This window comes from Etheostoma spectabile, chromosome 12 (genome assembly GCF_008692095.1).
Source record: "Etheostoma spectabile isolate EspeVRDwgs_2016 chromosome 12, UIUC_Espe_1.0, whole genome shotgun sequence".
Taxonomy (NCBI): Eukaryota; Metazoa; Chordata; class Actinopteri; order Perciformes; family Percidae; genus Etheostoma; species Etheostoma spectabile.
In genome coordinates this window covers 33,397,461-33,685,818 of record NC_045744.1, presented here as the reverse complement: position 1 = coordinate 33,685,818, position 288,358 = coordinate 33,397,461, and the positions used below count along the sequence as shown (strand labels likewise).

General features: G+C 42.3%; 1 protein-coding gene, 2 long non-coding RNA genes and 7 other non-coding genes across 10 annotated transcripts; 1 reads left to right on the top strand and 9 right to left on the bottom strand.

Annotated features, from left to right (window-relative positions):
• Positions 1-71,669: 71,669 nt before the first annotated feature.
• LOC116699076 (contactin-associated protein-like 4) lies at positions 71,670-251,621 on the top strand. Its single transcript, XM_032531468.1, has 24 exons — positions 71,670-71,893; positions 116,982-117,092; positions 147,841-148,034; positions 157,030-157,177; positions 157,412-157,618; positions 167,144-167,319; positions 167,464-167,604; positions 170,526-170,793; positions 173,824-173,973; positions 174,316-174,487; positions 195,273-195,379; positions 198,554-198,673; positions 199,169-199,369; positions 213,795-213,957; positions 216,517-216,644; positions 217,922-218,092; positions 221,740-221,958; positions 229,253-229,492; positions 233,887-234,111; positions 237,717-237,850; positions 242,866-242,953; positions 246,694-246,912; positions 250,263-250,334; positions 251,103-251,621. Exons 1-24 carry the CDS (start codon positions 71,809-71,811, stop codon positions 251,297-251,299), a joined length of 3,936 nt encoding a protein of 1,311 aa, XP_032387359.1. The 5' UTR covers positions 71,670-71,808; the 3' UTR covers positions 251,300-251,621.
• On the bottom strand, positions 110,089-125,292 carry LOC116699078 (uncharacterized). The gene is made up of 3 exons (XR_004334359.1): positions 125,280-125,292; positions 119,741-119,745; positions 110,089-110,204 (listed from the first exon to the last, which is right to left on the bottom strand). It is a non-coding gene; the product is annotated as an uncharacterized LOC116699078 (long non-coding RNA).
• Positions 126,896-143,462, bottom strand: LOC116699077 (uncharacterized). Its single transcript, XR_004334358.1, has 3 exons — positions 143,444-143,462; positions 139,476-139,483; positions 126,896-126,990 (listed from the first exon to the last, which is right to left on the bottom strand). It is a non-coding gene; the product is annotated as an uncharacterized LOC116699077 (long non-coding RNA).
• trnal-uaa (transfer RNA leucine (anticodon UAA)) lies at positions 175,294-175,376 on the bottom strand. Its single transcript has one exon. It is a non-coding gene; the product is annotated as a tRNA-Leu (tRNA).
• trnal-uaa (transfer RNA leucine (anticodon UAA)) lies at positions 177,162-177,244 on the bottom strand. The gene has a single exon. It is a non-coding gene; the product is annotated as a tRNA-Leu (tRNA).
• Positions 180,377-180,459, bottom strand: trnal-uaa (transfer RNA leucine (anticodon UAA)). The gene has a single exon. It is a non-coding gene; the product is annotated as a tRNA-Leu (tRNA).
• Positions 184,952-185,034, bottom strand: trnal-uaa (transfer RNA leucine (anticodon UAA)). Its single transcript has one exon. It is a non-coding gene; the product is annotated as a tRNA-Leu (tRNA).
• trnal-caa (transfer RNA leucine (anticodon CAA)) lies at positions 186,865-186,947 on the bottom strand. Its single transcript has one exon. It is a non-coding gene; the product is annotated as a tRNA-Leu (tRNA).
• On the bottom strand, positions 188,308-188,390 carry trnal-caa (transfer RNA leucine (anticodon CAA)). Its single transcript has one exon. It is a non-coding gene; the product is annotated as a tRNA-Leu (tRNA).
• trnal-uaa (transfer RNA leucine (anticodon UAA)) lies at positions 189,313-189,395 on the bottom strand. The gene has a single exon. It is a non-coding gene; the product is annotated as a tRNA-Leu (tRNA).
• Positions 251,622-288,358: the final 36,737 nt, after the last annotated feature.

The following is a 288,358-nucleotide window of genomic DNA, read 5'->3' as shown; positions in this document are numbered from 1 at the left end:
GTGCTTATTCCTGTTATATATACACAGAGGAAAACTGTACCTCTTTCCTGAGTTCAACAGCTCAAAGTGTGAAAAACAAAACAAGAGAGTTATCAGACAGAATGGTCTTAGCCGGCCTGATTGTCGCCTGATCAAAAAGCTCCTGCGGGTTGAGAGGTGCAAGTGTTCCCATAATTTTACCTGCCGTCTTAACCAGATTGAAAATCTGAGTTTTAGATTTTACTGTCAAATTCCCAAACCATCTGGTAATACCATACCGAAGAATTGACTCTATTGTTGCTCTAGAGAAGAATAACATGATGTTTTTACAAACCCCAAAACACTGGAGACGCTGATGAGTTCTGGCACAGACATTTGTTACATATGTGCACCAACTCGTTGTCAATATCCATCCATCCATCTTCATCCGCTTCATCCGCTTGGTTATTCTGTTAGAGAGCGTGAGTTTGTTGGAATCCCCAAAAAAAATCAGGAAGGATTTAATAGTGCCGTCCACCAGATTGACTGGGATCAAATATTGTTGGGGAAAAATTGTGAAGTGGATTGTGAATCTTTTGTGGCAAAAATTGAGAGAACAATTAAGGATTTTAGCTGTAAAATTAAACACAAATACAATAAAAACATACTTCCCTGGATGAACTCGGATATTCTCGAACTAATGAAGGAGAGGGATCTTGCGTTAAAAAATGCAATTAAAACCAAGTCAGCTACTGCTAAATATCTGTTTACAACATTGAGGAATAAAACTGTTAAAGCGATACGCAAGGCCAAAGCAGATTTTTTCTTGACTATAATAGAAAATGCGAAAGGGGATTCTAAAAGAATTTGGAATCAACTGAAAAAACTTGCAGGACAGGATACAAAAAGTAAACGACTTTTAGAAATTAAGATAAATGGACAAATTACGAATAACTCAAACAAAGTTGCAGATGCCTTCAATACTTTCTTTATTGAATCTGTATCCTCTATTGCCCACAGCCTCCCATCTATTAATCTAAATAGTTGTCCAATAAATAATTCAGAGCCAATTTTTAATCTGGGCACAGTCACAGAATCCGAAGTTTTACAAACAATAAGAACACTAAAAGCTTCCAGAACTAGAGACATATTTGGCATAGATATGTGCATGCTCAAAGAACTCAGTTCCACATTGTTAACTCCAGTAACCAAAATTACCAATCTCTCCATTATTGAGGCAGTATTTCCAAGTGTGTGGAAATCAGCTGCTGTTATTCCAATTTTCAAAAATGGAGATCCATTTTCTGTGGACAATTACAGACCAATTAGCATCATACCTACTGTGTCAAAAGTCGCAGAGAAACTAATTTCCCAACAAATAATAACACATTTGAATACCACAAATTTTCCCTTCATTCAATGCAATTTGGTTTCAGAATTCAACACTCCACAGAAACTGCTAATTTTTTTTATAGAAAATATCAAACATTTATTGGATAAAGGTGGCGTGGTTGGAGCTGTGTTTCTCGATCTAAAAAAGCCTTTGACACTGTAAACCATAAAATATTGTTAAACAAACTAAGACAATTTAACTTTTCCTCAGATGCATTAAAATGGATAGAATCATATTTATCGAATCGTTCACAGTCCGTCAGGATTAGTGATTACCACTCGCCGCCCCTTGCCATATGCACAGGGGTACCTCAAGGTTCTATTTTAGGGCCTCTGCTGTTTTCACTTTATATAAACGACCTTCCTTCAGTTTGTCCTGACGTCTATATTCAGATGTATGCAGATGATACAGTTATTTATACCCATGGTAAAAACACAAAACAAGTGGCTGATAAACTTACACAGTCTATGGACCATGTCTCTGATTGGCTAAATCAATCCTGCTTAAAACTTAATGTAAATAAAACAGTGTCAATGTACTTTTCTAAATCAAACATTGAAAATAATCAGGCAGATATTTATGTGACTGGGGAAAAAATAAAAGCTGTGTCAGAATTCAAATACCTAGGCATTTTATTAGACTCTAAACTAACTTTTAAATCACAGATAAAAAAGGTGTGCAATCGGGTCAAATTTAATATTGCAAATTTCCGGTTCATAAGATCACACTTGTCACTTCAGGCAGCGAAAATGTTTATGTATAGTATGGTTCTGTCTCACATCACTTACTGTCTAACAACCTGGTCACAGGCAAACAAACAACACTAAAATCCTTAGAGTCACTTTACAAACAGACAATCAAAATTCTGGATAAAAAACCATTAAGATATCACCATTGTGCCATTTTACAAAAGCATAAACTTTTAAGTTGGGAAAATGTCATTAAGTATTCAAACCTCTGTCTGTTATACAAAATCATCCATGGTCTGTCATCTCCTCCACTCAGTCAGTTTGTGACCATTAGGAACACGACACAGAGAGTAACACGAGGGTCGGCCCGAGGAGACTGTGTTGTTCCTCTGCGGAGAAGTGCATTTAGTCAGAGTGCCTTTTCAGTCACAGCAGCACGGGAGTGGAACTCTGTCCCTCAGAATATCAGAGACCTCACCACTTACACTCTGTTCAAAAAACATCTAAAAAGCTGGTTCATAACACATCAGACATGTCGCCATTAATAAGAAAATGTATTTTCACTCTTCCCAACCGTGCTGCAACTTGTGTCTCTATTGTGTAGTATCTTTTTTATTTTTTTTATTTTCCCTAATGTCTGTATTACATTTGTAGACTGTATTTATCAACGTGTTGTAAAGAGTTTTATCTGTTTTACTACTTTTTTATTTGTATTGTTGACTGTAATTTTCTTATTGTTGTTGTTTTTTAGGGAGACAATTTTAAGATCTGTCCAGGGACAACGGATGAAAAATAGCCTTTTGGCTAATTCTGGTGCATTTACAGCAATGTTGATTAATGTACACTGTCCCTGTCAAATAAATTATTATTATTATTATTATTATCCGGTATCGGGTCGCGGGGGCAGCAGCTCCAGTAGGGGACCCCAAACTTCCCTTTCCCGAGCCACATCAACCAGCTCCGACTGGGGGATCCCGAGGCGTTCCCAGGCCAGGTTGGAGATATAATCTCTCCACCTAGTCCTGGGTCTTCCCCGAGGCCTCCTCCCAGCTGGACGTGCCTGGAACACCTCCCTAGGGAGGCGCCCAGGAGGCATCCTTACCAGATGCCCGAACCACCTCAACTGGCTCCTTTCGACGCGAAGGAGCAGCGGCTCTACTCCGAGCTCCTCTCGGATGACTGAGCTTCTCACCCTATCTCTAAGGGAGACGCCAGCCACCCTCCTGAGGAAACCCATTTCGGCCGCTTGTACCCTGGATCTCGTTCTTTCGGTCATGACCAAGCCTTCATGACCATAGGTGAGGGTAGGAACAAAAATTGCCCGGTAGATTGAGAGCTTTGCCTTCTGGCTCAGCTCTCTTTTCGTCACAATGGTGCGATAAACAGAATGTTATACCGCACCGGCTGCTCCGATTCTCCGACCAATCTCACGCTCCATGGTTCCCTCACTCGCGAACAAGACCCCAAGGTACTTAAACTCCTTCACTTGGGGTAAGGACTCACTCCCCACCCAAAGAAAGCACTCCATCGGTTTCCTGCTGAGAACCATGGCCTCAGATTTAGAGGTGCTGATCCTCATCCCAGCAGCTTCACACTCGGCTGCGAACCGATCCAGTAAGTGCTGAAGGTCACAGACCGATGATGCCATCAGGACCACATCATCCGCAAAAAGCAGCGATGAGATCCCGAGCCCACCGAACTGCAACCCCTCCCCGCCCCGACTACGCCTCGATATCCTGTCCATAAATATTACAAACAGGATTGGTGACAAAGCGCAGCCCTGGCGGAGGCCAACCCTCACCTGGAACGAGTCCGACTTACTGCCGAGAACCCGGACACAGCTCTCGCTTTGGTCATACAGAGATTGGATGGCCCTAAGAAGGGACCCCCTCACCCCATATTCCCGCAGCACCTCCCACAATTTCTCCCGGGGGACCCGGTCATACGCCTTCTCCAGATCCACAAAACACATGTAGACTGGTTGGGCATACTCCCAGGCCCCCTCCAAGATCCTTGCGAGAGTAAAGATCTGATCCGTTGTTCCACGACCAGGACGGAATCCGCATTGTTCCTCTTCAATCCGAGGTTCGACTATCAGCCGAACCCTACCTTTCCAGCACCTTGGAGTAGACTTTACCAGGGAGGCTGAGAAGTGTGATACCCCTGTAACTGGCACACACCCTCTGGTCCCCCTTTTTGAAGAGGGGAACCACCACCCCGGTCTGCCACTCCTTAGGCATTGTCCCAGACTTCCACGCAATGTTGAAGAGGCATGTCAACCAAGACAGCCCCTCCACACCCAGAGCCTTCAGCATTTCTGGACGGATCTCATCAATCCCTGGAGCTTTGCCGCTGTGGAGTTGTTTGACTACCTCAGCGACTTTCACCAGGGAAATTGACAACAATCCCCCATCATCCTCCAGCTCTGCCTCCACCAAAGAGGGCGTGTCAGCTGGATTTAGGAGTTCCTCAAAGTGCTCCTTCCACCGCCCTATTACCTCCTCAGTTGAGGTCAACAAGGTCCCACCCTTACTGTATACAGCTTGGATGATTCCTCGCTTCCCCCTCCTGAGGTGGCGAACGGTTTTCCAGAAGCATCTTGGTGCCGACCGAAAGTCCTTCTCCATATCTTCTCCGAACTTCTCCCACACCCGCTGCTTTGCCTCTGTCACAGCAGAGGCTGCAGCCCTTCGGGCCCATCGGTACCCTGCAACTGCCTCCGGAGTCCTCCGAGACAACATATCCCGCAAAGACTCCTTCTTCAGTCGGACGGCTTCCCTGACCACCGGTGTCCACCAGGGTATTCGTGGGTTACCGCCCCTTGAGGCACCTAAAACCCTAAGACCACAGCTCGCCGCCGCAGCTTTAGCAATGGAAGCTTTGAACATTGTCCACTCAGGTTCAATGCCCCCAGCCTCCACAGGGATGTCCGAAAAGCTCCGCCGGAGGTGTGAGTTGAAAGTCCGTCGGACAGGGGCCTCCTCCAGACGTTCCCAGTTTACCCGCACTACCCGTTTGGGCTTACCAGGTCTGTCCAGAGTCTTCCCCTACCCCCTGACCCAACTCACCACCAGATGGTGATCAGTTGACAGCTCTGCCCCTCTCTTCACCCGAGTGTCCAAAACATACGGCCTCAGATCAGATGAAACGATTATAAAATCGATCATTGACCTTTGGCCTAGGGTGCTCTGGTACCAAGTACACTTATGAGCATCCCTATGTTCGAACATGGTGTTTGTGATGGACAATCAATGACTAGCACAGAAGTCCAACAACAGACAACCACTCTGGTTTAGATCAGGGGGGCCGTTCCTCCCAATCACGCCTCTCCAAGTATCTCCATCATTGCCCACGTGCGCATTGAAGTCCCCCAGCAGAACTATGGAGTCCCCTACTGGAGCCCCATACAGGACTCCATTCAAGGTCTCCAAGAAGGCCAAATACGCCGAACTCTTGTTTGGTGCATATGCACAAACAACAATCAGAGTTTTCCCCCCCATCACCCGCAGGCGTAGGGAGGCGACTCTCTCGTCCACCGGGGTAAACTCCAACGCAGCGGCACTCAGCCGGGGGCTTGTGAGTATCCCCACATCCGCCCGGCGCCTCACACCATGGGCAACTCCGGAGTAGGACAGAGTCCAACCCCTATCCAGGAGAACGGTTTCAGAACCGAGACTGTGCGTGGAGGTAAGCCCCACCAGATCTAACCGGTAGCGCTCCACCTCCCGCACAAGTTCCGGCTCCTTCCCCCATAGAGAGGTGACATTCCACGTCCCCAGAGCCAGCCTCTGCCGCCCGGTTCTGGTCCGTCGAAGCCCCTGACCTTCGCTGCCACCAATATAGCAGCGCACCCGACCCCTTTGGATCCTCCCACAGGTGGTGGGCCAATGGGCTGGAGGGAGAGGTGCCACGTTGCTTGTTTGGGCTGTGCCCGACCGGGCTCCGTGGCAAACCCAGCCACCAGACGCTCGCTCACGAGCCCACCGTCTGGGCCTGGCTCCAGACGGGGGCCCCGGGCTTCCTCCGGGCGGGGTCTCTCTATCCCTTCCTTGCTCAACCATCGAAGTCTTTGAACCATTCTTTGTCTGGCCCCTTCCCTGAGACCACTTTGCCATGGGAGACCCTACCATAGAGCACAAAGCTCCAGACAACACAGCCCTCAGGTTCATAGGGACACACAAACCTCTCCACCACGATAAGGTGATGGTTCCCGGAGAGGTGTCAATATGCACTCCTAGATATTTAAGAGAGGACACTTGCTCGATGTCATGACCATGGATGGATACAGGGATCTGGTCTTCAACTGATCTGGGGTCTACCAGCATTTCCAAAGTTTTGCATGTGTTAATATAAAGTTGGTGTGAATCACACCACTTGTCCACAGCAACCTGGTGGACGCTTATATTGCGTTCTTAAGTAACCAAACTGAGAAGGACAGTGTCATTGGATGTTGGTTTATATGTTGGTTTGGCTCAGAGCTGATGCAGTCATTTGTGTACAATGTAAACAAAAGGGGGGAACTGACACATCCTTGGGGGGGTGCCAGTGCTGCACACTGTCAGGTCAGACAGGGCGGAGTTAAACTTCACCTGCTGTGGCAGGAAGAGATAACTATGATTAAAAAGGGATTTACATTTAACTGAACTAATCTCCTAAGCATAATATCTGGATCATATTATCTGGATTATCAACAGACGACTTTTTTTAACAGAAGCAATACAATCTATTTAAATCAATAAACTCCCATTTAATCATTTTGTGTCAAATTATTGATTTGTTTGGTAATTAGCCATGTAATAAGCGGGATAATGTAGAGCAAGGTGGTTGTTATAGATAGATAGCTGGACGGACAGACAGACAGACAGACAGACAGACAGACAGACAGACAGACAGACAGACAGATAGATAGATAGATAGATAGATAGATAGATAGATAGATAGATAGATAGATAGATAGATAGATAGATAGATAGATAGATAGATATAGATAGTCTTTATTCAACCCCTTCCACATTAGCCCTTACTTATGCTTCTTCTCAAGAATCCCTGGGTTTACAAGAAGGCATAGTTTATTAATCTTAATAGATTTCTAATTGCGGTAAACAGCATTCATTTAATCACAATTAAGATTCTGTACTGCTGAAAGTCAACATAACACCGTCAGTTTTCATTTCCATATTTATTCATTACATAAAGAAACTGATGATATGGTGTGAGATTTTTTTTCTTCTCTTTTGTCGGGTCAGGGCATTCATTAATTCCACCTCGACGAAAAGGGAATATTAAGCATGTAATTATTCTTGGCAGAACAAAATGACTGTAACTATGAATAACTGACCTGCTGAACGCTGCGGCTCGCTAACACCTTTGAGGAGAATTAAAATGTATAGGTAGGGACAACATGGAGGCAAAACATACAAGAAGAAGACCATTCTACACCTCCTCTCGCTCCTCTCCTCTCATCTCCTCTGATTACCTATTACCACATTATGTGCCTTCCTGGCCCTAAAGGAACAATAACCCATTAACCCTTTGAACTTGCAGCCACTGAAGCACAAACAGCTCCACTCTGATTCAGTAGAGTCATTAGTATCTCCATTAATTCTCCACACGCAGCAGTTTGGCTCCTGTAGATAACACTTCAAACAGCCAATGGACTAAACAACCTTCAGTTACTGAGAAGTGGCTCATTACAGCAGAGCGACTCATCCATCCATCCGTCCGTCCATCCATTTTTCTCTGCTTATCTGAGGCAGCATACTAAGCAACGTTTTCCAGCTCTTACTGGGGAACCTCGAGGCATTCCAAGGCCAGACGAGATATATAAGCTCTTCAGCATGTTCTGGGTTTACCCCGGGGCCTCTTACCATTTGGACGTGCCTGGAAAACGGGAGGCACCCAGGAGGCTTCCTGGTCAGATGTCTGAACCACCTCAAGTGGGCAGGGAATCAGTTCCTCCCAATATTCAGCATTGGAGAGAAAGTCACAGTTGAAATAAAGCTGTGCAGGTGAAACATTACGACACTGAATCAACAGATGATTGGTGACATTTCGATGACACAGTCCTGAGCTCTGAGAAACGTTTCAGCTCACTAAATTGTCGTGTGATTGCTTGACCTTTTCGCAGCAAAGTGCTGATGGGAGATAAGGTGCTTAACTTATTCTGTGTCAGTCGGAGAATTAGTGTCAGCGTAGATCAAGTCTGACCTTTGACGGGACTCTGACATGAGTTAAAAAAAAGTGTCTGACAGCATAACGCGCAGGTGTCGACGTTTCAAGAGCATCATGTTCTTCTTCAAGGAAACTGCTGTGCAAGGTTTCATCATCCAAGGCTTCATTCAATCTTAGTGAGTTTAATGTTACATCCATAATGATGGATGACATATACAGTAGGACGTAAAACGTGATGGCAACTATAAAGCGGAGCCTTGAATGTCAGCAAAAAAATAATGTATCTGTTGCTACAGAACATCAAAAAAAGGCAGGCTGTTCTCATGAACCATTTGTACATATAGCTACAAAAAATAAAGCACTGGAATTTGTATGTATTTATTGCTGAGAGCCGGGACGATTGAGACACGGGACTAATGAAACCTTCCAGTTTTCTCTGAGTGCAATGATAGACAGACTTCCTTAAGTCAAAACATAGAGCATGTTAACCTCCTTCTATCAGCCAAATATCCCCCTGTTTGTTCCATTTATAACGGAGTTACAGCTGATAAATGAATTTTGATGGCGGAAAGTAAACTTCATTAGCGGTTACATTTTTCTGATTATTAAAAAATGTTTTTCATTCAAAGGTTTGACTACGTGCTTATTCAGTAGACCAGTTAGTGTTCTCCACAATCCCAGGCTTTAACTCTATGGATTTGAATTAAATGCATAAATATCTGTGTTTCTACAATAAATTGTGGAGGTGCGACATGGAAAAGCAGTTTTAAAAAGATGAAAATATATTTGGGTCCACCAGGTACGGGGTAGAGTTTTCCCATGTTATCCTATGGAGACTGACTGGCTGTGGCACGTTATTTGGAAGTCCAATGGTCTAACCCATGTAAAAACCTAGTAAAACAGCATATTCCACATTAGAAACATGATATGAATAGGAACACCTACTGTTCTTGCTACAAAAATGGCAGAATCATCCACAGTGCATGATATTTCAATACCCGCTTCACACACGTCGATGACGGCAAACATTCACATTCATGAAGACGTGTAGCCCAGCAACAATCTAAAATGACACTTTTTGGGAGTACCATTCATGATATGTTGTACAATATGGAAGTTGTGGGAAGTTTATATGGCTTAAACTGAATGTTTCATTCATTCATTCATTCAATGAAACATCACGCACGTCCCAATTTTGCTGTAATAACTCCCGAACGGTTTTGTTCAAAACTGAAAATGCAACTGTATTAGACAGATGACAGGTAGAGGTTGCTATTGACAAAATATTAGTTTTCAGTGTGATATGATTGCTTCGTGAATTACTTTTAATTATAAAAGTGTTATACACGTGTTATTCAATAAAAAAACATGATGGACTCTTCAGAAGAGGTAATTATCTTCACTCAAGGTTCAATTCAATTCAATTCAATTTTATTTAAAGTATAAATTCATAACAAGAGTTATCTCGAGACACTTTACAGATAGAGGAGGTCTAGACCACATTCCAGAATTTACAAGGACCCAACAGTTCTAGTAGTTTCCTCCAGAGCAAGCAACAGTGCGACAGTGGCGAGGAAAAACTTCCTTTTAGGCAGAAACCTCGGACAGACCCAGGCTCTTGGTAGGCGGTGTCTGACGGGCCGGTTGGGGTTAGAATGAAGAGTGGCAATAATAAAAATAGAAAAAATAGTAGTTTGTAGTAGTTCATGGCATAGCAGGGCACTGTGGGCATTACAAGGCACAGCAGGACGTAGCTGGGCACCGCAGAGTGTAGCAGATGAACATGGCATTGCAGAACGTGTAGCGGGACCATGGCGACAGCTGCTACCATGAATTTGGAGCATCCCTGATCCGATGGAACATGCTGGGGAAAAAGAACAAAAGGACTCCGGGGACTGACTCCCCAGAGCTAGGTTAGTAACACACATTTCTGGGACATGGATGCACATTAATGAAAAGATAGAACCGTGGTAAAGTCCTGGGACAACACAATCTTCTGATTATAGCCCTACTGAAAAATACAGAGAGTTGTGTGGAGCTGATAGTCTTAATTAGGTCTGTAGCAACTCATTTGGCAATGGCTTGACCGTAACAGATGGTCATTAATATCAAAAAGTTATGCACTAAAACTTTAATCCAAAACCACAATCTTTTTCCCAAACTGAACAAACTGTTTTGGTGCCTGAACCTAACAGTCGTCGTCTCATAACACCCACTTTTAGGCGACTACACTTCAGCATACTGTCACCTCGAGGTGCCCTGTACCCGGCACACAGTCACCTTTTATCGGCTAAACTCAACTAGCAACGGTCGCTGACACCTCACAGAGCTCTGTAGCTTCTCATACAATCATACAATTGTTTTTTCATGCGTAGAAAAAGGAGTTGGTGGAGACCAAACCAGAGCTAGAAAGAGAATGAACACTGGACTCAAACACAACTCCAAATGAAACATTATGCATTGTGAATTTTCAGAAATCAGAAATACTTTATTGATCCCCGAAGGGAAATTCTGTGTTGCAGTTGCACAAATAGTATACATATCAGAGTAGAAATGTAAATAAAGACATTTAAGGAGTTTGGATATGTATGGTATTTACATAGTTCAAGGAATGTTATGATACAGTATTTACATAATTAACATAATTAAAGAGTTGCAATGGTGAGAATTATAATTATAATAATATTAATAATAATAGAAGTTGAGTATTGCACACATTTCAAGCCAGTGTTATTACACAAAACAGATAATATTGTCCAGTTTAAGTTATTTTGTATTTAAGGGATATAAGTTATTAGTTCAGCTGTGATTTTTACTGATCATATCAGCTTTTTCCTGTCGCCTCACTTGTTGCCACCCCATGCGTTGCAGCAGTTGATTTCTTCTCCTGCAGTGCGCTGCTGTTGGAAACAACCAGTGCTCAGAGTTCTTGTAATGGAAGCAGACCGCTGAAAGGAAATGTTCTCACCTGTTGTGGAATTGAGGTCAGAGCTTTTACAAGGTTTGTTTTGTTGGTGAATGTGACAGCTGCCAGTAGCATCTTACCTTTCTCACTTCCTCTCTTTCTCTCTCTCTCTGTCTCTCTCCGTCTCCGGCGGTCAGTAATCGATGTTTACATGGAGAAATAGTTTGCTCAGATCAGCCCTGTTGCTGTCAGCAGGAGACTGGTCGAGGGAAAATAAATGTCAGCTGTAGCAAGAAGAGGCCCTGCAGAGAAAAATGGTCGACGGCAAGAAAAACAGATGAGGAGTGAGATAAAGAAAAGAGGGAACTAGCAGATGAGAGACAGATGGAGAGAGACGGACAGGACGAGGACAGCATTGGCACAGTGAGAGAGAAAAAGAGGCAGAGGAAGAAAGGACATATGTGAAGGAGAAACTGGATCTAAATGGAGAGTGTAGCCTGAGGCAGCGCTAACTGCATTAAGAGTTAGTGAAGAGCAGGAAATGATGGTATTACCAAGTAGTGTGAAGCAGGTTATTAGAAATGAATAATTGTCCAAATTTGGCCAATTTCCTTTTTATAGGTTGGTGCCTGGAACCAGAACAGCAGTACTGCCTTATTTTATAAAATGGCTCCAACCAACCTGTGATACAAAACCCTCAGAGCAGCACTCTCTAACCCCATGTTTTATTTATCAGACATTTTTCTTTCAAGAAGAAATTAACTCACACAATGCGGGAAAAGGAAGTAGAGGGATTTGGGATAACATAAGCACTCTGCAATTTGAAAATACACATATGTTTAAGAGTAGTGGTCTAGCTCTTTAATACATGGGTATTCCACTTCAACCTTTAGTCTTCTACAAATGCATCTAGACCTTTTTACATTTTCAACAATCCATTTTATTTATTACCTGACTTCGAAACCTTGTCTTCTAATAAGTTCCCAGAGCTCCCAAGTATCCCATCCGAGTACCTTGACTTGAAGGAGTTTAATGAAGTACGGGCCACCTTGCTTCCCCCCCCACACCGCCTTTATGACTGTGACATTGACCTCCTCCCAGGATCATATCCCGCCTAGGGGGGGGGGGGGGGGCGGAATGTATTCATCCATGGCTCCTGAAACCAGGACCATGGATGAATACATTAACAACTCACTGGCAGCAGTGATCATCCGCTCGTTGTCCTCTCCTGCTGGAGCTGGATTTGTCTTTGTGGATAAGATTAATGTGGTTTAAATGATGTCACCATTAAGAGCAGGTACACCCTCTTCGCTTATTTCTTCTGCTTTTGAATTGTGCAAGGGGCTTCTGTGTTTAATATAGATGTGCCGATACTGCCTCAAATGCTGGTATCAGAATTGGGAAGTACTGGAGTTTATGCACCAAACCAATACCACATAATAAAGCCATAAAGAAAATCTACTTTAAAGTAGTTTACTTGTGTTGTTTTCCCTTTATAACTAACTGTCAAACTGGATGATAAAAGAAAGTTATGTGGCGTTCATTGTTTGTTCATGTTTCACAAAGACTTTAACCCGAATTCAGACCGACAACAAAAATAGAAATCATCACATCCATACAGGGATAGCAGTATACAGTTGTTAAAACATAATAAAATATATGTCACACTGGTATCGGATCAGTACTCGATATCAACCGATACGCAATTTCAGGTATCAGAATCGGTATCGGGAAGCAAAGAAAATGGTATTGGACCATCTCTAGTGTTTACCAAGCCGGAACTCAAGAATGCCAATCACCTTGTTCACATTTGGGGGGGGGATGAGTGGAAAACTGCCTTCAATACCCCCAGAGGCCACTACGAGTATCTGGTTGTGCCTATCGGACTCACTAATGCTCCTGGAGTGTTCAAAGCTTTAGTAAAGTATGTGCTCCAGGATGTTCTCATTGTCTTGGTATTTGTATATCTTCGTGATTTACTCATTTTCCTTAAGTCTGAACATGTCCACTATGTCCACTGTGTTCTTTAGAGACTCCTGGAGAATCAGCTGTTCGGGAAGGCGGAGAAATCTCAGTTCCATGCCACTGAGGCGTCATTCTTGGGATTCATCATTTCAGTCAGGCATATACAAATGGCCAGTTTCCACATCTCAAAAGGAGCTTCAACAGTTCCACTCCAGAGATGACAAGGCTTGCATAGCTGTCGGTGGCAATCGAAAAGTGGCTTCAGTAGGCAGGTCAAAAACAGCAGAACACAATAATTTCCTTCATAGCACCAAAGGAGATAACATTAAAGCAGGTTTCAACGTTAGGAGCCAAGGACTGCCTAGATGTTGCGTCACCTACGTGTTATGACTTAACAATCCGGCGCCGAACAGAGGGAAGCCAGAGCTTAAGAAGCTATGCTGATGAGCCACAGGAAACAGGTGAGTGATTCAGGAATTGCCTGCAGCTGTGTGTCATCCCAGAAGAGGCCAGCCCACACTCTGCACGGTGGAGGACGGGATAAAAAGGAGAGCAGAGGAGGGGGAGAGAGAAAGAAAGAGAAACATACAGAAACACACATTCACACACTCTCATTTCCCCGTTTGTAACTTCGTGACAGACAGGGTGTTTAGTGAGTTAAAATCCCTTCAAAGAGAGCCAGTTCCATTCAACTCGTTGACGGGGGCCTAGTTTATTCTTTTAATAGTCTGATCGAGTCGCGATGACGGGGAAGGGGTTTTCAGTACCTGATCGGGAGGATTACGGTCCTGAACAGCGCTCATGGGTTTGGGCTCACAACACCTTGGACTGTGACCTTGTCCCCGCCTTCCATAGGGACCATTCTAACCAGCCTGGTGGGATGTCGGGGGCTGTCCCCAGAAGGGGGGGTTCTTTCACAACTTCAGCCAGGCTTTGCTTTTTTATCATTCCTTTTTCATTACGTTTCTTATTTTTGCCTCACTAACTCTTGTGTCATTTCAGACTCTGCAAGACTGGACTTTGGATTCTACCTGCCCCTCGTCAGATTTGTTCGTCTGTGTTACTGATCTCCCGGTTTTGAGCTGGAATCTTGTCCCTGATGACCTCATAAAGTGTATTCTTTTTTGGAAATCAATATGTTCACCCAAACCAGACGGTAACTATAAATGTGACAGTGGCGCCCAGTGCTCGTACACACATAAATGCAAAAGTTTTAATCAAACACACTGGCAAGACATCAATTTGCAGTTCTATTAAAGATGAACTGAACTGGAATTTGAATAATGGTGATATAACAGATGTATTTTATTTCTTCTCATTGGTACAATTATTAAAATGGGTGAATTTGTTAAAAGGGATAAAATGGCAAGTTGAAAGTGTTGTTTTTGTAACATGGGCGCCGCCATGTTGGAATTCCACAATCTACTACGTCACTGGCATGGTAAGCTACTCCGCGGCTAACTAGCACTAGCAGCGCAGCCATAGGAACACCATACAAAGAGTCGGAGGCTAGCGGACACATGGCTGGGGACACACAAAGAAAGAAGTCTGGGGGGCTCATACTGTCTTGGCCCTGGCTGCAGTATGGACCTGTACAGGGCTAAGGCAGCTGGGGTTACCACACATTTCCACAGGCTACCTTTGACAAGGAAAAAACAGTCCTCAACTCATGGCTAGCAGCTAGCTGCCTTAAAACGGGCTAGCCCTCCGACAGCCCCTGGATTTTGAGTCTAGCATTTTTTAGCGACAGACAATATGGAAAGCTGTGCTTCTGATACAATAGCGTCACTGGTGAGGTTAAGTCCAAAAGACTGAAACCTAAGACCTGCAGGCTCCAGTGCAGGGCAGACCGATATACCACCGGCAAGGAACACCCCCGATGCTACCTGCCGCAGACCAGGCACTGAAACGGTCACGGCAGGCAGAGGACAGAGAGGGAGCTATGTTTACCGGTTATCAGCATACTATCAAGTCTACTAGGCAAAGGGCTGGGTGTAACGTTGTTGTCACATACACAAAACACAAACAGATTCACTTACAAAATAAAGCCCAACGTGTCGGCTTTATAGCGTTGCACAAAACAGAGACTGACACACTGGGCATTACTTGAAATTGAGACACAACACCAAGCTAGATCCCAACGATCCGACCGAGGGAAAGGGCTAGTAACTAAATACGATGGCAGCTCTTATGACAAACTCCACAAGCTAGCACTCCGACCACAGGCTGTAGAAATAAACCCAGACTCCGACGACATCACAGATCGATAATGCGTTTACTAGCCGCTAGCTAAACCACAGAATCCAACGTCCCTCTCTACTCCACCTGAAGCTAACGGATTTTAGCCGCTACTAAACCACAGAATCCAAATTCCCTCTCTACACTAGGGTGACCAGACGTCCCCGGTTTCCGGGGACAGTCCCCGGTTTTGGTGACCTGTCCCCGGCTGGATCTGTCCCCGGATTTCACTGTGACTGACAGACCCGAATTTGGAATGAAAGAAAGAAAATACTGACAAAACGTAGCCGATGGTCGCTCACCCTACACCCGCAGGCTCTAGACAGCCAGAGACAGCGGTGCTCAGAGATGTTTTAGAAAGCCGTGTTTTACGATGCTAAAATCACTGATTATTTACATGGAGTCTGGTGGGTTTAGCGAACACAATTTCGTGGACTTTTATGTTTTAAAAAAGGATCTTAATCTTTAACAGAAAGGTCGACCTCCTTAGAAATCCTTTCCATAATGTTGTCAGACACTTAGAATATTAATCTGAGTCTGTCAGCAGCTAAACGAGCACTTTTATGAACGTAAATACAAGCTGGACAATTATCCCATAAACTCACGCTGCGGGGGGGGGTGGGGGGGGACAGCTCTAGGTCTAATGTCCCCGTTTTAAGTTTTACAAAAATAAAAACATGACGTGTTTTGGAGGTAAATACGCCTCTGAGCTGAAAATGTCCCCGGATTTTGTCAGAGAAAAAAGCTAGCTGTTCGCCGTCTCAGCTAAACCACAGAACCCGTCCCTCTCTACTCCCCCCGAAGCTAGCTGATGTTTGCCGTCTCAGGGCACATTGTTGATGCAGAAACAGCTGCTAGTTCCATTGTAAATATCTGCCAACTCCGCAAAACTCGTGACTCCTCCGTGCATCTATGGTCAACCAGGGGTAACTCTCCTACGTGCAGCTAACAAGCGATCCCATTAGATTAATGCGTCCAATTAATTTTCCATTTATCTGCCTCTATTTTCCTAAACGAACAGGACTATAACCATGTTTTTCTATTTTCTCTAAATGGACACGATATATAAGCAGTCTATTTCCTAAAATGCATAATGTGCTTGGATACAATAGAGGAGAGTGCATGACAGTAAGCTGCACCCACACACACCGGTCACTGTCACCCCCCACCGAGGCGATCCTGTACTTCAGTGGAGCCTGAAACTGATTGTCCTCCATGTGGTGGTAGTCAGACACTACAGCCCTGTCCCTCACATGCTCAAATGTGTAACCCGAGCCATTAAAATTAATTTTTTTCGTGTGTATATTATGTGCTGCAGCCGATGCCTATATACCTTCACGGGTCCTACCATGCCAGTGACGTCATCAATATTGTCAGCGTTATATTACTAACAAACGCAATTTTTGTGTTGCTTAAAAAAAAGCTATATTGATTTTTAAAATATTTTTTTTTAGTGTAATTCATTTGTAATTACCATAACCAACAAGTTATCAAAAGTTAGTTTTTCAGTTCAGTTCATCTTTAAATGCAGCATCTCACATGGGAGTTATCTCATTCGCTGCCCATGTGGCTTAGCATAAACAACAAGAGCTACGGACTAGAATCAGTGAGCACAGAAGTACCATTAGACCAGGAGACGAGTGCAGTCCAGTCGCCGCTCCTTTTAAACTAGCCGGGCATAATGTCAGCGCCCTTAGACACATCGGGGTGCAGCGGGTCACTAAACCACCTAGAGGGGGAGATCATGATAAAAGGCTTCTCCAACGGGACACTTTAATGTGTCCCCATTGTCTTAATAAAGAATTTGATATCAAACCATTCTTGTATTTAAAAATTGTAAGAAGTGGTCTGTTTCTGCATTCACTATATTCTGCAGGTTTTATGAAGGTGTGGTGTAATGTTCTTTAATTGTTTGTGGTAGGCTTATATATGGAACTGTTCCTTCCACTGATTGTTTTTCTGTTTTATTTTCCTTTTATTTGTGGAATCTTATGTAGTCTTTTGGGGATATTGAATTTCAACAGCCCTTTTTTGACATGTATAAGTCTGTTAAATATCTGTATTAAAGAGTTCTCTTTATTGAGTGGGGCTACTTGGCTGTTTGGACCTAATCCAACTAACTGAAGTCACATGTTGGGTCAGCTGATTGTAATGTCTACATACAGTGGTGTGAAAAAGTGTTTGCCCCCTTCCTCATTTCCTGTTCCTTTGCATGTTTGTCACACTTAAGTGTTTCGGAACATCAAACCAATTTAAACAATAGTCAAGGACAACACAAGTAAACACAAAATGCAATTTGTAAATGAAGGTGTTTATTATTAAAGGTGAAAAAAATCCAAACCATCATGGCCCTGTGTGAAAAAGTGATTGCCCCCCTTGTTAAAACATACTATAACTGTGGTTGTCCACACCTGAGTTCAATTTCTCTACCGACACCCAGGCCTCATTATTGCCACACCTGTTCACAATCAAGGCATCACTTAAATAGGAGCTGCTTGACACAGTAAGGTCCACCAGAAGATCCTTAAAGGCTACACATCATGCCGAGACCCAAAGAAATTCAGGAACAATTGAGAAAGAAAGTAATTGAGATCTATCAGTCTGGAAAGGGTTATAAAGCCATTTCCAAAGCTTTGGGAATCCAGCGAACCACAGTGAGAGCCATTATCCACAAATGGCGAAGACATGGAACAGTGGTGAACCTTCCCAGGAGTGTCCGGCCGCCCAAAATAACCCCAAGAGCGCAGCGACGACTCATCCAAGAGGTCACAAAAGACCCCACAACAACGTCCAAAGAACTGCAGGCCTCACTTGCCTCAGTTAAGGTCAGCGTTCATGCCTCCACCATCAGGAAAAGACTGGGCAAAAATGGCCTGCATGGCAGAGTTCCAAGGAGAAAACCACTGCTGAGCAAAAAGAAGATCAAAGCTCATCTCAATTTCTCCACAACACATATCTTGATGATCCCCAAGACTTTTGGGACAACATTCTGTGGACCGATGAGACAAAAGTGGAACTCTTTGGAAGGTGTGTGTCCAAGTATATCTGGCGTAGAAGGAACACTGCATTTCATAAAAAGAACATTATACCAACAGTAAAATATGGTGGTGGTAGTGTGATGGTCTGGGGCTGTTTTGCTGCTTCAGGACCTGGAAGACTTGCCGTGATAAAAGGAACTATGAATTCTGCTGTCTACCAAGAGATCCTGAAGGAGAATGTCCGACCATCTGTTCGTGTACTCAAGCTGAAACGAACTTGGGTTCTGCAGCAGGACAATGATCCTAAACACACCAGCAAGTCCACCACCAAATGGCTGAAGAAAAACAAAATGAAGACTTTGGAGTGGCCTAGCCAAAGTCCTGACCTGAATCCTATTGAGATGTTGTGGTATGACCTTAAAAAGGCCGTTCATGCTCGAAAACCCTCTAATGTAACTGAATTAGGACAATTCTGCAAAGATGAGTGGGCCAAAATTCCTCCAGGACGCTGTAAAAGCCTCATTGCACGTTATCGCAAACGCTTGGTTGCAGTTGTTGCTGCTAAGGGTGGCCCAACCAGTTATTAGGTTTAGGGGGCAATCACTTTTTCACACAGGGCCATGATGGTTTAGATTTTTTTTCACCTTTAATAATAAACACCTTCATTTATAAATTGCATTTTGTGTTGTCCTTGACTATTGTTTAAATTGGTTTGATGTTCCGACACACTAAAGTGTGACAAACATGCAAAGGAACAGGAAATGAGGAAGGGGGCAAACACTTTTTCACACCACTGTATATCCCTTTGTAAAATAGGTCCACCATTTGCCTGAAGACCCAGTAGGGTTGAAACATTGCCTTTTGTATTAAATTATGGCAACACAAAGCCGCGTTGCGGACATCACATTTTTTCACTTTAGCTTTAACTAACAGTAGCCTTTTTTACTACACTGCAAAGCTTCCAACAACAGTTATTATGTGAGGCCAATGCTAATAAACGTCTTACTTTTTTGCCACTTTGGGGTGTGACTGTGCAGTCAACCTAAACTTTTAATAGTGTCATCATGTTGTCGCCTGACCTTTGGTCAGTTCTCGGTCCTATAAGCAGGTTGACGTCTTGGTCTGATCCGTCAATGTTCTCAGAGCGTCCAGTAATCTGCAGACAATCTCTCTGTCCTAATAGAAGGTTTAGTCCGCTGACCCTCTCCTCGGCATTTCCCGCTGTTGAGCCACTTTCTGTCTTTTAGTGAGTTTTGTTCCAGATGAGAGCAGCTGTCAGTCACAGCTGACGGGCTGGAGATGCTCACAGGTTGTTAAGGCTCTGAAGCCTCCTATTGTGAAGCTCAGGGTCTAATATCACGCTTCACAACACTCCCTCAGGGATGCCCAGCTGGGTATAGACCCTCCAAAATCAGTCAGTCGTTCATGCAGTCCGACGGCAAAGCTCTGGGCTGATGTCATGCTCTGTGACATGCTAAGTGCCCCACAGCTATGAGAATAGTGAATTCATCAGTCAGTAAAACAGTGATACAGTCTAGCCCAACAATAACTTAACCTCATATTTTTTTTATTTTATTATACTTTATTAATCCCACAAGGGGAAACTACACTTTTCACTCTGTTGTTATTACACACATTACACACAGGCCTGAATTACACACACATGCTCAGGACCTACACATGTACTAATGGAGAGATGTCAGAGTGAGGGGGCTGCCCATGGAAAGGCGCCCCGAGCGGTTGGGGGTTCGGTGCCTTGCTCAAGAGCACCTTGGCAGTGCCCAAGAGGTGAACTGGCACCTCTCCAGCTACCAGTCCACCACCATACTTTGGTCCGTACGGGGACTTGAACCAGTAATCCTCCGGTTCCCAACCCAACTCCCTATGGACTGAGCTACTACCACCAAATGTCATGAAAATTTGCAATTAACTTAAACATGCTCCATCCCATTAGATTGTCTACAACTGTGTGATATTAAAAGGTATGCATGTTCACAATGCAGTGCTGTTGAAAGTGTGGCATGCAAGCAGGAATCACACACATCCCCTTGCAGGCCTTTGTGACAATTCTAGCACTAATATAACTAATATAAACACAGCTTAATCCCGTCATTCAATAAGCTTCCTAAACGGCTCCACAGCAAACCATGGAGTATTACTTATGACTTCAAAATTGCCACATTAATCCAATAGTACATAAAACGCTAAATGTGGCCGCCCCTCAGTAGGTCCAGTGTGATGAGGTTTAACCTCACTTCAAATCCATAGCAGAGCAAACACACCCAAGACAAGTGCAAATAAATTTTGGCTGTCCTTGACATGCATTTTAATTGATGCAAACTGGCCTTCTTATGCAATTTGGGCCTCGTACTTTGTCACATCACTTCCTTGTTTGCTCTGGTAATAATCACTACATCCATGACAGGCCGCTGTATAACAAGACACCTAATTATCGGTCGTTATGAGCTGCTTACAAAATTGACCAATGTGGTCGTTTCCTGGGTAAGGACAGACACAAACTTCATAAGTAACTGCCCATAAAGCAGACATTCAGGTGTCAGGTGTAATTGAATACCGATTAGTCAGGTTTTCATTTAGTCTTAAAACTTTTGTTTTTGCCCCCATTTTTCATTTTGAGCTGAACTCAAAGATCTAAGACTTTTTCTATGAAAACAAAAGGCCTATTTCTCACATATTGTTCACAAATCTGTCTAAATCTGTTAGTAAGCACTTCTCTTTTGTTGAGATAATCCACCCACCTCACAGGTGTGGCATATCAAGATGCTGATAAGCATCATGCATGATTATGGCACAGGTGTGCCTTAGGCTGAAAACAATACAAGGGCACTCTAAAATGGGCAGTTTTACTGTATCCGGGAGTCTGAAAACCTGTCAGTATCTGGTGTTATGGTGAGGGTTAGGATTCAACCAGGACTTGAGTGGGCAATTTCTCACATTTGATGGCCTCTAGCACTTTAGAGAGGAATTCTCTACACGGATGAACCCTAACCCTTACCATAACACCTGATGATGTTTTCGGACCCCTCCTGAACCTCTCCAATACAGTAAAACTGCACATTTTAGAGTGGCCTTTTATTGTAGCCAGCCTAAGACACACCTGTGCAATAATCATGCTGTCTAATCAGCATCTTGACATGCCACACTTGTGAGGTGGATGGATTACCTCAGCAAAGGAGAAGTGCTAACTAGACAGTTTTGTGAACAATATTTGAGAGAAATAAGACTTTTGCATACGTAGAAAAAGTCTTAGATCTTTGAGGACAGCTCATGAAAAATGAGGGCAAAAACAAAAGTGTTGCGTTTATAATTTTGTTCAGTATAGATTCCTGTCTAATGAGCAGAGAAATGATTACATTCCTAGTGACTCTAGGCTACATCCCTCGGCATAAATCGGCATGTAAAAATGCCACCTCATCACAAACCGACACACTAACTACACATTAATGTTCTGCAATGTATTTCTGTTTACCATTCCTTGCTTCTGATGAAACCTGTCTCCTCTGTTTCATTTGCCAGCAGCTGGCCATCTATTCAACAGTCATTAAACACCTCTCTATCGACTCCAAATGCCCACATGTACAATTCGGTTATTAATTATTCAAACATCCTCTTTTTACCCTGTGAAGTGAGTAACTTCTGTAAATTTCGGAATGTCTTCCGATAAACAAGATGTTTGTTTGATCTTGTTGTCACTTTTAAAGAAAAAACTAATCAACGAAAACAACAACATTGATTTAAAGAGATTGGTAGCCTGACAAGCCAGACCCACATCAAGATGTTGGGTCTGGGAACTCACCATAGGCAGATCTCAATCGGAGGGGTGTGATAAACGGTTGTCTTTCAAATTCCCTCTGCATGCAATAGGGTGGTGCTAAAACCAACCAAAGCACCACTGGTTTATAGATCCAACTTTTGCTGGATCTGGTCGGCAGAACTCCAAACACATCTTCCTTTTTCAAGAATGACTTCAGTGCTTAACTCCAAGTCTTCCAAAGTTGCTGCCAATGCCGATTCCAACCAGCAGAAACAGCCATCTTCTGCATTTTCAAGTAGCAGGAAATTCACCCTTACCCTAACCCCTAACCCGCAACTCTGCAACTCTATACACAATGTGATTGCCCTGACCAGAATTTGGTTTTTCCAGCTCGCAAGCCAACGGAGAGTTGCTAGACTGACCCTAGCTGCAAATTTGCTGTTGCTAGGCTGTGTCTAGATTTCTAGGCTAACAGATTGGTCCATAAGACATATTCTGTAAGAAAATAAAAATGTTGTGGTACACCTAAATAAATGTCAGCGACAGAACGAGGATAATGCCGTGGGACTTTCTGTTTTGCTCCAGAGACACATTTTGAGCTTAAGTCCGTTAAAACTCCATTCAGGATGCTATTTCCTTTCATAGCAGGAGAAATGAAAGCAATAATATAGAGATAAGCTTCTGAATCAACATGACATTTCAACCAAAAGGTATTTATCAGACACTCTGTCACCACGTCTCTCTGCCTGATCTGAGATAGGAGCTTTAGGAGCTCTCTTATCTTAAAAAGAGACGTTTCCACTTCGGAGGTTGTTAGTGTGTCAGGTGAGATAAACCAAACACAGCTTGATCGGTTCAAGTAATTCACCCTGTTTTCATGTATATGTTTGCTACTGTTGGACATTGTGTGATTACATCTAATCGGAGTAAAGTGATTTGTGTAGAGAATTGAAGCACAACTTTTAGAAAGAAAGAATATCCATTTCTGAGGCTGCTTGATTTAAATCTTCTACAAGTGCAGACATGTCATGCTTTATTCAGACAATTTCCTTTCATGGACTGTCTGAATGAATTCAACAAATATAAATAGTCTTTAAAAAACAAAAAGGATAGACATTATGCCTGGTTGTAACATTATATTTTGCCCCAAAGTGCTCATCTGTGGAGGTTCTACCTGTTCTCTGTCCACTGCTAAACCAACAGACACCAAAGCGTTCATCTCATTGCAGCAAACTACTACTTTAATTCTTTAAATGATATTCCACTACAATGGATATTTTACGTCACTGAAACAAGCCCACGTACACATGGGCACAAGCTTTCCCATTCAAGTGAATGAGAAAATGTGTCCACATTTCTGACTGGTACTGTACACGTCCTACATACAGCTATCATGTTTGTCAGTGAGAGGTCACAGAGCTGTACCAGCCTCCAAGTGGACTTGTGACTCGACTTGGACTCGCCCACTTGGACTCGGAGTCATGGATTAATAAAATCGAACATTCATTAAGTACTTGGAAGTGGGAAGACATTTCTGACTATTTTTACGTGTAATGAGCAGTGATGGAGTTTTCTGCTATTCTCTCTTCTTTGGTGACTCGGGCTTGGACTCGGACTTAAACACTGGGGACTTGACTCAGACTTGATAGTTGGATGACTCAACTACAACCTTGCATAGCCCTAATGGCTACATCATTCAAAGTTAATAGTATGTAGTAGATGGGCTTTTTGTCTATTTGACTACCGCTTCAACTCCTTTATAACACAAAAACAAGATCTTTCTTTACCACTTTGGGACAACGGAAACAAGCTGTGAACACAACACTTATATCTATTCACCTTTTGAGTTGCAAACTTAATAGCAAACAGTTTTCCTATTAATACATCATTTAGACGTAGGTCACATTTTATGCTACCCGGTAATTGGTTAATTGGTCACTGTCCTTGTAGCCATGGTTTGCTATCCCCGTCAATTCTTCCACTTTTAACCCTCATATTGTCCTTGCGTCAAATTTGACCCTTTTTCAGTTATTTATTTATTTGTTTGGTACAGAAAATGGGCAGTCGAACTAAGCGCTGTAAATGTCAACAATAAAAATACCCCAAAACTTTGGCAAAAACATAAAAAATAGCACCCACAACATTGAAAAAGTGATGTAAAAAAAAAAAAGATAATGTTTAAAAAAAGTGACCAAAATGTTTTTTTTTCATGGTTGACGATAAGACAACACAAGGGTTAAAGTGCCCTGACAGATAAGAAGCTCCAAGGTTAACATGTTAAGACAATTAAAATGCAATCTCTTGGCAGATCTTTTTTTTTTCTTTTTGGCATTTCTAGCCTTTTATTGTTGACCAGACAGCTTAGACTTGAGAGGGGGAAAGACATGCAGCAAAGAGGATGAGGACTGAGCCTTTGCATATGGGCACACGCTCAGGTGAACAGGTGAGCTACCCGTGCGGACAGCTGATTGGTGTCATTGCTATTGCTTCAAATACAGTATATTCCGCATCTTTATAAGGCTGAAAAGCCTCTTTAAAAATAATACAGGCCATCATGGGACACAAAGCCTTCAATCGAAATCAGGCTTGATAGAATACTTTATTCTATTAAGTGGGTCTACACCAGATGCAGCACAGCTGTAATTTTTATCTGTCCATAAAATTGTCTGTTGCACATGTCAGTTACCTTTTTTTTTTTAAACTATCTTGCATAAATGTGCTGTAGTTGTTGAAAGGGGCAACCCTAGAACAAATTAGTGCCGTCAAATGTAAAAATGAATCTACAATAACACCGAATTAATGAATCCCCAGACCAATTCATGACCGGTTGATATCCAGCTGGTCACTACATGAGTTTTACTCTAACGGCCCTATTTTAACGATTTGAAACCAAATCAAAAGATATCAAAAGTGAAACACAAGTAGTTTTATTTGACGGATCTTGGAGTCCTTTCCGACGCAGAGGATTACTGCAGCCATGGAGCTTGGGCCTCCAAACGCACCACCTGCTCCTGTCGTGTCCCTTCCTTCTCCCCCCACTCCATCTCCGTCCACCCGTTCCACCAATCCCGCCGTAGTTCAAAATCACGTCTCCTAAAGTCCTCCAGTATTTCCTCATCTATGTCATCAACACATCAAGGATTCATGGAAATGTTGTGTAAAACACAACCAGCCACTAAGAATGCTGCAACTTTTGAAGACTGTACTCTAAAGTGTCCCATGATCTATCCAATCACCTGAAACGCATTTTCAGTAATACTTTCTGTTAGGGGACAGCATGAAGAAGGACCCAGACGCGGAGTAGCAGGCAAAGGGAACTAATGTTTAATAAGTGCCACAGTTCAACAAAACACAGGAGCAACGGAAGGAGTCCAAAAAACAATCCAAATGAGGGCTCATGGAACAGGCAAAATCCAAAGGGAAAAAACAGGTCAGCAGGGAAAACTCACAGGGGGTGGTTGGAGCTCCGACAGGTAGGCCAAGGACGACAGGGAAACAAGTAGGCTGGAAGACACACAGGGCGACAGCGGACAAGCAAACAAACAGGAATGCAAACAAGACTGGAATGATCCAACAAGAGACAAAGGAACACTGGGGTTAAATACAGGAGGTAATGAGGTAACGGGGAACAGGTGAGACATCAGGTGGATCACATTAGGGCGGGGCTGGACAATCAGACAAACAAAGTGAAGCTAGACAAGACAAGGCAAGACAAGACAGGAAGCTGACTACCAAACTAAAGCGGAAAGTAGAACAAACAGGCAACAGGGGAGCAAGACAGGGCCAGTAACACAGGACCACAGAGAAAACAGACAAAAAACACAAGGAGGCCAAAGGAAGGGAAACATACACCCAAACAAAAACCCCAAACCACAACAGTACCCCCCCCCCCCCCAAAGACAGATCCCAGATGTCAAAAACCCAAAAGAAAACAGAAAACAACCCAGAGAGGGCAGAAGACACCGGGAAAGAGGGGACCGAGGGACGGGGAAACCAGGGGGCTAAAGGCACTAGGGACAGAAGCAAACAGGGAGCACAGGGGACAAAGACAAAAGGGGAGCCAGATCAGGGAACAAAGGAGGGAACGAACGAGGGACCGAGAAGGAGGAAGCGAGAGAGGGACTGGGAAGGAGGGAGCGAGACAGAGACTGGAAGGAGAGAGGAACTGAGAAGGAGACCAAGGAGACAAAAGAGAGGGCAAAAGAAGGAGACAAAAGAGGGACAAAACGGAGACTAGAGGACTCAGGAGGAGAGGTAGCGAGGCGAGAAGAGAAAGAGGATGGGACAGGAGACCAGACAAGGAAAAAGCAATAACAGAGGGCACAAGGAAGTGGGCACGAGGAAGTCCAGAAAAAGGGCCGGAGACAGGTGGCAAGCGAGGGACCAGAGGAGAAAAGACCGAGGAGGGACAAAGGGTAGGGACACAGGGAGAGAGCGAGCGGGGCACAAAGAGAGGAAGATGCAGAGAGCAAGACAGACCGAAGGAGAGAAAAAGGCAGAACGAGGGAGATACAGAGACGCACTTGTAGAAAGAGAAAGTGACAGAGAGCAAACAGAACAAACCGAATGAGAGAAAGAGAGACAGGATGCTAGAGACACAGAGTCCCACACAGAAGGAGGGACACAGGGGACAAGACCGACTGACAGACACAGGGAACGACAAAGATAAAGAAACGACACCAAGACGGAGAGCAAAACCGATAGGAAAAAAGGCAGAGTCAGAGAGACAACAAACCGAAAGAGAGAGAAATAGAGACATAGGGACAACAAACAGAGCGAGAAGTGCACAGAGAAGACAGACCGAAAACCGAACGAGAGAGAGACACAGAGGACAATACAGACACGGGGACGAAAGGGACAGAAGGAACAGACAGAGAGCAGGACTAACAGGGAGAGAGAGGAACACAGAGAACAAAAGAAACAGAGCGATGGGGACAGGCAAGGACAGAAACCAGCAGGGGACCGGAGAAGCGGGATAGAGAAAGGGAGCAGAGACGCGACCAAGGGCAGGAACAGCGCGGCATGGAGAGAAGGGCGAAAACAGAGAGAGGCCGGGACGGACAGGACAGGGAGAGTCACCCATACAAACCAGCAGAAAAAGGGACAGAAACCCAGAGAGCAGGACAAACAGACGGAAAAAAGAGAAACATCCTCACGAACAGAAAAAACAAAGCAAAAGGGACAGAGTGAGAGGGATACACCAAGAGACTGGACGGACAGAGAGGGAGGCAAAGCGACCCAGACAGCGGGACAGAAAGAGAGCGAGACAGACGGAGGGCAGGAAGCAGAAAAGGGACCAGGAGTAGGGACAGAGAGAGCGACAAAGACACAGAGCAAGAGGCAATGGGGGAGACAAACGAGGAGACAACGCGACACAGAGTGGGTGAGAGGGACAAGGTGAGCTGGACAGACACATGGAGAGAGGAAAGCGCAGGGAGATAGGGTCAGGGAGCGAAGATAACAAGATAACAAGAAGGTAAAAAGATAACAAGAAGGGAGCGGGACCAAGCATGGGGGACACACAGAGACTGGACGAGTAGGGCGGAGAGACAAAAAAAAGTGAGAAGGCGAGACTCAAAAAGCCAGACAGACAAAAAGAGAGCGAGACGTGACTAGACCACAGAGAGGGAGACAGACAGGCATCGAAAGAAACCGAAGCAGGGAGAGAAAAAAAATAAACGAATAAAGAAACAAATGACAACTAACTAAAAAAAAACAATGGGACTAGGCAACCAGAAGGAGGATGGAACGAAAGAAGACCAGACCAAGGAGAGGGACCAGACTACGAGACCAAAACGAGGGAAACAATGACACAGGGGACGGAAGAGTGACATAAATAACAAAAACAGAGAAGGGGAGAGAGATACAGAGAATGTGGGTGACTCACCAACACCGGGATCAAAGAGGGACCGAGAGAAGAGATTTAGGAGGTTCGAGGGGATGCATCAGACTGCCCAACAGAGGGCGCACTAGGAACGCGAGAGCGGGCGTACAAAAACAAACCACGAGAGGGCGCACTAGAGACCCACGAATGGGTATACTACAAAACCCCACTAGGGGGCGCACTAGGGGCACGAGGAAGCCCACAGGGGGCGCACTAGGAGCACGGAGAAGCCCACAGGGGGCGCACTAGGGACACGAAGAAGCCCCCGGGAGGGGGGTCACGGAAGAGCTCGCGTAGGAGCTCACAGAAGAGCCTGCGGAGAGGCTCACGGAAGAGCCCGCGGAGGGGCTCACGGAAGACCCACAGGGAAACGGGACAGGCGTAGACCGGGCAGGATGGGACGTGGACGGAACGGACAGCACGGAGACAGAGGGGTCGGGTTCAGGGGCAGTTTTAGATGGGACGGACGGAGACGGCGAGACTACAGATGGATCAGGTGTGGGAACGAATTTGGATGGGGTGGACGCAGGGACAGGAAGAAAGACAAGAACAGGAATGGTGACGGGGACAGAGACGGTTACCGGGACAGGGACAAAGACTGGGACAGAGACAAACACAGGGACTGAAACAAGCACGGGGACAGACGTAGGCACAGGGACAAGCACTGGGACAGGGACCCGAACAGGCACAGAGACAGGGACCGGAACAGACACAGTGACTGGGACAAACACAGAGACAGGGACAGACACAAGACCAGGGAGGCTGGGAGAAGCAAAAACATGGGGGACAGGGGTTCCTGCGGGCCTGGGACCAAAGCCAGGACCGGAGGAAGCCAGGGGACTGGGTCCCGGGGGACCCCTGAAACCGGGACCGGGGGGACCCCGGGAGCCAATGCCCAGGGAGGGCGGAGGCCCAGACACCGGCTGGGGGTCGGGGGCGCCGACCGCCGTTCGAGCGCCAAAAATGTTGGCCGTCGGCCGGAGGGCAGGGCCACAGAGTGCCAGCCGGGGATCAGAAGTGCTGGGCCTCTGGTCAGGGTCGGGTGGTCTGGATCTAGGGGGCCAGTCAGCTGGTCTGGGTCAGGGGGGCCAGTCGGCTGGTCTGGGGGACTGGTCGGCTGGTCTGGATCTAGGGGGCAGGTTGGCTGGTCAGGGTCTAGGGGGCCGGTCGGCCGGTCTGGGGGGCCAGTAGGCCGGTCTGGGACTGTTCCCAGGGAGGACTGAGCAGTGGACACTCCCTGGGAGCTTGTCTTAGCGGGCGCCGGCTGGGGGTCCGAGGCGGATCCCAGGGAGGACTGTTCAGTGCACACTCCATGGGCGTCCGTCTCTACAGGCGCCGGCTGGGGATCCGCATCATTTGCGGGAGCCGGCGGCTGGGGGTCCACTTCGTCGGCGGGAGCCGGCGGCTGGGGGTCCACTTCGTCGGCGGGAGCCGGCGGCTGGGGGTCCGCTTCGTCGGCGGGAGCCGGCAGCTGGGGGTCCGCCTCGACGGCGGAAGCTGGCGGCTGGGGTTTCGCCGTGGCGGCAACAGTCGTCAGCTGGGGCGGCGGATGGAGGTCCGGAACAACAGGCACCGGCTCGCTGGTGGGGATCAGGGTGGCCTGCAGGCTGGCTTCCAGCTGGTAGAGTTCACGAAGCACAGCTTTCATGCCTGGGACCTGAAGCATCCCAGGTTTACCAGCGACGGCCTTCCTGGCCAGCGCGCAAATGGTGAGCCGGCGTCCCACATCCGTCGTTCTGAACAGTTCCCCGGTGAACCGGCTGAGGGCGTACTCGACCCGTTCCAGGTCCTCTGTGCAGAGGTTGAGCTCCGCTGGGTCCATTACTGGTTGGATCATTCTGTTATGGGACAGCATGAAGAAGGACCCAGACGCGGAGTAGCAGGCAAAGGGAACTAATGTTTAATAAGTGCCACAGTTCAACAAAACACAGGAGCAACGGAAGGAGTCCAAAAAACAATCCAAATGAGGGCTCATGGAACAGGCAAAATCCAAAGGGAAAAAACAGGTCAGCAGGGAAAACTCACAGGGGGTGGTTGGAGCTCCGACAGGTAGGCCAAGGACGACAGGGAAACAAGTAGGCTGGAAGACACACAGGGCGACAGCGGACAAGCAAACAAACTGGAATGCAAACAAGACTGGAATGATCCAACAAGAGACAAAGGAACACTGGGGTTAAATACAGGAGGTAATGAGGTAACGGGGAACAGGTGAGACATCAGGTGGATCACATTAGGGCGGGGCTGGACAATCAGACAAACAAAGTGAAGCTAGACAAGACAAGGCAAGACAAGACAGGAAGCTGACTACCAAACTAAAGCGGAAAGTAGAACAAACAGGCAACAGGGGAGCAAGACAGGGCCAGTAACACAGGACCACAGAGAAAACAGACAAAAAACACAAGGAGGCCAAAGGAAGGGAAACATACACCCAAACAAAAACCCCAAACCACAACAACTTTCCCTTGTAATTATGTAATGTTTGCAAAAATGGGAACTGCTGTGTCTGTGTAGATGAGAGAAGAAAAGTGTATCCGCATTGTGCCCACGCTACATTACGGCCAAGCATGCACCCCTAAAACCCAAACCTAACATCTGAATAACGCACCACTGACTTTAGATTAGCACCACTGACTTTAGACTAGGTTTTTCCTGGTCTGTGGCGGAATTGTTTTCTGAAACTGCAAAATAGCACCAAGGTACATTTGCGCTGGACCACGCCTCTTCTTTGAGGGGTGCAAGTTCATTCCCAAATTTACCACTGTGCAAGGGTCCGCTGTGCATCAAGTGCTAAATAGAAATGATACATGCGTCCAGAGGTGGGTAGAGTAGCCAAAAATTGTTCTCAAGTAAAAGTACTGTTACTTCAGAATAATATGACAAAAGTAAAAGTAGTTATCCAAATAATTACTTGAGTAAGAGTAAAAAGTGCTTGATGAAAAAACTACTCAAGTAGTGAGTAACTGTTGAGTAACGTCTGATTTATTTCTTAACACAAGCATCAATCAGACCGACAAAAATACAAAATAATCATATTTAGGCAAACTATTGTTCATCCAATCAATAAAATTAATTAAAATTAATTTATTAATTACAAAATGGCTTACTTGAGAGACTTGTCACATCAAATTAGGATGGATGCTGCATGTGTAAAACATCCTCCTGGTCTGCGTTGCCTTGGCGACGTATGATTCTGACGTCTTCGCTTTGCTACGACTGTAAAGCTAACCTGTTGCGCTGCTGAAACGAGTATGGTCACGTGACTGAACAACGATGTGTGATTGGTTAAGCACAGTCACGTGGTAGAGCCTTCAGCGGAAGACTCTCTCTCTCTCTCAAAATAAAACATTAAAATGAGACGTACGCTGGGGTAAAAACAATGACGCGTAGTAACAAGTAACAAGCTCATTATAACCTAATGTATCGGAGTATTTTTTTATTTAGTACAGTTTCTTCTTCACTAATCTACTCAAGTAAAAGTATAGTGAATTAAAACTACTCCTAGAAGTACACTTTTTTTCAAAAACTTACTCAAGTAAATGTAACGGAGTAAATGTAACTCGTTACTACCCACCTCTGCATGTGTCGGTGTACAAAGTCAATTGCGCTGGGTGCAAGATAGGGCCCTAAGTGAGTGTGTGTATGTCTGATTTTGTGTATGTGGCTGTCTCTCTGTTTGCCAGGCCATCTAACACAGTATTTTATATGCAATCCTCCACTGTATGTGTCAAACTAATGATAAGATCTTGCCAGGAAGTGAATTTCACCAGAATAATTTAATCTTCCTCAGACTCTGCTGGCTGACCATCCATCCATCCATCCATCCTTCCTGCCAGTCTGCACATTATCTTCAACTGCCAATATTTTGGATAAAGCCCTTCTTTTTCTCCAGGCTAACAGCATAGTTGCACTGATAGTGAGGAAGAACTGAACATTGGCAAGAAGTTAATGGAAGGAGCAAATCAATCTACATTCAATAACATGACATTACAACAGAAAATAAATCCAATTAAATCCATATCAAACTTGTACATCATTAAAAATAACCACTCGCTACGTTCTGTGTGTGGACCAGAGGTTGGAGTCACAGTGGTGATTATGATCTGCATGATTCATTTCCTCACCATTTGAGCTGCTGCTCTCCAATAACGGATGATTTTGGATCTGATAAATTTCCTTTCAACAACATTTTTAATCAAGCAGGTAAATTGAACTGCTATTTTCAGGTTTAATGAAAGCCTATTTCCCTCTTTTCCCCAAATTAGGTCATTAATGGCTAATCATAGGGAAGCTCTGCTGGAATCCATGTGCCAGTCCAGAGAACAAGTACATGTTTAAATTCTAAGGGATATTTTTGGATATTGATTGTTGGAGTATAACGTGTATCTAACAGCAGTTACGCATTACATTAATTAATTTGCACGCAAGTTTTATTTATTTTTATACCGTGTGTTCTCCGTGTATTTGCTCCACTCTTCAGAATCACATACAAAAATATTCTGTCATAACTGGAGGAGTACAACTTGAAATGGGGGAAATATCATTTGTACACTTTGGGCATGTAATGGCGTTCCGGTTCATAAACATAGCATGTAACTAGGAACCTAGTTATTAACATTAACTAACATTTTTTTTTTTTTAATAATTTTCTAAAATGTATTTATAGTTTATTTTTTTTCTATGGACGCGCTTTGTCTTCCTTTCATTCTATTTCGTTGTATTTGTACTGCTTCATTTTTCTGATGGAGTGTGTGTGTTTAAATCTTCTGTCAACTGTCAATCATAAAATCATATTGTCATAATAACACAGAGCCTCCTGAGCTTCCATATTTAAATTATTGAATGTGAGAATACAATATTATATGCAGTATTTTGTGTTCCAGTTGCTGCCCAATTCTGTTCAATGGATTAGCATGGAGGATATTGTTTTAGTGTAAAAAATGGCTATTATGTAGGTCACTGACAATAAATGCATGGCAATGTATACATCAGTCGAGGAGTTTTGGCCCTTCCACTTCTTCGTATAAAGTACTCTAATTTAAGGCTGATCTAAAACGCTCTCATTCTACACCAAAAATACAACTTACAGTGCTTCCTGTGTAGCAGAGGTGTCTACCGACATGTGTTTAAGTACTGTAAATATAACAATATACACTCAACGGCCACATTATCAGGTACAGCTTGCTAGAATCAGGTTGGACCCCCCTGTTGCCTTGGCATCGCTTCAACAAGGTGCTGCAAATATTTCTCAACAGTTGGTTCATGTTGAGGTGACAGCATCACGCAGTTGCTGCAGATTGGTTGGCTAAAGGTCCAAGATCTGAATCTCCCGTTCCACCACAACCCAAAGGGGCTGTAATAGTTTGAGATATGGTGACTGTGGAGGCCAATTGAGTACAGTTAACACATTGTCATTTTCAAGAAACCAGTATGAGAGAACATGGCTCATCATCGTGCTAAAAGATGGGTGCATTGAATTACTTTATATTACTTTTATCCAAAGTGACTTACAATTGCATGTGTCATATCCACTGCACCATCACCACCATTAATGGATGGACATGGTCAGCAACAATACTCAGCTAGGCTGTTCAACTGGTAGTAAGGGCCCCAAAGTGTGCCAGCCTGAACTGTGTGAAACAAGCCAGGATGGATCCATGCTTTCATGTTGCCCAAATTTCCGACCCTTCCAACAGCAGAAACTGAGGGTAATCAGACCATGCAACATTTTCCCAGTCTTATAATGTCAGATTATGGAGAGCCGACTGTAGTTAGTTTCCTGTTCTTAGCTGGGATGAGTGGCACCCTGTGTGGCATACTGTATGTACTAGACAGAGCCGTGGGCAGGGAAGATGATGAAAAAAATGTATTGGACGTTGCTTCAGTCAAACTTCAATAGCAGTGAAATTGACGTAGTATTTTTATGTAAATTTTGTGGATTAGTAATGTAATTACAAACGGTGTCATTGCAATAAAACTATATTTTTGTTGATATCTCATGCCCCTGAATGCTTTGATTAAATCATACTTTTTTGTTAATTTTCCACTCAGCTTGACTTTGGAACAACCCTGATACATTTGACACATCTGGCTATGTCAGATAAAAAGGGTATTTCACAGAAACAAAGTGATGTTTTGGTAGAAAAACTAAAAACGCAAAGCAGTAGAAAAGTACTTTCTTGTACTAATAATTGAATTCATATGGATTTGCAATATTGCCCTTTGTTATGTAGATGAAAACTTTCCCAAATGAATCTGTTAGTTTTTCTCAGTCGCTTTGGTGCATTTCTTAGATCAAATTCTTGATACTGCTTTCCAAAAATTCCAAATCATCAAGTCACTTGTGCACATAATTAAAGCAATTTCTTATTCCTTTGAACAAAGCCTTACAATGGCTGAGGCGTCCACCAATGTACAGTGCACTGTTACTATATAAGCAGTATACTGTATACTTCCTACAATGCTTCATATTACAATAGTCCACTTGTATTTCACAGCATACAGAAATATACTCTATACAAATACATACTGCACCTTACATACACCAACCTGTATGTTTTACAGTAAAATGTGTGTTTGTGTGTGTGCATAGTTTTTGTCTATGAGAAATTGTGGAGGGACATAGGACTGCAAGATTGCCTTAAAACAGTTGAAGAGGACGCCTTTTCCCACCTAGACAGAAGGAGGCCATTTGCACCATGGTCCGAGCAAACAATGCCATGAGACTCAGGGAAATACAAAGGACCATTAGAGAAGACAACGATGTCCTTGACAGTTGATACAGTCAGCATCTCAACCATGGGCAGGGTGCTACATTGAAACCAGACCAGCATGAAACAGCTGTACTGTGTACCATTCCAAAGGAATGAGGACAGAGTTAAGGAGCTCCGGTACCAGGATGTACAGGTAAAACATATATCTCTGTAACTATTTTACAACATTTTCTAGTGTTAAATAGTACAGTAAGCATAAACTGCACACAATTCTTTACCAAAACTAATTCAACTGTGTGTTCTGGGATATAGCGTATAATGGAGTTGGAATCAAGTGAACCTTTGTATACGTGGAAGTGGCTGGCTTTAACTTGACCAAATGCGGAAGGGGGGGTCGGAATATCATCGGTCATAAAGCTACTGTGGATTTGCCCGGCCAACAAGGAGGAAATATCACCATGTGTGCTGCTATTTTGGAGCATGGTGTCCTAACCTCTATCCCCCTTATAGAGCCATACAACACACATCTACTCAACTTATTAGAGACTCTCTACAGGGCTCTCATCCCCGATGATGAGAGGGGTCTGTTTGCAGAGGATTTGCCAAAGTATGTGGTCATTAGTGATAATGTGAGATGCCACTGATCAAACAACATAAGGCAATGATTTTTGACCCACCCAAGGATGATCATAGAATTCCTCCCACCTCATTCACCAGTCCTTAACCCAACTGAGGAGTTCTTTTCAGCATGGAGGTGGAAGGTGTACGATCGTCAGCCACACAGAGATGACCCTGCAATGGATGCAGCATGTGATGACATCACAGTAGACGCCTGCAGAGGATGGATAAGGCATTCCAAAAGACTCTTACGGAAAATGTCCGGTGTGATGTGGATGAGAATATGTGGGCCGACAGACAGGAATGTCTGGATGTGTAGAGACAGCATTAGAACAATGCTGCAGGCAAAGTTGTGCCTTAGGGGTGTTTCCTGTGTTTCTTTCTAATGTATTTTTTTCCTTTGTGCCACTTTTCGTTTTCTTTCATAAAGTAGCACTACTAAAAGCTGTTAAAATAAAATCCTGTCTAGTCTCTTTCAATCAATAACCCACATACAGTAATATGTAAATAACACTGCTGAAATCAATATATGCCATAGAAGTGCAGCCTTGTGCATTTTCAATACAATAACTGTCATCCAAACTGTAGCCTACGTTTATACCAGGTAATACTGTAAAAGTACACAGTTTCCTTGACAACATGCCTGAACATTTTGACGACCTTGTTTGTTAACAATGACTAATCATTCTTATGACACTGACATAATCATTGACATGAATATTTACTTTTGAGACTTGTACTAAGTTTTAGTGACTGATTAGCTTTAGAAACATGTTTATTGTGTATTGCAGTTTGTACAAATTTTTCTGAGAAATGCACTTATTATTTTGCACCAGGGCTGTAGTCAAGACCACCTTTGTTGGGTCCAAGACCAAGAATAGTCAAGTCCAAGTCAAGACTAAGTCCAAAGAGGTTTGAGTCCAAGACAAGACAGAGTCCAAAAAGGTTTGAGTCCGAGTCAAGACAGAGTCAAGGACAGAAAAAAAATGCAAATGAAAGCATCAAGACAATCATATTGGGTTTCACTTTCCCTTCAATATTATTATCAACATAATAAAGACACCTGGACTCGGTCCAGACCAAAAGCCATATTGGGCAAGACCAGTGGCTGAGACTGAGACAAGTCCGTGTCCAAATAATAACGGGTACGAGACAAGACTGAGACCACAGAAAAACAGTCTTGAGTCCGGACTCGAGTCAGTACTACAGCCTTGTTTTGCACATGAGGGATGATGTGAAAAACGCACCAAAAGCAACTGAGAGAAACTGTAAACTAATCACGATGATCAAATTGAATGATCTCTGTTCGGATTGTTCTTTCTGCTTTGATATTTTAATGTTTTAGGATGGCGGATTGTGTGAGGGTTGTGACATGTATGGTTTATGAAAAGTACGCTGAAAGGCTTTAATGCATGCTGTCACACACACTGTCGCGCGCCCGTTGTGTGTAAGCGTGTTCATTCCTGGCAGAGACGCCCAACAACTGGACCGTGTGAAGCGTCCAGGATGCTGCTGCCAGTCTGATCAGCTTTTTGTTCCAACACAACAAAAAGCTGAGTTCCCCTGACTGAGAAACAAATAGGATTAGTGAAGCTGCTGTCTGTAGTCATCCAAAACCCGTGTTTCAAGGATAAAACAAAGTGAAAGTTATACTGAGCTCACTTTTAATGCCATTTGGATCTTCTTTCTTGTCTGGCCTGGTTTCCTAAATCCCCCCCCCCCCCAAAAAAACACCTTCAGGATGTTGTTAACCATTATTGAACCAAGTGCGTTGTGTAAAAAACAAACTCATATTTCATATTTATAGAATTAGACAGGAGCCGTTGCAGCAAAATGATGGAAGGTCAGATAGGATAACTCAGTCACACAGAACTGTGACTTCTGATTTCTATTTTAGGAAGATGTTTAGCAGGTATAATGTTTACCATGTAGGTAAAGTTAAGGTATCATTAAACGTAATATAATTCATCCTGAGAGTGGACTGCAAAAGTGGAACTTTATGAATCAATATTATCAGTTTGAACATATGTCTCTGATGAAATCCTCAAAGTGAGACATGTTGGAAGAAAGTAGGACATAAACATTAAGGGGCGTTCTTATTTTTGCACAATGTGCACACGGTTTGAAAACCTTGGGGAGTAGAGCATGAAGTTTAAGTGATGCGCAACATGCGCCCATTCAATATTGTTTTGCATGCATGCTAACCTAAAAATAAGCCCTACTGGAGCTCATGAGAGACAGCATTTTAACTTTTTGAGTCCAAAAACAGGGAATGTCATTCATTAAACCATACTTACTAAACACCAACAATTTAAAAAGTTCACAACTGTAGGTATTGTGGCAAATAATGGGGTCCCCATTACACCAAATTGTGCAAACACATAACAAATGAATAGCATTGACACATGATGTTTTGTCTTTCATCTATAACACAAAAAACAGTCCATGTCTCAATAATTAGGGCTTTAGTATTTCTTTAAGGAGTTTTTGACACAATCTATTTTATATAAATTTCACCTACATTTGTAGTACAAATCTTGTTGTCTGGCCACTATATTTATGTATGGCAGTAGCTCAGTCTGTAGTGGGTTGGGAACAGGAGGGTTGCTGGTTCAAGTCCCCATATGGACCAATGTACGGAGTGTGAAATGGTACCTGGAGGGATGCCAGTTCACCTCACTGCCAGGTGCTCTTGAGCAAGGTCCCGTACACCCCCCCCCCACTCCCAGGGAGCAGGCCACTTACTCTGATACCTCCCTATTTGTGCATGAATAGGGTTTGAGCATGTGTGTGTATTTCAGGCCTGTGTGTAGTGATTTCTGACAGAAACAAAGTGTAAATTATAATTACCCCACAGGGGATCAATAAACAGTATACATTATTATTATTTATGTATTTCCTGTTGGGTGGATGCAGTGTTAAGAATCAATGGTCTGTCCTATGGACCAGGCTATAGAAATACATGAATTTCTAGTTGTGACTCTTTTATTAACAGGCTCATTTCGCACCCCAACCATGATTGCCTCTGCAAGTATCTCAAAAGCTCTGAAGCTGAGCAGCGCTGCAACACACAAGATTGTCCTGAAGCAGTTTGGAAATCTGGGTGTTAATCAGGCCGTGCTTGTGTCGCCAACCGGCTTCATTGAATCATGGTGACATTCCTACCATATGGGAAGCCCCAACTAATAAGTTCAATGTTTGGACCTGTGAACATGCTGAGAACTGATCAAGTTTAGGGCATAGCAGCAAGGGCCAATAGCGGCTTACCAGGCCCCCCATGGGAACCTGAACCTCCTCCTACAGTAGACACCATTGGGAGGGTTGAAGAAGATTATACTGAGATTAGCAAGAAGATAAATAAATGCCCTCTGGAAATACCATTCTGGAAAATACATCAGAAATGTTTCTTTGTATTATTTAAAAGAGAATGTGATTTTATCAGTGTGTTTGGCAGCCAACACCATGCCGCTGGGACACTGAAGCTCAGTCGGGAACTCTCTGTGTTGCTCTTCCCAAATCAAATCTGTTATATTAATACATCAATTATCTCTGAATAAAACAAGAGTGTTTGAACAGTCAGAAACACGGTTGTTCACAACAAGGGCAACAAAATGTTTTATGCATGAGCGTGATGTTGAAGTTGTATGCAGCTGCATGTTTTGTAAAAATAGCTGAGACAATGGAAATGTAAAAAAAAGTTAATTATTAAAACATTTTTATGAATACTTTATCATGTGATGTTTTTTTAATGTGGCGGCCTGGATCAACAGAAGGTCATAAAAAGCTTAGCACCGCCCAAGATGATTCTGATTGGTTTAAAGACATGCAAACAACCCAGAGCGTCCCAGTGTATGAGCCTAAATGCAGTTATTGATGTTTTGCTAATTGACAGACAATTTCAGGTCATACGTAGTATCACTACTAATTTATATGGTTGATTGATACACAATGTGGTATTGAAGGAGAATACCTTCACCTTTACTTGCTTTACATGCAAAAATAGTCGTTGGGGTTCTAACCTCCTGTTGATTTCTGAGGACTATGCACTACTAACTGGTCCTCAGATCTCTGCAGGGTAAATCCAGACAGCTAGCTAGACTATCTGTCCAATCAGAGTTTTCTGTTGCACATCTAAAACAACCTTTAAATGTACACATGTTCCACCAAAACAAGTTCCTTCCCAAGGTGATTTTGCAGAGGTGCTGTGGCTCCGTCCGGCGCTTAGCACCCCCCAAGATGATTATGATCGGTTTAAAGAAATGCCAATAAACCAAAGCACGTTTTTCTACCATCAAGGAATGCTGTGTGGACTACCCAGACCTTACTCCAAGGTGCTGTGGAGGAAGGTCTGGCAATGCAAGACTAAGTGCTTGTATATCTCCAATGAAGCAGGTGCAGTGGTTATTGCCACCTGCGCCACTCCACTGTCATGGCTGAGTATCCATTTAAGAGCCTGACAGACTCCACATGCATTGCCTCAAATAGTGAAATGTGTGTTATTATGCTGTCTGGCAGCCACTTACTGATTCTTACTGTACATTGTCTTCCTGGGAGCTGTAACACGTCGCTGCTTATATGTTTGGCCGCCTGTAGTTAGACTTACTTTGTACCTGCTGCATTTAAGGAGTTGTGTAATCTCTTTTGGCTTTCCAATGTATGTTTAGAGGTCTTTCCTTACTGCTAAAATGTCAGAAAGAACATAAACGTGGGTCTCGTTCAGAGCATTAGTTACCAGCTTACCAAGCGAACTTGCACACAAAGATTGAAAATTAAACTCATATGTAGACTCTATGATATTTGTTTCTTTCTGGCATTACAATTAGAGATTTGTGAATACATTTTTGTAGCTTTATCTATCTATCCATCCACCCATCCAACAGCTGTCTTTAACCTGTATTGGATTTGTGTTTAGCCTGCTGCATAGCTGTACACATACACACACAGTGACAGGCAGAACCAGTTAGGAGGCCAGCAAAACAGAGAGTAGTCCATATTTACAACGCTCCACTTCCAGGATTGTTCCGATGCTGCAGGAAATTCCACCGGATGCCCCTCATTTTTTGCCAGAAGTCTGTCACCTTCCACTTTCTTTGGGTTGAATTTTAAGGACTGAGGATTATGGTTCCCATAGACATTGTTCCCGCCAGAATGGTGAAGGAGTTTTTAATAGCACCACTGGGTAGAGTCTACTTACTTGTTTTAATTCTTGTCTTAGTTTAGGTTCTGTCCCAGCTCCCTTTCAACATGCTGAGGTCAGGCCCCTACTTAAGAAGTCTCATCTTGACCCCACAGTGATGTCCAGTTTTAGACCAGTCTCTCATCTGGCTGTTCTTTTAATGGTTTTGGAAAAAATGGATTTCATACAGTTACAAACCTTTTTGCAAAAAAAATCAGCGTTGTGGGATACAGTGGACCATGCAGTCCTCTCTCGTCTTGACTGTGTAAGCATCAGATGATCGGCACTTCAATGGTTTAGCTCCTATCTGGCAAATAGGACCTTCTCTTTCATGATTTGTGACTTCTCCTCGTCAGCTGCTCCTTTCTCTTGTGGGGTGCCCCAGGGTTCAATTCTTGGCCCCATCCTGTTTTCCTTATATATGTTGCCTTTATGGGCTATTATAGGAAAGCACAACCTGTCATTTCATTGTTGAACGGATGATTTGCAAATGTATTGGGCTATGAAACTGAATGACAGTGTTGCACTAGACTCCGTGCTTAGTTGTATTAATTATCTTAAGTGAATAATCTTCAGTACTTTAGGCACACCAAAAAGTCCAGCTGTTAGTTTTGGAACTCTGGTTTCATACCTTAAGCCAGCTGTCAAACATTTGGGGATTACTTTTGATTGAAACATGAAATTTGACAAGCAGATCAGCAATGTTGTTAAAATGAGCTTTTTCCAGCTTTCTCTCCTGGCTAAAGTTAAGCCCTTCCTTAACCGGCATGATCTAGATAAGGCGATTCATGCTTGTATTAGATCAAGGTTGGATTACTGTAATGCTCTTTATGTTGGTCTGAATCAAACCTCCATCTCACATATTCAACTTGTGCAAAATGCTGCTGCTCACTTTTTAACCAATACATCTAGACATGCACACATCACTCCCGTTCTCTACACCCTGCATTGGCTCCCCGTGCATTTTATCATAGATTTTAAGATGTTATTGTTTGTTTTCAAGGCTTTAAACGGCCTGGCCTTGGAGTATTTTTTTCTGAGATTTAGACCTACGTGAGCACAACCGGTCATTGCGTTCTTCAAACCAACTGGTTTTAGAAGTCCCAAGGTCCACGTATAAACGGTGGGGTGATCAGGCTTTTGCAGTTGCTGCCCAGAGACTCTGGAACCCCCTGAGTTACCCCCTGATATTACAGATGTAGCTCTTTTTAGGTCTAAACTCAAAACGTATTTGCCTAGAATGGCTTTTAATACTAAGTAGTGGTGTGACAATTTCCTCCTCCTCTTTCTATGTTAACTTTTCTGATTTTACTGTTTTCTACGTTTCATTCTTTTTGTTGTATAATATGTTGTTTTACTCTTGATTTCTGATGTGAAGCACTTTGGATACCTGCTGGTTGTTGTAAAGTGCTATATAAATACATGTTGATTGATTGATTGATTGATTCAATCGGGGAGACATGTTACAGAACCGGGCACTATCTAATCAGGTGAGGAAGGAACTCATACTTGCCAAGTGCGTACATAAAGACAAAGTGGAAAACTTGCTGCACACTGACAATTCACGTCCTGCATGGGAGGGCGTGAAAACCATGATGGATTTGCAAGTTGCGTTCTATTTCTCAGAATGGGAAAACGGACCTGGGCTTTTCTAATAAACTGAAAGTTTTTTATAATAATTTTAATGTCTATAATTTTAGTGAAGAGATGTTGAAAAATGTTGCTCGTAATTCTGTAAATACTATTGGGCCCATAGATAAATTCATGGTCTCGAAACTCTTCCGTGGTGTCAAAGAATGGAAAAGTCCAGGTCCCGATGGAATCGGGGGATATGGTTTTGAAGAACTGTGCTTTCCATTTGGCAGACATCTTCTGCTTCATCTTCCAGATGTCCTTAAAGCTACATAAGGTTCCTCGGAAGAACTCAATAATTATTCCTGTGCTTCAAGTTGAAACTGTTAAGACTCTCGATGACTTCAGACCAATGGCACTTACATCTCTCTCCAGTTTGCCTATAGGTCGGCAGAGACGTGGATGAGGCAACAGGGAAACTTTTAAACATGGCTTTTAAACATCTTGAGGGGGCCAAGTCCCTTGTTTGTCTACTATTAATTGACTTCTCCACTTTTAACTGCATTCAGCCTCATGTCTTGGCAGACAGATTGAAGAACACTCATAACATTGATACTGGACTGATCTGCTGCCTTATGGATTTTTTAAAAGTGAGGTCACAACGGGTGAGAGGGAACAGTTTTATTTATAGATGCCCTTTTATCTTCTACTGGGTCCCCCCAGGGCTGTGTCCTCTCCCCTCTTTCATTTGTTTTCTACACAAATGAATGCCAAAGCCATCCGGAATGACGCTATATTATTAAATTTGCAGATGATTCTGTCATTGCTTCCCTCCTCAGCAGTGGCGACTCAAAACAGAGTCCTATATTGAAGGATTTCATGGATTGGTGTAAATCCTCCTGGTTTGTAAACATTAGCGTGGCAAAAACAAAAGACATATGCATTGTCTTCAGAAGAAATCCCACTGGACAACCAACCAGTTGAACTAGTGCAGCAGTACTAATATCTGTGATCAACAGTAAACTGTGCGTGGAGCCCCAGGTAGACGCTGTGTGTAATAAAGCACATCAGCGCGTGCACTTTCTTTGTAAGCTTCGCAATATTGACACTGTTTATATGAAAATGTTTTACTCCTGTTTTATCAAATGAGTTTTTACATTCTCTTGTTGGCACGGGTCCCTTTCTATCACTTTTTCTGGGATTTGGGGTGTTATTTTTTTTCTCTGGTGCTTCCACACACATACAAACTTTGAAAAAAAACTATCCATGTTGTTTTGAGTGAGATACGGTTTCTGAATGTCCTCTGTCTTCAGTCTCCGGGTGAGCTGTTCAACATCTGCCCGGCTTTCTACGTCCCTAGCCGAGACGAGGTGGCTAACTAGCATGCTAGCTTGTTCTCAACAGCAAAACACTGCTACAACACACACTAATTCTCCACAATCTCCAAAAGAACTACTTCCTGTCCCTGTTCTGCAGGTCTTCCACAAGTGTCCCTCGTCTAGAAGAAGTCTCCCAGCTGATCCTCCCTTGGACCGACCAGAACTGGAGACAGAGTTATCTAGCTGATGGGATCTTACCTAGCTACTGAGCATGTGCGACTCCCAACAAAGACAGTATAGAAGTGGGATGTCTCACTCTGGAGCTAAAACCGTGTTCCTCCACTTATGGCTGCACGTCTGCCCAATTCAGCGGCGCTTGATAACTTGTCGACACAGTTAAAACATCTAACTGCAGCACAACAAGAGGATATGGAGAGTTTAGTTAGCCGATACCAGTGTTTGTTTAGTGATGTTCCGTCCTGCACCACAGTGCTTAAACATGACATAGAAGTGCAAGATGCGCATCCAATTAAGCAGCATGCATGTCGTGTTAACCCGTTCAGGCGAGAATTGATGAAACAGGAGGTAGAGTATCTCCTTAAAAACAGATTAGCCACTGTAAGTGCCAGCTCTTGGAGTTCCCGTTGTTTGGTGGAAGCTAAGCCCGATGGGACTCCAAGGTTCATTACAGATTTCCGTAAAGTAAACGCCGTTACTGTAAAAGATTTGTATCCCCTCCCGCGAATGGAGGACTGTATTGACAATCTTGGCACTGCCAAGTTCGTCAGTAAATTAGATTTATTAAAGGGTTACTGGCAGGTACCTTTAACGAACCGTGCCGCTGAAATTTCCGCCTTCGTTACCCCTGATAACTTTTGTCAATACAGGGTTATGGCATTTGGCATGTGCAATGCACCCGTCACATTTCAAAGGTTAGTTGACACTGTGTTAGTAGGCTTGCCCAACTGTAATGATGATAGATTGTCCCATCCCCAAAACACAGAAAGAGTTGCGACTATTTTTGGGAATGGCTGGGTATTACAGGAGTTACTGTTGTAACTTCTCCAGTGTTGTTCATCCTCTAACCAGTCTAACAAGTCCTAAAGTAGACTTCATGTGGACTCAGCAATGTCAGGTAGCATTCGATAATGTTAAAGCGTTGCTTAGTCATCCTCCTGTGCTCGCTGCGCCAAACTTTTCCAAACCATTTAAACTTGAGGTGGACGCCAGCGCGGTGGGTGCAGGGGCTGTTCTGTTACAGGAAGGGATGGATGGAGTTGATCATCCTGTAGCCTATTACTCGCGTAAATTCAACTGACACCAAGCCAACTATTCCACCATTGAAAAGGAAACTCTTGCTCTGTTGTTATCTCTTCAGCATTTTGAAGTCTATGTTGGTTCCACTACTCTGCTTGTCATTGTGTACACTGATCATAATCCCCTTGTCTTCCTGTCTCGCATGTTTAACCACAACCAGCGACTCATGCGCTGGGCTCTGCAGGATTACAACTTAAGGATACTTCATAAGAAAAGCTCTGACAATGTATTAGCTGATGCTTTATCTAGGTTGTGATGCTGATGTAGCTATTATTTGTATATAATATATATGTATATACATACAAGTCCTATGGCTTGCATTTTAAGGGGGAGGGTGTTACGGCCCCTGCCTTTTAGAATAGTTTAGGTTTTGTGTTTTAGTATGTAAATCGGTCTGCGTGGTTGCCCGGAGAGGATTGGCCGGCGTGATGGCTCCGCCCACTTCCCTGTTCCAGGCCTTGATGTGGATTGGCGCGGCTGTTGTGGATCCTGCCAATCAATGTCCTTCAATCAGCCCAGTGGGAGTTCAAAAAGCACTTGGATTCATCAGCCTGGGCGGCTGAATGTTCAGATGAGTCTGCCATGCGGTCCGGTTAGAAACGATTGTGTTAGAGATTGTGGTGTTAGAAAGCTGTTGAGCTAAAAGCTATTGTTAAACACTAGTAAGAGTGACTGGTTAGATTCTGGTTTGTTTAAAACATTTGTGTTTGGTTTATGTGTTATAAATGTTACAGACTGATACACCCACGGTGTAAGAAGGAGAGGTACCGCAGGTCCTTCATCTCGGCCGCGGTCAGACTCTACAATGCCTGCACTACCTGATAGTGTTGTAGTTTCTGTTCCTGTTTTTCTCCCATCTACATCACACACTTTCTGTTTATCTTTAATATTGGTATTTATATTATTTTATTACAAGTACTTACTTTTCAATATTTATGGTCTCAGGTTAATATAATTTAAATTATGCTACCGACTCTTGCTTCTTTGCTCTAATTACACATTCAACTTAATTTTTAACGTCACTTACACCGCAATATTGTTTCTCTTATCATGGCAACCGCACTTTAAAATTCCTTTTGTTTGACGGCATTTTACTTACTCAGTCTACCATATTTTCATTGTCTATTTCTTGCCTGTATTTCTTGCCTTGTATTTCTTTCGTGCTTACTTGTTTGTGTGTTATTGTTTTGTTTTTTTGTTTTTTGCTGTTGCTGCTATGCTGCTACTTGTAACGACAGAATTTCCCCGTCGTGGGATAAATAAAGTATAATCTAATCTAATAATTTGGTAAGTTAATGGGTGCTGTGCTCCTTTAGTTCTGTTTAGGATAATCTTTGTTTATTAGGCAACACCCATTAGCTCTCTTTGTGTTAAGTATTTAGCTATTGTATTAATTAAACATCCTTTATATTTTCCGGAACCTCGTAGCCCTTTTGTTTGGTTCCTCCACATTCATCCTTTTTATGTTACGCCCATCATAACAACGGGCCAGGGGCCTGTTGCACAAAAGTAGAATAAAGATATCCAGGATAAGTGAAAAAGCGCAGCTTGACTTAGTGTGATCCGCTCATCGCGGCTTAATCGGTTGCACGTTTGCCGAGCCAGGATGAACAGGTGAAGCTAAGTTGAGCCAGGTGGAGATAGCTGGGATAAGTGCATGTTCACGGCTTTCAGAAATAGACCACGGTATCAATCACAGATTTACTGATGCAGAGATGGAGAAGACGCATGCGTCATATGTTTCACCCAATGAGCAGCAGCTTCTGATGGAAAGTAACGAGGAGGGGAAGAATATGCAAAAAGGGAAATACGGCTCTTATTAAACGGAGAGAAAAAGCCCAACATAGCGGACCGACTGAATGTGTGGGGGTGTAAAAATATAGCCTTTGCCTCAAAAGAGAGCAGAGGGAACTAATGTTCCTCTGGAAATGGACCAAGGACTTTAGGCTTAATTTCAAACCCTTATTCACATCGTGAGAACATGTTTTACAACCACGCACAAATCTCTATAAGACATTCCTAATTCTTTGTACAATTAATGTTCATACAGAACAATCAGAAAGGGACAACTAGAAAAAGAAGTAATTGACTTCAATACACGCTGTGAGCATATGTAAAACAATATTCATGTTTTTTTATTCTTCTGACACGTGACCGCACCAAAATAAAAAGATTAAGAAGCATTGTGGTGTTCCCGGTGTGATGAATGATAATTACACTACATACGTACTGTATATAGGCACGTTATTGGTCCAGGGATGGGAGACTAATTGAGAAGGTTATGAAACCAATGTAAGCTATTATAAAAAACATTAGGCCTACTTATTAAGGAGTAACACAAACTACCCTTTATTAGAGAAGGACAAGCAACAAGAAAATGAAATCATGAATATATTGGTCTCTGACCAGTCTGCAATTAATATCATCTTGGAATATCGCTACATTAATATCGTCACACTTAATCTCCGGAGCGCGTCCTGTATAAACCTGAGGCTGAGACCACGGACGCTGCGTTGCTCATCTCTTCTTTTACAGAGAGAGTGGACACTGACGCGACGCACAGGTCTGCCGACGGGCAGCGGCCACTGGGCCGCAGCCACACGCCAGGCAGCCTCGACACAGTACCGTCCCACCGGGAAAAGTCCCACTCCGCATCAGGGTACTAGAGCACCCATTTCTAACCATCTAAACAGCTGTAGTAGGGTTTAAATCAAACTCGCGACAACAATAGTGACAAGTAGGCTAATGGATGTTAATAAAAATAAAGCAGAACACATGCAGAAGACAATGAATAACTGTTAAACACGTTTATTTCGGATCAGACGGCAGCTGATTAAACACATGAGACTCCAGGGGCCTGTTGCACGAAAGTAGAATAAAGACATCCAGGATAAGTGAAAAAGCGCAGCTTGACTTAGTGTGATCTGCTCATCGCGGCTTAATCGGTTGCACGTTTGCCGAGCCAGGATGAACAGGTGGAGCTATGTCAAGCCAGGGGTAGATAGCCAGGATAAGTGCACGTTCACGGCTTTCTCAGATAGACCACGTTATCGATCACAGATTTACTGATGCAGAGATGAGAAGACGCATGCGGCAAATGTTTCACCCAATGAGCAGCATCTTCTAATGGAAAGTAACGAGGAGGGGAAGAAAATGGAAAAAGGGAAATACGGCTCTTATCAAACGGAGAGAAAAAGCCCAACATAGCGGACCGACTGAATGTGTGGGGGTGTAAAAAGATCTACTTTGCCTCAAAAGTGAGCAGAGGGAACTAATGTTCCTCGGGAAATGGACCCTACGGACTTTAGGATTAATTTCAAACCCTTATTCACAACGTGAGAACATGTTTTACAACCACGCACAAATCTCTATAAGATATATCTAATTCTTTGTACAATTAATGTTCATACAGAACAATCAGAAAGGGACAACAACTAGAAAAAAAAGTAAATGACTTCAATACACGCTGTGAACATATGTAAAACAATATTCATGTTTTTTTATTCTTCTGACAAGTGACCGCACCAAAATAAAAAGATGAAGAAGCATTGTGGTGTTCCCATTGTGATGAATGATAACTCCACTACATACGTGCTGTATATAGACCACGTTATTATACCGGTGATGTGAGACTTATTATGAAACCAGTGTAAGGTAAATCAAAAAACATTAGGCCCACTTATTAAGGAGTAACACAAACTACCCTTTACTAGAGAAGGACAAGCAACAAGAAAATGAAATCATGAATGTATTGGTCTCTGACCAGTCTGCCATTATTATCATCTGGGAACATCGCTACATTAATATCATCTGGAATATCGCTACATTAATATTGTCACACTTAATCTCCGGAGCGCGTCCTGTAGAAACCTGAAGCTGAGACCGTCCCACCGGAAAAAGTCCCACTCCGCATCTGGGTGCCAGTGCAACCATTTCTAACCATCTAAACAGCTGTAGTAGGGTTTAAATCAAACTCGCGACAACAATAGAGACAAGTAGGCTAATGGATGTTAATAAAAATAAAGCAGAACACACCCAGAAGACAACGGAATAACTGTTAAACACGTTTATTTGGGATCAGAGCAGCAGCTGATTTGACACATGAGACTCCAGGATTAATCTTAGCCTGGCTGTTAGCCTGCTCTGGACCAGGCTAGCCGCAAAGAATAAATCTCCATGGTTACTTGGCTGGGCTTAATTCAATCTGGTTTCGTGCAACCGAGTCCAAGCTAAATTCATCCAGGATAACTTGAATATCCCGGCTTAATCCCTTATCCTAGTTTCGTGCAACAGGCCCCAGGATTAATCTTAGCCTGGCTGTTAGCCTGCTCTGGACCAGGCTAGCCGCAAAGAATAAATCTCCATGGTAACTTGGCTGGGCTTAATTCAATCTGGTTTCGTGCAACCGAGTCAAAGCTAAATTCATCCAGGATAACTTGAATATCCTGGCTTAATCCCTTATCCTAGTTGCGTGCAACAGGCCCCAGGTCGTAACAAGACCCAAACACACTAGGTGAAAAGAGGATCTTCAGAAATGTGCAGTACAAAAAAAATATGGTGTTTTTTGAAAATGAAACCTATTCTGGTACAACCTCAAAATACAATTGTGAACGCGAAAATGTGCAAAATATGAGCGATTTTAAACCGAAAGATTGCATGCAAGGTATCGTGAAAGTATGCAGCAAAATGGCGGGAACACACTTAGATGACCTAAATGATCAGTGTAAGGTCAGAGAGCCATCCTGTCCAGTCCGAGTCATCCCTTGTGGGGTGAATTTATGCTGATGCAGAACGAACAGATTTAAAAGGTCATTCATCCCGGCTGTTATCCCCATTGTTAAATAAGACTCTGTAAATTCAACTTTAAATTATGTTGTACTGCGGTTGTGTTTATTTGTTACTGCTGGCTGTAATCCAAGATACCCCTCAGGGATAATAAAGTTACCTTGTACCTTGTAGAGTGGAGAGAGGGGCAACCCCCACTTCTGAAATGCAATGCATCAGTGCACACAGAAGAGTTGACTTCTCTCTGAAACTCGTTGATTTCTCTGCTTCTTTTCTGGCTCCCAACAGCTTGATCTCTGCTCCGCTTTCAAAGAAACTATGAGTGTCTTTTCTGTTGGTGCCAACTGGGCGGCCGGCCGGGCAGCAGGCCTCAAACAGCCTCCAGCTGCTGCTGTGAATATAAAGCAGAGTCAGAGTGCATCCATCACCAGCCCGCTCCATCTGGTATTCAACAGAAATACGAGCGTGGGCAAGAAAATAGACACTTTATGCCTTTAATGCTTCAGTTTACTCTATTATCTGACTGTTTACTGAAAGCTCACTGTGGCTTTGACCCCTCCCCCCTACAATACACACGGATGGATGGTTTTAATGCTTCCATTCAAATGATTTAAACGTATTCTGCTTTTGAAATGAGTTTTAGCTCAATTGGGAAAATAAGAAACTGCACATGCAGAAAAGGACAATGACTTGCTGGGGAAAATAAGCCTGCTTTCCTCCTCCATGCTGGGCTTCCTGTAAAGAAAGCTCCTATGTTCACTGTCATACAAAGGCATGATGGGCAGAAACTGACTCAAACGAAAAGCTTCTGTTTCTTACCACCGAATCAAACAGAATGACTAACAGATCCTGTGTCAATGTTTTCTCTAATATTTACACTGTTCATGAAAATATCCAGCTGTTCAGTGTGTGAAAACTCAGTGAGCAGACTGAAAGCAGACACTCTAACTACCAGGATAAATTCATAGTTCTGCAATGTCCAGATGACACTCTCACTCAGAGTGGGAGTCATGCAAGGGGAGCGTGCCTATGTTCCCACAGCGCTATGTTTCCACAGCCCTATGTACCCACAGCCCTATGTCCCCACAGCGCTATGTCCCCACAGCGCTATGTTCCCACAGCCCTATGTCCCCACAGTGCGGTTTCCACAGCCTTATGTCCCCACAGCCCTATGATCCCACAGCCCTTCGTCCTCACAGCCCTATGTCCCCACAGCCCTATGTCCACACAGCCCATGCCCCTACAGCGCTATGTCCCCACAGCCCTATTGTCCCCACAGCGCTGTTACCCACAGCCCTATGTCCCCATAGCCCTATGCCCCACAGCGCTATGTTCCCACAGCCTTATGTCCCTGCATCGCTATGTTCCACAGCCCTATGTTCCCACAGCCCTACATCCCACAGCCCTATATCCCCAAAGCCCTACATCCACACAGCCCTATGTCCCTTCAGTCCCTGACAAAAGTCTTGTCGCTTATCTATTTTGTAGAAACACCTGCTATTAACCTGACTTTTAATTAATCAATTGGTGTAAGAAATAAGTCATACGAAAAGCTAAAACCCTCCCAAATGATGTTCAATGCACTGAACGAAATTAGTTTCACTAAAAAAAGATTTATTTTTAAACAAGACAGAAAGGTCAAATTTTGGCAAGACAAAAGTTTTGTCGCCTATACATAAATTGAACAAATTTACTACAAATACTAAAATATGTCAGCAAATTAAATAGTGGTGCTGTGAGATTCAAATTTAATATCTTGTATGACTTCCTTGAGCTTGAAGGACTGCATCCATGCGGTTTGGCAAGGATTCATACAATGTATTGATGAAGTCATCAGGAATAGCTAGGAAAGCAGTCTTGCATGCCTCCCAGAGTTCATCAATATTCTTTGGTTTGGTCTTCCATGCTTCCTCTTTCATCCTACCCCACATATGCTCAATGATGTTCATGTCTGGTGACTGGGCCGGCCAATCCTGGAGCATCTTGATCTTCTTCGCCTTGGGGAACTTTGAAGTGGAGATGGAAGTATGCGATGGAGCACCATCCTGCTGGAGAATTTGGCCTCTTTTATGGTTGGGAATATAAGAGGTAGCTAATATTTCTTGGTATCTGAGACTATTGATGTTGCCTTCCACCCTGCAGATCTCTCGCACACCCCCATACTGGATGTAACCCCAGACCATGATTTTTCCGCCACCAACTTCACTGTTCTCTGGGTGAATCTTGGATCCATGCGGGCTCCAGTAGGTCTCCTGCAATATTTACGGCAACTGTGGTGTAATTCAACAGAAGATTCATCTGAAAAATCCACTTTCTTCCACTTCTCCAGCGTCCATCCTTTTAGCAGACTGTGGGCCTTGGCAAATGCCACACGGTTTTTCAATTGTCTTTTGTTTAGTGCTGGCTTCTGGGCACTGATTCGACCATGGAGGCCATTTCGAGACAGAATCCGACAAACCGTTCTGGTTGACACAGGGACTTCAGGGGACCAGGTCTGGTGGAGCTCTGCTGCAGTAGAAAATGGTCTGGCCTTGGATTTTCAAGCCAACAAACGGTCCTCTCGAGCAGTTGTCTTGCGGGGTCTGCCTGACCTGGGCTTGTCAAAAACGTCTCCAGTGTCTTCAAATGTTTTTTTAATCCTCTGTACTTGACACTGAGACACATTGAAGGTGTCTGCCACATCAGCAGTGGATCTGGTCTTCAGCCTCTTGATAATCAAAACTTTAGTCTCAGGGTGAATCTTAGGCATGTTTGCAGATGTCTAGTTGCAGTTGATGTGAAGGTCTAGTGTACTGGGGTTGTTTTTATACACACCTGAGACCTAATTGATCCATTATTAGTCACAGGTGAAGCTTATATGACAAGGCGACAACACTTATGTCTTTGCAAAAATTGACTCAATGGGCTTTACCAAGCTGTGAATATTAGAATACTTTTTGACAGTTTCTTTTTGCAATGAAACATTATTACAAAAGCTGTTGGGATTAAAATGAGCCATTTCTTGTAAATAAATCTTGATTAGAAATATTTTTCAGCGGCACTTCAGGTCAATTTGTACACAAGCGACAACACTTTTGTCAGGGACTGTACAGTGCTATGTCCCCCATTTTCCAAGATTATTTTTCAAAATTATGTCATTTCCTTTTTCACAAATTTGTATCAGATTTTATCCCCCTTTCTCCCGATTTGTGTTTAAGGTAACCCTAATTTAATTTAAAAAAAAATCTTAGAAATGTGGGAACATAGGGCCAAGGGACCATTGGGCTGTGGGATCATATGATTGACCCCCATGGAAAAAAAACACCTCTCCAACCTGCACCCTGCTGCTGTCACTAATTCTTGTCATAAAGTCCATTCAACACGTTTATTTAGCCAGTAGGAGTCAAATTGGTGAATACATGCTCAGTCCTTTTCTCATTTAGTGTGGGTCATTTCACAAAGTGAGAGTGAAGTCGTTTAGACTCTGGGGGGACTAATTTACAGAAACCTGAAAAGTCAAATGAGTTTCCTCTTGTAGGAGAACTGCAGCGTGGTTTGTCAGGCGTGAGAAATAACTAGGTGAAGATATCAGAGGGCAAGTACACTTAAAAAATTGGACTATTCTCTTGAAAAAGATGATAGTTTTTGACGATATATTACATATTGTAAATGACAGTGGTGGAAGAAACATTCATATCCTTTACTTAAGTAAAAGTACTGATACCACACTATAGTAATCAGGAATATGTACTTAAAAATAAAAGTACTCAATGCAGACATATCCTCCCATTGTAGAAAATGTAAAGTGTAGTCGAAAGGATCCAATGGTTTTAATGGTCTCATCATATTAGCTGGACGTGTAGGCCGTTATATTGTTGACTAGTTTAATTCATAACAAAACATCAGATTTTATAAACTACATGTGTTTTGTGTGCAACATTTTTTATTAGTAACTAAAGCTGTCAGATGAATGTGGTGGTGTAAAAAGTTGAATATTTCTTTCTGAAATGTAGCGGAGTAGAAGTAGAAAGTGGCATGAAAAGAAAACACTCAAGTAAAGTGCAAAGGACCTCAGCATTTGGTACTTAAGTACAGTACTTCATCAGATGTACTTTCCACCACTGTTACTCAACACTTAGACAATGTATTGGCACAATGTGTGTACGGCAGTTCATATTTCCTAGACCGTGTATCCTGATTACCCTGACTTATCCTCCAGCCACCATGAGGTTGACATTTGTGTTTTTGAGTATCTCAACAACTATTGGATGGATTGCCCTGGCCTTAAGCTATTACAGTGGGACAGCAATCCAAAATGAAGAAAGAAGAATGGATGCAACTTAGGATAAGTCCAAATGGCCTCCGTATAAAAAGGTCTATAGAAGTCAATGCTAGTACCAGTTACATACTGTATCACTGTATCCTGTATCAGCCAAGACAATTTTATTTAAAGATATGTTTTGGGCATTTTCAGCCTTTGTTTTTGACAGGACAGCTGAAGACAGGAAAGGGGAGCGAGAGGTGGAATTACATGCCGCAAAGGGCCACAGGTTGGAGTCGAACCCTCCAGACCCGCTCTAGACCTCTATATATATATATATATATATATTATATATATATATATATATATATATATATATATAGATGGCTGCTCTAGCAACTGAGCTATCTGGCTGCCCGCCAATACAGATTTTCTAGTAGGTGCTGCATATATCAAGGCTGAACGATTGATCGTTTTCAAAACAAAATCCCGATTTAAAAGAATGTGAATAGCTAATTGTGAAAAACGTGATTAATCAAATGTGCAATATTTGGTCAATTTTTTGTGTAGCATTTGATTTGACATTATGTAGTCTTCTTGTTATTATATTAACTCTTTTTTTCAGAAAATACATGCTGGAATACTAGCCTCTTTACTACCAAGTAGTTACAGGAACATAGTTATAGGAACAGTGGTACGGGACAGAAGGGCAGACTCAATAGCTCAGCTCACAAAGAACAGGTTTATTGCGAAATCGGGGGAGAGAGGAAGAGAGAGGGAGAGAGAGAGAGAGAGAGGGTGAGCGAGGAGGCGGGCGTGGGACGCTGAAGCGGAGGACCAGAGGGCTGGAGAGGTAACTGGAACCAAGGAAGCGGCGGGGGGCCGAGGAGCCAAGGCTGGGAAGTCGGGAGGAGATGCAGGCACAAGGAGAAGCAGAGGAGAGGAGTGAAGGCTGGAGATGAGTGGCTGGCGGAGATGCTGGCACGAAGAGCCGGGATGATGAAGAGGGGGCGCCGAGGGAGAGGGTCCGGGGTCCGAAGCCAGCTGACCGGAGGGAGCGATAACTGGAAGGAAAACGCAGGAGAGGTAAGTACATAAACAGGCACAAGGAAAAACACTAGGAAAAGACAGGAGTTTTTCTGACGCAGTTTCACCAAGGTAGCGGAAGCAACGATCAGGTGAAGAGTGAGAGCAGGACCGGGGTTGAAATACTGTGGCTGATGAAGATTGCAGGCAGGTGTGCATGGCGGGAGCAGGTGATGACAGGCAGGTGTGGAGGAGATGATTGCTGCTGGCAGACTGGTGGCAGGTGTTGGCAATCAGCTGGCTTCGGACAGGCGAGGGGGAGGAAGAGGGAGAAACAAAACAGAAAACAGGACAGGAGAAAAATGCAGGGAAAAATAATACTCACGGCCAGCTGAACCCCAACCATGACAGTACCCCCCCCTCAACGGACGCCCCCAGGCGGACCACCAGGCTTGTCCGGGTGGGCCCTGTAGAAGTCCCGCAGCAGTGATTTATCCAGGATCTGGCTGGTTGGGACCCAGGACCGTTCCTCCGGGCCGTAGCCGGACCAGTCCACGAGGTAGCGGTAGCCCCGGCCCCTACGTCGCACATCCAGCAGTCGGCGTACCGTGTAGGCCGGGTGGCCGTCGATAAGCCGAGGAGGTGGAGTAGGGGCTGCCGCAGGGATGGAGAAGGAGCCGGTGGCCACCGGCTTGACACGGGACAAATGGAACACGGGGTGGATCTTCAGATGAGGAGGCAGCTTGAGTTTCACCGTTGTAGGGTTCAGGACGGTGTTCGCCTCGTAGGGCCCTACGAACCGGGGTGTGAGTTTCCTGGAAGAGGTCTGCAAAGGGAGGTCTTGGGAGGACAACCATACCTTTTGCCCGGGATGGTACGCAGGGGCAGGTCGTTGGTGGCGGTCGGCCAGGCGTTTTTTACGCAATGTCGTCCATTGTAGGGCAGCTCTGGCTTCTCTCCACACCCGTCGGCACCGGCGAAGATGGACCTGCACCAAAGGAACAGCTACCTCTTCCTCCAGGGCCGGGAAGAGCGGGGGTTGATACCCGAGGGCACACATAAAGGGGGACATCCCTGTGGCAGCGCTGGGCAATGAGTTGTGCACGTACTCAATTCAGGGAAGACGATGACTCACGGTCAAGATAACAGTGTTACCTTGTGAGGCAGGCAGTCCGGTGACAACGTCCAGGGCGATGTGGGACCGGGGCCGACCGGGGACGGGGAGTGGACGGGGCAGACCGGCGGGCGGACGATGGGACGGCTTGGCGCGAGCACACACCTCACAGGCAGCCACGAAGTCCCGGCAGTCCCTCTCCGCCGAATCCCACCAGAACCGCTGGCGGAGAAGAAACAGGGTCCTTGCGGCGCCGGGATGGCAGCTGAAGCGGGAGGCGTGTGCCCACTGCAGGACCTGGGAACGGGCACTAGGGGGGACGTAGAGGCGACCGGCAGGGCCGGTACCGGGGTCGGTGGACTGGGCTCGGCGAACGGCAGCTTCCACATCCCAGGCCAGGGAGGCTATCAAGCAGGAGCGAGGGAGGATGAAGTCCGGTGCCTCTTCCGGATCGTCGGGGGAGAGGCAGCGGGACAGGGCGTCGGGTTTGGTGTTGCGGGAGCCTGGACGGTAGGACAGAGTAAAGTTGAAACGGTTAAAAAACAGGGCCCACCTAGCCTGGCGGGGGTTAAGTCTCTGGCCGGTTTGTATATATGACGGGTTCCACCCCAGCGTCCGAGGCGTCCACCTCCACCACGAATTAAAGGAATGGGTCGGGATTGGTGAGGATAGGGGCAGAGGTAAATAGGGACTTGAGACGGGAAAAGTCTGCAGCGGCCTCTGGAGACCAGACGAAGGGAACAGAAGGTGAGGTAAGGCGGGTAAGCGGGGCAGCCACAGAACTGTAATTATGGATAAACCTTCTAGAGAAATTAGCAAACCCCAGGAAACATAGCTGTTTCATAGTTGTGGGAACGGGCCAGTCTACAACGGCTTTGATCTTGGCAGGATCAGCTCTCAACCTACCACCTTCTATAACAAAACCAAGGAATTGGACAGAAAGGACACTGAACTCATATTTCTCCGCCTTGACGAACAGTCTGTTCTCCAGAAGCCACTGCAGCACCAACCGGACGTGCTCGGTGTGTTGGACTGGGTCGCGAAAAAAAAACAAAAAAAAAACAGAATATCGTCAAGGTAGACAAAGACAAAGCGGTGCAGGAAATCGCGTAGCACATCATCAACAAGGGCTTGGAACACAGCGGGGGCATTAGTGAGCCCAAAAGGAATAACAAGGTATTCATAGTGACCCAAGGGGGTATTAAACGCGGTTTTCCATTCATCCCCCTCCCGGATCCGAACCAAATGGTAAGCATTCCTAAGGTCTAATTTAGTGAACATGGTGGACCGGGAGAGGGATTCGTGTACTGAATCCATCAGGGGCAACGGGTATTTATTACGTACAGTAATGGCGTTAAGCCCCCGGTAGTCTATGCAGGGACGGAGGGTGCCTTCTTTTTTGGCCACGAAAAAGAAGACGGGCGGATGATGCCCGCAGCGAGGGACTCCTTAATGTATTGCTCCATAGCCTCTCTCTCCGGACCAGATAGTTTAAACAAGCGGCCCGAAGGCAGGGGAGCGTCCGGGAGGAGGGTTATGGAGCAGTCATAGGGACAGTGGGGGGGCAAAGACATGGCCTGGTCCCTGCTGAACACCAAGGCCAAGTCGTGGTACTCAGCAGGAACCAAGGACAGGTCAGGAGGATCGGGGTGCTTGCTGGCAGCAGACGGACTACGGGGGGCGGGTGCCGACAACAAGCAGGAAGAATGACACGCTGTGCTCCAATTCCTGATTTTTCCCCGTGCCCAGTCCACATTAGGGTCATGCGCGGCGAGCCAGGGGAGACCGAGAACGACGGGAGTAGGAGGGGAGGAGATGAGGTGGAGGGACAGTGATTCGTGATGGTTACCCGAGGTGAGGAGTGAGAGAGTGCGGTGTGTGTGATGGTGGCGAGGTGTTGTCCGTTGAGACTAGTGGCGCGGAGGGGGGTGTCAAGAGGGATGGGAGGAATACCTAATTGCAGAGCGAGGTCGATGTCGAGGAAGCTCTCGTCGGCACCGGGGTCGAGGAGCGCCCCCAGAGGAACGGTGACGTCCCCCCAGGACAGGGAGACCTCAAGTAAGACGCGGTTTTTGGGAGAGGTTCGGCCCACCAGAGCTCCCACCGCTACTGGCGAGCCGGCTCTTTTGGCCGAATGTGACAGGCAGAGAGGAAGTGACCGGAAACGCCGCAATACAAGCAAAGGCCAGCTCGGCGGCGCCGCTCACGTTCCTCTGGGAACAGGCGGGCCTTACCTAGCTGCATAGGCTCGGCAGCAGGCGGGGCAACGGGCAAGGGCGGAGGAGCAACGGGACGGGGCTGGGAAGGCGAGGGAACAGAGACCCTGGACGGAGGCAGACCAGACCGGGCAGAGGTGGAGCTGCGCGTATTGCGCTCTCTCTCCCGGATGCGGTTGTCTAGGTCAATGGCTGCACTGACCAGACCGTCCAGGTCCCCCGGCTTGTCCCTGGTGGCCAACAGGTCCTTAAGCCGGTCCACTTCAAAAGAGTTCAACTAACTACTCTCCCTTAAAACCATTTTTTTTTTTGCATTTGCACTGGCCAAGTGGCCATAGGAACTGGTAGGAGGGGTAAAGGCAGTGACGCCAGCACGGCAACGGTCTTTATTGCATCGTCACTAGACTTTATTGCTACACACAACAACAAACCAGCATGGTCATGGCCATCAGACTGTTCCTGTTGTTGCCTTGCTGGGATCCTCATAATGGAGTTGGAACGGCGGCGTTTCAAGACCAAGCTGGAGTACTTAACAGAGAAACACATAAGACGAAGGCTCCTGCGTTATATGATCCTCCGCACCAGTCCACTTTTCAGAGCTCAGCATTTTGTCTATTCTCATAGTAATTCCTGTAGTCAAATAATAATTCAAGTCAATGTTTTGCTCAGACAGACAGAATGGCTTTTACAGATGGGTTGACTTATACATTATAAAATCAACGTAGACCCAATCAACATAGACCCAATCAACGTAGACCTACTGTAGGTCAAAAGGGAAAAGCCCCTTTCCCTGAAGTAAAAATTACAGGAAATGCGGTCAGAGGAACTTCTTAATCCCTAAATTGGTCCAGTTGGAACACAAGAAAAAAAGTGTTTCTGTGAACATTATGTTCTAAGAACTGTAAAAAAAATCCCTCCTGTCGGAAAGCGGCAACATACCGCTACGTTTACATATCACAGATTGTTTCATTACTTTATTTAACCCTCATGTTGTCCTTGGGTCAATTTTTTTGTCACAACAAATGGGCTGTCGAAATAAGCGCTGAAAATGTTAACATTAATAATGTCTAAAACTTTGGAAAAAACACCAAGAAAGCACCCACAACATTAAAAAAGTGATAAGTGACCAAAACGTTTTTTTTTCATGGTTGATGAGAAGACAACAAAAGGGTTAACAATCAAATTGTAATCACAATATCTGGCAGAAAAATCGCCATATTGTTCAGCCCTAACACATTATACATTGTATAGATATATGATAGACTATATAGACAGCTTATGACCACAATTCATAGAATACAGGATTGTAGGGAGACATGCTGATTAGGTGCTTGAACTACCTCGACAGCAACAACAACCTTTCACTCCTTCTGGAAATCCGAGCTCCTCTCCCGGTCCCTACGGATGAGCCAACACTCTGTGAACCAAATGTATTTCCACTGCTTGTATCTAAGATCTTATCTTTTCCGTCACCACTTGAAGCTCACGTCCTATACCCTTCTGAACCCAGTCTGATGTCTGGCGTCGCTAATCAACAGGCCAACTCATGCCTTGTGAATAGTCACAAGTCACTAATGCACCTTTTTCTTACAGAGAACTGTGGTCTAACTCTTGGATGAGCAAGGCAAAGTTGTCCCAAATATTGCAATGACAAATTAAAAAAATTGATTTAGGTAATAAAGTTATGGAGTTAGATTCCTGCCTAAAGGTTGTACACAAAAAACTGTTGCACACAAATAAAAGTTGTTTGTACATAAAAAAATGTGTTGCACACAAATAAAAGTTGTTTTGCAAACTGTCTTCAATTGTTACACACACATAAAACTTGTTTTACAAACTGTCCCCAAACGTTGCACTCAAAATATCATTTATAAATTGTCCCAGAGTACAAAACGGTCTCTACTCGCTCAAAACAGCCTCTCCTCGAGTACGAAACAATTCCACACCCCTCTGCGGCAAATTTCTGCCAAAAGTCACGTGATGCATTAAGAGTAGTTCTGACTTCGCGACAGCAGGGGGCGCACTCAAAACAACTGAAACGCCCGGTTTGGCTGAGGAAGACAGACGGCATTTCACAGCTAACACCATGAGCACCCCACATGTGAGTTTCCAAACTTTCACGGTGAAAAATGAATATCTGACTATGTCACAACTATGCAGATAGACAAGGTTATTTTTTGTTATTGTTTTGTTAAAAAACAACAACATAAAACCCGAATTATGAGCTGTTACCAATGCCTTTATCTGGGTACCCACTCTGGTTCTATCTATTTAAAATACCACAGTAAAGGGAGAAGCTAACCAGAGGGGCTAAAGCAAAAGTTGTTTTAACAGTGTTCAATTTCAGGCTAGCTTTCATGTTATTTGATTTGAAAAGTAACACGGTCCCTTTCCGTGACATAGCGGTGCCTTTAACTGAAATTGTAAATGCTCTATCTGCATAGTTATGACAAGGTCAGATATTCATTTTTCACCGTGAAAGTTTGGAAACTCCCCTGTGGGGTGCTCATGGTGTTAGCTGTGAAATGCCGTCTGTCTTCCTCAGCCAAACCGGGCGTTTCAGTTGTTTTGAGTGCGCCCCTTGCTGTCGCGAAGTCAGAACTACTCTTAATGTATCACGTGACTTTTGGCAGAAATTTGCCGCAGAGGGGTGTGGAATTGTTTCGTACTCGAGGAGAGGCTGTTTTGAGCGAGCAGAGACCGTTTTGTACTCGGGGACATTTATAAATGATATTTTGAGTGCAACGTGTGGGGACAGTTTGTAAAACAAGTTTTATGTGTGTGTAACGTTTGAAGACAGTTTGCAAAACAATTTTTATTTGTGTGCAACACATTTTTTTATGTACAAACAACTTTTATTTGTGTGCAAAACATTTTTTTTTGTACAACCTTTTGGCAGGAATCTAACTCCATATAAAGTCATCATAGTCCAGCCTAATGGTGACAAAACCCTTTCTGTTAACAACACACATATCTGCAAAAGCACAGTTCAGTCAGCTGCGAGGGGAACCACATTTCTCTTGGAATTGAAAGAAATTGCTTTCCCCACATTCCTATTGTGGCCCAGTTTTCGCTCACGCCAAGAGATTTGATAATACCGTTGAGACGCAGCAACTAGTAATCTTCCTGTAACAAAACCGAAATAGCATTCATTCTACTTTTTCCTAGGGGGGTAAAGCTGAAGATTGTGTGAAGACATTTCCAACAATGAAAGTGTTTACAAAAGCCACGTAACAAAAAGTCACTTTTGTTGCTTAACCATGAAGACTTTTACTTACTGGAGGGTATTTGGGAGAAACAAGGGAACACTTTGTAGCTACACACAACACAGCTGACAGAGAAATCTTCATGGAGATTGTTAAAAATGCCTGTTATGCATATCAGGTTCACATGGTTTCAAAGTCTCTCACCCGTCTGATTAGAACATTAAACAGCCAGCTGCTTTCTCAGTGTGAGAGGTGTGTGACGCTCATGTCGTGGGTGGGTGTGTGTGTGTGTGTGTTTCGGTACACGATGTGATCCCTGGTTTCTTGCAGACTCTGGCTCCAGTTTCTGTCTGATTCCCCCGCTGTGTTTGCTCTCAACAGGTGTTTTTATCATGTGATTCCCCTGCTGTCTATACCCTCAGTAGGTTGTCATTATCAGATTCCCCCGCTGACTCTCTCTGCACGCCTCCCCTTCTCCTCTCCATTTTCACGGCTTTTTCTTTTAATGAACAAACCCTGCAAAATGATACCAAGAGCTCCTTCCCAAAGTGGGTTCACAGTTACACCCCTTGTCCCTAGACAGGGGTGTGCATCTGAGGTGACAGAGAGCCGTTGTGTTCAGGCTTTCATGGCCCTGCTGTGTGAGCTGCATGATAAATGGGTTGCATGCCGTTAGTTTTCCTGCCACTGGTATTCCTGTTAATGCAGGCAACTCACCTCACATTTATTCTGACTTGCATAAAAAATCTATGAATTATGTCAGCAAAAATGTAATACATGGTGTCCCTGTGTAAGAAAATACCAGATTGGATGGAAATTGGATGGAAGCCTTGATGCAAGGCACAGTGTTTCTGTGTTTTGAGTGAACGCTGAGAGTGCATTTGCAGGAAGACCCACGCACAGGAATACACAACAGGAGACCAAACATGGATAAGGGGAACACAAAGACTAAATACAGAGGGTAACGAGGTAACAAGAGGCAGGTGACACAAGGGCTGGGAAACAGGTGAGAAACATCAGGCAATCACAAGAGGAAAACACAGGAAGTAAAACTAGACAAGACTACACAGAAAACCAGACTATCAAAGTAAAACAGGAAACAGAACATTAAACAAGACAAGACGGAAAAATTATACAAGGAGACAAGACATGACAGAAAACCAGGCTACCAAAATGAGACAGGAAAACACACTACCACAATATAAGACAAGATAAGATGAAAACACCAAAACCACAACAGTTTGTAGATAATTTAAGTAGGGGGTATGGGAATTGCCGCTATAGTTACCTGCAATTCAAAGTGCAAGATTACCCCAAATCCACATTTGAAGTATTAAACATCAACTCACCTCCTGCAGGCTGAAATGCTACTGTTCTTTTCTTTCAAGCTTAACATTTTGGTGAAAGTGGGACTGTTGATTGAGGGTGGTTTAAGAAGTTTCTTTGGACGTTTTTGATGTTTGATGATTGTAAGTCTTCTGGTAGCTGTGCCAAGAGAAATCTCAATCATTCCCAATCAGCAGAGACGGAGAGCGTAGGTATATGTTTGGAGATTACATACACACAGGTTAATGGTTCCATCCATCCATCTTCATCCGCTTATCCGGTATCGGGTCGCGGGGGCAGCAGCTCCAGTAGGGGACCCCAAACTTCCCTTTCCCAAGCCACATCAACCAGCTCCGACTGGGGGATCCCGAGGCGTTCCCAGGCCAGGTTGGAGATATAATCTCTCCACCTAGTCCTGGGTCTACCCCGGGGCCTCCTCCCAGCTGGACGTGCCTGGAACACCTCCCTAGGGAGGCGCCGAGGAGGCATCATTACCAGATGCCAGAACCACATCAACTGGCTCCTTTCGACGCAAAGGAGCAGCGGCTCTACTCCGAGCTCCTCTTGGATGACTGAGCTTCTCACCCTATCTCTAAGGAAGATGCCAGCCACCCTCCTGAGGAAACCCATTTCGGCCGCTTGTACCCTGGATCTCGTTCTTTCGGTCATGACCCAGCCGTCACGACCATAGGTGAGGGTAGGAACGAAAATTGCCCGGTAGATCGAGAGCTTTGCCTTCTGTCTCAGCTCCATTTTCGTCACAATAGTGCGATAAACAGAATGTAATACCGCACCGGCTGCTCCGATTCTCCGACCAATCTCACGCTCCATGGTCCCCTCACTTGCAAACAAGACCCCAAGGTACTTAAACTCCTTCACTTGGGGTAAGGACTCACTCCCTACCCGAAGAAAGCACTCCATCGGTTTCCTGCTGAGAACCATGGCCTCAGATTTAGAGCTGCTGATCCTCATCCCAGCCGCTTCACACTCGGCTGCGAACCAATCCAGTGAGTGCTGAAAGTCACAGGCCGATGACGCCATCAGGACCACATCATCTGCAAAAATCAGCAATGAGATCCCGAGTCCACCAAACTGAAACCCTTCCCCGCCCCAACTACGCCTCGATACCCTGTCCATAAATATTACAAACAGGATTGGTGACAAAGCGCAGCCCTGGCGGAGGCCAACCCTCACCTGGAACGAGTCAGACTTACTGCCGAGAACCCGGACACAGCTCTCGCTTTGGTCAAACAGAGATTGGATGGCCCTGAGAAGGGACCCCCTCACCCTATACTCCCACAGCACCTCCCACAATTTCTCCCGGGGGACCCGGTCATACGCCTTCTCCAGATCCACAAAACACATGTAGACTGGTTGGGCATACTCCCAGGCCCCCTCCAAGATCCTTGCGAGAGTGAAGGTCGGATCCGTTGTTCCACGGCCAGGACGGAATCCGCATTGTTCCTCTTCAATCCGAGGTTCGACTATTAGCTGAACCCTCCTTTCCAGCACCTTGGAGTAGACTTTGGCAGGGAGGCTGAGAAGTGTTAATTGTTGCTAACTAAAATGCTAGTTAACATTAGTAATTAAACCCAAACAGCTGATGTAAGTCCAAACTGTTTGCGAGCTTAACCTGTACTGTTCAGTGAAAAATAAAATTATGCGACAGTAAGTCGCGCAGTTATGACACAAACAGCCTATTTTTTACAAAAATGTCTGCTATGGAGCCCTAACGTGAGGTATAAGGCAACGGAGCCTTTTATACATTGACGTGTTTCTTTAGAAATAAACAACGGACAATTTAAGTCTTTAAATGCTTCAGATTTAAAGTTATTCGCTGTCAACGTGATTTAAAAATGAATGGGAGTCAATGGAATGCTTACGGCACATGACGGCTTGTTAGCATCAAAATGGCGCCATAGGAGCTACGTGTTGTGAAGAAAGGCTTACCCCTTGGTCCAGAGGGGCAGTGTCACTTACTTCCTGCAGCGTGTTTTTTAGCGCTATCCTGTGGTGTTCAGAAGACGAGTTGGAAATAACAAATCCACATTTCCTTTTTGTTTTAATGTAATTCATTTAGAACAGTAAACAGTCAGTTTCACTGAAACTCCTTTAGTGGGTGTCCTACATCACAGTTTTTTATGGACACCCTGCAGCCAATCAGAATTGAGTGTTCAAACAGACCATGGTATAAGGTATTTCAATCATCATGATTTCTGATTTATTGATGATGTTCATGTCTTCTTCATTGGTAAATACTAAACTGTAGTGTTGTCATCATTATGAACTAAACCTTACGTCTTTGCACCAGGCTTACGTACAGTAACTCAGATCAAACTGTCAAACTAGGGTGTTCTGATGTAGTGTTTTCAGAAATACATTTTAGTGTACTGTTTATTACTGTCATTAATTCATCATGTTTGTGGTCCATAAAATAAAATGATGATCTGGTCCATCTTTACATTGATACATGGGATAAGCTTACTGATTATTCATGTTCATGAAGTACTACATGAATGAATTCATGCTTTTTCAGTCATAAAGTCATGCATGAATTCATACTGATGATGTAACGTTATCATAAAGTGTTACAGATTGGTTTTGCTTCATTTTATCTTACAACTGAGCCTTGGGTCAGATGTCGGGCCCTGATTCAACTCATCTATCATCTTTCCTCAGTGAAGATGGACAGGCAATCCATCCTGCATGTTCTTAATCTGGAAAGAAACAGGTAGATTGGTATAGTCAACCAAGGAGACACGGAGGAAGAGAATAACATGTTGATAAAGATGACTTGACACCTCCTCCTCACTGCTAAATCTGAAGTGACTTGATGCTTGAATTCCCACAGTCCTCCACAATGGTTCACTCTCTATCCTCATGAATACAGTCTAACTGCAAAGATGGTTGCCAGTGAAAATTCATTCTTACCCATCTGGTCTACTTTATTTAGATTATCTTTCATTTTATTTCCCATCATACAATTAGACAGCCCGACTCTCCCATGACCTGGATAGGATCATGTCCGTCACCACGTGTCTATTCTGGGTTCTTTTTATTTACCGTAGAGTCTTTGCAGTTGGCCTCCTACTTTTTTCTATTTCTGTTTTTTGTCTTTCACTCTACTGTACCTGCCTTTGTCAGCCAGACAGTTATTTCTGCTCACAGCTAACTATCTCGACAGTGCTTGATTTTTGAAACCCCTAGGGCAGTATAGGCGTGTACTCCCTCTGCTATCTGATGTGAAACATAACGAGGACTACTTCATAACGATGTTGCTGTCACTCACATCAGCTCTGCCCTTCTATCTACCTTTTATCGCTCCTATTCTGAGGAAAAGTCTGTCCTGGATATGATTCCTTTTACATTTTACCTTTGCCAATCACAATTTTAGCACAACTCTTTATTAATACCACAATTGTTTTCGGCTATTTTGCCCGTATGAGGGTGGTATATGATTTGGATGGACTTGTATGGTCTGTTTATTACTCAAAATTAGAAAACTTTTGACTCAAAAGTCAACATTCTTGGGGCGCCCTGGTAGCACACCTGGTTGAGCCCCACCTTTTCCCAGATGTATACACTCACCTATAGGATTATTAGGAACACCTTTTCAATTTCTCATTAATGCAATTATCTAACCAACCAATCACATGGCAGTTGCTTCAATGCATTCAGGGGTGTGGTCCTGGTCAAGACAATCTCCTGAACTCCAAACTGAATGTCAGAATGGGAAAGAAAGGTGATTTAAGCAATTTGGAGCGTGGCATGGTTGTTGGTGCCAGACGGGCCGGTCTGAGTATTTCACAATCTGCTCAGTTACTGGGATTTCACGCACAACCATTTCTAGGGTTTACAAAGAATGGTGTGAAAAGGGACAAAACATTCAGTATGCAGCAGTCCTGTGGGCGAAAATGCCTTGTTGAAGGTAGAGGTCAGAGTAGAATGGGCCAACTCATTCAAGCTAATAGAAGAGCAACTTTGACTGAAATAACCACTCGTTAGAACTGAGGTATGCAGCAAAGCATTGTTAAAGCCACAACACGCACAACCTTGAGGTGGATGGGCTACGACAGTAGAAGACCCCACCGGGTACCACTCATCTCCACTAAAAATAGGAAAAAGAGGCTACAATTTGCAAGAGCTCACCAAAATTGGACAGTTGAAGACTGGAAAAATGTTGCCTGGTCTGATGAGTCTCAATTTCTGTTGAGACATTCAGATGGTAGAGTCAGAATTTGGCGTAAACAGAATGAGAACATGGATCCATCATGCCTTGTTACCACTGTGCAGGATGGTGGTGGTGGTGTAATGGTGTGGGGGATGTTTTCCTGGCACACTTTAGGCCCCTTAGTGCCAATTGGGCATCGTTTAAATGCCACGGCCTACCTGAGCATTGTTTCTGACCATGTCCATCCCTTTATGGCCACCATGTACCCATCCTCTGATGGCTACTTCCAGCAGGATAATGCACCATGTCACAAAGCTTGAAGCATTTCAGATTGGTTTCTTGAACATGACAATGAGTTCACTGTACTTAAATGGCCCCCACAGTCACCAGATCTCAACCCAATAGAGCATCTTTGGGATGTGGTGGAACGGGAGCTTCATTCCCTGGATGTGTATCCCACAAATCTCCATCAACTGCAAGATGCTATCCTATCAATTTGGGCCAACATTTCTAAAGAATGCTTTCAGCACCTTGTTGAATCAATGCCACGTAGAATTAAGGCAGTTCTGAAGGCGAAAGGTGGTCAAACACAGTATTAATATGGTGTTTCTAATAATCCTATAGGTGAGTGTACATTCCAAATGGACCCAAGTGGAGAGTTTGCTTCTGCGTTTGTGGACTCACGGTTTTATATAAAAAATGGTCTGGTATCTCCCTCTTCCCCAGATAACATTCTCTCTGTTCTATTCCACATGAACTGAAATCCTAGACTCTATTGCCCCTCATTGGATTAAAGCTATTAAACTTTAGGTGGACCCCTGGCTAAATGACACCACAAGGGCCCTTAGGCAACACTGCAGACAAGCTGAATGAAGATGGAAGAAAGACAGTTTACATGTATCAATGGGTGTATTAAGGGACAGTCTAGCCACATACCAGAATGCTGTGAAGGTGGCGAAGATGCACCCTCTCTCTTCTGTCATAGCTAGCAGTTGCCATGAACCTGTGTGTTATTAAATACTATAACTTCTGTCATAAATCCATGCACTCTCTGTTATTTTATTGACAAAGTAGCATCTATCAGGAAAATCACCAGTGGTAATTTTAAGGTGTTTTACATACTTCTCCTACACACTCAGCTGTGTTTGAGGAATTTAAGCCAATTTCTCAGACATTACTTAGTGAGGTTGTACAACTCATGAAACTTACCAACTGTCCCCTAGACACTGTTCCCGCGAGAATGGTGAAGTAGGATTTTAATAGCACCGTTGGGTCAAGTCTACTTAATTTAAAAAATAATTCTTGTCTTAGTTTAGGTTCTGTCCAAGCTGCCTTTAAACATACTGTGGTCAGGCCCTTACTTAAGAAGTTTCATCTTGACCCCACAGTGTTGTCCAGTTTAACACCAGTCTCTCATCTGCCTTTTCTTTCACAGGTTTTGGAAAAAGTGTTTTTTTATACAGTTACAAGCCTTTCTACAACAGAACTTTGTGTTTGAAAAATTCCAATCTGGTTTTAGAGCACGTCACAGTACTGAGTCTGTACTGTTGAGAGTACATAATGATATGTAGATGTAGTCTGTAGATGCCGGGAATCCTACTGTTTTTGGACCTCACAGCGGCAAAAAAAAACAGTGGAACATGCAGTCCTCCTCTCTCGCCTTGAGCATTGTGTAGGCATCAGGTGGCTTAAATGGTTTAAATCATTTTCTGTTGATTGGCGACCCCTCCTCCTTAGTTGCGCCTCTCTCTTGTGGGGTATCCCAGGGATCCGTTCTTGGCCCAACTCTATTTTCTTTATATATGTTGCCTTTAGGGGCTATTATAGGAAAGTACAACCTGTCATTTTACTGCTATACACAGATGATTTTCCAGTCTATTTGCCTATGAAAGAAAATGACAGTGTCACACTAAACTCCCTGCTTAGTTGTATCACTGATGTTAAGTTGTGGCTTTCACAGAACTTTCTCAATTTGAATGAAAATAAAACGGAGTGTATTATTTTTAGTACTTCAGGCATGCAAAATGGTCCAGCTTTGAGTTTGGGCGCTCTAGCATCTTATACCAGGTCAGCTATCAAAAAGTTGGGGGTTAATTTTGATTGCAGCATGAAATTTAACAAGCAGCTCAGTAATGTTGTTAAAATTAGCTTTTTCCAGCTTTGTCTGCTGGCTAAAGTTAAGCCTTTCCTTAACAGGCATGATCTCGAAAAGGCGATTCATGCTTTAATTAATTCAAGGTTGGATTACTGTAATGCTCTTTATGTTGGTCTGAATCAGATGTCCATTACACGTCTTCAACAAGTGCTATATAAATACATTTTGATTGATTGATTGAGTTGATTTCCTGTTGCGTGGTGTATGTGAATTACATTGAATGACAGGGAGATGACATGGGGCCAGGCTCTTGCCTAGCAATGGAATTTCACTGAAAAGGTCTATACAAAGGCTTAGTCCTTACCGCAGCAGCCCAAGTTCGAGTCCAGGGGCATGTCATCCCCCCTCGCTCTCTCTACCTCTGCCATGCCCGCGCCTGCTGTGACCTCCTCACGGTGACAGTCTGGTGTGTGTGTGTGTGTGTATGTGTGTGTGAATGGGTTTTTGATTGTATATGCCTCCCGAGTGTTTGGTGTTTTTTTTTTTTGGTCTGTGTTCCTGTTCCCTGCATGTCACAGGAGTTGGGCATGCCCCTCTGTTGATTCTCACCACACCTGGCACCAATTCCAATAAGTGCACCTGCTGTTCAGCACCCCTTTCTGCCAGCCCAGTCGGCTTTGGAACCAGCACCCCTCCTGCCAGCCCAGCCATCCCCGGACCCAGCACCGTTTCTGCCAGCTCATGGATAAAATAAGATTCTTTTCGACCACATCATTCTGCGCCTGAGTTCTGTCCCCAATCCCGACACCCTTCTTTCCTGTTTTCAGCTGTCCTATCTAATGAAGTCCAAAATGCCCAACAATCTTTCAAAAAAGAATTCTATATTTATCTGCAGCCTTGTACATAGCATAACGCTCCTTAGAACTATTAATAAAGACAAGTACAAAATGTAGTACCAAGTCGTTATTGAATGCATTGCTTCCTTATACTGTACAGTTATCTACTTGAGTGACACTCTCTTGCACCCCATCATTTGTATTTAATAATGTTATGCCACGCTGGCAGGTCTATAAAGATGGCAATGTCGGTCGGTGCATAACTTTGGTCCAGACTGAAATACCTCAACAACTAAAGGATGAATTCTTGACTTCATCATCTCTTCGTCAGTTTTCAGTTATCCAGAGAAATATCTCGACATTGGCCAGATGGACAGATGGCACATGTCGTGTGGCAAAATAGGAAGAACATCCAAAAGTTTGTTATGACTTTGTAGACAGGGTTACCCCACTGCAGCGACACTAAATTAGCTTATTTTGTTGTTCTACCTGTTTGGTTCTTTTTTAAAGATGATTTTTTGCGGATTTTTTCCCTTTATTATAGAGGACAGAGACTGAAAAGGGGGAGAGAGATGGGGGATGACATGCAGCAAAGAGCAGCAGGTCGGATTCAAACCCTGCGCTGCTGCATCCAACATGGGGCAAACGCTCTAACTGGGTGAGCTAGAGGCCGCCCCTACCTGTTTGGTTCTTTAACAGTTTGCTTAGTGAAATAAATTTTGCATTTTGCATTTTGAATTGCTTAATCAACTGCATAAGTGTTTATTTAGGATTTTAATTAGATGTAGGCCTATCTGCCAGCAATGGTGGCATTTCTGTAGTTTATTTAAGCGTATGGGAGATATCACAGCTGCCAGAAATTACCGATGCCTCCAACTTGGGCTGGGCAATATATCAATGTTGCATCGACATGAGACTAGATATTGTCTTAGATTTTGGATATCGTAATATTTTACGATTTTATTGTGTCTTTACCTGGTTTTACAGGCTGCATTACAGTAAAGTGACCTAATTTTCTGAACATACCAGCCTGTTCTATTATTTACCTTTACCCACTAAGCCAATAAATCATTTCTGGAGACTATTTATTCAAAAATGTCATTGTGTAAGTAACATTTTGTGACAGCACCAATAGTCAACCATACAATATAGTCGCAATATTGACATCAGGGTATATGGTCAAGAATATCATGATATTTGATTTTCTCCATATCACACAGCCCTACCACCAACTCAGAAATACAACTAGGCAGTGGTGAAAGCATTCCCATCCAGGGCAGCACACCAGGCTTACGTAACTCAGATCAAACTGTCAAACCAAGGTGTTGGCATCTTTCCTCAAGTGTTTTCAGAAATGCATTTTAGTGTACGGTTGGGCTGGAATCTGAGAACGTTTGTGACCAGGCGGACCACCTCCCCAACTTGCATGTGTCGCTCTGACCTACGCCGTATCGTTGCTCTGATTGGTTGTAGGTCCATTTGATACAGCCCCTTTAAGTAAAAATAAAGGCCTGAATTTAATTCAAAGTAAAAAAAAAAAGAAAAAAAAGTATAATATCAGTCAAAAATTTGGACACACGTTCCCATTCCCTTGAATGAGAAAGTATCCAAGGTACTCATCATTACACAGGGTGGCTCCTGTGTTATATTATTACACAATATTATACTATTCTGTTTTGTCACTATAAGGAATAAGCAGTGGATCCATTTGTAGTTGTCCTACTTTGTACTGCCCCATTGCAGAATTCCTACCATGTGGTGGAACTAGACAACTTCCACTTTTAGAGTAGATTTAATGACAACTTTTTTTTAACAACTGTGCGTGTGTGTGTGTGTGTGAGTGAGAGAGAGAGAAAGAGAGATTACGCGCATTCTGGTCTGGCCAGACAGACAGCAGACTTCACTGACCTCTCTCTCTGTCTCTCTCTCTCTCTCTCTGTCTCTCTCGCCCCCCCTCTCTCTCTCACCCTCTCTCTCCCCCTCTCTCGCCCCCTCTCTCTCTCCTCTCCTGTCTTCATTCCGTCGGGCTTGAGGAGATCTCTCTTGGAGCTGGAGAAGAGAGCTCGGTTGCCTCTCTCCTCCAGCAGCCGCCGGCTTCTCTGCGTCCTCTCGCCGCCTCCTCACCATGGATCCCGGGACTAACAGACTGGCTCGGATTATCGCTCAGGTCGCCCTGCTTCTCTCCAGCTCGTACGGGACAACCGGAGAAGGTGAGATGGCTGTGTTTTTTTATTTATTTTTTATTTTTTACTTTCCCCGGAGGAGACGGAGCGAGTCCGAGCAGCGCGGAGCCGGAGGGGCGCCTTTGAATGGGGCTTTATTCTTCTGTCATACTGCCTAAAAAAAAAGGCTTCTGATTTCTGGATGCGATGATGAGCTGTTTGTCTCGTGTAATTGTTATGTTAGTTTGGATAAAGTACGGGGATGTGTAGAAAGGCTGCGGGATTGCGTATCCGTTACACATCAGCGCTCGGTTGTAAAGGAGAAAGTTAGACGTGAGTGCTGATGATTTCATTTTCTTTGTTGCTGAGAAGTAAATCAGTTTTGACAGTGGACGGCATAATTATAGCTCACCGGGCTCCTCAAAGGATTTTGCTAACCAGATGGCCCCTTTTTTTCACTGTTAAATCAGCTGTTCATGCATTTCCAGGGTTAAATGAACACATTCCCTGGTGCGGAACTTTGCGTAATCGATGGATGCTGATGCTTTGGACACAAAGCTCAAAGACGCATTCTGTCTCTGATGCCTTATAGAAACGTTTAGGCTGATTGTCACCCAAACGTGTCAGAAGCCATGTTCATCCACCGCGTGCGTAAAAACAACACCATCGCTTTGTTTCCCAGTTCATTTGGCGCTCAGTGCAGCACGGTGAGCACGCTGGGACTGAGCCGCGGTTGGGCTCACACACTCCAGAGAGCGGCCAGAGTGCAATAGGCGTGTGTGTGTGACAGAGAGAGAGGCAGTAGCCTATGCGGGTTACTGTTAGAGAGGTTCATTTAATTTACTTAGAATTGATATTGTTTATTTTATTAAATTACAATTAGTTAGTGAGGGGTTGCTGGTGTGACTATCTGACCTCTGGGATGTCTTTTTGTTAAGCTATTCCATACCAGTGTACTACCTTGGAAATATGCAATATATGTGCGGACATGTCTATTCCCCTGCCATAGAGTCTGTATTTTTGTGGTATTTGTCTGAGTTTTGTCCCTTGTGAATTGAGTTTATTAATATCTGTACATTCACTGTGGGGCTGCGTGATAGGAGGAAAATATGCAATATGCCCAAACTTTGTTAAATAACACGATAACACTATTACTTGCTATACATATTAAAGTGTACGCAGTCTTGCTGCTTCAGTATTCTGCTCAAATTCAACAAATAAAATGAAATAATTTCTAACATTCCTTCATTGAACAAATTGAACACTGGTATGAGGCAGCACTAAAAAGAAAAGAATGACAGTTACATTCAGTGTAAATATCAGTTTTCTACTGATATTTTCTTTCAATTAACACAAAATCTCAGAGTGTCATTCGAGATGTGTCACAGCCTTTTGCAATGTGTACATTACACCATTTTATATCGCAATGACGGGGAAAAAAACAATATATTGTTCAGCCCTAGTTCTCTGTCGTATGTTTAAAGGTCCCATGGCATGAAAATCTCACTTTATGAGGTTCTTTAACATTAATGTGAGTTCCCCCAGCCTGCCTATAGTCCCCCAGTGGCTAGAAATGGTGATAGGTGTAAACTGAGCCCTGGGTATCCTGCTCTGCCTTTGAGAAAATGAAAGCTCAGATGGGCCAATCTGGAATCTTGTTCCTTATGAGGTCATGAGGGGCAAGGTTACCTCCCCTTTCTCTGCTTTGCCCGCCCAGAGAATTTGACCCACCCATGAGAGAGAGGCATCATGGCTTTCAAACGAGTAAAGTGCCCCCCCCCCCTCCCCCTTCTCTTCCTCAAAAGTTACAGACTCAGAAATGGCACATGCAGACATTGTGGGACTGGCTCTAGTGGCTGTAATTCTGCACCAAGGCTGAATTTTGGAAAAGACACTTCAGATTCAGTATTAGAGGACCACTAAGGTCTATATAAAAGAGACTTCAGGTACAGTATTAGGGGACCACTAAGGTATATAAAAGAGACTTCAGATACAGTATTAGGGGACCACTAAGGTCTATATAAAACAGACTTCATGTACAGTATTAGGGGACCACTAAGGTCTATATCATGGGTCCTTTAATGTTATCGGACCCACTCCGGGCCCACTAAAGATTTTAGTAGCTTATTTGGGGTTACCCATTTCCTGTGTCCTACATATGAACATTATACTTTCTGATGTTGTGTTTTGATGACATGACGTTGACGTGTGAATAAACTTAACTAAGACCAAGGCTAAGACAAACCAAGAGAGAGAGAGACAGAAGAAATCCAATCAAGAGATGGAGAGAATCTGGTTGAAGGGAGAATAGAGATGGAGATGACGCTCAGTGTGTAATGAGACAGGTTCGCATGCGATTGAAGCAGACGGCTGTACGAGTTCCCCATCCCTTCACACTTTTGTTCTCTTCTTTCACAAGTTATTGACGTGCCACCCAATTCTCCCTTTGATTTTTATTTTCTGTAGATAGTCTCTTTTGGGTTTGTATTTGCTGCCTTTTCTCAGCCAGAGACCCTCTGCCACGAGACCAACATCCACCAACCCTTTCTGGCTTCCTCCAAGTGTTAATCTGCTTAGCACCCATCCATCTAGACCTCTCTGTGACAGACTGCCTCTTACACTCACACATCATCATGAAAATGCCACGTGAAGCAGCGTGAGCAGCAATCGCTGAGGTCTGCTGCAGTTTAATGGGGAAGGCGGTCGGCTGTAAGACACAAGGCGGATTTGCGTCTTCCGCAGTTGGACAGATGAGATAAGACGTGATGTAAAGAGGAGTCGGCAGTTAAAACCGATCTGTAGTTTTCCGTCCTTCCTTTTCTCTGTTCTTCCTTCCCGAAAGAAGCAATCTACAGCTTCACGCCTCTTTTCCTCCTGCCGTTTCCCTCCTTTGGTTGCATCCCTTCTTTGCAGCTGTTTCTGACTCAGATAATGCTGCCGACTTTGTCCTCTCCTCCCTGACTTATCCTTTTGCTCGTTTCTCTTCTCTTTCTGCGTTCTCCTCCTGCATTTTCCTGTCAGCTTCTGTCCTCCTCCTTTTTTCCTGCCAACACATATCTCTCTCTCTCCTTGTTGCCTTTATCTTCTTCTCTTTCTAATCTGTCTCTCCTTGCTTGCTGTCTCTTTCAGTCTCACCTCCACCTGCCTTGCCGCCCTCCTGCTGGATCAGAGAGCTGCTGCTTTGTTGCTGGCTTTTTCCTCCCTAATTCATGTTCTTTACCTTCCCCCCTCCCTCCTGTTTCTTGGCTACACATCCTTATTCCTCCGTGTCCGTACACGTCCTCACTCCACCTGCTCTGTTTCTCTCTGCTTCAGGTGATTTGATGTTTCTGTCATCCCCTCCTTATGTGCAACTGCTACGAGTTCCCCCTTAGTTGCATTCCTGACAGAGTGTAACATCATCTGAAACAGTATTTAGACAACAATGGAACACTGAAACGCTCCCCTGATGCTCAGACCGATGACACGTATTCAGGGTTTTGCCGCTCTTTAAAGCAGGTTTAGCCACCATATCTATTCAGTGTTCTATCTGCGCGCTTGACAGTTCTGTCAGGTCTGCCAAATTGCTTTATTTGTTTATAGCTCTATAAAAAAAAAGTTATTTCCCCAGCACCTTTGTAATATTTTTACTTTTAATAATGAATTTCATCAGTATCCAACTCGTAGTAGTTGTCTTATTAGGCCTCCCTACTCTCGCACGACTCAAACCCAGTTTAGTGTATTGTATAGAGGGTCAAAGATATGGAACAGTCTTCCCACTTCACTCACTGAGCTTTCTAAAGAACAGTTTAAAGTGAGAGTCAAATTGTTGCTCCTAAGTTGTCTGAATTTTCCATTTGGGTTTATGCTCTAAATGTAATTTTAAGTTGTTTCATACATATTAAATGTGTTTTTGTTTTGTTTTGTTTTTTACATAATAACATAAATTGTTTTTAAATTGTTAAATGTTATTGTTTCTATAGAGTTTGCCACCTATTAAGCCCCTTGGAGGGTTTTTCGGCAATCATCCATCACATCTTTTTTTGTGCAATATATAATACTTTCTTAATGTTTTGGTAGTGAAAATAAAATAAATCAAATCAAATCAAATCAAAAGGTCCATTAAAGTCAAGAACAATGCCGACAATAAAAATGCTTTAAGTAACTTTATTGAATAAATTACATATTATATTATGGCTCTGTTCAGAGGAGTCCCCTGACCTTTCCTGGGCACCATGACAGAGCAGCAGCAGCAGCATTAGAAGATGCAGTTTAAGACTGGGAGAGCTAAACTATTCCCCCATATTAACAGAGCGGCAACAATGACATAGAAGCAAATGTCACACAGTATACCAGGGGAGGAGGTGGGTAGCACGGATGCAGAAGCAAGCAGTTAGGAGCCACTAAAGCAGCTTTAAGTAGCAGCAAGGGGATTTGACCAGCTGATGCGGACAAGCTGATGCGACCATGTTGTTGGCCAATAACAGTTAGCAGCATCTTGCCTGCCAGAACTGACGCTGACGCTCAATTTTGCTCTTATGGTGTTCATAGTAGTCATAGAGAAAATGCATTCATCTTATCTGAGGCGGAATACCACTGACCGATCAGTTTTGGATATTTAACTTTAAAAAAGGCTGATTAGCTCAGATTTCTGTCAGCCTAGCTTTTATTTTATTTTTTATTTTTTTAAAGATTGTTTTGGGGCATTTTTAGGCCTTTATTGACAGAACAACTGAAGAAATGAAAGGGGAGAGAGAGGGGGAATGACATGTAGCAAAGGGCCCCAGGTGGGAGTCAAACCCTGGCCCGCTGCGCCAAGGAGTTATGGGCACCCGCTCTACCAACTGAGCAATCCGGGCGCCCGGCCCGGCCTTTAGTTGCAACATTTTCTCTCATTTTTCTTCTCTGGTTTCTGGTTTCCATTGTACTCCCCCCACCCTCTTTGTCAATTCAATTACATTTGTCCAATTCATTAATTCATTCATTTATTATACAGGAAAGTTAAAAGTAACTCTACATTACAATTCAAAGGAGCTTCATTGGCATGGCAGTTTCAACAACAATGTTGCCAAAGCTTCAACATAGAATTTGACAAAACACAATCAACACTTATATATTGTCTCTGTCTATTTGTTTATGTCGCCCCGGCCTGACCCAGCAGCACACTCATCACAGACCATAAACCACAGCCGCATAATAAGACTGCAGAGTTAGAGGGATCCCAGCCGCAGGGTTCAGACCGAGCTCCACATCTCTTTCACTACCGCTACAGACAGCTCACTGTTCATTACGGAAGTGGTACTAAACGACAACAAAGTAGCAATACATATTTTAACAGCCACAGATGGTGCTCCGATGGCTTGTTAGCCGGAGGAGTGAAGCGCTGGGGTTTGTGTGTTGAGATTCAATGAAGTCAGTGTGTGAAACAAGCTGCCCCTGCAGGACATTAAACTCACTGGGCGTTTAATCGCCTTCTGATATTCACAGCATGATAGAGTGACTGTGTGTGTTTTGAAATAGCTTCTTCCATGGAGAAAGTGGAATGAAGCCCGGTCAGCCCAGTGTTTGCCCAGGCCATATGTAACTAAAAGGAGTGATCTGCATGACAGACAGGAGCCGTTGTCTCTCCCAACTCCCAGCTCGTCGAATACTTTTTTTTAAATTTGATTTATTTTGGATTTAACAGACTACATTAAAGTGCTCATATTATGAAAAAAAAAAAACTTTTTTCCGGGATTTGGGGTGTTGTTTTGTGTCTCTGGTGCTTCCACACGCATACAAACTATCCATGCTGTTTTGAGTGAGATACATTTCTGAATGTCCTCTGCCCTCAGTCTCCGCGTGAGCTGTTCATCATCTGCACGGCTTTCTACGTCACTAGCCGAGACGAGGTGGCTAACCGTAGCACATGCTAGCGCTAGCATGCTAGCTCGTTCTCAGTGGCGAAACACTGCTACAACCATTGATGGGAATAATGGCGTTATAAATAACGATGATACCGATGGCGGTACTTCTTTCAGTAACGAGTAATCTAATTGATCAGAACACACACTAGTTGACCATAATCTCCAAAAGAACTACTTCCTGTCCCTGTTGTGCAGGTATTCCTCAAGTGTTCCTCATCTAGAAGAAGTCTCCCAACTAATCCTGGCTTGGACTGACCATAGTTGGAGAAAGAGTTATCTAGCTGATGGGATCTTACCTAGCTACTTAGCATGTGCAGCTCCCAACAAAGATAGTATAGAAGTGAGATGTCTCACTCTGGAGAAAAAACAGAGACCTAAACACACAGGGTGAAAACAGGATCTGCAGCAACAAAAATATGGTGTTTTTTGAAGATGAAACCATGTAAACCCATTCTGGTACAACCTCAAAATACAATTATGAACCTGAAAATGAGCATGATATGGGCACTTTAAAAACATTTCACACGTAATAAAGTCACTCCCAAATTTGAGTCAAGTGCAGATTTGATTCGCGCATTTGTCACTTTGCAACAAGTAGCAAACAAGATGCTAACGAGAGACTTCTGTAATGTCAATAAAGTAGAAGCTCTCTTTACCCAGCATTTTCCTTGCCAATGTACGGTCGCTGATGAACAAAATGGAGGAGATCCGACTCAGCATTACACACAGTATGAGACTTTTGAACTGTAATGTCATAATCTTCACGGAAACATGGTTAAACAGCGCAATACCGGACAATGCTATCGAGCTAGCGGGACGCCACACATTCCGGGCGGATAGAACACTAGATGGCTCCGGCAAGACCAGAGGTGGTGGATTGTGCATTTATATTAACAAAGCTTGGTGCACAAACTCTGCTATTGTTGGGAGACATTGTTCAGCTAACCTTGAGTTTCTCATGGTTAAATGTAGACCGTTCTATCTACCACGGGAGTTCACTTGTACGATTATCACTGCAGCCTATATTCCCCCGGACGCTGACGCCAAGTTTGCGATGAAAGAACTTCACGCAGCCATCAGTAAACAACAGACCGTTCACCCGGAAGCTGCGTTTATTGTTGCTGGTGATTTTAATCATTCAAACTTGAAGTCCGTGCTACCAAAATTTCACCAGCATGTTTCTTGTCACACCAGAGGAAACAAAACTTTAGACCATGTTTACACAAACATGGCTGGAGCCTACGTCGCGACACCCCTCCCCCACCTGGGACAGTCAGATCCCCTTTCTTTGTTCCTCACCCCCAAATATGCACCTCTCATCAACCGCGTGAAGCCATCAGTGAAGACCATCAAGGTGTGGCCTGCAGGAGCAGATTCATCACTTCAGGAAAGGTTTCTACACACAGACTGGAGTATGTTTGCTACTCAAGCCACCAGTGGCTCTCACACGGACATTGACTGCTACACCTCCTCTGTACTGGATTATATTAACACCACCATAGACACTGTTACAACCCAGAAGCAGATCACCACATACCCAAATCAGAAGCCATGGATGAAGAGGAAAGTGCGACTCCTATTGAAGACACGCAATACTGCCTTCAGATTAGGAGACGCACAGGCCTATAGCACATCCAGGGCAAATCTGAAAAGGGGCATTAAAGAGGCCAAGCACTGCTACAAGCTGAAGATAGAGGGACACTTCTCCAACGCTGACCCTCGACGCATGTGGCAGGGCATTCAGGCCATCAGTGACTACAAACCCACTCACTCCACCCCCGCAGCCACTGATGTCAACTTCCTGAACGAGCTTAATGACTTTTATGCTCGCTTTGAAATAGACAACAGAGAAACTGCCACCAAGCTCAAACCCTCAGCTGACCACCCCCCCATCACACTCTCCTCCACAGATGTCTGCAAGGCACTGAACAGGATCACCACGCACAAGGCTGCTGGACCGGATAACATCCCTGGACGCGTACTCAGGGCATGTGCGGAGCAGCTCGCTGGAGTTTTTACAGACATCTTCAACCTGTCTCTTGCCCAAGCAGCTGTACCAACATGCTTTAAATGCACTTCCATTGTGCCAGTGCCAAAACACTCCAGCCGAAGTGCCTTAACGACTACCGCCCTGTAGCACTCACACCCATCGTAATGAAGTGCTTTGAGCGGCTGGTCCTGGCACACCTAAAAGACTCGCTACCATCAACATTGGACTCACACCAGTTTGCCTACCGTAGCAATAGGAGCACAGAGGATGCGGTTTCCATGGCACTGCACTCTGTGCTCACACATCTGGACAATAAGAACACTTATGCACGAATACTGTTTGTTGACTTCAGCTCAGCATTCAACACTGTCATCCCGGCCAAGTTAATAGCCAAACTTGGAGACCTGGGCATCACCTCCACGTGCAATTGGATTTTGGACTTTCTCACCAACAGACCCCAGAATGTTCGATCAGGCTCCAACTGCTCCACGTCCATCACACTCAACACTGGTGTTCCACAGGGCTGTGTGCTGAGCCCGTTTCTCTACTCCCTCTTCACCTCCGACTGCAAGCCTGTGTACGAATCTAATTCCATCATCAAGTTTGCGGACGACACTACGGTGATTGGTCTCATCAGCAACAACGATGAGACTGCCTATAGGGAAGAGATCCAGCACCTGGCCACATGGTGCACTGAAAATAACCAGCTCCTCAACACCACCAAAACCAAGGAGCTCATCGTGGACTTCAGAAAAGAGCCAAGAGGCACGCACGACACCATCCACATCGATGGAATGGCTGTTGAGCGTGTCTCCAGTTTCAAGTTTCTGGGGATCCACATCTCGGCGGACATGTCCTGGTCAACCAACACCTCCTGCCTGGTCAAGAAGGCTCACCAGCGCCTCTTCTTCCTGAGGACACTGAGGAAGAATCACCTTTCCTCGACTATCCTGGTGAACTTCTATTGCTGTGCAATAGAAAGCATCCTGACCAACTGTGCAACAGTGTGGTATGGGAGCTGTTCTGTGGCAGAGCGCAAGGCACTGCAGCGGGTGGTGAAAACCGCCCAGCGCATCACCGGGACTCCACTGCCCGCCATCGAGCACATCCAGAAGAAACGCTGTCTGCATCGAGCTCGCAGCATCCTGAAGGACTCCTCTAACCCAGCCCAAAGACTGTTTTCTCTCCTGCCCTCCGGCAAGCGTTTCAGGGTCCTCCGGACCAGGACCAGCAGACTAAAGAACAGTTTTTTCCCCAGAGCTGTCTCTTTATTGAACTCCGTTCCTCATTGATCCCACTCCCCTCATATACTGATAGACTCTCCTCTCCCTCCTCACACCTGCCTCCATTTTGTTATCTGCAATATTATAATGTTCACCTGCACTGACTGTTACTATAGTAACGACTGTTTACATCGGCATCTTTTTGCACTACTTACATTTCAATTTGCACTGCTGACTGTTTATTTACAGTACCAATTGTTTACATTTACATCTGCACTACCGTACTTTAACTGTAATATGCAATTACTTTCCACTGCACTTTAATTCGGATAGTTTCTGCCCAAACTTACTTTATTTGTACCACCTTTAAATCATTGTTATACTGCTCATTTTAGCCTAACTTATTATAGCTATCTGTAAAAATTCTGTCAATAATAATAATAGCCGCCTGTATATATATATTTATAGTACATACTCACCTGTAAAATCTGTAAACCATTAGTATATTATGCTATTTGCACATATCTGTAAAAATTTGGAATTATAGTAATATCCACCAAATTCCTAGCTGCAAATCTTGCTCACAATACTTGTTATCTATATTTTGTATTCATAGGACAAACCCATCTGTAAAACTCTGTTTATAATAGTATTCTTTCTATATTTATTCATTACATATCCATGTCTTGCACTTATGGAACCATTGTATATATCCTGCACTTACTGCTATTGCACTTCTGGTTAGACCCAAACTGCATTTCGTTGCCTTGTACCTGTACATGTGTAATGACAATAAAGTTGAATCTATCTATCTAATTTCAGTATGACAGTTATGTCGTGAACCGTTTAAATCTGAGCAGGCGCAACTAACATCTGCACTCGACTCACATTGGGGAGTGACAGACCTATTGCAAGACAAAGACAATAATTATAACATTTCAATCAGCAGACACTTCCGTGCAATTATGAAAGGATTTATTGTAAATAACCTAACCAAAAGTCTTTAGAGATTAGACTCCATTGTAACAATATGTTTTAAAGGGTAACGATCAGATAGCGAGACAAAAATCACCCTTTACTCTACAGTCACAGTAGCTACCAAAGGAAACAACATGCTCTCGCTCGATGGGCGTTCCTGAGCGAGCGTAGCCTACTCCTGGTTGCTTGGCAAAAGTAAACCGAAATTCTCTGGTGCTCATGTTAATGTCTCTGTCTGTCTGAATCTAAAGTTAGATTGTACAGGACCGGGAACATGGACAACCTTATGAGGTCATAAGGGGCAAGATTACCTCCCCTTTCTCTGCTTTGCCCACCCAGATAATTTGGCCCACCCATGAGAGAGAGACTTTATGGCTTTCAAATGAGCATAGGGGAAGTTGGTCACATTATTTACATTTGAACAAAGAGTGTTCAAAATTATTCATTCTTATTGAGACAGGTGTAAATAATTTTGGACATGCCACTTTTCGTTCAAATGTAAATAAAAGATAAGTAAAAATAAATTCCACGATGAGGCCTCTTGTACATCGTCTTATCTTCTGTCCAACTATTCATGCTCATGAACACCCGCCCAACTCTACTTCTGATTGGCTTACCATGATATTTTGACTTAACCTCAGCCAATCATCAGCATTTATGTGCTTGTCTCATGCACTGCCCACTAACCAAGGAAGAAAAAAAGTCTTTTCCTATTGGCTCAGAGATCAAGTTGGTCTGATGAAAAAAAAAAACAGCTTCAATTATAGTAACGCGCCACATTTTTCAGCAGTAACGATAACAGCTTTATTAAGACGGGAAGAGTGATCAATTAGATTACTCGTTACTGAAAGAAGTACCGCCATCGGTATCGTCGTTATTTATAACGCCATTATTCCCATCCATGGTTGTAGCAGTGTTTTGCCATTGGGAACGAGCTAGCATGCTAGCGCTAGCATGCTACGGTTAGCCACCTCGTCTCAGCTAGTGATGATGTAGCAGATGTTGAATAGCTCACCCAGATACTGAAGACAGAGGACATCCAGAAACCGGATCTCACTCAAAACAGCATGGATGTTTTTTTCCAAGTTTGTATGCGTGTTGAAACACCACAGACACAAAATAACACCCCAAATCCCAGAAAAAAAAGTGATTAAAAAAAACATAATAATATGGGCACTTTAAATGTTTTTGTGATTTTTTTCCCTTGGATTATTAATATGTTAAAACCCAGAACAGAATTTTCATTTGCTTTTGTAAATTAGTTGTTTTTTTTTACCCCTTTATCTCACAGACAAATTACTATATGCAGCTTGCTGTTGTTTCATGTTTGGCCTGAAAATATAGCCACACAGCACACAGCGGTGCAAACCAAAACCAAAGTATCGATCTCATTACACCGGTATTATTGCTATTATCGAAATTTGGATCAATCCGCCCACCACTAATCGACATCAATACAGCCAGCATGGCTAGAAAATGTGAGTGTGTGCCACTGGTGAAAACTTAAAGCTGTAAAACAGCACTTTTTTGTTGTTGTTGCTGACCTTCCAAGATTAACATTAACATCAATAGCAATAAAGCCTGCTGCATTATTGGAGATCGTGGTCTTTATTGGTATCCTGCTGTGTCTCCTAATTGTGCCCTCAGAAAGAAAAGAAAGGAAGTGATTTTGTTGTTCTTTATTTAGCTGTTTCTCCAAGCATAATCCTAACAGGTACAACTGTGCCTAGGATGCATTCCTTCTTTAATTAGTGGATCATTTAATTAGCTTCGCCGCATCGTTACGCTGTGATTCTCTCGCTGCCTTCAGAAATCCTCCTGGTTCCTATTCTCGTTCTGCTTTTAGTATGTGTAAGTATAAATTCAGTGCATTCAAGACTTCAATTAAAGTTGGTTATGTAATTCTACACTTGTGTTGTTAACTGTTAACTGTACCGTGTAACTATACATGAAGGCACGTATGTGCAAAGTTTAATATCAGCTGGAGGGCAAACTGATCAGCAAATTTAGAGTTCATTGTATAATTGATTGACAGGGCTTGGTTTTCCCATGGCTGTTGTGCACTTATAATAATAAACACAAAGGCCTGTATTATTCTGAGTTCTGAATATATCTGAGTACAAGCTGGCTCTAATTAGATAATATTTAAAGTTCCCATGACATGGTGCTCTTTGGATATGTAGACCTTAGTGGTCCCCTAAAACTGTTTCTGAAGTCTTGTTTATATAGACCTTAGTGGTCCCCTAATACTGTATCTGAAGTCTCTTTAATATAGGCCTTAGTGGTCCCCTAATACTGTATCTGAGTCTCTTTAATATAGGCCTTAGTGGTCCCCTAATACTGTATCTGAAGTCTCTTTCCCAAGATTCAGCCTTGGTGCAGAATTACAGCCACTAGAGCCAGTCCCACAATGAGCTTTCCTTAGTATGTGCCCTTTCTGAGTCTGTAGCTTTTGAGGAGGAGAGGGGGGGGGGGGGGGGCAAGGTGAAGGCTGGGGATGTGGTCTTGACCAACTGCCACTTTGCTTGATTGAAAGCCACGATGTCTCTTTCTTATGGGTGGGCAAAATTCTCTGGCCGGGCAAAGCCAAAAAAATGGGAGGTAACCTTGCCCCTTGTGACCTCATAAGGAGCAAGATTCTAGTTCGGCTCCTCTGAGCTTTAATTTTCTCAAAGGCAGAGCAGGATACCCAGAGCTCGGTTTACACCTATCACCGTTTCTAGCCCCTGGGGGACCAAAGGCAGGCTGGGGGAACGCATATTAATGTTAAAAACACCTCATAAAGTGAAATTGTCACACAATGGGACCTTTAATGTGTGACGCCCAATCCATTCCAGCAGTTATTCTGTAAAGAAGTTATTCAGCTACTTTCCTCAGTTATTTCCTAATGTTCAGGATGTTCCCTGGCAATCCCCAAAGAACAAATCTGACCTTGTTCCATATTATGTATTTGTTTGGGAGACTTCATATGTACTTCTTTTATAGCTATCTTGCAATATGTTTAAAAAAAGAAAGAAAATAAGCAATGTGTGTTGTAAATGTAGTTGTTAATGCAGTAACTACACTGGGCAATGTTTTCATAAACTATGAAACACCCCATTACCATTATAAAAGCATACTTTTGGCAAACAGGGACATACAGATCCTATTTTTCAGCAATAAAATTGAAGGGATATGAACAAACAGAAAAATGTATCTTTTTAGATAAAACAATCATTTGAAATTGGGAAAAATTATTAGTTGGAAAAAAAGGTTATAAATTGACAATATAATCACAGAAGATTGCAATATCAATGCACTTCAATAAACCTATAGGAGGCTTTTAAAAAAAAAAAATCAAAAATCAAAGCAGCAGAGGCAAAAATATCCTAACTTTTAGTCCCTGATATGTCTCTTGCTCCAAAGCCACTGGATCCTCCATTTCCCATAATGCCACTCAAACTGGGTTTAGTTTGGTCTTTCCTGCATTTCAATACCTTTCAAGCTTCATGCCTAAAGTTTTTGAGGTCCAAAACTAATTTTGAAGTCTTAAGCCAAAAACTGTAAGGGCCCTATCATGCATCCAGCGCAACATATTGTTATCTTAAGGCAGTGGGACGTAATTGCGCCATTAACCAACAAAAACCTGGTCTAAAGTTGGTAACGCAGCATTTCATTGTTATTTTAACAGCGCATTAGTAAAATGCTCCTACAGGCTAATTGACAGTATGTGCACACTATGCTTGTTACACACACACAGGAACGTACAGTAGCACACAAACATGCAAAAGATTACCTATAGAAATATGAAGGTGCAAATCCTCCATCATAATAGAGATGCGCCAAGGCACAAACGTGCCTGGCTTTTAAAGGGAATGGGAGAGGTCACGCTGATTGGTTGATAACATGTTATGCCCAAAACACACCTAGGAATTACTGAAGACACTAAGTGCAAATCGTTTGAACCATGCGCCCGGCGCACGGACCCTTTTTTTTAAAGCTTCACGCCATGTGCTTAGATCATTAAAATAGGGCTCTAAGTGTGTAAATATCAAGCAGCAGAAGGCAGTCATTTCCGCCGTGTTGAACCTGCTACAAGCCAAACTGGTCTCTGTGTGTGCTACTCTTCCCACTGTTGGTTTAATTAATGGCTTGGCCCTGGGTGGTTTAAGCCAACATGAGGGTAATGTTGATGTCAGCACATTAATAGGAAGATGTAGCTGCCTGGAATCTGACCTGCTGTTAGACTATAACGTTACTCTGCCGAGGAGATGACTCTTCCTCCACAGTACTTCCTAGGGCGGGAGCTGGATGTAAATCCAAGCACTCCCAGTCAAAAATGCTCGCTGAAGTGCAGTAGTGGTCAAAGAGCTGAAGATTTCATGCACATTACGGCTCCCCGGTGTTTATGTACTGCAAGATTAAAACAGCAAAGAAGCTGAGCCTGGCTTTTTGGAAATGGAAAAAAAATTAGGGGAATAAAATAAAGAAGAACTGAAAATTTACCAATGACAGATTCAGTGGATGAATATTACGATAAAAAAAAAAAATATGGATCAACAGAATTATGACAAAAGAAAATGATGCGCCATTTAAAGATGGCCGACACAAACACACGTGTCTATATGATTACTAAAGGAATTAAAGATGATGGATCAATAGAAAAAAAGGTGAGGGATGGATGACAGATACACAGAAATCATGACTGATACATGCTGTAATATTTCCAAAGCGCTGTTACGAGGACCCAAAAGCTGAGCCGGAGCAGGCAGGAGGGAGCTTTAAAAAAGGGCTTTATTTTAACAGTCCAACAAAACACAGGGAACAAAAGGCCAAATGCAAATATCCAAAATCAGGCACAGGGAAAACTACACAGGGGAAAACCTCACAGGGAATATCAGAAATAAAACAGGAATGTAAAACCAACTACGTGGACGACACATAAGGATCTGACAAGAGACAAGGAAAGCACGGACATTAAATACTTGAGGTAATGAGGTAACGAGAGGCAGGTGACAAGAGGGCAGGGAATTAGGTGGAAAACATCAGGCAATCACAAGAGCGGGAAGACACAGGAAGTAAACTAGAGGCAAGACAAGACAAAAAACAGACTTCAAAATAAAACGGAAAACAGAACACACAGGCACAAAGGTGAACACAAGACAAGACCAACAACACAAGACCGGGGAGAAACAAGACCCAAACACAAGACCAGGGAGGGAACACAGAGAAGGAAAAGAAAACTGGACAGAAAAACCAAAACCATAACAAGCACATTACTATTACTATAGAGATCCGAGCAAAAGAGAGGGATGGACAGATGGAGGGAATTAGTGATGGACAGAAAACATGACACAGTCCACCATGTTACGTTAGTAATGGGGCGGCTGTGGCTCAGTAGCAGAGCGCTCGCCTGCTAATCGGTAGGTTAGTAGTCGGTAGTTCGATCCCATGTCGAAGTGTCCTTGGGCAAGACACTTAGTGTAAATGTGTGTGTGTGTCTGATCAGCAGGTGGCACCTTGGACGCCTCGGCGAGAATGTTGTGAATTCGACACATTGGATGCTTTGTCATTGTTATTGAAATTCAAAGTCTCCTTTAGCGCGTCATATATCACGCTTTACCTTTGGGACAATTGGCGACATTTGGCGTCATTCTGGGTGAAACTCCTGTTTTTGACCCATCCACCCCCCCGACCGACCTCACCATGAAGAATTTCCCCCTTACATACTACTCGCTAAACCCCGTCTAGACACTGCTCTACCCGGTACGTTCTCCACACACGTCGAAGGGTGCTTTTTTCGCCACATCAGACGTGGACCACCACTGTCCAAACGTCCCTATTTTACGCTTTTGGAGTGAGAACAGGTTGGTGAATGGTTCCTGTACTATGTAAAAGCGCTTTGAGTAGTTGTTGAGACTAGAAAAGCACTATATAAATACAGTCCATTTATATATATCGACAGACAACAGCTAGATTAATGAAAGAGAGGCATTTGAAAGAGAAACAGAACCAACGGCTCTCTGAAACCAATGCGTTGTCCTTCAGCTGCTTATTCCTCAGGGAGCCCACCCACTGTTCATCATACCCTTAATAATTGTCCGTGACTTCTCTCCACATGTCGTTTGTTTCAGTGCTCTGCCAGTGCCTGGGGCAAGGTCTGACTCACGCTGTTTATCACAGTGAAACGAAGGAGCTGAAATACGTCCTGAGAGGTCCACTTCTTTGTGTTTGTGTTCTTTCACAATAATTCTGCAGCTGTACAAATGGGCAGTTTACATTCATTAGGGAGGCAATCAGACTGATATTATTCCGAAATCTTGGAGTTCAGTTTTGCAGTAGTGTTAATTTAAGATATGCATTTTTACAAGCCACAAAAGAAGGATCGTTCAGAAGGCATAACATTAAAACGCCCATATTATGCTCATTTTCAGAATCATAATTGTATTTTGAGGTTGTAGAAGAATAGGCTTACATGGTTTCATTTAAAAAAAAACACCATATTGTTGTTGTACCGCACATTGCTGCAGATCCTCTTTTCCCCCTGTGTGTTTAGGTCTCTGTTTTTGCTACAGAGTGAGACATCTCACTTCTATACTATCTTTGTTGGGAGTCGCACATGCTCAGTAGCTAGGTAAGATCACATCAGCTAGATAACTCTTTCTCCAACTTTGGTCAGTCCAAGGCAGGATTAGCTGGGAGACTTATTCTCATGGAGACATGGAAGTAGTTTTTTGGAGATTATGGTCAACTAGTGGGTGTTGTAGCCAAGCATGCTAGCACTAGCATGCTATGGTTAGCCACCTCGTCTCGGCTAGTGACGTAGAGAGCCGTGCAGAGGTTGAACATCTCACCCGGAGACTGAAGACAGAGGACAATCAGGATCAGAAACTGTATCTCACTCAAAACATAGATTTTTTTTCTCAGGTTTTATGTCCCTCATTCTACGCTGGATGTCCGTTCCCTTCCTCTTTCTTTGCGTTGCTAACCTCCGGTGGATTTATCAGTTCTATGGACTATGAGTTTTCTGTTGCACGACTAAAACAACTTTCAAACGTACACATGTTACACCAAAACAAGTTCCTCATAGGGCAGAGGCAATATGGTTCCGTCCGGCGCTTATCCCCGCCTAAGACTATTGTGATTGGTTTAAAGAAATGCCAATAAACCAGAGAACGTTTTTCTCCCATCTCGGAATGTAGTGTGGACTAGCCGGAAATTCTTCTGCAGCGCTGTGGAGGAAAAGCGAGACCACATTTCGATCATAGAATAGCGCTCAACATTTATTCCTATGATGCTATCTTCTCTAGCAGGCTCTGCAGCAGCAGAAACAGAATTGTTGTTTTTTTTGTCTAGAAAGTCATTAATCATGTTACTCATCGTCCCACATGAAAGATAGATATACTGTTGATGGCTGCACTCACTTTCCCGGCCGTCATCTTCAGGCATGCTCTCTGTCCTTCCTTCTCTTCCTTCTCTCATCAGTCAGCCTGGAGGTGGTAATCAGATCTATAACCACAGGAGTGTTTATGGCAGATTATATCAAGAACATTAATCACTTTTAATCCTGGCCTAGTGAAGCTCAGCTCAAATAAAATCTGGAAGACTATCCTTATGCTTTATTCATTCACAAGTCTCTCTCTCTCTCTCTCGCTCTCTTGTTCAATTCATTTGTCTTTATAGTATCAATTCATAATAAGAGTTATCTCAAGACACTTTACAGATAGAGCAGGTATAGACCATACACTATAATTTTACAAAAAGACCCAACAATTCCAGTTATTCTCATAATAGCAAGCATTTAAGTGGTCCTTCTTACTGTTATCAGATGATTATGGGCATTCACCAAACAGATAATGGCACAAGTTTCTTCCGTTTCGGTCAAACTTCCAATCTGTTCTCTTTGCTCCTGTCAGATGTCATTTGAGGGGGGAGGGGGGGCTTCATCATCCCTATAATATATGTAGTCTACCAAAAGCCACCAAAGCCTATCGACATTTCTCATTTTATGCACAGGTCAATGAAAATATTCCCAATTCAGAAGTCTCTCCTAAACAAAATGACACTACTATGTGTGTGCATGTGTGTGTCTGTTTGTGGGTGTATCGAACCTTTCAATGTTTGATGTTTTTTGCAAAATATGGCGTCAGTTTCTCAGCGACACCGTTAGACACACACAAAACATCCGGCGACTTTCGTACACATGGAGTGAAGATAATGACCTCTTCTGAAGAGTCCATCATGTTTTTTTTTTAAATCACATGATGAAGCTTCTTCAACACGGCTGCGTCTCGCCCTAATGAATCTTCTCTCTAATGCTAGTCGTCATGAGCTCATGATGCATGAACTGCACCATAGCACATGAATGCACCATGAACCTGCCGTGGCCCGTGCTGCTGTCCATCTTGAGCAATGGTGGGTTCAAACGGCTCAGACAAACCCAGTACATACCGGACACTAAAAATGTTTTTGTTTATTCTCTCATTAATTTAACCCTCAGTCCTGGCTGTCGAGATGATGGCAGCTAGTTCCTTTGAGTTTAAAATGTTTTTTAATCAGGGAGGGCCATTGAGAGCAAGCTCTTTCCTCCAATAACACCCTGATTACGACACAAATAATACTTATAAATGAATAAAAACCAACCCAGAAAAGTCCTGTTCAAATAAATGATATGATTATAAAAAGAATCTATTCAGTCAGGTTGTCCCTTGATCCCTCCACAACCAGACAGACATGACAGGCAGTTGATCATGAAAATTTACATTTTTTTTATGTTTTGGTGGTGGTTAGAGAGTCATCTGATGATTCTGATGAATGAATATTTAAAAACTAAATAAAATAAAAGCCGGTTAGCAATCTTATGAGTGTTGGCGTTGCATAGTCTGTCCAGCAGAGGGCGCTCTACAACGTCCCTGTTGGCTTAACTCTGATTATTAGGGGTCCAAGCCGAGGATGCGTGCACCGCAGTAATCGCAAGGCGATACGCGGTTCACAGCAGGGCTGTGGAACCTATTGTTTTCGTAAGGATTTTTCATGTTTTTCATTTTCATTTCATTTTCATTTTAGTTTTTCTTCTCCGCATAAAAGTGGTGCTGCAGCCTAAACCGTACATGGTGGCCACGCGCCACTTTCGGGAATGGTCCGAAAGTCCGCAAAGACCTCAGCCAAAAAAATTCATACACTTCTACCACTAGGTGGCGCTATACCAGGACAAAACGCGTTTGGCCCTATAACTCCAAAACCGTACATCGGATATTAAAACACCTTACATCCACGCGTTCCCTGGATCCTAATGAATCTTGTGATATAGGCCACGCCCATTTCCGCCTAGACTTTTATGCGTGAAAAATGGCGATTTATCAAAAACCTACTTTTTCTATCTCCTCCTAGACCGTGCAATGGATCTGCACGAAACTTGGCACATAGCATCTCCACACCCACCTGACAAAAGTTTGCATAAAGATTTTTTTAGGATAAAAATTGCGCGTGTTACGCGCAAACAAAGTTAGTTGGTAGCTATGAAAACATTGCCGTTGCCATATCTCGGCCAAAATAAATGCTATAAAATCAAAACTTTACGGTATTACTTGCTATGACCCCCTGAGGCTCTGTACCAAATTTCATGAACATTGGCCCTAGGGGGCGCTACAAATAAAAAAAGGTGTTTTTCACGAACGTACTTTGCCATATCTCGGCCAAAATACATGGTATCAACACCAAACTTGTGGTGATTGTTTGGCATGCCGCACGGAAGCTTCATACCAATTTTGGTAACGATGGGCCATTAGGGGGCTATAATCGACGTTTGTGGTTTTGTGGACAAAGTCAATGCATTTAAATGGGGAATTTGCAATTGCAATATCTCTGCCACAGTAAATGCTATAAAAACCACACCAGTATGATTGTTTCGCCCACCGCCCGGAGGCTCTTGCCATTTGGTAGACAGGCCCTTAGGGGGCGCTCTGATCAACATAGAACATTTCCCCGGGTCGCTGGGGACGACTGGCGCGGGGAGGCTTGGACCCGTTGAAACTGCGTGCAGTTCTAGTTTCTTTTTGTTATTATGTTTTTGTTCAAAGAAATGTAAGTTTTATATCTTTAGTTTGTATTTTTCTACATTTTTATTTATCAGAACTTTAATATATTTTTACATTCCTCTGCTCTGCTGTGACAATAAAACAAATTATTATATTATTTTAGTGAGAACTCATAAATAACTACAAATAACTAATGTTAGGGAAATCTGTTTAAGTTTTGTTACGCATTTCTGGATTTCTTTTTTAACATATATAGGCCGATATATCGGAATATCAGATTTTTTTATTGGTATCTGCCTTAAAGATCCTATGGATCGGGCTCTACTGTGAATGTAAACTGTGACCCCGGTAAGACTTTACCAGGCAGCATCATCCAGAGCCAGGGTGAGGAACAGGGAAAGTGGCTAAGGATAAATCCACTTTCCTATTTGTTCTTTAGTGCCATTTATGGAAATATGTGCAGGCAGTGGAGCCATGAATGGGATCTGGTGAAGTCAAGGTTACATAGCGGATGTGGAGACAATTTAATTTTTAATCTCTTTATTGATCCCCAATGGGGAAATTACAATTTACACTCTGTGTCCAAACTTTGTTAGTAATCACACACAGTCCTGAACTACACACATACACACATGCTCAGGATCTATACATGCACTAATGGAGAGATGTCAGAGTGAGTGGGCTGCCCGCTGAACCAGCGCCCTGAGCGGTCGGGGGGGGGTTACGGTGCCTTGCTCAACAGCACCTGGCAGTGCCCAGGAGGTGAAGTAGCATCTCTCCAGCCACCAATCCACACTCCCTACTTTTTGGTCCATACGGGGACTTGAACCAGTGACCCTCCGGTTCCCAACCCAACTCCCTATGGACTGAGCTACTGCCACCCCATTTATGCCATTTATGGACCCCGGCAACAGGTAGTTACGCGAGGAGCTGACCGAGGACTGCAGTCCATGCGTTTGGGAGCTGCTGGACTGTATTTGTTCAAGACCGTCCCCAGAAGGAGTCTGTCTCCCCCCAAAAAACCAAGCCATTCATCATGTGAATTAAAAAAAAGACATGGTGGACTCTTGAGAAGAGGTCATTATCTTCACTCTATGTGTGCGAAAGTTTCCGGATGAGACAATCTTCTAAAAATAGCCATACAGAGAAATACAGAAGGTTGTGTGGAGCTGAAAGTCTTAATTATAAGTCATAATTAGTTTTGTATCAACTCATTTGGCAATGTCTTGAATGTAATGGATAGTCATTAATATAAAAAAAGTTACGGAATAAAGCTTTAAATCTCACTTGAACCAACTGAAACCGATGAGCGACAGGCTCCAGAGAGAGACAGGTGGCGGCGCGGTGCTCTGGAGACACAGTGCTGTAGGAATTTTAATGTCACATTTTCATATGTCCTCCACACATTAGAATAATAAAGCTTCACCTTGGACGTCTGAGAAGTGGCACTGCAATGTTACTTCGGAACTCTGCATTATTCCAAAAATCTGTCTTCAGCAGCAGCGTTACACACAGAACTAGAAGCTGATCACTGCTGTGTCGTTTTTTTCAGCCCAGTCTCATGACTTATCGTGAAATGGTCACGTTATTTAATCTACTGATTTGTGTACAGGTCACGTTAATGTCATTATTTTTGTGTGTTGATTACATTTTGAAGTAATGTATTCCAATGGGAAGCCTATTTTGTGATAACAGCACAATTACAGTAGCAAATAGTATTGAACAGCCAAAAATCCATGTAGGGAAGGTTGGCCCTGGGGGTGGATGGATTCTTTTTTTCCTAACCACAGCCGTCCCGTTGTTGTCGTCGGCGTGTTTCATTTCCTTGTTGTTGGGTGCCACAGAGGCCGTTGATTGTGTCCCTGCGCCCGGGGATTGCGTCCCCCGCGTGGCGGTCCGTCCTCTTGTTGTCGCCGGTGTGTGGCGTTTCATTTCCCCATTGTTGCGTCCCCCAGAAACTGCGGATTGTGTCCCAGAGACTGTGGATTGTGTCCCATAACCGTCCTGCGTGTGGTGCTTCATTTCCCCGTTGTTGCGTCCCCCCAGATCAACCCAGTGTCATGGCAATTCGTGAAATGGTCACGTTTGAAAATCGTGATGTGTACACGAACAAATAAATCAAAATAACGTGACCTATTCTCGATCTGGCGTGAGACCGGGTTGAGTTTTTAATGAAGTCAGTATCGCGTGGCCACAGCTTTGCAGACTGCTGATGAGAAGAAACAGGGCCAGTCAGTTTGGATTAGACAGGAGGACAGAGCTGAGTCAGTAGCCATTAAAGAAGGAAAGCTAAGGCTGAGTTTCAACACAACAAGACAGAGTTAATTCAGAGCTAAGCACTTTGAGGCAAAACAGTTGGAAAGGGTGGGCTGCAGGAGAAAAATGAGGGTGAGAAGAATTGAAAGGGAAGAAATAAGAGGAGGAGGAAGAGCAAAATAAAGAAGGAAAGGATAAAGTTTAGGGGTCAGAGTCTCCAGGCTGTCTGGAAGTAGTATTCCCTCTGTGTTTCAAACAACTGCAGTGACATTTTATACTGCCTTTTCCATTTTATCCCTCAGTGACTTTGCTGTGTGTGTGTGTGTGCGTACAGGCCACCATCTGCTTTCTGGATGCACTGCCTCTCATCTTTGGGATGATTTGACCTCATAAGACGGAGCAGGAGGCAGAGGCGGATAGCAGGTATGGAGGAAAGGGAGGAAAGGGAGAGAAGGGAGAGAAGGAAAGAGGAAATAGGACAGTAAGAGGAGATAAACCTGAGTTTAGAGGGATGAGAAGGGGTGAAGGGATGAAAAAAGTCAGTGAAAAAAGACGGGGGATGAAGAGATAGTTTTGCTCAGAGAATTTAGCAGTTTTCTTCTGTCTGTTTCCCCGCAGTGACATTCTTAACTGCCTCAACAATTTCACCCTCTGCTGGCTTTTTGGTGTGTGTGTGAGTGTGTGTGTGTGTGTCTGTGTTTCATGTTCAGCTCTCAGTTTTGCAGAGCCCTGCAAGTTGTGGGTTTTTGCAAGATTGCACTGGTATTAATATTAATGTCCGGCGCATAAAAAAGTGATTCTACTGATATTTGAAATGTGAAGAAACAGCCTATTTCAAACTGGTATTTCCTCTGCGGTCCTCACACTCTGCTCTCAGTCAATAAAACGTCGAACCAGATTATTAAAGTAAAGGCTACAGAGGATTTATGAAGGATATGTGGCCCAATTTATGGTCGGTGTACCTCTCATGGTATGTAAGAAATGTTCTGTGCATGCCTCTATTTAACCCATTTATTAACTATATAAACATTTAATTCCTTAATTCAAATAAAATAAAAGATTCACTCTATGTCTCTATTTATTTACAGCTACATGCTTGTCAGCAGCTTTCATTTCTCATGTGTCACTCATACTTTAAGCCACTATGGGTTTTTTTATTCAATGAATACAAGTGTGCAGGAAACATCTCTGGTGAGAAATGTCAGACTTGTGAATGAAAATAGATATACAGATAGATAGATAGATAGATAGATAGATAGATAGATAGATAGATAGATAGATAGATACTGTAGATAGATATTTATTGATCCCCAAAATTGGGACAATATGGTGTTACAGCAGCAATATCAGTCACACAGCACAGAATATAAATATAAATGAAATACTAGGATACAATATACATACATGCAATATACATGAAATATGTACTAAGTAAAAAGGACCTATATTGATGACAAGTGTTAGGGTTGACAAGTTATTTATTTTTTGAACCTTCATTTCACCACAAAAAGACAAAAAAACTCATTGAGTGTCCTGTCAAAGACATGCAGCAGAATGGTCACATAGACACAAAAAGTCCACAAGACATTAAAAAAATAAAACAGCTAAAGCAGCAAATTGGTTCGCGAAGTCAACCGCAGTCCTTAACACATCAGGAAAATCATCTACAGCCAGATGTGTCGGCCTCCGAGTCATTTAGCATCGTCTTCAAATGGACCAATGAGAGCAGCTCGTTAAGTATCAAGAGTTCCTGTGACTTGGTCCAGGTAAAGGGAGTAGCAAACATAAACACCTTTTTTTCCCAATTCAGTTCTGACCTTTGGAAAGGACAGCAAGAAAAGACACTGAGACCGAAGACTGTCTGAAGAAGTCCCCGTACTAGTTAGTCTGATGTAGGTCAGAATGTCTGAGGGCAGTCAGTAGACCTAAAACTGCCTCGTAAATGGAGATATGCCAGTGTTTAACCTTGGGTTAATTTTTACCTACATTCAAAAATTATATCAGAAATGTGCGTTCCTTTCAACCAAATTGTCCCAAAAAAAACAAAACATGGATGGTTACATAAAACAAGTAAAATGAATGATCAGTTCACTACTTTCATTGAATTTGGGTGTTTTATTGAATATTATAGCATTTGAAAAAAGAAATTATGGAAGGATGTTGAAAAAAGCTTAAAAATGTCGGAAAAAGCTTAAAAATGTGGGGGAAATACAACAGAAAATATCAAAATAGTGCAGGAAAAACCAATAAAACATCATAAGACGTGACAAAAAACATTGAAAAAAGTGACAAAAACATTGGGAAAAGACGACCAAAACGTTTTTGATCCAGAAAAAAAAACTTGCTGGTGTAAAAAATTATAAAAGAAAGTTGAAAAAAAGTCACAAAAATGTGTGAAGAAGATTAAAAAATGTGGGACAATACAACAAAAAATGTCAAAAATAGTAGTAATAATAATAATAATATATATTTTATTTAAAGGCGCCTTTCTCGGCATTTAAGGACACTGTACAGGGTATTCATACATTAAAAACAGCCAAAAAAAAATACTATTCAACAAAAACAACAGAAAAGGCAGAGCAATAGATATTCAATTGGAACAGGCAGTTTTAAACAGATGTGTTTTGAGTTGAGACTTGAAATGGGGGAATGAATCAATGTTTCTGATTTGAGGGATAATGAGTTCCAGAGACGGGGAGCAGAGCGGCTGAATGCTCTGCCCCCCCATGGTGGTGAGACGGGTGGAGGGGACAGAGAGGTGTATGGAGGAAGAGGATCTGAGGGAGCGGGAGGGAGTGGGACGCTGGAGGAGATCAGTGCGGGAAAAATCAATAAAAACATGACAAAAAAACCTTAAAAAAGTGACAAAAACATTGGGAAAGATTGCCTCAGCCCACTTGGAACCTTGACGGACGCGATACTAAAAAAAAGTACCTGTTAGCTAGCACCAGGTACTTTATTCATAATGGAAAAAACAAAAAGGACGGGTAGAGTTGAGTCGAGGTACCATGTAATGGAAAAACGCCTTTAATATATAGAATTGAGTTGCATAATAAACTGGGCCTACAGTAACGTGTAGGGTGGACTGAAGCCTTAACACATGCCTTTTTGAAGGTGCCCAACATTACCAAGCTACTATTCACATAATCATATATCATCACGTTTTAAAGTCAAATATACACGTTGTGAGGGACCAAGCAGTTAAACATGAGGAGTCACAAGAGAAATTCAAAAGTAAGAGTTTTTATTTCCCAAAAATAGTTAGAACAAAACGAAGATAATGCTTTGGGCCCTTAAAAGAGGTCAAATAAACAGACAGTAACTAAGGCTCTGAACATAAGAGACTAAAAAAACAAAAATACAACTGACTACTAACAAAGACACAAAGGGTACTTATATATTGGCTGATCAGACCTATTTAAACACAGGGGGAGACAAACAATAACTGCAAACTAACTTCAGAAACAAATAATGCCAAACCTACCTAAAAATGTATTCCAAATAAAATACACGTTTACTTATCCTACCCAAACAGAACATTACTCTATATAAAATCTAAACCCCAGAATACCTACAGCGAGAATAAAGCCCCCGGATATATCAAGCAGTGGTAGTGTCCAATTAGGCCACCTCCCCTATAAAGCTGCTCCACCTCCAAGCGCCACCCCTTTTAAAGCCAGCAGACCTGGATCCCTCCCGGGTGTGGACTCCAACTGGTAAGCTCAAAAGTGCGTGCTTGCTAAAAGCTACTTCTGTATAAATCAAATAAAGTATGATGTATGTGAAATAAAACAAGTGTCCTGTAAGTGATTTGTAACTGAATAAATGGTTGCAACAAATTAAGGTGTATAAACAAAAGCATATAAACTAAACCTAAGGAAAAATATAAGTGCATGAGGTTACCACTCTTAAGATGGTTGTGTGGCCATGGCTGTGGCCATTACACACGTGGAAGGCACAGTGAATCCATTAGCTTAACTGTATCTGTGGATGGCTGCCATAGTGGCTTCCTTACCTATAGGCCAGTAAATGTTTTATCAATGTTGTTTTCAGATATGTTGGATTCATGTAAATGTATATTTATGAGACAGATTTTAAGGTTGGACGCCAGAGTGGCGGATTCCCCGTTGAAGATCCCAGAATAGAGTAATTGAAAACACCTCTGAACCTGACAATAGTGATTCCAAAAAACAATAACGGATGAGACAAGATATACTCGGGAATGACGCCTGCAGCTTAATGGAAAAAAAGAATCAGTATTCGACTCAAAAGTGAGTTCTATCATCTGTAACTGATGTTTATTAAAGATTCAACATTCACAATCCTTCAATAATGCCACAATGGGGAAATTCACACTGTTGCAGCAGCGAGGGGGGGGGGGGGGGGTAAATTGTATTTACAGTGTTGCACATTGTAATGTTTTTTATTGCATTGTTTATCACTCCTGGTGTGAGGGTGTTTTGTTCTATGTAGTCTTATTTGGAGTTTGGAGGACATTTGGTCCCATCCAGTACATCACATTATGACATAGGTCAATAGTAATGTCCATAATGATACTAGGGGCCATATTTTAACAATGTAAACACATGGTGTGAAGCGCATTGCTTTGATGGAGGATTTACACCATCATATTTTTATGTTATCTTTTAGATATTTATTGATCCCGAAAAATGGAAAATTACAGCGTTATACTATCACACATACATTAGTCACACAACACAGAATATAAATATAAATGAGATACTAGGAAAAAAATATACTTACATACAGTATACATTAAATAATAGGAATAAAATATAAGAATAAAATATAAGAACAATTATTTAAAAATATACAGGATGCGAAAACAAAATGTGCAACTGCTTAAATAATTTGCATGTGTGTGTGCGCTGGTGCACGACCCTTCGCTTTTACTAATACACTGTTAAAATAACAATGAAATGCTGCACTATTGCCTTTAGACCAGGTTTTTGTTGGTCAATGGTGCAATCACTTCCTGCTGCCTGAAGATAGCAGTAAGCCCAGAATGCACCTGAACACACCTCCCTGTAAAACCAACAAGCCCATGGGCACACAGACGGGCGCAGGTGCATTTGCTGTTTAAACGACGTGGGCGCAGGACGCTCTTAAACATCAAAGACACTTGGGTCGGGCTTTGCCATAAATCAGCACTTACTACATTCTGCAATTTAACCTTCAACCCTTCCACAGTAAAGGCAAGAAGAAAGATCATCAGGGATTTACACTGTATTAGTCATCAATCACATGTGAACATATGTGTGTACTGTAAATGGACTGACGCTGTCTGATGCTGCTCCTCGGGGAGCAGACGGAGCCCTCAGGGTACCAAGCAACAAAACAAATTGAATTTCTGTAAAGTGAGTTATCAACACATGGATAAGACGCTTAGAGCTCTTTCAAAAGATTACATTCACAACAAATGTGTGCCCTACTGGTCTGCTCTGGAGCTACAGCACCAGCATTGTTCTGACAGGAATTAGGAAGTCTCTTGGTTATAAAGTACATGGTTTCTCACTTTAATGTGTCATGTGGTATAAAGGTTGTGTTCTGAAGGGCCTCTTATGTCTTCAATCTGGGCGATTTAGGATTTTCAAATCGCAAGTTTTTTTATCCATGCGACTGGGATCTCTTTGTACTGAAGGTTTTATTTCCTTAGATGTTTAAGAACAATGCATTCAGAAGGACGCAACCAACAAGCTATGACAGGAGATGTCCACCATATCCCATTGTCTGCCCTAATTGGGGTCTGTCAGGACTTTTACCCCAGCTACCCTCCAATTACACTGCCCCATGAAGTGTAAAATTGCTGGGTCAACTTCTGGAAAGGACCAAAACTCTTCTCTTAGTCGGTAGCTTTTGTGTTTCCAGTCTCCCGAGGAGCTGAGCTCTGGCTGTTTGACAGGCAGGGGATGATGGAGAACGCCAATATTATCTGCAGAGACGTTTTTTTAAAGAGCACTCATCTTCTAATGTCTCCTGTGGGAGGACGGTTGTAAAGTAGCACTAAGTAGATGCTGCGACTGCGGCTCTTGTTGTGGTTTAGTGGAAGTGTAAAGAGGCTACACAGTGGCAAACCAGGGGACCACAGTGGAGCCAGGAGAGCAGAGCGGCTGGCTGCAGGTCAAAAGTTCAAGAGCCCACTGTTGCTTAGTTACCTGTGAGCATGCTCAATAGCTCTTGAACTCTTGTAGCTCTCCTGGCTCCACTGTGGTGCCAGGTTACAGCCTGTGTCTACATAGTCATTGCTAAGGACATAACGGCAAATCGTTTTTTGTGGAAAATCGACTAGTGTGGACTTCACCGTAAAACATGTATGCCTTTTTGTCACATCTACTGCAGTCAGATTCACTGTATTCCCTCAGAAGGAATCACTGCACATGAGTAGGCACGTGTAATGACATTTTGTTTAGAAGCTAAAAACACATTTAAAACATGCCCTGTTTAAGCCTGTTGGGTGCTAACTCTAGCAGGAGGATTACTCGGTGTAGACAGCACCGATTGGTTTGGTTTTTCTCTCTACTGACAGCACTCTAAATTTCCCCCCAAAAAAGCTACGTATTGGAATTGATCGGAATTCTCCTTTAATGTTGTGAAACAGTTGCTGTTTGGTTAAGCCTGGTAATCCAGAGTTCTCGCAAGAGCACAAGTTGAATTTGCACAGCAAGTTACTCTGGCGTCAAGTAATGCTGCTCATTAACTATACCCTTGTAGCTGAGCTGCACCAATCACATCTATGTATCTGATGTAGGCGGGGCCAGAGGCGAGCTGAACTGGATCTGGATACGTCACCCTGTGTTGTTGTGATTGGTCGTAGTGTTATCCAATTGCATGCAGTGAGATTTTTAAATGCACGCTTGGTGCCCCCCTCGAGATGGACGACTTTCATTACTCACTGCGAGACTCTTAACCTTTCAGATTTGGGTCTGGATGTTCAGGCAAGTTTATTTGTGAGCACAAAAACGAAGGTTAGGTTTAGGAAAGATGATGGTTTGAATTTGGATGCTTTTATATCAACCTAAGTGGTCCCCTAATACTGTCTACATAAGAATGACATGACCTTTTCTGGCGTTACAACTCTGAAGCCATGCTTGGTTTTTTCTTCTCCATTTCCTATCCCAAGTGTCCCATTTGATTAAATGTCTCACTCCTGAAATACATTGATTTTGCTAAGCTGCCTGCATGATGATATTTGTGGTCTTTTTGCCTGAATTTTTTAATTGAGAGGAAAATATATTCAAATCAAATTGCTTGCTGCAGCTGGTGGATTAGTAGATATTTTATGATACAAATCCTCCTCTGAAGCCATAAGTACGAGTAATGTAAAATCAATCTAAATCTGCACAATACTGCGTGATTGACAGTGAATGTTTTGGGCTTCAGCAGTGTTTGAGCTCCACCCCGGTGGAAGTTCTTTTGTCGTTCTTGCTGCAACTCTCCTGTCTGTGTTTATGCGAGTTGAACCTGGCAGTTTTGGAGATGAAGTAATTTTAAATGCTGTATTTGATAACTTCATTTGGTTGATGTCTGTCTCCCACACAGCCTCCTACATGGCTGCTCGGCTTGATGAGTCTCACTGAGGAGGAAGGATTGTTTCATTCTTTCAAGGGAAGCAGTAGATTGATGCAGAGTGGTGTATGCATTATGTGGCTGTGTGTGTGTGTGGGCTGCTCACTGTACAAATAATGTGCATTTAGTGAACCATCTGAAGCTGACAGATCTTTTGACACCGAGGAGAAGACCTCACAATTAGACTTTGTCTCTCTTTCTACTGCTGCAGGACATTGTTATTGTATGAAAGGTGGAGACGCGCATCACAATAGCTTAGCACGACTATTAGGGATGTACTTACCGTGACACTGCCTTCACTGCCAAAAGGGGTGTCTAAAACAAGATAAAACACTAAACTGAAAGAGAAGGTACTCAAAACAAGTAAAATGATCTGTCCATGCAGAAAGTCTAAGGCTAATTTCACTTGACAAGCTTGCTTGATTTAAGATTACATTGTAAAGTTGAACACTTTAAATAAGAAATTTAAGAAAATGTAATCTTAAAACAAGAAATTCAAGATGACAAGAATTATCTAACACTTCTAAATCTAAGTTTTTTTATCTTGGAAAGAAACAAATACTATTCAGTAGTGTGGTTTGGGAACATGGACCATGCACCAATGGTTTTTATTGTTTCGGCCTACAAGGTGGACTTACTTCAATTTCTCTGTATAAAAAAGCAAATAGCCACTGCTATACAGTACAGGCAAAAATAACACTAAAAAGCTTCAAGATAAAATTTACTTTTTCGTTCAGATTCACGAGAAGGCCTGTTTCCAGCCAGACTATGAACTGATTCATTAAATTCCTGTTATTACAATATAGCCAGTCCCATATGGTCTAGCGGTTAGGATTCCTGGTTTTTATCCAGGTGGCCCGGGTTCAACTCCCGGTATGGGAATCAGCATTTGGCTGCAGCAAGATCAGTAACATGCCTGTCAAATTATCGTCCTGTATTAAATCAATGTTATATGTAGGTTGTAGATACACACTCGCTGATATGCATCTCTCATATAATGCTAATAACTAGACATTATATACAGTACAGGCCAAAAGTTTGGAACCACCTTCTCATTCAATGCGTTTTGTTTATATTCATGACTATTTACATTGTAGATTACACTGATGTTACACTGAATGCATCAAAACTATGAATGAACACATGTGGAATTATGTACTTAATAAAAAAGTGTGAAATAACTGAAAACATGTCTTATATTCTAGTGTATTCAAAGTAGCACCCCTTTGCTCTGATTACTGCTTTGCACACTCTTGGCATTCTCTTGACGAGCTTCAAGAGTTGGTCACCTGAAATGGTTTCACAACAGCCTTGAAGGAGTTCCCAGAGATACTCAGCACTTGTTGGCCCTTTTGCCTTCACTCTGCGGTCCAGCTCAGCCCAAACCATCTAGATTGGGTTCTGTCCATCACTCTTCTTCTTGGTCAAATAGCCCTTACACAGCCTGGAGGTGTGTTTGGGGTCATTCTCCTGTTAAAAAATAAATGATGGTCCAACTAAACACAAACCAGATGGGATGGCATGCCGCTGCAGGATGCTGTGGTAGCCATGCTGGTTCAGTATGCCTTTTTGAATAAAACCAAAGATCTCAAACTTGGACTCATCAGACCAAAGCCCAGATTTGGTCTAATGTTCATTCCTTGTGTTTCTTGGCCCAAACAAATCTCTTCTGCTTGTTTCCTCTCCTTAGCAGTGGTTTCCTAGCTGCTATTTAACCATGAAGGCCTGATTTGCGCAGTGTCCTCTTAACAGTTGTTCTAGAGATGTGTCAGCTGCTAGAACTCTGTGTGGTATTCATCTGGTTTCTAATCTGAGCTGCTGTTAGCTTGCGATTTCTGGGGCTGGTGACTCAGATGAACTTATCCTCAGCAGCAGAGGTGACTCTTCCTTTCCTGGGGCGTCCTCACGTGAGCCAGTTTCGTTGTAGCGCTTGATGGTTTTTGCGACTGCACTTGGGGACACATTCAACGTTTTAGCAATTTTTCTGGACCGACTGACCTTCATTTCTTAAAGTAATGATGGCCACTCGTTTCTCTTTACTTACCTGATTGGTTCTTACCATAATATGAATTCTAACAGTTGTCCAATAGGGCAGTCGGCTGTGTATCAATCTGACTTCTGCACAACACAACTGATGGTCCCAACTCCGTTAATAAGGCAAGAAGTTCCACTACTTAACCCTGAAAAGGCCCACCTGTGAAGTGAAAACCATTTCAGGTGACTACCTAATGAAGCTCAGAGAGAACACCAAGGGTTTGCAGCGCTATCAAAAAAGCAAAGGGTGGCTGCTTTAAAGGAATCTAAAATATAGAACCTATTTAAGAGTTATTTCACACTTTTTTGTTAAGTACACAATTCCATATTTGTTCCTTCATAGTTTTGATGCTTTCCTGTAAGAATCTACAATACAAATAGTCATAAAAATAAAGGAAAACGCATTGAATGAGAAGGTGTGTCCAAACTTTTGGCCTGTTAATGGGAATAGTTTGAAATTTGTGCGCAAAACAAAATAAAACAGCTATAGCACGCCTCTGTCCACAGGTAACAATATCCACCTGCCAGCGTCCCTTAAACTCCAGCTTAAAGTTATTACAAGGAGTTGTTTTTACTGGTTATCACACCGACTCAATTTAATACCGCTGCCTCTTAATGACCTCCGTAAGCAATCAAGAGCATCAGTGAGAAGTTTGGCTATTTCTATTTTGGCTGTTCACCCAGTCTAAGCTGATCCACATGGGCCCGGCCAAAGACAAGGATGGTGATCGGAGGGATCTTCCATGGGTTTCAGGACGAGAAAGAGGCCCCGATCAAACTGGCAGCAAGAAACGAGTAAGCATATTTCCGATGTTGCCAGAGAGCAACATAAAGCTAAGTAGCTTGGCCAAAGTGTTGAAATATTCTTTTGAGATTTTGGATTGTTTGCCATCTTATTTATCAACTGGAATTGAGAGCACTGACATCATTGGAGGAATTAATATTTTTACCACCATGTTGTCCTTGTGTCAAATTTTACCTGTTTTTAATATTTCTATAAAAAATATGGGATTCTTTCAATCAAAAAAAGGTTCCATACACAAAACAGGCTGTGGTTATCCACTGAAAAATGTTTCTCTGATCTAACTATTAGTCAAAATAATTCATAATTTCTGGGGTTTTGGACTCAAATATTAGGTATGATTGAATATTAATTGGGTTTATTGACCCTTAAATCCCAAAAAAGGGTAAAACAAGTAGAAATACATTGGAATGAAGCTGACTTAGAAGATGTAACACAGGATTGGGTTATAGTTTACAGTGTTACTCATGAGTATAGGAACCCCTGCTTAAATTGACTAAAAAGAGGAATAAAAAAATTATCTTTTGGAAACTGATCTTAATGCCTTAATTAAAAAATGATTTAGTGACCAATTTTTTTGTGAATGAATAATGTATTGTGAATAAATAAATGTTCTTCCTTAAAATACAGGGGGCATGAGACGTATAGACACCCCTATGTTAAATTCCTATAGAAGCAGGCATATTTTTATCATTAAAGGCCAGTTATTTCATGGATCCAGGATACTTTGCATCCTGATAAAGTTCCCATGGCCTCTGGAATTAAAATACCCACATCACATACCCTTGACCATACCTAGAGATTAGCATGGTTTGATTTCAGTCAGCCTAATAGCTGGTTTGATTTGCATTTGAGAGATGATGTTATGGAAAGTACCCTACGTCTCTAGGTATGGTGAAGGGTATGTGATGATGGGGGGGGGGGGGGTATTTTTATTCCACTACTTTTACTTTGTGTTCATTTTTTTGTCTTTCTTAGTATACTCAAATTGATATATGTCGGTTTCTGGTGAGGCAAAATGCTTCCTCATGGGGTTGCAGCACAAATGCAAAAGATTACATATAAAAATATTACGGTGCAAATCCTCCATCATATTGGAGCTGGCTTTTAAAGGGAATGGGAGATGACGCTCTGATTGGATGATATACACCTATGATTAATGAAGACACTAAGTACAACCCTTTGGAACCATGTGCCCGGCGCACGGACCCTTTTTTCCGCCGTCAGACTAGAAAACGTGGATTTGGACACGCCCTAAACACACCTGCGCCGTGCGCTTAGATCGTAAAAATAGAGCCTTCTATTTGCTCAAGGGTATTCAGCATACATGCATAATCTAAAGAAACCCAGCATGAAACACTTTGGTCAGGTGTTTGCAGTTGCAGTGTGAATAGGTGGTAGGTGTGCCATATGTTGCTGTGAAGCTCGATCAGATTCTCTCATCCTGTGCTATTAATGACGTGTCAAAGCAACGCTAATTAAACCAGAAGAGGAGAGCTCCTGCCATGTCTTTACCTTCAGGGTATTAGTTAGCGCAGTACGCTGCTCTGCATTTCAATTAATCAATTAACAAGTCGGACCACAGGCAGCTTGAGAACACACACTGGCTCCCGTTGAATAATTCAGCAGTTTTAATCAGCTTGTTCTATCTATATCATGGCCAGAATATGAATCGAACATTGAATAAATAAAAACATTAGGGGTTATTTTTTGGCGTGCTGTACATCTCTACAGCCGACGCGTGTTGTCACAGCTTCTCTAATGAGGTAATTATTTTAGTTTTTCTCATTTCGTTTCAGTCTAGTAACCGCCGCGGTGAGGGCACAGGCTCTCATTAAGTTACTGTGGGTGTAGGTGCTGTGTGTCAATCACTGTTTTTTCAAATTTGCATATATTGAAAAAGTCGATGAACGCTCTTGGTTGATATGTTTGAAGTTGGATTGGGGACATTTGAACTTTGCGTTAGCAGCAAGTGGGAACCAAACAGAACCCTTTTTGTAGGGCTCGCAAGCAGTGAAATTTGCGGTGAAATCAATTTATTTCAAGGGATTGGCACTGGGCGAACAAAATCCCTGCAACACCTTTGACATGCCGCTTTGACAGTTCTAAACACACAGCACTATTATTTATATCTCTTCACCATTTCCCTGCCGGATCTCTACTTTTTAAAGTTCAGCTAAATGTAACGCCTCCAGCATGCAATAACATGCCCAACATTACAAGACTGGGAGCTGTTGGGTTTCTGTAACTACCATCAGAGTAAGGTCTGGACCTGCTCTTTATGGAAAGCGCAATGAGATCACTGTTGTTGTGATTTAGTACTATATAAATAAAATTGAATTGAATTAAAGACTGTGTGGCTGCAGCCTGGAGCGTCCCATGTCATGCCGTCTCGTCTCGTGCCGTCCCGCCTCGCGTCTGGAATAAAGTAAGCTTGCGTCTATCATGCTAATGAATAAAATACTTGAAATATTTAGTGTTTTTTTAACTAAACAGTGACGGCAATCATACAAATGGAAACGATACTTCAAAAAATATGTCTACAAGATAAATGTAGACTAGATGAATAGAATACTTAAAAACATATGTCCGTCTATAATATAAATGCAGATTATAGGCAAACTAAAAAATTCCTTCTGCCATCCGGCTTGGTGCTTCTATGTCCCCAAGCTTCTACTTTTCAAAATAAAAGCTCAAGCTTGGAAAAAAATCCTTCTATGGCTGCCACCTGGAGCCTCCCGTCTCACGCCCTCTTGCCATGCTGATAAGCAATTGTATTTGCAGCAATGTCCCAGTGAAGTGTGAAAAAAATATAGAGTATAAAATAAAAAGAGTCTTGGAAAGAGTGTGACATGTTTATTTTTGTAATCTGGTTCTCCTCAGGAAATCCTGCCGTTAGTTGGCAGAAATGGCTGCGTCGCTGATGCACGTTTCATCAAATGTACGTTCCCACAACATTAACATTCTGAAAACAGCTAACTTTATGTAAGGCTAAAATTGTTAGGCTAACAGTTTTTAACGTTTTTCAATTGATTGCAACATACGTGGTCACGAACTTATCCGTGACTCCATCTGCAAAAAAAAAAATTGCGAGTTCTTATTTTTGACCCAATGAAATTACCGTTGGACACATCTCGGCATGAGACGGGACGGCATGAGACGGGACGGCATAAGACGAGACGGCATGACATGGGACGCTCCAGGCCGCAGCCATTCCCGCCTCGAATATTAGGGCGTAATCATTACTATCAATGGCCATTAGCCTACATCTCATTTAATGGGGGGCGGTTAGGGACTTGGATAATGGATGGGGGGGTACTGGGCCAAAAAAGGTTGAGAACTAGTGGTTTAAATACAGGAACTTCAGAGAGTTGGGACGGCACGGCACGATAGCACATCATGGTCAAACTGTACTGCCTGCATAATTTCCTCCTTAATTTAGATTCCATTAACTGCTTATGGGTAATTAATCATAGTCTCCCGAACCTTTTTCATGTATGGAACGAGTTGTGCTGCTCCTAAGTTGTTCCTTAACAGACTGGGCTCACACTGAGAGCCCTGAACTCTGGGTGTGCGGGGCTTATAGAGCTAGAAGTGCAGCACCTTCTGTTCACTGCTGTTTGTCGAGCTGATGGATGGAGCTCATCGGTATTCAGGGTCTCCGGCTCCGTCCTGGACTCTGTGGGCAGGAGCTTTGTTATTCAGTAAAACAGTAAAGAAGGGGAGAACGCAGGTGAATGAGCCAAGTATCGGTCTGCCTATCATGTCAGTGGTGATTAATCGTGCTTGACAGTGCCAAGGCCTCGGCACTCCGGGAGGTTTTTAAAGACTTTTTACTGCCTTTTGATTCCACAGTTTATTCCCCCCCCCAGTGATAAAAGTGACACTGTAGATGGATCGACGCGACCCCCTCTAAATCCTCCTTAAGCAGCAAAAACCATTAACAATTCATTTGATGGGGTATTTAATTGAGATGAGAATACATTTCCCATCCCTCAAATGAAAATATAATGGTTTCAGTGGTGGGATGTAAATGAATACATTCACTCCAGTACTGTACTTAAGTTCAAATGTTGAGGTACTTGTACTTTACTTAAGTGTTTTCTTTTCATGCCACATTCTACTTCTGCTCTGCTACATTTCAGAGAGAAATGTTGTACTTTTTACTCCACTACATTACTCTGACGGCTTTAGTTACTTTACATGAACTGTGTTGTCCTCCCGCTGACCTGGAAATTTTTGTTTTTCTTAATCAAAATTTAAAATGAAAAACCTTTTATCAAGGTTATGGTTGTCTTTTTCAACCCTTTTGTGGCTTTTCCCCAATGACATTCTCACTTTTTCAAAATTTGTCAACTTTTTCTGGGCCTTTTGAAATTTTTGTGTTTTTTTCCCCCCCCCAATTTTAAAGATTCTTTTTACATTTGTCACTTTTTATTGACATTTTGTTACTTTTTTTTACATTTTGTTATTTATTTATTTTAAATTTAGTTACTTTTTGACATCAATTCACATTGTAGTCACTTTATTTGACACTTTTATTTTATTTACACTTTTTTAAATTTGTTTTACCAAATGTTTTTTTTCCAAATTCTAAAACATTGACAAAAAACACACAAATTCAATGAAAGTAGTGAACTGAGTATTTATTTACTTGTGAGGAGCGTTGTTGAGAACCATCCACGTTACTTTTTTGGACAATTTGTTTGAAAGAAACCCAAATTTCTGATATAGAAACCTTTTGGAAAGGTGTCAAATTTGACCTGAAGACAACAGGAGGGTTAAAGGGCCCTTGACATGGTGCTTTTTGGATGCTTTTATATAGACCTTATTGGGCCCCTAATACTGTATCTGAAGTCTCTTTTATACCTTATTGGGCCCCTAATACTGTATCTGAAGTCTCTTTTATATAGACCTTACTGGTCCCCTAATACTGTATCTGAAGTCTCTTTTATATAGACCTTAGTGGTCCCCTACAACTGTATCTGAAGAATACAGAATGCAGAATTACAGCAACTAGAGCCAGTCCCACAAGGAGCTTTCCTTAGGATGTTTCTTTGTGAGTCTGTAGCTTTTGAGGAGCTACAGTTTAGTTTTTTTTTTAAACGCACAGCAGGATATCCAAGGCTCGGTTCACACCTATCACCATTACTAGCCACTGGAGGACCATAGGCAGGCTGGGGAAACTCAAATCACTGTTAAAAAATGTGATGTTTTATTCTAAATTCAATCCAATTCAATTTTATTTAAAGTATCAATTCATAACAAGAGTTATCTCAAGACACTTTACAGATAGAGTAGGTCTAGACCACACTCCAGAATTTACAAGGACCCAACAGTTCTAGTAGTTTCCTCCAGAACAAGCAACAGTGCGACACTGGCAAGGAAAAACTTCCTTTTAGGCAGAAACCTCTGACAGACCCAGGCTCTTGGTAGGCGGCGTCTGACGGGCCGGTTGTTAAACTTAATTAGCCAACAATATAATGGCCTGCCAGTCCAGTTGACATGGTTGGACCATTAAACACACAACTGTTTGGATCCTTTACTCTTTCTAACATGGGAGGATTTTTCTAAATCAAGTAATTTTACTTGTAAAAGTTAATTTTCCTGATGATACTTACATACTTTTACTTAAGTAACTATTCTAATGCAGGACTTTTACTTGTCACAGTTTATTTTTTATAGTGTGGTATCTGTACTTTACTTAAGTCAAGGATCTGAATACTTCTGCCATTGCTGTAGGGTATCCTGCTCTTGTCTGTGATGTCTTTTATTTGTTCACAGCACAGCATTTCGGCTCAGTATTAGATCAACTAAAACTGTTGTTTTCTTCCTTAGCAGATTCAAGACAGCAGACTCAAGTCCTATTTTCTGGTATAAGCTGAGAAGTCATCTTATCAACAAAAACCTTGCTTTCCATCGTGTCCCCCATCACCTCTTTGCCTCCGTTTACCTCCTGTAATTGCGTCTGAAGTGATCTTAAAGCTAAACAGCTCTTGTTTTCCTAGCTTTATTCTCCATAATAGGCTTTCTCGTGGCTTTCTGCTGTAAGTGTATCATAGCTCTGACATCTTGAAGCCCGTACTGTTGGTCTCTGTTGACTTGTTTATAAATGTCAACCCTTTTTCTATTACCCTGGATGCCAAGAATGTAAATGCCAGGAGAAAACACCCTCAATTAGAAGTTGAGGCTGACAGAAAGAAAAGAAAACACCGTGAAGAAGGCTGTTTGAGCCAGTACATGTGGGTTGTAACCCAGCTTTTTAATGTACCAACCTTTTCAATATGAAATAGCCATCCAAATACAGGCTTTTCACCTTTTTCAAAGAAGAATGTCTTGGACCTGGGCACCCTGATAGCTCAGTTGGTAGACCCCGACCTGCGCTCCTTTGCTGCATGTCATTCTCCTTCTCTCTCCCCTTTCATTTCTTCAGCTGTCCTGTCAATAAAGGCCTAAAAATGCCCAAAGAATAATCTTTTAAGCCCGCGTTTTCGACTCACAGCTGCTGCTACCGGGTATCATCGCTTCCCAGCCCCGGCTAGTTTGAAGAAAACACGGCGGACCACCACATATTCAAAATCCAAATTTCTGTAACAGGCGTCTTCTTCTTTGCCCAGAAGATGAAAACAGATATTATGAGTGCGTAGGTATATATGTAGATATGCATGTGTATTCATGTGTATGGGGTTGTTGGTATTCCTTGCCATTGAACTCTGGTGAACCATAGAGTTAAGAGCTTCCCATAGTTAACTATGCCCTATTGATAAAAATCACTTTGGAAGGGCAACATTTGTATAATTGAAGAATGAAAAATCTCAAAATAGGTTGTGTGACTTTATCAGTAATGCAGCTGTAACTGTGTGAGACGATATGTAAAAATGTGTTGGCCAAAATAAAAACTAAAAAAACGGATATTGAAAAGAGCAAGAGACTGGCGTCATCAGAAAAAAGAGTGAACATTGGAGCTGCTTTGGACGCACACACCAAATCCCAACTAGTTAATTATCCTCCGGACCACTGCAGTCTCTTGTTCTTTCTCTCTCTTTTCCATGCACTCCAACACCACGGTGTGAAGCGTGATGGCTATTGTAGCTGCAATACGTACTTTGAACTGGCGAGAGAGAGTTGATTACGATATATGATCTAGACAGGAGAAATTCCCGCACAATGTAGTTTAAAAAAATAAAAGAGGATCTTGGACCTGTATTTGTGACCGTTTTCCTTTCAAGGAGCAGCTTTCATGATGCGTTTGAACATCTGAGCACTCCAGACCTTTTTCCTCTAAAAAAAACACATTGTTGGAGTTTGGTTTAACATGCAGGAAGCTCTCTGTCCAACCCTGCGGTTCAGCAGTTACAGAGGCCAGGAGGTATACAACATTTAGCTCCATTTTCCTCTGAGCCGCCTGTGTTTGCGCTCCACTGGTCCCTTGTGTTCAAGGAGGTGAAATGCCAAAGCTCAGCCGGGGAAAAAGCGGCGCGGCGTCTTTGAACGGCTCGGCACTCTCTACCTCAGCGAGGCTGTGCCCTCACCACGCATGATCTCCTCAGGGATTACAGCACTCTCCCTCTCATTTCACCTCTTCAGAATACCGTAATAGACCTGCTCCTCCCCCACACTTAAAAAAACCCTGAAATCGCTAAACTTTGGAACCCTGGGTGACGGGTACATTAACAAGTATGGCGGTGCTGTCGTGTTGCGTAAGTGAAAATATGCAGAACGAGTAATGCTGTTGCCGTGTGAAGTATCTTCAAGATTTTGTGCATATGCCCCAATTGAAAGGGATTTGATGCATCCATCCCGGAATAAAGAACTGGATTTCACTCAATGACCAAACACTTCTTTTCCTTTTTTGTTCTTCCTCCTTTCATTTTGCCATACTTCAGCAGTTGAATTTGACAGTTCCAGTTTGAATTATTGCTTCAGCCAAGGAAGGCATTTGGAGTTTTGTAGGTCTTTAAGATGCTTAGCAGTTTAGCCTTTTCTAGCAGTAGGAGTAGCAGGTGAACAACCGGAGTTGTAGGTACAGCTCATCAACTAATGTTTTTCTTGAATTCCAATGTTGTCTTCTTTTTTAAAGCCCGGGCGGAAACTCGGCAAGGCGCATTGGTTCTGCCCACTAAACAGTCTTTACTCCAGTTTGACTTGACAACAAAAGATTTGAATGATAGAGTGCTGTCCAGGACAACACCCAGACTCTTAACATGTGGGGAGGGAGAAACTTTCACTGTAAGTGAGAAGTTGTTGCATTTTTAATCAGGAGTCAGGATTCTGTTGTTGATAACTGCTGTAACAAATTGGTCTCTGTACACTTCCAACCAGGTCCCACTCCAAACTCATCAAATATGCACATTCAGGCAGTGGCTGTCAGCGTCAGAAACTACTAAAAAAATCACCCTTCAGTGTGTGAGGATGGCAGAGCTGCAGCTAAGCGGCGCTGTGAGATGACATTGCACTAAGAGAGACAAAAGTAGTGAGTAGTATGAAAGCCCGAAATGCAGCAGAGGAAGATTTCACCCAGGAGACCAGGCTAACCTGATAATTTGGGACAGAGCAGAAACATGTGCATGTAGTCGCCAGGCAATTGATTACACTTGTTGCACTTATCAGTTCTTTTGGGGTATATTCTTGATAATCTTGCGTTTGTAAGATGGGCTGTGTCTGTGTCTTGCACATTACAAAGGGGAGCGTCTAATATCTGGGTGTACAAAGCAGAGAAAGGGGAGAAATCAGCCCATCTGAGCTTTCATTTTCTCAAAGGCAGAGCAGGATACCCAGGGCTCGGTTTACACCTATTGCCATTTCTAGCCACTGGGGGACCATAGGCAAGCTGGGGGGGACGCATATTAATGTTAAAAAACTTCATAAAGAGACATTTTCATGCCATGGGACCTTTAAAACTCTCCATTTGCATGTATGAAACGTAAAAGAGCTCATTGACATCAATAAAGCATTACCATCAATGGTGCCCCTGGGCTGTCACATAGTGAATAGGGTTGGAAATTTCATTTAATGTGATTTATGGTTTAAATTATAGTTGTGTAATGACTACCAACTAGTCTTTAAAAAAACACAGACAAAGGGATTCAACCGACCAAGTCTTGGTACTGATGTCATTGTTAAAACGTCCCAGCATGTGTGTGTGTGTGTGTGTGTGTGTGTGTGTGTGTGTGTGTGTGTTTGTGAACGGTTTCAGGTGCGGTTGTGTTTGCTCTTCCAAAATGGAGGCAGATAATTTATGATTTGCTAACCAGGCTTGTTTGTATTATTTTTTCCTCAAATACAGCCTGTGAAACTTTCATCTTACTTTTATCTTGAGGATACTCAGGATGTATTATCCAGCATTGCTGCGACACTGCCTCTCTCCAACTGGAGTGTTGATGCTCTTTTAAAAAGTGATATCATCAGACCGTGGATATGGAGAGGCAGATGAAGAAGGTGTGCTGTTGAGATGAAGTACCCCAACGTTGACAGAGTAATCGAAGCTAAAGCCTTGTTGTCGGAGTTGTGTGAATCCGAATCAGGGTAATTGGCTCTTATCTCGGCGCTGGAGAACAACAGCCATTAACAGAGAGGCTTCAGATGGAGGCAGCGTTGGCGTTAGCTCACGGTTCGGAGCTCAAGAGGAGGAGAGCTGTGAAAATTTATTGAGATGATGATATTCATGAAAATGTGTGTCTGTGTGTGTGTGGACAATTCAACTGTATGATTGATTTTCTACTATGTCTATTTACTGTTTCTTCAAATGACATGATATAGTTGTGTACAGCTGCAGCGAATCATTTTAAAATACATTTATTTAAATGTATTTTTACGTTAAGAGAATAATAGACTGTGCTAACACTGTTGCCGTTGGGGAAGGGGGCTGAACATAGCTATTTAAAATTCCATCACCCCCCCCCCCCCCATAGAGTGGATCAATGGAAGTAAATTTCCTGGAGAATTGCCTGCAATTGGTACAATTTAGTACAATTACTTGTACACTATGTTTATGGGTTTGAATGCAAGAGAGAAGCCAATTAAAAGGATAATTATTGCATATTGGTTAAAATATGTGATGTTTTTAGTGCTGCTGATCATCCGTGAAACAATAAAGTGTGAAATGTGGAGGTTTCTACTGGCAACAGTGATTGCTCTCCATCGGGATCCAGCCTGTAACAAGCATTCATCTCCATAACCCCACGTGATTACATCATTCATTCATCCACTTTATTATATCAGCCTGTTCATTCATCTGATGTGGTGCTTTTACAGCTGACAGACCTGTTTCCACATGGGGAACATGGAACCTGCTTCTCAGTGGTTAGACTCCACTCTGACACTCACGGCCTCATATCCACAGACGCAACAGGAACGATGATGAAGCCGGGAACAGATCTTGATTTAAATGCATTTTTATCTTTGTGTATTACATTATCTTGTAAAAGGACAGTGAGTAAAAGCTGAAAAGCATGACGGTGGATTATTTTCACCTCTCAGCATCAGTGACGTCCCGTCCTGTTTTTAACAATTCTCTCAGTCTAAGAGATGGAGAGTAATAATCTACAGTCTGATGATGGGAAGTCCTCAGCCTGTTTCTATGGTTGATCTAAAGAAGAAGCTCTTTTCATCTACTTTTATGAATTCGACCCATACAAATATTCATCCTCATGCTAAGAGAGGAGACATTCCTGTACTATCCTGCTGATGTGATCTACTGAGAGACTGCAGCGTCTCTGTCCCTATTGAACCTGCAGCTCAATGCTAATCCTCCACTCCTCTTCAACTGGTAAATGGTCTTTGTAGAGGCACAATGTGATGCTTCACCCCCCCCCCCTCTCCCGTTACTTCTGCTTTTTTGCTTCTCTGAACCTGTAAGTGTTCTCAGTGGTTCTCAAGCTTTTTTCAGTTAGAAACCCATTTGAACAGTATTTTTAAGCCAAGTACCCCCTGACCAGCCTGCCTAGTCTCTCAGGCAAGAAAATGACAAAACCTTGGAAAAAGGCGATAAAAAGAAGGAAGTAAAGGTAAGAATGGGTTTGAAAACAGTAACAAAAACTTTGAAAAAAGAGACACATTGAAAGAAGGAAAGGGCAACACTAGGACGCCAAAAGTGACAAACTTCATAATCAGCAACAAAATGTTCGAAAAAAGCGACAAACTTGGAAAAAAAGACTGTAGAAGGAAGAAAGTAATACGTCCACAGAAGGCAACAAAAATCTCACATTTTTGGTAGAAAAAAAGCCTACATAAAGAGGTACAATGGTCCGGTACAAAAATTATCACATACCCCCTGCAGTCCTCCAGAGTACCCCTACGGGTACACGTACCCCCATTTGAGAAACACTGCTGTAACTGTAGTGTTTTGGTAATGAAATTAATTTACATTTTATTTACAAGTATCAATTCGTAAGACTTTTCTCAAGGCATTTAACAGATAGATTAGGTCTAAACAACATTCTATAAATTTCAAAGACCCAACAGTTCTAGTAATCACCCCAAGAGCAGGCATTTAGTGCAACATTGGCAAGGGAGAAACCTCGGACAGACCAAAGGTCTTGATAGGCGTGTCTGAAGGTCACAATAAAGATAATGGAACAGGGGACTAGAAATAGTGATTTGTAGAAGTTCATGGCATAGCAGGGCACTGCAGGGCGTTACAGGATGTAGCAGGCCGCCGTAGGACGTAGCAAGGTGTTAAAGGGCATAGCAGGGCATGTAGCAGGACCACGGCGACAGCTGTAACTATGATTTTGGTGCTTCCCTAATCCAAGGAAACATGCTAGATAAAAAAAACACTTAAGGACTCCGGGTAATAAGCTCCCCAGAGCCAGGTTAGTAAGAAGCATTTCACTTCTGTTCAACCATCTGCAATGTTCTGAGCATCTGGAAAACTGAATACATGATATTGAATAACTATGTTTTTGGCTCATATTTTTTGATCCCATCATGTGTATGCTGTTGATTTCTTTGGCAAAAACAGATCACCGGGCAATTTAATAATCATGTTATGGAAGTTTGTATTTGATTTAAATCCACATCCACATCCTCAACAACACAATATCCGATTCATTATGCAGCAACACTGTAAGGAACAGGGTATTCGTCAGAGCCAAAGTCTTGTTACAGTGCCATGTGACAAGGGATCCTTGGCCCCAAGACGAAGCATATAGTGAAGGAAATTAATCAATAATCACGAACAGCCAATCCAGGGATTCTTCATTTCTATCTTGTTTGCTTGGACAAAAACACTTTCTCCGTCAGTTCATTTTAATTTTGAGCCAAAGAGTTTCTAAAAGATTGGATTTTTCAAACAGTGTACGCATTAGATAAGTGTGAAGCGCTAACCGTGTCTGTTTTTTTTCTGCTTTGTGATTGGTTGACAGAGGTGTGTGACAGCGCGCTGGTGTCCAACCTGCCGCCATCGTCCTTCAGGAGCTCGTCCCAGCTGTCCAGCAGTCATGCGCCGGGCTTCGCCAAACTCAACAGGAGAGACGGTGAGGAAGAGTTTCTGCAGCTGAGAGTGACTGAATGACTAAGCTGGAGGGGGTTTGATGAGGGGAAACTAAACACTGGATGTGACTGAAATTTAATGTATTATATGGCTGAATATGAGACAGCTGATATTGTCTACCTTGCATGAAAAGACTGAATTTTGTTGAAAATATGGCTAAAGTAGCTGGTTTATGGTTCAACCAGTTACTAATATTGGCCAGTGTCATTTGCAATTTGCCTGTCAATATAAGATGACATATAGTTGTTATATCTGGTGATTAATTACTAAGTCAAAGGGGCCTGAAGTGTCCATGTCACCAAAAGTATTGTATTTGTTTTACCACATCTAATCCATTATTCAACGCATATTGCATTATTATAGCTGACAGTGAAGATACAGACAGGACGTTTGTGTGTGTGTGTGTGTGTGTGTGTGTGAGTGTGTGTAAGTGTAAAACAAACATTATACGAAAGCTAGGAGGGCGGGTACAGAGCACCGCGGCAGGCAAGAAAAAGTAAACGTAGTTTTGGAACCAAACTGACCAGTTAGGTTTAGTAAAACAATGTGGTTTGTAATTAAACACTACCAAGGAACACTCATTTCCTGCCAAGTGTCTAGAGTCTTTCCCGGCGCTCCATGGATGCATGTGTGGAAAGTTCCATATCCACTACATCCAAATAGGAAAGGGTCCATGTGTGGATAGATAGGTTGTGAGGTGGTTTCCAACGGGTTGCAATCATTCTCTTCACAGCTGTAAGTCCAGCAAATACAGCACATCTTTGAGTTCCAGAGAGCTGAAAGGCTGACAGGTCATTCAGAATCAAGACATTGACAGTAACAGGCACAGTAACATTAACCAAGGCAAACATTTTGGATGCAGTATTGTTCCAGAACTCACCAATGGGAGAGCACTTCCAAATCAGGTGAAGATTTTTGCCTTGTGCTTTTATCGGGCAGAAAGTGCACAAAGGGCTGTTAATTATTTTCATGTGGTGCATTTTCACGGGGGTAGATATGTCCTATGAATGAAATTATAGTGACTCTGCTGATGGTCTGGATTGTGTGATGCCTCTGGGATGTTACACCATACATCATGCTAGTTGAGATCGATGCTCTGACATCCTCTCAATAGGAAGGGCAGAGCGGCCTGATGTCACTAAGAACTGATAAAGCCTTGGACCACACCAGTTTTTAGGCTGCACAGTAAATAGGATGGCTAGGCAAAGGCCTCTGCCAGGGCCCCCTCGACTATTTTTGACTGGCTTGATAGACGGCGGCTGGAAGAACTGACAATGTGAGTTGCTCAAAACCTTTCCAATTCTATTTTGAGGCTAGCATAAGCACTCCGTCCTAACTATTTGACTTGGGTACATACACAAAAAGACATTAGGTTGCATTTTGGCAAGAGCTACGCTCAAAAGCAAACATTGTTTTGCTGCTAAATATGCTGCTTGTCTGCTGTTTTTATTTGCTGATCTAACTATGGGAATGTAGTGTCATCACTGCCTTTTGACTGCTTTGTGAATCCAGCGCTGATGGGGAAAAGTGCAATTTAGGTTTGTGGTTGGAGGTACATGGTGCACACAGGGTGGAATTGGGGGGGAATTCATTGTTAGCAAAAGTTGGTCAACCTTTTGGACTTCTGCCATCCTGCCAAAAGCATTGCTCTTCCTGTCATGACAAACTACTATGACTACCATTAGTAGTCCTTGTTCTATTATCTTTACTGTGACTATTATTGCCACTGTGCATTACACCCCCAACCGGCACCTTCAGCCACCACCTACCAAGAGCCTGGGTCTGTCCTAGGTTTCTTCCTAAAAAGGAGTTTTTCCTCGCCACTGTCGCCATAGTTGCTTGCTCTTGGGGGAATTACTAGAATTGTTGTGACTTTACAGATAGAGTTGGTCTAGACCACATTCTATAATTTGTAAAGTGTCTTGAGCTAACGTTTGTATAAATAAAATAGAATTGAATTGACTTGCTTACGTGAGTTCTACTAGAACTACTATAAAACAGCACAAATTTGCCGCTAAGTTTATTTACTTTACTGGTCATGTTGTGTTATGGTGCTTAAAGCTGCACTGATCTCTACTTTTATTATTTACATGTAATGTAAAAATTAACAACCAATTCTTTTTTAGTCATTTAATTTTTTATTGGCAAATATGACAAACCACAGCTCATTTGGTACAGCTGAAAGAAGACAAATAATACGAGTAGGTCAGTTGATGAAATAACTTTTTAGTCAAAGCGTGTGTTATCCTGGTCACAAGGAATGTGCAAAAGAAATGGAAGAATGTACAATGTACAGGCTGAGCAGACATAAATGAACATAATAAATAAAACAATCAAACAAAAATGTCAGTAAATTAAATAAATATGGCAAAAGAAATCTGCTTACAATCTAATAATCAGGTGGACTATGAAGTTATCCCAAATCCCCAGTGTCCCAGGCTCTCTGCCCCTTATCCTAGCCAACATAACCTCATATGATGCTGTCCCACTCCTGAGGAGTTTCCACTCCTGCATTGTTAGGTTTATAGATGATTTCTAGTGTCTCAATTTTATTCTGACAGCCGAGGCTATCCCAACCATTATAAGCTTTTTGTCAGGGGGTTGGCGTTTCTCTTTTATTTACCAAAAGACATAGTCTCAGAGATATTGGCATGGTCACTCCTGCCCTTGCCCCTAAGAATTCCAGTATGTCATGCCAAAATGGTTTGACCATAGAGCATTCCCAAATGAGATGCAAAAAGGTGCCCGTCTCTGTTTTAAAAGCTTATTTGGTGTCCTGGTGCAATATTTTACACTGAATAAATTTCCCCCTAGCTTCCTTGATATATTTGCCACTATTAGCCACAATCTGTTTCCATGTATCCATGACAATTGCACAATAAAGTTTTTCTGTCAAATGATTCCCAAAATGTCACATGCTACTCCACACAGCGAATCACCTCGCAAATTTTGACCAATGAAATTTTGCCTTGGGGGCGTGGTCACAAAAAAAACAGGCACGACCACAACAGAAGAACTGAATAATTTGGAGTGTTTTAACTAACATCTACAGTGATGCATTTGCCCTGTTAAAACATGTAATCAAAGAAATGCACAAGTAGCCAATGAAATCCAATGTCCAAACATGCTAGCAATTAGCCTGTCGGCTAGCTGAAAAGTTTGAGTGTTTAAACTAACATATACAGTGGTCTATTCAGTGGTGTATGTGCTAAGTTTTGTTTGTCATATAAATCACAATTTGTGTTGATAAAAGTACCAATGTTGGTGTAGAAACATTTTAATCACATTCAAAGTTTCACATCACAGCCCTGATAACCTCCGCCATCTTGGTCAGACTTTTTTTGTAACTCCCGCCTCCAAACACTAACACGCCGACCTGATTGGTTCTCCTGTGGTCCTCATTTGAATAAAGTTAAACTTCTGTCAATTTGTTTTGCTCCCCTTGGCGATTTGCTCTCATCTCACCCAATCAGGGTGAATTTCGTGTCCATTCAATCTCAATGAGAGCGAACCGACATTTTGTTGTGTGGAAATCTACCATTATGGTTGGAGGGGCAATTCTAAGATCAGACCTTTAGGGGGGCTCAGCCCCTAATCAGCCCTATTTCAACCACCCAGTTGTCGGACAAAGCATGGGGAATCATCATGATTATTTTTCCCATCCCCTAGCCCCCTAGCTCTAAAATTGATTTAAAAAAAAAGTTTTTATTATTGTAATTTTTGAAGGGGCTGGGGATGAAATATAGGGGGTCTTGAGCCCCCCTTAAAAGGGACTTATATCGCCCATGAGTTGTGGTATGGAACATTTTAGCATCTCTCAGCTCATTTTTCATTAATTTTGTCTCATTTCATGCCTTATGCTGCCAGTGCAAAGACCAGGTTTCCTCTCATTAATAATAATCATGTCAATATGAGAAAATGCAGGGATTAGAAGTGGGAGCGTAATGTCTGGCGAAGCTACTGCTGATTGCATCAAAACACATGTTCAGCCATCACTGCAGCTTTCACGTATTGTTGCTAGATTAGGAGATGTGTGTTTGGCCCATTTCCTCCCCAGCTGTATTAGCGGCGCAAAGCCCACACGGCTCCAGCTGTTTTGCATGAAGAGATCAAATGAATAAATGAACATCTCCGTCTCGTTTCCATCTCTCGCTGCTGCCGCTAACTCCCTGCCTCCCCCAGTCACTCTCAGAGGAGCAGCTTTGCTCTCAGTTCATTTACTCACTAAATGAACAATTTATCAGAGCCTTGCAATACCACCTACAAGACAAACAGGCATTTTATACAGAGGCTCATGTGGCATCATCGTAGATTTTCTTTCATAACAATGGACAATGGTGATTAACTTTTGTTCATTTACTTCACTATCGAGAGTTTGTCTACCAGGAAACGCATCTCTTTGTCTTTTAACAGTTTCATTTTTTTTCTCCACAGACAACCAAGACAGTGGATAATACGACATGCACTAAGACGTCGAGTTATGTTATTTGACTAAACTTTACCAAAGTATATTTCACAGGTGTGATACGAATCAGCAGGTCTCACTGATTGAAACATAATTATGGTGTTTTGTTGTCGTATCATCAGACACAAACGTAAATCTGCAAAAAAAATGATTATGCACATTGTGCATAATAGTTTTTTTGTGAGGAAGATGTGTTTTATGTAATTTGAGTTTAATTTAAAAAAAGAAATTATTCCTGGGAAAAATCGGCAAAATTCTGTGTCCACAGATTCTGTTTGGCCCGGCATAATGTATATTACATGTACAGTGGAGTAACATGTTGTGTGTTGATGGCTGTGGCGGCTGGCAGTGATGCATCAATCAAATGTGCACTGTCTGTGTAACGTGATGTTCACGTTGGGAACACCAACAGCAATGGAAGTGTGTACTGTGTACAGTAGTCAGTGACGTGCGGTGATGTCAGTAAGAGGCTAGGCACTGAGTTATGAAAGCCAGAGTACCTAATTTATTGTTTAGGCTAATACTCAATCAAAACAGTAGGCTAAACGTTATGCACAAGCGCGGCACACACGCACGGTCGATGGCAAGACATTTCCAATTAATCTATCAATCAAAATCAATCTAAATGTATTTATATAACACTTTACAGCAACCAGCAGGGTCCAAAGTGCTTAACAGAATGAGTAAAATCACATCATCAAACAGAAAGAGTGAACATAGAGAACAGTAAACTCAGAAAAGGTCAAAAAGAAAAAAAAGAATGAAAATGTCCCACCACTGCTCCGTATTAAAAGCCTCACTCAACAGATATGTTTTGAGTTTAGACCTAAAAAGAGCGATCTGTAACAGTGCAAATATCGGTGGGGGTAACTTTTTCCAGAGTCTTGGGGCAGCAACTCCAAAAGCCTGCCTGCCCCCTTATTTGAAGACCGCAATGACCGGTTGTGCTTCCGCAAAGTTAAAATTTCAGACAAATACTCTGGGTGACATATATTTTTTCTCTCTCTCCCTCTCTCTCACACTCCCTCTCTCTCCTTCCCACTCTCTCTCCCTCACACACACACACACAAGTTAATGTCCAGCCTCAGAATGCAAGTTATGAAACCATCTTTGTTCTAATTATTGCACAGCGGCCAATAATAGTTTGTCAGTCACAGTCAGCAACAATGAAAACACACACTGCTCAACTGAATATGAAGGCAAATGGCAGCAGCATTTGTTCAATCACACTAAACCCAAAATAGTTTCTGACTCACCAATCGGTAGATTATTTGTACATAAAATCCATCTGACGCTCTTTCCTCGTGAAGACGTTGATCACAGCATTGTAAAACTCGTCTTTACATGACTTCAATTCGCATCGTCTCTGACTCTCAATTGACAGAATGGCGAGGGCTGAAAGACGTGCTGGCCCGGTCCGGTTCCGACTGTATGTTTTGATCCGTTTCAGGGTGGAAAATGTGCGCTCCACCGAAGCTGTAGTTGCTGGTATTGTCAGGATTAGTTGCAGCAACTTTGTTGCTTCAGGAACTGTTGCTTCCAAGTCATGTTCTTTTAAAAAGTCAAGAAGATGTGTCGGTGATTTGCCCCTCAGTTCTTGTGAGCCATACAACCCCACAAGATCACAAAGTATGCAAGTACCTTGCATACTTTGACAGCTTCTCCAGTTTGCTGTCATCAAACTCGCGCAACATCTCTTCAAACTTTTTACAATCTACCAGTCCAATGAAATCAAGTTCGGAAAAGTTATCCACAAACCTGGTCTTCATTTGAACATTGACATTGTCCAGAATGCAGTAGTAGATGAGAGCTCGTTCTGTTTTGTTTGACAACCCATCTCATGTCTCATTGTGAACGAGTTCCATCTCAGGAAAAACGGTCAAAATCCTGTCGCTTGCTGTCCAACACTTTCATTGTGTCTTTGATGCGATTACAGCAGAATCCGATATCCATGGTTTTAGACTGAAGGATGCTAAAGAGAGCATCAGTGTCATTGAAGATCCCTTCAAAAGCCATCAGTAGGAAACAGGTTGACCGTTTTGAAAGCCACAACTCAAACCCAGCAGCCATTGCCAATGTTTCACCGTCCCAGTTGTCAGGATTGTCGCCGATAACTTTAAACATGGCAGGTAAATCTGAAAGGTGAAATGAAATTGTTTGGACCAGCCTTGAATTGGAGCTCCACCTAGTTGCTTCTGCTCTGGGGATGCGGCGTTTGACAGTCTCATCCAGGAGATGGGTTCGTTTGGATGATTTGCTAAAAAAAGCAGAAAGGCCCTCAGCTGTCTTGAAAAAGGTTCTGCACTCAGGGATGCATTTCGTGGACTGGGCTAGAACCAGATTCAACTTGTGTGCATAGCAATGCGTGAAAATAGCTTCGGGCACCTTTTCTTTAACCTAAGCCTGCACCCCATTTAGCTCTGAGGCCATGACAGAGGCTCCGTTGTATGTCTGCGCAACCAGTTTATCGCAGCAGTTGAATTTCTCGAATGTGCTCAGAACATACTTCGAAATAGCTGCTGCTCTCCGGTCGTTGCTGACATCATCAAAGCCTAGAAAGGCTTCTTTTACTTTACCTCCACATACATAACGTACAACAACAGATATTTGGGCTTTATTTGTCACATCAGTCGACTCGTCCACCTCCACAGCAACAAAGGGGGACGCATTTGTGTCACTTTTAATGTCAGCGAGGAGCACGTCTGCCACTGAGTCAATCAGATCATTTTGTATCCTGTTAGATGTTCCAGAAAATACAGTAGATGTACGTAGATGTCTGGCCAATCTCTTGTCTTTCTCAGCTAGCACATCCTGCAACTCGATGTGATTGCCCCTATTGCTAGAGCTAGCGCTTTTAACATTGCCACGAAAAGCAAGCTCTTGCTTTGCAAGGAAGCAGGTTGCATTTATCAGATCCTTTAATACCTCTCGGTTTTCCTTTACCTTTTCATTATGGTAGGTTATATTCAGCCTCTTTTGCCTGTCAAGTGCAAGGTTGATCCAAAATTTACCGAAGGTTTTCAGCGTAATTTGACTCTGGATGTGAGCTGATGATTTTTCATGCTTGCTTAAAGCTGCGGGAAGGTTGTTCAGATCACAGTACCCTGTTGTTGTCCAAACAGTCTGACTCGTTGAAAAAAGCAGGCAGGGATAACAGTACAGCCGCTAACTGTTAGCACAGCCACATAGCCAATCTTTTCTTCCATACCAGTCAGTTTGAAACGATCGGACAAGTTTTTGTCCCTTTTGCTGCAGTAGTCCATCTAAGGCTGGCGTAGACCTCCCTCTTGCTAATAGTTCTTTTTTTGAATTAAAATCTAGTTTTGAGAAATTCCTCAACACTGATATCGGCGGACACCGCTGCTGTCATTTTGACTTTGAATTTCGCGGGGATTGCGCTTACAACGTAGCTGGTGTAATGACGTCAGCTACGCAAAGGGCCAGAAATATCTCGATTTTAATTGGTCCGTGTTTGGTATGTAACGGAGATGATTACTGGAATCACACATTTACGTACAAAGGCACAGCAGAGTTGTGCCTTTTGCCGTACATGTTAAAGAATACAGGATCGAAGTGCACATGCGCAACATTGGTTAATCGCTTGAATGGGCAGTAAAGGCACTGCTTATTCTGCCATTTTTTTCTATTTGATTATGCGTAACTGCAACATTTGTCATCCTAGCGTCAAAATAATTGGAATAACACACATTTAAATCAAAAGAATAAACAGTAAAAATACAAATACAAGTTTATTAAATACATTTATTTAATAAACATTTGAATGCTTGAATTTTGGCAGGGTAGGCAGTGCCTATCTTGCCTACCCTGACTGCACGTCACTGACAGTAGTACTAAAGACAATACAAAACATTTTTTAAAATGCCACTGCACAACAGTTTAACTTCTTTAGTTTTAAAGTACCTATATTATGAAAAAAAAAACTTTTCTGGGACTATCCATGCTGTTTTGAATGAGATCCGGTTTCTGAATGTCCTCTGCCTTCAGTCTCTGGGTGAGCTGGTCAGCATCTGCACGGCTTTCTACGACACTAGCCAAGACGAGGTGGCTAAAGGTGGCTAAGTCTCCCAGCTAATCCTGCCTTGTACTGACCATAGTTGGAGAATTATCTAGCTGATGGGATCTGACGTTGTTACTGATTATGTGCAGCTCCCAACAAAGATAGTATAGAAGTGTGATGTCTCTCTCTGAAGCTAAAACAGAGACCTAAACACACAGGGTGAAAACAGGATCTGCAGCAATGTGCAGTACAACAAAAATATGGTGTTTTTTGAAAATGAAACCATGTAAACCTATTCTGGTACAACCTCAAAATACAATTATGAACCTTAAAATGAGCATAATATGGGCGTTTCAAGAGTTTCTTTTTTTTTTAAATAAGAGTCTGGATGGTGAAACAAGAACACAAGAAAGAGAAGTCAGAAAAGACTTGATTATAGAGAACAATTTATTTGCTTTGATAACAGGTTGAATTATTGTAACTGTACTAAGTTAGGAAGGCATCTGCTAAATCTTGATTAGTTGATCTAAAGAGCCTCCTGTGTTCTTTTGACTTTCAGACACATGCACAAAAAAAAGACTTAAAAAAAAGACAAAACTGATTGTTTGCGCTGGAAAAATCACTTTCTACTTATTGTCCTAATTGACCTTGAAACTTTAGGACAGGAGTGTCAAACTCAATTCCACTAAGGGCCACGCTGGAAAATAAGGGCAAGACATGTAAAGGTTATTCACATGCTATTATTTCATTGTAAAAGTCAAGCATCTTTTATTGTATTATTGCTGTATTATTATATCTCATATAATCTTCTCACTTAAAGTTTAGTTGACATAAAGACCCCAAAAAGTCATCAACAAAAGAAAGAACAACAAAAACATTGAAGAAAAAAACGTCATCAAACGGGCCAAAAAACATTGAAAAAAGCTACAAAAACTACACTGTAACAAATTTAATGTAAAATTTATAGTAACTTACTGGCAACGATGGGCCAGCAAGTTACTGTGAATTCTTTTTACAGGAAAGGTACCGTACTTCCAGTTACAGTATTTTATGTATTCATTGTGAAATACAAAACAATTAAACACAACATAAGATAAAAAAGTAAAAATACAGTAGTTTACTTTGCTATTTACAGTACTATAGTGGCTATATTGGGATTTTTCTTTACAGTAATGCTTTGACTACTGTGATTGCAACTGTAATACTTGGACTAGGTTGTTATGTAAACTTTACAGCATTCTACTGTAAAAATCAGATACAGTAGTGTTACTGTGAAATCTAAAGTAATTAACTGTAGATTTCACAGGCAAGTCTATTGTGAACCTAAACTGACATGCGGGCCGGATCAAAATCTGCGAGGGGCCGGATTTGGCCTGCGGGCCTTGAGTTTGTCACATGCTTTAGGACAAGGGTTGGACTGGGGGTGGAAAGGGGACTGAGTACCTAGGGACCTTATGTAAGGAGGGCCCACAAAGATGCTAAAAGGAATAGCTGTGGATGTGGGGAGGGGCCCATAGAATTTAGTGCTACACCCAAGAGGGTAAGCGGGCGTCCATGAAGCGTAGCCCCCATTGCGCCATTTTAATGCTACTAAGCATTCACTTGTCGTTAGCATCCCATTGACTCCCATTCATTTTGGCGCCACTTTGACAGCGAATAACTTTACATGTGAAGCGTTTAAAAACTTAAGTTGTCCATTCTTTATTTCTAAAGAAACACGAAAATGTAATAAGGCTCCATTACCTTGTATTCTCACGTTATGGCTCCGTAGAAGATGTTTTTGTAAAAATAGGCTAACGATTGTGTCATAACCACGCGACTTGTTGTCGCATAGTCGACAAATCACTGTATTGTCAGGAGAAGCTTGCAGACAGTTTGTACTTACATCAGCTGTTTAGGTTTAATTGCTAATGTTAACTAGCATTTTAGTTAGCATTAATTAGCCTGAGCCTATGTCATCTCCTAACATATACCTACGCTCCCCGTCTCTGCTGATTGGAAATGATTGAGATTTCTCTTGGCACAGCTACCAGAAGACTTACAACTTTCAGACACGTTGCTCACGTCACATCTACGTCATCAAGTTTGGTTGGAGGCTGCACAGTAACTCAGCCATCACCGGGAAATTGCTTCTAATTGACTTCACTGGTCGCTGTCCAGAGCAATGGGATCTGTTGGTCCATTTCTTTAACTGTCTATGGATACAGACACCAAAAATATACATATGGAGATCACCACCTCCTGCCTGCATTCATGCACATGAAGACTTGTTTTTCTCCTGATAGATGTTAACTCGCTCTTCCTCAATCTTGCTCGACATGATCAGCTTTGTTGTTTCCTTTGTGTGCCACCGGGCCTTTGTGTTAGTGCAGCCAGTGGATACAGTCTTTATTGAGACAGCATTGTGAGTTAAATAGATTATGACTTGCTGAAAAGACAAACGCTTCAGCTGAAAAATCCACCAATTCCCTCTTTGAGGTTATTTTTTGCAACATTGTTTTATCACACACAGCTCAGCAGTGATAAATGGGTTTGTGTCGGGCGGCTTAAAGCATGCGTGCAAATACACCCATAGCCTCATTTTATACTTTGTGGTTTCTCTGGGAAGGTGGCACCCTCCACATTTTGTACACGCACATCATTGTTGCATCTGGGCCCAGAATTGTGTGAAAAGCTCTGGCAGGCAGCTGATTGCAGATGAATGTCTCTTTCACCAAGAACCCGCGGAATTAATTTCTCCCTATTTTTCCCTATATAGTTTTAAATTACCATTTTGTTCAATTTGTATCTTTATTTTCTTCCTCCAGTACATATACATATACATTTTTTTTTAAATTATCTATTTTTTTAACTTTCCCTTGATCTTCTTCTTCTTTGCTTTAAATTATCATCTTTGAAATTGTCTTTTGTTCTTCTGTATAGACTGGGCTCTGTTCCTCCGCAGTCCCATTTTTGTCCGTAAGAACTAATTTAGTCGGCTTTTTCTTCCTGCCAAATGTTAATAGCAGTCGGGCAGCAATGCCAATTATGCTGGAATAGAATTTAAAAGCAATTATTTTGCCCCAGTAATCACTTTGTAACTGAATTAGATTTAAAAGTGGAATTAAACATTAATTGTAATTGTTGTGGTTGTGCATGGATTGCCAACTAATCAAGTATTGATTTACATGTGTGCGTTCAGTGTGCACTTAATTGCAAAGTTCCAATTGTTGCAGTTGAAACATGAGTGGGAATGTGTTGTACTTTGTCTTCCGGAGACATCGGATGTTTCCCAGCGTCCTGCTGCACCGGGGCCCTTCAATGCTCTCTGTCTGTCTGACACTGTGTGTTATCAGCCTGCTGAAATTACCATCCAGGCTTTGCATTCTCATGCAAATGATGATGTTAGCTACCTGTCTTCCTGTTCACTTTCCTCCCTGTCGCTCCCTGTAATGGCTCACCTCTTCCTCTGTCTTTTCCATTCTGCTTGACTCTTCATTTTAACTAGTGTCTTTCGCTTTGTGTGTTCCAGTGTGCCCTCTGTACCTGTCAGGTGGAATATCGGTGCATTATTAATGACTCCTTTCTTCACTCTATCCATCCATCTGTTCCTTATAGTGAAGCTGCCGTCCAGAGCGGACTCGTGTCAAGCTTGGTTTCCCTTCAACAGTGAAGCGGAGGGAGAGCTGTGCAGCCTTATCCTGCTGCTCCAATAACGAGGGGGAGACAAATTGAGATGGTTTCAGGTGTCAGAGCGCTTACATGTGAAGTGGATCAGGGAGAGAGGAGTAAATCCATTTCAAGTTAGGTTACACTTAGTATTTTGTTTGTTTCTGGAAACAGAATTGGCCCTTCCCCCCAGGGACCCGCACATATAGGACAATTTAACTTTGCGATTATTTTTGATGGATTTGTATTAGAGTCAATTTTCAGACATATTTAGATTTGTGAAAAATAAACTTCCTATTGGAAACCATACTATCAATGGTGTTTGTTGTAAGGCAAGGCAGCTTTATCTGTATCGCACATTTCAGCAACAGAAAATATTATTCAAATAATAAAAAAAACATTGCAGTATAAGAAATGAAACATTAAAGAGCAGTTGGAAAACAACAAAAAACATAAAAGCAAAAAAAATAGCAGATTTTAGACCGCTAGTATGGGACAGTGTATACGCCGCTGCTCCACACACGTTATCGGGGGGCAATAACCATTTTGTGGAAACCCAAACTTTGTTGACCAATAAATTTGCTCTATACAGGCACAACCATATGTCTTTACCATCTCATCCATCCACCGCGGACCCCGCAGGATCATGGGACTTTGTACTCTGGTTACCCATCACCGAGAGTGGAAGTTCTTCTCTTTACAATATATTCGTCACTATAAGGCTTAGTTTAATCACAGCAAATATATTAGGGGGAGTTTTGAGCAACTCATTTCCTGTATTCTGATACACTTTTATGCACCACATTTATGGTGGAAATACCTTTATTTAGCCTATGTGAAGAAGAAAAACACAGATTAGAATTCAAAATATGTCAAAGTTATAATGGAAAGTAAGTTGTTGCTTGTGTCATTGGGCAGTTTTAAGTTGGTATATGGAAAGCCTGGAGCTTTCTTAGTGGGTATACTGCATATATCTTTGTATCATGTAGACTACACCACTGCATGCTATATATTGCCATCCCAACATCGATGGTACTTTTAAGAGAAAGATACATTCATAAATAAACTTTATTTTTATTTATTTTCTCATTTTCTCAGTAGATGTGTGTGGGTCTTTTCAGCGTAGGAAGTGAGTTCTGGTTTCACCTCTGCAACACTAGCTGGATTAGTTGTACATTATCATGCAACACCATGCTTTAACTATACACCCCGAAAGTAATCATGTTTAAATTCTTTCATTCAGTAATAGAAAGGGAGTTTCCATTTGCTAGTTTAAGTAAATTCAATTCAATTTTATTCCTAGTATCAAATTATAACAATAGTAGGTCTAGACCACACTCTATAATTTACAAAGCCCCAACAGTTCTGGTAATTGCCCCAAGATCAGGCATTTAGTGTGACAGTAGCGAGAAAAAACTCCCTTTTAGGAAGAAACCTTGGACAGACCCAGGCTCTTGGTAGGCGGTGTCTGATGGGGCCAGTTGGGGGGTGTGATGAACAGTGGCAATAATAGTCACAATAAAGATAGTAGACAGTGACTACAAATGATAGTCATAGTAGTTCATGTTATAGCAGGGCACTGCAGGGTGTTACAGGGTGTAGCGTGGCATAGCAGAGCATGGGCGGACGTAGCACAATGCTACATGCTACTTTAGCAAAGTGTCATGGCATCAATTATACAGTAATTTATGGGCTGTATTTATATAGTTTTTCTAGTCCAAACCACTACTCGCAGCGTATTAACATAGCACAGGAACCATCACCATTCATACATATTCACACACTGGCCGAGGCTGCCGTATCCTGCCTAACCCTAACCCTAACCCCCTAACCCTAACCCCTAACCCCCTAACCCTAACCCCCTAACCCATCACCATTCACACACATTCACACACTGGCCGAGGCTGCCGTATCCAAGGTACATTTTGTGTTTTAAGAATGAACAATTCTTCAAAACAAATGTCCTTTTGTGGTGTCATCCCATATCCAACCCCCCCTTTGTAGCCAATTAGTATATGCCTACACATACAGTATAAATGAGTTTAGAGGACTGAGTGAACTGTTGAAAAAGCTTGGACACCCAGACCACTGCATCAGGTTGCTAGGATTCATGGACCATGAGAGCTATGGCTCAATTAAACCTATAATAAAGCTGATTGTGGGGCAGGCAGTCAGTGAGTTAGGAGGGGTTCAGTGCCTTGCCCAAAGACCCATCCACATTGGACTGCAAGGCCAGGGGATCAAACCACCAACCTTTCAATTGTTTGGCAACCACTCAACCACCTGAGCCAAAGCCATCTCTGTTACATATGACATTATATTTGGTAAGATCCAACACAACAGTAGCCTGTGTGACTAAGTTTACATTCCGTTTCACTTCATAGGCAAGAAATGGGAACTTTATGTTGCACCTGACAACTGTCTCACTGCTCCCCGATTAGGTAAAGCCAGTCACAAAGGAGAGTTTATTGTTCTTATTGGCTGGCAGAGCAGTGATGTCACGCTCCTGACCGTCATTAACTGTACCACCGTGTAGCTGGTGAGAGTCCTGGCAGACACACAAGTGGGGACACTTCTTTGATTTAAAGTGGCAGCCGTGACAGAAAAAGTTCAGACCATTAGCCATCACTTCACTTTCTCTTTCGCTTTTCTTCGCCAGTTTAATCTGCGTGAGTAAAGGTCAAAGTGTCTGCTCTTTTTTTCTGTTCTCCTGTCACTGGACACGTCTGTTAGTCAAGTGCTCATTAGCTTTGCCATTTAGCTCTTTAAAGATCAGGCTCCAACAGCCGACGGGCCAGCACCGATTCTTTTTTACTGCTAAGCTTCCCTCCTCTGCCTGCCAGCACACATTATTCCGAGCCAGGGAATACAGACACTGTTTATTTTACAATCCCGCTGGCCACACTCAAAGTGGGCAGAAACTAGTAGACCTTCAACACATAAACTACAATCTGAGATGGATTTAACCATTATTAACCCTCATGTTTTCCTCGGGTCAAATTGACCTGTTTTCATATATCAATGTTCTTTTTAATTACCCAAAATAACATGATTGATTCCACACAACGCTCCTTGGCAAGTACAAATCTCTACTTTCATTAATTCTGGGGTGTCTTATTCAATTTTATAGCATTTGGAGAAACAATTGAAGTGTTTTTGAAATAGTATTGAGTAAAAGTTGACATATTCCAGTCTGTGATAATCCATCAACCTCCATTCCTTAAATTTTAGTCTAAATAATTCCTAATTTCTGCTTTTCTAACTCAAACATTAGGTATAATTTCCTAAAAAATGAGGTTTATTGACCATAAATTCCAAAAATAACCGTAAAACTAAAGTTAATAGGTTAGCGTTGCATAGTGTTAAATCATGACAAGAGTTATCTCAAGACATTTTACAGATAAAGTAGGTCTAGACCACACTCTTTAATTTACAACGACCCAACAATTCTGGTAATTCCGAGAATTTGGTACCTCCCTAATCCATGGAAACATGCTGGGCCAAAAACAGAGCTGACCTTTTGCTACCACTACTGTAGATTCCAGTACATACAGTAAGATGTAGTGGACCAAATACCCCACCCTGAAATGTAAACCTGTCCCCCTGGATTTGTATCCATAGCACAGTATTTGCTTTTTTTTGTCACTTTGTCTTTCTTGGAGAAAAAACACAGGAGCAAATGTTGTAGACCTGAACCAGTGGTTTTGCGGTTTCATGTTCCAATTCAATTACATTTTTTAGTTATAGGATCAATTCATAAGAAGAGTTATCTCAAGACACTTTAAAGATAGAGTAGGTCTAGACCACACTGTAATTTTCAAAGCCCCAACAATTCTTGTAATTTCAATGGCGAGGAAAAAACCCCTCTTAGGAAGAAACTCATCCAGACCCCGGCTCTTGGTAGGCGGTGTCTGACGGTGCCGGTTGGGGGTGTGATGCACAGTGGCAATAACAGTCACAATAAAGATAATAGTTCCAAAAAAGGACAATTGCGTCTGTAACGGTCCCAGTTGTTGGAATGAAAGATATTTCATTGTCTGCCGACACATTCTCACTCCAAGCTTGTCAAAAAGGGACACTTGTTCAGGTGCCTTTTGGTGTTTGTTATTGACGCAATAAGTCTTCTTTATCATCTAGCCCATTGGGGTATTTTTTAGTGCTTGAGTTTTATTTGTTTATCAAGCACATTGAGTTCAGAGTCCAGTTTAATGACGTCAATATGCAGCAATTGGTTATTTTGTCCGGGGAAGACCCAGGACTAGGTGGAGAGATTATATCTCCAACCTGGCCTGGGAACGCCTTGGAATCCCCCAGTCAGAGCTGGTTGATGTGGCTCAGGAAAGGGAAGTCTGGGGTCCCCTGCTGGAGCTGCTGCCCCCGCAACCCGATACCGGATAAGCGGAGGAAGATGGATGGATGGATGGATGGATGGATGGATGGTTATTTTGTTGGCCTCTATCCGACTCAGGTTGTTCAGCTCTTTTGCTTCTGAACATGAATCAGTTGGGATAAGTATGGGCACCTCCAAGCCCAAGACCCTATTGTACTCGCTAAAAGATGGTAAGTTGCCCCTTTCAGGTTGCAAGTGATTGGCAACCCACACATAATTAAGAGTTAAATTGTCTTTGTGGACTAAAGTCTGATTTATGGTTCCGCCAAGGCTCCACGCCGAGCTTTCTCCATAGCCTATGTAAGTGGCCTTATGTTTACATGAGTGCGATGGTGTATGAGTCAACCTCTTTAAGATAATAGCAGGGCCCGCATGTGTGTGGTAGAGCGAGTGAGAGAGACAGTTAGGTAAGGGTACTTTATTGTCACATACACATGCATGTAGAGAAATTCATTCTCTGCATTTAACCCATCCCTCAAGGGAGGGGTGGGCAGCCAATCACAGAGGCCGGGGACCAACTCCAGATCTGAGCCTTGATCAAGGGCACTGACTGGAGAAACTAGTACATGTTTCTGATGGTGGGGGATAACCAGAGGTGGGTAGAGTAGCCAAAACTTTTACTCAAGTAAAAGTACTGTTACTTCAGAATAATATGACTCAAGTAAAAGTAAAAGTAGTCATCCAAATAATTACTTGAGTAAGAGTAAAAAAGTGCTTGATGAAAAAACTACTCAAGTAGTGAGTAACTGTTGAGTAACGTCTGATTTATTTCTTAACACAAGCATCAATCAGACAGACACAAATACAAAATAATCATATTTAGGCGAACTATTGTTCATCCAATCAATAAAATAAATTAAAATTAATTTATTAATTACAAAATAGCTTAAGTGAGAGACTTGTCACATTAAATTTGGATGGATACTGCATGTGCAAAACATACTGTATGTAACCTAAAAGACAAAGATCCACCTATCCACAGCAGAAACTAAAACTACTGCTACGTCTCCTCAGGTTAGATGTTGAGTTGTTGAATGCTCCTAGTCCGTTTGTTTTGGTCGACACAGAAGACGCCGTTTAAAGTAGCTGCTGTTTTGCACTATTCTTAAGGTAACCATGCTTTCACTATGAGGCCAGGGGGTTCCTCCACGTCTGTGTTGCCTTGGCGACATTCTTTGTTTTGCTACGACTGTAAGCTAACACGTCCCGCACATAGATATATACAGTCTATGGTTCCGCCGCTGAGAACGAGTATGGTCACGTGACTGCACGACGCCGTTTGATTGGTGGAACACAGTCACGTGGTAGAGCCTTAAGCGGAAGACTCTCTCTGTCAAAATAAAACATTAAAAGGAGACGTACGCTGGGGTAAAAACAATGACGCGTAGAATACCAAAGAGGTAAAAAGAAAAGTAACGAGCTCCTTGTAGCCTAATGTAGCGGAGTAAGAGTACAGTTTCTTCTTCACTAATCTACTCAAGTACAAGTAAAAGTATAGTGATTTAAAACTACTCCTAGAAGTACAATCTTTTCAAAAACTTACTCGTAAATGTAACTCGTTACTACCCACCTCTGGGGATAACCGGAATACCCAGGGGAAACCCACGCAAACATGGCGAGAACATAGAAACTCCACACAGAAAGGCCCGGAATCAGCTGGATTCTAACCCTGAACCTTCTTGCTGTGAGGCCACAGTGATAACCATTGGGTCACCATGCTACAAGCTATTTGCAGTTATTAGCTAGTGAGTGCCAACTCTAGAGTCATAGTGAGAAAAAGAAAGTGTCTCCCCTGTGCTTTCTGAACAAGGCGGGAAATCTGTAGCAGGAAAAGTTAAGTTCTCCTTAATTTCATGTTGTCTACGGAGAAGGAGAACCAGGAAATGAGTCGGGGGAAATGCAACGCTATGGCCAAAAGGCGTGCGTTGCTGCAATGTGTAGTTACATTTTTCGAGAGGTGACTGTAAGGCTACGCCATAGGGTGCATGCCTCCACGTACCTATGTACATACACACAGATTAACAGGCAGTTTTGTGCAGCATCAATACAGCCAGTCTGTAATGTTCCATCACAATGTAGAATAGCCAACCATCATGGTGGAGCCACCCAGAATAGGGGCAGTTATACTTGGTATATAAAACTACTTAGAACTTACAACAATAACTAGCCATTATTTAATCTAGGTTTATAACTACAATGGCCTGTAATCGCTGGTATATGACGTTATCTTAGTTGAAACTAATTTTCATAACATGAACATACACACTGACTGACAATCTTTTACTTGCACTACATTATTTGAAATGTATATACAAATGTGTGTGTTTTGGCATTTTTATGCTAGGATTGTTGTACGTGAACCCCAGGAAGAGTAGCTGCTGCATGTAATAAATGAATAAAGTAATAAAGCTTGAAAGTAATAACTAAAATGGGTTGTATACTCCAAAAACACCTCTTGGTGGTCCCTGTTGTTTGGTTGGTCCCACATGATGTGAGCTGTTTGGCCAGCTGCTGGACCACACACATGAAACAGAAATGTCTTACAGCCGGTTCCTTTGTGATGGATTTGGGGAGCAGAAAGGCTTTCTAGTCCTACGGGCATCACATTGCCCTCAGCCCCTTTACCAAAATGGAACAGCTCAGTACTGTCCCCTGGAGGCTTGGGATAAATGTTTGTGTCTTTGTTCCAAAACGGCTTCATGATGCTGCAACAAAAAGCCGACACCAGCATTGTGACATGAGGACAAGAGACATTTACACTGTCTGTTCCTTTAATGTGTGTAGTCTCTCCTCTCACTCTTTCCCCGTGTTATTGCTGTGTATGCAGTGCTGTGTGTGTGTGTGTGTGTGTGTGTGTGTGTGTGTGTGTGTGTGTGTGTGTGTGTGTGTGTGTGTGTGTCATCGCTCGGTGGGACGCTGGTCAGCAGCCTCCTTCAGAATTGTCCATCTGGCGTTTGAGCTCCGAGGCGTGACTCTGGCCTGACAAAGCACTTCTTCAATGCTCACACAAACACACACACACACACACTCACAAACATGCGCGCACACACACATTCTGTCTTCTTCCAAAACACAGACAAATTGCATGACAATGAGCTTGTATACAGCCACTCAAAACGATCACAGCCTTTATTGAAAGTGTATTGGGATAAGACACTTTGTTTCTAGCATGATGTGCAACTAGGCAGTACTTTACCTTATATGTGCTAAAAGCCTATTGAAAAAACAAAAAAAGATACGTACATCTGTCTTCTTTTTTTAAACCTGTTAACCTAGAATACAACCGATCAATACGTTGCAACACTGCTCTTTATTAGTGATACCCAATATGGGAAAGGAGGCAGACCTGCAGGGGTACTGTAAAACTAATCAATGCTTGGCACCACAATCTCCTATTGATGATATTCTATACAGCCAAGGATCCAGACTTGCAATCAAACCGTGCAACTAATCAATAGCTCACGCAGACGCCTCTTAGTTGTATGCTATATTTGGGAATGGACCCTAATGGTCTGGTATTTTGTGCTACAAATCAATGCATGGCAACGCAACCTCTTATTTGCGATGTGTTGTGGTTGGTCATGTAATACACAAAAATGTGTGGAGTGAACGTGTATGTCAGGAACTAAATCCGGTAAAACATCTCAGCAGTGAGGTCAAAGGAGATGTGTAAGCGTAAGATCTCATGTCAGGACATTTGAGAATGCAAAATAAAGTCTACTTTATTAATCCCACAAGGGGAAATTACAATTTACACTCTGTTGTTGTTACACACATTACATACAGGCCTGAATTACGCACACATGCTCAGTACCTATACATGCACTGATGGAGAGTTGTCAGAATGAATGATGAAAATTGATTCCTAACATCAAAAAACACTACATGCCTTCTTGGCCTAACTCTGTCCTCTCACCAACTAATAGATGGATTGCCATTCACGCAAATACGTTGGTGATCAGAGTCAGATTGTGGTTAATTTCTTGTGTGCTTACATGTAAGGAAAATGAAGAAAAAAAACTGTTCTTCAGGGATTTGCAAGGCAAGGCAAGGCAAGGCAGCTTTATTTGTATAGCACATTTCAGCAACAAGGCAATTCAAAGTGCTTTACACAAAATCAGTTGAACAGATAAAACACAAGTAAAAACAGTTAAAAATCACAAGCATTAAAAACCGGTAAAACACATGAATAGACAGTTAAAAACAAAGAGAAACATAAAACACAAGAATAAAATTTACAGTGCAGCATAAGAAATTTAAAGAAATGATTAGTCATTTAAAGAAAGGCAGCATCAAATAGAAAGGTCTTCAGCCTTGATTTAAAAGAACTGAGAGTAGCAGCGGATCTACAGGTTTCTGGGAGTTTATTCCAGATATGAGGAGCATAGAAACTGAAAGCTGCTTCACCCTGTTTAGTTCTGACTCTGGGGACAGAAAGCAGACCTGTCCCAGATGACCTGAGAGGTCTGGGTGGTTCATAGTGTAGTAGCAGATCAGCAATATATTTTGGACCTAAACCGTTAAGTGATTTATAAACTAGCAAGAGTACTTTGAAATCAATTCTTTGAGACACAGGAAGCCAGTGTAAAGACTTCAGAACTGGAGTGATGTGATCCAGTCTCTTGGTCTTAGTGAGGACTCGAGCAGCAGCGTTCTGAATCAGCTGCAGCTGTCTGATTGATTTTTTAGGGAGACCTGTAAAGACCCCGTTACAGTAGTCAAGTCTACTGAAGATAAAGGCATGGACAAGTTTTTCCAAATCCTGTTGACACATAAGTCCTTTAACCCTTGATATATTCTTAAGGTGATAGTAGGCTGACTTTGTAATTGTCTTAATGTGGCTGTTAAAGTTCAGGTCTGAGTCCATGACTACACCAAGATTTCTGGCTTTGTCTGTTGTTTTTAACATTGTTGTTTGAAGCTGAGCGCAGACTTTTAATCGTTCCTCTCTTGCTCCAAAAACAACCACCTCAGTTTTTCCTTCATTTAATTTCAGAAAGTTCTGGCACATCCAGCCGTTAATTTGTTCGATGCACTTAGTCAGTTTTTGTATTGGACTATAGTCCCCTGGCGATAAGGTTATGTAAATTTGTGTGTCGTCCGCATAACTATGGTAACTTATTTTGTTTTTCTCCATAATCTGAGCCAGTGGAAGCATGTAGATGTTAAACAGAAGAGGCCCCAGAATGGAGCCTTGCGGAACTCCGCACGTCATATTTGTACGCTCAGATGCATAATTACCTATAGACACAAAGTAATCCCTATTCTTTAGGTAGGATTCAAACCAGTTTAGTACTGAGCCAGAAAGGCCAACGCAGTTTTCCAATCGGTCTAGTAGTATATCGTGGTCGACCGTGTCAAATGCAGCACTGAGATCAAGTAATACTAAGATTGAAATTTTGCCATTATCTGTGTTAAGGTGGATGTCATTAAAGACTTTGACAAGAGCCGTTTCAGTGCTGTGGTGTGGTCGGAAACCCGACTGAAAGGTATCAAAACTGTTGCTTAGTGACAAGAAATGGTTGAGTTGTTGAAAGACTACTTTTTCAATGATTTTACTTAAAAACGGAAGGTTTGATATTGGCCTATAGTTGCTCATTAGTGACTTGTCTAGGTTGTTCTTTTTTAAGAGTGGCTTGATTACTGCAGTTTTCAGGGCCTGTGGAAAGATACCTGAAAGAAGAGATGTGTTCACAATCTGTAGAAGATCAGAAGTCAAACAATTGGAAACATTTTTGAAAAGTCCCGTTGGTAGAACATCAAGGCAACAGGTCGAGGTTTTCAGATGTGAATAATGTCCTCCAGTTTGTATGGTTGATCGTGTGAAATTCTGTCATATTGGAACTATTTTTGCTTGAACACTGTGACAGCACATATCCTGGACTTGATATGGAGGCACTGACTGTTTGTCTAATCTTTTGAATTTTGTCTTTGAAGAAGGAGGCAAAGTCATTGCAGGCCTTGGTAGATAAAAGTTCAGATGCTACTGGTACTGGAGGGTTTGTTAACCTATCAACAGTAGCAAACAAAGCACGGGAATTATTATTGTTTCTAGAGATAATATCAGAGAAAAAGGACCTTCTTGCATTCCTCAGTTCCAAATTATAAATGCGAAGTCTCTCTTTATAGGAGTTATAATGGACCAGGAGATTTGTTTTTCGCCACCTTCGTTCAGCTTTCCTACACTCTCTTTTTTCTGTTCTCACCAGTAGGACATTTCTCCATGGAGATCTTTTCTTACCAGATACAACTTTGACCTTAGTGGGAGCAATGGCATCAATAACATTTGTGATTTTACAGTTGAAATTATCTACAAGCTCACTGACTGATAGCCCAGAGAGGGCTGGTGTGGAGGAGAAAAGCTGTATAAATGTGTCACTGGTGTTTCAGTGATATACCGTTTTCTGATTATCTTTGTTTGGACACTTTGGGCACAGAGATAGTGCCGTTAAAGAAAACACAGGAATGATCTGAGAGAGCAACGTCAGTCACCACAACCTTGGAAATGTTCAGACCTTTGGAGACAATCAAGTCCAGAGTGTGCCCCTTATTGTGGGTGGGCTCCGTCACATGCTGAGTCAGTCCATAGTTCTCAAAAACACAACACAGCTCTTTTGTCCCCTGTCCTGGGGGCTGTCAACATGAATGTTAAAATCACCCGCAATGATTACACAATCAAAGTTAATGCAGATAATAGACAGCAGTTCAGTGAAGTCATCAATGAAGGTTGCACAATATTTAGGTGGCCTGTAGATATTTAGAAACATCGCTTGAGGGGAAGATCTTAATTGAAGAGCAACATATTCAAAAGAAACAAAATTTCCATAACATATTTGCGTACAGTGGAATGAGTCATTAAACAAAATGGCGACTCCACCTCCTTTCTTATTCACTCTATTCTCACTCATAAAACTGAAGTTAGGGGAGCTGACTCGATGAGAACAGCAGCGCTGTTATTATGGTCTAACCAGGTTTCAGTTAAAAACATAAAATCTAGATTGTGCTTAGTAATAAAATCATTGATTAAAATGATTTTCCTGCCAAAGACCTGACGTTTAGTAAGGCTAGTGTTAGTGTGTTTTCATTTTTGGGACAGGCTGTAGCTGACGAGGAATGGATGCCAAATTTGCTAAGTTTGCAGTTAAGTGCTTATTCACCATTCTTTCCTATTACCTATCACAACAGAAATTGAGGAAGAATTGAATCCACAGGGCCCGGGCTTGTCTTGAAAAGAGTCATTAGTATTACTAGTCCTGCAGCCAAGCCCGGCACATATCAGATAGTGCTTGCCAGATTTTGCACACAAGCGTCCTTATCAGTCTGGGGGAAGGAGTTTTCTGACATCCTGGTAGTGGTGCTTGGCGTTTACTTTTGCCCGGGGTTGAGCCATGGGGGTAGGAAGGGGTGCATAATTGATGGGGGAAATAAGGGAAAGGGTGTGTGGAGACATCAGTAGAGACAGCGATGAATCCTCAGAAGGTTCGGGGTTGGGAAGGTTTGAGGGGTGCTGGACGGGTGAAGAGGGGAGTGGAGGTTTCGTGTCTCTGCTCTCTGGTCTCCCATGGTCAAATCTTTGCACAGGCGGGGGCTGTGCTGGATCACTGCCGCACTTTGTTGTGTCTTCCTTTGTTTTGTGACCTTGGCAGAGGGAGCAGATGTGTAGCGCAGAAAGTAAAGCAGATTAGAGGTGAACAGCTTTACTCCTGGCTTGTTAAGGGAAAGTCTATCTGCTTTAAAAAGATGTCTGCGCTCCCAGAAAATGTTTAAATTGTCAATGAACTTCAGAGAGTGGACGGTACATTCAGTTGAAAGCCATTTGTTTAGTCCCAACAGTCGGCTGAATCTCTCATCTCCTCTTCTGACTGACGGTATAGGACCACTGATAAACACATTTGCGCTTAGGGGGGTGACTGTGTCAAGCAGTTCCCTAAAGTCCAGTTTCAGCAATTCAGACTGTTGCTTTACAACATCATTTGACCCTATATGCAGAAAAATGTTCTTCACAGTTGGGTGTGCTGCCACGATATCTGGGATTTTTTGGGTCAAGTCAGACACCATGTCTTTGGGAAAACATAGTATTTTGGTGTTTTTACTGTTTTTTAAATCTTTTACAGCAGAGTCACCCACAATCAGGGTTTGAGGCCCAGTTGTTAGCTTTTTACTTTTTGAATTGCTCTCAGTCCTTACCCTGCTGTGTGGTGATGAGACGCAGTCCCGGTCATCAGATGACTGTCCAGCGTCTTGCAGCAGAGGAGCAAATCTGTTATCCAGTTGCACACCAGGTTGTTGGGGGGGCATTTTGTTGCTTATTTTCCCTTTGCAGCTGTCCACGGCTGTGTCCTACTAGGTACAGGGGTTGAAGAGGCGCTCTGCCCAGATGATAATGCAGGCCAGCCGGTCATATCACAAACCTCAGGGCGCTGTGCCCGGCCCGTTAGTCGTCCTCCCATTTCCAGGAAAATGATTTACTCTTAGGCTTCGCACCAGACAAGTTCCAGGGAGGACCGCCACTTGTTGATTTATTACCAGTTCCACCCTCCTGTTTCTTTGTAGTCTTGTTGGTGCTAATTAGCCGTGTGTTAGCATACTTCTGTCCATTGTTATGGGTCCATGGTAAAGTGGTGTCATTTCCACAAGATCCGTTAACTTCCACGTTCACTTCTAGAAGGTGAACCTTGGTTTCCAGAAGTGCAATCTTCTGAAGGAGTTTGTAGTAGTCTTCTACGGAGAAAGGAGGCATCTTGCTGCTAATTAGCTTTAGCTACAATCACTGTAGGACAGGCTTGAGCTATTGGTAGGCCACGCTCACGCAGAAAAATTTTTAAATATGGCAATAGCCTACTATGTCTACAAAAAATGTATAGTCCAGTGTTTTTGAAGTGTCCAAGAGCCGCTGCTCATAGTTTCTCAGAGGAAAAGCACGATTATCAGCAAAAATATGCAAGCAGAAGCAGGAGCAAGCAGCAAAGCGTCTGCACTGTAAGAAGCAGGAAGCAGTGCAACATGAGACCCCAATCATATAAACAAATATGTAGACTAAAAATATATAAAAGCAGGGGAAAAACAATTACATCTCAAACAGCTATAACAGGCGATGGCACAGTGCTGTATGTTAAAACCGTTAGCACAGCATTCTTGGATGGTTCTGGTTTATTGGCAGTTCTTTAAACCAATCACAATTGTCTGGGGAGACGCTAAATCTTGGACACAATGACCGTGCCTCAGGTAACCATAATCCTCATTTCCTCAGTTTAGAATGGCAACACAAAGAAAGAGGAAGGGGACGGACATCTGGCCGAAAATACCAGTACCCGACACAAACTGTTGTTGATTTAGACTGGGAGACTAGGGATTTTAGACTAGGGGACTAGGGATTTTAGACTAGGAGACTAGGGATTGTAGACTAGGAGACTAGGGATTGTAGACTAGGAGACCTGTTACCCTGTTAACCTCAAACATTTTCTTTGTCCTGTACTTTGGTTAATGACCCTTTAGCTGTGAATCTAATGACTTTAGCCTCAGATGTACTTTGTGTTTAGTGCTAATTAGCTCACGTTAGCATGCTAACCACTCTAACATGAGACAGTGAACATGATAAACCTTATACCTACTTGGTTGCCTTGCAACCTTGATTCCTACTGCGATACATCAACCAAAGTGCCCCTAAGCAAGACACTGCTTCAGAGGCGTGCAACCTCTGACATATACAGCAATTGTAAGTCGCTTTGGATAAAAGTGTCATATAATGTAATGTAAGATGAGCATTGTCATGGATGTTAGCATGTGGCTTGAAGTATTGCTGCGTCTAAGGACAGCCTCACAGAGTCAGAGTTACTGTGTAGTCTTGTTCCTCTAAGCAATTTGTGTGCTTTATGAAGTCATCAAAATCAAAGTTAAAGTCAAAGTCTGCTTTATTGTCAATTTCTTCACATGTCAAAACATACAAAGAGATCAAAATTACGTTTCCCTCTATCCCATGGTGGAGACAAGACGTATTTAACCAATTAGGTCCACAGACAAACATAACATTCAAGTAAACAATATAAAAAGTAAAAATAAGAAGACATATACAATGAGGAAAATAAGAGCAGCAAAATTTGAGTTAAACATGTGCAATTATGCATATATAAATATATATGTCATATATACAAGCTTATTAAACTGCAAAAAGTAGGCCTTATTGTTCTTTTTATTTTCCTTATTTTAAACTGTTCTAAAACCATTATGATGTATCATTTTTGTCTTATTCATACAGATTTTCTGCTTTGGTAGCAACACATTTCCGTGTGAAATCCTTTATTATATAAAGTTAGATTGCAGGTTACAGGTAATGTGCAATATAATGGTGCACTTGTGTGCTGAGAAAGTGAGCGGAGTCTGTCATCCGGAAAGCCTGCTAAACAGCATCGCATTGTCTTATAAAAAGACAATTTCACAAATGTCTAACCAGCATGAAAAGCTGTGGAGGCTGCAGGTTTTTAAATTGGAAAAATGCTCCGAATTGGCAGGGGTCTTCATTTCAAATGATGACGTCTTCTTTAGATGTATTGTATGAAGACGTATGGAGAAATTGTTCTAGGTAAACATTCTGTGTAATACAGAGCAGCAATCTGAGTGCATTACATTGTTGAAATTCTATTTTCTACGTTAAAAAACTCCTGCAGTGTCTTGGAATGAAACCAGTCATCTTTGAAATACACAGCACTGTGTTCAACTACAGCACTGCAATGGGTTTTAAACTGTAATGTGTGTTTCACAAACAATGTGTTAGGTAAAACATAAACCATCCAGGTGTCCTCGGGTCTAATTTGACCCAATTTTAAAGTTTTTATATCAGAAGTTTGGGTTTCTTTCAGAGGTGGGTAGAGTAGCCAAAAATTGTACTCAAGTAAAAGTACTGTTACTTCAGAATAAAATGACTCAAGTAAAAGTAAAAGTAGTCATCCAAATAATTACTTGAGTAAGAGTAAAAAAGTGCTTGATGAAAAAACTACTCGAGTAGTGTGTAACTGTTGAGTAACGTCTGATTTATTTCTTAATACAAGCCATCAATCAGACAGACAAAAATACAAAATAATCATCTTTAGGCAAATTATAGCTCATCCAATCAATATAATAAATTAAAATGTATTTATTAATTACAAAATAGCTTACTTGAGAGACTTGTCACATCAAATTTGGATGGATACTGCATGTGTAAAACATACTGTCTGTAACCTAAAAGACAAACATCCACCGATCCACAGCAAAAACCAAAACTACCGCTACGTTTCCTCAAGTTAGATGTTGAGTTGTTGAACGCTCACATGTCCGTTTGTTTTGGTCGACACAGAAGGCATCGCATAATGTAGCTGCTGTTTCCACTTTTCCTAAAAGGTAACCATGCTTTCACTATGAGGCCGGGAGGGGGGGGGGGGGTCCTCCTGGTCTGCGTTGCGTTTGATTCTGACGTCTTTGCTTTGCTACGACTGTAAAGTTAACCTGTCCCGCTGCTGCATAGACATATAAAGAGATACCTCTTTATATGTCTATGCGCTGCTGAAGCGAGTATGATCACGTGACCGCACAACGACGTGTGATTGGTTAAGCACAGTCACGTGGTAGAGCCTTCAGCGGAAGACTCTCTCTCTCTGTCAAAATAAAACATTAAAATGAGACGTACGCTGGGGTAAAAACAATGAAGCGTAGTAACGAGTAACGAGCTCATTGTAGCCTGATGTAGCAAAGTAAGAGTACAGTTTATTCTTCACTAATCTACTCAAGTAAAAGTAAAAGTATAGTGATTTAAAACTACTCCTAGAAGTACAATTTTTTCAAAAACTTACTCAAGTAAATGTAACGGAGAAAATGTAACTTGTTACTACCCACCTCTGGTTTCTATCAACCAAATTGACAAAAAAAATAACATGGATGGTTCCATACAATGCTCTTCACAAGTAAAGTAAATCAATTCACTACTTTCAAAGAATTTGGATGTTTACTCATAGACAGTGAAAGAAATGGACGGAAACCAGTGAAGGATATTTGAAGCACTTTCCCGGTTATGGCTGAGCATTACTGTGCAGCCTCCAACTGAGCTTGACGACGTAGATGTGACGTGAGCAACCTGTCTGAAAGTTGTAAGTCTTCTGGTAGCTGTGCAAGAGAAATCTCAATCATTCCCAATCAGCAGAGACGGGGAGCGTAGGTATATGTTAGGAGATAACATAGGCACAGGCTAATTATTGCTAACTAAAATGCTAGTTAACATTAGTAAATAAATCTAAACAGCTGTTGTAAGTCCTAACTGTCATCAAGCTTCTACTGACAATACAGTAGACAATGATTTGTTGACTATGTGACAGCAAGTCGCTTGGTTATGACACAATCGTTAGCCTATTTTTACAATAACACCTTCTACAAAGCTATAACATGATCTATAAGGTAATGGAGCCTTTTACACAACGTAGGGTTTCTTTAGTAATGAACAATGGACAACAAAAGTTTTTAACCCCTGTGTTGTCCTCGGGTCAAACTGACCCGTTTCAAAGTGGTTTATATCAGAAATATTGATTTCATTCAACTATATTGCACAAACATAACATGGATGATTCCATACTTTCTTCAGGTGACATTAATGATTACTGTCTTACTGATTACTTTTTGGATGTTTTATTTAATCTTACAGCATTTGAATTCTTTTTTTAATGGTTTCAAAACAGTATCCAAACTAAACTTTGAAATATACCCACCTGAGATCCACTCAACATCCTCTGATCTTAACTATTATTTAAAATAATTCATAATTTCTGCCTTTTTAACTAAAAACGTATGTATAATACATATACATATAAATGAGGTTTGTTGGTCATGAACAAAAACAAAAACTTTGGAAAAGCAAACATTTTTTTTAATTTTGACCTGGATGGACAAATTCATGGTTAACAGGAAGACAACACAAGTGTTAAACGCTTCGATGTAAAGAAATGAAATGAATGGCAGTCAATGGAATGCTAACGGCCATTGAGTGCTTGGTAGCATTAAAATGGCGCCATAGATTTTGTCTTATCCCCTTGGTTCTACTAAATTTGATTAGCCTGGTTGCCAGCCGACCTTAGCCCCGCCCACAACATTTGAGGTTGGAAAGCTCGGTCTGGACTTGATCCGTTGTGGTGCAACTATGCTCAAACCAGAGGTGTTCGAACCCATCAAATTGTGAGGGTGGGCTTTGATGATGGCTTTGATCAGGGTGGGATTTACGATGATGGACAGATGATCAACAGTAACGTAATCAACCATGTCACCAAAGAGCCCTTGAATTTGTTTACAACAAAGACGGCTGGCGCTGGAGAACTGAAATGTGTAGATTCCTCCATTACGTCTGTCATAGAAAATAAATGTAAATGTGCTGTATTTAAATAGCGCTTTTCTAGTCTTAACGACTACTCAAAGCGCTTTTACATCATACATATTTTACATCAACATTCATACACTGTGGCCGAGGCTGCCATACAAGATGCCACCTGCTCATCAGATACACATTCACACTCCGACGCGCAGCACCAGGGCAACTCGGGGTTCAGTGTCTTGCCCAAGGACACTTCGACGTGCGACTGCAGGGCCAGGGATCGGACCACCAACCTGCCGATTGGCAGGCAACCGCTCTACCACTGAACCACAGCCGATATCGACAGCACATTCATTTTGAAAGAGGAACAGAGAACCGTGATTAAGGCATTTGTCGATCGGAAAGATGTTTTTGCCGTCCTTCCATAAGTCACATACTCCGCTGCTTTGATTGGTTGAAGGTCTAGCCAATTGAGTGCAGAGGCATTTCCTGGTTGGGTTGAAACACGCCTCATAATCACAACCCAATGGAGCAGAATCAGACTCTTATTCTGACTAAAATCTCAGTATGACGACATCAAGCTAAAATTGTATAGCCTTTGAAAGGAATTGGGGAAAGAAAGTTGAAAAAATGTCTTAAAAAAAGCTTTAAAACTGTTGGAAAGAACAACAACAAAGATGTCAAAAAAAAACTAAAGCGTCGAAAAAAAGCGGGAAAAGCAACCCAAACAATGAAAAGAAAAACATTTTAAATTTTGACCCAGAAAGAAAAATTAGTTGCATGGTCGACGGGAAGACGACACTAGGGTTAAAGGTCATGCACATACTGTATACTTAAAGCTCGCAGACTGAAATATAACTTGTGAATGTCTTTGGCCCTGCAGGCGCCGGTGGCTGGTCTCCACACACCTCAGACAGGTACCAGTGGCTGGAGGTGGACCTGGGCCAACGGACCACCATCACCGCTGTCGCCACGCAGGGCCGCTACGGCAGCTCTGATTGGCTGTCGTTGTACCTGCTGATGTTCAGCGACACAGGACACAACTGGAAGCAGTACAGACAGGAGGACAGCATAGGGGTGATTCATTTTCCTCACGCTCACAATGTATGTAACGAGCACGTGAACATTTAAAGATAACTTTCTCTGGAGAATACACGGGTGTGCCATGTCAAGTGACAGTAATTTACAGTATTTTCCTATCCTTTCTTAACCGTTTCTGGCAAGCAGCAAGACTAGCTCTGGCTGGGTAGAACTCTCTCGTGTAACAAAACAGACAGATTTCCCCAACGTTAGTTATTTGTAGTTATTTATGAGTTCTCACTAAAATAATATGATAATAATAATAAATTTAAAAAACAGAGAAACATCAAACAGAGGAACATCAAAATTTATAAAGGCTCTGCTAAATGAAATTTATAAAAAATACAAACTTAAGATGAAAATGAAACTTAGTCCTACAATAACAAAAAATAATAATTAGTGTTGCCAACAGGGACGACTGTCCGTTTTTATTTTATTTTTTCAATATTCATGTTTCAGAATAATTTATTAGTCATTATAAATAATAATAATAATAATAATAAAGAATAATAATAATAATAATACAAAATTATTCTGAAATTATTCTAAAAATAAGTATTTCTATATCAATAATATTTTTAAAATAATATGGTATTTAAAAATAATTAATTTTTTAAAAGTAATATTTTTAAAATAATATTGTATTTAACAATAATTAAATTAATTAAAATAATATTTGTAAAATAATATTTTATTTAAAAAACAAAAAATGTATCCGCCATTATTAATGCTGATACCAATAGATCTGGAAATGCCTATTATCGGTCGGGCTCTACTAAGTATTATGTAATAGATAACAATAAATGTTCACTTGAGCTTATTGTTCTGCACTACTACAGTCATGCTATGTGTGGGTGTGTTTAGCAGTGATGGTCTGCAGGGATCAGCCCATCCTGAGGAGATGATCACAGACATCAGGGGCCTGTGACTCCTCATGAATAACGGATGAACCAAATGAAAGAGCTCTGCTGACTGTGCCGACCTTTTGCCAAAACACTTACACTGCTGTTGATGGACTTAGAGTGGGACAGAGAGAGACCGAGGCCGAGCGGTGCAGCCTGGAGCCCGGCAACGTACTGAAATCAATGAGGAAAAAAAATCCACTTTATCCATGCACGTGGTCAAACTCACCTGTTTTCTTCTCCTCAAACACTTTTAATGAGTTGTCCTTTTACAAGGTATTGAGTGCAGGGTGACAATAAAGGCAGGAGAACAGATGAAATCAAAGCAGTGTTAAGGGAAGAGAATATATGCCAACAGGATGTTAAGCCTCATGCGTTTAGTACGTTATCAGACATTAAAGGAATAGTTTGACATTTGGGTATGTGCTAAAATATTTCTCGGGTTTCCTGCAGACTAAATAATCGCGATATGAGATGTTAACTTGGGAGCTTCAGAGGTGCTGGCAGGCTGACTTTTTTACCTTTAGATAAAAGTCGGATTAGCTGTTTGCCCGTTTCCGGTCTTTATGCTAAGCTAAGTTAGCCAGCTGCTGTCTGTATGTATCACAGCGTACAGACATGGGAGCGGTGCCAACCCACATAACGCTAATTTTCAGGATCATAATTGTATTTTGAGGTTGTACCAGAATAGGTTTCCACCATAGCAGGGATAGTTATTTTTTCCAAGTTTATATGCGTGTAGAAGCACCAGAGACACAAAATATGGGATTTTTTTCATAGGCGCTTTAACCCTCTATTGCAGGAATCATTTTTTTAAACATGGTAAAAATGTCTTGATGTGTTTTCATGACTTCAAGTTGCTTAAATAATGCAATAAAAAAAAAAAAAAATTAAAAATAATTAAGGGGGTTAGTTTGTAATTTGTTGCCATATGGCGACAACATGCATTTGTTGAAAGTGCCAAGAAATCCATTATTCTTTTTAAAACATGCTTTTATTGAAAAAATACCAAAAATTTTCACTTATATGCCATATGGCAACAAATTAATTTATTAATAATAATTAAATATTAATTTAAAATATAGCATTTTTACTGGTTTAAGTGATGACAATTGAAAGTTTACTTACCCCAGATAACAGTTGAATTTTTTTTTTCAAATAAATGCTTCTAAAATTAAGAAAAAAAACTACATTTTGGCTGATACTGAAACGTGATCTTCAGTGTGGTACATGAAAAAAACCGGATTTCCTGGTTATGTGAAGTCATCAAATTAATAACACTTCAGAATTTCACTTCAACACTTTCATTTCAAAAGACCTATTTACACAATTAAACAGAAAACAATGCATTTTATATGGTTTATTGTATAAAAAAAAAAATAAGAAAAGGAATTTGTTGCCATATGGCAACACCATGCAATAGAGGGTTAAGCCTGACACAGTTATTTATGATAGCTTCCTGGTTGCCAAATTCCAATGTTTTTTTTTCAAATCAGAGGTAATGCACATAACATGATGGAAATGTAAGTTACTCTGAATTTGTTGTGTCGTTTTGTGCTAATTTAGTGTCAAACCCAAGTCAGGGAGCCAATAACAATGTGATCTGCTGCAGTCTTTGGGTTAAAGGAAATACAGCAGTGTGACAATTACCTGAACCACATGTCATGAATGAAATATTGTTCAGAGTTGCAGGCGTACATTGTGTTAAAAGGATGTGCTGCAACTTTAAACTGTAATGTCAGCTTTTGTGTGTAGAGCTGATTCATGAAGGAATTAGCGAGACGGACAGCAGAGGCAGCGAGGCATCACCTCCCCCCCTCCTGGTACACAGCACGCTTCTTAGGTGTTCTCCTGTCGCACAGGTGTTGCGTTGGACTTGTGTTTGTGCATGTAGCATCTGTGGTGATGCTACATGGTTCAGTATGCAGACACAGGAATACTAACTAGTGTTTGTGTAGAAAGCAAACCCAGTGATAAATCCTATCAGCACAGAGAGCCAGTCCGCCTGCAGTATACGGTACGCCCCCCTTTCTGGTCTACCTAGACCTGCCTGTGCTACATTATTAGGGGTCCAAGCCCAAGGGGGCTTCCAACAGCTGTGGAAACCTGTTGTTTTTCTAAGGATTGTTATCATTTCCATTATCATCATTATTCTGCCTCACCTAAAACTCCCACCACAGCCTAAACCGTAGCTGGTGGGGGGGGGAGAGACAAATGTGTGACCTTATAATTCCCACACCATACATCAGACATTTAAAAACCATACGTCCAACTGAATCTCATGATATAGGCCACGCCCCTTTACATCTAGAGTTTGCATTGAACATTTTGATTTATCGAAAATCTACTTTTTCAAACTCCTCCTAGAGCATGCGATTGATCTGCACAAAACTTGGCACATAGCCTCTCCAGACCAACTTGACAAAAAGTTAAAGATGAAAATTGCACACACAAGTACACACAAACAAATTTGTGTAGCTAACTACGAAAACACCAACTTTGCCATATTTGGACAAACAAAGGCTATCAATGCAAAACTTTAGATTCTTGTTTGCCATGCAACATACATTTTATATCAAATGGGCCTCTAGGGGGTGCTAAAAGTACAAAGTGTTCATATCTCATAAATGGCTGATCCAATTTTGACAAACTGTGGAGGGTACCATGTAGGGCCACTCCAGAGGCCACCCCTACAGTGGGGTACTGATTGGTCTGATCAAAGAATTTTGTCTAAGTTGCCTACTCCTCACTTATTTCCCTAGCTAGCTATTAAACACATAATGTATCAAATCATATCTCAGCCAAATTAAATGCTATCAGCTAAACACTTGTGATTATCGTTTATGGTCCCACTCCAATGCAACAGGCAAATTTACATTTAGATGGAAAATTTGCAATTACAATATCCCTTCCACAGTAAATGCTATTGACACGGAACTTGTGATGCTTGTTTGGCATGCCGCTCTGAGGCTCTGTAGCAATTCTGGCAAAGATCGGCCGTTAGAGGGCACTGTAGTCAACGTAGACCCTTATCGGCCCTTCTGATCAATCAATGTTGTTGGGATGTTTACAAAAGCAATGTACCGCAGACTTTGCGGCTCACACCTCTTGATATTTCCTGATATTTGCCTCCCCACGTTACGGTTTGGGTCCCGCCTTCCCACGCTCCCCGGGTTGTCTGGGGCGACTGTAGTATTTTAAACTTAGTAAAGAGCTGTAACGTGAACAATCTATGGTGCCATAGAAAATCTGGGCAGCAGTTGCTGGATGTATTTACAGAGCTCCAGGGCACCGGCCACCAGCGGCAGTTGGTTGGGTTGGGTCCATTTAGCCGCTAGTTTGTTGGATCCTTGTAAATTCTGGAGTGTGGTCTATCTGTATAGTGTCTTGAGATAACTCTTGTTATGAATTGATACTATAAATAAAATTGAATTGAATTGAATTGAACAGGTGACTGTGAGCCGGATACAGGCACCGCCAGATGACGGTCCTTTTGGAGAGAGTGGAGTTTAGCCAGATTAAGTTAGCATCATGCAGCGAAAACAGTTTAGGAACCAAAACAACTCAATAAGATAGAAAAAAGCTTGTGGTTTGGATTATGACATTCCCAAAGAACGGACAAGTGTTTCCTGGGTGACATATTTTGTTTTAGCAGGAGAGTGAGCTCTGCTCTCCGGCTTGAAAGCACTGTATTTTCCATTGAATAATATATTGCATGTAAATGTTTTGGCATGCCTGGTCAGGAGGCACTATATCCATCATATTGCCAGGGGGATTTTATTCTTGCATGTTTAGTTGTGCATTATCAACAAACATCCCCCCCTGCTTTTTTTCACAAATTGCACCCTGGGCATTACACACTGTGAGCACGGACATTTATCCAGCGTAAAGCCACATTTGTTCCAGCGGTGCAGCGAGAAGCTTTTGATTAGAAGTCGCGCCGAGGCAATTTCCTCACATGGAGGGAATCCAGCTAATCTGAACACCCAGGATCGTCTCCGAGAGAGAGAGAGAGAGAAAGAGTGAGAGAGAAGGACTTACAAACAGCTTAAAAACAGGTTGATCTGACACTCTACATTAAACCGAGCACGATCCCAGTCACATTTCAAAGTGTTTCCCAACTTCTGTGCATTTGTCCGCCAAGCTTACCGAGTCTGTCAGAGGAGAAAGTTGAAGGCAGAGCTGCTGCATCAACCACATTTTCTACTCTTCTTCTGCTTTCAGCTTAGAGGCTTGAAGACCAGAGGCGGGGAACCTTTTCCCCCCACCAAGCTATTGCATTGTTCAATATCTTATTTGTGCAATAAGTAGGCTATTAGGGTTGTGCAATATCTCATTGTGCAAGGGCTGTGCAGCCGACACGGTTGTTCAATTAAAGACAGACTGCCATTGGAAAACAGTGGATGTGCTTATTTTATAGGGGCCTGTCTAATGTATCTGAGAGCATGTGTTGTGTTGCATGAGTGTATGTGTTTATTTTCTGTATTTTGTGTTGTCTTTGTAAAGCTGCAGAACGGACAGAGTCCAAAACAAATGTCCCTTCGGGGACAATAAAGTATATCGTACCTTATCTACTTCTCCCTTCTTTTCTTTACTTTAAGGGGAAGATACATGTGACTTTTACATGTTTATTTGTATGAAATAATGCTTGTAAATTAGACAAACTTTAAATAAAGGAGCCATTGGAAACCTAGAGTGAAGGATGAGATGCCCATTAACACCAACAGTACAAAAATAAGAACTTCTCACCTGACACAACACACTGTTATAAGACTATTATAAGTGACACAACACAACATCTCTCTTCATCATATAAACGTGCCCCTCTCTTATGATTACCGAGGAGTTAATTACTTCATTTCGTGTCTAAGCTTTTGTTGAGCAGCGGGAGAGCCAGTTAACCTGCATGTCAACTTCAAGGGAGGACTGTAATTAGGATTGATTGCCAGATGGGAGCGATTGAAAGAGCGATTCATCAGGCATTAAAGTGCCCATATTATGAAAATAATCACTTTTTCTGGGATTTGGGGTGTTATTTTGTGTCTCTGGTGCTTCCACACGCATACAAGCACTGTATGTATGAGAGTTGTTAATGCTTCCTTTTGTTGTGAAGCACTTTGTGATCTTTATCTGAGAAAAGTGCTATACAAATACATTTTACTTACTTACTTACTTACCTACAAACTAGCCATGTTGTTTTGAGTGAGATCCGGTTTCCAATTGTCCTCTGTCTTCAGTCTCCAGGTGAGCTGTTAAACATCTGCACAGGTTTCTGCGTCACTAGCCAAGACGTGCCTAACCGTAGCACATGCTAGCGCTAGCATGCTAGCTCGTTCTCGATGGCAAAACACTGCTACAACACACAGTAGTTCACCATAATCCAAAAGAACTACTTCTGTCCCTGTTCTGCAGGTATTCCACAAGTGACCCTTGTCTAGAAGAAGTCTCCCAGCTAATCCTGCCTTGGACTGACCAAAGTTGGAGAAAGAGTTATCTAGCTGATGTGATCTTACCTAGCTACTGAGCATGTGCGACTTCCAACAAAGATATATAGAAGTGAGATGTCTCACTCTGGAGCTAAAACAGAGACCTAAACTAGGGTGACCAGACGTCCCCGATTTCCGGGGACAGTCCCCGATTTTGGCGACCTGTCCCCGGCTGGACGTGTCCCCGGAAATGTCCCCGGTTTTCACTGTGACTGACAGACCCGAAATTGGAATGAAAGAAAGAAAATACTGACAAAACGGAGCCGATGGTTGCACACCCTACACACGCAGGCTCAAGGCAGCCAGAGCCAGCGCTGCTCAGAGATGTTTTAGAAACCGTATTTTACGACGCTAAAATCACTGATTATTTACATGGAGTCTGGTGGGTTTAGCCAACGCAATTTTGCAGACTTTTATGTTTTAAAAAGGATCTTAATCTTTAACAGAAAGGTCAACCTCCTTAGAAATCCTTTCCATAATGTTGTCAGACACTTAGAATATTAATCTGAGTCTGTTAGCAGCAAAACAAGCACTTTTATGAACGTAAATACAAGTTGTACAATTATCCTATTAACTTACATTGTAGCTTGTTTCTGCCGACTGGAGCGATCTCGTTTAATACTGCATTAATGTCAAAGGAAAATATGTCCTCAATAGTTTTTATTGTATCTGATTCTCAATGAACTGTTGCAGAAATAAGCCTTGAGCAATAAAGCAAAAGCTGTCAGATAAATGTAGTTCAGTAATTACAACATTATGAAATATTGAGACTTTCTATCATGAAATATTAAGACTTTCTATTTTGAAATATTAGGACTTTCTATCTTGAAATATTAGGACTTTTTATCTTGAAGTATTAGGACTTTTTATCTTGAAATATTAGGACTTTTTATCTTGAAACATTCTCCTCTGAGGTGTAGTGGAGTAGAGTTTGAAGTAGCAGCAGGGGTGGGTCTAGGATCAGACCTTGGGGGGGGGGGGGGGGGGGGGGCTCAGCCCCTAATGAGAACAGCTCTAGGTCTAGTGTCCCTGTTTTAAGTTTTACAAAAGTAAAAACATTACTTGTTTTTGAGGTAAATACGCTTCTGAGCTGAAAATGTCCCCGGATTTTGTCTGAGAAATCTGGTCACCTTAACCTAAACACACAGGGTGAAAACAAGATCTGCAGAAATGTGCAGTACAACAAAAATATGTTTTTTCTTGAAAATAAAACCATGTAAACCTATTCTGGTACAACCTCAAAATACAATTATGAACTTGAAAATGAGCATAATATGGACCCTTTAATCCACTATGGTCTTAGCGGGGCTAAGTACGAGACGTAGCCACAGTGTTGCTGCAAAATAGTCTCAGGAAGGAACTTGTTTTGGTGGAACATGTGTACTTTCATAGGTCTAGCTAGCTGTCTGGATTTACCCTACAGAGATCTAAAGATCAGTTAATCATTGTCCTCAGGGTGAGGGAAATCCGGCCGAAAAGGTCATTGTCGTACAAGAAACAAACTTAAATGTCATATTTCCATAAAGTTTTCCACATTATTTCTCCACCATTTGAGGTTTAAATGGAGCTCTTTTAACAACGTCACCTCTCCATGTGATAGCACCTGCTCCTAATCTTCACATTACAGTAATAGATGGAAAAAATGATAAGATAAGAAAAACCTTTATGTGTCCCACAGTGTGGAAATTGCGGTTTACAACAGGAAAGATAAGATCAAGATAGGTAAGGGTAAGAGATAGATAAATGTACAAAATATAGCAGTATTATACAGTAAATTAAACATGAATTATTAAATTATTATATTGCACTTTGAAAATTGCCCAAATGAAAAATTATGCACAGACGTAATGATAATACTGGCACATGGGATGCAGGATATATTGCACAGAATCAACAGTGTTCATTGTACAGTCTGCGGTATCTGCCCTTCACACAGCGGGGGTGGAACTGAAGCTGCTCTCCAGGGCTGACAGGGTGTAGTGCAGGGGGTGTGACTCATAGACCAGCATAGCTGTCAGTTTAGCCAGGACCCTTCTGTCTTCCACCTCCCTCACTGAGTCCAGAGGACAGCCCAGGACAGAGCTGAATCACCTTGTCCAACTTGTTTCTGTCCCTCACAGTGATGCTGCTGCTCCAGCAGACCACAGCATAGAGGATGGCTGACGCCACCACAGAGTCATATAAGTCTTTAGGTGGGGCCCTGTCATTCCAAGGACCTCAGTCTCCTCAGGAAGTACAGCCTGATCTGACCCCTCTTGTACAGAGAAGCTGTGTTTTGAGTCCAGTCCAGTTTGTTGTTCAGATGAACACCTAGGTACTCAATGTCCATTTCCTGGATGTTTACCGGAGGGGAGATTGATCAGGAGGTGATTTCGCTGACTGCAGCCCACAAAGTTCTGGGTCAGTCCTCTGTACTCTGTGTCATGGCCATCAGTGATGAGGCCAACAATGGCAGAGTTGTCAGAGAACTTCTGCACAACACAGCTGTCCGTGATGGAAACTCATTTCATATTTGCGTTATGTTTGGATCCATACTTGATCTCAACGTGCTCATTGTGAATTTACAAATCACAAATAGGCAAACTGTTTTTTTCGTGTTTTCAGTCTTTTCCAGGGAACAGTAATGCAGACAGCGTGGTTCAGTACAAACTGCAGCAGCAGGCGATCGCCCGCTTCCTCCGCCTCATTCCTCTGGAGTGGAACCCCAGCGGGAGGATCGGACTCCGGCTGGAGACCTACGGATGTCCTTATAGTAAGCCTTTTCATTTCCACCTGCATTATGAGACTTTTGACATGACAAGAACGTGCATGTTCTACAGTACATGCATGTGACAACTCTCTCAGCCACACCTTTGCATCAGCTGTGTCTTTATTTTTGTTTAAGGACCCATAATTAGTATTGGTTTAAAGGCTTCACTACTTTTTTTACAGCACAATGTCAAATACAGATATGACCATAAAGTACTGACTCCCAGTTGTTCTCCAGCCTCTGACGTTTTGAGTCTGGACGGCGGCAGCAGTGGTCTGGTGTACAGGTTGAGTCCCGGGCCGAGGCGGGCATCCAGAGAGGCCGTGTCTCTGAAGTTTAAAACCCTGAGGAATTCTGGGACACTGCTACAAGCAGAGGGAGAGGGAGCACTCGGTCTAAGTCTGGAGTTAGAGAGAGGAAAGCTACTGCTCCAGCTCAGACAAGGTACAACACATGATACACTGATTTCTACTGACAGAATCTAAGATCTATTCTATCTACCACATTAGAGTATAACACAACAGTCTGTGTGACCTGTTGACTCTAGGTGTATCTGCAAAAGGATAGCACAAACAATAAGGTTATATTGTTCACACCCCCTGTAGAAATATTAATATTTCTGAAACAATTTGATCAGCAAGATCACATTTTGTCTCTCGTGAGTCACTTTGTGGACGTATTGGCACAGACCATCTGCGTAAGGTGCAGGGCAACATAAACCCCTCTGAGCTAACTTGAGCTTGGTTGTGGTTGGGTGAAATGGCATCACGCACGCTGCCGCCTGATTGGTTTAAATCCTGGCTCACCCACCCTCTGCTGCTGCATCTCTGTCTGGTTGCAGCCATGATGGATGGTCTCCATTCGCTGTAGCATGTGTTGGGTCGGACTCTGCCACACTTGATGCACGACTTACAGTCGGTGTTTGTGTGTGTGTGTGTGTGATTGGGGTTACACCAGACGTTTCTCTCCAACTTCCTGCAACCTCTCTTTCTCTTTGCCTCACATTTAAAACACTCCTTCCACCACCCCCTCGTCTTTCTCTTCATCTTTCCTGATGTCTACCTTATCTTTTTAAGTCTCTCATCCCTACATCCTTATCTTCCTTCCATCCATCTTTCATACATCCCTTTGTCACCAAGTTCTCTTTAACTCACATAAAAAGACTGAGTCTCAAAGACAGAGGGCAAAACACATTAAAGAGAAATGTCTCACAAAGAAACACTGCTGCATTGGAAAGAAAATTACATTTTTTAGTCCTTGTGCATAGTTATCTCTGGTTATGTGCCATGTAAAAATGTTTGCCAAAATGGGATTTGCAGTAGATGGCAAGAGCAGCCTCTTGGTTCAGAGGTGTAACAGCCAGAAGTAGAGAGTAACGAAATACATTTACTCACATTACTCTATTGAGTAGTTTGGTTGTGTATTTTGTGTTTTTCAAGGAGTTTTTAAAATCGGTAATTTGAAATGTACTTAATTACATTTTGAGTGGTTAGTATAGGGGCCGGCTCAGTATCATATGTAGACCACAAATTATAAGTTTCATGTAAATCAGATGCTGTTTGTCTTATAAGGCTGACTTCCTGTTGCCAGTTGGTGGCGCTATCTCCAAAAGTCCGTTAACATCTTAAGAGGACACAGACCAAGTTTGAAGTTGATCGGATGAAATCTCTAAGAGGAATTCGCTAAAGTAAGACATGTGGAAATGGCCAAAATCGCCCCCAAAAAACTTATTTCAAACATTCAATTCAAAATGGCGGACTTCCTGTTGAGTTTGGGGTGGGGCTACAATGGAGTTTTATGTCCGACCTGCCATAACCAAGTTTCGTGAGTCTTTGTTAAACGCAAGGGCTCAATTTTCTTAATTTTGTAGGGGGCGTTAGCAAGCCATTTTTGTGCGCCTATTCCCGAAACCCTTAAAATACGTAAATTTTCACCTGAATTGATGCGACAATGCCAAATTTGATGAGTTTTTGAATATGTTAAGCCCCTTAAAAAGGAAATTAATTTGCCGGAATAATAATAATTCTTTCCGAATTATTACTTCCTTCAGGGCCGTCACACCAACAAACTGGACATCATTTTTAGAGCTAGTGTTTGTGTATGCAGTAATTATATAGTCGTGAGGAATAGTTTCAGTTTTCTCACATCGCCACAGGGTTTGCTCCCCCAGTCACTGTACCCCCCCCCCCCGATTTAGCCCACGCGGCTGTGGGGTTGCCTTCTTCCTCCTTCCCATACATTGTGGTGGTTCTCACACTAACATCTTCCACCTGCACCGCTGTTGGGTCTTTGCTATTTACCCATAGCTTGGGCTATTTACCCATAACTGGGACAGTGGTTGACGGTCATCAGGGCATTTCCACTCACCAATGGGCCTGCATGCCACGTCTCTTGGGCCCACTGCTACTATAAGATCCTGTACAACTTAGCCTGGAACCACAAGGGACCAGTTACCATGTGTGCCACGGGTAGTCGTGTCCGAGGTCTTGGCAGTGGCGAGGCTATGTACCGGCAGAGGAAGCAACACAGACAGACAGACAGACCCACACAGACCAGACAGACAGACAGATACTATGCCAGAACAAATGCTTTTCCTCTTCCTCAGCCAGGCAGAAGCTTTTTGTACCACTTCTTCTTCTTTGGCTTTTGCATTATCTGGCTCTGAAGATCTACCAGCTGGGACCTCAAGGTGCTCTCAGTCCTCTCCCACTCCTGCTCCTTTTCCTGATGAGTCAACTTCAGGCTTTCTCTGGCCTGAAGGAGGGAGGATTTGTCCCACTTCCACTGGTTGAGATGCCTCTCCGGCTGATGTTCATTCTTTTTCTCAAGAGTAGCCATGAGGTTCTTGTTGTATTGGTCCTGCATCTCCAGCTGGGCTCTATGGGAAGCCTGGGATCTTTGCAGAATCTCCTTTGCCTCCCCGTCCTGTTTTAGGAGAGCTTCCTCCACCTTGTTAAATTTATCCTTTAGCTCCTGCGCTTGAGCCCTCTCCATCTTCAGATCGCTTTCCAACATCACGTTGGCGGTCTTACCTACCGTGAACATCTGTCTCTCTTTTCGAAGCTTCAGCTTCTGAGTCGCCACAATATTTTTAAAGGCCTGCTTCTCTCTCTTCATCTGCTTTAAATCGACATTAAGGTCTTCAGTAATAAAGATCTTTTGGGGCTTTTTCCAACTGGGATTTCAGACGCTCTGTTTTCCCTGGTGGGGATTGGACACGTTTGCCCAGAGCCTCATCCAGGCGGGCTCTACGGGAAGCCTGGGATCTTTCCCGTATCTCCTTTGCCTCCTTCTCCTGTTCTCAGAGAGCTTCCTCCATCTTGCTCAATTTATCCTCCAGCTCCTGAGCTTGAGCCTTTTCCATCTCCAGAAAGCTCTTCAACTTTAATTCCACATTGGTCTTACTTGAGCATCTGTCTCTCTTTACAAAGCTTCATCTTCATCTTGTGGTTGCTTCATCTTCAAGTCTCCACTTCCTTTTTCAGGGCCTCCTTCTCTCCCTTCATCTGCTCCAATTTGACCTTCAGGTACTTCAGTAATGAAGTACTGCAGGTCTAGATCTGTTAGTGCTTTTCGCAGCCAGCTGAACTTTCGAGTCACACATCTCCCTCTGCATCAGCTCTTTTTCATGGCCCCAACTGCTGCCCTCTCTCTGTTGTTGGAGCTGATCGAGGAGACTGGCCAGCAAGTCCTCTCGGATGATCAGGTGAACTCTCCCCTCAGATTCAAATTGGGTGATTGGTGCCTCGCTGTCCTTCAGCTCACACCGTACTTGTTCTTCAAGTGAACTGAGATAGAAATTGATTGGTTGAATCTCTCTGGAGTTGAAGTCCATGTTTTCCATTGTTTTTTCTCCTGTTGCAAAGTCCACCTTTGGATTGTCACAGTCAAATGACTCTGTGCTACAAACTGCTGTCTGAGTGAATGTGTGTCAGAACTAAAGTTGGGTTCCAGTATTCAGTGTGTTGTTATGACAACAACAACATGTATTCTTATGTTTTCAATCCAAATGGTTATTTATTCTATTCCATTCGATCTTTGATTCTATTGTTGCTATGGGACACCATTTTGTTTATGTTTGAAAATAAAGTGTGAATGTAATGATTTCTGATGGTTCCTGAAATATGGCAGAAAGAACACTTTATGACGTCTCTTTTATATAGACCTTAGTGGTCCCTTAATACTGTATCTGAAGTCTCTTTTATATAGACCTTAGTGGTCCCTTAATACTGTATCTGAAGTCTCTTTTATATAGACCTTAGTGGTCCCTTAATACTGTATCTGAAGTCTCTTTTAAATAGACCTTAGTGGTCCCTTAATACCGTATCTGAAGTCTCTTTCATATAGACCTTAGTGGTCCCCTAATACTGTATCTGAAGTCTCTTTTATATAGACCTTAGTTGTCTCCTAATACTGTATCTGACGTCTCTTTTATATAGACCTTAGTGGTCCACTAATACTGTATCTGAAGTCTCTTTTATATAGACCTTAGTTGTCCCCTTATACTGTATCTGACATCTCTTTTATATAGACCTTAGTGGTCCCCTAATACTGTATCTGAAGTCTCTTTTATATAGACCTTAGTGGTCCCCTAATACTCGATCTGAAGTCTCTTTTATATAGACCTTAGTGGTCCCCTAATACTGTATCTGGACTTGACCAACTGCCACCTTGCTCGATTAAAATCCATAATGTCTCTCTCTCACGGGTGGGCCAAATTCTCTGGGCGAGCAAAGCAGAGAAAGGGGACGATCTGGAATCCTGCCCTCTATGCCCCATCTGAGCTTTCATTTTCTCAGAGGCAGAGCAGGCTGTGTCATCTTATGGCGTTTTTCCACTGCTGGTAACGGCTCGCCTCGGCTCGCCTCGGTTCGGCTCGGCTCGGCCCATTCTTCGTCCGTTTTCCATTGCAGATTGAGTACAGCCTCAGCGTGGCTGGTCACCATAGCAACGCGTGATGACGTAATTTTCAGCGCGACTCACAACAGCACGTCGCATACTCGCTGCGGCCAGAAGAAATGTTTTGTTTCAAAAGAAGCTGAAGGAAGCAACAAAAATCACCGCTAAAAAAACGGGAGTTTGGGAATTCTGACGGAGTTCAGACGTCGACATGACGGTTGTTCGCCGACACAAAAGGGTAAGTTAAGTTTCCTGGTAACGTTAGCTAACATTTGCATGTGTTCAGCGTCGCAGTCAATATTTACTAGACGCTATATAAAGTACATGAACTTTAGCAACCATGATTACACACCAACATGTGTGCTGTGTACTGTTTGTGTTCCAGAGCATTCACGCTTTGTAAAGTCACCGCCGCAGACCGTCCGGTGGGCGATGTCCGACCGGTGAGCTCTCTGGTTTTGACTACTGGGCTTCGTATAATCTGTATGAGAGTCACGGAGAGGCTTATGACAACGACTGAGATGTATCTGGGACGGCAGAGCCGGCGGGGACACTGTCACAGGGTGCAGAGGAAGAAGACCGGGAAGTACGGGAGGGTTTTATGTGCTACTTGAAAAGCTAAATAAAAACTTTTCTTATATATATTGTCTTGTTTTTTTAAAGTAACAGTGTGCAATATTGGAAACGACATGAAGCCGCTAGTAGCCCGAACAGTTGAAAAGTGAGAATAGTGCAGAGAGTGGGTAATCTGTCGGTGTCCGGCTAGATTTGTTTTAAATGTCCCGTTTGTTCTGGAAACACACTCGCACTCTTGTTTGCTAACAACGTAGTGATCCGACCAACCAGCGGTCTGCAGGTTTTCACGTCACCTTTTGGTATCGCCTCGGCTCGCTTGGAACCTCGACTGAGGTAGTACTAAAAAAAGTACCTGGTAGCAGGTCCCAGGGACTTTTTTTCGTAATGGAAAACCAAAAAAGGCGAGTAGAGCCGAGGCGAGTCAAGTAGATACCATGCAGTGGAAAACCGCCATTATTGGAAGACAGTTGCACCTTAGAGTCTGTGTCATTGGAAAGAGAGGCCCAGAGAAGCTCAGCGACTGGACATTTTTAGCTGTCCGTTGAAACAATAGAAGAGAGTTTGAGAGGAAACATTGAAACAAATTCAGGCTTTCTTCTTTCTTTCTTTCTTTCTTCTTCTTTCTCACGTTCTGTCCCTTTTACAGCTCCTTTCTGTTTTAATCACTGTTGTTTATAGACAGATCTCTTGTTCTTCTATTGTTTCAGTATCACAAGAGGCCATTTTCCTTTTTCAGTACACGCTTCATCTATCTCACCATGGTTTCGGCTTTCTCCTGACAGTTTGCTATCGCAGCTCTCAGGCTTTTTCTTGGCCCTTTTTTTCCTTTGCTGGATGCACTTCATCATTCTGCCTCTCATTATTTCTGTCTCTGCCTTTCTTCACCTATATTTCTTTTCTAGTCCTCGCTCTCTCTCTTCTCAACATAGGCTTAGGTTACCGATTTTGTAATTTAGGTCATCAGCTGTGTGTGCTTTGACCCCAGGCTCATCAGGGTCCGCTCTGCTCTGTTAACACTATCACACCTCAAGGCCTGAACCCCCCCCCCACTCCCGAGCAGATGCACTTAACTTTATGAGGCAACACTGGATAGCCGAGGAAACAACACTAATATTTAGAAAATTGGTGGTTTACTAGTTCCCTGTTTTCATGTAAAATAAAGTGGTAAGTGAGTTTAAATTCCATTCCGTCAGATTGAGTTCCAGCCTGCAAATCATTGCACTTCACTCCAAATAAAATCCAACAAGGGGTGCTGCAGATTTAAATGTGTTTCTTTTAGTTTCTTCTAAATGATAGAAGGCTTATTTTCAAGGTACAAACCTACAGAACAACGTGTTTGTTCTCAGCTGTGGCATAACCGCATATAAAAACAAAATTTAGGTGGTGATTTGGATATTTTGTTCTTTTGTCTTGACATGTTTGAAAAGGTGCAATAGACCACAGTTCATGTGAATGTCGCCAGTTTTGGACGTGGTCAGACAAATAAGTGGTGACATAATAAATTAACAATGAAATTATACATTTTGCAGCAGCTTTGGCTCATCGTCAAGGCACCCACTTTGGGAACCGTTGTTTTATTTTTCCTAACATTTTGTACCGTGCTGCTCTTTTGGAGTTTTGATTTGTGTCACTGTTTCTTTTAGAGTGAGTTGCTTTGCTTTAAAACCACCTGGGTCTCAAAATAAATTCTCAGGAGTTTATTTAGTCTCTCTCTTGTTGGCGTTATCACCATGTTCCGTACACTAAATCAAAATAAATTCATCTCAGTAATTTTTGTTTGGTAATATTTGGGGGATTCCAATTAAGTATATTATACTACATTACAAAAGTTTCTAATACCAGACATTTTGCTCCACTCAGTCTGCTGGTTGTCCAAACAGCTGGAATAAACATGGCCGAATAGGATTTCTATCTGCTAAGCAAAACCAATGGAAACAGGGGTGCTGCTGAGGGTTTTAAGGGTCCTGCTCCATTGCACAACATTATTTGGATTATTCACACACACGTTAAAAATCTAAATAGACAAATATCAAAAACTGACATGATGAAAGTTGTGGAACAAAGTTTGTATCAGTCTTGGCTGCTGTCCATTGGCCTTTGCCAAATGTATGCTGGGATATAACAAATGCATCTCATCCTACCTTCCTCATAAGATACAGAACTTTGAAAGAGCAAACCCGACACAGTCTTACTGACCTATCAGTGTGCTGGAATATTGGCGTCCCCAAAGAGTGTTTAAAGTTTGAAAATGATGTTTGCAACTGGTTACAGTGACAGCAGCGGGCGCTATCATGCACCCAATATACCTGCGCCCATGGGCTTGCTTGTCTTACAGGGAGTTGTGTTCAGGTGCATTCTTGGCGGGTTGTTATCTTGAGGCAGTGGAAAGTGATCGTTCCATTGACCAACAAAAACCTGGTCTAGAGTCAATAATCTCCCACGCCTGCTTCACCTCATGGACTTTTGGTGGCATAGTGCTCGTGCCATGTATGATCTGCTTTCATGCTTTCACTTCAGACCATCTCTCCTTCCTGCATAGCAAATCCTCCATCATAATAGCAATGTGCCAAGGCACAAACGCGCCTGGCTTTTAAAGAGAATGGGAGATGACACTCTGATTGGTTGATTGCATGTTACGATCAAAACACACTTTAATGAAGACACTAAGTACAACCCTTTTGAACCATGCGCCTGTCGCACGGACCCTTTTTCCCTGCCGTCAAACTAGCAAAAGTGGATTTGTGCATTTAGATCGTTGAAACAGGGCCCATAGTTACTTTTGTCAAAAAAGCAGAGAGTGTCGGTAGATGCTGGAATGGGGCAAACACTTCCAGTCTGTGCCTCCTCTACAGTACAATAACAATAAATGATACAGTAATTTTTCTTTATCCGTTATGTGTCTAATTTTCTGGGTTTTCGTAGAGCTACATCTTTAGCAAAGAGTTAATATGACCACCATATTAGCCTCATGACATGACATATTCATCAATTTATTTTGATTTCTGAGACCCTGTAACCTTTCTTCCGTGCTACCATCGCACTGAATTTTTCATCTTCTGACCCGTTGCTTGTTAATATTTTCAGTGCACGTTCAAGGCTCCCAATCAGGAAGTAACCTATTGATCTCTGGTGACTCCGCATTGCCATTCATACAACAATCTTGCTCAAGGACACACTGACAGTAGGCTGCACGCAGAAGACGTTATTGGTTTCCCAAGGGTTTTCCCAATTGGTCCAATAAATAAAAACTACTGACTGCCCTGTCATAAACCTGCATGTGTATAAATTGCTGTCAAAAAGAAGGTATGTTTAATAATCCTTTCTCCTTGATGACCTATTTACTGCTAAAGGAAAGATGAACCACAGAAGAAAACAAAGACAAACAGCGACAAAGAAATGAAAAGAGGGGGCTCTGTACATTGATATCAATTCATTTTCTCTCTCTTACCTTTTGAATGGATTCCTGCTTTATCTTTTTTAGATGTGTAGCAAGTAATAAAAAACATGCATTCAATGAAACTCTCAATCCTAAAGTCCTCTCCCTCTCTTCTCCACCCCCAACATCTGATTTCTGTTGAAGTTTGGTCATTGATCCTCTCCTATTGATCTCTCTGTCTCTCTCTCTACTCGTTCGGAATTTAATCAAATAACTCATCGCAATAGATGTGTTGACAGGACAGACTTCCCCTGTTCTATGATGTCTACATCCTAACTTTCTCTCCAGATTAAGTTATGTTTTATGCATTTTGCAGACAAATAAACACTCTCACAAAATGGACTGAAATATCTCAAATACACTTGTCCATCATCTTCCAAACTGTCTTTGTTTCTTTCTTTGAAGTATAAATTGACTCTCCCTAAAGAATAGCTTATACATTTTTAATGGGTGACTATATATTCAGCTCTTTCTATAGTTCCGTCTCTCAGCAGAAACATGTTCCTCCTCCAATACTTTGGGGGAGTCAGAAATGGATCCACTAATTTGGACCTGCTGGTGCTCATCTATCATTAATGATGGCTCACCATGTTTCTGTTGCAGTTCTCCAGATTTTACATTATCACCCATTTGGTTCCAGTTCTCAGTGCATGTATACAGTTACCCTGCAGTCCCTAATGAGATGAGAAAGAGAGGCTGATACCGGCGTGCTCCTCTCTGTGGGAAACTGAGAAAATTAAAATATTCCTCACAATAAAAGTTATGTAGTGGCTCAGTGCTAGGGGGGTTGCCTGTCAGTCAGAAGGTTGGTGGTTCAATCCCTGGCCCTGCAGTCCCATGTCAAAGTGTCCTTGGGCAAGACACTGAAAGTATGAATGTGTGTGAATGGTTCCTGTACTATGTAAAAGCGCTTTGAGTAGTTGTTACTAGAAAGACTAGGAAAGTCAATTTACTTCTCTTTGTACCAGGTCAGATAATGAAAAAACTATCTTCATGCTAACATTTGGAAATCCCATTTTTTACTTTCTTTACTTCTCTCTCCACTGCTTTGCTTCCAGGTAGGACTTCATCTTCTGAACCCCGGCTCCTGGCTTCCCTCGGCAGCCTGTTAGATGATCAGCATTGGCACCATGTAGCGGTGGAGCGGCGCAGCTCTCACCTCAACCTCACTGTGGACAAACACACGGAGAAGGTTCAGATGCCTGCAGAGTTCAGCCACTGGGACATACAGCAGGTGGGATCAAACACAGCAAAACCATTACAACTACACACTAATACACCCATAAACTGGAACTTGGACTGACAGGAAGGGTAGAAATTGATTTTATTATTTAATGTGCATGCAACCCTCTGTATGTGTCTTTCTGTCCCCATACAGCTGAGTGTCGGGGCAGTCCATGTCTCTCAGAAACCAGAAGTCTCCAAGAGGAACTTCTATGGCTGCCTTGAAAACCTCCTGTACAACAAACTCAACCTGATTGAATTAGCTAAACACAAAGACCACCATGTTACTGTAGTGGTAAGTTCATTTAACTCGACAAAACCACCTGCACAAAAGTCCGTTCCTTATGACACGCGTACAGTGTCAATCATTGGACAAGTGCCTCTGAAACCACCTAATGTTGATCAATTATTCTGCTTGGTGGTTTTTGAGACTTTTTTCAACCCATTCTCATTCCTGATAGGTTAAATATTCCTTCTGCAGGTATCCAAATGTATTTCCATATTTTCTATAGTGTTTCATGAAGTATAGTCAGACGGGGAACTGTAGGTTCAGAGGGTTTATGGTAAGGGGCCCTATGTGTGAGAAGACTGGTCGGGATCCAGATGTTGGGGGGTAAGATCATAACAGGAAAGATGCCCTGAAATATAAGTTGTCATAGATTCAGGGAAAACATCTAGCCAAATAAAAACTAGGTACAGTTCACCTATTACCTTGGTAAGGGGCCTACAGGATATTGTAGTCTGACTGATGATGAGAACTGGCACCAGTGAGGATGAGATCAAGTGTTTCCAGAAGAGAGGTCCCAGCAACTATCCTAGAGTCGAAGAGAAAACTCCCTGATGCTAGCTTTGTTTATTAAATAAAGTTGCATCAAATCTGAAATCATTGGACTTAAGTAATTTGTTGAAGTCTAAAGCATCATTTCCAGGGAGCATCCACCATCAATTTCTCGTGAATTACGGACGCTTGGTCAGTGGCTCTCAGTGTCAGATAACAACGCAAAAATGTGAGCATGGAAAGCTCCGGGCAGAGCACTAGCTCGACCGCGGCATGGTAAGATGGCATAGCAACACGTAAGAGTGACAAGCGAATAGATGGAAAAGACCAAAAATCTATGTAACAAAGGTTGGATTGGGGTAGTGGATGGGTAGAACAAAACAGGGCTAACGCTCGGGAGTCCGGGGTTTGTCACCCGTTTTTTCTTTTTGTCTAAAAGTGATGGCAGATGTTTCCATCTAAAAATGACGCGATGTTTCCATCTAAAAATGACGCGAAAGGGCTAGACGCTAAAGCAGACTTTTTTACGTCAGCAACATACTCCAAAGGCAACTGGCCAAGCGTCACTTTATGACGTGCTGGGAGTCGGAATGTGTTGTTTCATGTGACTCATGAACCCCTTCTCACTCCAAACATGTAAAATACGAACGTTTGGACAGTTGCTGACGAAAAAGGTGCCCTTCAGTGTGTGTGTAGAACGTACTGGTGAGAGCAGCATCTAGACAGGGTTTAGCGAGTAGTGTGTAAGGGGGAAATTCCTCATAGAGAGGTTGGTCGGGGGGGTTGGATGGGTCAAACACAGGACTTTCACCCAGGAGAGCAGGGTTCGTGTCCCGTTGTTGCCGCATGTAGGGGAACCGTAAGCCCAACCCATGACCATTCCCTAAACCCAACCGTCCTGTTACCGCAAATCACAGACCCTTAAGCCCACCCACGAGCTTTCCCTTAACCTAACAGCGTCAAAAGGGACGCCAATAGTCCCGACCAAGCGCCTCAAAAGGGACGCCAATAGTCCCGACCAGGCGCCTCAAAAGGGACGCCAATAGTCCCGACCAAGAGCCTCAAAAGGGACGCCAATAATCCCGACCAAGAGCCTCAAAAGGGACGCCAATAATCCCGACCAAGAGCCTCAAAAGGGATGCCAATAGTCCCCACCAAGCGCGAGTTAAATGACTTTTAACATCAATAAACAACGATAAAGGCACCTGACCAAGGGTCCGTATTTTACGACATAGGACAGAGAATGTGTTGGACTCATAACCCATTTTTTAACACACTGCATGCATAACCACAGACCAGAATGTACATCTGTAGGGGTTTTTCTTTAAGTAATAGATTTGTGTGTTTTATTGTTTTAATGGTCTTTCTTGTGTTTGTGTGTAAGGTGTGTGAGTGTGTGCGTGCGTGCGTGCATGTGCACCGTATGCTGCTGCTGATGCTAAATGAGCTGCTGGCTGGTTAATGAAGCCAGGACAAAGGACTGTAAACAGCTGATTAGACTCTCAATAACGCCTCCTCATCTTGGCCATTAGGACCTTCAGATGTTTCTACATTCAAGATGAGTGGAAGTTCCTCCGGGAGAGGCTGCAGAGAATAATACATGCCCTCTCATTACACGAAAGGCCCAGGCAGCAAGTAAAACATGAATTCTTGGTAAAGAGGTTCAGAGGTTTCACATGCATGGCTAACGATGTAATAGAGGCAATTTTGTGTTGGTGCTGCGGCTCTTAAGGTGATCGCCACAAACTGATGATCTCATTTAACTCAGACAGTCAACGGTGCTTTATATGGGTCCGTGAGGGCGCGTTAACACAAAGAGCATCAGAGTGTGGGTGAAGGAGGATTGGTGTGCCAGTGACGTAGTCCTCAGGCGTTTGAGGATTTTCAAGTTAACTTTTTAATTTGTGTTGAGCAGCAGCATGGCCCAACATCCCAACATTACTTATTGTACAACAAATAGCTCCACAAAGGGATTTTAGATGTCATCTTTCCGGAGCATTATAAAGATGATGTTGTTCCCAGCAGAGAGCTGGGACTGTAATATATTACTGCTGCAGCCTTAGCAATGGACCTGCTGTCATTACCACTACTCAAAACAATGGGCCACAATGGAGATGCCAAGATATCGTAGTACTGGCCTTACTGTATGCTCTCTTTCATTTTCATTCTTTATCTCTTTTACCTCCACGCTAGGTGACTTTGGTATTTTCAGTCTGCTTTCCTAATTGTATTCTGAGCCTTGCTGTTATCATTATGGTAATACCAGTGTCCTCTTAAGGAGACTTGCTGATGAGATCATTGGGACAGAGGTCACACAGCGGCACGCCCCTCTGCAACTGATTAATATTCATGTTTATTGTTATTTTTATCTCTCCAGTAATCATGTTCCTGTGCTGCCTCCTCTCTCTCTCTCTCCACTCTGCATCTATCTCTCTCAGGGCAACGTGACCTTTTCGTGTGCTGAGCCGCTTTCCGTCGCCGTGACGTTCCCCGGCCCCCAGAGCTTCCTCCAGTTGCCGGCGGCGGAGGCGTCCTCATCTGGGGGCATGTCCGTTGGGTTCCAGTTCAGGACGTGGAACAAGGCGGGGCTTCTGCTCACCTTTGAGCTTCCTCGGGAAGGGGGCGTGGTCTGGCTGTACCTGAGTGAAGCCAGACTACGGCTACAGATCCATAAGGCTGGCAGGGCACTGCTGGAGCTCACTGCAGGTCAGTCTAACTGCCTATAGGATTCATTTATAACCACTAAAAGTTAAGATAAGTGGTTACTCTTACATGGATATTATGGTCATTACTCTGTCAGTCTATATCCAAGACCTTCCACTTCCGGGATTGTTCAGGTGCCGCCGGAAATTTCGCCATATGTCCGTCACCTTCCTCTTTCTTTGTGTTGGCGTTCTAACCTCTGGTGGATTTCTGAGGACTATGGTTAACAGATCTCTGCAGGGTAGATCCAAGCTCAACACAAAAGAAGCTGCTAGACTATATGCACCTGAAGCTCGCCCCTCTAATTGCAACATTCCAACACATGTACAATGCAGGCACGGCTCAGGTGAGTGAAGGCACAGCCAAAATCTCTACAGCTATAAAGCTAGATATTCACAGAGTAATATATATATTTTTTAATTTTAATTTAATAGAATTTTATACTCTTTAATGAACCCTTATGGGGAAATTACAATTCACACTCAGGCCTGAAATACACACACCTGCTCAGGACCTTTACATTCACTACTGGAGAGATGTCAGAGTGAGGGGGCTACGACTGCTGAACAGGCACCCTGAGCGGTTGGGGGGGGGGTTCACTCCCAGGCGGTAAACTAGCATCTCTACAGCTACAAGTCCAGACTCTGGTCCGTACGGGGACCTGATTCCCAACTTGGCTCCTAACCCAACTCCCAACGAACTGAGCTACTGCTACCCCAAATACAATTAACATCAACAGTAATGTTTGTGAAGTAAATGGCACGGTTTTAAACAGAATGATGTATTGATGAATATAGCTATAGCATGTAAATCTCTGTAGTATAGGATGTTAAATATGTGCACAAGAAAGCTACAGGATTACTGTGGGGATTTGAGGAATGGCTAAATTAGCAGATGATTTGAAACACATGATTAGTAACAGAAAATATTGACACTATGTAGAAATAGGTAGCGTGTCGCTACATGCCAACTTGTATTAAAACACTTACCGGAAATGATGAGCGAAAGAGTGTGACAAATGCAACACATGGCAGCTGATTGGACGAACGTCATGTGGGTCAGGCTGCAACCAAATTTCAAAACAGACTCTAATGGCGTCTTGTTCTGAATAAGATTTCTTTTTTTACAAATATAGTTTGCCGAAAGTGTTTCTGAAAATATTTTAAGCAAGAAATAGGCCATGCAGTTGCTGAATCTGTCTTTTTTTTTGAAGGTCGGTTTAAAAGATTTTTGTCAATTCCCCAAGTGGAGTGCATCGATGTATTAAGAGCACGGTGGAGTGTAAAGCGCTGCAGGCCTTGTTGTGTAAGTCTGGTGTTTGGGAACAATTTTATATATCTAATGCTGACGTATATTTCTGGAGTGTTAAAGATTGAAAGACAAAATAAGAACAAGAGCCGGACAGAACCAAAACCCATGATACTAACCGAATTTGTGGGTTTTGTGAACCCTACCACCCCTATTAGTTCAAAGGCCAATGTTTATCATATAATTTGTTATTCTTATTACCAGAATCTCTGCTCACACATTCACATCACTGTGGCAGAACATTGTGCAGCCGGAGGCGCTGCAAGATGACTGGGGTGTGTTCTTGAGCAAAGTATTGTCAGTAAGAAAAATAGAGGAGATAATGAGATATTGATTTATTCCCTAACTCCTAACAACATACAGATTCACAAGTCAGGCACAGCATTGCTGGTACTCGTTGCAGATCAATCACGCAGAGGACGCAGGAAGTATGGCAGGCGTCAGTGTGGTCTGCACTCTTCTGCCTCGGATGGTTTTTGCAATCAATTTGTACCAGGTCTACCAGCAATCTTTACTCATTTTTCAGTCAAGTCTTGACTGATAATATTCTTCTAAATGCTGTTTCAGTGTGAAGAACACATGATTTTTGAACAATTTCAAAATCATAATTTGGTGCACATGTGGTGTGGAAGGAGATCGAATTTGGTCATTATTCCATGAGTGCCCAAGCATGCTTGGCTTCGGCCTTGGAAAAAAAAAGAACGCTTGCACCACCAACATCTACTACTGTAACATATGTTTCCCTGAGCTTTTAATGGGGAGCTGTGGCTCAGCGGTTGAGCGGTCGCCTGTCAATCAGCAGGTTGGTGGTTTGATCCCTGGCCCTGAAGCCCCACGTCGAAGTGTCCTTGGGCGAGACACTGAACCCTGAGTTGCCCCCGATGCTGTACCTTCGCAGTGGGAATGCTGATGAGCAAGTGACACCTTGTAGGACAGCCTTGGCCACAGTGTGTGAATGCTGAATGGATCCTGTGCTTTCAGTAGTTGGTAAGACTAGAAAAGTGCTGTATAAGGACAGTCCATTTGAAAAACAAAAACAAAAACAAACTGAAATGTATGACTGTATAATCGCAGGCATTAGGCTCGTTCAAGATGAACTCTGCCTCACCTGTAAAGTGGACGAGCAGGGCTGCTGATTTCAGTAGCCTTCAGGCTGGACAGGAAGTGACAAAAACACTGTGGTGGGATTCAATAAAACATTATCAGACCCACATATCAGCTTGTACACAGTCTCTTGTTGTTTTAATTATGACCGAATAGCTCTGAAAAGTCACTACATGCGATCTGTTGCTGATTTTAATCAATACACTATAGATGATCCGTGATCTGAACAGATTTAGTCTCTCTGTCTTCTTATCGTCACTATCAGCCACACAACATGTGTTCTGTACAGAATAAGCCTTTAAATCAGACAATTAGCAATTAAAATCCCTCCGATTCAAAATCAATATAAAGTTTGTACAAAACGTCATAATGTTGAGTCGATTGTGAACCAATCAGCTGTTAAATCAGCTGAGAGGCCGGCGTTTGCATGACGTCATAGCAAGTCGGGATCAAGATGGACTCAAATATATGTATCTATGTTTAAATGCACGGGCGGTGATCGCTGGTGATCGATTATGCGCAGACCTGGCTCATCTCAAACAAGCCTATCTAAGTTTTTTCTCGGGGGGGGGGGGGGGGGGGGCTTATACAGTAGTGTGTTAATGAGTATTTGGTTCCCAGGTTCTGCCCTGAATGACGGTCAGTGGCATGCAGTGGAGCTGAACTCCAGACAAGGTCGATTGATCATCGCAGTGGATAAAGAAGAAGGAGGCAGCGCACAAGCAAGCCCCTCATTTTCTGTCACCATAGGAAGTCAACTCTTCTTTGGTGGTAAGAGTTGAACAAGTCAGCTGTATCATTTTAAAAGCAATTAAACCCTCTGCAGCATCAAACTGCCATGTGCAAGTGAACCGATATAAGGTCTGAATGATGTTGTGTTTACACAGAGAAAACACCAAGACAGTTGTGTATCTCTACCCATAAAATCATTTTGCAGTATTATCTTTGGCAACTAAATTAAAAATTACAGTCACAAGTCATGATCAAGGTGTGTGTGTCTTAATATATGAGTAACAATGTTACTATGTGTCAGCTTGTCTATGAAAACATATTTTATGTGACGTGATAGTTTTGTGATGTTTTTTTAATTGGTTTCATCTCTCGTCTTTTCAGGCTGTCCCACTGAAGACGACAGGCAGAACTGCAGAAACCCCTTCAATGTCTTCCAGGGCTGCATGCGTCTCATAACTCTGGACAACCAAAACGTGAACCTGATCATGGTGCAGCAAAAGCAGCTGGGAGTCTACAGCAACCTGCAGATCGACATGTGTGGAATCATCGACAGGTCAGTTTCTAAAAGAAATGTCCATTGGCATTTGTTAAGACGCATTTCGACAGCTTTGCTGTTTCATCTGATGTAACCTTCCCCTAAAATCTTGCAAAGCCCCCAGAGCTTTGTCACATCCGCATTTTGGACATAATTCAGTTGCCGTGATGTGTGAGTGTATCCTTGGCTTATCTTGACACACAACATGGAGGAATAGCTTTCAATATTGACTATCCAATTTAATAGAAGTCCACCCTGCCAAAGTGTACACTAAGAAGTAGTAATGATGCCACAAATATTTCAGCATATTTTGTCCCTTTTTTGAAGATGTCGCATTATTTCCATTCACTGTAATAAAAACAAAAAATCAAAACTGGTCACTCCTGACTTTCTATTATGACTTCAGTCATTGTTCATCTGAAACCTGTGGCAATACACATAAACAGTGTTACAGTAGTATTGGTCTTTTGAAACTAAGAATGTCGGCTTCTATAACTCACACAATTTATGTAACTTCACAATATATACCTTCATTTAGAATACCAGGAGTAGGACTTGAACCCATAAGGACAACTGTCTATTGCATCTTGAATGCACCTTAACCACTAAGCCATCCTGGGGATAGAAGATCAATCTGAATCCCTGAAGATCAATATGAATGATTAAATGTGCAACAAGTAACTTCTTTAAATGCCATAAAACATATTTAGAACCTGTTTACAGAACTCAACCATAGTTTTTAGGATTCATGCCATATAACCTTCAAGGAGCAGGATTGAAATTAACATACTACAAAGGGACATTTGGTTGTGTTGTACTGATCATACCAGGAGTGGGGTTCGAACCCACGAGGGCATTTGCCCATTGGATCTTAAGTCCAACGCCTTAACCACTCGGCCATCCTGGTTACATATAGCCCTTACTTCCCAGTCTCGTATCAAATATGACATGTACACAGTAACTCAGCCATCCTTGTGACACAATGATATAAAGACATTGGATGGCTTGTCACACATATCCAACAGGATTTGCCAAAAATTTAATATGCCAACTCATGATAAAAAAGTTCTAGTTTATTTACAGCTTTGCATACCCCAGGTGTAATATTTTTCCACCCACTTTGTGCCAAGTCTGGCCCTAATGTGATGTGATTGGGTGGTACTATTGTGCTGTAAATTGGCCATGAACACCGGGCAAAACTGGTCACTGGTCACTCAGGACTATCTATTATCACTTCGGTCATTGTTCTTTGAAACTTGTGGCAATCTACATAAACAGAATGTTGCTACAGTAACTGATATTGGTCTTTTGAAACTTTAAGAACTGCTGCTGCTTCTAAAACTATTCACTATATAGAACTTAATTTAGAATACCACAAGTGGGACTTGAACCCACAAGGACAATTGTCCATTGCACTTTAAATTCAATACCTTTACCAATCTGCCATCTTGGTGAGGATAGTTAGTACCTCTAAATGCTGGTTATCTGATACTAGTTACTGATTTCTCCATAAAGCCATAGAGCTGCATAAAAAATACAAAACTTTCAAGGAGCAGTGAGCTGTCTAGCTTTGCCGGATCCACAGCCCCATATGCTTAACTACCAGCGGAGCTAACTGGTAGACCACCCACATCAGCTCACCGCTGGCCCGCCTATGTCAGATACATCGATGTGTTTGGTGCATCTTAAATCTGGCCTGCCATATCAGATACACTGATGTGATTGATGCAGCTCAGCCACAGAGGTATAGTTAATGAGCAGCATTACTCAATGCCAGAGTAACTTGCTGAGTAAATTGAAATTGTGCTCTTGCGAGAACTCTGGATTTCCAGGGTACTAATCCACATAAACAGTTCATATTGCCTAGGAATCCCACAAATGTGCAAATTCAGAATCTATTTGCTCTGACAGATGTTTGCCATACGTCCCACTTGGCATATTCTTTGCTGCTACTGCTTTGCGCCAAGTCTTGCACTAATGTGCTGTCATTGGCCATCTGCATCAGGCAGAACTGGTCACTGGCGCTCCAATTGCAGAGGCATTTCGATCTACGTCATTGATAATGTCCCTTGGAAATAAGAAATTAATTACGAGGTTCCAGTCTAATACGCATTTGGTCTAGTGATGTCAGGCTGAAGATCTTCAGCTGTTTGCTGTCCCAAACTTACCATTTGAACTTCATACATTATTCTTTTAAAAAGCAATAATGTCAGTAGAGTGATTTGAACACTGAACTGGCCATTGCAGGATGAATACTTTAAGAACTCAGCCATAGTTTGTTGTATTCATGCAATATTACCTACAAGGAGCAGTGCTGCATTGATTATACCAGGAGTGGGGTTCGAACCCACGAGGGCATTTGCATTTGTGGTGTCATTGATGATAGAAGATCAATATGAAGATTAAATGTGCAACATGTCAATAATGTATCTTGTTATCTTGTTGAGATAAGTAGCTTCTTTAAATGCCATAAGACTGAGAAAACAAAGATCGTATTGCCTGGCAACCAGACAAATGTGCAAATTCAGAATCTATTTGCTCTGACAGATGTTCGCCATACATCCCACCTCAGCTTTTTTTATAAGCAACAAAATGGTACAAGGAGAGTTGAACCTCAAACTAGCCATTGCATCTTGAATACCTCAAGTAATACATGCAATATTACCTACAAGGGGCAGTGCAGCATTGATTATACCAGGAGTGGGGTTCAAAACCACGAGGGCATTTGCCCATTGGATCTTAAGTCCAACGCCTTAACCACTCGGCCATCCTGGTGACTTATCTTCCCTCCTTCCCAGTATTGTGTCGAAGACAACATGTACACAGTAACTCAACCATTCTCATGACACAACAATAAAAAGACATTGGATGGATTGTCACACCTATCCAACAGGATTTGCCAAATGTTTAATATACCAATATAAATAAGTTCTAGTTTATTTACAACTTTGCATCACTCAGGTGTAATATTTATCCACCTACTTTGTGCCAAGTCTGGCACTAATGTGCTGTGATTGGGTGTTACTATTGTGCTGTGAATGGCCATGTACATTGGGCGAAACTGGTCACTGGTCACTCAAGATTATCTATTATAACTTCAGTCATTGTTCTTTGAAACTTGTGAAAATCCAAATAAACAGAGTGTTGTTACAGTAACTGATATTGGTCTTTTGAAACTTTAAGAACTGCTGCTGCTTCTATAACTATTCACAATATAGAACTTAATTTAGAAGACCACAAGTGGGACTTCAACCCACAAGGACAACTGTCCACTGCATGTGAGATGCAACACATTAACCAATCTGCCATCCTGGTGAGGATAGTTGGTACCTCTAAACGCTGGTTATCTGACACTAGTTACTGATTTCTCCTTAAAGAGCTGCATGAAAAATGCTAAATTTCAAGGAGCAGTGAGCTACCTAGTTTTTCTGTATCCAGAGCTCCGTACGCTTAGCTACCAGCCAGCTAACTGGTGGATTAAACTGTCGCCATGTGTTCAGGTCACCACTGGCCGCCCTATTTCGGATACATAGACGGGATTGCTGCACCTCGCATCTGGCCCGCCTATATCAGATACACTGAAGTGATTGCTGCAGCTCGGCTACAAGGGTATAGTTAATGAGCAGCATTACTCGATGCCAGAGTAACTTGCTGAGCAAATTGAAATTGTACTCTTGCGAGAACTTTGGATTTCCAGGGTACCAATGCACATAAACAGAGTGTTGTTACATTAACTTAGGGGTGGGCAATTAATTTTTACCGGGGGCCGCATGAGCAACCCGAGCACTGCTGGATATCAACAATATTTCAATTAAATTTTGCTTAATATTATTTTTGATATAACGTAAGATAAATATTATTAAAAATAATAATTTAATTTAACGTAACTTAACTTTATACAAAAGCAGATTGCTTTTGATGGTTTTATTTAAACTCTTAATCCTTAAATAATTATATTAGGCTATGTGAAATTAAAATAAGAAAACAAAAACAATCATTAAATCACGGCAATTTATTTTTAACTTGTTCACACTCCTCCCTTGCGTGCTCTTCATCAGACAGATTCCGGTATTTATCCTCGTCGTGTAGTGGCAATTCATATTATAATCTTTTAACACAGCAACCTGTGAACCACAAATTAAGCACACGGCTTTACCTTTAATTTCTGTAAAGAAATACTTGGCAGTCCATGTCTTGTTGAAAACACGGCATTCGTCATCAACTTTTCTTTTTTTAGCGTGAGCGGACATCTCGGGGGTAACCGGGCATCACTCGTCGCTGTGCACCTTCACTCACAGGTTACGCATGGACATACGTCCATAAATGACACTTTTCAAAATAAAAGCAGCACCGTTGTATTGCACGCACGACATTGATGTTTTTTTTAATTTATTTTGTAATTTGTGATTGCCGCTGTTCACCTTCACTCACGATCACGAACGCGCATACGTCCACACGGAAGTAATACAAATAACGCTTTTCAAAACGAAAGCAGCACCGTTGTATTGCACACTCGACATAGATATTTTTTTTATTTATTTTGTAATTTATGATTAGCCTCACGCGGGCCGGACAGGGACGCACAAAGGGCCGGATGTGGCCCGCGGGCTGTAAGATGCCCAGGTCTGCATTAACTGATATTGGGCTTTTGAAACTTTAAGAACTGCTGCTTGTAACTATTCACAATATAGTACTTCATTTAGAATACCAGGAGTGGGACTTGAAGCCAGGTGGACAACTGTCTATTGCATCTTGAGTGCAATGCCTTAACCACTCGGCATACTTTTGCTGCTGCTGATTTGTGCCAAGTCTTCACTAATGTGCTGTCATTGGCCATCTGCATCGGGCACAACTGGTCACTGGCGCTCCAACTGCAGAAGCATTTCGATCTATGTCATTGATAACGCGCCTTTGAAATCAGAAACGATTTGAGAGGTTCCAGACTAATACGCATTTGGACTAGCGATGTCAGGCTGAAGATTTTTAGCTGTTTGCTGTCCCAAAACTTACCATATGAACCTCATACATTATTCTTTGAAAAAGCAACAAAACAACACCAGGAAAGTGAGTTGCACCCTAAACTGGCTGTTGCATCTTGAGGACCTTAAGAACCCAGCCATAGTTACTGGTATTCATACTAGTATTCATGCAATTACAATACCTGCAGCTTTGTGGTGTCAACGATGATAGAAGATCAATATGAAGATTAAATGTGCAACATGTCAATGATGTATATTGTTATCTTGTTGAGATAAGTAGCTTCTTTAAACGCCATAAGACTGAGAAAACAAAGATCGTATTGCCTGGCAACCAGAAAATGTGCAAATTCAGAATCTATTTGCTCTGACAGATGTTTGCCATACATTCCAAATCGGCTTTTTTAAAAGCACCAAGATGATACAAGGAGAGTTGAACCCTAAACTGGCCGTTGCATCTTGAATACCTGAAGAATTCAGTCATAGTTAGTAGTATGTGTGCAATATTTCCTACAAGGAACAGTGCTGCACTGATCATACCAGGAGGGGGGTTCAAACCCATGAGGGCTTTTGCCCATTGGATCTTAAGACCAACACCTTAACCACTCATCCATCCTGGAGACTTTTCACTCCTCCTTCCTAGTCTTGTGTTGAAGACGACATGTACACACTAACTAAACCATTCTCATGACACAACAATATAAAGACAGCTGTTCGCTGTCCCAAACTTACCATTTGAACTTCATACATTATTCTTTGAAAAAGCAACAAGACAATACCACGAGAAAGAGTTGAACCGTAGACTGGGCATTGCATCTAATTACCTTGTGAACTCAGCCCTATTTACTAGTATTCATGCCATATTACCTACACGGAGCAGTATTTGTAGTAAAAATCTCCACATGTTCCTTTGATTGTGTTGTATTGACTATACCAGAAGTGGGGTTTGAACCCACGAGGGCTTTTGCCCATTGGATCTTAAGTCCAACGCCTTAACCACTCGGCCATCCTGGTGACTTTTGATCCCTCCTTTCCAGTCTTGTGTCGAAGACGGCACGTACACGGGGACTCAGCCATCCTCATAATACAACGATATAAAGACATTGGATGGATTGTCACCACTACAGGATTTGCCAAATGTTGAATATACCAATATAAATAAGCTCTAGTTTATTTACAGCTTTGCATCACTCAGGTGTAATATTTATCCACCCACTTTGTGCCAAGTCTGGCACTAATGTGCTGGGATTGGGTGTTACTATTGTGCTGTGAATGGCCATGTACATTGGGCGAAACTGGTCACTGGTCACTCAAGATTATCTATTATAACTCATTGTTCTTCAAGTCATTGTTCTTTGAAACTTGTGAAAATCCAAATAAACAGAGTGTTGTTACAGTAACTGATATTGGTCTTTTGAAACTTTAAGAACTGCTGCTGCTTCTATAACTATTCACAATATAGAACTTAATTTAGAAGACCACAAGTGGGACTTCAACCCACAAGGACAACTGTCCACTGCATGTGAGATGCAACACATTAACCAATCTGCCATCCTGGTGAGGATAGTTGGTACCTCTAAACGCTGGTTATCTGACACTAGTTACTGATTTCTCCTTAAAGAGCTGCATGAAAAATGCTAAATTTCAAGGAGCAGTGAGCTACCTAGTTTTTCTGTATCCAGAGCTCCGTACGCTTAGCTACCAGCCAGCTAACTGGTGGATTAAACTGTCGCCATGTGTTCAGCTCACCACTGGCCGCCCTATTTCAGATACATAGATGTGATTACTGCACCTCGCATCTGGCCCGCCTATATCAGATACACTGAAGTGATTGCTGCAGCTCGGCTACAAGGGTATAGTTAATGAGCAGCATTACTCGATGCCAGAGTAACTGGCTGAGCAAATTGAAATTGTACTCTTGCGAGAACTCTGGATTTTCAGGGTACCAATGCACATAAACAGTGTTGTTACATCAACTGATATTGGGCTTTTTAAACTTTAAGAACTGCTGCTTTAAACTATTCACAATATAGTACTTCATTTAGAATACCAGGAGTGGGACCTGAAGCCAGGTGGACAACTGTCTATTGCATCTTGAGTGCAATGCCTTAACCACTCTGCATATTATTTGCTGCTACTTCTTTGTGCCAAGTCTTGCACTAATCTGCTGTCATTGGCCATCTGCATCGGGCACAACTGGTCACTGGAGCTTCAACTGCAGAAGCATTTCGATCTACGTCATTGATAACGCCCCTTGGAAATCAGAAACGAATTGAGAGGTTCCAGACTAATACGCATTTGGACTAGTGATGTCAGGCTGAAGATCTTCAGCTTTTCGCTGTCCAAAACTTACCATTTGAACCTCATACATTATTCTTTGAAAAAGCAACAAAACAATATCAGGAGAGTGAGTTGAACCCCAAACTGGCCATTGCATCTTAAAGACCTTAAGAACCCAGCCATAGTTACTGGTATTCATACTAATACAGTGCCTTGCGAAAGTATTCGGCCCCCTTGAACTTTTCAACCTTTTGACACATTTCAGGCTTCAAACATGAAGATATAACATTTTTATTTTTTGTGAAGAATCACCAACAAGTGGGACACAATTGTGAAGTGGAACGAAATCTATTGGATATTTTAAACTTTTTTAGCAAGTAAAAAACTGAAAAGTGATGCGTGCAAAATTATTGGGCCCCCTTGGAGTTAATACTTTGTAGAGCCACCTTTTGCTGTGATTACAGCTGCAAGTCGCTTGGGGTATGTCTCTATCAGTTTTGCACATCGAGAGACTGAAATTCTTGCCCATTCTTCCTTGCAAAACAGCTCGAGCTCAGTGAGGTTGGATGGAGAGCGTTTGTAAACAGCAGTTTTCAGTTCTTTCCACAGATTCTCGATTGGATTCAGGTCTGGACTTTGACTTTGCCATTCTAACACCTGGATACGTTTATTTGTGAACCATTCCTTTGTAGATTTTGCTGTATGTTTAGGATCATTGTCTTGTTGGAAGATAAATCTCCGTCCCAGTTTCAGGTCTTTTGCAGACTCCAACAGGTTTTCATCCAGAATGGTCCTGTATTTGGCTGCATCCATCTTCCCCTCAATTTTAACCATCTTCCCTGTCCCTGCTGAAGAAAAGCAGGCCCAAACCATGATGCTGCCACCACCATGTTTGACAGTGCGGATGGTGTGTTGAGGGTGATGAGCTGTGTTGCTTTTATGCCAAACATATCGTTTAGCATTGTGGCCAAAAAGTTCGATTTTGGTTTCATCTGACCAGAGCACCTTCTTCCACATGTTTGGTGTGTCTCCCAGGTGGCTTGTGGCAAACTTTAGACGAGACTTTTTATGGATATCTTTGAGAAATGGCTTTCTTCTTGCCACTCTTCCATGAAGGCCAGATTTGTGCAGTGTACGACTGATTGTTGTTCTATGGACAGACTCTCCCACCCCAGCTGTAGTTTTCTGCAGTTCCTCCAGAGTGATCATGGGCCTCTTGGCTGCATCTCTGATCAGTCTTCTCCTTGTCTGAGCTGAAAGTTTACAGGGATGGCCAGGTCTTGGTAGATTTGCAGTGGTCTGATACTACTTCCATTTCAAAATGATCGCTTGCACAGTGCTCCTTGGGATGTTTAAAGCTTGGGAAATCTTTTTGTATCCAAATCCGGCTTTAAACTTCTCCACAACAGTATTACGGACCTGCCTGGTGTGTTCCTTGGTCTTCATGATGCTCTCTGCACTTTCAACAGAACCCTGAGACTATCACAGAGCAGGTGCATTTATACAGAGACTTGATCACACTCAGGTGGATTCTATTTATCACCATCAGTCAATTAGGACAACACTGAATCATTCAGAGATCCTCGCTAAACTTCTGGAGTGAGTTTGCTGCACTGAAAGTAAAGGGGCCGAATAATTTTGCACGCACCACTTTTCAGTTTTTTATTTGATAAAAAAGTTTAAAATATCCAATAGATTTCGTTCCACTTCACAATTGTGAGAAAATCACCAACATCATCAAGAATTCATATGAGGGACTGACTTGTAGGGTGATCCACCAAGGTCAACTCACAGACGCCTTCCAGGTACAAACAGGAGTAAGGCAAGGTTGTCTGTTGTCGCCATTTTTGTTCCTATTGGCCATCGACTGGGTCATGAAGACGTCTACTGCGGGAAAGCGGAACGGCATACAGTGGACACCATGGTCACAACTGGATGATCTAGACTTTGCGGACGACTTGGCCCTACTCTCACATACTCAGCAGCAGATGCAGGAAAAGACCAGCACAGTGTCAGACAACTCCTCACACCTTGGCCTCAACATCCACCAAGGGAAGAGCAAAATCCTGAAGGTCAACTCTGCCAACACATCACCTATCATGCTGAACGGAGAAGCGATAGAAGAAGTGGACCATTTCACCTACCTTGGCAGCATTGTCAACAAGCAGGGCGGAACCGACGCAGATGTGAGAGCACGTATTGGTAAGGCCAGGGCAGCTTTTCTCCAACTTAAGAACGTTTGGAGCTCAAGAGACTTCTCCATCAAAACAAAGATCAGGGTCTTCAATACCAATGTTAAGTCAGTGCTGTTGTATGGCGCCGAAACATGGAGGACCACCATTACCACCACCAAGAAGATTCAGACATTTATCAACACATGTCTGCGGCGCATTTTACAGATCCGCTGGCCCGATACCATCAGCAACCAAGAACTGTGGCAACGAACAAATCAACAACCGACAGATGAAGAAATCATCCAAAGGCGCTGGAGATGGATAGGACATATCCTCCGCAAGCCGGCTTCAAACATCACCAGGCAATCTCTTTCCTGGAACCCTCAGGGGAAGAGGAAAAGGGGTCGACCCCGAAACAGCTGGCGTCGAGACTTGGATGCTGACGTCAAGAGAACAGGCCACTCTTGGGGACAACTGGAGAAAATCGCACAGGACCGGAGTGCCTGGAGAACCCTTGTCGGCGGCCTATGCCCCAGGAGGGGTAGTAGGCGTAAGTAAGTAAGTAGTCACAATTGTGTCCCACTTGTTGGTGATTCTTCAAAAAAAATAAAAATTGTACATCTTTATGTTTGAAGCCTGAAATGTGTCAAAAGGTTGAAAAGTTCAAGGGGGCCGAATACTTTCGCAAGGCACTGTATTCATGCAATTACAATACCTGCAGCTTTGTGGTGTCAATGATGATAGAAGATCAATATGAAGATTAAATGTGTAACATGTCAATGACGTGTATTGTTATCTTGTTGAGATAAGTAGCTTCTTTAAATGCCATAAAGAAAGAAGAGAAAACAAAGATCATATTGCCTGGCAACCAGAAAATGTGCAAATTCAGAATCTATTTGCTCTGACAGATGTTTTCCATACATCCCAAATCGGCTTTTTTAAAAGCAACAAAATGATATAAGAAGAGTTGAACTGGCCATTGCATCTTGACTACCTTAAGAATTCAGTTGTAATAATAATATTTCCTTCAAAGAGCAATGCTGCATTGATCATACCAGGAGTGGGGTTTGAACCCACGAGGGCTTTTGCCCATTGGATCTTAAGTCCAACGCCTTAACCACTCGGCCATCCTGGTGGCTTTTCACCCCTCCTTCCCAGTGTTATGTCGAAGACAACATGTACACTCTAACTCAACCATTCTCATGACACAACAATTTAAAGACATTGGATGGATTGTCACACCCATCCAACTGGATTTGCCAAATGTTGAATATACCAATATAAAAAAGCTTTAGTTTATTTACAGCTTTGCATCACTTAGGTGTAATATTTTTCCACCCAATTTGTGCCAAGAGTGGACCTAATGTGCTGTGATTGGGTGGTACTATTGTCCTGTGAATGACCGTGTACATCGGGCGAAACTGGCCGATGCAACGATGCCAGAGTAACTCGCTGAGCAAATTAAAAGTGTGCTCTTGCGAAAACTCTAGATTTGCAGGGTACCAATGCACATAAACAGAGTGTTGTTACAATAAATGATATTGGTATTTTGAAACTTTAAGAACTGCTGCTTGTAACTATTCACAATATAGTACTTAATTTAGAATACCAGGAGTTGGACTTGAACCCAGGAAGACAACTGGACCACTTGGCATATTTTTTTGCTGCTGCTGCTGCTTTGCGCCAAGTCTTGCACTAATGTGCTGTCATTGACCATCTGGTCTAGTGATGTTAGGCTGAAGATCTATAGCTTTTCACTGTCCCGAACTTACCATTTGAAGTGCATACATTATTCTTTGAAAAAGCAACAAAATGCTGGTTATCTGACACTAGTTACTGATTCCTCCATGAAGAGCTGCATGAAAAATACATGTCATACTTTCATTGAATTAGCAGTCATGTCACCTACAAGGAGCAGTATTTGAATTCAAAGATTCCACTAGGTATCTTTCCTTGTATTGGTAATACCCCGCAAAAATGTAACCTCTCCTTCCCAGTCTTGTGGAGAAGACAACTTGTACACAGTAACTCAGCCATCCTCATGACACAACAATACAAAGACATTGGACAGATTGTCACACAAATCCAAAAGTATTTGGCAAAATATTAATATACCAACTCATGATAGAAAAGCTCTAGTCTATTTACCGCCCTAATGTGCTGTGATCGGGTGGTTCTATTGCCAGCTAAAAAAGCACCTGTCCAAAACAGCAATCAAGAACACAGAAACAGTAGAGGTGTCTGAACAGAGCATACTGTATTATGCATTATGGTAACATGACACAAACATTCATGGCATCTTTTGAAACTTTGAGCACTTTGCATTGGTAGAATTGCATCCATGTATACCAGCCATCCTGACATGGTACGAAAGGAAGCAATATACGATTTGGTGTGATCAGAATCTTAGCATTACAAAAGAATATTGTTTTGAGTGGTTTTATTTAACAAGTGTCATTTTGTTTTCTGAAGTCCACCATTTTTAAAGCTTGTTTTGTCCTTTACCTGTTTGACAATCTCATTTAGACAGAAAACAGGGGTTTGGGGGGGGGGGGGGGGTTCTCTCTACTGCAGCTTCAAAGCAGAATTATGTAAACAGTGCTGTCCAGACGAAAAGAACACAAAGAGGTGATTTGACAGAGAGCAACAGCAGCATTGTTTTGTCGAACAGTGTGTTGGGTCTTGAGCAGAAATGTTTCTTCTCTCCTTGATTGTTTTGTTATGCAGACTTTTTTTGAAAAGCAACTTCTTTGCTGGCAGAGTAATACGTTTTGTGAAGTGAGGCCACATGTTAGAGAGAGACGGCATCATAAAGGAAACACACATACACACTATTAGGCATTTTCCAAACATGTTTAACTTTTTAAAATATTTAAATCTTTTTCCTGTTTTGGGTTTGCACCAAAGTGAAAGAAGGATTCTATTGAAGGAGGTACAGGGGAAACTGTTGTATTTATAATAAACATACCAGGAGTGGGGTTTGAACCCACGAGGACAACTGTCCATTGCATCTTGAGTGCAACGCCTTAACCACTCGGCCATCCTGGTGCTGTTGACATGCAATGCAGAAAGCCAGAAACTGACCCTGTTGTTTCCTGACACACTAGTTACTGATCTATGAAGAGCTGCATAATAATACATGTAAGGAGCAGTAGATAGCTCTCATTGCAGTAGCAGATTGTGTCAAGCTTACCATACCATTAGTCTGTATCAACAAAAGTACATTTCCAGGATTAGATCTGGTGACTGTGAGGGCCATTTTAGTACAGTGAACTCATTGTCATGTTCAAGAAACCAATTTGAAATGATTTGAGCTTTGTTGCATTATCCTGCTGGAAGTAGCCATCAGAGGATGGGTACATGGTGGCCATAAAGAGATGGACATGGTCAGAAACAATGCTCAGGTAGGCCGTGGCATTCAAACCATGCCCAATTGGCAATAAGGGGCCTAAAGTGTGCCAGGAAAACATCCCCCACACCATTACACCACCACCACCAGCCTGCACAGTGGTAACAAGGCATGATGGATCCATGTTCTCATTCTGTTTTCGCCAAATTCTGACTCTACCATCTGAATGTCTCAACAGAAGAGCGAGACTCATCAGACCAGGCAACATTTTTCCAGTCTTCAACTGTCCAACTTTGGTGAGCTCTTGCAAATTGTAGCCTCTTTTTCCTATTTGTAGTGGAGATGAGTGGTACCCGGTGGAGTCTTCTGCTGTTGTAGCCCATCCGCTTCAAGGTTGTGCGTGTTGTGGCTTCACAAATGCTTTGCTGCATACCTCGGTTGTAACGAGTGGTTATTTCAGTCAAAGTTGCTCTTCTATCAGCTTGAATCAGTCGGCCCATTCTCCTCTGACCTCTAGCATCAACAAGGCATTTTCTCCCACAGGACTGCCGCATACTGGATGTTTTTTTCTTCTTTGTAAACCCTAGAAATGGTTGTGCGTGAAAATCCTAGTAACTGAGCAGATTTTGAAATACTCAGACTGGACCGTCTGGCATCAACAACCATGCCACGCTCAAAATTGCTTAAATCACCTTTCTTTCCCATTCTGACATTCAGTTTGGAGTTCAGGAGATTGTCTTGACCAGGACCACACCCCTAAATGCATTGAAGCAACTGCCATGTGATTGGTTGATTAGATAATTGCATTAATAAGAAATTGAACCGTGTTCCTAATAATCCTTTAGGTGAGTGTATTTTCTATGTGAGTTATTGATGATACGATTATAAAGATATACATGTAGATTTAATTAATGACAAGGTGAGATCAGAGCAATAATTTCAACCAAAGAGATGTGGGAGTGCAGAACAAATCTTTCTCCTGTTTTGGGTTTGCACCAAAGTGAAAGAAGAACTCAGTTGAAGGAGGTACAGGGGAAACTGTTGTATTTAAATCAAACATACCAGGAGCGGGGTTTGAACCCACAAGGACAACTGTCCATTGCATCTTGAGTGCAACGCCTTAACCACTCGGCCATCCTGGTGCTGTTAACAAGTATTCCAGAAAGCCAGAAACTGACCCTGTTGTTTCCTGACACTAGTTACTGATCTATGAAGAGCTGCATAAAAATACATGTAAGGAGCAGTAGATAGCTCTAATTGCAGTTGCAGATTGTGTCAAGCTTACCATACCATTAGTCTGTATCAACAGATGTACATTTACAGGATTATTGCCGGATGTCCCTATCCTTCTGCTCTCTGTGTGTTGCCTCCCGGAAAATTTGTTGGTGTCAGGAAACAGCAATGACGTTCGTGCTAGCTAGCTACAGTAGATGCCAGAAAGCCACCATCGTTGCTCCCGTAGCTTTGCGCCTGCCAAGACAATTGTAATTGGTTGAAAGAAACGCAAACAACCCAGAGCGTTTTTCTCTCCTGTCCCAGAAGGTATGTGCGGCGTGTGATAGATCAATACAAGTACGGGTGCAGTATGTTGCACCCAGAAAGCAAAAAATGGCAATATTGGAATAAAATTTGGACAGTGCAACAAGGCATGCCTCCTTGGTTCTTTCGTGGAATAATTGTAAAGCTTTACTAAGAATATGTTTACAGCATTTCCTATCTAACTGGGACATTTTGGGACCAATTGGTGGCATTGCTGTGGACAAAGTACACAAGGAAATACACTTATTAGAGCTAATGAGGTGTAACCATGTTTCAGCTAATTTAAATAACTCAGGTCACTGTGTTGTGTCAACAGTTAACTTCATTTAATATTGAATGTGGCGTTTTCTTTTGCTGGGTGCAAATGTTCAACCAAAACAAGCTCCTTCCTGAGAAACTGGCCATTACAACTTTAGCACCTTAAAAATCAGCCACAGATAGGTGCATTTATGCCATAATACCTACAAGTAGCTGTATTGTACTTTAAGTACAATACAGGCATCTTTACTTACGTTAAATTGATCATACCAGAAGTGGGGTTTGAACCCACGAGGGCTTACACCCATTGGATCTTAAGTCCAACGCCTTAACCACTCGGCCATCCTGGTGACACATACTCCCCTCATCCCTGTCTCGTAGCAAAGACGACATGTACACAGTAACTCAGCCATCCTCATGACACAATAATTTAAAGACATTGAAACAGGATTAGCCAAAAGTGTAATATACCAACTCATGATAAAAAAGCTCTATTTTATTTACAGCTTTGCACACCCCAGGTGTAATATTTTTCCACCCACTTTGTGCCAAGTCTGGCCCTATTTTGCTGTGATTGGGTGGCCCTATTGTGCTTTGAATGGCCATGTACACCGGGCAAAACTACATTGTACCCCCTCCTGCCTCAAATCTTCGCGTGCACTGGAGGAAGGGGTGGATGGGTTTGCATCTCTATTTCTTTTCTTTGTTTCTTCTATTCTTCTTTTTCAAGTCTCCCTCATTACCTTTTCCTGTTTCTTTTGTATCCTATACAGTAAATGCATCTTCTACATCTCTGTCAACATCATTATAATGTTCATCAACATGGCTGTACAAGAAATGAATTCCAACCCCAAGAATCATATCTTTTAATGTTTCTTACACATATGTGTCATTACTTGGAAACTAAAACACAACATACAAAGACAGTGGTAGTTTAGGTTCAAGGTAATGTGAATTTAATATGAATGCTAAAAAGCTCACTTTAGATCACAGCATTGCGGATATAAATGGAGGTAAAAATCCCCTGGTAGCAGGCTGCCAGGCTGCTGAGTCAGAGCTTTTATTGAAATAAAGGGGAAGTTGCAGATTCTGTACAGTTATCTATCTTTTGTTCAATATTCCTGTCAGGGTTTGGGAAGAAATACACTCTAACACTGTCAGATTTGTTTACATTAAATGGCAATATTACAATATAAACAGAATCATGCAAACTACCAGCCCTGCAAAAAAAAACACTCACAAATGCAGAAGTAAAAAATAAGGACATTGGATTAGAGTAAAGTGGTTATTATTATGATGTGTATATCTGTGTGTGTGTGTGTGTGTGTGTGTTTGTGAATCAAACTACTAAAGGAGTCGGCCATGAAAGCAGTCCATGTGGATAGGAGTAGTTATTTTAGTCAGACGCATCAAGGAAAAATGGGGTTCAAAAGAGACAGGATCAATAAAAAGACAGATTGAAAGCTCCGGGTGCACACAAGTGAACAAAAGTGCACAAAGAGAAAATGACGGAGTGGCTGTAATGTAACATACAAAGTGGCTGTAATGTAACATGAACAGTGGCTGTAATGTAACATACACAGTGGCTGTAATGTAACATTTACAGTGGCTGTTATGTAACATGAACAGAAGCTGTAATGTAACATGCACAGTGGCTGTAATGTAACATGAACAGTGGCTGTAATTTAACATGCAAAGTGGCTGTAATGTTACATTTCCAGTGGCTGTAATGTAACATTAACAGTGGCTGTAGTGAAACATGCACAGTGGCTGTATACACAGTGGCTGTAATGTAACATGAACAGTGGCTGTAATGTAACATGCACAGTGGCTGTAATATAACATGCACTGTAATGTGACATACACAGTGGTTGTAATGTAACAGGCACAGTGGCTGTGTTGTAACTTGCACAGTGACTGTTATGTAACATGCACTGTAATATAACATACACAGTGGCTGTAATGTAACATGAACAGTGGCTGTAATGTAACATGAACAGTGGCTGTAATGTAACATGAACAGAAGCTGTAATGTAACATACACAGTGGCTGTAATGTAACATGCACAGTGGCTGTAATGTAACATGCACAGTGGCTGTAATGTCACATGAACAGTGGCTGTAATGTAACATGCAAAGTGGCTGTAATGTTACATTTCCAGTGGCTGTAATGTAACATTAACAGTGGCTGTAGTGAAACATGCACAGTGGCTGTATACACAGTGGCTGTAATGTAACATGAACAGTGGCTGTAATGTAACATGCACAGTGGCTGTAATATAACATGCACTGTAATGTGACATACACAGTGGTTGTAATGTAACATGAACAGTGGCTGTAATGTAACATACACAGTGGCTGTAATGTAACATGCACAGTGGCTGTAATGTAACATGCACAGTGGCTGTAATGTCACATGAACAGTGGCTGTAATGAAACATGCACAGTGGCTGTAATGTAACATACATAGTGATACACAGTGGCTGTAATGTAACATGCATTGTAATGTAACATACACAGTGGCTGTAATGTAACATGAACAGTGGCTGTAATGTAACATACACAGTGGCTGTAATGTAACATGAACAGTGGCTGTAATGTAACATGCACAGTCGCTGTAATGTAACAAGCACTGTAATGTAACATACACAGTGACTGTAATGTAACATGCACAGTGGCTGTAATGTAACATACACTGTAATGTAACATACACAGTGGCTGTAATGTAACATGCACAGTGGCTGTAATGTAACATACACACTGGTTGTAATGTAACAAGCACAGTGGCTGTGTTGTAACTTGCACTGTTGCCATAATGTAACAGACACTGTAATGTAACAAACACAGTGGCTGTAATGTAACAAGCAGTGTAATGTAACAAGCACAGTGGCTGTGTTGTAACTTGCACAGTTGCCATAATGTAACAGACACTGTAATGTAACATACACAGTGGCTGTAATGTAACAAGCAGTGTAATGTAACATACACAGTGGCTGTGATGTAACATGAACAATGTTGTCGTCTTTGTTGTCATGTACTGTATGTCAACTTCTTGCTCCTGCAGCAAAATTAATCGCACCTCGGGGAAAAATAAAAGTCTTAAACTTGACCTTGAACAGAAGCTATAATGTAACATGCAAAGTGGCTGTAATGTAACATGCACTGTAATGTAACATGCACAGTGGCTGTAATGTAACATGCACTGTAATGTAACATACACAGTGGCTGTAATGTAACAGGCTCAGTGGCTGTAATGTAACATGCACAGTGGCTGTAATGTAACATGCACAGTGGCTGTGGCAGTGGTAATATATGATTTAAATAACTGTATGAAAGTCTTATGTATCAAGTGATTTTTGTATCTTTCTTCGGAACAAGACAATTATATAATACGTGTCAAATAATGATGTTAGAACTAAAACGCATCTAATTGAAACATGTCATGAGCATGTCTGGCCTAGGTGTAAAAACAGATCATGTTTTACATGTTTACATGAACATTTACATGTTCATAGAATTTAAAGACTTGCTATCAATGGAACCAGATGTCCCAATCAGCTTTTTTGATCCATTCGATCTGATTTTATCAATATTGAATATCTGTCGATACCGAGTCACAAGTCAATACTTGTAATTGCTCAGATAATAGAGCTGAACAAATATTTTATTAACAATAACTCAATAAACAGAGTAACTGAAACATGTCTTAAGGTTGATAGATTTAACTTAGTGCAGCAAATTGTTTTTTCTCAACCCCAAAACAGTTCTCTTTAGGATGTCAGCAAACCCCAAACCATAAAAGTTCCCCGCTGGACAACGAACACGAAACTTAGTGACACATCTTTTGCTTAATATTAAATTTTTGATTTTTTTCTGTGTTAACCGATGTCGGCTCCAGGGAATAACAGCCTATAAACTGATTTCCTAACCTTACTTCGGTTGAGTCAGTTGTGTTAAAAAAGGCAGCGTAACAATGGACTGATCCAAAGAAGTTGTATCCAGCGTGAGAGAATCACAGTCACTCTTATAGGGTTATCTTGATCTTCTGATAAGCTCCCAAACGTGAGCTTGATAATGGAGTTCTGGCTGTGCCAGATAAAGGACGTTGATTGATGTAGGATGCCGTGTGTACTAGAAATTCCAAGAACGCCAAGGTATTTATTAATGTTATCTGTCAGAAAGAAAAGTTTTGCCCTGAATGACATCGAGGGAAAGAAAGCTTTGATGAAGGGAAAAGAATTTTAATATTATGGCTCAGCTGAATTGTCTTTCCAGTAAACAGCAACAAAACATGACTTTCTCCAAATATTACATGTGATATAGTTTCCACTTTATTCCACTAGTTACATTATTCCTGACCCTCCTGCACACACATTTGGCCATGAAAAAAAAATACTTTTAAAATGCTTTCTACTTTCTTAATTTTACTTTATAAGCAGAGACACAGCAATTATGATTAAAAAAATGCAATACCTTTCACAATGTCAGAGGTCATAGATGATCCCCAGGGGAGATTTGTGATCATGGTGGGGAATCTTTATGGCTACCTGATTACGCTGTGCCTAATTTCAACGATGAGCAATTTATAACGTTTTTAACCAAGCTACTTAATATGAACTCTCACCAACTGGTAATCGGTGGTGATTTCAATTTGGTATTAGACCGCAACCTTGACAGTTCCTCAAAAAAACCTTTATCTGAATCTGCAAGGACAATGCAATCATTTCTTAATAAATATAAATTAGCAGACCCATGGAGAACCCAGTTCCAAACGCACAACAATATTCTTACTTCTCATCAGTCCATCACACTTATTCCAGGATAGACCCTTTTTTAATATAGATAAGGAACTCTTGCCTCTGATGGAGAACTGTGATTACAAGTCAATCGTAACATCTGACCATGGCCCACTAGCACTTCAATGAACATTTGGACGGGAACATGCTTCAAGGGTGTGGCGTCTTGATAATTGCCTATTAGCAGATTTAAAAAATGGTTGAGAAACTGACAAATGACATAGATGTCTACCTGTCATTTCATGATACACCAGACACCTCAAGATCTACAATATGGGAGGCTCTGAAAGCTAATGTACTGTATGTGGGCATACCATTTCTTCTAGAAGTGCAATTAATACAGAGAGGGAGAAAGCAGGACAATAGATGATATTAAAGCAATAGACCAACAACATGCAGTCAACCCATCACCGGACCTTCACAAACAAAAACTTTCCCTCCAGACCGAACTTAATCTGATCTATTCTACAGAGACAACCAAATTCCTAACTCGAGCTAAACATAAATATGAACACGGGGAGAAAGCTGGTAAAAATCTTGGCACACAAATAAAGGAACATTACAGCCATTGTGCAGGGTTAAATTTTGCCTTTGAACTACAAAACCCACCCTGTTAACGATAAATATATCTTATTACTGTCTGAGTTAGCTTTAACTAGAAACAAGTTAGCTTTAACTCAGACAGGCTAAGCTAACATTAGCATACTTTTTCCGCTTTAAATTTTGCCTTTGAACTACAAAACCCAGCCTGTTAACTATAATCAATCACCAACTTGACATCAGTAGCTATAGATAGTAATATTATTTTTAAACAAGCCATACCAAGCTAAATAATTCTATTATCGGTAGCTTACCTGGTACTTTCCGGTATTTGTTGCCACAATCACTGGCAAGATGAAGTCTTACTCTGAAAAGTCAGAAGTGGTGTGACCCAATTTTTGTAGTGGTCTGTGAATATGTCCTCTGGTCTTTGCTTCAATACTTTTTGTTTGGATCGTGATCTGCTGTTGTCACTTCTGGCCTCTGGCGGGTAGAGGATGTTCTCAACACTGACTGGCATTTGAGGCATTCTGAGCTTAGCAACCGTTGCTATGTTCGGCTGCTGTTGGCTGGCTTAGTTTGCTTGCTTGCTAGCTAATACGCTAGCTCCTCGGTTTGAGTAACATTCCCACATTTGTTGTAATAACTCCTTACCGGATTGTCAAAGCTGAAAATGCAACTGTATTGGCCAGATGACAGGTGTAGGTTGCTAGTGACAAAATATTAGCTTTCAGTGCGATATGATCGCTTTGTGAATAACATTCAAATAAGAAGTGTTTCAACAGCCCCGGCTCTCCCCTAACATATACATTAACACATTATTAGGATGATTTATAGTAATTATAAATCTCTGTTAAATCTCTCTTTCTGTTTCTTGCTGTCTCTCTACCAGGTGTTCTCCCAGTCGTTGTGAACATGGCGGCCGCTGCAGTCAGTCCTGGACCGGCTTCCACTGTAACTGCTCTGAGAGCGGCTACAGCGGAGCCACCTGCCACAGCTGTGAGTTAAACATCTGCACAGTAGGGCCAGAACAAACCATTTGAGCGCTGTCAGCCAATCAATGAGCTACCAGTTCCTCCCTCTCTTTTTGAATTGGGACCAGCAGATTACACTTGGAAGCTCTAATATACAACCTCCTCTGCTGAAAAATAGTTTTTTCCCAGGTTGGCCATGTATAATGTCATGAAATGAATTACTAGGCAAACATGTACAACATAAACATATCAAATCATATAATAAAGCTATTAAAAGTTGATTTTGACACAACATCGCACCATGGCACAAAAGTTCCACACATTTTAGTTTGCCAAGTAGGCGTAAGTTTTGAGAGAAACTGGATTGGTACTGCCTCGTCAGTGTTGGGGAGTAACGGGTCCTCTACCAGCATTACATATTCAGAATACAAATAACGAGTAACTGTATTCCATTACAGTTACAATTTAAAGTGCCCATATTATGATTTTTTTTTCTTTTCTAGGATATGGGGTATTTTGTGTCTTCCACACGTTATCTTGTGCTTCCACACGCATACAAAAAAAACTATCCATGCTGTTTTGAGTGAGATATGGGTTTTTGAATGTCCTCTGCCTTCAGTCTTCATGTGAGCTGGTCAAAATGTCCACGGCTTTCTATGTAACTAGCTGAGACAAGGTGGTTATCCGTAACATGCTAGCGCTAGCATGCTAGCTCGTTCTCAAACACTGCTACAACACACACTAGTTCTCCATAATCTCCAAAAAACTACTTCCTGCCCCTGTTCTGCAGGTATTAAACAAGTGCGCACTCGTCTAGAAGAAGTCTCCCAGCTAATCCTGCCTTGGACTGACCACAGTTGGAAAAAGAGTGATCTAGCTGATGGGATCTTACCTAGCTACTGAGCATTTGCAACTCCCAATAAAGAGAGTACAGAAGTGGGATGTCTCACTCTGGAGCTAAAACAGAGACCTAAACACACGGTGAAAAGAAGATCTGCAGCAATGTGCAGTACAACAAAAATATGGTGGTTTTTGAAAATAAAACCTTGTAAACCTATTCTGGTACAACCTCAAAATACAATTATGAACCTGAAAATTAGAATAATATGGGCGCTTTAAATAGTTGGTATTTAGAATACAGTTACATTGTTGAAATCAATGGATTACATAACGATACTTCTGATACTTGTGTCACAAGTTTATTCACTATCTGAATAAATTAAGGTAACTCCATGCATTTCCCAGAAGCCCCAATATGAAAACAAAAATATTAGCATTTTGTGTGATTACTGATATAGGTAGAGATGAAGCAGAAATGTGATTCTGTCTCAGAAATTTAAACAGCATTTCACATTAAAGAGAGAACAGCGAGAAGGAAATATAACTGTGCAGTGCAACCTCTGTTTGCCAGCAACCAACCTCCTTTCAGCGTCCAAATTACTCCTCTAACCTGAAGCAGTTATTGGTTTTAATTAGCCAAGGGTAGTAGTCTGCTGTAGTTTTACTGGTCATCTTGCTATTCTATAGTTGTATCAGGTAGCTAACTGCTTAGTTGACGTGCGACTTTACAATCTCCTATGTGCTGATATGCTAGCCCCAGAGCCGTTGAAACACTGACTAGCCACATTTGACATGATATCTAACGTTAGCTAAAAGTAGCTTGTAGTAGCAAGACAGTGGTTAGAATTTAGTAGTAGGCTACGCAGTTCAGGACTACAAATACAAAAATCTATCTGCTTGTTCATTAACACATTCAGCAAGTTGGAACAGAAGAACAAACCAGAATAGGCATGTTCAGTAAGCAGTATTTGATGGCTGCCGTTCTACACTCCAAGTATTATAATCCAAGTATTCAGAATTTGTTACTCAAAATGAGTAACATAACAGAATATGTCACAAATTACATTTTGGGGCACGTTTTCTGTATTCTGTAACTGGAACTTCTGGAATACGTTACGAAAGAATCCTTCCCAACACTGTGCCTCGTTTAGGTTTGGTAAGTAGTGTGCATCAAGTCATAGGCAGGTGATTGGTTTGAATAGTGTGTGTACAAAGCACAGGTCTCTGACACTGAAGGCCCGCATGTTTTTTTTTTCTTTGGTTATGGTTAGGAAGAATTTATTCTGGCTAAACATCACTGAAGTAACTACAGCAGGTTGTGTCATTGGCTTCAAGTCGTTTTGACTTTTTTTTACATATTTAACTAAGGCTAAATTCAACTAAGGCTTATGTACAAGTCATTCATGTCAGGGGCATTTAAAGAGACAGTTTTACAGGTTGAATTTCAATCTGCCAATCACAAGGGCATTAACCCGATCAGTAACCACCGTTGTTGTTTTTTTCAAATTAAACAACACTTTTGTGAGCTTAAAGTGATGTTTGCCCCAGTATTCTGCTTCATAAAACCTGTTTGTATGTGAGTGATATGATGGAGGATAGTGACAGCCGTGACTAAACTGCCAAATAGTGACTGAATAAATGAAGCCAGCAGTGAGGTGAGCTGTGGTTCTGTAGCGATTCCTTCGAGTCCAAATCCTGAAAGCAAAAGAGGAGTATTTCCCCACGGTTCACCTCTAGTCTCATGTTTATTGCTGATCTTTCCGTGACAACCTTTTTTCAAACCACACCGAGGGAATGTAATGGATGGAAAAGGCGTTTGGCTGTGGAGAAGAAGAGAGATAAACAGTGTGTGGAGTGTGGGATCCTTTAGATATGGATTTGACTTAAAGGGCTTGATTCTTTGATTGCAGATGATGCAGTGGTGTGTGTGTGTGTGTGTGTGTGTGTGTGTGTGTGTGTGTGTGTGTGTGTGTGTGTGTGTGTGTGTGTGTGTGTGTGTGTGTGTGTGTGTGTGTGTGTGTGTGTGAGAGAGAGAGAGGACAGAGGAAGAGTTATGGAGACAAAAAGAAAGAGTCAGGGCTGATAAAGGTCTGATGTTTTATTTATTGAGTCTTTGTACTCCCATCAGTCATTACTGTCCTCTCCAGTTGGTTTCATCTTCACTTTATGGGACGCTGCTGCAGAAAAATAAAACTTCAGATGATTGTCTTGACTCAGGAGACGGCAATGCAGAGGCATTGTGGCAGTAGTCATGATTCTCCACAGTGTGTAGTCACCCCCCACCCACAGCTCCTGTGTGTGGATGTGTTGATGTTGGATGTGATTCATGTTGAGCTGATCTCATTACTTTTCCTCCCAGCTGTGTACCAACAGTCCTGCGAGGCGTACAAGCACAACGGCAACACGTCGGGGCATTTTTATATCGACGTGGACAGCAGCGGACCAATCAAACCGCAGCTGGTCTACTGCAATATGACAGGTGACATGCACACCCGCACACACACACACACACACACACACACACACACACACACACGCTCAACCATCCCATTGACCCTCAACGTTTTACATTATTGTGAATGATGATGCTCCTGTCTTGTCTTATCCACTTTGTCTTCCATCCCCCGCTCTCCCTCTTTCTGTCCCCTTCTCTGCCTCAATCTCTCTCTCTCACATTCATCTCCCTGTCTGTTTATGTCTCTGTGGTTGATATCATTTATCATAATAATAAAGAATATTGTTGATTTTATTTTTCTGTCTTTACATGTTTTGGCTGCGTGCGTGCATGCATGTGTTTTTTCACTTCAAGACAAAAAATGTAATTAAAATGGAGGAAAGTTACTCTGTGAATTAAAAACAGATGGGAAGAATAACTTCCCCTCCTGATCTTAAGTTGCAAGCAGAAGCTTCAGTACTTCTGACGATTTAGTGTAATTTGCCTCATAGTAACTGCTCTGTGTGTGTCTGTCTCCAGAGGAGAACACATGGATGGTGATCCAGCACAACAACACAGAGCTGACTAGAGTCCGGCCGTCTCCAGGTGTAAACCACCATTCGGTCCAGTTTGACTACTCAACGGACGAGGAGCAGCTATTGGCCGCCATCAGTCAGTCGGAGCACTGTGAACAGGAACTGTCCTATCACTGCAGGAAGTCCCGCCTCCTCAACACTCCAGGTAAAGCTTGTTTGTTTATCTAGGGTTGCAGTCGAAAAAGTCAAAGAAATGGCATCCTATGTCTTTTCCTAAACACGTTTCCTTGACCTTTATATAAAACATCATTGGCAAAAACAGCACTTTTAGTGGACGCAAACTAGAGGTGTGTATATAATACATGTACAAGATACATCTCATGACAATGTGCCCTTCCAATTCAGATTACATATATCATGTTTCACTAAAATGCGTGAGAGGTGTTTCACTTGGTTGGTGGTTTCACTTGAGCTTTTCACTTTTCACTATAGCAAGGCAAGGCAGCTTTATCTGTATAGCACATTTCAGCAACAGAGTAATTCAAAGTGCTTTACACAAAAACAGTTAAAAAACAGTTAAAAAATAAAAACAGATATAACACAACAATAAACAGTTACAGTGCAGTATAAAAATTTTAACATAAAGAAATGAACAACCATTTAAATGAAGGCAACATCAAAAAGAAAGGTCTTCAGCCTTGATTTAAAAGAACGGAAAGTAGCAGCGGATGTGCAGTTTTCTGGGAGTTTGTTCCAGATATGAGGTTTAGTTCTGACTTGGGGACAGAAAGCAAACCTGTCCCAGATGACCTGAGAAGTCTGGGGGGGTCATAGTGTAGTAGCAGATAAGAAATTTATTTTGGTCCTAAACCATTTAGGTGACAGAGTTTCCCTTCGGGGATCAATAAAGCATTTCTGAATCTGAATCTTATTTATAAACTAGCAAAAGTACTTTGAAATCAATTCTTTGAGGCACAGGAAGCCAGTGTAAAGACTTCATAACTGGAGTGATATATCCAGTCTCTTGGTCTTAGTGAGGACTCAAGCAGCAGCGTTCTGAATCAGCTGCAGCTGTCTGATTGATTTTTTAGGGAGACCTGTAAAGACACTGTTACAGTAGTCCAGTCTGCTGAAGATAAAAGCATGGACAAGTTTTTCCAAATCCTGTTGACACATATTCTTTAACCCTTTACATATATTCTTAAGGTGATAATAGGCTGACTTTGTAATCGTCTTGATGTGGCTGGTAAAACTCAGGTCAGAGTCCATGACTACACCAAGATTTCTGGCTTTTTCTGTTGTTTTTAACATTGTTGTTTGAAGCTGAATTGTTCCTCTTTTGCTCCAAAAACAACCACCTCAGTTTTTTCTTTTTCATTTAATTTCAGAAAGTTCTGGCACATCCAGCCGTTAATTTGTTTAATGCAGTTAGTCAGTTTTTGTATTGGACTATAGTCCCCTGGCAATAAGGTTATGTAAATTTGTGTGTTGTCCGCATAACTATGGTAACTTACTTTGTTGTTTCCCATAATCTGAGCCAGTGGAAGCATGTAATTGTTAAACAGAAGAGGCCCAAGAATGGAGCCTTGGGGAACTCTGCACGTCATATTTGTTTGCTCAGATGTATAATTACCAATTACCTATTTCCTATTGCCATCTCAGTGATGTGTTGTGGTTGGAAACCCGACTAAAATTTGTCAAAACTGTTGTTTAGTGACAAGAAATGGTTGAGTTGTTGAAAACGTTTTTTCAATGATTTTATTTAAAAACAAAATATTTGATATTGGCCTATAGTTGCTCTAGGTTGTTCTTTTTTAAGAGTGGCTTGATTACTGCCGTTTTCAGGGCCTGTGGAAAGATTCCTGAAAGAAGAGACGTGTTCACAATCTGTAGAAGATCAGAAGCCAAACAATTTGAAACATTTTTGAAAACACCCGTTGGTAGAATATCAACGCTACAGGAGGAGGTTTTCAGATGCTATATATATATCCTGTATAATGTCCTCCAGGTTTTTATGGTTGATTGTATGAAATTCTGTCATATTGGAACTAGTCTTGCTTGAACACTGTGACAACACATATCCTGTAATTGATATAGAGGCACTGACTGTTAGTCTAATCTTCTGAATTTTGTCTTTGAAGAGGGAGGCAAAATAATTACAGGCCTTGGTAGATAAAAGTTCAGATGCTACTGGTACTGGAGGGTTTGTTAACATTATTATTTCTATAGATGATGTCAGAGAAGAAGGACTTCCTTGCATTCCTCAGTTCCAAATTATAAATGCAAAGTCTCTCTTTATGGGTGTTATAATGGACCAGGAGATTTGTTTTTCCGCCACCTTTGTTCAGCTTTTTGACACTCTCTTTTTTCAGTAGGACATTTCTCCATGGAGAACTTTTCTTACCAGAGACAACTTTGACCTTAGTGGGAGCAATGGCATCAATAACATTACTAATTTTACAGTTAAATTATCTACAAGCTCAGTGACTGAGAGCCCAGAGAGGGCGGCTGTGGAGGAGAAAAGCTGAATAAATGTTTCACTGGTGTTTTCAATGATTACCGTTTTCTGATTGTCTTTGTTTGGACACTTTTGGGCACATACACTTACCAATAGGATTATTAGGAATACCATACTAATACTGTGTTTGAGCCCCTTCTGCCTTCAGAACTGCCTTAATTCTATGTGGCATTGATTCAACAAGGTGCTGAAAGCATTCTTTAGAAATGTTGGCCCATATTGATAGAATAGCATCTTGCAGTTGATGGAGATTTGTGGGATGCACATCCAGGGCACAAATCTCCCGTTCCACCACATCCCAAAGATACTCTATTGGGTTGAGATCTGGTGACTGTGGGGGCCATTCTAGTACAGTGAACTCATTGTCATGTTCAAGAAACCAATTTGAAATGATTCAAGCTTTGTGACATGGTGCATTATCCTGCTGGAAGTAGCCATCAGAGGATGGGTACATGGTGGCCATAAAGAGATGGACATGGTCAGAAACAATGCTCAGGTAGGCCGTGGCATTTAAACGATGCCCAATTGGCACTAAGGGGCCTAAAGTGTGCCAAGAAAACATCCCCCACACCATTACAACACCACCACCAGCCTGCACAGTGGTAAAAAGGCATTATGGATCCACGTTCTCATTCTGTTTACGCCAAATTCTGACTCTACCATCTGAATGTCTCAACAGAAATCGAGACTCATCAGACCAGGCAACATTTTTCCAGTCTTCAACTGTCCAATTTTGGTGAGCTCTTGCAAATTGTCGTCCCTTTTCCCAATTTGTAGTGGAGATGAGTGGCACCCGGTGGGGTCTTCTGCTGTTGTTGCCCATCCACCAAGGTTGTGCATGTTGTGGCTTCACAAATGCTTTGCTGCATACCTCGGTTGTAACGAGTGGTTATTTCAGTCAAAGTTGCTCTTCTATCAGCTTGAATCAGTCGATCCATTCTCCTCTGACCTCTAGCATCAACAAGGCATTTTCGCCCACAGGGCTGCCGCATACTGGATGTTTTTCCCCTTTCACACCATTCTTAGTAAACCCTAGAAATGGTTGTGCATGAAAATCCCAGTAACAGAGCAAATTGTGAAATACTCAGACTGGCCCGTCTTGCACCAACAACCATGCCACGCTCAAAATTGCTTAAATCCCCTTTCTTTCCTATTCTGACATTCAGTTTGTAGTTCAGGATATTGTCTTGACCAGGACCACATCCCTAAATGCATTGAAGCAACTGCCATGTGATTAGATAATTGCATTAATGAGAAAATGAACAGGTGTTCCTAAAAATCCTTTAGGTGAGTGTAGATAGTGCCATTAAATAAAACACAGGAATGATCTGAGAGAGCAACGGCAGTCACCCCAACCTTTGAAATATTCAGACGCTTGGAGACAATCAAGTCCAGAGTGTGTCCCTTATTGTGCGTGGGCTCCGTCACATGCTGAGTCAGTCCATAGTTCTCAAAAACACAACACAGTTCTTTGGTCCCTCTGTCCTGGGGGTTGTCAACATGAAAGTTAAAATCACCCTCAATGATTACACAATCAAAGTTAATACAGATTATAGACAGTAGTTCAGGGACGTCATCAATAAAGGTTGCACAATATTTAGGTGGCCTGTAGATATTTATAAATATTGCTTAAGGGGAAGACCTTAACTGAAGCCATCAGTTGGCTGTCCAGCATCCAGCAGCAGAGGAGCAAATATGTTATTCAGTTGCGCACCAAGTCTTTGGGTAGGCCTTTTTTTTGCTATTTTTCCCTTTTGCAGCTGTCCATGGCTGTGTCCTACTCAGAGATGGGAAGTAACGAAGTACAAATACTTCGTTACTGTACTCAAGTAGATTTTTTTTAGATATTTTTACTTTACTAATTATTTTTGTGGCGACTTTTTACTTCTACTCCTTACATTTTAACACAAATACCGGTACTTTGTACTCCTTACATTTTACAAAATTGGCTCGTTACTTTCGTTTTGTATAAGAGGTTCAGTCGGAAAATAGCGCGGAACCGCGCCTCACACCGCGAGCGGGTGCGCGCGCCACACGGAGACAAAAGTGAGAGAAATGAAAAGGAGACTAGCTGTCCCAAGGAAAATCAGCTGAGATTATGTGTGTGCGTCTTTGAGAACTGTAAGTCGTATAACTCATGTTGTCAGTTCACTTAAGCCCGTTATTAGTATATAGTTCTTGCACATTTAAAGTAAGTTTGCTAGTGGTCTTCACCTGTTCACCAACTTCTGATTCTGTAATTCAATTGACATGTGGATGAAAACTTAGCTAGAGAGAAGTTGTTTGTAGACGTTGGAAAGTTGACGTTGGAAACCAGAATCGGCTTTTAATCCAGTCCTAATCTAGTCCTCAACTTTCACAGCATTTCACTGGAGTTATTATTATTATTGTTTACGTCATCAATACCATATTCAATCTAAATAGATGGGAATATATCTACTGTACGTTGCATTGGACGCAACTCAACAGATTTAGATATCTGCATTAATTCACAGCAAATCATTGCAGTTTCTGTCATAATAATCATATATGTGATGTTTTAGGCCTATTGGCAGACATCTATTTAAAATGTAGCCTTTGCCATATAAAGACATGTCCTCCATGTCCACTGAAGTTCCTCAGCGTGCTTTCTAGTAACATTGGTGTGCTCCAGGTAGCTTTGCATAAAAAATGGTTGTCATTCGCAAGGCTACTTTTACTTTTATACTTTAAGTAAATTTCCAAGCTTGTACTTAGTTACTTTTACTTGAGTAAAGAAGTTTAATCTGTACTTCCACTTTTACCAGAGTATTTTTTAACACAAGTATCTGTACTTCTACTTAAGTACGGAAAGTGAGTACTTTTGCCATCTCTGGTCCTACTAAGTACAGGGGTTGTAGAGACGCTCTGCCTTGATGATAATGCAGGCCCGCCAGTCATATCACAAATCTCAGGGCACTTTGCCCTGCCCGTTAGTCATCCTCCCATTTCCCAGGAAAACAATTTACTCTTAGGTTTCTCACCAGAAGAGTTCCAGGGAGGACTACCACTTGTTGATTTATTACCCATTCCACCGCCCTAGTGTTTCTTTGTAGTCTTGTTGGTGCTAATTAGTCGTGTGTTAGAATGTTTTTGTCCATTGTTTTGGGTCCATGGTAAAGTGGTGTCATTTCCACAAGATCCGTTCACGTCCACGTTCACTTCTAATCAGTGAACCTTGGTTTCCAGAAGTGCAATCTTCGGAAGAAGTTTGTAGTAGCCATCTACGGAGAAAGGAGGCATCTTGCTTCTAATTAACTTTAGCTAGAGTCACTGTAGGACAGGCTTGAGCTATTGGTAGGCCACGCTCACGCTGAAAAAGGTTCAAAAATGGCAATAACCTACTATGTCTACAAAAAATGTATAGTCCAGTGATTTATAAGTATCCAAGAGCCGCTGCTCATAGTTTCTCTCAGAGGAAAAGCAAGATTATCAGCAAAAATATGCAAGCAGAGACTGGAGCAAGCAGCAAAGCATCTGCACTGTAAGAAGCAGGACGCAGGAGGTGTTTCACTTGGTTATATGAGAGGGCTTCCGTTCAACAAAAATGCGGAATACACCGCGTGATTCATGTGTTGATTGTCAGCCACGTTGTTTGCAACACTAATCTCTGCCGAACAGCCTGCAAGCAGCCTAACCGAGGCCACAGCGTTACTTCACACTGTACTGGCGTCAGCGGAGACCATCAGAACCTCGTCAAATGCAACAAATGCAACAGTCGGGCAGCAACCGACCGCCGTTATCAACGCAACGCTTCAACTCTTGGACATCAGCCACAAGGAGGAAAGGGTAATTATGAACAATTTTTTTTCTTCTAAATTATTTATTAATCCAACCAAGCTTTGTAGTGAGTTCAACAGTTAGCGGTTTGTGCATCCACTACAACCATGCGGGGGATTGAGCCCTCACTACCACCCAAATACATGGTTTTCCGTGGGTCCTAAGAGTCTCAAATCTCTACTGCAATCTTAGAGTATGTCTGGCAGGGGGCCCGGATTCTGTCGAATTAGGTGCATGTAGGTGCCAGCTAACTAAGTATTGTTTGTAGCGTGGCTGCTATGGTTACATAAAGCAATGTGAGTCACGTGGTGGTACGTCAGCAGGTAGTGAAATCAGCTGTTCTTCACCTGGTGTGTGAATGCCGCTTGATATCGATAACATGCATTGACTCAATGTTTTAGGACTGTAGGAACATTTGGGTGCAATAAATATACACAAACCAGCGTTCCTCTCTCTCTCTCTCTCTCTCTCTCTCTCTCTCCTCTGCTCCAGCAGAGGGGACAGGACTCATACCACAACTTGAGTGAGTGAGTTGGACAAAGGCAAGACAGAGAGAAAGTCTGAGAAACTAGTGAGTCAAAGAAGGTTATTTATTGGTGCTGTTATGATAATGAGGTGCTGCAAAAAGAACAAAACCGACAGTAAAAACAAACCTTACAGTATATGGGGGTAAGTTTGGAGAAGCAGCAGGAGCACCGCCGCAGGAAGCTAAGTTATAAATGTAACCTAACTGCTGCGTCAGAGCAGCTGCAGCTAAACGTGGTTCACCCATTGAAATGTAACTAAAGCTCACCTAAAATAATTCATGTTCACTGTACTATATATCTTTCTCCAAAGCCTGACTTCCATTTACTAAGTGTGTCTTCATCACCTCCGTTATGTTATGTCATTTCTGCACTGCTGTTGCACCAAGCATAATCTAATGTTGTTATTGGGTTGTTTACTTGAACAGTGCCACGTCTGAAACTCATGTTACTGACTGATTTTTTGCTAGTTAAAAAAAAATGTATACTGTCGTTTTTGTTTTTAGCTTATTTCTCATCTATGTCTCAGCATAAAGGATTGACTGTTTATTACATATTCCCTTTTTACATTACATTTATATAACTCAAAAGCACCAGTCCTAATTCAAGGGGGCTGCTGAAATCTGACCTTGCGATTGACATCTCAGTTTACAAATGATGACATTCTATGCCCTGTCCACATCCTACAGTAGCTAATGAGTCTGTGTTAAAGGGAAGGGCAGATATGTGGTTTTTCATGTCAGATTTTTGGCTCAGAGAGAAATCATGTAAATAAGAGTGCTAATAATTGACCAACAACGTGCAAGACCAGCTTCACAAAATCTATTATGTTTGTATAAAACAAAGGGACAATTTGACAGTGTGCAATTGAATTATGGATTGTACAATTATTCCATGTTGTTTGTACAGATTCTGTAAAGGACTGAAAACTCTTGGGGTTCTGGACCAAATATGACGACATCCAGACAGCTTCCGACCCCTGTTCTGCTATGAGCCAAACACACTGGTGGATGATCTTTTCAGCATTCGAGCAACAACAGAGGTGCTGAGGAGATGGTTTTACTTTCTGGAGGGACTATCTCCAAGATGCAGAAGGTAATTAATGGTTTAATGGTCAAATAAACTGCTGCATCTGTTTTTTTGTATCACATATATTTTATTATCTTGGTAGTGTTAACATTATTACAAAGCAATCTGCGAATGTTGAAAGATCAAAGTCCTGTTATAAATTTATTGCTATAAGAGGCATTCAAATTTTGGACGCTTTGGTTTTGAGACGTGAAATACTCTTACTGGATAATTTATTCAGTATCAGCTTATGTTAATTGCTTTAGAGATGATTCACATCCTGTACACATTATTGGACCGACTACCACTGATAATATTTTTGTTTTTGCAGAAGAAGAAGGACCATCCAAACTAGAGAAGATATTGGCCTTCACAACTGGAGCATCTGTGGTACCACCTATCAGCTTTTCCCCAACTCCTTCCATCCAATTCATTCACAAAGGATATGATGGCTTCTCTACGTCAATGTTCCCTCTTGCCAACGCGTTAACTGCATTTGCAACTACATGTGTCTTATCAACTGTTCAAGGAGAAGACTTCTTGTCAAAAACATTGTAGAACCATACACTCACCAATAGGATTATTAGGAACACCATACTAATACTGTGTTTGACCCCCTGTCGCCTTCAGAACTGCCTTAAATCTACGTGGCATTGATTCAACAAGGTGCTGAAAGCATTCTTTATAAATGTTGGCCCATATTGAGAGGATAGCATCTTGCAGTTGATGGAGATTTGTGGAATGCACATCCAGGGCACGAAGCTCCCGTTACACCACATCCCAAAGATGCTCTATTGGGTTGAGATCTGGTTACTGTGGGGGCCCTTTTAGTACAGTGAACTCATTGTCATGTTCAAGAAACCAATTTGAAATGATTCGAGCTTTGTGACATGGTGCATTATCCAGCTGGAAGTAGCCATCATGGGATGGGTACATGGTGGCCATAAAGGGATGGACATGGTCAGAAACAATGCTCAGGTAGGCCGTGGCATTTAAACGATGCCCAATTGGCACTAAGGGGCCTAAAGTGTGCCAAGAAAACATCCCCCACACCATTATGCCACCACCACCAAAAAGGGCCTTCACAGTGGTAACAAGGCATGATGGATCCATGTTCTCATTCTGTTTATGCCAAATTCTGACTCTACCATCTAAATGTCTCAACAGAAATCGAGACTCATCAGACCAGGCAACATTTTTCCAGTCTTCAGCTGTCCAATGTTGGTGAGCTCTTGCAAACTGTAGCCTCTTTTTCCTATTTGTAGTGGAGATGAGTGGTACCCGGTGGGGTCTTCTGCTGTTGTAGCCCATCCGCCTCAAGGTTGTGCATGTTGTGGCTTCACAAATGCTTTGCTGCATACCTCGGTTGTAACAAGTGGTTATTTCAGTCAAAGTTGCTCTTCTATCAGCTTGAATCAGTCGGCCCATTCTCCTCTGACCTCTAGCATCAACAAGGCATTTTCGCCCACAGGACTGCCGCATACTGGATGTTTTTCCCTTTTCATACCATTCTTTGTAAACCCTAGAAATGGTTGTGCGTGAAAATCCCAGTAACTGAGCAGATTGTGAAATACTCAGACCGGCCCGTCTGGCACCAACAACCATGCAACGCTCCAAATTGCTTAAATCACCTTTCTTTCCCATTCTCACATTCAGTTTGGAGTACAGGAGATTGTCTTGACCAGGACCACACCCCTAAATGCATTGACGCAACTGCCATGTGATTGGTAGATAATTGCATTAATGAGTAATTGAACAGGTGTTCCTAATAATCCTTTAGGTGAGTGTATATGGGTTTGGCAGGGTGTGAACATGTCATGCTCTGAAAACTTTTTCTGTCTGTGTCTTGCTTTCTCTGTTTGTGAAGTGAAGAAAAAACATCTATTCCATGATTCCCATCATTTTCAAGTGGGTTCACTAGTTGAACAATGTTTATTGTGGTCTCATTAATAGTTACATCTATGTCTGGAATTACAACATTATTGGTTTAAAGTTCAGGCAATGGCCCTTCTTCATCAATGTCATAGTAGTTATCGGCATCAAAAACGCTGAACGGATTCCTGCATTATTATTGACACCTGAATGCCACAGCTGGAGAGGTTTGTGCCCTCCTTGTGTGGATAGGCAATGGCTGTTCCATTGATTGTTTGATGAATTGTGTTACTGTTCTATCAATCCTAAAATAAACATAATGCAGACAAAATAAATGTGGTTCATTCACTGAATCCAGTACACACGGTTCCTCCATGAAGTTTAAGATGTTTATAAAGTGTCTAGATACTCTCTAACTCTATTGAGTTCTGCCCATAGTCTCTCAATCCCTTGGTTTTGTACTGATACACCTATATAACACTGTTCAATCTTCTTCAGGAGTGTTTCACTTGTATGTGTGTGAGCATTTCAGTAGTGTATATGAGTGTATCAGTAGTGTATATGAGAGCGGTTCAGTAGTGTATATGAGAGTGTTTCAGTAGTGTGTGCGAGCGAATAATCCTCTAGTTGTTTATGTGAGAGTGTTTCAGTAGTGTATATAAGAGCATTTCACTTCAATTCAATTTTATTTATATAGCGCTAAATCACAACAGCCGTTATCTTATTGCACTTTCCATAAAGAGCGGGTCTAGACTGTACTCTGTGATGTTAGACAAACACATGATTTCACATGTTTTTGTAAGAGGTAATTATAAATAATGTCCCTGACAGCCCCTCATATTAGAAATTGCCAATTAGCCTTACACTGCAACTTGTTTTGCTGACTCTGGACGGCATCGGCCATTATACCAGACCGATTTCAAAGATTTTTGTCAGATAAAAAAGACATAGGAAAAGTGAAATGAAGAAAAGGAAAGGTGTGAAGGAGGACTTCCATGATAGCCTTACATCAAGATGTTGGGTATGGGAACTCAACATTGGCAAGGCTCAACTCGAGGGATGGGATAAATAGTCTTTCAAATTCCCTACAACCAACCAACCAGAGCAGCGCTGGTTGATAGATAAACTTTTGCTGTATCCAATCGGCAGAAGTCCGAACACATCTTCCCTTTTTTAAGAATGACTTCAGTGCTTAACTCCAAGTCTTCCAAAGTAGCGGCCAAAGCTAATTCTAAAGACCGCTGTTCGACAGCAGCAGCCATCTTCTTTGTTTTTAAGTGGCAGGGAATTCACTCGGAACCGTCGCAACTCTACCGTCCTTCTGTAAAACCCGCCCACTGACTCTATACACGATGTGATTGGCCTGAGAATTAGTTTTTTCCAGCTCACAAGCAAACAGAGAGTTGCTAGACTGACCCTAGCTGCAAATTACATTTACTACCACTAGGGGGGACACCGTTCAATTGCAGGTGTTCGCGTCTGTTGGTTGTCTGCATATTGTCTACGTCCATATTTTTAAACAACAAAATTGTTATCAGTTTTTGTATGGGTGTTCAGACGTGCGTATTGAGCCCAACAATGGAGATATTAATTTTTTCCTACTTCTGGCAATCGTGCTGAACGTTGCTCGGGGTTTGTTTGTCAAGCCCGACAGGATCCAATACACAAAGGTCTGTCTCCTGGGATTTAAATCAAGCAATTATGTGGTGTACCTAGACGCGACTCGGCTATTAAATCGCGGGGTGTCCGAGTGTTTGGAATTTTTAGTCGGAGTGACAATAATCCGATAAGTTTTAGGCCTCCGGCTACACCTGTCAAACAAGTCAGGAAGAGAGGAAATGGGGTGGAGTAGGGCAACGCCTAAGAAAACTAATGAAAAAGAAATGCCTTCCCTTACCAACGATACTGCTGGCTAATGTCCAGCCGTTAAGGATTAAGACTAATGAACTGAACTACAAACGTGTGTGGCCGCTTTGCGCAAGTTCAGGGATACTTGTGTGATGGCTTTCACCGAGACGTGGCTGACTGACACTAACCTGGATCCTACCGTGAACATTCATGGTTATGGGGTTCCGATCCGTTTTGGAAGCGTCACAGCGGGGAGGTTTGCCTATACGTTTATCCAAAGTGGAGCAACGGATTTGTTTATCGAGCTGCTGTCGGTGTCTGTTAGACCAATTCCCCCAAATATTTCTAACAGGAGTGTACATCCACCCCAGAGCACATAGAAAATTTGCTTTTGATGTCAATTTTTCAGTAGCTCAAAAACTACAATCTATCTCTCTTGAGCCCATGCTCTCTTGGTTGTACACATGTCAACTGTAAAAAGCTGAGCAGTTTCACCTAGTCACCTGGTCACCTGTCCTACTTGGGGGAACAGAGTATTGGATCTCTGCTATGGCTCTATCAAGAGAGCCCATAAGTCTGTTGGAGGTCCTCCTAGAAGATTTTCTGACCATAACGTGGTGCATCTTCTCCCCACATACAGACCTGGTCTGCATAGAGACACAGTAAAGGCACGTAGGGTACAGATGTGGAACGAGGAGAGCGCTTTGGCCCTACAGGTCTGTTTTGACTCATCCAACTGCATTGATGAACCTACTGATGCAGTACGCTGTTTTATCTTTCTGTGTCGACAGTGTGATCCCATCTAAAACAGTTGTTTCCTATCCCAACAATAAGCCCTGGATGTCTAAAGAACTGAAACATCTGTTAAGGGAAAAGAGGACTGTTTGGTGGTGACAAAAGTGCATTTGCTAAAATTTGAAAGGTTGTGAGAGCTGAAATAGTAAAGGCTAAACTTCAGTATAAAAGGAAAATTGAGTCTAAATTCAGTGAGTCTGATTTCAGATCTGTGTGGAATGGCATGAAACTAATGACAGGTCTACACCATGGCACTTTCACTGTGTCCTTAAATGATTTGGATTCTGATGAGCAGCAAACAAATTAACTAAATAGCTTTTATATGATTTTTTAAATATTTTCTAATAGTGATTTTAGTGCAACAAATCAGTCACATTAGTGAACATTTGGTCAGTGATTCCTCTGTTCTTAATTTTCCTCAAATCATTATCTAAACAAACTAAAGCTAGGAAAAGGTTTTTTAACATTAATATGAGTTCCCCCAGCCTGCCTATGGTCCCCCAGTGGCTAGATGTGGCATTAGGTGTAAACCGAGCCCTGGGTATTCTGCTCTGCCTTTGAGAAAATTAAAGCTCAGAAGGGCCGATCTGGAATTTTGCTGTTTATGAGGTCATAAGGGGCAAGGTTGGATTGGAATTGCGGGAAAGAGACTTCATATATGGTATTAGGGGACCACTAAGGTCTATATAAAAGCATTCAAAGAGTCATGTAGTGGGACCTTTAAGCAGGAGTAACTGAAGCAGGTGGAGGCTAGAATGGCTTGAAACAAGGTAACAAAGGCATTTTTTCCATGGTAGAACTTCAGACATTACCACAAAGTAATACAATGCGTGTGGCAGGGCACCTTTACGAGGGATTTAATTAATATGTTAGTGTTTTTCGTTTTTTGTCTAGATTCACCCAAGCTGTAACCACTGGGCTGGAACTCTAGTTGTAATATTTGGTCTTTGAATCTAATTTTATGTGAGCGAGTTATGAGACATTTTGTACAAAATCAAAACCACTGGAGAAAACCATGTAACTCCCTGCGGCTCCACACATCTTTCTCGCTCTCCCAAACAAAACAAAATTATTGTGTCACTTGCTGCTGCAAACTAAATCAGGTTCCAAGGATTTTCTCGCTATCTACCAGTGAGCCAGACTAAGGGATTGTGTAGAATTTGTTTAAATGTCTCCCTTACAATTGAGTGCAATTAAGTTGGTCAGTTCTTTCAAACATTTTCTCATGCTGTCTCTTTAACTCCATCAAGTCATTAATGGACCATGATGCTGCAGAGAACCATGTTTACTTGTGGCAATTAGTGCCTTTGACAGAGTAGACAGAGGACTTTTCATGATTATAATTTTGATTAAATTCAACACATATCATATAAATTCTAATCCCCTGCCAATCTTCTGTCTGGTTGCAGCAGAGACAGGTGGCAGACAAACAGAACAGGACCAGTTTGTGACAAACAGTAGATGAGGAAAGAGGAGAGACAATGGCTGTATGGAAAGAAGGGAGGTACTTTCTTTGCATTTAGTTGATACCTTCATTCAAAATGGCGGACTTCCTGTTGGGTTTAGGGTATGGCTACAATGGACGTTTATGTCCGTCTTGCCATGCTACATATGGTTACCAAGTCTCGTGAGTCTACGTTAAACGTACTGCAGGGGGTCAATTTTCTTAATTTTATAAGGGGCACTAGCGACCCATTTTTGTGCACGTATTCCCAAAACCCTTGAAATACATACTTTTTCACCAGACTTGATGTGACCGCCAAATTTGGTGAGTTTTTGAATATGTTAAGCCCCTCAAAAAGGCAATTCATTTGCTGGAAAAAAAAGAATACGAAGAATTTGTTCAGTTCCAATAGGACCTTCGCCACTTTCGGCACTCGGGCCCTGATAAAACATCACATTCTTGGTTTTGTGAGCAAAAATCTCTCGCAATTTTTAAAGTACCTAGTAACTAAAGCTGTCAGATGAATGTAGTGGAGTAAAAATTACAATATTTCTCTCTGAAATGTAGTGGAGCAGAAGTAAAAAAGTGGCATGAAAAGAAAACACTCAAGTAAAGTAAAAGTACCTCAACATTTGTGCTTGAGTACTTGAGTACAGTAGACTTAGTTACATTCCACCACTGAGAATAGTAAGACTCTAAGTGAACCAAATGTTTTCTGATACATAACATATGTATCAGTTGTTGTTGGATGTGTGTGTTTCAGAGGGCTCTCCGTTCAGCTGGTGGCTCGGTGGTCCCGGTCCTGGTCATGTGCAGACTTATTGGGGCGGAGCTCATCCAGGCAGCCAGCAGTGTGTCTGCGGCCTGCAGGGCGACTGTGTGGACCCACAACACTACTGCAACTGTGACGCCAACCGCATGGACTGGTACTGAAATGATGACATATTTGTATTTTATGTATATTTTCTTTTTTTCTTTTTTTCCAGATAAAGGCTCTTTCGGGGTGACTTTCTTCTGGAGTAGTAGAAAGATAGATTGCTGTATGTCATTTTGAACATGGAGGACAATTTAATCTTTGCATTCCTATTTAATATAGGGTACAACATGATGACCATTGCCAGGAAAAGCTGTGCTATCCAGCAAAAAAAATTCTACATATTAGAAAAAAAGTAATCTTGTAAAGAGTTTTAGTTTAGTTTGTATTCAAATGTAGCCTATCATTACATATTTTGTCTCTTGTTGAGATCTTTGTATGAAAACTAGAATAAATAGGAGACTTTAAAACAGATTTTCTAGTCATGTTAATATAGTCATGTTATATATTATCCCATAACATGGTGCTCTTTGGATGCTTTTATATAGACCTTTGTGGTCCCCTAATACTGTATCTAAAGTCTCTTTTATATACTGTAGACCTTAGTGGTCCTGATATGGTGCGGAAGGAGGACTGAACAGCAGAATATAGGGTAGAAGGCTTCAAAAGGCTTTATTAATACAAAAACTCAGGATGCAACAAAAGGTCCCAAAATCCAAACGAGTCACCGGGAGAAAAAAAGGAGAGGCAAAAAACACCAAAAGAGGAAAACTACACAAATATCACTCACAGGAAAGCTTGGGACTGGACAAAAGGATCTGACAAGAGACAAGGGAAGCACAGACATTAAATACAGAAGGTAATGAGGTAACAGGCAGGTGACAAGAGGGCGGGGAATCAGGTTGAAAACATCAGGTAATCATAAGAGCGGGAAGACACAGGAACTAAAACTAAAGGCAAGACGAGAAAAAAAACAGACATCAAAATTAAACAGGACACACAGTGGAACACAGGACAGGACCAAAAACACAAGACCGGGAAGAAAAGATGAACACACAAGACCGCAGGAACCTCAAACCACCACAGGTCCCCTAAAACTGAAGTCTCTTTAACATAGACCTGAGTGATGGTGCAGAATTCCAGCCACGAGTCTCACAATGAGCTTTCATTAGTATGTTCCATTTCTGTGTCTGTAGCTTTTGAGGAGGTGAGGGGGGGGGCAAGATGGAGGCTGGGGGTGTGGCCTTGACCAACTGCAACTTTGGTTGTTTGACAGCCATGATGTTTGTCCCTCATGGATGGGACAAATTCTCTGGGTGGGCAAAGCAGAGAAAGGGGAGGTAACCTTGCCCCTTATGACCTCATAGGGAGCAAAATTCCAGATTGACCCATCTGAACTTTAATTTTCTCAAAGGCAGAGCAGGATACCCAGGGTTTGGGTTTACACCTATCACCATTTCTAGCCACTGGGGGACCATCATTATTTCATGCCATGGGACCTTTTTAGGAGGATAGTATTTAAAATGAAGAGAGACTAACTTAAAGCAACATCGGAGAACTTTTTGTACTTTAAAATACTGTTTCCAATGTAGTTCCAGTGAGACATAATGGGACAATTCCGCTTCCAACCTGTAGGGGGACCAAAGCGGGAAAAGTTACATAGTGTTGATTTAAAGAAAAATGAGGAAAGGTACTTGCTATTGAAATTTTTTTATTTGATATATGATACATAAAACCTGCCAGAAAAGTAGAGACAGACACCCTTTTTTGATAATTAGACCTAAGTGTGAATGTATGACTAGACTTTACCTTGATGGCAAACAGAGGTCGTCCTTGAATACAGAGCAAAATGTACGTGATGAATAAAATTAATTTGCTCTTACATTTGTTTATCTAGAATACCACACATGAGTTAAGACTGTATACCTGCAGAAACCTCTAGGAAACTGACTTGTAACTTTTGCAGGGAAGCAAACAACCAATCGATTTAGCTAATTGGACTAGAGGAAAAAATGTACCTTTCCACGTGTTAAGTCCCTGCCTTTCCCTCACTTTCTGCCCTGCAGTATATCATTTCCCAGTACAAACTGTTTGTGCAAAGCCAGCTCTATTTTTACCAACCGGAGGTGCTGCTTCAATATTTCATCCCACTTTATATAAGTTCCGTATACCCTGCTTGCTTCCCATCCTGGATGTAGTTTTATACAAAACTTCCCTCAGCAACCAGGCTACCATCAGGATTATCTTAAGTGTGTGAAGCTGTGTGTGGGTGTACATGAACAGGAAGTGTCTTGTTTTGAGAGTAGCTGTTCCAGAAACTGCCACGGATGGATGTTGACTGTCAGGATGGCTATAATTCGGTTTTGGAATAAATCAATTCACGTGAGATTGCACCTACACACTGCAATGTTTACATCAGCTAGTTCCAACGTGTAACATTGTCACAAGAGTGATGTAACATTGAAAACAAGCACACAGCTTTGCAATCAAATGATCATATTTTGGGCTATGTGAGTAAAGTGTATTTGTTGATTCTCCCCATCCATCTTTTTTCATTTATACATATTAGTATTGTCCCTCTCCTCCTATCTCTTCATCTCTTTTTGTTCTTCCTTCCTTTCCATCATCACACAATTGCTTCTGCTTCTTTCCCTTTGTCTTTTCTTCTCAGGGCTGAAGACTCGGGCCTGCTCGTCCATAAGGAGAACCTCCCTGTCAGGTCTCTGGTGTTGGGTGACATCCAGAGGCCCGGGTCAGATGCCGCCTACAGGGTGGGCCCGCTCCGTTGTCATGGAGACAGTAAGTCCAACCCAGTTCTCAAGGTAGACTGATGATGGTTTGCTTTGCCTGCACTCTTTTGCTAGTGATGGTGTTGAGAGAACAAATGGAGCTGAGCAGAAGGGAAGTTAAATCCAGACCTGCAGCACTGAGGAGCTGTCCGTGGTGCTGAAACAGGACAGCACCAATCGGGCCAAGGCACTGGCCGTGGTCCTGATCCTGGGGCTCAGACAGAAACTTGGCTAATATAAGTACAGTGCTGGAAGAATTATTCAGAATCTTTAATTTAGCAATACTCCAAAAATAAAGTACAAATGCAACAAAAAATTCAATTCAATTCAATTCAGTTTTATTTATTTAGCGCTAAATCACAACAACAGTTATCTCTTTGCGCTTTCCATAAAGAGCAGGCCTAGACCAAACTCTCCGATATTATTTACAGAAACCCAACAGTTCCCACCAAGAGCAAGCACCAGGCGACAGAGGCAAGGAAAAACTTCCTTTAAGAGTCAGAAACCTCGAGAAGAACCATGTCTCAGGGTGGGCAGTCATCTGCCTCGACCGGTTAGGGGTGAGAGAGAGAGAGAGAGAGAGAGACAGCGACAGAGACAGACAGAGAGAGACAGACAGAGATAGACATGGAGAATTGTAGCAGAGGGTGCCGAGCAGGAACATGGAGGCAGCAGGTGACTCCAACCACAGATCCAGAGCCAGAAACACCTGCAGGAAGCGATAGGAGGAGAGAGGGGAGGGGCGAGAGAGCACAAGACTCTGGGAAAGGGAAGAAGTTGAGTTAGTAACATGCATTAATGGAATGAGGTTGCATACAGATGGAGAGGAGGAGGAAGGGAAAGAGGATCAGATTGCCGACGGTAATTACAACATGACATAATCCTTCCGCTTATGGATATTGCTATTGTTTATTCTGTCAGACTGCATGACTGACAGACAAATAATTGCTTATTTAATTTGAAAAACAAATCCTCATACAACACAGACAGAGTTTTTACAGGCCCAGGAATGCTTTGAAAGGAACAGTTTGATGTTTTGGGAAATATTCTTTTTTGGTAGAGATTTAGATGTGAAGACTCTCTAATTTAAAACCCTAGTTATTGTTAAGATTTTTATTACAGCTGTTGCTATGCAACATTACATCATTTTTAATTACCTGCTTAACAGGAAAGTCAAAACCTAATCAGGTTATTTTGTTGTTTTTCAGCAACAACAATGTTGTTTTTAAATCAGCTTTTTTTCTGATTTGATTTAGATTTAAAGATGGGTTTAATTTTGTTTCTCAGAGAACTTCTGGAACGCTGCATTCTTCGACAAGGAGACGTCGTACCTCCACTTCCCCACCTTCCACGGAGAGCTGAGCGCAGATATCTCCTTCCTGTTTAAAACCACGGCCTCGTACGGCGTGTTCCTGGAAAACCTGGGAATCAAAGACTTCATCCGGATCGAACTGAGCTGTAAGTAGGAGCTGGAGGGTGGAGGCCGAATCCAAAAGAAAAAACAGCTAAAGGGGATTTGTGTGTGTGTGTGTGTGTGTGTATGTATGTGTGTGTGTGTGTGTGTGTGTGTGTGTGTGTGTGTGTGTGTGTGTGTGTGTGTGTGTGTGTGTGTGTGTGTGTGTGTGTGTCTTTAAAACCGTTCATGGCTTGTGTGTGATTTATAGTGTGATGGCATTGTTTCTAATGATGAGTCTAATAGTGAGACAGTTAGAAGATGCAGTAAAGGGTAATTGTTTCACTCTTTATCTGATTTTTAGATACATTTGGTGCTTTTTACACTCATATCCTTATAATTTGTTTCCCAGTGCTGGGATTAAACTTGTGTTACAGTAGAGGTTAGTAATAGTTACCCATCCATTTGTCCTTATTGTATGAGGTTGGATGAATCTGTCTGTCTAGTTTGTGTTATTAAAAGGCTGGTTTGTATAGTTTGTTTTCTTCTGGTGCTGCCATTTGAATCTGCTCTAGGTCGCATTGTTTCTTGCTTGACGTCAGTTCCCTCCCCCGCAGAACACAGTCGAATGCATCGCATACGCCTCTGTGGATACGCTGGCACACATGGGACGACATTGCACTCACAACACAACATAATAAAATGGGACCGAGGTGATCACAATCATCACAGGGTGTGTTTTATTTTGACAGATGTTTTATGAACTCTCAGGGGCATTTCAGCTGCGACCCTCCATTAATCCATGTTGATTGATTCTTGTGTAATGCACATATTTACGGGCCCCATAGTGTGTCATTCAAGTTATGACAGTAATTACCATCAGGGTGTTATTTAGTTTATGGGTGCTATGGAAATGTGGCCAGGTGTGGGGTGTTTGTTTACAACCTCCCATGAATTGTGTCATTTGAAATATAGCTGTATTACCCAACAAGGTGTCCTTGTGTTTATATGGTTATGGCAGTATTGCGGATGGTATGAGCTACACATTTATAGGCAGAAGTGGTGTGAGAGCGGCTTGTGTAGATGCCTTGGATCAGTTTTTAGAGTCATTTCTAATTGCATTTCTAATTCTTACCTAAGTTTGGTTTTCTTTGCTTTTCTGTGGGTTTTGGTATCGTATTTACCAGGAATTTGTTTTAGAAATGGGATTAAAAGGGACACACACAGAATCTAATACAGGGACAGTGCTGCACCAGCAGCCTCTCTCCTCAGGGAAATCATTGTCAGTGTGGTTGTTCCAGCTCTGAATTCTGCTGCTTGGTTGCCGACTCCCTCAGATGGCTGAGAACAATTTCTAAATGAAGTTACTGCAGGATGCCGGGACAGTGTTTCATTTGACTCGGTACTCCCACAGTAATACATCCTCACCTTCCACCAGCACAACATGACGGATGATGATTTGCTTCGCCCGCACTCACCTAAATCTTTTATTGTGGATGGAGAGAACAGAGCGAGCTGAGCAGAAGGGAAGTTAAATCCAGACCTGCAGCAGTGAGGAGCTGTCCGTGGTGCTGAAACGGGGCAGCACCAACCGGGCCAAAGCGCTGGCCATGGTCCTGATCCTGGGGCTCAGAGAGAAACTTGGCTAATGTAAGGACAGTGCTGGAAGAATTATTCAGAATCTTTTAGTTTAGCAATACTCCAAAATGTACAAATGCAACTAAAAATTCAATTCAATTCCATTCAGTTTTATTTATATAGCGCTAAATCACAACAACGGTTATCAATTCAAGTACAAATGCAACTAAAGAGTAGTCCAGCATAAGCAAAAATTTAACAAAATGAAAAGTCTGAAAAAAGAGGAATAAGGTATTTAAAAATAGATCCAATCCTCATTGTGCAGAATTGCCTCTGTCAGAGTATCAGGCCATTACAATTTGAGTAGCATTTTAACTCTGTAGTGTTTAAGAGTTGAAATTGAAGCTATATGCTAACGCTATATCTCCTTTGTTTGTTGTACAGTTAGGTAGTGGAGCTTATGGCAAGGTGTCACAATAAATGAGCCTAATACATGTTTTATCATGTACAATGTGTTATACATATATATATGTTATAATATACATATATAACAGACATTTGCCACTGAAAGGTTCATTTCAAATCATCATCCTGTTTAAAATACAATAAAACTGTAAAATGTATCAACATTGTTCACCTATTCATGCCTTTAATCACTATTAAGACATTGTAATATACATGTAAAATATCTACGTATAATCTACCTTAAAACTCTACCATGTGTGCTACGTTACCGGCTGAAGCCAGGAGGCCCAGAAGAGAGTCTTCACCTGCCTCTACAGTTTGCCTGTGTGCCATTTCTGCTTTCACACATCAGAGGTTAGCGATCTGAGATGAAGAATGGTCCAGTAATCTGGAGAGAAGCACGGCACAGTCTAGTTCTTCCACCTCATCAGTACCTGACTTCTTGCCAGACTCTCTAGTCTTTTGTTTGTTGTTGTCCCCCGAGAACTGTCCCCAGTGTGTCTAGGTAGACGCTCTATTGGTTCTTGTGTTTGTTGTTTTGGTGTGAAGGAGTGATTAAACTAGGTTCTTGGGAGCCCTACATCCCCCAGTCTGTGTGTTTGGTCTCCGTACGCTACCTGCTTGTTAACCCTTGTGTTGTCTTCCCATCCAAATTTAAAATCAACACTTTTGTTGACGCTTTTTAATCAATGTTTTTCACTTTTTCTTACGTTTTTGTCCCTTTTGTCAATGTTTTTTTTTTTAACTTTTTGACATTTTCACCACTATGTAACACTAACTTATTAACTTTATTTTTACAGTTATTTTTGGGAATTTATGTTCAATAAACCTCATTTTTAGGAAATTAAACCTAATGTTTGAGTTGGAAATGCAGAAAATAGGAATTATTGAGACTAAAATTAAAGGAATGGATGTTGATGGATAATCACAGACTGGAATATGTCAACTTTTACTCAATACTCTTTCAAAACAACTGCAATTTGTTTTTTTCAAATGCTATAAAATTGAATACGACACCCCAAAATTAATGAAAGTAGAGATTTGTACTTGTACAGTTAGACATCTAATAGACAGATAGGAGATGACAAACAGCAAAGTCGGATTCTAACCCCGGCTGCTGCAGGACTCAGCCAACATGGGGTGAAGGCTCTAACTGGGTGAGCCATGAAAGGCCTCCCTTCACCAGCAGTTTATGTTAAAATAAAATACTCCTGCTTTCTTCAGCCTAAATCGCAAAGGGAGGTTTCAGCAGTGTGTCATTCTCACTAATTCAGAGGCTGCAGACGCGTCCTCTTTGCACAAGTGAAACGCTGGTGTGGGGTCTGCGATCTTTGTCTCAAGAGACAGGTGAAAACGAAAGCAGGACTCATCGATATCAGATCTCCATCTCCAAGTTTAACAATCCACAAAGACACAACCGTTCTCTTTTGAATCCTAGAAAACACACCTTTTTACAGAATATTATTTTAGTTGATTGACAGCCCTAAATGGACCTAAGTGATTCAATCTGGTGTGGTATGGCAACCTAATACGCTTTTAGATATGACTTATACAGTACTTTAATTATATTTTGATACATCCCCTTGTTCCCTTTCTCATCTCCATTATCTACATCAATCACCCTCATTGTTGTCCCCCCGTGTGTCCCCCATCTCCTCCCCTCTGTCAGCCTCCACTCAGGTGCTTTTCTCCTTGGATGTGGGTAACGGGCCGCTGGAGGTTCGCGTGGAGTCGAAAGTGCCGCTGAATGACAACCGGTGGCATCAAGTCCGAGCCGAGCGGAACGTCAAGGAGGCGTCGCTGCGATTGGATGAACTTCCTGTCGCCACACAGGAGGCTCCGGCTGACGGGCACATCCACCTGCAGCTCAACAGCCAGCTGTTCATCGGTGAGAAGACTTACGTTCTCCTTATTCTCCATAGTCTGTTTATTTTGTTGCTACACTCTTCTTTAAGGCATTGTGTATGATCACAAAACAAATTCTTGAAGCATGTGTGTGTGTGTGTGTGTGTGTGTGTGTGTGTGTGTGTGTGGCCTCATTAGTTACACTGTTGGAGGCTTCAAGGACCTTTCTCTTGTCTTCTGGAACTGGAGACTCTTTCTGTCGCTCCGTATCTGTCGGGCACTAGTTTCTACACATACTGGATTCTCTTGTCGCCCTCCAAAGCCCGTAATTGTTTGCCTCCTCCTGAAGTCTGCAGCTTGGTAGCAGAACTTCTAGCCAAATAGTTTTTGAATCCCTGCCGGCAGAAAAACTGTTTTTTGTCAAAAGTTCAAATCTGGCAGTACTGTATAAACTATGTGACAAGCCATTGTGTTTAGTCATCTTTGCCAGGAAGTTAATACTTTTACAGTAAACTTTATTAATAATGCAAGGAAGTCTCAATAGACTTTACAGAGACAGACATAACAATACAAGGTGTCTATTTTATTTTTTTAAACAAAGACCAGGGGCCTCATTTATTAAACTCTGTATATTCCAATCTGAAAGATTTGGTGCGCCAAAAAGTCTAAATTTTCATACTCAAAAACAACATTGTGATTTATAACACCATGCGACGCACACCTGTAGCGACTCTTCTTGTTATGAATATGGATGTGCGTTACCTTATGCAGCCGTTGCATGAGCCTCACGCTCCTGCCAAGGCCGTCCCATATTTGTCCTAATAAGGTCCATATAAATCAATCAGTCAATAAATATTCCAGCCTTGTAAAGGAGCCCTTGATGACCAATCATGGAAATAACATGACTAAGTGATTATGAGATCGAGGTGTTCTTGCTAAATCCTCGAGCTATGCTAAATCTGCCAAACTGTTGTTTGGTTGCACTAAACAGGCCATCTGGAACTGTAGGGCTATTTATTTATTGTCCCAATAGGTTAATTAAGCCCAATAAACTGGTAGTGGATTGGAGTCATATTGGCTTCATCTGGGTTATTAAGTGGTGCAGGTGTTTTGGATGCAAGCTGCTTGCACTCTGCATCCACATTACTTTGTCCATGTGATATTTCGTGTTACCATTAGAGGTCACTAAAACGCAGTCTACAAAGCCTTGGGAGCGTTACTCCTAATTTCCCCCGGTTGCAAAACATCTGCAGATTCGCTCTGGAACGGCAGCGGAGTCATTAGGTTGCCATTAAAGTCAATGTATGTATTTCCACAGACTGCGGAATGGCTGCGGAACGGCTGCGTCCCGACTCCTTCCCAGTTCCTAATTCATGGTGTCGAGTGAAACAAAACAAAACATCCGGTTAATTTTCAAAATAAGGTAGTCTGTCCTGACGGCGGATCGTATCTCCATGCACTACATCTTGAAAACCCAGCACAGAGTGGTTTCCTCTCTATTCCTCTGGATGGAAACAAACTGTTGTGGTTCTATTTGACGAATTTGCGAGATCTTGTTGGTCCTCGAGACTTCAGCTGTCAGTCATGTTCGACAACAAATCCGGACCTGGTGGGTGTTGATGGATGGCGGAGCAGGGAGCCGTCATGCAGCTGTTCTGCACCCGATGGAATTTAGGAGTTACACACTCTTCTTCATGCAACTTTTTCTCACATTACTCACAGTTTTATAAACAAGGCCCCTGGACTATGTAACACATCACCTGCGTATACAAGATATTGACTAAATGGGGAACCTCTTACAGTGCTGCTCATGAGTATAGAAACCCCTGCTAAAGTTGACTAAAAAGAGGAATAAAAAAAATCATCTTTTGAAAATTTTGCTTTTTACAATACTGAAAATACACTTTACAGAGTTAAACAACACACTAAAAAATTTACAACCCACCACATTAATCAAAATTCGGAAATGTATAGTCCTATCTGGTTAGTATTTTGTCACAAGATTAACTAAAATAATAAAAAAAATCAGTTTAATTATGTGTGCAGCCTCTGATATTTGGCTTTACAGACTCTCTGCCCTTGAAATCCCTGTGGCTGTGTCACACAAGCTGAACTGTTTGACTAATTTCCATTTACTTTTGATAAATATGGAAGACTACAGGTTGACAAATGTAGATACTGGGGATTCAGTTTAGTAGCAGTTAGTGCATGGTGTGATCGATTAGAGTGTTATCCCTGTCAGACTAATTGAAACTTCAGAAAAGAGGGTAAAAGTGTCTATTTTTCCACATTAATCTACCATTGGATGTGTATTGGTGCCTGCTAAGCCGAACTGGATATTTAAGGTGCTACATGTCTATTCTATAGGGCATCTATTGCCTCTTCATCTACGGTCTTACTGTATAAACTCTTGACGCATTCTCATGAACGGGTCAGTACAATATCATACCGAAAGGTATGCACATCAAAACATTGGCTGGTCACATGACTCCGAGTGGCAACGAGTTCCATGAAGCTGAGCAGCGGTTTGTGATCCCAGCTAAAGACCTCCATTGTATCAGTGGTTGTTGGCGGTTCAGTTACCCGAAAATAGGTGACTTAGCTGGGTACAGAGCACCGTGAGCTGCCATTCGTTCCAACGGACATTACGGTTAAATTTAGTCCACAAAATATGAGCGTTTTCCCACGATGAAAGTTAAGATTAGGCACCAAAACGACCAGTTAAGATTAGGAAAAAGATCCTGGATTGTTTTAACACACCTGCCCATCCTCCCTATGCAGCCAGCTGTGACAAATGGTCCATGCGAACAGGCTAGAACTCTGCATAGACTGAGATTTAACAAGCCTTAGGACTGTAGTAGCTCTGACCTCCTACAGAGTTCTACTCACTCGCAGAGGAAAATATTTATTCAGTTTCAAAGTGATAAACTGCTATTGGCTAAATGCTGCTTAGCACTATTGAATGTGAAAGTGCTGAGTCGATGGTTGCTGATCTGACAACGAACAATAACCATTTTTTTTATAATAAATAAAGCATGCATCAGGGAGCAGTAATATCTAGCGTAGTGTGTGATGTGATGTCTTGCAGTGAGGGTCTTTAAATAATCTGCACATCACACACACACACACATACACACACACACACACACATATGTATATATAAGTATGTGTGTACATGTCTTTATACTGTATATATACACAGCATATATAGGGCAGTGGTGACCTTGAGGTTAGAGAAGACCTTAGTTTAATCCCCAAATCAACAGGATAAAATTTGGGTGGGGAAAGTGAAAGAGCAGCGCTTGACCACCACTGAGGTGCCTTTGAGCAAGGCCCTTGACCCCAACCGCTCCAGTGGAGCTTCTCCAGGTATAAATGTTTGCAACTGTGTGAATGTGATCAGGGCGTTCCTGCCTCTCAGTGAATCTCCCCTGAATAAATGAAGGTTAAATAAAAATGTGTATGTGAATAGCTCTGCTTGTATGCAATCATAAGCCACAGTATTTCAGATTATGTACAAATTCTTTTTTGTGATCAAATAATTTTTATTTTTTATATTCAGAAAACATAGAATAGGAAACAGAATATTCACAAACAGTTACAAACAACACACTGGGACATAGGGACATTAGTTTTGTAAATTAAGATAGAGTGTTCTCTTACATAACTCATTTAACTGCATTAATGAGCCTTAATTATTCCTTGTACGGATTTAAACAGCAACAAATCCCATTGTTCCGATTAATAACCCGAGTTATTGCTTTGCATGGATTTATAAGCCATGATGATTGCTTTTCCACTTTCTTTATTGCCTGATATCTGTTTGGTGTAAAATATCCACACGCAGCAGTTTCATTCCAAGCGGCATTTAACATAACTTGTTGTATGGCCTGCTGTGGATAGATAAGCAGTAGTTTATTGATGCTCTGGCTGGTGTGTTGAGATGGGATTTTTGCATCCTGAGAGTGGTGTCATAAGACGCAAGATTTCCATTTAGTTTAAAAGAAAACCTACTGTAATTTGTCTGCTTTGGAGACAATGGTTGATTTCAACTCTGTCGGGTAATTTTCCTGACCTTGATTTTTGCAGGGGGGGTGGCACAAAGACATGGGAGGCTCATTGAAATGATGCAGCACAAAGAGAGTTTTTTGTATTTTAGTAAACAATTGTGTCTTACCCCCAAGTTCCACACAATGCGGAACGGCTGCGGATCGGCTCCACTGCGTGTCGGCTCCATGCTCCACCCCCGTCAACACGGAAAATTAACCTTTTATTTGTTTCTGTGCTCGACTTCTGGTCTCGCATCATCTGCCGTGTGCTGAATTGATGCGGAGTTCTCCGGCGTGTTTTACTGTCTTACTTAATGAGGAATTCTAAGTAACGAGAACAACACTGTCGGCTTGTCCATGATACAAGCCTTCTTTGAACATGCACCCCCCCCCCCTCCACGCAGTTACTAGTAGCCAAGGAGGACACAGAGGATTAAAGAAAAACGTGACCACTGATCAGAAGAGGTCATTATCTTCACTTAGAGTTGCCAGACGCCACAATCTTCTGAACATAGTCATACTGAGAAATATAGATCGAGTTGTGTGGAGTTGATAGTCTTATTAGCTTTGTAGCAACTCATTTAGCAATGGCTTAAATGTAATTCATTAATATCAAAAAGAACTTATTACACAGAATGGCCCATGTCAGAATAATATATATTCTATTATTTGAATATAATTATCATGTGCACAGCACTTTGAGGTTGCAGCCGGTAAAGGGGGAGCTAATTTTAATTACTTTATACACGGTTTGGTAGCTTGTCAAATTCCTCCCAGGATCAATCAATATGTTTCTTATCTTAACCTGTAATGATCATAATTTATTTGTTGATTATATTTTTCTATCATTAATGTTAATCTGCAAAGAAACTGAGGTTATCATATAAATGTAGTGCAGTAAAGCGTACAATCTACTGTACAAGTACTGTATAAAGTAGCAGAAAATTACCTCAAAATAGTTTGGTAAATTCACTTAGTTACTTTCACCACTGAAATTAAAATAGGTTTGTTTATTTTATGTTTGTATGCACCAAACAAAAGCAAATTCCTGGTAATTGCTACTTACGTAGCAACACATGTTTTCTGGTTCTGAAACCTCATCTGCTAATGCTCCAGTATCTCCGGAGTTCATTCTCTCCTTTCACACGTTGCTTTCTAAGCCTGCGAGTTGAGGTTATTTGTATTGTGAGCCGCGTACTTTGCCTTTGATGCTTGCTTTGATTTCCGTGTAATTCCCCTCGCTCTCATGTGCTCTCATACTGCATGAACAGCGTGTTCCCTCCCAGCATGAGCTCATGTAGAGCGGTCGTCTTGTTAGAGCCGAGGTTAAATATGAGGTTGAAATTCCTACTTGATATTGAAAGTCTCATCTGGTCAGAGGTAGAGTTTATCTGCATTCCAGGCTCTTTGATCTATGCTTTAATCTTTACTCCACAAATGTCTCATTACTTCTGAAATAAATCGTACCTTCCCAGACGTAGTTCCTGTAAACTATCTTCACTTGATGTTTTTGCAGCTGAATATATATGTTTGAAAACCTTCACTGGGCAAGCTATGTACAACAAAACATATATGGTATTGTTATACTAAAAAAAACTATACAAATACTTTTATAAGTTTTCAGACTTTGTAGGTTTTACTGTCATTGGCTGTATGCAGATTCTGAGTGTCTTTAGGCTTAGTATACATCCATTAACATTTCCATTTCTTTATGCTTGTTTTCTGGATGTAAAGTGTCTTTGGGTTCATGAAAGGTACTTAGGGCCCGGTGCAGTGCAAAGCCCGAAACAAGTGTCTTTGCTAGTCCAGCACCCACTGCGTTTAAATAGCAAATGCACCTGCACCCATCTGTGCGCCCATGGGCGTGCTGGTCTTACAGGGAGGTGTGTTCAGGTTCATTCTGGGTGAATTGCTATCTTGAGGCAGCGGGAAGTGATTGCGCCATTAACCAATAAAAACCTGGTCTAAAGTCAGTAACACAGCATTGTTATTTTAACAGTGCATTAGTAAAATGCTCCTAGGCTTATGTACATAGTGCACACTATGCTTGTTACACACACAGCTTAGCAGGACACAAACATGCAAAATCCTCCATCATAATAGCAATGCGCCAAACATGCCTGGCTTTTACATGGAATGGGACACTCTGTTTGGTTGATTGCATGTTATGCCCAGAACACACCTTACGATATGATTAATGAAGACACTAAGTACAACCCTTTTGAACCTTGACACTTTTTCCACCATCAAACATTTTTGAGTCCACACTTAATTATTCTAGCTGACTTCATTAAAGTACTCTCAATTCCCATTGTGTGATTTAGAAAAAATCACCCTTTCACTGATGCCTACCTATTTCACTGATTTACTGATGTGAAGCAGAGCCTAGGGATGTATTGGTGTGAGAAGCTGCTGCTGCTGCACAATAGGAAGTTGTCAGCTTTGAGCACCGAGAGCAATGTGCTGGCATGTCTGAACTCTGTGAACAATAACAATTTCAACCCGTGATCTTTGCAGAATTGACATGTTGTCAGGTTTGGACTCTTGCTGCTGCCATGACATCGCACTTTCCTCAGATTTGTAGCTATTCGGAAAAGAATCTGACAGATTGCAAGGGTGCAAGGAAAAGTACATCTGCGTTTCTGTTCCACACAGTGGCACAGAAGTATTTCTGCAAAGCAGCCAACCACCTACAATACAATTAGCCGGGAGCCAGGAGTCAAGAGCTAGAATGTACGATGGCAACAAAGGGCCACAACACCATTTTCGAAAAACAGCATTTCAGAAAACACAATGACATTTCCCAACCATTTCACAATCATACCATGAAAATGTTTTTTGTGTTTTGTGAAATGTTGTTGTGTTTTGTCCTTAAGCAACAAGAGCAATGCTATACAAACAGATGAAAAGACAGCTGTTCAAAGTTATGTCCCCGGTTCAGTTTTGCACCTACAGCTTGTTGCCTCATTGGCTTTACATCGTGTCATTTCATGCGAAGAGTTTTGACAGTTTGGAGCTTCTGGGGGAGCAGAGGCGACATGTGGATATGATGTACATGACAGGAGGAGGAGAAATATAAAACTAGAGAGAAAGATGAAATACAGACTTGGCAAAACAGAGAAAAGAGAGAAGGGTAGACACTGTGTTCTGTGATTTAGTCTGGGATTGCTAGCTTTGATTTCTACATGCTCTGATGCTGATTGCTTGTGATTTTATAACTATGATGGAAGTTTAAAATGCAGCATTTAAAAGAGAAATTAAAAAGTCATTCATTTTTTATGTTTTCAGGAGGCACAGCGTCCAGGCAGAAGGGATTTCGGGGATGTATTCGCTCCCTGCAGTTGAACGGCGTCACCCTGGACCTGGAGGAGAGGGCCAAGATCACGCCCGGGGTTCGAGCCGGCTGCCCGGGTCACTGCAGCAGCTATGGCTCGCTCTGCCAGAACCAGGGCCGCTGTGTGGAGAGAGCCAACGGCTTCCACTGTGACTGCGGCCTGTCAGCATACACCGGAGTCTTCTGCCATACAGGTACACACACACACACACGCACTGTAGAGGCGCAGGGAAGTTATACTGTCGTACTAGTATTCAATCTAAGTATTAATTTATTGAATGAATCAAATTTTAACATGTCTGTCAGTGGCTTGTAGATCTTTACTTTGTTAGTTAATTTCCTATCCTGGCCTGGGACACATTCATCCGGTTTGATAAAGGACTTATTGGACTTTAACTTATCATTGCACTTAAAAAAATGAGAGTAGCTGTCCTTAATTTAGGTCTTCCTGTACGTCTCATGTCCGGTTTTTCCTGGATCCACCGTGTGTGTGTGTGTGTGTGTGTGTGTGTGTGTGTGTGTGTGTGTGTGTGTGTCTGTCGCAGCGGGAACTCAGCAGCCCCGTTTGCTGCAGAGAGCTGACATGATTGAAACAACATCCACATCAGCAACTTCAGAGGGAAATATCGTTACAGCATACAGTATATTATTGTTAAAATGTATACCAGCTGGCGGGACGGTATTTTGCTCTACGTGTTGTTGGTAAACGTCAGATGTTCGAGTCACACACGTCTTGGTAAACAAGGAAATGAATATGGCCACATACCTGTTCTCACTCCTGCTTGGTCATTGGCTCTCAGAGTCACATAGTGGTACAGAGTCTGGCATGTGGGACCGCTGGGATTGATTTAAAGGTACACACCGACTTATTGGGACTTTAGCTTATTCACCTTGTCCCACAGAGTTAGACAAGTTGATACATACCCTTCTCATCTTTGTGCGTGCTGTAACTCTGTCTGACACCCCCAGCATTAGCTTAGCCTAGCAAAGATCCTGCAGGTAACTGGTTCCAAGTAGCTACTGCTCCCAATAAGTGAATAAATAATGCCAACATCTTCCTATTTACATGTTGGGATTTGTATAGTCACAGGGTGTACAAATAACAAGGTCACATGAGACACAGCCATATTCTAACCGCATACCAACTGGGAACTATATTCTCAGAAAGGCAAAGCACTGCTTCTTGGGCGGAGTGATTAGCGCAACATCAAAAAGCACAGTTACTTCCGTCAACAAAACCAATGTGAGTAGCTAGCTCGTAGCGAACAATATTTGTGATCACGGCTGACTTTGAGGAATTGTCAGAGGATTTTTACTTGGGATTAAACCAAGATAAAGAAAATATCTTTTTTAACCAGAATACACAAACGAGGAGTTACAAATTTTGGAAGCTGAAAGACAAAATGGCGAAAAGACTGAGGATGAGGGGAGAATCAGAATGAACACGGACTGGTGGTGTATATGTGGAATCCAATTAATTAACAAGGTAAAGGCTACAGTCATGAGAGTTAACTAACATTGCAACCACCTTTTATTCTGGGGTGAAAAAGCGTATTTGTGACAACACAGTAACATTACAGGGGATAAATGTAGCCCGAGAACAACTGCAATAGTATTGACCACCCTATTCATGTAATAGTGTTACTAACGTTACCACAGTTACAGAAGTTAATCCTCTGAAAACATAACAGAACACTTACCCTAGCTGCAGGGGATCCACTTTGTCCGGTCTGTATTATTGATGGGATGGCCGTATCCTTCAGCACACGTTTCATGGTCCGTGTGGCTAATTCCATTTTTTCATAATAATAATCCTCATGTGAAATTTTCTGAACAAACACAATGGTTTTTGAAGGTGGCTAAAGGTGTATTTGGATCCACATCCAGAGCAAGTAGCCATAGATTCAGCCGGTCAGAGTTTTTGGTTGGAATCCTATGAAACATAATGGTATTATCTGGTCTCCCCTGTTAATTGTTGCAGTAAACGCCTATGATTGTAGACTATGCTTTTAGGATCTATTAATTGTTGACTCTATTACTCCAACTCTGACAAAAACTCCAGGCAATCCCACTGCTTCGTGATCGGACTTCTCAGGTGCGGCAAGCAAATCACTCCGCCCAAGTAGCAGAAGTAGCACTTGCAAGCTGGGTAACGGAGTTTGCATTCCAGGGGAAACCCAAAGACATCCAATCAGGAATGTTTCAATCCAAAACACAGTCTTTTCCCTAAACTTAATTGTCATCGCCTCATGATACTATCGGCTGAACTCAACTGCCACGGGTCGGAGCCGGACCCGCGGCCACTGTGTTGAGGCGCAAACCCCTATACATGGCTGCGCGCCCTACCAGGTGAGCTACCCAGGCACCCATCACACAGTTACCTTTTGTCAGCTGAATTCAACTACAAACTGTCACTGATAGGACCGGCAGCTCACTGAGCTCTTTAGCCGGCGTCCCTTGACCAGCCAGCGGTCGCCTAATTTCGTAGGACATCATACAAATTGTTGTGCATACATTGTCTTATAATATCATATGGACCTTTTTATGAGAATGGGTTGATCTCCGTCTTAAGAATGAGGCACAGAAGGCACATTTCAGTTGCTTTGATGCATTTGTGTGAAATACTGCATGGATATGGCTGTGCTTAAAGTTGTCAGGAAACGGCACTAAACACTGTTTTATATAATTAATTAGCTAAAACAACCCTGAGCAATTTACTTTGTATTATGATATTGAAACCGTGAACAGGGAAACAGTTGTTCTCTTCCTGGTAATATTGATCAACTATTCTACTGAAGGAAAAACAAAAGAGATGCTGCAGAGTGAAATAAATGGTGTCCATGCAGGATGAAAAGTCAAATGGATTCCACTTCCAAGAAATCTATCAATAAAACAAAAGTAATAAACAACACTGTAAGACTTTGTTGCCATTAGGGCTGTGAATCACAGCAGCCTTTTAAATCGTGCTGGGTTTCAGATCTCGTCCTGCAAATATTATGTATAGAGATACAAGAGTTTCATTCCTACCCTCACCTATGGTCATGAAGGCTAGGTCCGGAAGAACGAGATTCAGGGTACAAGCAGCCAAAATGGGTGTCCTCAGGAGGGTGGCTGGCGTCTCCCTTAGGGGAGGGATTATGTCTCCAACCTGGCCTGGGAACGCCTCGGGATCCCCCAGTCGGAGCTGGTTTATGTGGCTTTTGTGGCTAAGTAAGCAGTAGTGCTTATCTTTTCAGACGCACTAAAATGTAATTTTCATCGTTGCTTCCTGAGAGCCTCCTTGCTATTGAAGACGCATGGTAACCATGGTAATCCCTGCCGACCTCCGTTCCAGCAGCATCGCCAGAAAACGCTTACATTGCTGAAGTAATTTAAATATGCAAAAATGCAAATTGGAAAAGAGCGTTGTTGTCATTACGGAGCTCCTTGGTTGCTTATTATGAATGTTATTGTTACTACCGCATTGCACTGTGGGATATTTATGCAGGTGTAGTGTTCAGTATTGCATATTGTAATATTTTACCGGACATAGTATGCCATTTACATGCTATTGGTTTTATTCTAAGGTTACGAACATGCTAAAAAATCTCTTTTAGCTTCTAAATAGCATGTTAGCAATACATTTGGGATACAGTGAAGTTCCATTTGGAGCTGGTTTTGGTAATGTTTGTTTGGGCTTTGAAAGGGTTGTAAATAAGAGTCAAATTATCAGTCATTGGTAAAAATGTAGGAAAAAATTGACATCCTGCACATTGCGGTTGCTGCAGCGTCACTATTTATTTAACAAAAATAATTTTTGGGTCCCTCTGGACTCTTTATCAAGAGTATTTCCATCCATGAACACAACAATGATTTATTATACATCATGCTTCTTCCATTCTGTGTCCCCAGGTGTGGGACAATTGACAGGCACTAATCGATGGCAGTGTCTCTTAGTAAACTCATGTGACATTTGTGCAAAATAGACATCCATCTCAATGGTAAGAGGCATCGGGGAATACACGTGACTAGGTGGAGGGATTATATCTCCAACCTGGCCTGGGAACGCCTCGGGATCCCCTAGTCGGAGCTGGTTAATGTGGCTCGGGAAAGGGAAATTTGGGGTCCCCTGTTGGAGTTGCTGCCCCCGCGACCCGATACCGGATAAGCGGATGAAGATGGATGGATGGATCCATCCCAGAAATATTGCTTTGCTTTGTTCATGGTTGGAAATAGGATTGGAGCAGGATTTCAGTCAAAATGAAAGCATTATAATGCTGTTGACTGGAATATCTTTGAGTTTTGTTCCTTGAAAACAATGTTGGCACACTCGCAAACACTGTGTTTCTATACATGTTGCAAAATCCGCTTACATTTTTTCCTTTCCATTTCTATTATTGCCAGATAAAAGCCTGTACTGTGACCTGGTTGGCTCAGTCGGTAGAGCAGGCACACTTACTGTATACATAGAAGTTTCTGCCTTAACGCAGAGGTCCACGGTTGGAGTCCAACCTGTGATGATTTCTTGCATGTCTTCCCCCTCTCTCACCTAGCTGTCCCGTCCAAAAGTGAGATAAAAGTCTGTACTGTAACATCACTCTTTCTACAGAGGTGTCGGCCAGCTTTAAGTCGGAGACGTCCGTCAGCTACACCTTCAAAGAGCCGTACGAGTTGAGCAGGAACAGCAGCTCTCTGCCGTCCTCCATCTACTCCGACATGACGCTGAGAGGAGAGAATGTCTCGCTGAGCTTCAGGACCAACCAGAGTCCGGCTCTGCTGCTCTACGTCAGCTCCTACTACAGAGAGTACCTGGCCCTGCTAGTCAACAAGCATGGTGAGGAGGCTTTTATTTTGAAGGAGTTTTTTTGGGGGGCTGGAGCATGAAGTAGGGTGTCTCATTTTATTTTTAAAATGCCTCATCTACATTGAATTCTCTTTCCTACAAGATCAGGTGTATCACTTTATATAAGCCTAAACACCTCTCCTCTCTCATTCCCTTTCCACATCCCGTTTTCCCCCTCTCCAAATCCTTCAAACTTGAGATTGAACGCCCTCTATCATTTATGAGAAGCTTCCCATAAGCTTTTTTTCCAAATGTTTGACTCCTTCTCCCCTACCGTCTACTCTTCACCCCTTTTTGGTTAAATTCCTACTCCCCCTTCTTCATGAATTTTGCTCATATTTTCAAACCTAAAAGGAAAAGTCTTGTCAAGACATTTTCTTTCCGCCTCTCTTCATCTTCCTCCCTCAACTTTTTGTAATTACTTTTTCCCTATTCGCAGCCCCCCTCCCCAGCTTCTCATCTTACTTCTGTTTTTTTTCTTCATTTTATTGCCATTTTTTAATTATTCATTCTAATATACAATTTAATCTAGTCACTGTGGCTGGAATATTATAATAGGTATTCTTAATTAGAGCTGTAACATTTCCCAATTTTTCCGTACAATTTATTGTCTCAGAATTTATCATTTGGAACATAATTGTCTCTTTTAAGTTTTGAATGAATCCCAGGATGCATCTTTTGGTCACATCACTCACTATATACAGTATGTGACCCAGATAATGTAGTAACAACTCATTATTAGCTTATAACATTGTATTTTTTTCTTGCATTAACATTACATTGACAGTAGGACATGTATCCGCATCAATAACAACAAAGCACCAATGATCACTTATGTAATTCCAATTTGGCATATCCAAACAAAATCAACAATTACAAGCAACAGTCATACCCCTTAAGACCAATGTTAGCAACGATCACACAAAGAAACGGCGATTACGTACAAAAAATTGCGATGGAACACTTCTTTAATTATTATTACAGGCCTACCCACAACAGTCAGATGATTAGATTAGATTAGATTCAACTTTATTGTCATTACACAGGTACAGGTACAATAGCAGTAAGTGCAGGATATACAATGGTTCCATAAGTGCAGGACATGGATATGTACTGAATAAATATAGAAATGAATACTATTATAAATAGAATTTTACGGATAGATTTGTCCTATGAATATAATATATAGATAAGTAGTATTATGAACAAAATTTATAGCTAGATATGTACTGAATATACAGGTGGGTATTAGAAAAATAGAATTTTTACAGATATGTACAATGAACATAATATACAGATGGTTGCTAAAATAACAGAGTTTACAGGTGAATATGTACTATGAATATATATACAGATGGCTATTACTACATTGTTAGATGTCTGAAGTTATTAACATCATTATGACCTTTCTCATACAATAAACACATTACACCCTGATAAAAGGATTCCCCCATACAGCCGTTGTTCAGACCTTTATACACAGAGGAAAAGGAGTCTTAAGATCACATCACTATATGTCAATCAGGTAAGACTTCATTTAAGATTGAAAATAAGTTTTATGAACATGGTGCACAATAGGTTGATATGTTGGAGCTCCATCAGCGATTAGGCTCCATCCATTCAGCTGATGACAATGCAGCTGATTAGGTTGAGAGAGAGAGAGAGAGAGAGAGAGAGAGAGAGAGAGAGAGAGAGAGAGAGAGAGAGAGAGAGAGAGAGAGAGAGAGAGAGATATGAAGACATAGTAGTCTTCCTGAATGAACTTACACTGATTAACCTCGGTAGGCGGCCGTCTGGACCTGGACTTTTACCCAGTTGTTGGATGTCCTGCAGTACTTTTCTTCTCTGATGTTACCCACAAATTCTGACATGTTCAGAGAGCCGTATGAGGGAATGTCATCTCACCTGTCCTCCCCTCCTCCTCTCACTCCTGTCATTTTACCCTGATATCATCCTCCCCTCCTGTCCTTCTTCCTCCCCCCCCTCCTTCTCCTCCTCCTCCTCCTCCTCCGCTGTACACTGCAGCTTTACCAGATCAGTGTCAGATCTTTCCTCTCCCTGGAGCCTCTGCTGCCTTTTAATCCGTCCAGCTGGGCCGGCTATTGTGTTTTTTGTCTAAGGCTGTAGAAAATGTGTTCACTGGTCTCATCACTGATGAGTGATGCTGGGGGAATAAAAGTTTGGTGGTAGGTTAGTGTTCTGCTGAATAAAACAGCAGAAAACTTGCTTGCGTTTTATTAATTTTTGAGAGAAATAGGAGTAGGAGGCACTCTGAATTTCAAATTACATTTTCATCATCCAGGAGTCACAGTATTGGCACTTTGCTGCCAGATTAAATGTAAATGGATTCTTTCTGGTGTTAATGACTCAGAGAAGGAGGATGGACAGCAAGGGCATTAAAGGTTTTTACGCTGATAGTCTTCAGTCTCAGAGTCTTCAGGTACATGCACTTAAACTGAAGTGTCTAATTAAATTCCTGAGAGCTTTCTCTTGTTCAGTTCATTTTATTCTTATTTATTTTCCCACTCTGCTGCAGTTAAACCTTCTCCGCCCAAACACAAAAATTCCTCATCAATCACTTGGCCTGCTTTCAAGAATATGTACTGTATAAAATAATTTCATCCCAGATTCATGGCAGTTCGTGAAATGGTCACGTCATTTAAGCTAATTTGATTTGTGTACACGGACACGTTTATCTCGTTTTTTTCGTAATGGTCAGCCCGTTTTTTAAACTAATGCATTTCAATGGGAAGCATCTTTTGTGATCACAGCACAATTCTCAATGAAAAGATGACGTAGCATTAGGAGAGACTATGTTAGCGAGTAGTATAAAAGCCCAAAAATCTGCGTAGGGAGGGTGGTCGGGGGGTGGATGCATAGGACTTTCACCCCAGAGACCGGGGAACATGTCTCGCAAGTCACTAAATCCATCCCTTGCTTTCTTCTTTTCCTAAACCCAAGCCATCCCGCTGTATACAGCTATGCAATTGTTGGTATTCTAGAAAACATACTGACCATTACAAAAAAAACAGATAAAAGTGTTAGTGTACACGAATCAAATAGATTAAATTACGTGACTATTTCACGAACTGCCGTAAAACTGTGTTGTTTATTATCAGACACAATCCAAATGTTGATGAAATGTTCTCAATATGATTATTTACTATACTTGAAAAGTGTAAAACTTCTTAATATGAATGCATTTTAAGTCTGATGCATGATTTGTTATACTTGTCAATTATCTTAAAAGCCTAAAGACATCAGGGCTTTCTTTTAATCTACTTGGAATCCTGCAAATATCAGGGAAATTAATAGGAATTGGAGTTGTTTCATTGGTAGGGAATTACAGTAACTTCTAATCCTCTTAATATGGAAAGCTTTATTGAATCAGAAAGTCATCATTCACATTCATCATCGAAGTGAAAAATACACACTTTAAAAAAAAAGATTAGACAAGAAGACCTGGATGGTGTAATTAATGGAAAAAGTTTAAATTGGAAAAAACTGTGTGTGTGTGTGTGTGTGTGTGTGTGTGTGTGTGTGTGTGTGTGTGTGTGTGTGTGTGTGTGTGTGTGTGTGTGTGTGTGTGTGAGAAGATAAACTGGAGGTGAGATACAAGCTGGACAGCAGCAGAGACGCTCAAGTGTTGAGGAGCAGAGTGAAGAGCCTGGCCAATGGACAACTACACACTGTTACCATCAGGAGACTCACGGACTCTGTGTCTGTGCAGGTACCACACACACACACACACACACACACACACACACACACACACACACACACACACACACACACACCACACACACATTTGAGACAGAATATGAAAAAGATTTTTAAGAGCAGAGTTAGACTTGTTAAAACCGTTAGATTAGAGGGATTAGAGCCTGCAAAAAAGAATACAGTAGTGAATCTACATTTTAGCGATCAATGAGGCTTTTCTCACTGTCGGCGGTCTCAAACTGAGCAGAGCTTAATTTCAGTTGAAATTGAAGGTTTGTTCTGTTAGACTTCTTCTTTCAAAATGTGTGTGACTTTCTTTAAGCACCAGAAAAAGACAAGCAGCAATATTGTGTGCATCATTTAAAAAGAAAACAAAGAAAAATATTTTAATTGGTATAGGATATGCTTTTAACTTACCATAACCGAGACTAGAATTATGCAAGTGTATTTGGTAGATCTCCATGTGAACACTTAAACATACTTTATAATGCCCAGTACCCTAAGGCATGTGCTAAAATGCTGTTGCCGCCAATTTTCTTCCTCCATCCATTTACAGCCTTTTCCTCTTGGGGAAACAGGGACAGTAGCTCTTATTAGAAAAAAAGTGTGCTATTTATGTCACAATTTGACCAATTTCCCAAAACATTGACAGTTTTGAGCACATGGCATTACTAATTATTTGTTTTCCCACTTTGAGATGACACATTGCCTGGTTTAACTCAAGGTAATATACATTAAAGCTAATGTTGTCTTTCCCTCATCATGATAAAAACACTTTTGTTGTCCATAAATCAAGGTTTTGTTGCTTTTCCAAAAAAAAAGTATTACATTTTAGTTTTTTTTTTTTACAAAGGTTTTGACGCTTACTTCCAGTCGCCTTGTTCGACATCCCATATTTTTGATCTTGAACTTGGATATGGGTCAAATTTGACCCCAGGACAACATGAAGGTTGATAAATGTCCGTCACATTCAAGCCATTGCCAAATGACTGGCAACAAAGCTAATTAAGACTATCAGCCCCACACAACTCTGTATTTGTCAGTATGACTAAACTCGAGTTAACATAATTACCTCTTCTGAAGAGTCCATCGTGTTTTTTTAATCCCACGTGTCCTCCTTGGCTACTAGCATCTGCGTCAATAAGGGGGTTTGGGTGCGTGGTCACAGAAGGCTTGCATCATGTGGACGCGTCAACAGTTTTGTTGTCATTACAACAGAAATTACGCATTATAGCTTTAAAATATTAGAATACTGGAACTAATGATCTACCAGAGACAGAATTTCTTTTTGGTTACTATAATGATTATACTCTTTTGTGTTGTTCAGTTGTAAAGTACCTTGCAGTTTCATAACTCAGTGATCCATGGTTTGCACTTCTGTCCCCTGAGACATGATAGTTAGAGCGTTGGGATCTCAACTCATTTGACAACATGTTGGATCACAATAGTTTGTGTTTTTGGATCATTTGCACCAGTCAAAAGCATAATAACGCCCCAGTGATGACAGCAGAGCTAACTACACATTAGAAGAGCTTACGATGAAATATGAAGCGTCTTTATCGTATCTGGATCCACTGAACTTCTTATCTTGTTAACAGCCCCAGATGATATATGAGGTTAATTTCCTCCAACCAGCAGCCTGGATGACTGTATAATATCAACATCCTGAGATGAAATACAAGGTGACCTGGTCTTGCATGCACGCAGCCTCCTGATTCACTCGGCTCCAGTGAAATATGAGCTGCATCTCATCTTGCGAGTATCCATCCCCTTGAATCATTAACAACATACTCCAGGGACATCAGGTGACCCTCCATAGGAGTTCCAGTGTGCCTTGTCCTGTGTCTTGCTGAGAAATGACTCTATGATGCATAAATCCCTCGGGGCTCCCAATACAGTGTGTCCTCCGTTATCAGAGAGGCCAGTTCCCATTGTTTTCCCTCCCAGTGTCTCCTGTTGATCTTAAAGCACGCTCCAGTTAATCCCACTCTGTTCATACAGCTGTTATACACTCCAGGATATACTGTGTGGAAACTGAAATAAACTCAAATAAATCAGATCAAACCAAACTTCCCTTTCCCGAGCCACATTAACCAGCTCCGACTGGGGGATCCCGAGGTGTTCCCAGGCCAGGTTGGAGATATAATCCCTCCATCTAGTCCTTCCCCAAGGCCTCCTCCTAGCTGGACGTGCTTGGAACCACCTCAGCTTGACCTCAAGCTAATCTTTCAGATATCAGCAGAACAGGGTTGTATATTCCTATTCGTGTAATCTGTTTTTTGTTGTTGTTGTTTTTTTTACTCATAAACACAATATTACCGTAATTACTCAAATAAAGACCGGTAGTCAATTAAAAGCAGGACTCTGATAGTGGCCGGGGGCATGGTCAACACAAAAAATAAAATAGTGTGGATAATCTCTTAAGTGTCTTTCATATAATGTGCATTCAAGTTTACCGTATTGTACATTTCTACCAGTTTAATTTAACAGATTCAATATATTCAGTTTTTTTTTTTTGGCGTTATGGACCTCATGTAGAGTATTATTTTCCTACCTGTATTTTAGTCATTGTGGCTGTACGTTACTCCAGGCCACCAGGTGTCTCTAGCTACATTGGATGTAATACGGGTCTCATTTAGTAACAGCAGAGAATGTCGGCTCTGGTGCTAGTGACGGACTTGTTCACAACAAAACACAAAAAGTTTTAAATTATGCAGAGAAAAACTCAGGTGAAAAAGCTGCGAGAAATTTTAACATTGACCCCAGGAGGATCAGATACTGGAAGAACAAGAAGGATGAGCCAACAACATTAGCCAACAGGAGCAGAGCACCGCTAGCTAGCTGGAGGTGGGAGGACAAGAGTTAGCCTGGAGCTAGAAACAAAGCTAGCTAGCTGGACGTGGGAGGAAAAGAGTTAGCCTGGAGCTAGAAACAAAGCTAGCTAGCTGGAGTTGTGAGGAAAAGAGTTAGCCTGGAGCTAGAAACAAAGCTAGCTAGCTACCGTCTGTAACGTTATTCAGATACTGGTGTACTGTATGCTCTTATTGTAATCTACCAGCAGTACTATAGTACCTATTTTTGATATTGATGATTATACATTTTTTTAAATTACACTTATATCTACACGTATGTCAAAACCTAGAGGGGTGTGGGGGTGTGGCCTTGACCAACTGCCCCTTTGCTCGTTTGAAAGCCATGATGTCTCTCTCTCATGGGTGGGCCAAATTCTCTGGGCGGACAAAGCAGAGAAAGGGGAGGTAACCTTGCCCCTTATGACCTCATAAGGAGCAAGATTCCAGATCAGCCAATCTGAGCTTACACCTATCACAATTTCTAACCACTGGGGGACCATAGGCAGGCTGGGGGAACTCATATCATAGTCATAATAATCATAATAAACTTCATAAAGTGAAATCTTCATGCCACGGGACCTTTAAACTACAGAATTAAGATTACATCAAATAAATAGGACTGCCAATAATTGTATTACTAATTTTTAGTCTTTGTCTCCCTTAATTCAGTTCAATAGACTAAGCAGGGTTAAAGCACCGAGTAAATGCTTAAGGCATGCTGGTGTGTAATTTGTAGTTAGGTAAAAGAAATATTAGGTTTAAGTGTATGACTCTTATTTTAAACGGGGATTCAAATTATACCTCATAGAAGTAATCTGTATTTAAAACTCCTACTTACATATTAAAATGGTTCTAAAAGTAAAATATTAAAAAGAATCTCTCTTGGCTTTGGTGTCAAATGGCCTTTAAGTACTAAAGTTGAGTTTGAAACAAGTTTGGCTCTGTTTGGCTTTTGTCTCTAACACCTAATTTCGGAACGTCTAGGGATCCACTCCGGAACGGCGGCAGAGTCATTAGCTTTCTAATATAGTTGGCAGCGTTCCGACTCCGGAGAGCTCCGCAGCAATTCAGCATCAGCATATTAGTGTGGGACAGGAACTTGAACACAGAAACAAGATAAAACATCCTGTTAATTTTTTCAAATAAAGTAGACTGCCCTCATGGCGGATCATATCTCCATGCACTACATCTTGAAAACAGCACAGATTGGTTTCCTCTCTACTACTCTGGATGGAAACAAACTGTTGTTGGTTTTGTGGTTCTATTCTACATGAATTTGCGAGATCTCGTGGGTCCTTGAGACTTCAGCTGTCAGTCACAGCCGCAGCCGTTCTGCAACAAATCCGGACCTGGTGGGTGTTGACGGACGGTGGAACACGGAGCCGTCACGCAGCTGTTCTTCTACAACCGGTGAAAATTAGGAGTAAGACCACATGGCCAGACTCTGCAGAGCGGTCCTCATTAAATTTATCGCCTGTGGAGAATTTCATCACGGATGACTGAATGTTTTTTTGGTGAAAGTGTGGACTCACTCATTCCCCCCATTGAGCTGGTGAGATGAAAGAAAAGGAAAGCTGTTCTAAAAAACCCATAAACAAATGAACTTCCAAATTCAGATATCCAAAGTGTTTGACTTCTACACTGAGAAAAAAGACCAAAAAGGCACAAAAGTCAAAAGGTAACTTTCTTTTAGTTAGTCTGGTGTTGCAATTCAAAAGTTTAAAGGTGCCCCGCCACACAAAACTATTATTACTTGCCTTTTTTTTAAAATATGTTAGGTCCATATGTGTTAAGTGGTGAATGTGAAAATGAGCTGCTACCTCCTCTGTCAGCTGTAGCCACTGAAAAGAAATAAGAGGAGAAATCAGGCAAATTATAACAGCTGGTCAGTCTGACGTCATGTTGCACAAGCTCATTACTATTCATGAGCTCTCCCAGTTGCGCTAGGTAAAGGATGCTGATAACCAGGCTCTCATTGTTAGCCAATCAGAGTTAAGCTTGTTGAATATTAGCTTGTTGACTATTAATGAGAACTGGCCCAAATGGAGCTGAGTCTTCCTGCAGGCTTTCTATACCAAGTTACAGAGTCCATGGTAGAACTTCAGACATTACCACAAAGTCATGAGATACCTTTACCTCACAGTTCAAAAGAGATATATGTTGTTTTTTTCAGATTGACCAAAACCCCAGAGAAGACTTCAATCTGACATCTGACGGAGAATTCAACGCCATCAAGTCGCTGGTGTTGGGCAGAGTGCACGGTAAGTGAGGAGGCACAAAAAACAGAGACAAGGCCTTTTTTTAGTTAAAAAGCACTCAGACTTGCACTCATTTGAATTGAATAGCTCTGATATGTTTGGCCTCCACAGACACTTTCTTCTTAAAAAGCTGCAGGAATAATGTTAGTACTAACACAACATTTTAAATCACTTCATCATGAGTGCTAAAAGTGCTTAGTCAAGATGTAAACAAAAAAACTTCTTCAGCAGATAGTGAAGTTGGATTTTGCCACATAGTTCTTGTGTTACCCTTTAAACTGAGATGTTTGAAGACAATCTCGATTGTGCAACAAGGCAGGCCTGCTTGCTACGGGAAATAATTGTAAAGATTTATAAAGAATATGTTAGGGCATTTCCTCTCTAAGTGGGACCTTTTCGGGTCGACTGGTGGGATTGCTGTGGACAAAATACAGAGGGAGATACACTGGTAAGAGCGAATTAGGTGTAACCATGTATCAGCTAATTTAAATAGCTCACGTTGCTGTGTTGTGTCAACAGTTACCTTCATTTATTATGTGGCATTTTCTTTGCGTGCAAATGTTCCACCAAAACAAGTTCTTCCTCAAGACTACGGCTGAATCTCATTTCCCTTATTTGATATCTCTTCACTCCTCTGTTGAACCGTAAGTCGTTCTGGCCCCTCCTTTATGAAGGCCATCTCAAAGCTCTTATTCCTGCCATGAGGATTGAGGTGCGAGAATCGATGCAGGATTTCTATGCTATGAACGAGGATAAACAAGAGGAGCCTTACTGGAAGCCGCTGTAAGCCGTTGCTAACTCCACCCATGCAGCTGACAAATTCACGGGATGCTTCAGAGGAAAGGACGTCTTAACCCTCGAAAAACAGTTCCTCAATTTCTCTCTTCTTCCATGATTTCTTCTGTCTCTCCAATGCTTCTTTGTCTTCAGTGGGATGGACTACGAAGCGAGGAATGGAGGCAAGTTGGGGAAACAGGGATGCAATTTAAGGGAAGTGCGATCCAGTTTAATTTGTAGAAGCACCTGCTGCGTATGGAGCATAGCGCTGCCCAAGATGATTATGATTGGTTTAAAGAAATGCAAAAAACCCAGAGCGTTTCTTTCAACTATCCCACAATGTATGTGTGGTGTAGCCAGACCTTACACAACAGCGCTTTGGCTACACAGCCGGTAATGCGAGACTAGCTGGTTACTAAATAAACATTAAAGCTAACCCAATTAAACCATTTATAGGACACACTGTTCGCCAGCCTGCTGACTCTCTAAACTTCTGCCGGGGTATCTATTATATTTGGACAATTTTGAAATGAACAACGTTGGTACGTTTAGGTTGTTATTTAAGACATTAGATTCAAGTGTGACTGTTTGTTCAAATCTCTGTCTGCCTTTGCATACTGCCTCCTTCTCACTCCCAGAAGTCCACCTAATGGATGCTTTATTGCAAAGTGTTGCCAACCCAGGTGGTTTTAGTGCCCTGCAGTCTTGGATAAGGACCTGTGACAGAGTCAGGGTGAGACAGTAAATGTCTTCGTCATGTCTCCATCAGAGACAGAATGAAATATAGGCTGTTAATAACATCAGGGGCTGAGAGGCTGCAGACACAGCTCTCTTATGAGACAGACAACAACAACTGCACTGTCAATTTAAAAGCAAACACACTCACTATTTAGATGTATAACATGAGTCAGCTATATTTATCAGACTTTGTTATGTCTTTTGCTTTGATTTTAGTCGTGCCATGCACTTCAAATTGTACAGTACTTTTGGTCAACTTTGGTTGTTTTAAATAAACTTGACTAATCAAACTATCATGTAACACCAAATCGGAAAATGATCCATCCATCCATCCATCCATCCATCTTCATCCGCTTATCCGGTATCGGGTTGCGGGGGCAGCAGCTCCAGCAGGGGACCCCAAACTTCCCTTTCCTGAGCCACTTCAACCAGCTCCAACTGTGGGATCCCGAGGCGTTCCCAGGCCAGGTTGGAGAGATAATCTCTTCACCTAGTCCAGGTTCTTTCCCAAGGCCTCCTCCCAGCTGGACTTGCCTGGAACACCTCCCTAGGGAGGCGTCCAGGAGGCATCCTCACCAGATGCCCGAATCACCTCAACTGGGTCCATTTGACGTGTAGTAGCAGCGGCTCTACTCCGAGCTCCTCACGGATGACTGAGCTTCTCACCCTATCTGTAAGGGAGACACCAGCCATCTTCCTGAGGAAACCCATTTCAGCCGCTTGTACCCTGGATCTCGTTCTTTCGGTCATGGCCCAGCCTTCATGACCATAAGTGAGGGTAGGAACTAACACTGAACGGTAGATCGAGAGTTTTGCCTTCTGGCTCAGCTCCCTTTTCGTCACAACGGTGCAATAAAATCTCACGCTCCAATGAAAATGATGTGTCACGATATCTTCTTTAATTTCTGGCATTTAGTAGAGCTTTGTTCACTAGAAACGTTTAACAGAGTGTAGCTTAAGAAAACATGCAGAGTTGTTTGTTTTTGGTGTTATGTGGCACTACAAATTATGTATTTTCAGACATTAACAGCAGATTGTCACTACATTGTTCTAAGTTTGAACCTCCCTCAAAAGCAAGCATTATTTTTCTTTTTAAAACCTTCAGGTGATACTTACTAAAAGATACTTTGACCGGCTCAGGCTGACATTAATGTTTCAGAGGCTTTTTGTATGTACTGTATCAGTGCTGGAACATTGTAATTACTGGTATGTTTGCATGAAATTGAATGATTAAATATATTCCATGCAAAATTGTCATCCATTGGTTAATTTAAAAACCTGTTGTTTTGGGGTTCTGTCAAAACCTAATTCAACATTTTGTTTGAAGCAAAATGTCATGATAAAATGATTAAAAGTGTCATTTTATGTGAGGCCCTCACACACCATATCTTCTTATTCAACTCAGTGTGTTTTAACCCCGTCATGTCAGTATGTGAGCGGTCCTCCCCTCTGTCAGATCAGAGGAGGCAGAGAGTCAGATCACGATCAGAAAAGTAGCAGGAAAGTGGATTTTCTGTCGTTTCCTGCCAACCATGTCATCCATCAGCCTAACTAATGGACCCAGAAGGAACATAGAAGGGGGGGCTGCTGTGAGAAGCGTATGTTTCCTGCTGCTCTCATCAACATGCAGATGTGTCCTGGTAAAAAAACACAGTCACCTCTCCATCATGTGAACAGACACTGATGCAGCTGCTCATGGCGGGAAATGTCGCCTTTCACAGCTGCTGTTTATACTGCTGTGGAGGAGCGGAGGTGAATGATGGAGAGATTTGAGTCAATCAAATGAACAGATAGAGGGGAGAGCGCACATCAGTCTCAAGGAGTGATAGCTGCAGACTGGAAGCGGAATCATTGTCAGCTGTAATGAGGGTGTGAGTGTCTGTATGCTTGGTATTTCTGATTGGATGACTTGATGGCACTTTGGGTTTAATGAATATTCCATTTTTTTTAAGAGACTACTGGAGGAGTTTTGAGCCCTTTGTCAAAAAATACATATTTACATTATTTCATATTTATTCTTTTGAAAAGAGCTATTGTTTTGTTACAGGTTGTTACTCATTTTATTTTATTACATAAGTTATTTTTATACCATTGAGGCATTATAAAGCATGTTCATTAACCTCTGAGAAGCCTGTCTGAATTTGTGTTCCAAGGCCGGCCGAGTGTCCTCTTTTTTGGAAATCAAAATATGGTCACCCTAACGTAGCTCTCTCTCTTTCTATCCCCAGGGTCTGATGATTTGGAGCCAGACATGGCCAGGTTGGCGTCTCTCGGTTTCACCGGTTGTCTCTCAGTGGTCCACTTTAACTCCATCAGCCCTCTTAAAGCTGCTCTGCTCCACCCAGACACCAGCCCTGTCATCATCACCGGACCTTTAGTCCAGTCCAATTGCGGCTCCTCGGCGTCAGCCAATCCCTACGCAGCAGAGAACACACACCACTTGTCAGGTAGGAGAGGAGGAGTTTTATGCCAATTATGTTATGGTTAGGATACTGATTTAGGTTTGTAGCATATCAACTTCTAATAGCTGTGGTCCTGCATATCTAGTCTATCCTAGAAGTCACAATACAAGGTAAATGAAATTTATAAAAAGGTAAATCACATTCCCTTAAAAAGTTAAAGATGGAGAACTGTACTGTATATAGAAGCTCAGAAAAAAAGATGACTGGCTATATGTAATAAAAATACATGAAATAATATAAATGAGTCTGATGATATTTTCTAATTTTCTTAAATTTTTCATCATATGTCATGAAAAGACCAAAATCAATAGTGAATTGATCCTACTAAATTCTGCTTATAGAGCTAAAGTCTGATATATCTTATTCCTCTGCGCCATACAACTTTTAGTTGTCTAAAAACAGTTAAAGGCACATTTCACTCAGTGCAACAAGGTGTTTTTATTACCATGAACGCACACATACACTGTTTATTTTGACTCAATCCACGTACACCATCTTGCTAACAAAAATATGCATTAAATGTTTAATACACAGCTGATAAAAGCCCACATTATTTTGAGTAATACACATTTTTTAAACTACAGTGCCCAGCTGTTATAGGAAGTTAGTTTGACAAAAAAAGATAGCGGTTTTTAAAGTTTACGTTTTTAGTATGAATGAATGAATGAAGTGCCACAGACAAGGTAGGGAAGTCAGACTGAGAGTTGGACAAAAAACTTTACTCCAATTTGGTCTTTTTATGGGATTTGTTGACAACAAGAAATGTAGAATATTATCTGCTGTTTCCTTTAAGTACTAAGGAGGAAGCGATGGAAGGAAGAGGAAGTGCAGCCGACAGTGACAACAATGGGGCAGCGTTGTCTGCCAGATTGGGATTCATTCAAAGTATTTTGGATTTATTTATCAGGGCTGACACACTTATTATGTAGCATGACTCAACTCATTCAGACCTGCTATGTTATTTGCCTTTGCTAACACTTTGTTCATCTGTGCATCTGACTGCACACTTGGTTTGCAGCTTTACAGCTTTTACAGTGGTGCTCAAAAGTTTACATACACATGCTTAAGTTGACTAAAAAGAGGAATAAAAAAATCATGTTTTGGAAATTTATTTTAATACCTAAATTAAAAAATGAGGTAAAATCCAACCTTTAAGGACACCAATTTTCTTTGTGAATGAATAACGTATTGTAAATAAATAAATGTTCTTATTTAAAATACAGGGGTCATAAGTATACATACCCCTATGTTAAATTACCATAGAGGCAGGCAGATTTTTATTATTAAAGGCCAGTTATTTCCTGGATTCAGGATATTATGCATCCTGATAAAGTTCCCTTGGCCTTTAGAATTAAAATAGCCCCACATCCTCACATACTCTTCACCATGCTTAGAGATAGGCATGGGATACTTTCTATAAAATCATCTCTCAATGCAAATCAAACCAGGTATTAGTCTAACTGAAATAAAACCATGCCTATCTCTAAGCATGGTGAAGAGTATGTGATGATGTGGGGCTATTTTAATTCTAAAGGCCAAGGGAACTTTATCAGGATGCATAATATCCTGAATCCAGGAAATAACTGGCCTTTAATAATAAAAATCTGCCTGCCTCTATGGGAATTTAACATAGGGGTATGTATACTTATGACCCCTGTATTTTAAATAAGAACATTTATTTATTTACAATACGTTATTCATTCACAAAGAAAATTGGTGTCCTTAAAGGTTGGATTTTACCTCATTTTTTAATTTAGGTATTAAAATAAATTTCCAAAACATGATTTTTTTATTCCTCTTTTTAGTCAACTTAAGCATGTGTATGTAAACTTTTGAGCACCACTGTATATGTGTCATTTTACACCACAATAGATAAAGAAGAAGAAAACAAGAATGTTATCCTGTATTTCTTAAGACCAACATCCAATTCAATTCAAAATCAATTCAATTTTTTTATAGTATCAAATCATAATTCATAAGAGTTATCTCAAGATACTTTACAGATAAGAGTAGGTATTTACAAAGCCATAACAATTCCAGTAATTCCCCCAAGAGCAAGCAACTGGTGGCGAGGAAAAAACTTCCTTTTAGGGAGAAACCTCAGACAGACCCAGGGACTTTGTAGGCGGTGTCTGACGGTGCCGGTTGGGGGTGTGATGAACAGTGGCAATATTAGTCGCAATAAAGATAATAGTTACAATAAAGATAATGGAAACAGTAGATGTAGTAGTTCATGGCGTAGCAAGGCACTGCATGGTGTCACAGGGTGTAGCAAGTTGTAGCAGAATGTAGCAGGGCACTGCAGAGCATAGTAGGGGCATAAAAGGGCATAGCAGGGCATAGCAGGACGTAGCATGACGTAGCAGAGCGTAGCACGGATGTAGCAAGGCACTGCAGAACGAAGCAGGGCATAGCAGAGCGTAGCAGGATATAGCAGAGCGTAGCAGGATGTAGCAAGGCACTGCAGAGCGTAGCAGGGCATAGCAGGACGTAGCAGAGCATAGCAGGACATAGAGCATAGCAGGATGTAGCAGAGCGTAGCAGGATGTAGCAAGGCACTGGAGAGCATAGTAGGGGCATAGCAGGACGTAGCAGGGGCATAGCAGGACGTAGCAGGGGCATAGCAAGACGTAGCAGGGTATAGCAGGACATAGAGCATAGCAGGATGTAGCAGGGCACTGCAGGACGTAGCAAAGCGCTGCAGAGCGTAGCAGGGGCATAGCAGGGCGTGTAGCGGGACCACGGCAACAGCTGCAACAAAGATTTAGGTGCCACCCTAATCCAAGGAAAACTGTGGTTCCTGGCTCTACTACAACACTTTCGAAAACAATAAGGACGTTGATGACATTTTAGCAAACAGCGTAACATTAGAAGTTAGTCAAAGCAGTATATACTCTTTTTCTGTCATATGTTTTGGGCTTTCGACTCTCTCTTTCCATATATGTACGGTAGCGTAGCATGCGTCTCCTGGTGTCTCTTCTGCATGAAAGCTGCTTTTCCAGCTCATAAATGGGCTCATTAATCCAACACAACATCCTGCTTGATTTTCCAAGACTGGTTTGGGCTTTTCTTTCCTCTGGGTTTGTTCTCATCCAGTTTGTGATACTTAATTAGTCATTTAGAGAGCTAATTTAGAATATTTAGTATTTAGTCATTTTTTGTCATTCATCCTTTCATTCCCTATGATTCCCTCATCTTTTCCCTCTAATTCCACTTTTCTTGTCCCTCCATTTCTTTCTTACTCTTCGACGTTTCTTCTGTTTTCTGGTGCCCTTTGGTTTTCTATTTTCAGTTTCTAATATCTTTTTCCCCTCTGTCTTCTTTCTCTGCTGTAGATCAGTCGGGTTCAGTGGGTTCAGGTCAACCTTTAGTCAATGCTATCAGGACTGACTCGGCTCTGATTGGAGGTACTGAACCTTTTCACTCTTTTTCACTGAAACCGGAACCTGTTTTATTGGCACAACAGCGGAATCTTTGATTTTTAGTTCACCTTTGACAGTCATTAGATGTATTTGTTTGGGGCATTGTTCAACAAATGGACAACGATTAAATTTAAAGGTCACACATCACCTTTGCTGGGTCATGAAGTTATGGACAGATGTTGAGCTCCAAGAAAGAGTAAAGTGATGCCTCAGGTAGGAGTCCATTGAAAACTAATTTGAAACTTTGTTGCTCTGCCAGCACAGACTGATTCCAAGAGAAGGCTGAAAAGGTTAAATCTATAGTCGTGTAGATAGAGACCCAGAGAAAAATCATTTAAAACTGTCTATTAAAACGGGCCTGACTGTCTCAGTGCACAAAGGGCAGGTCACCTAATTAAGCCTATGTAGTAATGACTCTTTATATTGTAATGCAATATTAAATTGATTTCCGAGATATTTTGAAATTCCAATTAAATGAAACCTGCTCTCATATTCCCAAATGTGATCAGCAGAGCAGAAGAGTCTGGTAGATTCAAAAGATTTAAAATGGTGTTCACGTACTTGAAAGTTAGATTAGCAAGATAATTGAACCATTAGGAAATGAAATGTCAATACTGTGGGAGAAAAATAGGCAGATATGTTGTAATTGGCAGTAGTTGGAAGTGTAGGGAGCACTCATGCACATTGAAAATTGAAAAGACAATTATCTGATATCTCAGCCTTCTACATAGTGAAATGTCCTTTACCTTGCAGGTGTCATAGCGGTTGTGATCTTTGTGATTGTGACCGGCCTGGCGATAACTGCCAGATTCCTCTACCGGAGAAAAGAGACATATCGAAACCAGGAAGTGAAAGACGTCAAACAGGAAGACAGCCCAGATTTCCCTTTCAACAGCCAGACTGACTCCCAGATCGTCTCCACTGAAACCCCAAAAGAATATTTCATTTAACTGGAGGCCTGATGAGCTGATGAACAGGCAGTGGAGTCCTGCCACACCTCCGGACTACACACTGCACTCAGAGACTTTGCTGGCAGAATTGGCTCTACAGCATGTCGAGGCAAAAAAAGAACAATTCACACAGTGTTGTCTTTCCGTTGCTTTACTGTAAATTGTGAATATACTAATACCAATGGGCAGCAGTGTTGGACTCATGAGGTGTTTGATATCCTTGTTTCGAGTGTAAGTATTTAAAAAATGTAAATGTTGATTTAATGTCTTTGTAACAATCTCTGGCTAACGTCACTTTGATATATTGAAATGTGGAAAATCATGGAAGTATTTTCATGGTGTGTGGGTAGGAAAAATGTGAAGCTATGCCCTATCGTGGTTGGGTTTTCCTTAGAGAGATGGTTTTCTTGAAAGAACTTGAAATTGGCAGTACTGTATGTTTACCCTGGAAATGAGTCACCATGCCTTTGGTTGTGATTATGATCGTGACGATGATTCGCCCACTTTTTACAAGGTCACCTACTAATTGGGCAGGGATATTTCACGATACCTTCAACCGCCAGCTATTGATATTTTACCATTCCTCCCTCTTCCAATTTTTAATCCCTCTCTTTGAAGGTTTAAGCTCTCACTTTGTAAGATCTAGGGTGGGTAAATAACTAGTGAATATTAAAATAAATGAACTTCAGTGAGGAAGAATTCTTTTCTCACCGTGTTACAAAAAATATTCCAAATATCTGAGCTTAGTCATGGACCTACTGAGCTTTAATAGTTAAATCTTCAAAGTGGATATATTCAGTGTTTTTCTAATGTATCAAATGACAAAGTAAAAACATTGGCCCTCATTTATCAACATAATGTAGAAACCAGCACAGATATAAGCGCAGAAATCCTCTTACGACAGGCTTTACGTGGGATTCATGAAACGTTTGTATCAAACCAATCAGAGCGTAAGAATAGTCGTACATTGATAAATGCAGTGGCTGGAAACGATTGTAATTTAAATATCACGCCCCAATATTTTCTGGGTTTTGAGGCCTCGCCCCTACAATTTACGACATGGCCAGACGTAATCCGGCTAAGAAGCGGCACTTTTCAGATATGGAGATTATATTGCAATATCTTAGGCCTACATGTTTAAAAAAAACACACAGTAGCAGAGTTTAGTTCAGTGCCTTTTAATTTACTCATGTTTTTTTAATGTGTCAGAGCCAGGCAACCTTGAGCTGAGCGGGCAGAGCAGAGAAAGGGTAGGTAACCTTGCCCCTTATGACATCATAAGGGGCAAGGTTCCAGCTCGGCCCATCTGAGCTTTCATTTTCTCAAAGGCAGAGAAGAATACCCAGGGCTTGCCATTTCTAGCCACTGGGGGACCATAGGCAGGCTGGGGGAACACATATTAATGTTAAAAAAAACATTAAGTGAAATTTTCATGCCATTGGACCTTTAAGGAATAGCCCATAACATAAGCACATAAGCAGTTTTTGGTAAAGTAAGATTTAATCTGAAGTTATAAAAAGAAGAGGCTCAAAGAAATGACATTAGTTAACTTACCTTTACCCCACACACATCCACCCAAAACGCTTTTCTAAAACTGCAGAGACATCTGAAGCTACAACAGGTTCATCTAAAGCATATCAGGATGTAATGTAGCCTGTGAGATGCTTTTTAAATAAAAGAAGTCAAGCTGTTTCTCCTGCAGAACAACTACCACCAGAGTCTTCCCTTCCCACGGTTAATTCAATTCTGGATTCATGTATTTGAACATTTGTAAGTGTTTGACTGTTTGTCGCAGTGAAGGTTTGAGATATGAAACAATCAGGGTAGTGGTGGACTGGCACAGGCATTCAGTGCATCCTCTTACTAAACAAGGAGGCATTGGCAGGGAATGATCCCAACAAACGTGACCATTTCTTCTGATCATTTCTGGACTAAAGCATACAACCAGTTAACTATTTATTTTTCTTTCTACCCCTACTTATAAGTTCTATCCTTCCTGCTTGTAGCTTCCTCTCCCAGCTCTTTAAATGTCTCTGAAGAGTAAAGCTTTTAACACTGGCAGCAGCATATACTGTAACACGGTGGCTGTCTGCCACCTTGTATACTTCACACAGAGACAGTTGATATGTTTTTGAAATGCTAATTGGCTAAGGTGGATTGTGACTCGATAGAAAGCAGAGAGACAATCCAAAGAGACAGAGACATTATCTGAGAGACAATGTCCAGCTAGTGTATATATCGACAGGCAGGCGGAAGGATGTCCCCCATTATCCTGTCCCCTTCATACTACTTCCTACTCTTTGTGTTGGCGTTCTAAACTCCAGTGGATTTCTGAGGACTATGGTTAACTGGTCCTCAGATCTCTCCTACAAAGGATATCTACTGATAAGTGGTTGCTTGACGCAAAAGTGGAGAAAAAAACATGTCAATTTTGTTATAAATTGAGTACCCAAATTAACCAGATCTTACCACGACACTAAATAGAAGGAGCAAACCTTCAGGAAACAGACCTTTAGTTGTGATTTTTCAGCCTCATTCCAGTTTTTTGCCAAACCATCAGTATACATGTATCAAAACAGCTGCATATATTGCACTTGTACTCCTAAAATCATGTTTGACATCACATTTTAGCAGTCTGACTTTGCTGATGGTGGTGTGGTTTCTGTTCTGGCAAGGTATGCGATTAAACTGAAGGGTTCTCAGTGTAACTATAATAATATAATGGTACTTAGTATTGGTGAATAACGTGATGTTTGAGTGACATGAAAAGTGACATAAAAAATTCTATATGAAGAAGATATGAACCATGATGCTGGTTATTTGATAACAGAAAATAAATCCTGTTTGATCAAAATAAAATGTTTTTTTTCTGAGACAGAGTTTGATTTTATTTTCGCTTGCTGGATTTTAACCCCAAAATTTCTAAATGGGCTGTATTTATATATCTCCTTTATAGTCTTAACAACTACTTAAAGCGCTTTTACATATTACAGGAACCATTCACCATTCACACACTGTGGCCGAGGCTGCCGTACAAGATGCCACCTGCTTATCAGATACACACTCACAGGTATTGAACTACCAACCTTCCAAGTGGCAGGCAACCACTCTACCACTGAGCCACAGCCGCCCAAATAAACAACCTAAATGTAGCCCGTCTACAGTAGTGTGTGTTTGCTGCAGACATTTGACTGATATGGTAACACATTCAAGTTCTGTTGCTCAATAAAACAACTATTTGTAAAGAGAATGAGTCCGTTCACTCAATTGTGTGGGCACATAGTATTTCTGATGACTGTTCAGCAGGCAACAGATCCAGCAGCACATAATATGAAAGTGATTTTATGTGAAGAGCCAGTCAGCCTGTTCAAAACACTCGTAACACATGAGATTATTCAACGGCCTCAGATTAGTGATCCCTGTTAACTCATTTAAATCTTCTCATATTGGTTGTGATCAGAGACAAGATGCAAAGCTGATAAGTGAGTTGCCTTTAATTCTTGGATGTCAACGACGATGCCAAACATAAGGATCAAAATATTCACTGTACAAGTGAATGGAATGTGATGAGTGTAATGTCTTGTTGCTGCCCTTTTTTTCTACATTACAAGTCATAAACGTTTATGACATAACGCTTCTTTTAGTGTCATTTGGTTTTGTCATGACAAATTATGGTTAGGGTTAGGGTTCACGTGTCATGTTATGTGTTCATAACGTGAAAATGGTCACGTGATTTAATTTATTGATTTGTGTACAGGTCACGTTGATTTCGTTGTGTGTGTTGATTATGAATTTTGAAGTAATGTATTTCTATGGGAATTGAAAAGGCAAAAATCCGCAGAGGGAGGTTGGTCGTGGTGGTGGTTGGGTCAAACAACAGGACTTTCACCCCGGACACCGGGGACTGCGTCACGTTGTTGTTGTTGTTGTTCTTCTTGTTGTTGTTGCTGCATGTGGCATTTCATTTCCTCATTGTTGCGTCCCCAGAGACGCCCAGCGTCATGGCAGTTTGTGAAATGGTCACGTTCGAAAATCATGCCATGTACATAAATCAAAATAATGTGACCATTACACGAACTGGCGTGAGACCGGGCTGTCATGACAATGTCATGTCACTCTTATGTAGAAAACTTCAAGTAATATGTTACCAATCTTAGCTCAAGGTCCCCCCTTACAGGGATTTTAGCCATAAGTGCATAGCCTATAATGGATAGAGTTTGCTCAGGTACCATAAAGATGGTTTAGTTGTCATTAAACGGGCGATGTATGTCATCTTGGTCAAGTGATATTTTATTTAGAGGTTGCAGAAAGTTAGGAAGCAAATGCATGCAACAGTGGACAAAGAGTCATTCAGGAAGTTTCTATGAACGTTTTGGTTTTGCAACCCGTTCTCACTCCGAACTCGTAAAAAACAGATGTTAGGACAGTGGCCATCAGCGTCAGAAGCAATGCAAAAAGCACCCGTCAGCATGTTTGTAGAACGTAGAATGTAGAAGATGATGTAGCACTAAGAGCAACTACAATAGCGTAGGGAGCTAGGTTGGTTGGGGGGGGTGGATGGGTCAAACAACACTGGACATTCACCCTGGAGACCAGGGATTGTGTTCCGTTATTGTTTTCCTAAACCCAACTGTCCCGTTCTTCACACGAGTCATTCATAGAAAATTAAGTCTTACCACGACTTTTTCCTTAACTACTTCAATAGTCCCGACCAAGCGTGCTTAGATAAAGAACGTTTAGATACGACGCTAAAGAAGACTTTTAGCGTCAATAACAACGTCAAAGGCACCTAACCAAGGGGTCCATAGTTTACAAGATGGGAGTAAGAATGTGTTGGTGAAAGTAAGTCACTTTTGGAATCCATTGGATCTACCAACAGTCTTACTCCCGACATAGGTAACTGACACTTGGTAAGGAGCTCTTGGCGTTAGTAATTAAAAGTCTCCTTTAGTTTTAGTATGACTCAGACAGAGGGGGAATTCAACTAATCTCAATATAATCCCATCCACAACAGTATGTGAAGCTCTGGGTACTCTGTTGGCGTCCTTTCTCAACATGCTTGGTTAGGAATCTGTTGTGGTGGAATGAGGATAGGACCCAAATGCAGAGATGAGGACGGCATGAAGGCAGGCAGGGGTAAACAGGAGTTTATTAACAAAGGCAAGGAAAACACAGGGAGCAACAGGCGGGGGAAGATATGCAGCCAGGATGAAGAAAACACGACACAACCACTCACGTAAACTGGGCAAAAGGATCTGACAAAGGCCAAAGAGAATGCAGGGGTAAAATACAAGAGGTAACGAGGTAATGAGGAACAGTGAGACGTCAGGTGAATCACATTAGGGCGGGGCAGGACAATCAGACAGGCACAAAGCAAAGCTAGACAAGACAGGAAACCATAGCACCAAAAGGAAGCAGAACAAACAGACACTTACCGGGGAACAAGAGACAGGATCAACAACACAAAACCAGGGAGAAAACTAAGAAACAAACACAAGGAGGCAAAAAAGGGAAAAATAATCCCAACAAGACCCCAACCCATGACAGAATCACGGCAAACCCATCCCACACACACACACACACACACACAGTTTGCGTCATGTATTGACACACTTGGTAAGGCTTGAAATGGTAAAATGAAGGTAATTTAAAGATTAAGTTCCTCTGTTATTTTATTAATTTAAAAGGAAAATATATGAATACAGCAGAATATCTGTGACAGTGACAATTAAGCTATTTTAAATAGCCACAATGTACTGCTGGTGCTGAAATAATTATTAAACAATAATGAATCACACATTTCCCTTTTAAAAAGTAATTTAAAGATTAAGATCAGCTTTCTAATATTTGTTGAAGGGAAATGAACAGAATGAATGATTAATTCCCACACTGGCGCAGAGCTTTTGTTGGATTGTGGCTCATGATCATTTGAAATGGGTTTCATTTTCTTTAAATTCAAATGCAATATCACTTATTTTTTTAGCAATTGCACCTCTCACATACGGGGTACATATGTAAGCATTAACAAAAATGTAAGACTGACAAGAGGAGTCACGTGAGCACGCTGGAGAACATGGCCAACTAGAATCGAGCTCCCAACAGAATAACCCAAAACCTCGAAATGTGATAGATAGAGGCTACTCTAAAATGATAAAAGTGTGATTGAGAACTTTCCTTTGGCGCGACGTAAGACAGATAAGTTGTAGACGGCCCCCTAGGATGCTGCGAAGTAACGCTAGCAAAATGGCGGACATACAAGATGGCAACAAACAAGAAGAAGTGACTAATTTGGCTGGCCCAGGTGGTGATAAATGTAGCATGGATACAGGCGTTCTCTCTGCGATGCAAAAATCGCTCAGAAAAGCTATGGACGAGCTTGGACATGTTAGTACGTTACTACTGGTATTGCAATCTCATATTGACAAAGTTAAAAAGGACAACGCGGGCCTCCGCACGGATGTTAACGACGTCACACAGAGTCTGGAGGCAGGTGAAAATAGGATATCTGATTTGGAAGATGAAAACGTGGGCCTTCGGCAAATAGTGAAGAGAAATGTCAATAAGGGCTCAGTGCTTGAGGCAGCCCAGCAGGATGCCAACTTTCGGGACAGACGCCAGAATTTGGTTCTGGTTGGTTTGAAAGAGAAGTTGGAAGAAGGCAAACTGGAGATAAGTGTGAGGGACATCATTGCCGAGGCTCTTGGCATGCCGGTGGATCAGGCACAGCGGGTGCATCGGTGCCCAGGCGGACCGGCGGTGGATGGTAATCGTTCGCCGAAACCTGTTGTCATCCGCTTCTTGTGATTCTTGGAGAGGTAGAAAGTGCTTGCTACCGCAAAGTGAAAGTATAGAGAAGGGCAAGGAGTGAAGTGGAAAGGGTGCAAGCTTTCTTTTTTCCTGGATCTACCACGGGATTGGGCAGAGAGGAGGAAAAGGTTTTCGGAGGCGAGGGAAAAAGTTCACTCTCTGGACGTGCGGTTTACTGTGGCACCACCAGCACAAATGCGTTTTACCTGGAAAGGGAAGAGGAAGAGGATGAGATTCGATGATCACCACCAGCCACTGGCATTTCTGGGAAAAAAGGCTGCTGGAGCCTCCAGTGCTGGCGACGCGCAGGATGGAGAAGAAAAGGGTTGAATAAGCCAAATGGATGACGGACTGCTGACCGGCTGCCCGATATAGGCTACCTGGCTCTGTTTTCTACCTGAGACATGAGGGAAGGGTGTGTTGAAACATGAAAGACCCGAATCATGGTAGGAGAGAATGTGTTCATACTGGCCTGTGGGAAATAGTAGGTAGGTAAATGTACACGTTGTAAGTGGGTTTACTTGGAATGATAAACAAAGACGGCACTGTGTTTCATAAAGCGGGGTTGGCAGTGGCAGTCCGATGCCACATGTTGGAAAGCATTGATAATACGGATAGTAGCTTTGAAAAATGGTGTGATGGGCTTGGTGGGGGGTTCTTTGGGTTGGTCATTCAACGCAACTCATGGTCCAGTTGGGGTAGTTTAGTTCTTTCTAGTGATGAGCGAGTACAGCATTATCTGTGTCTGTATCTATTTGCCACATGAATGATCTGAATCCATATCTGTACTCGAACTGGGCGGGGTCTAACCCGGAAGTGGGCAGATTTAACCCGGAAGTGGGTCGGGTTGTCTTGAAATGGGCGGGGCTTTAACCGGTATGTTATTTTAAGCATGCAATTGACATGGGTTGATCAGAAATTGTTATATTTATTGCTGATTAGAAAACTATTTACATGACAGCATCAGCATTGAGCTTCAGATCAATGGTGTTGTCATGGTAACAAACAAACTATATAAGTTTAGCAACAATAAATACAACAATGCGGTTGCAATTATTAAGTAAAATGTAATGAACAAGAGTTTTCATACTCAATATAATTTTCTTCTTTTAACTTTTAATTTTTCCATGATCAGTGTGATAACCTTTTTTTTTTTTGGTTCTTGTTTATTTTCACACCAGGTATGTGTGAGTGTGTGTGTCTATGTGTCTGTGAGTAAGTAAGAGATACAGAGAGAGAGAGCGAGAGAGAAAGAAAGAGAGAGGGGCGGGGGGTTGGAATGTGTTTGCGTGTGTATCTTAATTTGTAATATTATATATTTATACCGCAACTGCCTTTAATTTTTTTTATAAAACACAGCAAGAAAGTTTCAGACACTCAAAAAAACTGGTTAGAGCCAGCAGACAGTTAAAAAAAAAAAAAAAAAAAAACTCAGGCAGAGATGCAATCCGAATCCCATTCTACCAAGCACTATGTCTGAACAAACCCCACGTTACCAGAAGTCTCCTGTTTACTAGGTACTAGTTCAAACCGAAGTATAAAACAAACCTGAAGCTGAAGAAACCCTAAATGTTGACGGAAGGGGAGAGGGAGAGAGCTGTTCACTTCTCCGTGTTTTCTCTGCGAGTGAGCGGAGCGCCACACAGCAACAGAAGGAATCTGTGTGTGTAGGGAGGGGCGCTGGGACTAGCCTATCACAGAATAGTGTAAGGGAGGGCGCTGTGACTAGCGCTGTGACTAGCCTATCACAGAACGCAGACACTGTCAGTGAGGAGTTTTATCCAATCCGAGTACAGATATTGACTCGCATTATTCGTACAATACTTGTACTCGGCAAAAGTGCTTTATCCGTACTGGATACTCGTTTCAGCCAAGTACTCGGCTCATCCCTAGTTCTTTCCCTTCTCTTTAGGATAACAAGGAGGTAGGAGTGAAGGTTTTTGCATCTATGGTTTTTAGGTGGATTTGTATTTCTCCACCCATGGATGTTTTTTTTTGTTTTGGTTGGTTTTGTGGACGAATGTTCTGTGTGCAAGATGTGGGGCACATTACATGTCGTTGTTTTATTTTTGTTTGGCAGGTGGACAACACCCTAAATGGTTAGTAGTAAAGGTGATTGATTGTGTAATGTGGAGGTTTTGGTTAACTCAATATGTTGGAATATAAATGACTTAAGATATGGTTAATTTGGTAAGGTTTATTAGTTGGAATATAAATGGATCACATAACTTATTTTGTTTCCATCATTTGCACTTTCAAAATAACAGAAAACAAGAAAGTGGCATCTGGAAAAGTTTGGGCACCCTGCAGAGTTAATACCTTGTACTGCCCCTTTTGGAAAGCTGAGACCTGACAGTGTCATGGATTGTTCTCAATCATCATCTGGAAAGATCAAGTGATCTCAATCTAAATGTTTTAAATGCCCAGACTCATCTGACCTTGCCCCAACAATCAGCACCATGGGTTCTTCTAAGCAGTTGACTAGAAAACTGAAATGAAAATAGTTGACGCTCACAAAGCAGGAGAGGGCTATAGGAAGATAGCAAAGGGTTTTCAGATGCCAAAATCCTCTGATTGGAATGAAATTAATAAATGGCCGTCATCTGCAAAAAAGAAAAAATGTCTGTCCTATCTTAGATCTCAACAAGCAGATGTGGCCCTGATACAGTAGACACATCTGGTAGAATAGCTAAATTTAAAATAGGATGGGTGGGACAAGGGTATCAGCTCCTATACTAGCAATAAATGCGGGGTTGCAATACTTGTCATGTCGAGACAACATAAAGATAATGAAGGGAGGATAATATGTGTTGAGGCTAAAATAAATGGAGTTAAGGGAGTATATGCAACATGTACTGAAGAACTGGCCTTTTTTTATAGGGTTAATAAAATGATGGAGGAGATAGTGGACGGCCACACAGAATCATTTCAGAATCATGAGTTTATTTTTCTTAAATAAATAAAGTTTTTTCTTGGCTCAATTGCTCAGTGTTTTTGGGTTCAAATAACATTATCATTGGCATCCAAAAATTTATAAAGTTACATTTTTCTTAACTGATTCTGATTGGGTATCACCTGGAACAGCCAATAATCAAGACACATCCACCAAACAAGAGAAAACTTAAGTCGTTCCCCGGAAATGTGCGTGCCCCAGCTCTTTGCCTGAGGGGAGGCTTACAGTGGCAGACTTAAAAAAACAACACTGGTTCAAGCTTGTAATGATGTTTTTGTACATTAACCCTTAATATAGACAAAAGTAGGAACATTTTCTCAAAATATTGCTACATGATCAACAGTTTATTGTATTTTCAGAATAGCTTTTAATGTGTTATGGTGTGCTATTATAATTTGAACTATGTAAATTGTCTTTGAGTACGCGGAGATAAAAATAAAATGTATTGTGGGAAAATAATACAATGACTGAGGTGGTGATGAACAGGGCACTCAGGAACGGCCACGTAAAAGCTGGCTTACAGTATATACTGAATTAACCAAAGACTAAATAAGAGTGTGTGTATGTGTGACATATTATACATTATGCTTTGCAGCTGGGTTACAGCTAGGAGGGAGAGAACAGACAGGGCTATCTTAGTCAGATATGCTACAGTGAGCACGGGAGGAGGAGATGGTGAGGCCAAGGACACTGAAGTTCAGGACGGTCTGATAACTCAGAGAACAGGACATACAAACTAAGGAGGGAGTGAACATAGCTGTCTGGTGAGGTAAATGATAACTGAAAATAATAAGAAGAAAGAGGGAAGAGGCAGAGCAGAGAGTGTAACCCAGCAACAGTATAGCTGACCAATCAGGCCCCACAAGGGGAACCAATATAACCCTGAGCACAATATTGTCTAAGTGCCTTTTGGGGGACCTCTGTACTAGACAAGTCTCCATCAGGTCCGTGCACGTGTAACTGCTCGGAAACGCATTTCATCTGTTGACCACAAGAATAAACGCTGTGTTAATACATCATGGAGTCAGTTGTCAGTTTATAGAAGGATTTCCCCAACAAATTTGGTGACCCCCGACGTGATAACGTAATTGGACAGGGGAATCCAACTGGACCTTGGCATTGTGTCCACGGTCCGGTTCAGCTCAGCCACCGGACTGACATCCCGCAGCCCGTGAAGGGGACTGAGCGGCGATACTGCGATTCGTTGGTGTGATCACTGAGAGCTCTCAACAAAAAAGGTAAGCAGAAGCCTGTTTAAAATCAAAATTCTGTTATTGGCTGAAAACTAAATTGATGTGATCACATTTCAACTGTCGTAAGTGTTGTTTTAAGCGAAAAGTATTGATTGAATGTGCTGTAATTAAAGGGATATAAACAGATGAAATGTTGGGGCATGTGATGTGATTAAACAGAGAAAAACAACTAGAGAGTTGTAAGAGAATTGTTGAATAATACGGGTGGCGGTAGGAGAGGAAAAGGGACAAATAGTCAGAGGAAAATACGTCCAGATGGTTGACGAGGTAGGAGACTGCTAAGGACAGATAGTTCAGATGAGTGATTGTGAATTGCCACCCTTGGTTCTGTGTGAACATCCTGAAAAAGAGTTGCAGTTAACAGATTGTCATTGTAATATTACGAGTCCACCGCGAGTGTATTTGTGCGAAGGAGTGAGAGGTCACTTTTTAAGTTGTAAAGATTATAGAGATGTACATAAAAAGGCTCTAGATGGAGTCTTAATGAAAAAGTTGTTCGTTGTTGCATGTGTGATTTTTGTTGTGGTTTGGCTTGTTGGATTTTTTCTCACTGCTTATTTGTTGTAAAATGACGACCCCTTATGGTAAAGTGTTAGTAGGGGCAGTGAAAAAGTATGGCAGTAAAGGAGAGGAGAAAGTAGCAAAAGAGATTGTGAAAGAATGGGAGAGAGGAGGATGGATTGAGGGAGAAGGGGCGCCGTCCCCGGAGAAAGTGAATGAAATAGTGAAGTATGAAAAAAGTAAGTTGGAGTATGCGGAAAGGCAGGCAGAGGAGGAAAAGAAAAGAAAATGGTTTAAATTGACTAAACCAAAGCAGATGGAGTATGAAGCGCAGAAAGAGAAATATGGGGTGGGGTTGAAAATGACAAATGCAATACAGAAACAATTGGGATTGACAAAACAAGATGACAAAAGTTCACCAAAAACTGAGACAGAAGCTGAACAGAATAAAACCGCTAGCGCAGAGAAAACCCCGCTGCCCGCTGAGGCGCCCCCGCCAACAAACCCTTTTTATCCAGATATAAGAAACCTAAGAATTTCCGCTCCACCGCCGCCGTATACAGGTCCAACGGCATCAAAACCCACAGTCCAAGCCCCAGTGGTAACTGCCCATTTACAGCCAAATGCATTACAAATAGACGTACCACAGGACCCATTGATACCGGCATTAGAGGGCCGCGTACAGGATTTAGAATGTTATCTAAATTTAATGGTACAGTCAGCGCCAGGGGGAGCAGCAGCGGCTCCACCACAACCAGCGGCTACAGTCCCAGCCGGCCCAAGCAAAGCTAGTACCCCATATTCAGCGTCTTTTTGCCAACAAAATCCAGAGCATTTTCACATGTCAGTAAAAGGACCCAGTCCACCTCACCATAGTACCCCACAAGACTCAGGAAGTAAGGAAGATAGCGAACAGTCAGACAGCAGCAGGGAAAGTGAGCAAACAGACAGAAGCTCCAGCTCTAGGGAAAGGACTAAAAAACGACATAAACGCAGGCCCAGATCTAGATCACAAAGTCCTCAAGACGTTTTTGTAGCAGGCACATTTAAAGGTAAATTTACCAACGAGGACCCTGACGAAGTTATGCTGCGAAGATCAACTAGAATAAGGGAAAAACTTAACAAAGAGTTCAGAGAGATAAAAAAGCAGCAAGAGCAGCTGCGTCTAACAGTAAATGAGCTCAGTGAGGGAGAGCAGACGCGCCACACACCAGAGGCGGGGCTACAATGCCCACTCCGCCCAGTAGGAGGAGGAGGAGGACTGTTGATGTACACCCCTTACAGTTTTGGTGACTTAGATTCTCTGTGTGCAAAACTCCCCTCCCTGACAGGAGGGGCTGAGCATTTCCTCACAGCTTTCAATAGTCTTACAGCAGGAGTGCAGCTGTGTTTGGGAGATCTCAGAGCAGTATTGGGTAGAGTAATGGGAGCAGATGAAGCTAGTGCTGCCCTCACCAGAGGGGGAGCTGGACCCACTGTTCCCGCATCAGTGCCTGCATCAGCAGTAACCCCTGGCATTTGGGCTGAGCTGCACCGCATGTATCCCACAGTTGGGGATCATGCAGCATGGCATGATTTAAAAAGACTAAGTGATGAAAATTTTGATGCCTATGCAGATAGAGCAAAAAAGATTTGGCAGCGTGCTATGAGGGAACCGTGGGACCAGTCCGCCGCCACAGTGGCGCTGTTCCGCCATGGGGTACTAGGGGGATTACCCACAGCAGTTCAGACACAGTTAGGAGGAGTAGTAGGCCTGCAAACAATGACCGATGCAACATGGGGCGAGAATGTGCGTCATTTCCTGTCAAAACACCAAAAAGGAGCAGAGCAACAAGAAGATGAATTAAAAAGACTACAAACTCAATTGTTAAAGAAACAACTGGAAGAATTAAACAAGCCCAAGCCCAGCAAAGCTAAACAAATGACAGTCTCACAGAACCCCCAACAGTCAGAAGCCCCTCACAGTTGCAGACATGCTGTCTTTTCTGGGCCTCACAGGATACAGCCGCTCACATATCCCTGACTATACCAACAGAACTCATCGCTGTCTCACCGCCCCCCTCCTATGGACAACAGAGGCCGAGGCCGCCTTCTCTGACCTCAAAAGTGCCCTAGCAAGGGCAGAGACACTCACCTCCCCAGACTACTCACTCCCATTTCATATGGATGTTTCTGAAAACAATGGCTTTCTCAATGCCATTTTATTTCAGAAAAAAGGGGGAGACAGACATGTACTGATGTACCACTCATCAAGGAAAGATAGCAGCATCAGCCGAGATGTGCAGAATGTTGCTACCTGAGGCACACAGACCAACACATGAAGGAAGAAAACAGACTCTCCTGAATCTGTCTGAGCTGTGGTGGCACCCCAATTTGAGGGACATGGTGACACATTTTTGTCAGGAATGCAGGGTGTGTGGAGAGCATAATGTTCAGAAACCATACACCACACTAAAAGGAGCGTACCCAGTCCCCACAGCTTGTTTTCAAGATATCAGTATAGATTATACTGATATGGGCGCAGAAAATGTGGTAGGGGAAAAAGGTATCTTCTGGTGATGGTAGACAGGTTCTCTAGGTGGGTAGAAGCCATTCCCACCGGAAAAGAGGACGCAAAAACAGTGGTGAAATGGCTCAAAACTGAACTCATCCCGAGGTATGGGGTCCCCAGGCGAATAAGGTCAGATAATGGCACACATTTTAACAACAAACTACTAAGAGAAGTAGAACAGGCCCTGGGAATCACTCATGCCTTCGGATCAGTTTATCATCCACAGTCACAGGGAATGGTGGAAAGAGCAAACCAGACATTGAAGGCTAAGATAGCTAAGGCATGTGCAGGAAGCAAGTTAACATGGGTAGAAGCGCTCCCATTGGCCCTCATGGCTATGAGGTCCTCAGAAGGACGAGAAACACATTTGACCCCACACGAAATAATGACAGGGAGAAAAATGCCAGGACCTCCACTAGATGGAGGCCACATGCCAATGTTAGATGTTCAGCAAATAGAAATGACAGACTATATGAAAAAGCTAACATCTCTGGTTTCAGCCCTTTCTACGCAGGTCCAGTTGGCGAACAGGAAACCGCAGGAGGAAGCAACACTACCTGTCAAGGTAGGCGACTGGGTCAGGGTCAAAGTTCACAAGAGGAAGTGGACTGACCCCAGGTGGTCCGGGCCGTACGAGGTGGGGGAGGTTACTTCACACTCGGTCCAGGTTAAAGGTAAAAAAGGAGCACCTTGGCACCACCTGACACATTGTGCCCCAGTCGCACCTCCTAGCCGCCCATTGGCAGAAATTAGAAAAGCAATCCAAAATGTATAGATGGAAGAGATGTTTTGGCGGGGAACAGCCCCCGCGTAGTACACCCATAACTTGGAAGGCAATGGGGTTTGGGAAAAAGACAACAGTTGTCCTAGCAGTAGTAGTAGTAGTGGGAGTTGCAGCATTAGTTCTGGGGTTGGAACATGCGTATGGGGACCGAGACCACAAAGAACAATCACCCGGTAGTGTCCAACCACCTCTCAGTAACAAAGGAAATGAAACTAGACGAGAGAGAAGAAGAGCAGTTTGGGCAGTAGTGAAGCAACACACTAAGGGCCCATCCCCAAGGTGCGGTGCCAGATTGACTCTCCCCTATGTGAGAGACTCAACCACGTCATTTACCTTTGATTTGTGTCAGGCTATAGACTGCGGGGGGTATAATAGTTTCTACAAAAACACAGATGTGTACATCTGTGACGACTATCAAAAGGTAGAGGATTGTGAAAGGAGCGCTTCCGGACAGGTGAAAGGTAGTCTCTGTAACAGCTGGTATGACGCGGGTTGGACAACAGGAGGGTGGAAAACCATGGGCGAGGTTGACAGACAAAAGAGATTGGTGGGTACAACAAGATGAATGGGAGATATTATCTATACAGCGGGACTATAGTTCAGACCCCACGAAAAATCCCATAACCCTGTCAGTAAATAGAGCAATTGGGAGCAGGAACGGTCAGGATGTCTGGATGTTAGCCATAGGTGTATGGATAGCAGGAAGTGACCAGATAACCCCCCTGCAGATAAATATTTTGGATCCCCTCACGCACACACAGAATGACACTGACATGGCAGAGACTACAGTAAAACCCCCTCTGAAGGAGGAAGACGTAATAGTGCAGGACTTCTCTAAAATGAGGGTGGAAGATGTGTTAGAGTTATCAGCAGGTGCAGGCCAGGACAATTTATGGATCAGGTGGCTAATACAGAATGCCAAAGAACAACACATGGAAGGGTGCGTGGCCTGTGCCACAGCTAGACCAGTCATGTTCACTAACCCGGCCCCGTTGTTTCCTAATGAGGACCCAGCAGGATATGCATGCATGTTGAACTTCACACACTCTAAGACAGCTTCCCGCAATTGTACTACCCTAGCATCCCTCTTTCCCCCAGGCTTTGAAAAACCAGGGTATTTTACCGCCATAAAGGGGGAGGGTGCAAGATATCACTGTTTCAATCTCACCGGATCAAGCAAGCCCACAATCAAACTAGGTGATATACCCCCAGACTGGTGCAACACAACTGTACAAAACAAAACAGCCCTAGGCCCAGTGGCTAGAATAGGACTATTCTACTATTGTGGTGGTCTTAGGTTGTACTCCCAGATAAAGTTCCCAAATCAAACGTCAGGAGTTTGTGCTATGGTTAGATTAGCTATGCCCATATCTTTGGTAGGGAGTAGAGTCCACTATACCCACCATAAGGCTGTGCAACTGACCGTAAAGAGAAGGCGCAGGGCCCGTAGTATGCAAGGCCCGGCTTTTGATCCATGGGCGGGAACCCCAACCTATATAGACAGCATAGGAGTTCCTAGGGGTGTCCCGAATGAATACAAATTGGCAGATCAAATAGCCGCAGGATTTGAGAATATACCACTGCTTTCAGCCATCTTCCCCGTCACTCCCAGCAAAAATGTAGATAGGATAAATTTTGTGCATTATAATGTTTTACGCTTGAGCAATGCAACTAGGGATGCCATCGAAGGCCTGGCCGAGCAGACGGCCCCAACGTCCCTCATGGCGCTCCAGAATAGGATGGCGCTGGACATGCTGTTGGCTGAAAAAGGAGGAGTCTGTTCCATGTTCGGAGAGATGTGCTGTACGGTCATCCCTAACAACACTGCCCCGGATGGGAAGGTCACCAGGGCTTTGAACCAACTTCGAGCCCTTTCCCAGGAGATGCATGACGCCTCAGGTGTATCAAATCCATTGGAGGGGTGGATGACAACCTTTTTTGGCAAATGGAAGAATCTTATCACTGCTTGTTTGACATCTATTGCTGTTTTTCTCGCTATTCTAGTTACCTGTGGGTGTTGCTGTGTGCCCTGCCTGCGGACCATGACATCCCGGCTCATCACCACTGCCTTGTCCAAAGAAAAAGCGCCGCCTCCCTATTCCGCTGGGATGCTGCCATTACTCACCATGCCAGAGGACGGGGAGGACGTTGAGGCACTGCAGTTAGTGTAAAAGGTGTTCGCACCTAGTAGGTGCGAAAAGGGGGAATTTGTGGGAAAATAATACAATGACTGAGGTGGTGATGAACAGGGCACTCAGGAACGGCCACGTAAAAGCTGGCTTACAGTATATACTGAATTAACCAAAGACTAAATAAGAGTGTGTGTATGTGTGACATATTATACATTATGCTTTGCAGCTGGGTTACAGCTAGGAGGGAGAGAACAGACAGGGCTATCTTAGTCAGATATGCTACAGTGAGCACGGGAGGAGGAGATGGTGAGGCCAAGGACACTGAAGTTCAGGACGGTCTGATAACTCAGAGAACAGGACATACAAACTAAGGAGGGAGTGAACATAGCTGTCTGGTGAGGTAAATGATAACTGAAAATAATAAGAAGAAAGAGGGAAGAGGCAGAGCAGAGAGTGTAACCCAGCAACAGTATAGCTGACCAATCAGGCCCCACAAGGGGAACCAATATAACCCTGAGCACAATATTGTCTAAGTGCCTTTTGGGGGACCTCTGTACTAGACAAGTCTCCATCAGGTCCGTGCACGTGTAACTGCTCGGAAACGCATTTCATCTGTTGACCACAAGAATAAACGCTGTGTTAATACATCATGGAGTCAGTTGTCAGTTTATAGAAGGATTTCCCCAACAGTATCATAAGTAATTGTGTATGTTTATCTATCTTACTCTAGCAATTCAAGTAATTTCGTGTGACGTATTTTGACCAGTTGGGTTGAATGGGTTAATGCAGGATCAATTGATTGGCACATCTTTCTGACATCTGTGTTACGTATAACATATGTCAGGAAGATGTGCCTGAGATCGCATCTGTAAGATGTATAGCAGATGTTGGGACGATGTACAGTATATGAGCCTGCATCTATACCATGTATGATATACGTTAGAGCAATGTATATGAGCCCGCATCTGTACGATATACAGTACGTTGGAACAAAGTATATGGGCCTGCATCTGTATGATGCATGACATAATAGAATGATGTAAATACAAAGAGGAAAATAAGTATTTGAACACACTGCTATTTTGCAAGTTCTCCCACTTAGAAATCATGGAGGGGTCTGAAATTGTCTTTGTAGGTGCATGTCCACTGTGAGAGACATAATCCCCCCAAAAAAATCCAGAAATCACAATGTATGATTTTTTTTATTTGTATGATACAGCTGCAAAATAAGTATTTGAACACCTCTCAATCAGCTGCAATTCGGACCCTCAAAGACCTGTTAGTCTGCCTTCAAAATGTCCACCTCCACTCCATTTATTATCCTAAATTAGATGCACCTGTTTGAGGTCGTTTGTTGCACAAAGACACCTGTCCACCCCATACAATCAGTAAGAATCCAACTACTAACACGGCCAAGACCAAAGAGCTGTCCAAAGACACTAGAGACAAAATTGTACACCTCCACAAGGCTGGAAAGGGCTACGGGAAATTGCCAAGCAGCTTGGTAAAAAAAGGTCCATTGTTAGAGAAATCATTAGAAAATGGAAGAAGCTAAACATGACTGTCAGTCTCCCTCGGACTGGGGCTCCATGCAAGATCTCACCTTGTGGGGTCTCAATCATCCTAAGAAAGGTGAGAAATCTGCCCAGAACTACACGGGAGGAGCTGATCAATGACCTGAAAAGAGCTGGGACCACCGTTTCCAAGGTAACTGTTGGTAATACACTAAGACGTCATGGTTTGAAATCATGCATGGCACGGAAGGTTCCCCTGCTTAAACCAACACGTCTTAAGTTTGCCAATGACCATTTGGATGACCCAGAAGAGTCATGGGAGATAGTCATGTGGTCAGATGAGACCAAAATAGAACTTTTTGTTCATAATTCCACTAACCGTGGTTGGAGGAAGAAGAATGATGAGTACCAGCCCAAGAACACCATCCCTACTGTTGAGCATGGGGGTGGTAGCATCATGCCTTGGGGGTGTTTTTCTGCACATGGGACAGGGCGACTGCACTTTATTAAGGATGACCAGGGCCATGTACTGCGAGATTTTGGGGAACATCCTCCTTCCCTCAGTTAGCATTGAAGATGGGTTGAGGCTGGGTCTGCCAACATCACAATTACCCAAAGCACACAGCCAGGATAACCAAGGAGTGGCTCTGGAGCATATCAAGGTTCTGGCGTGGCCTAACCAGTCTCCAGACCTAAACCCAATAGAGAAACGTTGGAGGGAGCTCAAACTCCGTGCTGCAATGTTCCTCATGCCAAAACATAAACACTGGCTAAAGCAGGATGCCTCGGAGCAAAGGCAGGTGAAACACTGGACTGACCAATCAGACGCCGCCTAACAGGACGCTCTGGACCGCAAAGACTGGGATATGTTCAAGTGCAGATCTGACAATAACATGTTTACCATCTATTATGACTTATATTGTTTTGTCCATTTCTGTTTTTATGGATTGTTTTTTTTTAGCAGGAAAAGGTACACAATAAATTTCACTACACATTGTACTGTGTATGATTGTGTGTGTGTATGATTGTGTATAAAAATCAAACTTGAATTGAATATCTCTACAACTACTGGATGGATTACCATAACATTTGGTACAGACATGGTCGCCTTAGACATTCAGTATCCGCTGTGTCTGACCTGTCGCACAACAGTGTGACATCATGGGAGCGCCGTAACCATTTATACTAGTGCGTGGTTGCAACACTAGTTGCAGTCTTCTCCTTAACAGAGGTGGTGCAACTGAGGAAAGGCTACAGACTTTGCTATATCTACGGACTAGAAGAAAAAGAAACAATGGCAGAACTGGAATCAGCATTGACGTCAATGTCAAAAACTGCTATGATGGTATTGGAGTCAATGGATGAGGAAGAACAGCTGCTTTTAATCCTGCTTGCAATGAAACAAAGAAAAAGAAGGTGGAATGTTCGTCCTTTAAATAACGCCAGACATAAATATGGTGAGTTCAATATCTTCATGAAACATGAGAATAACAGACAAAGAGAAGCACTTTGAATACTGCAATATTGACGATTCGATGACCTACTTCGTCAAATAATTTCATCATCATTTCATTCACCATAAAAGAACTCATCTTAATTCAGTAAGTTTACCAAAGAGACTTGCAGTCATTCTGAGAAGCTTGCCCTTGAACTGGTCCATGCTTCCTGATTCCTCTTTGTCGTGCACCGCTGAAAAAACTAGAGTGGTGCATGACCTCTGGTTGTGCACTTTAAATCCTGGCACGCCAGCGAGATCTGTCATTTTGACATCACACTGTTGCACAACAGGTTTGGAACGGCGACTGTAAAAAAAGGCCTTTAGGGAGCTTTCACACCTGCCTCATGTAGTTTGGTTGATTCCCACTAGAGCTGGTTTCAAACTGAGAAAGATAACGTTCCCAAACTGTTAAACTGTTTGCAGTTAAACATGCACACACACAAAAGTTTCAAGATTTAAGATATTTAGCTGTATTTGAGGAAGAATACGTGATATTGTTTTTTTCACCTGGACCTGACCAATTGACTAATTAAAGAAACATGACTTATTTCTAAATTTATTTTTTGCTACAAAAGAAAAAAACATTTTCCATGTTAATGTTTTCTATGGTTATTTCTCCACTGTGTGGGACTAACGTTGATTTTAAAAGAAAATGTCCTGCAGCGGCCAGGGTTCGAATCCCGCCTACGGCCCTTTGCTGCGTGTCATCCCCCATCTCTCGCTCCCCACTATCTCTATCTAATAAAGGGGGAAAAAAACTAAAAAATAATCTTAAAAAAAAAGATATTGTCTTGTTATTATTTGAAATGTATTTGAGAGTTCTATCCCTTACTGACAGGCATAGCAACAGTAACTATGGCAAACATCATCTCTTCCAGTTGGAACACTCTTTATCTAAGCTCTTGCCTTTTATCTAAGATTCCATGTGACATCATTTTCTGATGACACATTTGTGCTTTGATCTAAGATTCCATGTAACATAATTTCCTCCACAGACAGGGACAACAGACACAGAGCAGAGGAGTATTTTCATCATTTCTCATTCAATTTCAGATTTGTGAACGAATTGTTCGTCCCATCATTCATCCTATCGCCTCAAGAATCAGTAAGTTATCACCAGAACTAATGGCACACACTCAGTGTTTAGTAGCTACATCTTACTGCAACAAGAATAGGTTTTACTTTAAAAAATTAAATTTAAGGGCTATCTTTAAAATGGCAATTGCAAATGCAAGATTACAAAAGCACATTGATACATACAAGGCTGACTTTAAGAAGTTCGATATTGACAAACACTTTTATAAGAACAGCAGTGAGGAACTCTTGAGGAAAAGTTCTCCATTAAACATTATCACCAAATACAATGATTTGGTGGCTTGGAGGAAACATCAAGATCTTAAACTAGAGATTGCAACCCTAAAGAAAAACGTTGAGGAAGAACAAGCCAAGAATGCTGTCCTCCATGCAGAAAATCAGGATCTCAAAAAGAAAGTGTTGTTGAAAAACGTCACGGAGGAAGAAATCCAAAGATTGAAGAAAATAATTATTGATAAGCTTGAGAAGATCACTGTCCTCCAGGTAGATGAACAAGATCTCAGAGAGAACTTGCAGATGAAAAACGACATGGAGGAAGACATCAAAAACAACGATGCAGAACTCATTTTTAAAAGCAATCAAGCTCTCCGAGAAGAGATCAAAAGGGAAATCGAAAAAATATTTGAGGATAAATGTTACAGGAATGTTGTCCTCCAAGCAGAAAAAGAAAATGTGAAAGAGCATGTCCGGTGGATAAGCGGTCCCATAGAAGCTCTCAAAGAAGATAATCAAAGCTTAATGACAACAATTGATGATTGTAAGAACAATGCTGTTAATCAGACCCTGAAAGAAGATGTCCAGGAGCTTCCCAACAAGTTGCGTGACGGAGAAGAGGTCATGAGACGTAACCATGAGACTCTGCAACAAGAAGTGCAGGAGTCGAAAGACCAAGAACTTAAGGTTTATGAGCACAAGTCTTATACACTGAAAGAGGACAATGAGTCCACAGGGAAACCAAAGAACAGCCTGGAACAAGAACTTCAGGAGGTCAAGAACATGCTCAGACTAGAGGAAGCCTTGTGGGCTCAGGAGCAGCTCAAAGCTTCTCAAAGGGAGAAAGTGATTTGTGATAAAATGCAGACGCTCCAAACTCATCTGAAGTTACATAGGAAGACAATTGAGGACATACAGAGAGAACTCGAGTCCCTTACTGAGAGTCATGAGGTGCTAGCCTTTAAAGTCAAGACTACTGCTGATCAGATCAATGCAGAGCTTGTAGGAAAAAACGCCACGCACCAGAAGATATTGACAAAAAGTTGGCTTTTTTACTGGTGTCCCAGTCACTTTTAAACTTAAGTTAAATCCCACTTTGAGTTGTAGGCTCCGCCCCCTCAGAGCGTGATCTTGCTCTTCAGAATATGGCCTCTTTTATACTCCTATTATTCCTGTATTTTGGACTCAGTACAAGTGTATTTTTACAGGGCTTAAATTATTCCGGCGTGAGGCCGTGAGGAAAAATAATGACCCACTGCGATTGGTCGGGAACATTCCTGTACAGTCCTCTTAAAATATGTGTGCATTCTATGATGTGAGTGTTGAGGGTTAGGTTGGACCCAGACACAGAAACAAACACAGGTGCTGATGAAAAGGTAAAGAATAGGTTTAACCCAACAAAACTTAGATCAGGTAAAGGTGATGGTGGAGGTGTAGACGGGAGTTGCAACGGGTCTGGGGAGGCTGCATTGGCTCACGGCGGAACACGTGAACTGTGACAAAGAAACAAAGTAAGTCAGCTAGTAAAGTTAGAGAGCCACAAGTACTATGTGACTGGCCTAGTTACCACTTAGGGGTTTGTAACAAACCGGCACCGAAGAGGTGGTCAGCCCGGGTTTATATACGGTGGAGATGGAATGATGAAGATGGATTGCAGCTGTGCAGGAAGGCGGATGGAAATGTGTGGCCACGCCTCTGGACTTGGTTCCTCTAGGGCGACCTCTTGTGGGAGACAGACGAAACAGACAGACACACAGGGAAAGGGGAGAACGGACACAAAAGGCAGCGGACCCACAACAGTGCCCCCCCCCCCCCAGGGACGCCTCCGGGCGGCCTAGGACCATCCGGATGGGTCCGGTGGAAATCAGTCACCAACTGAGGGTCTAGGATGAACCTCCTCGGCACCCACGACCGTTCCTTGGGTCCGTAGCAGGGCCTCGCGAGCCGTGGTCCAGACCCGTTTGCAGAGACGCGGGTGCTCCTGCACGGACGGTACAGCCAGTTCCTTTTCCTGGGCAGGGAATAAATGAGGCTGGTACCCCAAGGCCACCTCAAAGGGGGAGAGTCCGGTGGCAGAGATAGTAAAAGAGTTGTGAGAATATTCCACCCAAGGCAGGTGAGACGCCCAGGCGGTGGGTTCTTGGACGGCCACACAACGGAGCGCAGCTTCCAGGTCCTGGTTGGCCTCTCCGTTTGTCCGTTTGATTGTGGATGGAACCCAGAAATGAGGCTGACGGTCGCTCCTAGGGAGGAACAGAAATCCTTCCAAACACGGGAAATGAACTGTGGGCCTCGATCAGAAACGATATCCACAGGTATTCCATGGAGATGGAATACATGTTGGACAATGAGGTCAGCCGTTACACTGGCTGTGGGTAATTTTGGTAATGCAACATAGTGAACAGATTTAGAGAACCTGTCCACCATGGTAAGTATAGTGTCATTACCTTGAGAACGGGGCAAGCCCGTGACGAAATCCAACGCCACGTGGGACCAGGGACGGCTGGGGACCGGTAGCGGCTGCAACAGTCCAGCAGGCAGATGGTGGGAGGCCTTACCCCGAGCGCAGATTGAGCAGGCTGCTATGTAGGCCCGAACATCGGCTTTGGCCGACGGCCACCAGAAGTATTGCCGTAGCAGGGTCAACGTGCGTCGTACACCAGGGTAGCAGGCAAAACATGAGGTGTGAACCCACTGCAAAAACGGGACCAGGATCCGTAGTTTGAGCAGCCTTTACCAGGGCCTCGATCTCCCAACGGACAGCGGTGATCACCCGGGAGGTTGACAGCACTGACTCAGGCTCAGAGGACTCCTCGGTGCGGTCAAACAGACGAGATAGGGCGTCGGGCTTGACGTAGCGTGTGCCTGGGCAATGGGTGAGAGTAAAATCAAACCTACCAAAAAACAAGGCCCACCTGGTATGGCGAGAGTTAAGTCTCTTAGTAGATTGGATGTAGGCCAAGTTCTTGTGGTCAGTCCACACCACAAACCTCAAGCCAGTGGCGCCATTCCTCCAGTGCCAGCTTCACTGCCAACAGCTCCCGGTTCCCCACGTTGTAATTTTGTTCAGCTGGGGATAGTTTTTTAGACATGTAGGCGCAAGGATGGACCTTCTGGCCCGAGGTGGAGCGTTGGGAAGAAACCGCCTTCACCCCAGAAGCAGAAGCATCCACCTCCACCACATACTGGAGGGAATAGTCAGGGTGTTTGAGCAAAGGAGATGTAAACAGGCGTTTCAATGCAAACAGGGCCTGCTCAGCAGCAAGAGACCAAAGGAAAGGGACTTTGGGGGACGTGAGCTTGGTCAGAGGGACCGCCACCCGACTAAAATCCTGTATAAACCTACAATAAAAATAAGCAAACCCCAGAAAGCGCTGCAGTTGCTTACGTGTCGCAGGTGTGGGCCAGACGGCGACAGCCTTGGTCTTCTCCGGGTCAGCCGCAACCTGTCCATCCTCGATAACGAATCCCAAGAACGGAACAGAGCGCTGGTGGAAGGAGCATTTCTCAGCCTTCACATAGAGCCGGTTCTAAAGAAGGCGTTGGAGGACCTGCTTGACATGGGAAACATGCTCGGAGGGAGAAGAGGAGAAAACAAGGATATCATCAAGGTACACCACCACAAAACAATTCAAAAAGTCCCTTAAAACGTCATTAACCAGAGCCTGGAAAACTGCTGGTGCGTTGGTGAGTCCGAACGGCATGACGAGGTACTCAAAGTGCCCCAGAGTTGTATTGAAGGCGGCCTTCCATTTGTCACCCTCCTGAACACGAACGAGATGGTAGGCATTCCTTAAATCCAGTTTAGAAAAAACAGGATACGGGAAAGGAGAGGCGAGAAGGGCAGCCGGCCGGATTCCACCAGACGGACTGCTGCTCCATCCAGGCTTCGCAGACCGTCCTCCCCGACAGGTCCTGCTTCTCCACCGGTCGACGCTCCCGGTGATTCAGCGGAGGAAGCTATGCAGCTGGGTCGTGCTCATCTGTCTTCTGCTGAACGGAGCCGGCGCCTTCTGGCAGGTGAGTGCCTGTATTGTGGGATGTCCACTCACCGTATAGCCGCATGTCCCCTATGTGCCCCTATTCCAGACCCCACCAACCTCCATGTAAAGATCCCCGCCACCCTGCAATATGGGGCTCTCTCGCTGCCTCTCGCGGCCCTTATTGACTCCGGTGCAGAGGACAATTTTATTGACGTTAATCTCGCCAAACGAGCCGGGTTGCCTACGGAGCCCATAGATACCCCGTTTCGGGTCACCGCTATTGACGGCCACACGTTAGCCAACATAACCCATCAGACTGTGCCCGTCACGGTGATCCTCTCCGGTAACCACCGTGAGACCATGTGTTTTAAGGTCATGTCAGCTCCCACTACTTTGCTTATCCTCGGATTCCCGTGGCTGACCCTCCACAATCCTCTTATTGACTGGCAGCGTCTCACTGTCCTGAGTTGGAGTGACCGTTGTCACTCAGTGTGTTTGGGCTCCGCGGTTCCACCGGTCGAAGGGGGTCCTGCCTCGGCGGAGCCGCCGCCCGACTTATCCACGGTCCCGCCGGACTACATGGGTCTAGCCGACGTGTTCAGTAAAGCCAAGGCCCTATTGTTGCCTCCCCATAGGCCCTATGACTGTGCTATAGAGTTGCTCCCCGACGTCCCCTATCCTCCTATTGTTTTTGTTTATTTTTATATTTATTATTTTCATGCTCTCCATGTGTTTTATTTTATCACTTACTTTTCTTTTTTTTTTTTTTTTATCATGTAGCACTTTGAGATTTTTGCAAATATAAAGTGCATTATAAATTAAATTTATTATTATTATTATTATTATTATTATTATTACTAGCCGCCTGTACAGTGTGTCCCGGCCCGAGCGGGAGGCCATGGAGAGGTACATCAGGGAATCTCTCTCGTCCGGCATTATCCATCCATCATCGTCCCCGGTTAGAGCGGGGTTCTTTTTCGTGGAGAAGAAGGACAAATCCCTGCGTCCCTGCATTGACTACCGTGGATTGAATAAGATCACTGTTAAGAACAAATACTCCTTATCAATTCCACCTTTGAGCCACTTCAGGGCGCCGTGGTGTTCACTAAATTGGATTTGAGGAACGCCTACCACCTTGTTCGTGTTCGGGAGGGGGACGAATGGAAGACCGCCTTCAATACCTCTGTGGGACATTTTGAGTACCTCGTCATGCCGTTTGGACTCACCAATGCGCCAGCGGTTTTTCAGGCACTAGTCAATGACGTTTTAAGGGATTTTTTTAACCGTTTTGTGGTGGTGTATCTTGATGATATCCTTGTTTTCTCCTCTTCTCTTCCCGTGCATATTTCCCATGTCAAGCAGGTCCTCCAACGCCTTCTTGAGAATCGGCTTTATGTGAAGGCGGAGAAATGCTCCTTCCACCAGCGCTCGGTTCCGTTCTTGGGTTTCATCATCGAGGGTGGACAAGTAGCGGCTGACCCGGAGAAGACCACGGCTGTCGCCGACTGGCCCACACCGGTTACACGTAAGCAACTGCAGCGTTTTCTGGGGTTCGCTAACTTTTACCGTAGGTTCATTCGGGACTTCAGTCAGGTGGCAGCCCCTTTGACCAAACTCACGTCCCCCAAGGTCCCTTACCTTTGGTCTCCTGCTGCTGAGCAGGCTATGTCTACATTGAAACGCCTGTTTACTTCTCCTCCTGTGCTCAAACATCCTGACTGTTCTCTCCAGTTTGTGGTGGAGGTGGATGCGTCTGCGTCTGGGGTGGGGGCGGTTTTGTCCCAACGCTCCACCTCAGACCAGAAGCTCCATCCCTGCGCCTATATGTCTAAAAAACTGTCTCCAGCGGAACAGAATTATGATGTGGGGAACCGGGAGCTGTTGGCAGTGAAGCTGGCTCTGGAGGAATGGCGCCACTGGCTTGAGGGCGCTGTGCAGCCGTTCGTGGTATGGACAGACCATAAGAACTTGGCCTACATACAATCCACCAAGAGACTGAACTCTCGCCAAGCCAGGTGGGCCCTGTTTTTTGGTAGATTTGATTTCACTCTAACCTACCGCCCAGGTACACGCAACGTCAAGCCTGATGCCCTTTCCTGTCTGTTTGACCTCACCGAGGAGTCCTCTCAACCCGAGTCTGTGCTGTCACCCACCTGGGTGATCGCCGCCGTCCGCTGGGAAATCGAGGCCCTGGTGAAAGCTGCTCATACGACGGACCCTGATCCCGGAGACGGTCCTCCCGATCGCCTTTTTGTTCCGCAGCCCGTGAGGTCCCAGGTGTTGCAGTGGGTCCACACCTCACGGTTTGCCTGCCACCCTGGTGTTCAACGCATGTTGACCCTGTTACGGCGACACTTCTGGTGGCCGTCGGCCAAAGCCGATGTTCGGGCCTACGTCGCGGCTTGCTCTATCTGCGCCCGGGGGAAGGCCTCCCACCAACTGCCTTCTGAACTGCTGCAGCCGCTCCCGGTCCCCAGTCGCCCCTGGTCCCACGTGGCGCTGGATTTTGTCATGGGCTTGCCCCGTTCTGAAGGTGATGACACCATACTCACAATCGTGGACAGGTTCTCTAAATCTGTTCACTACGTTGCATTACCTAAATTACCTACGGCCAGTGAAACGGCTGACCTCGTTGTCCAACACGTATTCCGTCTTCATGGAATACCTGTGGATATCGTGTCTGATCGAGGTCCACAGTTCATTTCCCGTGTTTGGAAGGCCTTTTGTTCCTCTCTAGGTGCGACTGTCAGCCTCACGTCTGGGTTCCATCCCCAATCCAACGGGCAAACTGAGAGAGCCAACCAAGACCTGGAAACTGCGCTCCGTTGTGTGGCCGCCCAGGAACCCACGGCTTGGGCGTCACTCCTGCCTTGGGTGGAATATTCCCACAACTCCCTTACCACCTCTGCCACTGGGCTCTCCCCCTTCGAGGTGGCTTTGGGTTATCAGCCCCCTTTATTTCCGGCCCAGGAAAAGGACCTGGCAGTCCCGTCGGTGCAGGAGCACCTGCGTCGCTGCAGACGGGTCTGGATCGCGGCTCGGGAGGCTCTGCTACACACTATGTCTCGGACCAAGGCGACGGCTGACAGGCGCAGGGCTCCTGCTCCGCAGTACCGGCCGGGCCAGGAGGTCTGGTTGTCGTCTCGTAACGTGCCCCTGCGGATGGAATCACGGAAGCTCTCCCCTCGGTACCTGGGTCTGTTCCCAATTGAGTCCATCATCAACCCCTCGGCCGTCCGGTTGAAGCTGCCCGCTGCTATGAAGATCCACCCGACCTTCCACGTTTCTCAGATTAAGCCGGTGTCCTCCAGTTCCCTGTGTTCTCCTGCTGACCCTCCTCCGCCGGTGAGACTGATCGATGATCATCCGGCCTACACCATCCGCCAACTCCTGGACGCTCGGTGGCGTGGGAGCGGGCTGCAGTACTTGATAGATTAGGAGGGCTACGGGCCCGAGGAACGGTCGTGGGTGCCTCGGCGTTTCATCTTGGACCCTCAGTTGGTGGTGGATTACCACCGTGCCCATCCGGATGGTCCTGGGCCGCCCGGAGGCGTCCATTGAGGGGGGGGGGGCCCTGTCATGGGTCCGCTGCTGTCTGTGGCTGTCTTCCCTTTCCCTTGTGTGTCTGTCTGTACGTCTGTCGTCCACAAGAGGTCACCATAGAGGAATCTGGTCCGGAGGCGTGACCACACTTTGCCATCCGCCTTCCACACAGCTGCAACCCATCCTCATTACTCCAGCTCCACAGCTGCAATCCATCTCATCATCCCATCTTCACAGTATATTAACCCAGGCTGACCACCTCTTCAGCGCCAGTTCGTTACTAACCCCTAAGTGGTAACTTGGCCAGTCTTTAGTGCACGTTGCTCACCTGCTATGCTATCGACTAACTTTGTTTTTGTTTTCGTCACAGTGTTTGTATCCCGCCGTTCATGTTGCAGTTTCCTCCAGACCCTCTCCTTGGAACCCTCATCCATACCTCCACCACCTGTACCTGTACCACGTGTCTTTTGTTGGATTAAACCTTTTTCTTTACCGTCATCCTCCTAGCCTGTGTTGTTTCTGTGTCTGGGTCCAACCTAACCCACTACAGTGTTCTTTTGCCCATCTTAATCTTTTTCTTTTATTGGCCAGTCTCAGATATGGCTTTTTCTTTGCCACTCTGCCCTGAAGCCCAGAATCCCGCAGCCGCCTCTTCACTGTAGATGTTGACACTGGTGTTCTGCGGGTATTATTTAATGAAGATGCCAGTTGGGGACCTGTGAGGCGTCTGTTTCTCAAACTAGAGACTCTAATGTACTTATCTTCTTGCTCAGTTGTGCAACGCGGCCTCCCACTTCTTTTTCTACTCTGGTTAGAGCCTGTTTGTGCTGTCCTCTGAAGGGAGTAGTACACACCGTTGTAGGAAATCTTCAATTTCTTAGCAATGTCTCTCATGGAATAGCCTTAATTTCTATGGACAAGAATAGACTGTCGAGTTTCAGATGAAAGTTGTCTTTTTCTGGCCATTTTGAGCGTTTAATTGACCCCACAAATGTGATGCTCCAGAAACTCAATCTGCTCAGTTTTGTAGCTTCTGTAACGACCTAAACTGTTTTCAGATGTGTGAACATGATTGCACAAGGGTTTTCTAATCATCAATTAGTCTTCTGAGCCAATGAGCAAACACATTGTACCATTAGAACACCGGAGTGATAGTTGCTGGAAATGGGCCTCTATACACCTATGTAGATATTGCACCAAAAACCAGACATTTGCAGCTAGAATAGTCATTTACCACATTAGCAATGTATAGAGTGTATTTCTTCAAAGTTGAGACTAGTTTAAAGTTATCTTCATTGAAAAGTACAGTGCTTTTCCTTCATAAATAAGGACATTTCAATGTGACCCCAAACTTTTGAACAGTAGTGTATATGCCTACATAACTTTTCTACAGACAGTGACTACATCCCCTTGGTTCTCTCAAAACAGAAATCTTATGTTAAGAATTCATTTTAAAATAAGGAAAATATTTCTTGTAACTTTAAGTACAGTGTCACTATCCCTTGACCTGGCTTAGTTGAAAAGGAGCCTGCAGGTCAAGCTAAATAATAGAGCTAGTTAGGTAGCTAACGTTAACATAACATCTTACACTCACCTAAAGGATTATTAGGAAAACCTGTTTCTCCTGAACTCCAAACTGAATGTCAGAATGGAAAAGAAAGGTGATTTAAGAAATTTTGAGCGTGGCATGGTTGTTGGTGCCACAGGCCGGTCTGAGTATTTCACAATCTGCTCAGTTACTGGGATTTTCACGCACAACCATTTCTAGGCTTTACAAAGAATGGTGTGAAAAGGGAAAAACATCCAGTATGCGGCAGTCCGGTGGGCAAAAATGCCTTGTTGATGCTAGAGGTCAGAGGAGAATGGGCCGACTGATTCAAGCTGATAGAAGAGCAACTTTGGCTGAAATAACCACTCGTTAGAACTGAGGTATGCAGCAAAGCATTTTTAAAGCCACAACACGCACAACCTTGAGGCGGATGGGCTACAACAGCAGAAGACCCCACCGGGTACCACTCATCTCCACTACAAATAGGAAAAAGAGGCTACAATTTACAAGAGCTCACCAAAATTGGACAGCTGAAGACTGGAAAAATGTTGCCTGGTCTGATGAGTCTTGATTTCTGTTGGGACATTCAGATGGTAAAGTCAGAATTTGGTGTAAACAGAATGAGAACATGGATCCATCATGCCTTGTTACCACTGTGCAGGCTGCTGGAGGTGTAATGGTGTGGGGGATGTTTTCTTGAGCATTGTACTAGAATGGCCCCCACAGTCACCAGATCTCAATCCAAAAGAGCATCTTTGGGATGTGGTGGAACGGGAGCTTTGTGCCCTGGATGTGCATCCCACAAATCTCAATCAACTGCAAGATGCTATCCTCTCAATATGGGCCAACATTTCTAAAGAATGCTTTCAGCACCTTGTTGAATCAATGCCACGTAGAATTAAGGCAGTTCTGAAGGTGAAAGGGGGTCAAACACAGTATTACTATGGTGTTCCTAAAAATCCTATAGGTGAGTGTATATGCCCCTAAGGGCCGATGTTGGTTTAGGTTTAGTTATGATTAGGGGTGATCCGAGTATCCGGCTGAAACGAGTATCTGGTACGGATAAAGCACTTTTGCCGAGTACAAGTATTATCCGAGTAATACGAGTCAATATCCGTGCTCGGATTGAATAAAACTCCTCAACTGGCCGCGCAGCGTTCTGTGATAATCACAGCGCCCCCCCCCCCGCCTACAAACCCGCTCGGATCAATCACACACACACAGAACATGGAGAAAGCTCTCTCTCTGCTCTCTCTCTCTCTTCTCTCTCTCTCTCTCTCTCTCTCTCTCTCTCTCTCTCTCTCTCTCTCTCTCTCTCTCTCTCTCTCTCTCTCCTCTCTCTTCAGTCAATTCAGTCTGCGGATCTGTTCCGTTAACGTTTAGGGTTTCTTCTGGCTTCAGGTTTCTTCGCTCTGTGTCTCTCTCTCTTACTCACACCACACACACACACACACACACACACCCATACCTTGTGTGGAAATAAAAGAAATAAAAAATAAAAAAGAACCAAAAACAAAAAAAATCACACTGATCATAAAAAAAGAAAGTTAAAAAAAGAAAGTTATATTGAGTATGAAAACTCTTGTTCATTACATTTTACTTCATAATTGCAACCGTATGTGTTGTATTAATTGTTGCAAAACGTTCTATATATAGTTTGTTTGCAACCATGACAACACCATTGATCTGAAGCTTGATGCTGTCATGTAAATAGTTTTCAAATCAGAAATAAATGTAAAAATTTTTGATCAACTCATATCAATTACATGCTTAAATAACATACCGGTTAAAGCCCCGCACATTTCAAGACCACCCGACCCACTTCCTGGTTAAATCTGACCACTTCCGGTTTAAGCCCCGCCCAGTCCGAGTACGGATCCGGATACAGATAATTCATGTTGTAAACAGATACAGATACAGATACAGATACAGATAATGCTGTACTCGCTCATCCCTAGTATTTAGACCTTTTAAAAGTAGAGAAAAAAATAAAAAAAATAACTGATTCAAACTCGTACCTTCTCGAGAAAATGTAAATGTCGCAGCAACCTAACGCGGTGCACCATGAGCCGTATGGTTAATAGATGGGCATGGCTTCATATCAACTCAAACTTCACACAGAGTGTCTCAAAATGAGAGCCAGATCAACTTGTGACCACACTGAATGCAAATAATGCACAAGTTGCTCTTGCTCAGAAATTGTCTTCATTTTTGTTTGATTCCCACAAAGTGTACATCTTGTATGTTTGTCCATGGTAAGCACATTCAAAGCAACCTGAAACTCAAAATGTCCTTTGACAAAAAACGACAAAAAAACACGATTTCACGGAATTCAAACTCCTACCGTTTTGGGAAAATATATAAGTTCCTGCTATCTCATAAATCAAATCTTTAAAACATGAGACAGTCAGATCAACTTGTGACCGCTGTAGCCTTAAGCTACTAACAATAATGTAAATTATATAGGCTGTTTATGTTAGTAGCTTCAACCTTGAAGTTACAGGCTATACTTGATATGTGAAAATATCACAAACCAATTAATTACAAGATGGATATGAAATGGTTACACAAGATAAAGGATAATCAGTTATAGAAAAAACACAATATAAGGCCAGAAGTATATGCTAACCCAAACAGTACACCTCTTTGTGATTATTGGCCATCCCATGTGTTTCCACAGAATTGACAATAATGTCAATTGCAGATGCAGATTAGGTGAGCCCATCAAGCCAAGTTTGCAGTCAATTAACTCGTCAGTACTATCAGTATATAATGCTTTGCACAAGTTACAACAGTGTTGGAAGTAGGGAGAAAACTTTGTTTGAGAAACACGGATAAGGAACGAAAAAGAAAAATGGATCCAAAACTGGTAAACGAAATTATGGACTTGAAAGTTCACAATTTCTTCCTTTTGGGTTTGACTAAACAGCAGAGATACTACATTAAGAGAAGAACTTCAAATTTGTTTTTGACCAGATGGAGTTCTTCACTATATATGTCGGAGACAGCAAGACAAACAGGAGTATCTTGCAAAAGTTGTAGTGTCAGCCAGAAGCAGACACTATTTTTTGACAAATCCACAGCAGCAGCCTGGGGTCACACTGCGGGGTTGAAAAGACAACACGCAGTCATCAGCAGGTATTACTGCCCTGGAATGGAGGCTGACCCGCAAAGGGGTAAGTTAAAACGCCACTCCACTCCACAGCCCCCCCGGACTGTCCTCTTCCTTCCCTCCGACTCTGCAATATTGTTATGCTGTTACTGTTTTACTGTTATATAATACCTCATAGGAAACTGGAATCTGTGCAATTTCATTTCATACAGTGCAATATTTTATATATTAACCTTTCCATTCCATATTGTGCAATATTTATTTATTTAATATTAGTACTTAATCATTTCATTTAATCACTGTGTAAGTTTATTTATTAGTTGTTAACACTTATCTATGTTTACACAATGTGTATTCAAAGCTAATTTATATATGTATACAGTTGCTCTCCGGACTCAGGACGGTGTGCCAGCACTCCCCGCCCCTCTTTTTTTTTCTCTGCACTACCTACACTTTATATCTTTGACTTTATATTTTTGATTTTTGATATTTTATTTTGTGTCAACGCTGTAAAGGGATTGCTTTAATCTCGTTGCACAAGTTCCGTGTACTTGTGTATAATGACAATAAAGGCATTCTATTCTAAAAGGGTCACCCAAAATGACCTCAGTTTATTTACATGACGACCAACTGAACAAATTAATCAAATTGAAGCAATAATTTGATTCTAATAATTGGCTTCAGGTTGGTCAGTGTCCTGATTGCCAGGCAAAGCGTGCCAGTTTAAAGGAAAAAAAAAAACAGTACAACCCAATAGAGGTGAGGTTACTTCTGTAATGAATATCCCATGCAGCTAAATGTGCTTATATGCTCCCTGTAGAGTGTGTGGGTGTTTTTTTTTTTTTTTTTTTAAATGATGTTACTCTTAATCTTTTTAGGTAACTGAGCCATTTGAACTGGTGGGGGTGGACCTTATGAAGCTGACTGTAACTGAGGGTGGTAATCAATACATATGTGTAACTGTTGATTATTTCACAAAGTGGGAAGAAGCCTATCCTCTGAAGGTTAAATCAGCAAAGGAGGTGACCAATTGTATTTTGACCTCAGAGACTGCTTACAGACCAGAGGACAGAGTTCAAAAAACAGGTGAACCCTCATGATAAGCATTGCTTATTTCTTGTTGAGCCTTACTGTCAATGCTGACCTTTTATCTGCAAAGTTAAATTTAAGGTGAATGCCAGGCTCTGTAAATCCCTTGGCATTTAATGGAGCTTCTGTTCCCCAGACCACCCTCAAACTAATGGCTTGGTTGAGAAGCTTAATGGCACTATCCAGCGGTCTGTGCATTGTTAAATTGACCAGTTTACACCTACATAACATGAGTACTATGGATTAAATTGGGGACATAAAATGCCTGATGTTCAATGCAAACATTTTCAGGGCTCCCAACGAACTGGCCAGGAACATGCCAACAAAATGGGACCCGTTCCTCCAGCCAGTGATGTTAGCCTTAGGACTAAAAAACAGCTGACCACACAATACACTCCATATTTTCTGCTGTTTGGAAGGGAGACCAGATACCCATCTGAGGTGCCAGAAAAGTATGAGGTATGTTGTTTTTGTTTTGGAGTAAGTGGTCATAATTGGTTCAGAATATAACTACATGTGGTATGTTGGTACCTTAGGTAACAACAGAGAAAGTGGAGGACGTGTTTGAGTCGCTTGAGCATTGCCAACAAGTGTACCCGAGAGTCCAGCAAAATGTCCTGAAGAGTCAGGAAAAAAATAAGAAAACGCAAGTTGGAAAGGTTTTGAGGACAATTTTAAGGTGGGAGATCTTGTCAGCAACAGAGAAAAGGAAGACAAATGGAGATTGACATGCTTGGTCCATTTAAAATAAGTCAAAATAGGGGGTAAATTGTAGGTTTGGTTGGTCAAACAAACTGTTATGGTACACTGGAGAGGATACAGACATCCACAGGTAAGTGAATAGGCAGAGTTTGTGTAAACAAAAGAGTTAAACAAGTAGGAGTTGAAGTCCGGTTCATGGATGAGCCAGATGATAGTCTTTATTGTGCTGGGGAGTTGTCAGGGTGGATAGGCAGGCTGGTGGACAGGAGCAAAACAGGTAGGATAGTTTTAAGTGATGGCAGGCAGCGAACATAAGCAAACTGTGGTAGATGGAGAACAGGGGCCTGTTGCACGAAACTAGGATAAGGGATTAAGCCGGGATATTCAAGTTATCCTGGATGAATTTAGCTTGGACTCGGTTGTACGAAACCAGATTGAATTAAGCCCAGCCAAGTAACCATGGAGATTTATTCTTTGCGGCTAGCCTGGTCCAGAGCAGGCTAACAGCCAGGCTAAGATTAATCCTGGAGTCTCATGTGTCAAATCAGCTGCCGTCTGATCCCAAATAAACGTGTTTAACAGTTATTCAGCTGTCTTCTGCATGTGTTCTGCTTTATTTTTATTAACATGCATTAGCCTACTTGTCACTATTGTTGTTGCGAGTTTGATTTAAACCCTACTACAGCTGTTTAGATGGTCAGAAATGGTTGCACTGGCACCCTGATGCGGAGTGGGACTTTTCCCGGTGGGACGGTACTATGTCGAGGCTGCCTGGCGTGCGGCCGCTGCCCGGTGCCTGCTGCCCGGTGCCTGCTGCCCGGTGCCTGCTGCCCGGTGCCTGCTATTGCCTGCCAGCAGACTTGCAAGTCGCGTCAGTGTCCACTCTCTCTGTAAAAGTAGAGATGAGCAGCGCAGCGTCCATGGTCTCAGCTTCAGGTTGATACAGGACGCGCTCCGGAGATTAAGTGTGACGATATTAATGTAGTGATATTCTCAGATGATAATAATGGCAGACTGGTCAGAGACCAATACATTCATGATTTCATTTTCTTGTTGCTTGTCCTTCTCTAATGAAGGGTAGTTTGTGTTACTCCTTAATAAGTGGGCCTATTGTTTTTTATTATAGCTTACATTGGTTTCATAACCTTCTCAATAAGTCTCACATCACCGGACTAATAACGTGGCCTATATACAGTACATATGTAGTGTAGTTTACATTCATCACACTGGGAACACCACGATGCTTCTTAATCTTTTTATTTTGGTGCGGTCACTTGTCAGAAGAATAAAAAAACATTAATATTGTTTTACATATGTTCACAGCGTGTATTGAAGTCATTTACTTTTTTTTCTAGTTGTTGTCCCTTTCTGATCTGTATGAACATTAATTGTACAAAGAATTAGATATAGCTTATAGAGATTTGTGCATGGTTGTAAAACATGTTCTCACGTTGTGAATAAGGGTTTGAAATTAAGCCTAAAGTCCGTAGGGTCCATTTCCAGAGGAACATTAGTTCCCTCTGCTCACTTTTGAGGCAAAGTAGATATTTTTAAACCACCACACATTCAGTAGGGTCCGCTATGTTGGGCTTTTTTTCTCCGTTTGATAAGAGCCATATTTCCCTTTTTCCATATTCTTCCCCTCCTCGTTATTTTCCATTAGAAGATGCTGCTCATTGGGTGAAACATTTGGCGCATGCGTCTTCTCATCTCTGCATCAGTAAATCTGTGATCGATAACATGGTCTATCTGAGAAAGCTGTGAACGTGCACTTATCCTG

Coding starts and splice junctions, on each gene's coding strand:
- LOC116699076 (XM_032531468.1), top strand. CDS start 71,809: ATGGATCCCGGGACTAACAGACTGGCTCGGATTATCGCTCAGGTCGCC. Junction 117,093..147,840: donor CAAACTCAACAGGAGAGACG/GTGAGGAAGAGT, acceptor TTGGCCCTGCAG/GCGCCGGTGGCTGGTCTCCA. Junction 216,645..217,921: donor GCTCCGTTGTCATGGAGACA/GTAAGTCCAACC, acceptor TTTGTTTCTCAG/AGAACTTCTGGAACGCTGCA.